The sequence below is a fragment of the Hypanus sabinus genome, unplaced genomic scaffold (genome assembly GCF_030144855.1).
Source record: "Hypanus sabinus isolate sHypSab1 unplaced genomic scaffold, sHypSab1.hap1 H_8, whole genome shotgun sequence".
Classification (NCBI taxonomy): Eukaryota; Metazoa; Chordata; class Chondrichthyes; order Myliobatiformes; family Dasyatidae; genus Hypanus; species Hypanus sabinus.
The window spans coordinates 415,217-703,574 of record NW_026779049.1 but is presented as its reverse complement, the minus strand read 5'-3'; the positions used below and the strand labels follow the sequence as shown (position 1 = coordinate 703,574).

General features: G+C 46.3%; 1 protein-coding gene across 1 annotated transcript; it reads left to right on the top strand.

Moving 5' to 3' along the window:
* Window positions 1-71,220: 71,220 nt before the first annotated feature.
* LOC132386085 (insulin receptor substrate 1-like) lies at window positions 71,221-205,996 on the top strand. The gene is made up of 3 exons (XM_059958380.1): window positions 71,221-71,770; window positions 93,574-95,862; window positions 205,844-205,996. The coding sequence occupies exons 1-3, from the start codon at window positions 71,425-71,427 to the stop codon at window positions 205,849-205,851; spliced, it is 2,643 nt and encodes an 880-aa protein (XP_059814363.1). The 5' UTR covers window positions 71,221-71,424; the 3' UTR covers window positions 205,852-205,996.
* Window positions 205,997-288,358: the final 82,362 nt, after the last annotated feature.

Genomic DNA, 288,358 nt, shown 5'->3' with positions numbered 1-288,358 from the left:
GTGTTATACAGTGACAGACCCGGCCCCACCTGTACCGTACCCCAGTGTTATACAGTGACAGACCATCCCCACCGGTACCGTACCCCAGTATTATACACTGACAGACCCGTCCCCACTGGTACCATACCCCCCGTGTTATACAGTGACAGACCCGTCCCCACCGGTACCTTACCACGGTATTATGCACTGACAGACCCGTCCCCACTGGTACCATACCCCCCGTGTTATACAGTGACAGACCATCCCCACCGGTACCGTACCCCAGTATTATACACTGACAGACCCGTCCCCACTGGTACCGTACCCCGGTGTTATACAGTGACAGACCATCCCCACTGGTAACGTACCCCGGTGTTATACAGTGACAGACCATCCCCACTGGTACCGTACCCCGGTGTTATACAGTGACAGACCCGTCCCCACTGGTACCGTACCCCGGTGTTATACAGTGACAGACCCGTCCCGACTGGTACCATACCCCCCGTGTTATACAGTGACAGACCCGTCCCCACCGGTACCGTACCCCGGTGTTATACAGTGACAGACCATCCCCACTGGTACCGTACCCCGGTGTTATACAGTGACAGACCCGTCCCCACTGGTACCGTACCCCGGTGTTATACAGTGACAGACCATCCCCACTGGTACTGTACCCCGGTGTTATACAGTGACAGACCATCCCCACTGGTACCGTACCCCGGTGTTATACAGTGACAGACCCGTCCCCACTGGTACCGTACCCCGGTGTTATACAGTGACAGACCCGTCCCCACTGGTACCATACCCCCCGTGTTATACAGTGACAGACCCGTCCCCACCGGTACCGTACCCCGGTGTTATACAGTGACAGACCATCCCCACTGGTACCGTACCCCGGTGTTATACAGTGACAGACCCGTCCCCACTGGTACCGTACCCCGGTGTTATACAGTGACAGACCATCCCCACTGGTACCGTACCCCGGTGTTATACAGTGACAGACCATCCCCACCGGTACCGTACCCCAGTATTATACACTGACAGACCCGTCCCCACTGGTACCGTACCCCGGTGTTATACAGTGACAGACCCGTCCCCACCGGTACCGTACCCCAGTGTTATACAGTGACAGACCATCCCCACCGGTACCGTACCATGGTGTTATACAGTGACAGACCCATCCCCACGGGAACCGTACCCCGGTGTTATACAGTGACAGACCCGTCCCCAGCGGTACCGTACCCCAGTGTTATACAGTGACAGACCCGTCCCCACCGGTACCGTATCCCAGTGTTATACAGTGACAGACTCCTCCCCACCAGTACCGTACCCAGGTGTAATACAGTGACAGACCCGTCCCCATCGGTACCGTACCCCAGTGTTATACAGTGACAGACCCGTCCCCATCGGTACCGTACCCCAGTGTTATACAGTGTTAGACCATCCTCACCGGTACCGTACCCCGGTGTTATACAGTGACAGACCATCCCCACCGGTACCGTACCCCAGTATTATACAGTGACAGACCCGTCCCCACCTGTACCGTACCCCGGTGTTATACAGTGACAGACCATCCCCACTGGTACAGTACCCCGGTGTTATACAGTGACAGACCCGTCCCCACTGGTACCGTACCCCGGTGTTATACAGTGACAGACCATCCCCACTGGTACCGTACCCCGGTGGTATACAGTGACAGACCATCCCCACCGGTACCGTACCCTGGTGTTATACAGTGACAGACCCATCCCCACGGGAACCGTACCCCGGTGTTATACAGTGACAGACCCGTCCCCACCGGTACCGTACCCCAGTGTTATACAGTGACAGACCCGTCCCCACTGGTACCATACCCCCCGTGTTATACAGTGACAGACCATCCCCACCGGTACCGTACCCCAGTATTATACACTGACAGACCCGTCCCCACTGGTACCGTACCCCGGTGTTATACAGTGACAGACCATCCCCACTGGTACGGTACCCCGGTGTTATACAGTGACAGACCATCCCCACTGGTACCGTACCCCGGTGTTATACAGTGACAGACCCGTCCCCACTGGTACCGTACCCCGGTGTTATACAGTGACAGACCCGTCCCCACTGGTACCATACCCCCCGTGTTATACAGTGACAGACCCGTCCCCACCGGTACCGTACCCCGGTGTTATACAGTGACAGACCATCCCCACTGGTACCGTACCCCGGTGTTATACAGTGACAGACCCGTCCCCACTGGTACCGTACCCCGGTGTTATACAGTGACAGACCATCCCCACTGGTACCGTACCCCGGTGTTATACAGTGACAGACCATCCCCACCGGTACCGTACCCCAGTATTATACACTGACAGACCCGTCCCCACTGGTACCGTACCCCGGTGTTATACAGTGACAGACCCGTCCCCACCGGTACCGTACCCCAGTGTTATACAGTGACAGACCATCCCCACCGGTACCGTACCCTGGTGTTATACAGTGACAGACCCATCCCCACGGGAACCGTACCCCGGTGTTATACAGTGACAGACCCGTCCCCAGCGGTACCGTACCCCAGTGTTATACAGAGACAGACCCGTCCCCACCGGTACTGTATCCCAGTGTTATACAGTGACAGACTCCTCCCCACCGGTACCGTACCCCGGTGTAATACAGTGACAGACCCGTCCCCATCGGTACCGTACCCCAGTGTTATACAGTGACAGACCCGTCCCCATCGGTACCGTACCCCAGTGTTATACAGTGTTAGACCATCCTCACCGGTACCGTACCCCGGTGTTATACAGTGACAGACCATCCCCACCGGTACCGTACCCCAGTATTATACAGTGACAGACCCGTCCCCACCTGTACCGTACCCCAGTGTTATACAGTGACAGACCATCCCCACTGGTACCGTACCCCGGTGTTATACAGTGACAGACCCGTCCCCACTGGTACCGTACCCCGGTGATATACAGTGACAGACCATCCCCACTGGTATCGTACCCCGGTGTTATACAGTGACAGACCATCCCCACCGGTACCGTACCCCAGTATTATACACTGACAGACCCGTCCCCACTGGTACCGTACCCCGGTGTTATACAGTGACAGACCCGTCCCCACCGGTACTGTACCCCGTTGTTATACAGTGACAGACCATCCCCACCGGTACCGTACCCTGGTGTTATACAGTGACAGACCCATCCCCACGGGAACCGTACCCCGGTGTTATACAGTGACAGACCCGTCCACACCGGTACCGTACCCCAGTATTATACACTGATAGACCCTTCCCCACCAGTACCGTACCCTGGTGATATACAGTGACAGACCATCCCCACCGGTACTGTACCCCGGTATTATACACTGACAGACCAGTCCCCACCGGTACCGTACCTCAGTGTTATACAGTGACAGACCATCCCCACTGGTACCGTACCCCGGTATTATACAGTGACAGACCATCCCCACCGGTACCGTACCCCAGTATTATACACTGACAGACCCGTCCCCACTGGTACCATACCCCCTGTGTTATACAGTAACAGACCCGTCCCCACCGGTACCGTACCCCGGTGTTATACAGTGACAGACCCGGCCCCACCTGTACCGTACCCCAGTGTTATACAGTGACAGACCATCCCCACCGGTACCATACCCCCCGTGTTATACAGTGACAGACCATCCCCACCGGTACCGTACCCCAGTATTATACACTGACAGACCCGTCCCCACTGGTACCGTACCCCGGTGTTATACAGTGACAGACCATCCCCACTGGTACCGTACCCCGGTGTTATACAGTGACAGACCATCCCCACTGGTACAGTACCCCGGTGTTATACAGTGACAGACCCGTCCCCACTGGTACCGTACCCCGGTGTTATACAGTGACAGACCCGTCCCCACTGGTACCATACCCCCCGTGTTATACAGTGACAGACCCGTCCCCACCGGTACCGTACCCCGGTGTTATACAGTGACAGACCATCCCCACTGGTACCGTACCCCGGTGTTATACAGTGACAGACCCGTCCCCACTGGTACCGTACCCCGGTGTTATACAGTGACAGACCATCCCCACTGGTACCATACCCCGGTGTTATACAGTGACAGACCATCCCCACTGGTACCGTACCCCAGTATTATACACTGACAGACCCGTCCCCACTGGTACCGTACCCCGGTGTTATACAGTGACAGACCCGTCCCCACCGGTACCGTACCCCAGTGTTATACAGTGACAGACCATCCCCACCGGTACCGTACCCTGGTGTTATACAGTGACAGACCCATCCCCACGGGAACCGTACCCCGGTGTTATACAGTGACAGACCCGTCCCCACCGGTACCGTACCCCAGTGTTATACAGTGACAGACCCGTCCCCACCGGTACCGTATCCCAGTGTTATACAGTGACAGACTCCTCCCCACCGGTACCGTACCCCGGTGTAATACAGTGACAGACCCGTCCCCATCGGTACCGTACCCCAGTGTTATACAGTGACAGACCCGTCCCCATCGGTACCGTACCCCAGTGTTATACAGTGTTAGACCATCCTCACCGGTACCGTAACCCGGTGTTATACAGTGACAGACCATCCCCACCGGTACCGTACCCCAGTATTATACAGTGACAGACCCGTCCCCACCTGTACCGTACACCGGTGTTATACAGTGACAGACCATCCCCACTGGTACCGTACCCCGGTGTTATACAGTGACAGACCCGTCCCCACTGGTACCGTACCCCGGTGTTATACAGTGACAGACCATCCCCACCGGTACCGTACCCCAGTATTATACACTGACAGACCCGTCCACACTGGTACCGTACCCCGGTGTTATACAGTGACAGACCCGTCCCCACCGGTACCGTACCCCGGTGTTATACAGTGACAGACCATCCCCACCGGTACCGTACCCTGGTGTTATACAGTGACAGACCCATCCCCACGGGAACCGTACCCCGGTGTTATACAGTGACAGACCCGTCCCCACCGGTACCGTACCCCAGTATTATACACTGACAGACCCTTCCCCACCAGTACCGTACCCTGGTGATATACAGTGACAGACGATCCCCACCGGTACTGTACCCCGGTATTATACACTGACAGACCAGTCCCCACCGGTACCGTACCTCAGTGTTATACAGTGACAGACCATCCCCACTGGTACCGTACCCCGGTATTATACAGTGACAGACCATCCCCACCGGTACCGTACCCCAGTATTATACACTGACAGACCCGTCCCCACTGGTACCATACCCCCCGTGTTATACAGTGACAGACCCGTCCCCACCGGTACCGTACCCCGGTGTTATACAGTGACAGACCCGGCCCCACCTGTACCGTACCCCAGTGTTATACAGTGACAGACCATCCCCACCGGTACCGTACCCCAGTATTATACACTGACAGACCCGTCCCCACTGGTACCATACCCCCCGTGTTATACAGTGACAGACCCGTCCCCACCGGTACCTTACCACGGTATTATACACTGACAGACCCGTCCCCACTGGTACCATACCCCCCGTGTTATACAGTGACAGACCATCCCCACCGGTACCGTACCCCAGTATTATACACTGACAGACCCGTCCCCACTGGTACCGTACCCCGGTGTTATACAGTGACAGACCATCCCCACTGGTAACGTACCCCGGTGTTATACAGTGACAGACCATCCCCACTGGTACCGTACCCCGGTGTTATACAGTGACAGACCCGTCCCCACTGGTACCGTACCCCGGTGTTATACAGTGACAGACCCGTCCCGACTGGTACCATACCCCCCGTGTTATACAGTGACAGACCCGTCCCCACCGGTACCGTACCCCGGTGTTATACAGTGACAGACCATCCCCACTGGTACCGTACCCCGGTGTTATACAGTGACAGACCCGTCCCCACTGGTACCGTACCCCGGTGTTATACAGTGACAGACCATCCCCACTGGTACCGTACCACGGTGTTATACAGTGACAGACCATCCCCACCGGTACCGTACCCCAGTATTATACACTGACAGACCCGTCCCCACTGGTACCGTACCCCGGTGTTATACAGTGACAGACCATCCCCACTGGTACCGTACCCCGGTGTTATACAGTGACAGACCATCCCCACCGGTACCGTACCCCAGTATAATACACTGACAGACCCATCCCCACTGGTACCGTACCCCGGTGTTATACAGTGACAGACCCGTCCCCACCGGTACCGTACCCCAGTGTTATACAGTGACAGACCATCCCCACCGGTACCGTAGCTTGGTGTTATACAGTGACAGACCCATCCCCACGGGAACCGTACCCCGGTGTTATACAGTGACAGACCCGTCCCCACCGGTACCGTACCCCAGTGTTATACAGTGACAGACCCGTCCCCACCGGTACCGTATCCCAGTGTTATACAGTGACAGACTCCTCCCCACCAGTACCGTACCCCGGTGTTATACAGTGACAGACCATCCCCACTGGTACCGTACCCCGGTGTTATACAGTGACAGACCCGTCCCCGCTGGTACCGTACCCCGGTGTTATACAGTGACAGACCATCCCCACTGGTACCGTACCCCGGTGTTATACAGTGACAGACCATCCCCACCGGTACCGTACCCCAGTATTATACACTGACAGACCCGTCTACACTGGTACCGTACCCCGGTGTTATACAGTGACAGACCCGTCCCCACCGGTACCGTACCCCGGTGTTATACAGTGACAGAACATCCCCACCGGTACCGTACCCTGGTGTTATACAGTGACAGACCCATCCCCACGGGAACCGTACCCCGGTGTTATACAGTGACAGACCCGTCCCCACCGGTACCGTACCCCAGTATTATACACTGACAGACCCTTCCCCACCAGTACCGTACCCTGGTGATATACAGTGACAGACCATCCCCACCGGTACTGTACCCCAGTATTATACAGTGACAGACCATCCCCACCGGTACCGTACCCCAGTATTATACACTGACAGACCCGTCCCCACTGGTACCATACCCCCCGTGTTATACAGTGACAGACCCGTCCCCACCGGTACCGTACCCCGGTGTTATACAGTGACAGACCCGGCCCCACCTGTACCGTACCCCAGTGTTATACAGTGACAGACCATCCCCACCGGTACCGTACCCCAGTATTATACACTGACAGACCCGTCCCCACTGGTACCATACCCCCCGTGTTATACAGTGACAGACCCGTCCCCACCGGTACCTTACCCCGGTATTATACACTGACAGACCCGTCCCCACTGGTACCATACCCCCCGTGTTATACAGTGACAGACCATCCCCACCGGTACCGTACCCCAGTATTATACACTGACAGACCCGTCCCCACTGGTACCGTACCCCGGTGTTATACAGTGACAGACCATCCCCACTGGTACTGTACCCCGGTGTTATACAGTGACAGACCATCCCCACTGGTACCGTACCCCGGTGTTATACAGTGACAGACCCGTCCCCACTGGTACCGTACCCCGGTGTTATACAGTGACAGACCCGTCCCCACTGGTACCATACCCCCCGTGTTATACAGTGACAGACCCGTCCCCACCGGTACCGTACCCCGGTGTTATACAGTGACAGACCATCCCCACTGGTACCGTACCCCGGTGTTATACAGTGACAGACCCGTCCCCACTGGTACCGTACCCCGGTGTTATACAGTGACAGACCATCCCCACTGGTACCGTACCCCGGTGTTATACAGTGACAGACCATCCCCACCGGTACCGTACCCCAGTATTATACACTGACAGACCCGTCCCCACTGGTACCGTACCCCGGTGTTATACAGTGACAGACCCGTCCCCACCGGTACCGTACCCCAGTGTTATACAGTGACAGACCATCCCCACCGGTACCGTACCCTGGTGTTATACAGTGACAGACCAATCCCCACGGGAACCGTACCCCGGTGTTATACAGTGACAGACCCGTCCCCAGCGGTACCGTACCCCAGTGTTATACAGTGACAGACCATCCCCACCGGTACCGTACCCCAGTATTATACAGTGACAGACCCGTCCCCACCTGTACCGTACCCCGGTGTTATACAGTGACAGACCATCCCCACTGGTACAGTACCCCGGTGTTATACAGTGACAGACCCGTCCCCACTGGTACCGTACCCCGGTGTTATACAGTGACAGACCATCCCCACTGGTACCGTACCCCGGTGTTATACAGTGACAGACCATCCCCACCGGTACCGTACCCTGGTGTTATACAGTGACAGACCCATCCCCACGGGAACCGTACCCCGGTGTTATACAGTGACAGACCTGTCCCCACCGGTACCGTACCCCAGTGTTATACAGTGACAGACCCGTCCCCACCGGTACCGTAACCCAGTGTTATACAGTGACAGACTCCTCCCCACCGGTACCGTACCCCGGTGTAATACAGTGACAGACCCGTCCCCATCGGTACCGTACCCCAGTGTTATACAGTGACAGACCCGTCCCCATCGGTACCGTACCCCAGTGTTATACAGTGTTAGACCATCCTCACCGGTACCGTACCCCGGTGTTATACAGTGACAGACCATCCCCACCGGTACCGTACCCCAGTATTAAACAGTGACAGACCCGTCCCCACCTGTACCATACCCCGGTGTTATACAGTGACAGACCATCCCCACTGGTACCGTACCCCGGTGTTATACAGTGACAGACCCGTCCCCACTGGTACCGTACCCCGGTGTTATACAGTGACAGACCATCCCCACTGGTACCGTACCCCGGTGTTATACAGTGACAGACCATCCCCACTGGTACCGTACCCCGGTGTTATACAGTGACAGACCCGTCCCCACTGGTACTGTACCCCGGTGTTATACAGTGACAGACCATCCCCACTGGTACCGTACCCCGGTGTTATACAGTGACAGACCATCCCCACCGGTACCGTACCCCAGTATTATACACTGACAGACCCGTCCCCACTGGTACCGTACCCCGGTGTTATACAGTGACAGACCCGTCCCCACCGGTACCGTACCCCGGTGTTATACAGTGACAGACCATCCCCACCGGTACCGTACCCTGGTGTTATACAGTGACAGACCCATCCCCACGGGAACCGTACCCCGGTGTTATACAGTGACAGACCCGTCCCCACCGGTACCGTACCCCAGTGTTATACAGTGACAGACCCGTCCCGACCGGTATCGTACCCCAGTGTTATACAGTGACAGACTCCTCCCCACCGGTACCGTACCCCGGTGTTATACAGTGACAGACCCGTCCCCACTGGTACCGTACCCCGGTGTTATACAGTGACAGACCCGTCCCCACCGGAACCGTACCCCGGTGTTATACAGTGACAGACCATCCCCACTGGTACCGTACCCCGGTGTTATACAGTGACAGACCCGTCCCCACTGGTACCGTACCCCGGTGTTATACAGTGACAGACCATCCCCACTGGTACCGTACCCCGGTGTTATACAGTGACAGACCATCCCCACCGGTACCGTACCCCAGTATTATACACTGACAGACCCGTCCCCACTGGTACCGTACCCCGGTGTTATACAGTGACAGACCCGTCCCCACCGGTACCGTACCCCAGTGTTATACAGTGACAGACCATCCCCACCGGTACCGTACCCTGGTGTTATACAGTGACAGACCCATCCCCACGGGAACCGTACCCCGGTGTTATACAGTGACAGACCCGTCCCCACCGGTACCGTACCCCAGTGTTATACAGTGACAGACCCGTCCCCACCGGTACCGTATCCCAGTGTTATACAGTGACAGACTCCTCCCCACCAGTACCGTACCCCGGTGTAATACAGTGACAGACCTGTCCCCATCGGTACCGTACCCCAGTGTTATACAGTGACAGACCCGTCCCCATTGGTACCGTACCCCAGTGTTATACAGTGTTAGACCATCCTCACCGGTACCGTACCCCGGTGTTATACAGTGACAGACCATCCCCACCGGTACCGTACCCCAGTATTATACAGTGACAGACCCGTCCCCACCTGTACCGTACCCCGGTGTTATACAGTGACAGACCATCCCCACTGGTACCGTACCCCGGTGTTATACAGTGACAGACCCGTCCCCACTGGTACCGTACCCCGGTGTTATACAGTGACAGACCATCCCCACTGGTACCGTACCCCGGTGTTATACAGTGACAGACCATCCCCACCGGTACCGTACCTTGGTGTTATACAGTGACAGACCCATCCCCACGGGAACCGTACCCCGGTGTTATACAGTGACAGACCCGTCCCCACCGGTACCGTACCCCAGTGTTATACAGTGACAGACCCGTCCCCACCGGTACCGTATCCCAGTGTTATACAGTGACAGACTCCTCCCCACCAGTACCGTACCCCGGTGTTATACAGTGACAGACCATCCCCACTGGTACCGTACCCCGGTGTTATACAGTGACAGACCCGTCCCCGCTGGTACCGTACCCCGGTGTTATACAGTGACAGACCATCCCCACTGGTACCGTACCCCGGTGTTATACAGTGACAGACCATCCCCACCGGTACCGTACCCCAGTATTATACACTGACAGACCCGTCTACACTGGTACCGTACCCCGGTGTTATACAGTGACAGACCCGTCCCCACCGGTACCGTACCCCGGTGTTATACAGTGACAGACCATCCCCACCGGTACCGTACCCTGGTGTTATACAGTGACAGACCCATCCCCACGGGAACCGTACCCCGGTGTTATACAGTGACAGACCCGTCCCCACCGGTACCGTACCCCAGTATTATACACTGACAGACCCTTCCCCACCAGTACCGTACCCTGGTGATATACAGTGACAGACCATCCCCACCGGTACTGTACCCCAGTATTATACAGTGACAGACCATCCCCACCGGTACCGTACCCCAGTATTATACACTGACAGACCCGTCCCCACTGGTACCATACCCCCCGTGTTATACAGTGACAGACCTGTCCCCACCGGTACCGTACCCCGGTGTTATACAGTGACAGACCCGGCCCCACCTGTACCGTACCCCAGTGTTATACAGTGACAGACCATCCCCACCGGTACCGTACCCCAGTATTATACACTGACAGACCCGTCCCCACTGGTACCATACCCCCCGTGTTATACAGTGACAGACCCGTCCCCACCGGTACCTTACCCCGGTATTATACACTGACAGACCCGTCCCCACTGGTACCATACCCCCCGTGTTATACAGTGACAGACCATCCCCACCGGTACCGTACCCCAGTATTATACACTGACAGACCCGTCCCCACTGGTACCGTACCCCGGTGTTATACAGTGACAGACCATCCCCACTGGTACTGTACCCCGGTGTTATACAGTGACAGACCATCCCCACTGGTACCGTACCCCGGTGTTATACAGTGACAGACCCGTCCCCACTGGTACCGTACCCCGGTGTTATACAGTGACAGACCCGTCCCCACTGGTACCATACCCCCCGTGTTATACAGTGACAGACCCGTCCCCACCGGTACCGTACCCCGGTGTTATACAGTGACAGACCATCCCCACTGGTACCGTACCCCGGTGTTATACAGTGACAGACCCGTCCCCACTGGTACCGTACCCCGGTGTTATACAGTGACAGACCATCCCCACTGGTACCGTACCCCGGTGTTATACAGTGACAGACCATCCCCACCGGTACCGTACCCCAGTATTATACACTGACAGACCCGTCCCCACTGGTACCGTACCCCGGTGTTATACAGTGACAGACCCGTCCCCACCGGTACCGTACCCCAGTGTTATACAGTGACAGACCATCCCCACCGGTACCGTACCCTGGTGTTATACAGTGACAGACCCATCCCCACGGGAACCGTACCCCGGTGTTATACAGTGACAGACCCGTCCCCAGCGGTACCGTACCCCAGTGTTATACAGTGACAGACCCGTCCCCACCGGTACCGTATCCCAGTGTTATACAGTGACAGACTCCTCCCCACCAGTACCGTACCCCGGTGTAATACAGTGACAGACCCGTCCCCATCGGTACCGTACCCCAGTGTTATACAGTGACAGACCCGTCCCCATCGGTACCGTACCCCAGTGTTATACAGTGTTAGACCATCCTCACCGGTACCGTACCCCGGTGTTATACAGTGACAGACCATCCCCACCGGTACCGTACCCCAGTATTATACAGTGACAGACCCGTCCCCACCTGTACCGTACCCCGGTGTTATACAGTGACAGACCATCCCCACTGGTACAGTACCCCGGTGTTATACAGTGACAGACCCGTCCCCACTGGTACCGTACCCCGGTGTTATACAGTGACAGACCATCCCCACTGGTACCGTACCCCGGTGTTATACAGTGACAGACCATCCCCACCGGTACCGTACCCTGGTGTTATACAGTGACAGACCCATCCCCACGGGAACCGTACCCCGGTGTTATACAGTGACAGACCCGTCCCCACCGGTACCGTACCCCAGTGTTATACAGTGACAGACCCGTCCCCACCGGTACCGTAACCCAGTGTTATACAGTGACAGACTCCTCCCCACCGGTACCGTACCCCGGTGTAATACAGTGACAGACCCGTCCCCATCGGTACCGTACCCCAGTGTTATACAGTGACAGACCCGTCCCCATCGGTACCGTACCCCAGTGTTATACAGTGTTAGACCATCCTCACCGGTACCGTACCCCGGTGTTATACAGTGACAGACCATCCCCACCGGTACCGTACCCCAGTATTAAACAGTGACAGACCCGTCCCCACCTGTACCGTACCCCGGTGTTATACAGTGACAGACCATCCCCACTGGTACCGTACCCCGGTGTTATACAGTGACAGACCCGTCCCCACTGGTACCGTACCCCGGTGTTATACAGTGACAGACCATCCCCACTGGTACCGTACCCCGGTGTTATACAGTGACAGACCATCCCCACTGGTACCGTACCCCGGTGTTATACAGTGACAGACCATCCCCACCGGTACCGTACCCCAGTATTATACACTGACAGACCCGTCCCCACTGGTACCGTACCCCGGTGTTATACAGTGACAGACCCGTCCCCACCGGTACCGTACCCCGGTGTTATACAGTGACAGACCATCCCCACCGGTACCGTACCCTGGTGTTATACAGTGACAGACCCATCCCCACGGGAACCGTACCCCGGTGTTATACAGTGACAGACCCGTCCCCACCGGTACCGTACCCCAGTGTTATACAGTGACAGACCCGTCCCGACCGGTATCGTACCCCAGTGTTATACAGTGACAGACTCCTCCCCACCGGTACCGTACCCCGGTGTTATACAGTGACAGACCCGTCCCCACTGGTACCGTACCCCGGTGTTATACAGTGACAGACCCGTCCCCACTGTTACCATACCCCCCGTGTTATACAGTGACAGACCCGTCCCCACCGGTACCGTACCCCGGTGTTATACAGTGACAGACCATCCCCACTGGTACCGTACCCCGGTGTTATACAGTGACAGACCCGTCCCCACTGGTACCGTACCCCGGTGTTATACAGTGACAGACCATCCCCACTGGTACCGTACCCCGGTGTTATACAGTGACAGACCATCCCCACCGGTACCGTACCCCAGTATTATACACTGACAGACCCGTCCCCACTGGTACCGTACCCCGGTGTTATACAGTGACAGACCCGTCCCCACCGGTACCGTACCCCAGTGTTATACAGTGACAGACCATCCCCACCGGTACCGTACCCTGGTGTTATACAGTGACAGACCCATCCCCACGGGAACCGTACCCCGGTGTTATACAGTGACAGACCCGTCCCCACCGGTACCGTACCCCAGTGTTATACAGTGACAGACCCGTCCCCACCGGTACCGTATCCCAGTGTTATACAGTGACAGACTCCTCCCCACCAGTACCGTACCCCGGTGTAATACAGTGACAGACCCGTCCCCATCGGTACCGTACCCCAGTGTTATACAGTGACAGACCCGTCCCCATTGGTACCGTACCCCAGTGTTATACAGTGTTAGACCATCCTCACCGGTACCGTACCCCGGTGTTATACAGTGACAGACCATCCCCACCGGTACCGTACCCCAGTATTATACAGTGACAGACCCGTCCCCACCTGTACCGTACCCCGGTGTTATACAGTGACAGACCATCCCCACTGGTACCGTACCCCGGTGTTATACAGTGACAGACCCGTCCCCACTGGTACCGTACCCCGGTGTTATACAGTGACAGACCATCCCCACTGGTACCGTACCCCGGTGTTATACAGTGACAGACCATCCCCACCGGTACCGTACCCTGGTGTTATACAGTGACAGACCCATCCCCACGGGAACCGTACCCCGGTGTTATACAGTGACAGACCCGTCCCCACCGGTACCGTACCCCAGTGTTATACAGTGACAGACCCGTCCCCACCGGTACCGTATCCCAGTGTTATACAGTGACAGACTCCTCCCCACCGGTACCGTACCCCGGTGTAATACAGTGACAGACCTGTCCCCATCGGTACCGTACCCCAGTGTTATACAGTGTTAGACCATCCTCACCGGTACCGTACCCCGGTGTTATACAGTGACAGACCATCCCCACTGGTACCGTACCCCGGTGTTATACAGTGACAGACCCGTCCCCACTGGTACCGTACCCCGGTGTTATACAGTGACAGACCATCCCCACTGGTACCGTACCCCGGTGTTATACAGTGACAGACCATCCCCACTGGTACCGTACCCCGGTGTTATACAGTGACAGACCCGTCCCCACTGGTACTGTACCCCGCTGTTATACAGTGACAGACCATCCCCACTGGTACCGTACCCCGGTGTTATACAGTGACAGACCATCCCCACCGGTACCGTACCCCAGTATTATACACTGACAGACCCGTCCCCACTGGTACCGTACCCCGGTGTTATACAGTGACAGACCCGTCCCCACCGGTACCGTACCCCGGTGTTATACAGTGACAGACCATCCCCACCGGTACCGTACCCTGGTGTTATACAGTGACAGACCCATCCCCACGGGAACCGTACCCCGGTGTTATACAGTGACAGACCCGTCCCCACCGGTACCGTACCCCAGTGTTATACAGTGACAGACCCGTCCCGACCGGTATCGTACCCCAGTGTTATACAGTGACAGACTCCTCCCCACCGGTACCGTACCCCGGTGTAATACAGTGACAGACCCGTCCCCATCGGTACCGTACCCCAGTGTTATACAGTGACAGACCCGTCCCCATCGGTACCGTACCCCAGTGTTATACAGTGTTAGACCATCCTCACCGGTACCGTACCCCGGTGTTATACAGTGACAGACCATCCCCACCGGTACCGTACCCCAGTATTATACAGTGACAGACCCGTCCCCACCTGTACCGTACCCCAGTGTTATACAGTGACAGACTCCTCCCCACCGGTACCGTACACCGGTGTTATACAGTGACCAACCATTCCCAAGCACTCATTGTTACCTGGATGAACAGGAGCCTGCCACACCATTCCTTAACCTATCTGTCCACGTTCTCATTTCCCCTTCTGTGCCAGTTTCCCATCACCTGCATTCCACCAATCTTCATAAAGTTCCCGTCTTTTTATTTACACCTCCCTGTGATCCGGCTTCCACAGCTCCCAGGGTGTGGAGTATCCCAGCGATTCAAAGGTCCCTGCACACCTCAGTGATAAATGTCCCATTCTGTAACTTTGTCCCCACATTCGAGAATCTCCCACTGAAGAAAATATCTCCATATCGATCCTGTCACATCCCCTCAGGGTCTGAGGTGCTTCAGTCAGAATGTTTCTCATTCTCCTAAACATTAAGGAATGACCCAATTTCCTTTGAAACTGGAGTTGGGACAGGGGTCTCTTTCCATGTTTGAGCCAGTAAATTTCCCTTGGACCATCTCCAGTGCCAGAGTATCCTTACTTACAAAACAGGATGAAACATGTGTCCAGACTCCAGATGTGATCTCTTAAAAAACTGCACCTCTGCTTGGTGCAGAAACTGCACTGCAGCGGACAGGAAGGCTTTATGGACATACAGTCAATCTATGTAGATAAGCTATCTTAACTATTTGTATTTATTATGTTTTTTATTGTTGTGTTCTTTATTTTACTGAGTTCTTTGTGCTGCGTCAAATCCAGAGTAAAAATTACTTTGCTCTCCTGACACTTGTGCACAGGAAATGACATTCTTGAATCCTACCGTATCTCTGAACTCCAACACCCTTGCGATAAAGACCAATATACCACTTGACTTGTTTCCTACCTGGTGAACTTGCCTGCTGACCTGTGTTTTATGCTAGATTCCTCATAACATCACTCAGCTCCAGGCTTTCCCCTTTAGATGATAATAATACTCCTCCCATTGGCTCCTCTCCCCATTTCCCTCCTATCCCACACTTTCCCACTATCACGTGTTATGTAACCATATAACAATTACAGCACGGAAACAGGCTATGTCGGCCCTTCTAGTCTGTACCGAATGCTTACTCTCACCTAGTCCCACTGACCTGCACTCAGCCCATAACCCTCCATTCCTTTCCTGTCCATATGTATGTCTCTGTACTAAAATTGTTATAGTCATAGAGACATCATTATCATCATCATCGTTATGTGCTGTGTCATGTGACGTGGGTGATCAGGGGCTTTCCATGATCATGATTGTTCTTGGCAAACTTTTCTACAGAAGTGGTTTGCCATTGCCTTCTTCTGGGCAGTGTCTTTACAAGACGGGTGACCCCAGTCATTATCGATACTCTTCAGAGATTGTCTGCCTGGTGTCAGTGGTCACATAACCAGGACTTGTGATCTGCACCGGCTGCTCATACGACCACCCACCACCTGTTTCCTTGGCTTCACGTGACCGTGATTGGGATGAGGGGGTGGTCTAAGCAGATGCTACACCTCGCCTAAGGGTGACCTGCAGGCTAGCGGAGCAAAGGAGCGCCTTCCACCTCCTTTGATAGAGACGTATCTCCACCCCTCTGTCCACCATAGAGAGACAGAAAGCACAAACAGGCCCTTCAACCCATTGATTCCATGCTGGCCGTTAACCACTCATTTACACCAATCACTGTTTATATTCTCCCCACATTCCCATCAAATTTCCCTACCCCTCCCCCACCCTTAGATGCTACATCACCTTCATACACTAGGGGGCAATTTACATCGGTCGATCAACCCACTCACCCTGCACATCACTGTGAGGTGGGAGGAAAGCAGGTCACATGGGGGAAAGCCCATGCAGTCACAGGGAGAACATGCAAACTGCACCATGCACATACACATTCAGTGCCAGAGGGGGGGGTCTCTGGAGCTGGGAGGCAGGGGCAGTGCCACTCGTCACTCCTCCAGTTCTGGTGTCCTGAGAACTTCTCCAACTCCCACCTCCCAGCAATGTCCTCCTGTCCTCCACCCCGGTCACTCCCACCTCCCAGCAATGTCCTCCTGTCCATCCCAGTCACTCCCACCTCCCAGCAATGTCCTCCAGTCCTCCACCCCGGTCACTCCCACCTCCCAGCAATGTCCTCCTGTCCATCCCAGTCACTCCCACCTCCCAGCAATGTCCTCCTGTCCTCCACCCCGGTGACTCCCACCTCCCAGCAATGTCCTCCTGTCCATCCCAGTCACTCCCACCTCCCAACAATGTCCTCCTGTCCACCACCCCGGTCACTCCCACCTCCCAGCAACGTCCTCCTGTCCTGGACCCCGGTCACTCCCACCTCCCAGCAATGTCCTCCTGTCCTCCACCCCGGTCACTCCCACCTCCCAGCAATGTCCTCCTGTCCTCCACCCCGGTCACTCCCACCTCTCAGCAATGTCCTCCTGTCCATCCCGGTCACTCCCACCTCCCAGCAATGTCCTCCTGTCCTCCACCCCGGTCACTCCCACCTCCCAGCAATGTCCTCCTGTCCTCCACCCCGGTCACTCCCACCTCGCAGCAACGTCCTCCTGTCCTCCACCCCGGTCACTCCCACCTCCCAGCAACGTCCTCCTGTCCATCCCGGTCACTCCCACCTCCCAGCAATGTCCTCCTGTCCTCCACCCCGGTCACTCCCACCTCCCAGCAATGTCCTCCTGTCCTCCACCCCGGTCACTCCCACCTCCCAGCAATGTCCTCCTGTCCATCCCGGTCACTCCCACCTCCCAGCAATGTCCTCCTGTCCTCCACCCGGGTCACTCCCACCTCCCAGCAATGTCCTCCTGTCCTCCACCCCGGTCACTCCCACCTCCCAGCAAAGTCCTCCTGTCCTCCACCCCGGTCACTCCCACATCCCAGCAATGTCCTCCTGTCCTCCATCCCGGTCACTCCCAGCTCCCAGCAATGTCCTCCTCTCCTCCACCCCGGTCACTCCCACCTCCCAGCAATGTCCTCCTCTCCTCCACCCCGGTCACTCCCACCTCCCAGCAACGTCCTCCTATCCTCCACCCCGGTCACTCCCACCTCCCAGCTACGTCCTCCTGTCCTCCACCCTGGACACTCCCACCTCCCAGCCACGTCCTCCTGTCCTCCACCCCGGTCACTCCCACCTCCCAGCAACGTCCTCCTGTCCATCCCGGTCACTCCCACCTCCCAGCAGTGTCCTCCTGTCCACCCCAGTCACTCCCACCTCCCAGCAATGTCCTCCTGTCCTCCACCCGGGTCACTCCCACCTCCCAGCAATGTCCTCCTGTCCTCCACCCCGGTCACTCCCACCTCCCAGCTACGTCCTCCTGTCCTCCATCCCGGTCACGCCCACCTCCCAGCAATGTCCTCCAGTCCTCCACCCTGGTCACTCCCACCTCCAAGCAATGTCCTCCTGTCCTCCATCCCGGTCACTCCCACCTCCCAGCAATGTCCTCCTGTCCTCCATCCCGGTCACGCCCACCTCCCAGCAATGTCCTCCAGTCCTCCACCCTGGTCACTCCCACCTCCCAGCAATGTCCTCCTGTCCTCCACCCTGGTCACTCCCACCTCCAAGCAATGTCCTCCTGTCCATCCCGGTCACTCCCACATCCCAGCAACGTCCTCCTGTCCTCCACCCGGGTCACTCCCACCTCCCAGCAATGTCCTCCTGTCCATCCCGGTCACTCCCACCTCCCAGCAATGTCCTCCTGTCCTCCACCCCGGTCACTCCCACCTCCCAGCAATGTCCTCCTGTCCATCCCGGTCACTCCCACATCCCAGCAACTCCTCCTGTCCTCCACCCCGGTCACTCCCACCTCCCAGCAATGTCCTCCTGTCCATCCCGGTCACTCCCACCTCCCAGCAATGTCCTCCTGTACTCCACCCCGGTCACTCCCACCTCCCAGCAATGTCCTCCAGTCCATCCCGATCACTCCCACCTCCCAGCAATGTCCTCCTGTCCTCCACCCCGGTCACTCCCACCTCCCAGCAACGTCCTCCTGTCCTCCACCCCGGTCACTCCCACCTCCCAGCAATGTCCTCCTGTCCTCCACCCCGGTCACTCCCACCTCCCAGCAATGTCCTCCTGTCCTCCACCCCGGTCACTCCCACCTCCCAGCAATGTCCTCCTGTCCTCCACCCCGGTCACTCCCACCTCCCAGCAATGTCCTCCTGTCCATCCCAGTCACTCCCATCTCCCAGCAATATCCTCCAGTCCTCCACCCCGGTCACTCCCACCTCCCAGCAATGTCCTCCTGTCCATCCCAGTCACTCCCACCTCCCAGCAATGTCCTCCTGTCCTCCACCCCGGTCACTCCCACCTCCCAGCAATGTCCTCCTGTCCTCCACCCCGGTCACTCCCACCTCCCAGCAATGTCCTCCTGTCCTCCATCCCGGTCACTCCCACCTCCCAGCAATGTCCTCCTGTCCATCCCGGTCACTCCCACCTCCCAGCAATGTCCTCCTGTCCATCCCGGTCACTCCCACCTCCCAGCAATGTCCTCCTGTCCTCCACCCCGGTCACTCCCACCTCCCAGCAATGTCCTCCTGTCCTCCACCCCGGTCACTCCCACCTCCCAGCAATGTCCTCCTGTCCTCTACCCCGGTCACTCCCACCTCCCAGCAACGTCCTCCTGTCCTCCACCCCAGTCACTCCCACATCCCAGCAATGTCCTCCTGTCCTCCATCCCGGTCACTCCCAGCTCCCAGCAGTGTCCTCCTGTCCTCCACCCCGGTCACTCCCACCTCCCAGCAATGTCCTCCTGTCCTCCATCCCGGTCACTCCCACCTCCCAGCAATGTCCTCCTGTCCATCCCGGTCACTCCCACATCCCAGCAACGTCCTCCTGTCCTCCACCCGGGTCACTCCCACCTCCCAGCAATGTCCTCCTGTCCTCCACCCCGGTCACTCCCACCTCCCAGCAACTCCTCCTGTCCTCCACCCCGGTCACTCCCACCTCCCAGCAAAGTCCTCCTGTCCTCCATCCCGATCACTCCCACCTCCCAGCAATGTCCTCCTGTCCTCCACCCCGGTCACTCCCACCTCCCAGCAATGTCCTCCTGTCCTCCATCCCGGTCACTCCCACCTCCCAGCAATGTGCTCCTGTCCATCCTGGTCACTCCCACCTCCCAGCAATGTCCTCCTGTCCATCCCGGTCACTCCCACCTCCCAGCAATGTCCTCCTGTCCTCCACCCCGGTCACTACCACCTCCCAGCAATGTCCTCCAGTCCATCCCGATCACTCCCACCTCCCAGCAATGTCCTCCTGTCCTCCACCCCGGTCACTCCCACCTCTCAGCAACGTCCTCCTGTCCTCCACCCCGGTCACTCCCACCTCCCAGCAATGTCCTCCTGTCCATCCCAGTCACTCCCATCCCCAGCAATATCCTCCAGTCCTCCACCCCGGTCACTCCCACCTCCCAGCAATGTCCTCCTGTCCATCCCAGTCACTCCCACCTCCCAGCAATGTCCTCCTGTCCTCCACCCCGGTCACTCCCACCTCCCAGCAATGTCCTCCTGTCCATCCCAGTCACTCCCACCTCCCAGCAATGTCCTCCTGTCCTCCACCCCGGTCACTCCCACCTCCCAGCAACGTCCTCCTGTCCATCCCGGTCACTCCCACCTCCCAGCAATGTCCTCCTGTCCTCCACCCCGGTCACTCCCACCTCCCAGCAACGTCCTCCTGTCCTGGACCCCGGTCACTCCCACCTCCCAGCAATGTCCTCCTGTCCTCCACCCCGGTCAGTCCCACCTCCCAGCAATGTCCTCCTGTCCTCCACCCCGGTCACTCCCACCTCCCAGCAATGTCCTCCTGTCCTTCACCCCGGTCACTCCCACCTCCCAGCAACATCCTCCTGTCCTCCACCCCGGTCACTCCCACCTCCCAGCAACGTCCTCCTGTCCATCCCGGTCACTCCCACCTCCCAGCAATGTCCTCCTGTCCTCCATCCCGGTCACGACCACCTCCCAGCAATGTCCTCCAGTCCTCCACCCCGGCACTCCCACCTCCAAGCAATGTCCTCCTGTCCTCCACCACGGTCACTCCCACCTCCCAGCAATGTCCTCCTGTCCTCCATCCCGGTCACTCCCACCTCCCAGCAATGTCCTCCTGTCCTCCACCCCGGGCACTCCCACATTCCAGCAATGACCTCCTGTCCTCCATCCCGGTCACTCCCAGCTCCCAGCAATGTCCTCCTCTCCTCCACCCCGGTCACTCCCACCTCCCAGCAATGTCCTCCTCTCCTCCACCCCGGTCACTCCCACCTCCCAGCAACGTCCTCCTATCCTCCACCCCGGTCACTCCCACCTCCCAGCTACGTCCTCCTCTCCTCCACCCTGGTCACTCCCACCTCCCAGCCACGTCCTCCTGTCCTCCACCCCGGTCACTCCCACCTCCCAGCAACGTCCTCCTGTCCATCCCGGTCACTCCCACCTCCCAGCAGTGTCCTCCTGTCCACCCCAGTCACTCCCACCTCCCAGCAATGTCCTCCTGTCCTCCACCCGGGTCACTCCCACCTCCCAGCAATGTCCTCCTGTCCTCCACCCCGGTCACTCCCACCTCCCAGCTACGTCCTCCTGTCCTCCATCCCGGTCACGCCCACCTCCCAGCAATGTCCTCCAGTCCTCCACCCTGGTCACTCCCACCTCCAAGCAATGTCCTCCTGTCCTCCATCCCGGTCACTCCCACCTCCCAGCAATGTCCTCCTGTCCTCCATCCCGGTCACGCCCACCTCCCAGCAATGTCCTCCAGTCCTCCACCCTGGTCACTCCCACCTCCCAGCAATGTCCTCCTGTCCTCCACCCTGGTCACTCCCACCTCCAAGCAATGTCCTCCTGTCCATCCCGGTCACTCCCACATCCCAGCAACGTCCTCCTGTCCTCCACCCGGGTCACTCCCACCTCCCAGCAATGTCCTCCTGTCCATCCCGGTCACTCCCACCTCCCAGCAATGTCCTCCTGTCCTCCACCCCGGTCACTCCCACCTCCCAGCAATGTCCTCCTGTCCATCCCGGTCACTCCCACATCCCAGCAACTCCTCCTGTCCTCCACCCCGGTCACTCCCACCTCCCAGCAATGTCCTCCTGTCCATCCCGGTCACTCCCACCTCCCAGCAATGTCCTCCTGTCCTCCACCCCGGTCACTCCCACCTCCCAGCAATGTCCTCCAGTCCATCCCGATCACTCCCACCTCCCAGCAATGTCCTCCTGTCCTCCACCCCGGTCACTCCCACCTCCCAGCAACGTCCTCCTGTCCATCCCGGTCACTCCCACCTCCCAGCAATGTTCTCCTGTCCTCCATCCCGGTCACGACCACCTCCCAGCAATGTCCTCCAGTCCTCCACCCCGGTCACTCCCACCTCCAAGCAATGTCCTCCTGTCCTCCACCCCGGTCACTCCCACCTCCCAGCAATGTCCTCCTGTCCTCCATCCCGGTCACTCCCACCTCCCAGCAATGTCCTCCTGTCCTCCACCCCTGTCACTCCCACATTCCAGCAATGTCCTCCTGTCCTCCATCCCGGTCACTCCCACCTCCCAGCAACGTCCTCCTGTCCTACACCCCGGTCACTCCCACCTCCCAGCAATGTCCTCCTGTCCATCCCGGTCAATCCCACCTCCCAGCAATGCCCTCCTGTCCTCCACCCCGGTCACTCCCACCTCACAGCAACGTGCTCCTGTCCTCCATCCCGGTCACTCCCACCTCCCAGCAATGTCCTCCTGTCCTCCACCCCGGTCACTCCCACCTCCCAGCAACGTCCTCCTGTCCTCCACCCCGGTCACTCCCACCTCCCAGCAACGTCCTCCTGTCCATCCCGGTCCCTCCCACCTCCCAGCAATGTCCTCCTGTCCTCCATCCCGGTCACGCCCACCTCCCAGCAATGTCCTCCAGTCCTCCACCCTGGTCACTCCCACCTGCAAGCAATGTCCTCCTGTCCTCCATCCCGGTCACTCCCACCTCCCAGCAATGTCCTCCTGTCCATCCCGGTCACTCCCAGCTCCCAGCAATGTCCTCCTCTCCTCCACCCCGGTCACTCCCACCTCCCAGCAACGTCCTCCTGTCCTCCACCCCAGTCACTCCAACATCCCAGCAATGTCCTCCTGTCCTCCATCCCGGTCACGACCACCTCCCAGCAATGTCCTCCAGTCCTCCACCCCGGTCACTCCCACCTCCAAGCAATGTCCTCCTGTCCTCCACCCCGGTCACTCCCACCTCCCAGCAATGTCCTCCTGTCCTCCATCCCGGTCACTCCCACCTCCCAGCAATGTCCTCCTGTCCTCCACCCCGGTCACTCCCACATTCCAGCAATGTCCTCCTGTCCTCCATCCCGGTCTCTCCCACCTCCCAGCAACGTCCTCCTGTCCTCCACCCCGGTCACTCCCACCTCCCAGCAATGTCCTCCTGTCCATCCCGGTCAATCCCACCTCCCAGCAATGCCCTCCTGTCCTCGACCCCGGTCACTCCCACCTCACAGCAACGTGCTCCTGTCCTCCATCCCGGTCACTCCCACCTCCCAGCAATGTCCTCCTGTCCTCCATCCCGGTCACGCCCACCTCCCAGCAATGTCCTCCAGTCTTCCACCCTGGTCACTCCCACCTCCAAGCAATGTCCTCCTGTCCTCCACCCCGGTCACTCCCACATTCCAGCAATGTCCTCCTGTCCTCCATCCCGGTCACTCCCACCTCCCAGCAACGTCCTCCTGTCCTCCACCCCGGTCACTCCCACCTCCCAGCAATGTCCTCCTGTCCATCCCGGTCAATCCCACCTCCCAGCAATGCCCTCCTGTCCTCCACCCCGGTCACTCCCACCTCACAGCAACGTGCTCCTGTCCTCCATCCCGGTCACTCCCACCTCCCAGCAACGTCCTCCTGTCCTCCACCCCGGTCACTCCCACCTCCCAGCAACGTCCTCCTGTCCATCCCGGTCACTCCCACCTCCCAGCAATGTCCTCCTGTCCTCCATCCCGGTCACGCCCACCTCCCAGCAATGTCCTCCAGTCCTCCACCCTGGTCACTCCCACCTCCAAGCAATGTCCTCCTGTCCTCCACCCCGGTCACTCCCACCTCCCAGCAATGTCCTCCTGTCCTCCATCCCGGTCACTCCCACCTCCCAGCAATGTCCTCCTGTCCATCCCGGTCACTCCCAGCTCCCAGCAATGTCCTCCTCTCCTCCACCCCGGTCACTCCCACCTCCCAGCAATGTCCTCCAGTCCATCCCAGTCACTCCCATCTCCCAGCAATATCCTCCAGTCCTCCACCCCGGTCACTCCCAGCTCCCAGCAACGTCCTCCTGTCCTCCACCCCAGTCACTCCCACATCCCAGCAATGTCCTCCTGTCCTCCACCCCGGTCACTCCCACCTCCCAGCAATGTCCTCCAGTCCATCCCGATCACTCCCACCTCCCAGCAATGTCCTCCTGTCCTCCACCCCAGTCACTCCCACCTCCCAGCAACTCCTCCTGTCCTCCACCCCGGTCATTCCCACCTCCCAGCAATGTCCTCCTGTCCATCCCGGTCACTCCCACCTCCCCGCAATGTCCTCCTGTCCATCCCGGTCACTCCCACCTCCCAGCAATGTCCTCCTGTCCTCCACCCCGGTCACTCCCACCTCCCAGCAACGTCCTCCTGTCGTCCACCCCGGTCACTCCCACCTCCCAGCAATGTCCTCCTGTCCATCCCAGTCACTCCCATCTCCCAGCAATATCCTCCAGTCCTCCACCCCGATCACTCCCACCTCCCAGCAATGTCCTCCTGTCTATCCCAGTCACTCCCACCTCCCAGCAATGTCCTCCTGTCCATCCCAGTCACTCCCACCTCCCAGCAATGTCCTCCTGTCCTCCACCCCGGTCACTCCCACCTCCCAGCAATGTCCTCCTGTCCATCCCAGTCACTCCCACCTCCCAGCAATGTCCTCCTGTCCTCCACCCGGGTCACTCCCACCTCTCAGCAATGTCCTCCTGTCCTCCACCCCGGTCACTCCCACCTCCCAGCAATGTCCTCCTGTCCTCCACCCCGGTCACTCCCACCTCCCAGCAACATCCTCCTGTCCTCCACCCCGGTCACTCCCACCTCCCAGCAACGTCCTCCTGTCCATCCCGGTCACTCCCACCTCCCAGCAATGTCCTCCTGTCCTCCATCCCGGTCACGACCACCTCCCAGCAATGTCCTCCAGTCCTCCACCCCGGTCACTCCCACCTCCAAGCAATGTCCTCCTGTCCTCCACCCCGGTCACTCCCACCTCCCAGCAATGTCCTCCTGTCCTCCATCCCGGTCACTCCCACCTCCTAGCAATGTCCTCCTGTCCTCCACCCCGGTCACTCCCACATTCCAGCAATGTCCTCCTGTCCTCCATCCCGGTCACTCCCACCTCCCAGCAATGTTGTCCTGTCCTCCACCTCGGTCACTCCCACCTCCCAGCAATGTCCTCCTGTCCATCCCGGTCAATCCCACCTCCCAGCAATGCCCTCCTGTCCTCCACCCCGGTCACTCCCACCTCACAGCAACGTGCTCCTGTCCTCCATCCCGGTCACTCCCACCTCCCAGCAATGTCCTCCTGTCCTCCACCCCGGTCACTCCCACCTCCCAGCAACGTCCTCCTGTCCTCCACCCCGGTCACTCCCACCTCCCAGCAACGTCCTCCTGTCCATCCCGGTCACTCCCACCTCCCAGCAATGTCCTCCTGTCCTCCATCCCGGTCACGCCCACCTCCCTGCAATGTCCTCCAGTCCTCCACCCTGGTCACTCCCACCTCCAAGCAATGTCCTCCTGTCCTCCACCCCGGTCACTCCCACCTCCCAGCAATGTCCTCCTGTCCTCCATTCCGGTCACTACCACCTCCCAGCAATGTCCTCCTGTCCTCCACCCCGGTCACTCCCACATCCCAGCAATGTCCTCCTGTCCTCCATCCCGGTCACTCCCACCTCCCAGCAACGTCCTCCTGTCCTCCACCCCGGTCACTCCCACCTCCCAGCAATGTCCTCCTGTCCATCCCGGTCAATCCCACCTCCCAGCAATGCCCTCCTGTCCTCCACCCCGGTCACTCCCACCTCCCAGCAACGTGCTCCTGTCCTCCATCCCGGTCACTCCCACCTCCCAGCAATGTCCTCCTGTCCTCCACCCCGGTCACTCCCACCTCCCAGCTACGTCCTCCTGTCCTCCATCCCGGTCACGCCCACCTCCCAGCAATGTCCTCCAGTCCTCCACCCTGGTCACTCCCACCTCCAAGCAATGTCCTCCTGTCCTCCATCCCGGTCACTCCCACCTCCCAGCAATGTCCTCCTGTCCTCCATCCCGGTCACGCCCACCTCCCAGCAATGTCCTCCAGTCCTCCACCCTGGTCACACCCACCTCCCAGCAATGTCCTCCTGTCCTCCACCCTGGTCACTCCCACCTCCAAGCAATGTCCTCCTGTCCATCCCGGTCACTCCCACATCCCAGCAACGTCCTCCTGTCCTCCACCCGGGTCACTCCCACCTCCCAGCAATGTCCTCCTGTCCATCCCGGTCACTCCCACCTCCCAGCAATGTCCTCCTGTCCTCCACCCCGGTCACTCCCACCTCCCAGCAATGTCCTCCTGTCCATCCCGGTCACTCCCACATCCCAGCAACTCCTCCTGTCCTCCACCCCGGTCACTCCCACCTCCCAGCAATGTCCTCCTGTCCATCCCGGTCACTCCCACCTCCCAGCAATGTCCTCCTGTCCTCCACCCCGGTCACTCCCACCTCCCAGCAATGTCCTCCAGTCCATCCCGATCACTCCCACCTCCCAGCAATGTCCTCCTGTCCTCCACCCCGGTCACTCCCACCTCCCAGCAACGTCCTCCTGTCCATCCCGGTCACTCCCACCTCCCAGCAATGTTCTCCTGTCCTCCATCCCGGTCACGACCACCTCCCAGCAATGTCCTCCAGTCCTCCACCCCGGTCACTCCCACCTCCAAGCAATGTCCTCCTGTCCTCCACCCCGGTCACTCCCACCTCCCAGCAATGTCCTCCTGTCCTCCATCCCGGTCACTCCCACCTCCCAGCAATGTCCTCCTGTCCTCCACCCCTGTCACTCCCACATTCCAGCAATGTCCTCCTGTCCTCCATCCCGGTCACTCCCACCTCCCAGCAACGTCCTCCTGTCCTACACCCCGGTCACTCCCACCTCCCAGCAATGTCCTCCTGTCCATCCCGGTCAATCCCACCTCCCAGCAATGCCCTCCTGTCCTCCACCCCGGTCACTCCCACCTCACAGCAACGTGCTCCTGTCCTCCATCCCGGTCACTCCCACCTCCCAGCAATGTCCTCCTGTCCTCCACCCCGGTCACTCCCACCTCCCAGCAACGTCCTCCTGTCCTCCACCCCGGTCACTCCCACCTCCCAGCAACGTCCTCCTGTCCATCCCGGTCCCTCCCACCTCCCAGCAATGTCCTCCTGTCCTCCATCCCGGTCACGCCCACCTCCCAGCAATGTCCTCCAGTCCTCCACCCTGGTCACTCCCACCTGCAAGCAATGTCCTCCTGTCCTCCATCCCGGTCACTCCCACCTCCCAGCAATGTCCTCCTGTCCATCCCGGTCACTCCCAGCTCCCAGCAATGTCCTCCTCTCCTCCACCCCGGTCACTCCCACCTCCCAGCAACGTCCTCCTGTCCTCCACCCCAGTCACTCCAACATCCCAGCAATGTCCTCCTGTCCTCCATCCCGGTCACGACCACCTCCCAGCAATGTCCTCCAGTCCTCCACCCCGGTCACTCCCACCTCCAAGCAATGTCCTCCTGTCCTCCACCCCGGTCACTCCCACCTCCCAGCAATGTCCTCCTGTCCTCCATCCCGGTCACTCCCACCTCCCAGCAATGTCCTCCTGTCCTCCACCCCGGTCACTCCCACATTCCAGCAATGTCCTCCTGTCCTCCATCCCGGTCACTCCCACCTCCCAGCAACGTCCTCCTGTCCTCCACCCCGGTCACTCCCACCTCCCAGCAATGTCCTCCTGTCCATCCCGGTCAATCCCACCTCCCAGCAATGCCCTCCTGTCCTCGACCCCGGTCACTCCCACCTCACAGCAACGTGCTCCTGTCCTCCATCCCGGTCACTCCCACCTCCCAGCAATGTCCTCCTGTCCATCCCGGTCACTCCCACCTCCCAGCAATGTCCTCCTGTCCTCCATCCCGGTCACGCCCACCTCCCAGCAATGTCCTCCAGTCTTCCACCCTGGTCACTCCCACCTCCAAGCAATGTCCTCCTGTCCTCCACCCCGGTCACTCCCACATTCCAGCAATGTCCTCCTGTCCTCCATCCCGGTCACTCCCACCTCCCAGCAACGTCCTCCTGTCCTCCACCCCGGTCACTCCCACCTCCCAGCAATGTCCTCCTGTCCATCCCGGTCAATCCCACCTCCCAGCAATGCCCTCCTGTCCTCCACCCCGGTCACTCCCACCTCACAGCAACGTGCTCCTGTCCTCCATCCCGGTCACTCCCACCTCCCAGCAACGTCCTCCTGTCCTCCACCCCGGTCACTCCCACCTCCCAGCAACGTCCTCCTGTCCATCCCGGTCACTCCCACCTCCCAGCAATGTCCTCCTGTCCTCCATCCCGGTCACGCCCACCTCCCAGCAATGTCCTCCAGTCCTCCACCCTGGTCACTCCCACCTCCAAGCAATGTCCTCCTGTCCTCCACCCCGGTCACTCCCACCTCCCAGCAATGTCCTCCTGTCCTCCATCCCGGTCACTCCCACCTCCCAGCAATGTCCTCCTGTCCATCCCGGTCACTCCCAGCTCCCAGCAATGTCCTCCTCTCCTCCACCCCGGTCACTCCCACCTCCCAGCAATGTCCTCCAGTCCATCCCAGTCACTCCCATCTCCCAGCAATATCCTCCAGTCCTCCACCCCGGTCACTCCCAGCTCCCAGCAACGTCCTCCTGTCCTCCACCCCAGTCACTCCCACATCCCAGCAATGTCCTCCTGTCCTCCACCCCGGTCACTCCCACCTCCCAGCAATGTCCTCCAGTCCATCCCGATCACTCCCACCTCCCAGCAATGTCCTCCTGTCCTCCACCCCAGTCACTCCCACCTCCCAGCAACTCCTCCTGTCCTCCACCCCGGTCATTCCCACCTCCCAGCAATGTCCTCCTGTCCATCCCGGTCACTCCCACCTCCCCGCAATGTCCTCCTGTCCATCCCGGTCACTCCCACCTCCCAGCAATGTCCTCCTGTCCTCCACCCCGGTCAACCCCACCTCCCAGCAATGTCCTCCTGTCCATCCCGGTCACTCCCACCTCCCAGCAATGTCCTCCTGTCCTCCACCCCGGTCACTCCCACCTCCCAGCAACGTCCTCCTGTCGTCCACCCCGGTCACTCCCACCTCCCAGCAATGTCCTCCTGTCCATCCCAGTCACTCCCATCTCCCAGCAATATCCTCCAGTCCTCCACCCCGATCACTCCCACCTCCCAGCAATGTCCTCCTGTCTATCCCAGTCACTCCCACCTCCCAGCAATGTCCTCCTGTCCATCCCAGTCACTCCCACCTCCCAGCAATGTCCTCCTGTCCTCCACCCCGGTCACTCCCACCTCCCAGCAATGTCCTCCTGTCCATCCCAGTCACTCCCACCTCCCAGCAATGTCCTCCTGTCCTCCACCCGGGTCACTCCCACCTCTCAGCAATGTCCTCCTGTCCTCCACCCCGGTCACTCCCACCTCCCAGCAATGTCCTCCTGTCCTCCACCCCGGTCACTCCCACCTCCCAGCAACATCCTCCTGTCCTCCACCCCGGTCACTCCCACCTCCCAGCAACGTCCTCCTGTCCATCCCGGTCACTCCCACCTCCCAGCAATGTCCTCCTGTCCTCCATCCCGGTCACGACCACCTCCCAGCAATGTCCTCCAGTCCTCCACCCCGGTCACTCCCACCTCCAAGCAATGTCCTCCTGTCCTCCACCCCGGTCACTCCCACCTCCCAGCAATGTCCTCCTGTCCTCCATCCCGGTCACTCCCACCTCCTAGCAATGTCCTCCTGTCCTCCACCCCGGTCACTCCCACATTCCAGCAATGTCCTCCTGTCCTCCATCCCGGTCACTCCCACCTCCCAGCAATGTTGTCCTGTCCTCCACCTCGGTCACTCCCACCTCCCAGCAGTCCTCCTGTCCATCCCGGTCAATCCCACCTCCCAGCAATGCCCTCCTGTCCTCCACCCCGGTCACTCCCACCTCACAGCAACGTGCTCCTGTCCTCCATCCCGGTCACTCCCACCTCCCAGCAATGTCCTCCTGTCCTCCACCCCGGTCACTCCCACCTCCCAGCAACGTCCTCCTGTCCTCCACCCCGGTCACTCCCACCTCCCAGCAACGTCCTCCTGTCCATCCCGGTCACTCCCACCTCCCAGCAATGTCCTCCTGTCCTCCATCCCGGTCACGCCCACCTCCCTGCAATGTCCTCCAGTCCTCCACCCTGGTCACTCCCACCTCCAAGCAATGTCCTCCTGTCCTCCACCCCGGTCACTCCCACCTCCCAGCAATGTCCTCCTGTCCTCCATTCCGGTCACTACCACCTCCCAGCAATGTCCTCCTGTCCTCCACCCCGGTCACTCCCACATCCCAGCAATGTCCTCCTGTCCTCCATCCCGGTCACTCCCACCTCCCAGCAACGTCCTCCTGTCCTCCACCCCGGTCACTCCCACCTCCCAGCAATGTCCTCCTGTCCATCCCGGTCAATCCCACCTCCCAGCAATGCCCTCCTGTCCTCCACCCCGGTCACTCCCACCTCCCAGCAACGTGCTCCTGTCCTCCATCCCGGTCACTCCCACCTCCCAGCAATGTCCTCCTGTCCTCCACCCCGGTCACTCCCACCTCCCAGCTACGTCCTCCTGTCCTCCACCCCGGTCACTCCCACCTCCCAGCTACGTCCTCCTGTCCTCCACCCCGGTCACTCCCACCTCCCAGCAATGTCCTCCTGTCCATCCCGGTCACTCCCACCTCCCAGCTACGTCCTCCTGTCCTCCATCCCGGTCACTCCCACCTCCCAGCAATGTCCTCCTGTCCTCCACCCCGGTCACTCCCACCTCACAGCAATGTCCTACTGTCCTCCACCCGGGTCACTCCCACCTCCCAGCAATGTCCTCCTGTCCTCCACCCCGGTCACTCCCACCTCCCAGCAATGTCCTCCTGTCCATCCCGGTCACTCCCACCTCCCAGCTACGTCCTCCTGTCCTCCATCCCGGTCACTCCCACCTCCCAGCAGTGTCCTCCTGTCCACCCCAGTCACTCCCACCTCCCAGCAATGTCCTCCTGTCCTCCACCCGGGTCACTCCCACCTCCCAGCAATGTCCTCCTGTCCTCCACCCCGGTCACTCCCACCTCCCAGCTTCGTCCTCCTGTCCTCCACCCCGGTCACTCCCACCTCCCAGCAATGTCCTCCTGTCCTCCATCCAGGTCACTCCCACCTCCCAGCAGTGTCCTCCTGTCCACCCCAGTCACTCCCACCTCCCAGCAATGTCCTCCTGTCCATCCCGGTCACTCCCACATCCCAGCAACGTCCTCCTGTCCTCCACCCGGGTCACTCCCACCTCCCAGCAATGTCCTCCTGTCCATCCCGGTCACTCCCACCTCCCAGCAATGTCCTCCAGTCCTCCACCCCGGTCACTCCCACCTCCCAGCAACTCCTCCTGTCCTCCACCCCGGTCACTCCCACCTCCCAGCAATGTCCTCCTGTCCATCCCGGTCACTCCCACCTCCCAGCAATGTCCTCCTGTCCATCCCGGTCACTCCCACCTCCCAGCAATGTCCTCCTGTCCTCCACCCCGGTCACTCCCACCTCCCAGCAATGTCCTCCAGTCCATCCCGATCACTCCCACCTCCCAGCAATGTCCTCCTGTCCTCCACCCCGGTCACTCCCACCTCCCAGCAACGTCCTCCTGTCCTCCACCCCGGTCACTCCCACCTCCCAGCAATGTCCTCCTGTCCATCGCAGTCACTCCCATCTCCCAGCAATATCCTCCAGTCCCCCACCCCGGTCACTCCCACCTCCCAGCAATGTCCTCCTGTCCATCCCAGTCACTCCCACCTCCCAGCAATGTCCTCCTGTCCTCCATCCCGGTCACTCCCACCTCCCAGCAATGTTGTCCTGTCCTCCACCTCGGTCACTCCCACCTCCCAGCAATGTCCTCCTGTCCATCCCGGACAATCCCACCTCCCAGCAATGCCCTCCTGTCCTCCACCCCGGTCACTCCCACCTCACAGCAACGTGCTCCTGTCCTCCATCCCGGTCACTCCCACCTCCCAGCATTGTCCTCCTGTCCTCCACCCCGGTCACTCCCACCTCCCAGCAACGTCCTCCTGTCCTCCACCCCGGTCACTCCCACCTCCCAGCAACGTCCTCCTGTCCATCCCGGTCACTCCCACCTCCCAGCAATGTCCTCCTGTCCTCCATCCCGGTCACGCCCACCTCCCTGCAATGTCCTCCAGTCCTCCACCCTGGTCACTCCCACCTCCAAGCAATGTCCTCCTGTCCTCCACCCCGGTCACTCCCACCTCCCAGCAATGTCCTCCTGTCCTCCATTCCGGTCACTCCCACCTCCCAGCAATGTCCTCCTGTCCTCCACCCCGGTCACTCCCACATCCCAGCAATGTCCTCCTGTCCTCCATCCCGGTCACTCCCACCTCCCAGCAACGTCCTCCTGTCCTCCACCCCGGTCACTCCCACCTCCCAGCAATGTCCTCCTGTCCATCCCGGTCAATCCCACCGCCCAGCAATGCCCTCCTGTCCTCCACCCCGGTCACTCCCACCTCCCAGCAACGTGCTCCTGTCCTCCATCCCGGTCACTCCCACCTCCCAGCAATGTCCTCCTGTCCTCCACCCCGGTCACTCCCACCTCCCAGCTACGTGCTCCTGTCCTCCACCCCGGTCACTCCCACCTCCCAGCTACGTCCTCCTGTCCTCCACCCCGGTCACTCCCACCTCCCAGCAATGTCCTCCTGTCCATCCCGGTCACTCCCACCTCCCAGCTACGTCCTCCTGTCCTCCACCCCGGTCACTCCCACCTCCCAGCAATGTCCTCCTGTCCATCCCGGTCACTCCCACCTCCCAGCTACGTCCACCTGTCCTCCATCCCGGTCACTCCCACCTCCCAGCAGTGTCCTCCTGTCCACCCCAGTCACTCCCACCTCCCAGCAATGTCCTCCTGTCCTCCACCCGGGTCACTCCCACCTCCCAGCAATGTCCTCCTGTCCTCCACCCCGGTCACTCCCACCTCCCAGCTTCGTCCTCCTGTCCTCCACCCCGGTCACTCCCACCTCCCAGCAATGTCCTCCTGTGCTCCATCCAGGTCACTCCCACCTCCCAGCAGTGTCCTCCTGTCCATCCCAGTCACTCCCACCTCCCAGCAATGTCCTCCTGTCCATCCCGGTCACTCCCACATCCCAGCAACGTCCTCCTGTCCTCCACCCGGGTCACTCCCACCTCCCAGCAATGTCCTCCTGTCCATCCCGGTCACTCCCACCTCCCAGCAATGTCCTCCAGTCCTCCACCCCGGTCACTCCCACCTCCCAGCAACTCCTCCTGTCCTCCACCCCGGTCACTCCCACCTCCCAGCAATGTCCTCCTGTCCATCCCGGTCACTCCCACCTCCCAGCAATGTCTTCCTGTCCATCCCGGTCACTCCCACCTCCCAGCAATGTCCTCCTGTCCTCCACCCCGGTCACTCCCACCTCCCAGCAATGTCCTCCAGTCCATCCCGATCACTCCCACCTCCCAGCAATGTCCTCCTGTCCTCCACCCCGGTCACTCCCACCTCCCAGCAACGTCCTCCTGTCCTCCACCCCGGTCACTCCCACCTCCCAGCAATGTCCTCCTGTCCATCGCAGTCACTCCCATCTCCCAGCAATATCCTCCAGTTCTCCACCCCGGTCACTCCCACCTCCCAGCAATGTCCTCCTGTCCATCCCAGTCACTCCCACCTCCCAGCAATGTCCTCCTGTCCTCCACCCCGGTCACTCCCACCTCCCAGCAATGTCCTCCTGTCCATCCCAGTCAATCCCTCCTCCCAGCAATGTCCTCCTGTCCTCCACCCCGGTCACTCCCACCTCCCAGCAACGTCCTCCTGTCCAGCCCGTTCACTCCCACCTCCCAGCAATGTCCTCCTGTCCTCCACCCCGGTCACTCCCACCTCCCAGCAACGTCCTCCTGTCCTGGACCCCGGTCACTCCCACCTCCCAGCAATGTCCTCCTGTCCTCCACCCCGGTCACTCCCGCCTACCAGCAATGTCCTGCTGTCCTCCACCCCGGTCACTCCCACCTCCCAGCAATGTACTCCTGTCCTCCACCCCGGTCACTCCCACCTCCCAGCAACATCCTCCTGTCCTCCACCCCGGTCACTCCCACCTCCCAGCAACGTCCTCCTGTCCATCCCGGTCACTCCCACCTCCCAGCTACGTCCTCCTGTCCTCCACCCCGGTCACTCCCACCTCCCAGCAATGTCCTCCTGTCCTCCATCCCGGTCACGCCCACCTCCCAGCAATGTCCTCCAGTCCTCCACCCCGGTCACTCCCACCTCCAAGCAATGTCCTCCTGTCCTCCACCCCGGTCACTCCCACCTCCCAGCAATGTCCTCCTGTCCTCCATCCCGGTCACTCCCACCTCCCAGCAATGTCCTCCTGTCCTCCACCCCGGTCACTCCCACATCCCAGCAATGTCCTCCTGTCCTCCATCCCGGTCACTCCCACCTCCCAGCAACGTCCTCCTGTCCTCCACCCCGGTCACTCCCACCTCCCAGCAATGTCCTCCTGTCCATCCCGGTCAATCCCACCTCCCAGCAATGCCCTCCTGTCCTCCACCCCGGTCACTCCCACCTCACAGCAACGTGCTCCTGTCCTCCATCCCGGTCACTCCCACCTCCCAGCAATGTCCTCCTGTCCTCCACCCCGGTCACTCCCACCTCCCAGCAACGTCCTCCTGTCCTCCGCCCCGGTCACTCCCACCTCCCAGCAACGTCCTCCTGTCCATCCCGGTCACTCCCACCTCCCAGCAATGTCCTCCTGTCCTCCACCCCGGTCACTCCCACCTCCCAGCAATGTCCTCCTGTCCTCCACCCCGGTCACTCCCACCTCCCAGCAATGTCCTCCTGTCCTCCATCCCGGTCACTCCCACCTCACAGCAACGTGCTCCTGTCCTCCACCCCGGTCACTCTCACCTCCCAGCAACGTCCTCCTGTCCTCCATCCCGGTCACTCCCACCTCGCAGCAATGTCCTCCTGTCCTCCACCCCGGTCATTCCCACATCCCAGCAATGTCCTCCTGTCCTCCATCCCGGTCACTCCCACCTCCCAGCAACGTCCTCCTGTCCTCCACCCCGGTCACTCCCACCTCCCAGCAATGTCCTCCTGTCCATCCCGGTCAATCCCACCTCCCAGCAATGCCCTCCTGTCCTCCACCCCGGTCACTCCCACCTCCCAGCAACGTGCTCCTGTCCTCCATCCCGGTCACTCCCACCTCCCAGCAATGTCCTCCTGTCCTCCACCCCGGTCACTCCCACCTCCCAGCTACGTCCTCCTGTCCTCCACCCCGGTCACTCCCACCTCCCAGCAACGACCTCCTGTCCTCCATCCCGGTCACTCCCACCTCCCAGCAACGTCCTCCTGTCCTCCACCCCGGTCACTCCCACCTCCCAGCAATGTCCTCCTGTCCATCCCGGTCAATCCCACCTCCCCGCAATGCCCTCCTGTCCTCCACCCCGGTCACTCCCACCTCCCAGCAACGTGCTCCTGTCCTCCATCCCGGTCACTCCCACCTCCCAGCAATGTCCTCCTGTCCTCCACCCCGGTCACTCCCACCTCCCAGCTACGTCCTCCTGTCCTCCACCCCGGTCACTCCCACCTCCCAGCTACGACCTCCTGTCCTCCACCCCGGTCACTCCCACCTCCCAGCAATGTCCTCCTGTCCATCCCGGTCACTCCCACCTCCCAGCTACGTCCTCCTGTCCTCCATCCCGGTCACTCCCACCTCCCAGCAATGTCCTCCTGTCCATCCCGGTCACTCCCACCTCCCAGCAATGTCCTCCTGTCCTCCACCCCGGTCACTCCCACCTCCCAGCAACGTCCTCCTGTCCTCCACCCCAGTCACTCCCACATCCCAGCAATGTCCTCCTGTCCTCCATCCCGGTCACTCCCAGCTCCCAGCAGTGTCCTCCTGTCCTCCAACACGGTCACTCCCACCTCCCAGCAACGTCCTCCTATCCTCCACCCCGGTCACTCCCACCTCCCAGCTACGTCCTCCTGTCCTCCACCCCGGTCACTCCCACCTCCCAGCCACGTCCTCCTGTCCTCCACCCCGGTCACTCCCACCTCCCAGCAATGTCCTCCTGTCCTCCATCCCGGTCACTCCCACCTCCCAGCAATGTCCTCCTGTCCTCCATCCCGATCACTCCCACCTCCCAGCAATGTCCTCCTGTCCTCCACCCCGGTCACTCCCACCTCCCAGCAAAGTCCTCCTGTCCATCCCGGTCACTCCCACCTCCAAGCAGTGTCCTCCTGTCCACCCCAGTCACTCCCACCTCCCAGCAATGTCCTCCTGTCCTCCACCCGGGACACTCCCACCTCCCAGCAATGTCCTCCTGTCCTCCACCCCGGTCACTCCCACCTCCCAGCTTCGTCCTCCTGTCCTCCACCCCGGTCACTCCCACCTCCCAGCTTCGTCCTCCAGTCCTCCACCCCGGTCACTCCCACCTCCCAGCAATGTCCTCCTGTCCTCCACCCCGGTCACTCCCACCTCCCAGCAGTGTCCTCCTGTCCACCCCAGTCACTCCCACCTCCCAGCAATGTCCTCCTGTCCATCCCGGTCACTCCCACATCCCAGCAACGTCCTCCTGTCCATCCCGGTCACTCCCACCTCCCAGCAATGTCCTCCTGTCCTCCACCCCGGTCACTCCCACCTCCCAGCAATGTCCTCCTGTCCTCCATCCCGATCACTCCCACCTCCCAGCAATGTCCTCCTGTCCTCCATCCCGGTCACTCCCACCTCCCAGCAACGTCCTCCTGTCCTCCACCCCGGTCACTCCCACCTCCCAGCAACGTCCTCCTGTCCTCCACCCTGGTCACTCCCACCTCCCAGCTACGTCCTCCTGTCCTCCATCCCGGTCACTCCCACCTCCCGGCTACGTCCTCCTGTCCTCCATCCCGGTCACTCCCACCTCCCAGCAATGTCAGCCTGTCCTCCACCCCGGTCACTCCCACATCCCAGCAATGTCCTCCTGTCCTCCATCCCGGTCACTCCCACCTCCCAGCAACGTCCTCCTGTCCTCCACCCCGGTCACTCCCACCTCCCAGCAATGTCCTCCTGTCCATCCCGGTCAATCCCACCTCCCAGCAATGCCCTCCTGTCCTCCACCCCGGTCACTCCCACCTCCCAGCAACGTGCTCCTGTCCTCCATCCCGGTCACTCCCACCTCCCAGCAATGTCCTCCTGTCCTCCACCCCGGTCACTCCCACCTCCCAGCTACGTCCTCCTGTCCTCCACCCCGGTCACTCCCACCTCCCAGCTACGTCCTCCTGTCCTCCACCCCGGTCACTCCCACCTCCCAGCAATGTCCTCCTGTCCATTCCGGTCACTCCCACCTCCCAGCTACGTCCTCCTGTCCTCCATCCCGGTCACTCCCACCTCCCAGCAATGTCCTCCTGCCCTCCACCCCGGTCACTCCCACCTCCCAGCAATGTCCTACTGTCGTCCACCCGGGTCACTCCCACCTCCCAGCAATGTCCTCCTGTCCTCCACCCCGGTCACTCCCACCTCCCAGCAACGTCCTCCTATCCTCCACCCCGGTCACTCCCACCTCCCAGCTACGTCCTCCTGTCCTCCACCCCGGTCACTCCCACCTCCCAGCAATGTCCTCCTGTCCTCCACCCCGGTCACTCCCAGCTCCCAGCAATGTCCTCCTGTCCTCCAGCCCGGTCACTCCCACCTCCCAGCAACGTCCTCCTGTCCATCCCGGTCACTCCCACCTCCCAGCAGTGTCCTCCTGTCTACCCCAGTCACTCCCACCTCCCAGCAATGTCCTCCTGTCCTCCACCCGGGTCACTCCCACCTCCCAGCAATGTCCTCCTGTCCTCCACCCCGGTCACTCCCACCTCCCAGCAACATCCTCCTGTCCATCCCAGTCACTCCCTCCTCCCAGCAATGTCCTCCTGTCCTCCACCCCGGTCACTCCCACCTCCCAGCAATGTCCTCCTGTCCTCCACCCCGGTCACTCCCACCTCCCAGCAACGTCCTCCTGTCCTCCATCCCGGTCACTCCCACCTCCCAGCAACATCCTCCTGTCCTCCACCCCGGTCACTCCCACCTCCCAGCAACGTCCTCCTGTCCTCCACCCCAGTCACTCCCACCTCCCAGCAACGTCCTCCTGTCCATCCCGGTCACTCCCACCTCCCAGCTACGTCCTCCTGTCCTCCACCCCGGTCACTCCCACCTCCCAGCAATGTCCTCCTGTCCTCCATCCCGGTCACGCCCACCTCCCAGCAATGTCCTCCAGTCCTCCACCCCGGTCACTCACACCTCCAAGCAATGTCCTCCTGTCCTCCACCCCGGTCACTCCCACCTCCCAGCAATGTCCTCCTGTCCTCCATCCCGGTCACTCCCACCTCCCAGCAATGTCCTCCTGTCCTCCACCCCGGTCACTCCCACATCCCAGCAATGTCCTCCTGTCCTCCATCCCGGTCACTCCCACCTCCCAGCAACGTCCTCCTGTCCTCCACCCCGGTCACTCCCAGCTCCCAGCAATGTCCTCCTGTCCATCCCGGTCAATCCCACCTCCCAGCAATGCCCTCCTGTCCTCCACCCCGGTCACTCCCACCTCACATCAACGTGCTCCTGTCCTCCATCCCGGTCACTCCCACCTCCCAGCAATGTCCTCCTGTCCTCCACCCCGGTCACTCCCACCTCCCAGCAACGTCCTCCTGTCCTCCACCCCGGTCACTCCCACCTCCCAGCAACGTCCTCCTGTCCATCCCGGTCACTCCCACCTCCCAGCAATGTCCTCCTGTCCTCCATCCCGGTCACGCCCACCTCCCAGCAATGTCCTCCAGTCCTCCACCCTGGTCACTCCCACCTCCAAGCAATGTCCTCCTGTCCTCCACCCCGGTCACTCCCACCTCCCAGCAATGTCCTCCTGTCCTCCATCCCGGTCACTCCCACCTCCCAGCAATGTCCTCCTGTCCTCCACCCCGGTCATTCCCACATCCCAGCAATGTCCTCCTGTCCTCCATCCCGGTCACTCCCACCTCCCAGCAATGTCCTCCTGTCCTCCACCCCGGTCACTCCCACCTCCCAGCAATGTCCTCCTGTCCATCCCGGTCAATCCCACCTCCCAGCAATGCCCTCCTGTCCTCCACCCCGGTCACTCCCACCTCCCAGCAACGTGCTCCTGTCCTCCACCCCGGTCACTCCCACCTCCCAGCAACGTCCTCCTGTCCTCCACCCCGGTCACTCCCACCTCCCAGCCACGTCCTCCTGTCCTCCACCCCGGTCACTCCCACCTCCCAGCAACGTGCTCCTGTCCTCCACCACGGTCACTCCCACCTCCCAGCAACGTCCTCCTATCCTCCACCCCGGTCACTCCCACCTCCCAGCTACGTCCTCCTGTCCTCCACCCCGGTCACTCCCACCTCCCAGCCACGTCCTCCTGTCCTCCACCCCGGTCACTCCCACCTCCCAGCAATGTCCTCCTGTCCTCCACCCCGGTCACTCCCACCTCCCAGCAATGTCCTCCTGTCCTCCATCCCGATCACTCCCACCTCCCAGCAATGTCCTCCTGTCCTCCACCCCGGTCACTCCCACCTCCCAGCAAAGTCCTCCTGTCCATCCCGGTCACTCCCACCTCCCAGCAGTGTCCTCCTGTCCACCTCAGTCACTCCCACCTCCCAGCAATGTCCTCCTGTCCTCCACCCGGGACACTCCCACCTCCCAGCAATGTCCTCCTGTCCTCCACCCCGGTCACTCCCACCTCCCAGCTTCGTCCTCCTGTCCTCCACCCCGGTCACTCCCACCTCCCAGCTTCGTCCTCCAGTCCTCCACCCCGGTCACTCCCACCTCCCAGCAATGTCCTCCTGTCCTCCACCCCGGTCACTCCCACCTCCCAGCAGTGTCCTCCTGTCCACCCCAGTCACTCCCACCTCCCAGCAATGTCCTCCTGTCCATCCCGGTCACTCCCACCTCCCAGCAACGTCCTCCTGTCCATCCCGGTCACTCCCAGCTCCCAGCAATGTCCTCCTGTCCTCCACCCCGGTCACTCCCACCTCCCAGCAATGTCCTCCTGTCCTCCATCCCGATCACTCCCACCTCCCAGCAATGTCCTCCTGTCCTCCATCCCGGTCACTCCCACCTCCCAGCAACGTCCTCCTGTCCTCCACCCCGGTCACTCCCACCTCCCAGCAACGTCCTCCTGTCCTCCACCCCGGTCACTCCCACCTCCCAGCTACGTCCTCCTGTCCTCCACCCCGGTCACTCCCACCTCCCAGCTACGTCCTCCTGTCCTCCACCCCGGTCACTCCCACCTCCCAGCCACGTCCTCCTGTCCTCCACCCCGGTCACTCCCACCTCCCAGCTACGTCCTCCTGTCCTCCACCCCGGTCACTCCCACCTCCCAGCGATGTCCTCCTGTCCTCCATCCCGGTCACTCCCACCTCCCAGCAATGTCCTCCTGTCCTCCACCCCGGTCACTCCCACCTGCCAGCAATGACCTCCTGTCCTCCACCCCGGTCACTCCCACCTCCCAGCAATGTCCTCCTGTCCTCCATCCCAGTCACTCCCACCTCCCAGCAATGTCCTCCTGTCCTCCACCCCGGTCACTCCCACCTCCCAGCTACGTCCTCCTGTCCTCCACCCCGGTCACTCCCATCTCCCAGCTACGTCCTCCTGTCCTCCACCCCGGTCACTCCCACCTCCCAGCTACGTCCTCCTGTCCTCCACCCCGGTCACTCCCACCTCCCAGCAATGTCCTCCTGTCCTCCACCCGGGTCACTCCCACCTCCCAGCAACGTCCTCCTGTCCTCCACCCCGGTCACTCCCACCTCCCAGCAACGTCCTCCTGTCCTCCACCCGGGTCACTCCCACCTCCCAGCAATGTCCTCCTGTCCTCCACCCCGGTTACTCCCACCTCCCAGCTACGTCCTCCTGTCCTCCACCCCGGTCACTCCCACCTCCCAGCAATGTCCTCTTGACCTCCATCCCGGTCACTCCCACCTCCCAGCAATGTCCTCCTGTCCTCCACCCCGGTCACTCCCACCTCCCAGCAATGTCCTCCTGTCCTCCACCCCGGTCACTCCCACCTCCCAGCAATGTCCTCCTGTCCTCTATCCCGGTCACTCCCACCTCCCAGCAATGTCCTCTTGACCTCCATCCCGGTCACTCCCACCTCCCAGCAATGTCCTCTTGACCTCCATCCCGGTCACTCCCAGCTCCCAGCAATGTCCTCCTGTCCTCCACCCCCGTCACTCCCACCTCCCAGCAACGTCCTCCTGTCCTCCACCCCGGTCACTCCCACCTTCCAGCAACGTCCTCCTGTCCTCCACCCCGGTCACTCCCACCTCCCAGCAACGTCCTCCTGTCCTCCACCCCGGTCACTCCCACCTTCCAGCAACGTCCTCCTGTCCTCCACCCCGGTCACTCCCACCTCCCAGCAATGTCCTCCTGTCCTCCACCCCGGTCACTCCCACCTCCCAGCAACGTCCTCCTGTCCTCCACCCCGGTCACTCCCACTTCCCAGCAACGTCCTCCTGTCCTCCACCCCGGTCACTCCCACCTTCCAGCAACGTCCTCCTGTCCTCCACCCCGGTCACTCCCAGCTCCCAGCAATGTCCTCCTGTCCTCCACCCCGGTCACTCCCAGCTCCCAGCAACGTCCTCCTGTCCTCCACCCCGGTCACTCCCACTTCCCAGCAATGTCCTCCTGTTCTCCACCCCGGTCACTCCCACCTCCCAGCAATGTCCTCCTGTCCTCCACCCCGGTCACTCCCACCTCCCAGCTACGTCCTCCTGTCCTCCATCCCGGTCACCCACCTCCCAGCAATGTCCTCCTGTCCTCCACCCCGGTCACTCCCACCTCCCAGCAATGTCCTCCTGTCCTCCACCCCGGTCACTCCCACCTCCCAGCAACGTCCTCCTGTCCTCCACCCCGGTCACTCCCACCTCCCAGCAATGTCCTCCTGTCCTCCATCCCGGTCACTCCCACCTCCCAGCAATGTCCTCCTGTCCTCCATCCCGGTCACTCCCACCTCCCAGCAAAGTCCTCCTGTCCTCCATCCCGGTCACTCCCACCTCCCAGCAACGTCCTCCTGTCCACCCCGGTCACTCCCACCTCCCAGCAATGTCCTCCTGTCCACCCCGGTCACTCCCACTTCCCAGCAACGACCTTCTGTCCTCCACTCCGGTCACTCCCACCTCCCAACAATGTCCTCCTGTCCACCCCGGTCACTCCCAGCTCCCAGCAATGTCCTCCTGTCCATCCCGGTCACTCCCACCTCCCAGCAACGTCCTCCTGTCCTCCATCCCGGTCACTCCCACCTCCCAGCAATGTCCTCCTGTCCTCCACCCCGGTCACTCCCACCTCCCAGCAACGTCACGTGTGTGTAACCCACATCCCAGTCACTCAGGGCGACACTTTACCTTGGAGAGAGTAAGTGGATCAAGACGAGCTCTGCCCAGCAAGCGTCTCGTTTCTTGATCTGGAATGGCCCTGGAATGTTTCCATCCGAACTGTAGCCATTATTAATCACCTTTAGAGCAAAAAGGATTCCTGTTGGAGAAACAATAGGAGGCCAATGAAACTGTTGCTGGGCATTCCCCCTTCTCCCCTCTCCCAAAGGGCAGAAGATACAAAAGCCTGATAGCTTGTCCTACCAGGCTCAAGGACAGCTTCTGTCACTCTCTCTGAGGACCTCCATTGGTTGGGGTCGACCATGGATGTTCCCTATGTGAAATGCAAACCAGGACAGTGGGATATGGAGAGCAAGCTGTTATCCATGCAACAGGCTCCCCCTCTTCACACAACTGATGAATCCAAAGCTATGGTAAAGACCGAGACAGTTTGGAACCAGTGGATTTGCAGGAGTTGTCAGTCAATGTTGAACTCAACTTGCTTTCGGGACTTCAGCTCCAGATTTACTCCTGAACCCTTCCTATCAGTGGGTTTAGCTGTAAGGCAGTGGAGGTTTGAGATCAGAGTCTTTCTTCTCCTCAGTGAGCTGCCAACCACGATTGTCGAGCCCCATCTGCCCAAAGAAATATGGTTTAAGGCGCCAGTAATCCGCCTTTGCCTCTTCTCCTGTCAGTTGAAACAGTTCCACTGGGCTTAGTAGTAAAGCCCCATGTGAAGGCCAGGAGATGGACTTGGTGGTCAGAGGCTGTTTGAGGCGCTCCCCAATGGGAGCATTTAATGGGTAGTGGGAGCTTAATCCCATTACCTCCCCCATGTTATAACAACCTGAATGAACCCACTACCCCAATATTAGAAGAGTATTCTGGTATGATAAGACCTCACAATCTACTTGGTTATGGACATTGTACACTGTTCGTTCTCTGTCACTTTAACACTCAGTTCTGTTACTGCAATTCCCTTGTGCTACTGCAACATACTGATGTGATGGAATAAACGGCATATTTATTCCCCTCCATAGATGCTGCCTGACCTACTGAGTTACTCTGGTATCTTGTGTGTGTTGTTCAAGAATCTCTTGTGGACCTTAGTTCATGTGAAAAATATTAACCAATTTATCAATTGACTAATTTTAATCTGTTTCTTGATGATTGAATTTCTATTGAGGTGGAGTGTGCTTTCAGAGTCCGAATTATTCAGAACGAGGATCTCTTTTGGAAAGCAGGCTCTTTGGCCCATCAAGTCTGTGCCAACCATCACCAACTCCTCCACACTGATCTCATATCAATTCCCCCCAGATTCTACCCCTCACCCACACACTAAGGGAGGGCAATTCACAGCAGTTGATTAGCCCATTGACCCTGCATGTCACTGAGATGCGGGAAGGAACTGGTGTACCTGTGGACCAAGGGGAAACTCACGAAGTCAGGGTGAGAACGTGCAAACTGTGCCCAATCTCACACACATACTCACTCTATCTCTATCCCACTCTCTCTCTCTCTCTTTCTTCCCTCGCTCCCCTCCTCCCTCTCCTTCCCTCTCTCTATATCTTCCCCTCTCTTTTTCCCCACTCTTTCCCTTTTTCTGTCTCTCTCTTTCTCTATCCTGCTCTGTCTCCTTCTCTCTCCTTCCCTGCCCCCAGCCTCTCTTCCTCTGTCTCTAGCACTTCCTCTCTCCCCCTACTCTTCTCCCCCTCCTAACCCTCCCCAAACCCCACCCAACCCCGTGATTTCCTAGATACCTATTGTATCCTCCTCCCGATCCCGGGTCAATGATCACGAACACCAACCTGCGCTTTGGCCCGTACCACCTGAGAATTCCACAGCTAGTCCATGTTTTCCCAGGTACCCATTGCGACCTTCCCCTCCCAGACCCTGGGTCAATGGTCACAGTCACCAGCCCACGCCGGTGTCCGCAGTACCTGAGAATCCCACGGCGCAGTCTGTGTTGAACGTTTCGTTGAGCAGGTGGGAGAGGCCAGCCTTTATGGACAGGTAGATGAGGCCGGTCAGCAGGCCGAAGATGCAGACGGAGATCATGAAGCGGGCGCTGCCGATCCGGCGCTCCAGCCTGCTGCCCTTCCACACCAGTGAGACCATGTTGAAGCCCAGGTGATCAATGTCGATATGATGCAGGGGAGCAAGGAGCAGCCGCTGCCACTCGCACCCGTAGATCGTGGTGGTGACGCTGAGGCAGACATCGCCCACGCTGAGTTCGGGCGCCAGGAAGATGAACATGTTAAGAATGATGAGAGCGAGGGTGGCGGGAGGGATTCCTTTGGTTTCAGTGAAGAGCAGGATGAGGAAGATGATGTAGCTGCCCAGAAATTCCTCCATCAGTCATTTTCTGGAGCTGCCTGTCCTCCTGGTGCTGAGTACCTCTCTCCCCGTGCCCTTTTGCAGTCCCTGCAACACCAGGAGATCAGAGGAAGCTAAGTAAGGTGATTAAGATGATCGAGAAATTCAAGTTCCTAGGAGTGAACATCAACAATAAATACCCTGTCCTGGTTCTACCACAGCCAAAAAAGCTCACCAGTTCCTCCAGTGCTCGTTCTAATATTTGTTTAGCTGGGGTTCCCAACCGTTTTTATGCCACAGACCTTTACCATTAACTGAGGGGTCCGTGGACCGCAGATTGTGAGCCCCTGGTTTACAGATGCAACATGGTATCAGGCCCTTTGACCTCTTACTGCCCAATTCGGTAGGACCAACCAGGGCAGGTCTTACACAGTGAGCGGTAGGGCACTGAGGAGTGCAATAGAACAAAGGGATCTGGGAATTCAGGTACTCTACATAACTCATTGAAAGTGGCATCACAGCTGGACAGGGGTAAAAAGAAAGCTTTTGGAGCATTGGCCTTCATAAAGTATTGAGAACAGGATATGAGATGTTATATTGAAGTTGTATAAGACATTGGTGAGGCCTAATTTGAAGTATTGTGTGTAGTTTTGGTCACCCTACCTCCAGGAAAAATGTAAATAAGGTTGAAAGAGTGCTGAGAAAACTTACAAGGATGTTGCCAGGTCTGGAGGAGCTGAGTTATAAGTAAAAATTGAATAGGTTAGGACTTTATTCCTTGGAATGTAGAAGGCTGAGAGGAGATTTGATAGAGGGATACAAAATGATGAGGGGTACAGATAGGGTAAAAGCAAGTAGGCTTTTTCCACTGAGGTTGGGTGTGACTACAATTAGAAGCCATGGGTAAGGGTGAATGGTGAAAAGTTTAAGATGAGCATGAGGGGAAACTTCTTCATTCAGAGGGTGGTGAGAGTGTGGAACGAGCTGCCAGGGCATGTGAGCTCGATTTTAATGTTTAAGGAAAGGGTAGATAGGTACACGGATGGAAGGGGTATGGAGGGCTATGATCCTGTTGCAGATCGATTGGAGCAGACAGTTTAAATGGTTTAGCATGGACTAGATGGGCTGATGGGCCGGTTTCTGAACTGTACTTTTCTGACACTATATGGTGTGTTATCAGGCCTGACTGGCCCAACAAGCACCATCCAGACCATTTGTGTACCATTGTGTACACAAATATTTTGAGGTATTGTAAAGCAAACCAGAATGCAGAATAGAGTGTGACAGTTAGAGAGAGAGTGCAATGCAGGAAGACAGTAAGCTGCAAGGGTCATGATGAAGTAGACCAGGAGATCAAGACTTTATCTTTTTACATATTCGTTCGTTTTGTGCCATGTCGGATGACATGGGCAACCATGATTGTTCGTGGAAACTTTTTCCAGAGAAGTGGTTTGCTGTTGCCTCCTTCTGGACAGTATCTTTACAAGACGGGTGACCCCAGCCATTATCAGTACTCCTCAGAGATTGTCTGCCTGGTGTCAGTGGTTGCAAAACCGGACTTATGATATATGACCATCCACCACCTGCTCCCATGGCTTCACCTGACCCTGATTGGTGGTGGTGGGGGGGTGGGGCTAAGCAGGTGCTACACTTTGCCTAACAGACAGACGACTAAATGGACCTCTTGCATGATAAAATGAAATGTCTGATAAGAGCAGGGCAGAAGCTGCCCTTGAGCCTGGTGGTACATGTTATCAGGCTTTTGTATCTTCTGCCCGATGGGAAAGGGGAGAAGAGATATGGCTCTACCAAAGGAGCTCCCTCCCTCTGTTAGTCTGAAAGTGCTGTGTCTCTGCACTGCACTTTCTCTGTAACGATTTAACATTAGCTTTATTTGTCAAAAGTGCTTCGAAACCTTAGCTTCCTTCAGGTTGTTCCAGCCAGGGGTGGTAATGGGGACAGGCTCCCACTACTTATTAAATGCTCCCAATGGCATGTGCCTCAAGTAGCCTATGACAACCAAATCCAGCTCCTGGCCTTCACATGTAGCTTAGCCTGGAGGAACCATTTCTACCGACAAGAGCAGGGGCAAAGGGTGGCTACTAGCACCTTAAAGTCAGTCGCTTTGGGCAGATGGGGCTCATCAACCGTGGCTGGCAGCTCATCTAGGAGAAGAAAATCTCCGATCTCAAACCTCTGCTGCCTTGTGGCTATACCCACTCATGGGGAAGGCTTCGGGAGTAAACCCTGCGGGGAAGTCGAGCTGGAGTCCCTAAGGCAGTCTGACATTGAGTTCAACTCCTGTGAAGCCACTGCTGCCAAACTGTATCAGTCCTTTGGGTTCATCAGATGGGTGGAGAAAGGGAGATTGCTACACGGGCAACAGCTTGCTCTCCATATCTCCATAAGATATAGGAGCAGAATTAGGCCATTTGGCCCATCAAGTCTGCAGCACCATTTCATCATAGCCGGTCCATTTTCCCTTACAGCCCCAATCTTCTGCCTACTCCCTGTAAACCTTCATACTTAGACTAATTAAGAATCTATCAACCTCTGCCTTAAGTATGCCCAATGACTTGGCCTCCACAGCTGCCAGTGGTAACAAGTTCCACAGATAAAGAAAGAGGAGTGGATGTAATGTATATGGATTTCAGTAAGGCATTTGATAAAGTTCCCCGTGCAGGGCTCATTCAGTAAGTACTGAGGCATGGGATCCAAGGAGATCTTGCTTTGTGGATCCAGAATTAGCTTGCCCACAGAAGGCAAAATGTGGTTGTAGATGGTTCGTATTCGGCATGGAGGTCGGTGACCAGTGGTGTTTTTCAGGGATCGGTTCTGGAACCCCTCCTCTTTGTGATTTTTTATAAATGACCTGGATGAGGAAGTGGAGGGTGGGTTAGTAAGTTTGCTGATGATACAAAGGTTGGGGATGTTGTGGATAGTGTGGAGGGCTGTCAGAGGTTACAGTGGGACATTGATAGGATGCAAAACTGGACTGAGAAGTGGCAGATGGAGTTCAACCCTGATAAGTGTGAAGTGGTTCATTTTGGTAGGTCAAATTTTAAGACAGAATATAATATTAATAAGACTCTTGGCAGTGTGGAGGATCAGAGAGATCTCGAGGCCTGTATCCATAGGACACAAAGCTGTTGCACAGGTTCACAGTGCTGTTAAGAAGGCGTATGGTGTGATGGCCTTCATGAACCATGGGACTGAGTTCAAAAAGCGTGAGGTTATGTTACAGCTATACAAGACTTTGGTCAAACTCCACTTGGCGTACTATGTTCAGTTCTGGTCACCTCACTACAGGAAGGATGTGGATGCTATACAGTGCAGAGGAGATTTGCAAGGATGTTGTCTGGATTGGAGAATGTTCCTTATGAGAATAGGTTAAGTGAACTTGGCCTTTTCTCCTTGGAGTGACAGAGGATGAGAGGTGACCTGATAGAGGTGAATAAGATGATGAGAGGCATTGATCGTGTGGATAGTCAGAGGCTTTTTCCCAGGGCTGAAATGGCTAACACAAGGGGCACAGTTTCAAGTTGCTTGGATGTAGGTACAGAGAAGATGTCAGGGGTAAGTTTTTCACACAGAGAGTGGTGGATGTGTGGAATGCACAGCCAGTGACAGTAGTGGAGGCGGATACAATAGGGTCTTTTAAGAGACTCTTAGATTGGTATGTGGAGCTTAGAAAAATAGAGGGCTTTATGCAGTAGGGAAATTCTAGGCAGTTTCTAGAGTAGGCTACATGATTGGCACAATATTGTGGGCTGAAGGGCCTGTAATGTGCTGTAAATCTCTATGCTTTATTCACCACTCTCTGGCTAAAGAAATTCTTCCACATCACTGTTCTAAATGGATATCCCTTTATTTTGAGGCTGTGTCCTCTGGTCTTGGACCACCCCCCCACCATAAGAAACATCCTCTCCACATCCACTTCATCAAGGCCTTTTAACATTCAATAGGTTTCAATGAGATCCACCCTCATTCTTCTGAATTCCAGAGAGTAGAGGACCAGAGCCATCAAACACTCCTCATATGATAAACCTTTCAATCCCGGAATCACTTTCACAAACCTCCTCTGAAACCTCTCCAATGTCAGCTCATCCTTCCTTAGATAACTGGCCCAGACTGCCCACAATAATCCAAGTGAGTCCTCACCAGTGCTTTATAAAGTCTCAACATTGCATCCTTACTGCCCTAGCTTACATACCTAGACAGTTAGGATGCAACGTCCATGGTCAACCCTGACCGACGGGGCCCTCAACAGCATCAAAACATACAGTGAAACGTATCATTTGCGCCAAAGACCAACACAGTTCGAGGATGTGCTGCAGGTAGCCCATGGGTGTCCCTATTCTTCTGGTGCTCACATAGCATGCCCTTAACTTCGTATCCCATACGTTTTTGGATTGTGGGAAGAAAACTGGAGTACCTGGAGGAAACCCACATGGTCACAGAGAAAACGCAAAAATTACTTGCAGACAGTGGCAAGAAATGGACTCCAATCGTTGTAAAGTGTTATGCTAACTGTACATTCCCATAGCGCCCCTTCTGAAAAACTTGATTCCACAATGCGTTATTGGTTATCCAGTGTACGACCTCAATCTTCTGATTCGAACCAAAATCAGAATTGGGTTTAATATCACTGGCATATGTCGTGAAATTTGTTGTCTTTCTGGCAGCAGTACAATGAAATATATGATAATATATGAAAAATTGTGAACTACAGTAAATTATATATATTTACTGTAATTCACAATTTTTTCTATATTATTATATATTGCATTTTATATATTGTGTGGTTGTGTGTGTGTATTTAGTTAAATAAATAGTGCAAAAATAGAAATACTGAAGTAGTGAGGTAGTGTTCATGGGTTCAATGTCCATTTAGGAATCGGATAGCAGAGGGCAAGAAGTTGTTTCTGATTCACTGAGTGTGTGTCTTCAGGCTCCTGTACCTTCTCCCTGATGATAGCAATGAGAAGAGGGCATGTCCTGGATGATGGGGGGGGGGGGGGGGTCCTTAATGATGGACACCACCTTTTTGAGACATCGCTCTTTGAAGATGTCCTGGATACTACGGAGGTTAGTGTCCATGATGGAGCTGACTGAGTTTATAGAGACTGAGATTTTATAGAGCTGTCTCTCTGCAGCTTGTTTCGATCCTGTACAGTAGCCCCCCCACAATATTAGACCATGATGCAACCAGGTAGAATGCTTTCCATGGTACATCTGTAGAAATTAGCGAGTGTCTTTAGTAACATACCAAATCTCCTCAGATTCCTAATGAAATATAGCCTCTGTTATGATTTCTTTGTAACTGCATCAATATGTTGGGTCCAGGTTAAATCCTCTGAGATGTTGACATGCAGGAATTTGAAAATGCTCACTCTCTCCACTTCTGATCCCTCCATGATGACTGGTGTGTGTTCCCTCATCTTATCCATTCTGAAGTCCACAATCAGTACTTAGGTCTTACTGCCGTTGAGTGCAAGGTTGTTATGAAATAATCTGTATGGACCCCCCCCTCCCATCAAGCGGAAGGCACAAAAGCCAGGAAATACATAGCATCAAGGTAGGACAGCTTCTACCCCACTGTTATAAGACTATTGAATGGTCCTTTCATATGATAAGATGGACTCTTGACCTCACAAGTGATTTAGTGATCTGGTATGTCACCAAAGACACTCACAAATTTACTGCTGAGAGCATCCTAACTGGCTGCATCCCCCCCCCCCCGATATGGATGGGGTTGGGGGCTACTGCACAGGATCGGAATAAGCTGCAGAGAGTTGTGAACTCAGTCAGCTCGTCAGCTCCATCATGGGCTCTAGCCTCCATAGTTTCCAGGACATCTTCGAGGAGCAATGCCTTAAAAAGGCAGCGTCCATCATTAAGGACCCCCATCACTCAGGTCATGCCCTCTTCTCATTGTTACCATCAGGGAGGAGGTACAGAAGCCTGAAGACACACACTCAATGACTCAGACACAGCTTCTTCCACTCTGCCATCCAATTTCTGAAAGGACTTTAAACCCATGAACACTTTTGCATAAATTAATTTTACTACTTAATATATGTAGTTACTGTAATTCACAGTATTTTTTCTATTATCATGTATTGCATTGTATTGTTGCTGCAAAGTTAACAAATTTCATGACGTATACCGGTGATATTAAACCTAACTCTGATTACTTGCAGGTACAGACAACACACACAATATGAATTATTCATGAATTGTACAAGGTAGTGAAGGGAAGACTGTGTCAAAGGCACGCTCAGGGACATATCCATGGCAGTGCAAGTGCTCCATTGTTGAGTTTGGGTTAGAGTCAGGATTTTGACCATTTTCTGAACATAGCCATATCCACTTGAAGTGTCCTCAAGTCCTCTTCACTGCTGATCTCCACCTTTCTGCGTGTCATGGAGTCATTGAGCATTACTGCACAGAAACAGGCCCTTCAGCCCATCAACTGCATATCAACTGGTTTTCTGGCTGGTCCCATCGATCTGTACCTGGACCATATCTCCCCATAGCCCTCCTATCCATGTACTTATCCAAACTTCTCTTAAATATTATAACTGAACTCGCATCCACCTCTTCTGCGCAGCTCGTTCCACACTCACACAAACTTCTGAATGAAGAACTTTCCCCTCAGGTTCCCTTTTCTCACCTTTCACCCTTAACCTATGACCTCTAGTACAAGTCTCATCCAAGCTGAGGAGGGAAGGCCTGCATGCATTCACACTATCTGTACCCCTCTTAATTCTTTATTCCTCCTTATGATCTCCCCTCATTCTCCTGCACTCTTGGTCTTAAATTCCTAACCTTTGCAACCTTTCCCCATAACGTAGGTCCTCCTTGCAAATTTTCTCTGCATTCTTTCAAGTTTACTGAAATCTTCATGGGGGTAGGTGACCAGGACTGAACAGGGCAGAATAAATTTGGCCCCACAAACTGGCTGGAGTGTTTTCTGAGATCTTTAACCCCTTGCTTCGGCAGTCTGAGGTATCCAGCTGCTTCAAGCAGGCTTCAATAATACCGGTGTCTAAGAAGAACATGTTAACCTGCCTTAATAACTATCATCCAGTAGCACTTACGTCCACTGTGATGAAATGTTTTGAGAGACTGGTGATGAAACATTTCAACTCCTGCCTGAGAAACGACTTGGACCTGCTCCATTTTACCTACTGGCACAACAGGTCCACAGCAAGATGCCTTTTCATTGGCTCTTCACTCAACACGGGAACATCTGGACAGTGAAAATGCATCCATCAGTATGCTCTTTATCAACTACAGCTTGGCATTCAACACTATCATCCCCTCAAAATCAATCAATAAGCTTCTAGACCTTAGCCTCGATACCTTTTTGTGTAATTGGTTCCTGGATTTCTTCGTGTGCAGACCCCAGAGAGTTCGGACTGACAACAACATCTCCTCCATGATCTCCATCAACACGGGTGCACTACAAGGCTGTGTGCCTAGCCCCCTGTTCTACGTACTTTACACTTATGACTGTATGGCTAAGCACAGCTCTAATTCCATGTTTAAGTTTGCTGATAACACTACTGTCATTGGCCGAATCAAAGGTGGTGACGAATCAGTAAATAGGAGGGAGATTGAGTGGTGCCACAACACCAACCTCTTACTCAATGTCAGCAAGACCAAAGAGATGATTATTGACTTCAGGAGGAGGAAATCACAAGTCCATGAGCCAGTCCTTAATGGGGGATCAGAAGAGGAGAGGGTCAGCAACTTTAAATTCCTTGATGTTATCATTTCATAGGACTTGTCCTGGGCCCACCATGTAAGAGCAATTATGAAGAAAGCGCATCAACATCTCCACTTCCTTAGAAGTTTGCTGAGAGTTTGCAAGACATCTAAAACTTTGACAAACTTCTATAGATGTGTGGCAGAGAGTATACTGACTAGTTACATCACAGCCTGTTATGGAAACACCAATTCCCTTGAAGGGAAAATCTTAAAAAGTAGTGGATATGTCCCAGTCCATCACAGGTAAAGCCCTCCCCACCACTGAGCACATCTACATGGAAAGCAGGTAAGCAGCATCCGTCATCAGGGACCCCCACCTCCCAGGTTCAGCAACAGTTAACACCCCTCAACTATCAGGCTCTTGAACTGGAAAGGATAACATCACTCAACTTCACTTGCCCTATTACTGAAATGTTCCCATAACCTATGGACTCACTTTCAAGGACTCTTCATCTCATGTTCTGGATATTTATTGCTTGCTTGTTTGTTTGTTTGTTTGTTTGTCTGTCTGTCTATTTATTTATTTTTTTATTGATTGATTGATTGATTATTCCTCATTCCTCTTCCTTTTTCTTTTGTATTTGCGTGGATTGTTGTCTTTTGCAATCTGATTTTATTATAGTTGTTGGATTTACTGAGTATGCCTGCAAGAAAACAAGTTTCAGGGTTGTATATGGTGACATAGATGTACTTTGAAAATAAATCTAGTTTGAACTTTGAAGCAAGCCCTACACAACCCCAACGCAACATCTGAACTCTTGCACTCCAGGTGACGTTGAGAACTACCGTTAGGAGTTCAGGTACAAGGTTCCCTCAGAGCAGTGTCACAGGTAGGCAAGATGGTGATGGGGGGCTTCACACATTGGCCTTCATCAGTCAGGGCACTGAGTACAGGAGGTGGGAGGTCACGCAGCAGTGGGACACAACATAAGTTAAGACTGGACCGGGAGCATTGTATTCAGTTCCACCAGTCCTGCCACAGGAAAGAAGGAATTAAGATGGAAGACTCCAGAGGAGATTCACGAGGATGTCGCCAGGACTCAAGGGACTGAGTCACGGAGAGCAGCTGGGCAGGTCAGGAACACATTCCTTTTTGCCCAGGAGACTGAGGGATGACCTAACAGAGATTAACAACATCATGGGAGCACAGACAGGGTGAACATGCACAATTCCCTCCCCACCCCTGCACCCCCAGAAGCAGAGGACATAGGTCCAAGGTGATGGGGAGAAATTCAACAGGGGTCCAAGAGAGAACCACCCAGGTGGCAGTTCCCTGTAGGATGAGCTGTCAGAGTAAACGGTAAAGGCAGGTACATTAATGTTTGAAACTTGGACTGGTATATGAGGGCAGGAAAGGTTCACAGGGACATGGGCCAAACGTGCTGTCCTCAGCAACCAGACCTTCAGCAGCTTCATCCACTCTCGCACAGCAAATGAAGTTGGGTTGTTGACTGTGTTTAAGAAATCATCTAGATGATTAGGGATGGGAGGCTATGCTCCATGGCTGAAGATGGAATTTCTGTGGAGGGGTTAACACACTGGTTGGAATGGATAAGTTGGGCTGAGTAGCCGGTTTCTTTGCTCTTCGGTTCTATTTTTCTGGCTGTGAGATGAGATTGTAGCCCACCACTGCCTCTGTCAGAGGGTTTGACATTGGCTACACTTTGTTAGGAGTTTGAGGAGGTTCGTTATGCCCACCAAAGACTGTAGCAAGTTTCTACAGATGTACGGCAGAGGGCATTCTGTCTGGGTGTCTCACTGCCTGGTATGGAGCCTCTGATGTGTAAGATTGAGAGAGGCTTCAGAGAACTCCATCACAGGCACAAGACTCCCCATCATCAAGGGGTGATGCCTCAAGAATGAGGTGTCCATCGCCATCCAGGACATGCCCTCTGCTCATCACTACCATCAGGGAGGAGCCGGAAGACCCACGCTCAATGTTTGGGGGACAGTTTCTTCCCCACCACCGCATTTCTGAATGGCTCATGAACACTACCTCACTACTCCTCTTCTGCACATTTAAAAAATTGATTTACTTGTGATGTATAATCATTTTTATGTCTTGCACTGTACGACTGCCACAAAACAACAAATTTCATGACATATGTCAGCGATAGTAAATCTTCCATAACATGATCGCGTTGAGGTTGGCACAAAGAAAGATTCATTATCAAAGTACATGCGTCACCGTATACAATCCTGAGATTAATTTTCTTGTGGGCAGACTCAGTAAATCCATAACAGAATCAATGAAAGGCTGTACCAACTTGGGTGTTTAATTAGTGTGCAGAAGACAACTATCTGGGCAAGCACAAAAATAAATAAGTAATAAATAAGCAATAAATATCGAGAACATGATATGAAAAATCCTTGACAATGAGTCCATTGCTTGTGGGAACATGCGGGGCAAGTGAAGTTATCCCATTTGCCAATAAGGTGCTGGGTAGAAGAGGACTCATTCCTCTGTGTTTCAGCCTGGCTGGAACCCCACCCACTCCTGGCCATGAACCTTCACCCTCTTAAAACCCACAGAATATCGCCGAAGATCGACGTGCCATTTTTACAGTGTCAATGATTGGGAGATCTGGTTCAATTTCTGCCGCTGTTTGTAAGAGTACATTCTCCCTGTGACCATGTAGGTTTCCTCCCACATTCCAAAACGACGGATTCGCCATAGTTAATTGTGGGCATTTTATGTTGGCACCGGAAGCAGGGCAACTCTTGTGGGCTGCCCCCAGCACATTGCAAACTACATGTTCTGATGTACCTGTAACAAATAAAACCGATATAAAAAATAGATTTAACTTTTGATCCTGAACTTCCCATCTCGGTGCAGTCTAATCTTCTAGTAGATGTTCCTCACTCAGCCAGCAGGGGGAGGTATGGCCTGTTTATCCAACTGCTCTGGCCACTGACATCACAATGTTTTGTGAGATGGCTCTCTGAAAGTCTTGCCCATATTCCTATCGTTTCCCGCTGTTGAAAAAGTCAGGCATGCAAAACCTTTGTCAGATTCATAGCCAATTGGCCCTGACTTCGACAGGCAAGGAATCTTATAACCATCGTAACACACACAAAATGCTAGAGGAACTCAGCAGGTCGGGCAGCATCTATAGAAGCGAATAAACAGTCTATGTTTCAAGCTCAGACCCTACTTCAGGGTTGAGAAGGAAAGGGGAAGATGCCAGAATAAAAAGGTGCTAGGAGGGGAAGGAGGCTAGCTGGAAGGTGATAGGTGAAGCCAGATGGATGGGAAAGGTTAAGGGCTGGACAAGAAGTAAGTTGTACATCTGCTATATGGGACAGAGTGGGACAGAATTTTACCATCAACTGAACAAGAATCCTCAATCCCGATCACCCTCCATGTGACCTATTTAGGGGAGTTAAGGTTTAAGTTAAGTTAAGTTAACTAGGGGAGCCATCTTAAGCATACTTCCACCTCAAGTTTCATAAATTTATTGCCCCTCCATGGACTGTCTATACTCTCACTGCCGATAAAGCAGCAGCATAGTCAAAGACCCCTCCCACCACAGATACTCTCGCTTCTCCCCTTTCCCGAAAAGCCCGAAAGCACGTATTATGGATGTCGACAGTAACACCGCGTGGGTCATGGACTGAGTGAAGAGCCAGTGTCTTTTTCCAGAGTGACCATGGCTAACACGATAGGAAAGGTATGGAAACACCACTGCCCTTGCCAGAAAATCCTACAATATGGCCCAGTCCATCACCACTGAGCACATCTACATGAAACACTGTTGCAGGAAGGTAGCATCCATCAAAAGGGACCACAACCACCCAGGCCATGTTCTCTTCTCACTGCTGTCATCGGGAAGAAGGTACAGGAGCCTCAGGAACAGTTACTACCTCTCAAACATCAGGCTCTTGAACCAAAGGGAATAACTTCACTCAACTTCCAAATAATCTGTAGTTTTTATGTTGCAAAACAACAAATTTCACGACATATTATAAGGGGTATTGATAACGTAAATGCAAGCAAGCTTTTTGCACTGAGGTTGGGAGGGACTACACCAGAGGTTATGGGTTAGGGGTGAAAGTTGAAAAGTTTAAGGGGAACATGAGAAGAAACTTCTTCACTCAGAGGGTTGTGAGAGCGTGGAATGAACTGCCAACACAAGTGGTGTACACGAGTTCAATTTCAACATTTAAGAGAAATTTGAATAGGTATATACATGGATGGTAGGTTATGGAGGGCTAGGTCTGGGGAGCAGGTCGATGGGAGTAGGCAGTTTAAATGGTTTGGCACAGACATGTTTGGCCCAGCATTGTGGGCCGAAAGGTCTGTTTCTGTGCTGCACTTTTCTATGACTCTATATGCCAGTGATATTAGGGTATGCCGCCTAGCACCGCCATCTCCAGGAATGGCCCTAAAGACGTGTGGCCCCAACGAACTAGAAATGGAAATGTAGAAAACCTCCAGCACAATACAGGCCTTTCGGCCCACAATGCTGGGCCAAACATGTATTTACTTTAGACATTACCCATTGCCCTCTATTTTTCTAAGCTCCATGTACCTTTCCAAGAGATTCTTAAAAGACCTTATCATATCTGCCTCCACCATCATCGCCAGCAGCCCATTCCACCCACTCACCACTCTCTGTGTAAAAAACTTACCCCTGACATCTGCTCTGTACCTACTTCCAAGCACCTTAAAACTATGCCCTCTCGTGCTATCCATTTCAGCCCTGGGAAAAAGCCTCTGACTATCCACACGATCAATGCCTCTCATCATTTTATACACCTCTATCAGGTCACCTCTCATCCTCCATCGCTCCAAGGAGAAAAGGCCGAGTTCACTCAACCTTTTCTCTTAAGGCATGCTCTCCAATCCAGGCAACATCCTTGTACATCTCCTTTGCACAGTGTCTATAGCATCCACAGCCCTCCTGTAGTGAGGTGACCGGAAATGAACACAGTACTCCAAGTGGGGTCTGACCAGGGTTCTATATAGCCGCAACATTACCTCTCAACTCCTAAATTCAATTCCATGATTAATGAAGGCCAATACACTGTATGCCTTCTTAACTACACAGTCAACCTGTGCAGCAGCTTTGAGTGTCCAATGGACTCAGACCCTGAGATCTCTCTGATCCTCCACACTGCCAAGAGTCTTACCATTAATATTATATTCTGTCTTCAAATTTGACCTACCAAAATGAACCACTTCACACTTATCTAGGTTGAACTCCATCTGCCACTTCTCAGTCCAGTTTTGCATCCTATCAATGTCCCACTGTAACCTCTGACAGCCCTCCACACTATCTATAACATCCCCAACCTTTGTATCATCAGCAAACTTACTAACCCACCCTCCACTTCCTCATCCAGGTCACTTATAAAAATCACGAAGAGAAGGGGTCCCAGAACAGATCCCTGACCCAGTTCCTTGTCAATTTTGCCAAATGAAGCTGCGTATTGAGACAGCAAGTGGTGTGTTTGCTAATCACCGGCTGCCATCAGAAGCAGATCCCTGCACTCAAGCAATCCCCCTCTCTTCTGACGATGAGTGAGAACCTGTCAATCAACGAGAGAGCAGGTGGTGGATAGAGGGTCTTGGAGAAGTGACGTAGAAGGTTGTAACATCGGAACAGGGAGTTGCTGCTCTGCTCTCATCTCTCCCTCCCTCAACAGAAAGAGCCTGTCTGAGATAGCAACGTGCTGATTTATGCACTGTGGGTTTGATGGACTCTTGATCAAGGTCTCTCTGGTGGCTTTTGATGTTGCTAGCATGGTGGGGTGGTCGGTTGGTACCTCTACTGGCACGATAGTGTGGGGGGAGTTGATGCATTTGCTGCCGCTTGAGTAAAGGGAGGGGGAAGGGGGTTTCAATGTCTCTGTCATTCAAGGTTCTTGTTTTGTGGATGTCTGCGAAGAGTGTGAACTTCAGGTTGTATACTGTATGCAAGTCCTTAAGGTCATTATAGCCAGGAGTGATCATGAGGACAAGCTCCACTACCTATTAAATGCTCCCAGTGGTGTTCAACTCAAACAGCCTCTGACAACCAAGTCCAGCTCCAGGCCTTCACATATGGCTTAGCTACCAAGCCTGGCGGAACCGTTTCTACTGAAAAGGGGCAAAACAGGTTACTGGCATCTTAAAACCAGTTGCTTCAGGCAGATGGGGCTCGCCAGCTGTGGTTGGCAGCTCACCTAGGAGAAGGAAAACTCTGATCTCAAACCTCTGCTGCCTTGTGGCTACACCCACTCACGGGGAGGGCTTCGGGAATAAACCCCCAGGGAAAAATCTGGAGAAGGCAGTCCTATGTTGAGTTCAACACTGACTGGCAACTCCTGTGATGCTGCTGGTGCCAAACTGCATCGGTCTCTGCTGTCCCTTTGGGTTCATCAGATGCACTGAGAATGGAGCTTGTAACATGGGCAACAGCTTGCTCTCCATATTATATTTCCCAGGGTTGCTGATCTAGACAGCTAGGACGCAACATCCATGGTTGACCCTGACCGACGGACATTTCATCACTCTGATATCAAATGAACCTTTGATATTAACCCTCTCTCTGACTGTGATTCTGATAGATCAGTTTAATATTGTCACATGTACTGAGACACTGTGAATAGCTTTTTGCCAGCTACACAGATCATTTCATCACAACAGCAAGGTAGTATGGACAACACACCAAATTCAGACTATACATAGCATTCAACAGGTTAGGACTTCAATCCTAAGAAAGTAGGAGACCGAGGGGAGATTTGATAGAGGTATACAAAATTATGAGGGGTATAGATAGGGTATAGACAGGATGCAAGCAGGCTTTTTACACTGAGGTTGGGTGGACCCACAACTGGAGGTCATGGGCTAAAGATGAAAGGTGAAATATTCAAGGGGAACCTAAGGGGAAACTTCTTCACTCAGAGGGTGGTTAAGAGTGTGGATCGAGCTGCCAGCACAAGTGGTGTATGTGGGGGTCGAATTCAATGCTTAAGAGAGGTTTGGATGAGAGGAGTATGGTCTGGTAGCAGCTAGTTGGGACAAGGCAAAAGATGATGTCTGCAAGGACTAGATGGGCCAAAAGGCTTGTTTTTTTTTTGTGTTGGAGTGCTCTACAACTCTACCTTACCTTCCTTCTGGAAGCTTTGTCTTCATTGAGAATGAGTCTCCTCTACATGGACACAGTGCTTCCCCACCATGTGGTGATGATGTACAATGGACAGTGAAGTCACCCCTTTGTTACATCACTTGTGACGGCTCATGAAGTAAGCAGGCTTTGTCCATCCCTCTCCACTTCTGGACCTCCTGCTCATCCACAAGGAGGCCGTTCAGCCCATCAAATCCCTGCCTGCCCCTGGAGCAATCACCTGCAGAGGAGGCAGGAGGAACTGCAGACGCTGGAATCTGGAGCAACAGATGATCTGCTGGAGGAACTCAGAGGGTTGAGCAGCACCTGTAGGGGGAAAGGAACAATGCACATTTCGAAGATTCAAAGTACATTTATTATCAAGCAACTCACACAAAATGCTGGAGGAACTCAGCAGGCCAGGCAGCATCTGTGGAAAAAATTTCAGTTAACATTTCAGGCCGAAACTCCTTGACAGGACTTCCCAGCTCTTTACTTCATCCCTTCCCCTCCAGGTTTCACCTATCACCTTGTGTTTCTCTCTCCCCTCCCCCACCTTTAAAATCTACTCCTCATCCCTTTTTCTCCAGTCCTGCCGAAGGGTTTCGGCACGAAATATCAGCTGTACTTTTGTCCATTGATGCTGCCTGGCCTGCTGAGTCCCTCCAGCATTTTGTGTGTGTGTGTGTGTGTTGGGTTCCCAGCATCTGCAGATTTTCTCTTCTTCATTTATCAAAGTATATATACAGAGTACAACCTGCAATTAGTCCTCCTGCATCACAGAACACTGTGGAACCCGTTCAAGAAAACATCATCATCTAACGCATGAAAAGAAAAGAAAGTTTTGAGTTGCAGCTCACTTCAGGGCTTTTGACCCGAAATGTCGACAGTTGTTTTCTCCCTGTAGATGCTGCTTGACCCACTGAGTTCCTCCAGAAGATTGTTTGGTCTGATTTGCCCACAAACTTCCCCACTCGCACGTTCTTCTCTCTCCAACAACCCACCAGGGATCACTTACAACGGTGATTAACCCACCAACCCATGATTCTTCCCCTCTGTCGTTTTTCTCTCATCTCCTGATCTTCTCAATTCCTCCTACACACACCCTTCCCCTCCCCCACCCACTCCATCTGCCCTCCCACTGTTCCACCTGCCCTCCCACCTCCCCTATTTGGTTCCAAGCTCCACCTTCCTCTATCAGACCCCACCATCTGCAGCCCTTTGTCACCTGGATCCACCTCTCATCTCCCAGCCTCTGTCATCATTCCCACTCTCCCCTCCTTCATCTGCCCGCCTCACCTGGATCCACCCATCACCTCCCAACCTCTGTCACTATTCCCTCTCTCCCCTCCTCACCTGGATCCACCTCTCATCTACCAGCCTCTGTCATCATTCCCTCTCTCCCCTCTTTCATCTGCCCGCCTCCCCTCCTCACCTGGATCCACCCATCACCTCCCAACCTCTGTCACTATTCCCTCTCTCCCCTCCTCACCTGGATCCACCTCTCATCTCCCAGCCTCTGTCATCATTCCCTCTCTCCCCTCCTTCATCTGCCTGCCTCCCCTCCTCACCTGGATCCACCCATCAACTCCCAACCTCTGTCACTATTCCCTCTCTCCCCTCCTCACCTGGATCCACCTCTCATCTCCCAGCCTCTGTCATCATTCCCTCTCTCCCCTCCTTCATCTGCCCGCCTCCCCTCCTCACCTGGATCCACCCATCACCTCCCAGCCTCTGTCACGATTCCCTCTCTCCCCTCCTCCATCTGTCCATCTCCCCTCCTCACCTGGATCCACCCATCACCTCCCAACCTCTGTCACGATTCCCTCTCTCCCCTCCTCCATCTGTCCATCTCCCCTCCTCACCTGGATCCACCCATCACCTCCCAGCCTCTTGTCACGATTCCCTCTCTCCCCTCCTCACCTGGATCCACCCATCACCTCCCAGCCTCTGTCATGATTCCCTCTCCCCTCCTCCATCTGCCCACCTCCCCTCCTCACCTGGATCCACCCATCAACTCCCAACCTCTGTCACTATTCCCTCTCTCCCCTCCTCACCTGGAAAAACATCTCTCATCTCCCAGCCTCTGTCATCATTCCCTCTCTCCCCTCCTTCATCTGCCCGCCTCCCCTCCTCACCTGGATCCACCCATCACCTCCCAGCCTCTGTCACGATTCCCTCTCTCCCCTCCTCCATCTGTCCATCTCCCCTCCTCACCTGGATCCACCCATCACCTCCCAACCTCTGTCACGATTCCCTCTCTCCCCTCCTCCATCTGTCCATCTCCCCTCCTCACCTGGATCCACCCATCACCTCCCAGCCTCTTGTCACGATTCCCTCTCTCCCCTCCTCACCTGGATCCACCCATCACCTCCCAGCCTCTGTCATGATTCCCTCTCCCCTCCTCCATCTGCCCACCTCCCCTCCTCACCTGGATCCACCCATCAACTCCCAACCTCTGTCACTATTCCCTCTCTCCCCTCCTCACCTGGAAAAACATCTCTCATCTCCCAGCCTCTGTCATCATTCCCTCTCTCCCCTCCTTCATCTGCCCGCCTCCCCTCCTCACCTGGATCCACCCATCACCTCCCAGCCTCTGTCACGATTCCCTCTCTCCCCTCCTCCATCTGTCCATCTCCCCTCCTCACCTGGATCCACCCATCACCTCCCAACCTCTGTCACGATTCCCTCTCTCCCCTCCTCCATCTGTCCATCTCCCCTCCTCACCTGGATCCACCCATCACCTCCCAGCCTCTTGTCACGATTCCCTCTCTCCCCTCCTCACCTGGATCCACCCATCACCTCCCAGCCTCTGTCATGATTCCCTCTCCCCTCCTCCATCTGCCCACCTCCCCTCCTCACCTGGATCCACCCATCACCTCCCAGCCCCTGTCACGATTCCCCTCCTCCATTTGCCTCCATCTGTCCATCTCCCCTCCTCACCTGGATCCACCCATCGCCTCCCAGCTCTTGCTGCACCCCTTCCGGTCGCAACTTTATACTGACTCTCTCCCCTCAAACTTCTAGTCCAACGGTAGTTACTGGACCAAACCGTTGACTGCCCATTTTCATAAGACCATAAATCACAGGAATAAAATTAGGCCATTCAGCCCATCGAGTCTCCTGCACCATTCCATCATGGCTGTTTTTATATTCTCTCAATCCCATTCTCCTACCTTTGCCCTGACGAATCAAAAACCTATCAAGCTTCTTCCATAGATGCTGTCTGACCCACTGAGTCACCCTGTGACTTACTTGTTGCTTCAGGCTCCAGCATCTGCAGTCTCCACAATGCGCCGACCACCCTTGCAGGCTGCTGTAAAATTTGCATGTTTCTGTGGTGTACTGTGTAGAGGTAAGATGTGTGAATCGCAGTCATGCACTTGGTGCAGCTGGATGAGGGTTCACTTTCTGCCTCAGCACCTCCTGCCTGTGTGAACACACTTCCCTCTCTTCAACATAAGAGGATCATCTGCAGAAGAGTGAGCATGGAAACAGGCCATTAGTCTCATTGAGTCTGTGCTGACCCTTTACACCAATCCTAGTGTCAGACCCGTCCTCACCGGTACCGTACCCCGGTGTTATACAGTGACAGACCTGTCCCCACCGGTACCATACCCCGCTGTTATACAGTGACAGACCCGCCCCCACCGGTACCGTACCCTGGTGTTAAACAGTGTCAGACCCGTCCCCACCGGTACTGTACCCTGGTGTTATACAGTGTTAGACCTGTCCCCACCGGTACCGTACCCCGGTGTTATACAGTGACAGACCCGTCCCCACCGATACCGTACCCCGGTGTTATACAGTGACAGACCCATCCCCACCGGTACCGTACCCCTGTGTTATACAGTGACAGACCCGTCCCCACCGATACCGTACCCCGGTGTTATACAGTGACAGACCCGTCCTCACCGGTACTGTACCTCTGTGTTATACAGTGTCAGACCTGTCCCCACCGGTACCGTACCCCAATGTTATACAGTGTCAGACCCATCCCCACCGGTACCGTACCCCGGTGTTATACAGTGACAGACCCGTCCCCACCGGTACCGTACCCCAGTGTTATACAGTGACAGACCTGTCCCCACCGGTACTGTACCCCGGTGTTATACAGTGTCAGACCCGTCCCCACCTGTACCGTACCCTGGTGTTATACAGTGTCAGACCCGTCCCCACCTGTACCGTACCCCGGTGTTATACAGTGACATACTGGCCCCTACCTGTACTGTACCCCGGTGTTATACAGTGACAGACCCGCCCCCACTGGTACCGTACCCTGGTGTTATACAGTGACAGACCTGTCCCTACCGGTACCATACCCCGGTGTTATACAGTGACAGACCCGTCCCACCGGTACCGTACCCCGGTATTATACAGTGTCAGACCCGTCCCCACCTGTACTGTACCTTGGTGTTATACAGTGACAGACCCGTCCCCACCGGTACCGTACCCTGGTGTTATACAGTGTCAGACCCGTCCCCACCTGTACCATAACCCGGGTGTTATACAGTGACATACTGGCCCCTACCTGTACTGTACCCCGGTGTTATACAGTGACAGACCCATCCCCACCGGTACTGTACCCCGGTGTTATACAGTGTCAGACCCGTCCCCACCTGTACCGTACCTTGGTGTTATACAGTGACAGACCCGTCCCCACCGGTACCGTACCCTGGTGTTATACAGTGTCAGACCCGTCCCCACCTGTACCATACCCCGGTGTTATACAGTGACATACTGGCCCCTACCTGTACTGTACCCCGGTGTTATACAGTGACAGACCCATCCCCACCGGTACTGTACCCCGGTGTTATACAGTGACAGACCCGTCCCCACCGGTACCGTACCCCGGTGTTATACAGTGTCAGACCCATCCCCACTGGTACCATACCCCGGTGTTATACAGTGTCAGACCCATCCCCACCGGTACCGTACCCCGGTGTTATACAGTGTCAGACCTGTCTCCACCTGTACCGTACCCTGGTGTTATACAGTGATAGACTGGCCCCTACCTGTACTGTACGCCGGTGTTATACAGTGTCAGACACGTCCCCACCTGTACCGTACCCCGGTGTTATACAGTGTCAGACCCGTCCCCACCTGTACCATACCCGGTGTTATACAGTGTCAGACCCGTCCCCACCTGTACTGTACCCCGGTGTTATACAGTGACAGACCCGCCCCCACTGGTACCGTACCCTGGTGTTATACAGTGACAGACCTGTCCCCACCGGTACTGTACCCCTGTGTTATACAGTGACAGACCCGTCCCACCGGTACCGTACCCCGGTATTATACAGTGTTAGACCCATCCCCACCGGTACCGTACCCCAGTGTTATACAGTGTCAGACCCGTCCCCACTGGTACCGTATCCCGATGTTATACAGTGTTAGACCCATCCCCACCGGTACCGTACCCCGGTGTTATACAGTGTCAGACCTGTCTCCACCTGTACCGTACCCTGGTGTTATACAGTGTCAGACCCGTCCCCACCTGTACCATAACCCGGGTGTTATACAGTGACATACTGGCCCCTACCTGTACTGTACCCCGGTGTTATACAGTGTCAGACACGTCCCCACCTGTACCGTACCCCGGTGTTATACAGTGTCAGACCCGTCCCCACCTGTACCGTACCCGGTGTTATACAGTGACAGACCTGTCCCCACCAGTACCGTACCCCAATGTTATACAGTGTTAGACCCGTCCCCACCGGTACCGTACACCGGTGTTATACAGTGACAGACCCGTCCCCACCGGTACTGTACCCCGGTGTTATACAGTGACAGACCCATCCCCACCGGTACTGTACCCCGGTGTTATACAGTGTCAGACCCGTCCCCACCTGTACCGTACCTTGGTGTTATACAGTGACAGACCCGTCCCCACCAGTACCGTACCCTGGTGTTATACAGTGTCAGACCCGTCCCCACCTGTACCATACCCCGGTGTTATACAGTGACATACTGGCCCCTACCTGTACTGTACCCCGGTGTTATACAATGACAGACCCATCCCCACCGGTACTGTACCCCGGTGTTATACAGTGACAGACCCGTCCCCACCGGTACTGTACCCCTGTGTTATACAGTGACAGACCCGTCCCCACCTGTACCGTACCCCGGTGTTATACAGTGACAGATTGGCCCCTACCTGTACTGTACCCCAGTGTTATACAGTGACAGACTGGCCCCTACCTGTACTGTACCCCAGTGTTATACAGTGACAGACTGGCCCCTACCTGTACTGTACCCCAGTGCTATACAGTGACAGACTGGCCCCACCAGTACCGTACCCTGGTGTTATACAGTGACAGACCCATCCCCACTGTTCCGGTATCCTTGCATTCTGCCTATCAGTGTGGATTGGAAATCAATAAACTGCAGACACTGTAAATCTGAAATAGAACTGGGAACGTTGAAGGACACTGGAGGTCAGGTAGCCTCTGTGGAGTGGAAGACGGGACAGTATTGTAGATCAGAGACGCTGCATCAGAAGCGCCTGTGAATTGTCCCTACAACCATTGCACACGAGTGAACTGCGTTGCTTGTAGCCTGGCGTGTGTAAATGGGCTAAGGTGAAACACCTACTCTTCTTGGGAAAAGTAACGTGCCCAGTTTGATAACTGAGTGGAAGTGTCTGGCTGGATTTCCAAGCGCAGCTGCCATTGGCCCAAGCTCAGCAGGTTTGGTCCATTAGGAATGCAACAGGGAGCCAGATTGGTTGGCGTGGCAGACTCTGCCCTCCCTGCTGCTTGTATTTGCAGACAAGGCGGTGTCGCTGGGTCCTAGTGCCCCTCCAATTCTCAGGCTCGTCGGACGGATTTACCCGAGGAGGTTGGTACATCTTCACAAGTGCATTAACAAAAAAAAAATACGATGGAAGTATTCAGCAGTTCACGCAGCAATTATGGAAAGAAAGTAGTGAACGGTTAACGTCCATGAATGACTTTTCATCAGAACACAACTGTGGTGCCTGTATCCCAGCAAAATCTTGCAGCTTTTTAAAACACTGGTTAGCTAAGCCACATCTGGAGTTCTGGTCGCCCCACTACGTACAGGAAGGATGTTGAGGCTTTGGAGAGGGTGCAAAAGAGGTTTACTGGGATGCTGCCTGGTTTAGAGGACATCTGCCGTCAGGAGAGGCTGGATAAACTTGAGTTGGTTTCTCTGAAGCCCAGAAGGCAAGAGGGGAGATCTGACAGAGGTTTATAAGATGATGAGAGACACAGGTAGAGAGGACAGGGAGTATCTGTTTCCCAGGATTGAAATGTCTAATACCAGAGGGCAAGCATCGAAGGTGAGGGGGGTACGTTTTTTACTCAGAGTGGTGGATGCCTGGTATGGTGGTAAAGGCAAATACATTGGAGGCTTTTAAGAGACGTTTAGACAGGCACACGGATGTGAGGAAGATGGAGGAATAAGGACATGGTGTAGGTAGGAGGGATTAGTGTTTGGTTTTGCTTTTTAGGTGATTTGGCACAATGGCCCGTTCCTGCACTGTATTCCTACTAAGAAACAAATTCAAAAGGGAAGTTTGCACCTTGTGGGAGCCTCTGATTGTATGCCCTCCATGTTTCCAATCGTTGCAGTGTTGTGAAGAGGCATGTGGACTGAGGGGGGTGGTAGGGGAGATAATGTAGAAGTTCATCCCACAGGTGTACAGACCCTTCCGCCCAACTACTCCATGCTGCCCAAGCTGCCTGTTCAACCGAGTCCTTTCACTCGGCCAACATTTCACTCTCTCTTTTCACATATCTTCCCTCCCATGTTCTTCAGTTTCCTCAGCCCCCACTTTATTTGTCCTACCCCTCCAGCTGTTAAAGGCATAACCTCAACTTTTTAATTTTTTTCATAGAAACTTTCAGCCTGGACCATTCTGCATCATCCAAACTTCCAAACATCTCTCAATTGCTCCCTGTGTCAGCACAACTAAACTGCAAATGTTTCTGTATTTCTGATAGAATAGACACTTAAGCAGCTTATTGTCTTATTTGAGATGGCAATATATTATGTCACAACATAGAAGGAGGCTATTTGGCCCATCAAGTCTATGCTGGTCCACAAAACAGTCCTTTGCTGACAAATTTTTCCTGTTACCTCTTGTCTACACATTCCAACCCCACCAAACTGGAAACAACTCACGTTAACCCAGTCACCCCACACCCAGAGCACCCCGGGGGAAACCCTTATGGACTCCGTAAACACACACTCAAAGTTCAAGGTAAACTTATTATCAAAGTCCATATATGTCACCATATACAACCCTGAGATTCATTTTCTTGTGGGTGTTCACAGTAAATCCAAGAAACACAATCAAATCACTGAAAGACTTCCGCACCCAACAGGATGCACAACCAGTGTGCTAAAAAACCCACAGGCGTAAAGTGGGTGCAAAGTGCAAATACCAAAAGAGAAAAAATAAGGAATACATATGGGGAACATGAGATGAAGGTCCTTGAGAGGGAAGAAATTACCCCTCAGATTCTCCTCAAATATTTCATCTTTCACCCTTAACCTATGACCTCTAGTTCTAGTCTCACCTAACCTGATTCTCTCCCTGATGGGCTGGAGGGGGTTGAGAACAATTGACAAGTTTTGATCTGGGATGGGGTTGCTTACTGCAACACATAGAGTTTATGGGATCAGTGGGTTAGTAGGTTGGAGGGGCTGAATGGCTTTCACTCCTATGTTCCCGAGGAACCCTCAACTCCTGTCTTTAGGTTCTGTGGTAAGAGATGGGTTGGCCTGACTACACCAATATTACCAGTCTGTTTAGTGCCTTGTGGAGACATATTCATCCATTACGTGCCGTGGGCCGATCATGGTCCACTTTTCTGAAGAAGTGGTTTGCCATGGCTTTCTTCTGGGCAGTGTCTTTCCAAGACGGGTGACCCCAGCCATTATCAATACCCTTCAGAGATTGTCTGCCTGGCGTCAGTGGTCGCATAACCAGGACTTGTGATATGCACCGGCTGCTCATACAACCCATCCACCACCTACTCCCATGGCTTCACGAGACCCTGTTTGGAGTTGGGGGGTGGTCTAAGAAGGGTGACCTACAGGCCACCGGAGGGAAGGAGTGGCTTACACCTCACTTGGTAGAGACGTATCTCCACCTTGCTACCCAATGTATGAGACATGACCAAATGCTGGAGGAACTCAGCAAGTCAGTTAGCATCTGTGGAAGGAAATAGACAGCTGATGTTTTGGTCTGAGACCCTTAATGTTCACTTAAGAGTCTTGATCTGAAAGATTACCAGTCCACTTCTCTCTTAAGCCTTAGCTCATTACATCACAGAGTGAGGTCTTTGTCGGTGGGATCCTGGTCAATACCGACACAAAGTTCAAAGTTCAGAGAGGTGGAGACAGAAGTGACGACTGTGCTGGAACCTGTGTAAATAAATAAGCTGCTGGAGGAACTGAGTGGGTCAGATGCTGGCACACCTAACGGCAACAACAACCTCAAAAACACGTGCAATCAGTCCTAAGCACTGTTCTTCAGCTCCTGTGAGATGCTACAATGGGTGAGCAATGGGAAATAAAGTGAGAGAGATACAGGGGAAGAGAGGGGGAGAAAGGGGGAGAGAGAGAGAGTGGGGAATGACAGTGAAAGAGAGAAAGAAAGAGAAATGGAGACAGTGAATGTGTGTGTGTGTGTGTGTGAGAGAGAGAGAGAGGGAAAAGAGAAGTTCAAGATGATAGTTCCAGGACCTGGGAGTTGGTGGCCTGTCCTGCAATTGGAGAGACTGTCCATGAGAGACTCGGGGTGGGGGGGGGGGGAGAGGAAGTGTGTGTGTATGTATGTGTGTCAGTGTGTGTGCATGAGTGTGTGGGTGTGTATTTCTATGTGTGTGTCTGTCCGTCCGTGTGGGGGCATGGGAGGGAGGAACGGGATTTGTCTTGCTGATGTTCTTTTGTTGCTCGTTGTATTCTGTGTTGTTCTGCTGAGCATCGTGGACACGCTATGGTGGCGCCAGAATGTGGGGCGACACTCGCGGGCTGCCCCCAGCACATCCCTGGGTTGTGTCGGTCGTTTCACTGCATGTTAACGTAAATGTGTGAGAAATCCGAATCGGAGTGGGGCAGCCGAGAACATCCCGACAATGGTGGTCCAATATTAGCAGTGGTTGCGCAGGGGTGTGTGGGGGGAGAGAGAGAGAGACTTGAAATCGGGGTTCCCATTTTGGGATCCACGGACCACACGACTCCATGGCATAAAAAGTCTGTGAACCCTTGCTTTAAGGGGTGGTGCAGCAATCTCAGAAAGTTGCCGGGCTACAGGGAGTCTGGACGAGAAACCGTTCTAAGTACAACAGTGGGGCGCAGGGAGTGCTGGAGATCCAGCACGAATGGGAGTGATGGACTTGGGCAACACATTTTCGAACGGGTCTCTGCTCTCCCGTTCTATAATGTCACAGATGGTCGTTGACTCAGCCCCAATTCTCTGCATCCAAACAAAAAAATCCTGCATCTTGAACAGTGACCCAGTGAGTTGGGTAGAGAACTGCAAAGACTTCCCTTTGTATGTCTATTCTGCAGCTTGGCCAGAGGAAACAGCTCTCCTCTAGCTGAGCTTCATCAGAATTTTGCAAGTTTTAATGAGAATCCCTCATTAAAAGTTAGAAGAGTTTCTTTTAATCTCTGGAGCTCTTCCACGAACCCATTGTTTAATGGTATTGGTCCATGGCATAACAAAGGTCGGTAACTCCTGGTCTAGAGGGTACCTGGGCAGTAAAGGGGAGTTAGTTGTGTATTAGAACTTGGGAGTTACCGAATCAGCGAACTATGTATTTTTGGGAGCGCATTGATCGTTCTTAAGAGCATTTTTAACCTTGCACAACGGTGGACGCTAGGACCCAGGTTGCGCAGACTTTATTTTTCTCTCTATGTGTGTGTCTGTGGGTCCTGGCTCCCTATTTAGAAATGCAAATCTACCCCAGCAGTTAAAAAAATCCACATGCACCCGAAATATAGTGTGTATGTGTATAAATCTGCAAACGGACCGGTCAGAGGCGCTTCTTCAGAAATTAACAGCAAACCAGGAGCGGGGTGGCAGAACGCTTGTGTGGGGAGGTGGAGAAGGGACAGCGATTTACAGAGAGAGAGAAAAAAACATTATTGCAAAGTTTTATTTGCAGTACGGGGAGGGGTGTGTCGTGTGCACAAATTAATCGGGAGCAAAACCAGGAGGCAAGCAGAGCGAGGAATGTGAAGGAAAAATCGGGGCACGGGGCGGGAGAAGGACTGATTTTTTATTTTTGCATGTGAAATATATATTTTTTGCAATGGCGAACCCTGCAGAGGATTGCCTGGACGGCGACGTGAGGAAGTGCGGGAATCTCCGCAAGTGCAAGAGCCTGCACCGCAGGTACTTCGTGCTGCGGGCGGCGAGCGAGCGCGGCGCGGCCCGGCTCGAGTACTACGAGAGCGAGAAGAAGTTCCGACGCGGGGGCGCGGGCCCGAAGCGCGCGCTGCCGCTTCACAGCTGCTTCAACGTTAACAAGCGCGCCGACTCCCGCAGCAAGTACCTGCTGGCCATCTACACCCGCGACGAGTGCTTCTCCGTGGCGGCCGACAGCCCGCAGGAGCAGGACAGCTGGTACCAGGCCATCGTCGAGCTGCTGGCCCCAGGTACGGTTCCAAATATTTTTTTAAAAAAAAGCGCGACGCTTCGGCCCGTCGGACACCGGCACGCCCCCACCGCCTCACCGCCGCCGCGCACCCTGAATCCTTCCGCCGCTCCCGCGCACTTCGGTGCACATATCACTCACTCAAACTCTCAAATATTCCCTCCGTCCCTCAAACCCTCATAAATCTCGAAACTTCATCACGGCGTCCCACCGTCACACAAACCCTCATAACTAATTCCTTCCCTCATTACCACGTCTCTCAAAAATCCTCTTCGACTCTCACATTCATCCCTCCGGTCCCTCGCACCTTCTTCACTCTGTCCCTCGCACCTTCGACCCCCTCCCGTCCCTATCCCCTTCCACCCCCACTGTCCGTCCTTCCCTCGAAACTTCATCTTCCATCCCTTCGTCCCTCTCCTTCACAAATTTGTCACTTCATCACTCAGACCTTCATCATGCTGTCCCTCTGTCCCTCGCAACTTCATCCTCCGACCCTCCACTCCCTCACCCCTCCGTCCCTCACACAGTTGTCCTTCTGTCCCTCACACAGTCGTCACACCGTCCCTCTGTTGATCAAACCTTCATAACTCCTTTCCTCTCTCATTATCTCTCAAACCTTCCCTCCATCCCTCATACTGTCATCCCTCCATCCCTCACACCTTCGTCACTCCATCTCTTGCATCTCTGTTCGTCTATCCCTCACACACTCATTCCTCCGTCCCTCACACCTTTGTCACTCTGTCTGTTCGCCACTCCATCATATCCTCCTCCTCCATGACTTACACCTTCCCTCTATCCATCGCTCCGCCTGTCTCTCCCTCACACTCTCTCCTTCCCTCCATCTCTCGCCTGCCTTCTCTCCCTTGCATCTTTATTCCATACTTGCATCTCTCCCTTCCCATCTCCCCTCTTCCCCTCCATGACTCATGCCTCACCTCTTAGATCTCCCTTCCCCTCTCAGCTTCCCTGTTCCTTCTCTCCCACCTTCCAATATTCCCCTCCCCTCCCACACTACTTTCCCCTCCCCATCCTTTCTCCTTTATCCTCTCCTCTTTCACCCTCTCCTCCCCACCCTCTTTCTCCCCTCCTGTCTCCCCATTGCCAACTCTCTCCTCCCTTCCTCTCAATCAGTTTCCCCACTCACTCCCTCCTTCTCCCACTCAGACTACCTTTCTGCCTTCCAGCTTCCCCCCTCCCCATCATAATTGCACCACTGCTAATCGCCAACTATCCTCCTTCCCATCTGTCCTCACTTTCCCTGTCTTCTCTATCTCCTTCCCACACTCCCACACACCACCTTCTCCACCTCTCACCTCTATATTCACTCTTGTTCACACACGTACACCTTTCTCAGCTTCTGCCGTGCTCTCATCTTTCCTATCTCCATCACTCCTCCCTTTCCTATCTGCTCTGCCTCATTCACAGGACCACCCTCCTTGTTTACATGCGCACACCTTTGCAGCATTTGCCTTGCTCTCATCTTTCCTATCTCCATCACTACCCCATGTCCTACCTGCTCTCTGCCTCGTTCACAGGACCACCCTCATTGTTATGTACACATTGTCTTCTGTGGTTTAGTTTTCCCTTTCTCTCATCCTCCTCCTCATCTGGTATTCTGCCAAGTCTCTTTGCGCCTCCGAAACTCTTTGTTCTGGGTTTAATATTGTCATTTATCTGCTCCTCTCCTTACTTTCTGTCCTTTTCCTGTTAGCTTATAGCTTGTCTCCCTCTCTGTGTGTACCATTTTATACATTTGTGAGACAATCTTACTTTGTACTGCAGAGCAGGGGTTCCCAACCTGGAGTCCACAGATCCCTTGCTTAATGGCATTGGTGGTGGTATAAAAAGGGTTGGGTGCCCTTGCTGTAGAAGGAAGGGTGCAGCATTTATTAGGTCTCACTGAGAGAATTGTGTGCAGTTCTGGTCATCCTGTTATAGGAAGGGTGTTGAGTCTTTGGAGAGGGTTCACCAGGATGCTGCCTGGTTTAGAAGGATATGAGTTTCAGGAGAGGCTGGACAAACTTGGGTTGTTTTCCGTGGAGCAGTTGAAGCGGAGGGAGACCGGGGTTATAACCCATGAGACAGGTAGATAGGCAGAAAGCTTTCCCCAGGATGGAAATGTCAATTCTAGAGGACATTTAGAAGGTGGGGAGAGGAGAGAGGGAGATAGGCAGAGAGCTTTCCCAAGTATAGAAGCGTCAATTCTGGAGGACATTTAGAAGGTTTGGGATGGGTGTTTAAAGTTGACGTGTGGAGCAAGATTGTTCGTATTGAGCAATGAGGGACTGGAACATCGTCACAATAGATTCCACAGATGCAGGAAATCCAGAGTAGCATACACAAAATGCTAGAGGAACTCTGCGGGTTTGGGTCAGGCTGCATCTATTGAAAGGAACACTTGACATTTTAGGCTGAGCTCTGATGAAAGGAATAAAGATAGACTCTTTATCTTTTCTATAGATCAGAAGCTCCCAACCTGGGGCCCCGGGACCGCTTACTTAATGGTATTGATCTGTGGCACAAAAAGATGTTTGAGAACCCCTGCTGTAGAAGGGTGTTTGCTAGTAGTACAGCAAGTTAATGCTTTGTCTTCATACCTCCCACACCCAAGGTTCAGTCCTGTTATCTGTTGCTGCCTGTGCAGAATTTGCAAGCTGCCCCTGCAAACACACGGATATAGGTTTCCTCGAGTTGCTTTGGTCTCTCCCCACACCTCAATGATGTGTGCTTTGGTTCATTAGTTCAGTCATTTGGCTCTGTTCTGTAGGGGAGTGGCAGGTAGTATAGTGGTTATCACAATGCTTTATAGTACCGGTGACCTGGGGTCAATTCCCACTACTACCTGTAAGGAATGGGTACATTCTCCCCGTGACTGCATGGGTTTCCTCTGGGTGCTCTGGTTTCCTCCCACAGCCCAAAGACGTACCGGTTGGTAGGTTAATTGGTCATTGTAAATTGTCCTGGGATTAGGCTAGTGTTTAATCAGGGGTTGCTGGGCAGCATGATCAAAGGGCTGGAAGGAACGCAGCAGGCCAGACAGTATCTACGGAGGGGAATAAACAGTTGACGTTATGGGCTGAGACCTTTATTACCATCCATGGGTGCTGTCTGACCTGCTGAGATCCTCCAGTACTTTGTATGTGTTTATTCAAGATTTCCAGCATCTCCAGAATGCTGTTATTGACTCTGCTTCAACCACTGTCTTCCAGGTACTCACCTCTCTCTGGGTGAAGAAGGTCCTTTCATATCTTGTTTAGCAGGAAAACACAATAGAAACTTGTTTATTTTCTTCCAAAATACGTTTAGTTTAAGGGATGCTGCAGGCAACACTTTAGGGAACTTTTTAATTCTGCAACTGCCCCCCTTCAAGGTTGGTGATGTGAGACATTGATATATTAAACATCTAAGTCTGTGTATCCAACCATTAAAGAAGAATTTATTTAGGCAGAGAGTGGTGAATCTGTGGAATCATTGGGTATGTTTAAAGTGGAGGTTGAAAGGTTCTTGATTTGTCAGGGCATCAAAGGTAAGGGGAGAATGAGGTTGAAAGTGATAATGAATTAGGCGCGCTCGATGGGCTGAACAGCCTGAATCAGCTCCTATGTCTTATGGTCTAAGATCCAAACCAGCAGTCAGAAGCCCAAGCTAAAAAGCCAAATTTTTGCAGTATGGTGGAAAGGGTTCAATTAAACTGTTGTAACAACAATGATCACTATCACAGAAACAAGCTAAGATGTTATAGGGGCACTACCATTTGTTACACTAGTTCGTTCATATTTCTAACAAATCTGATGACTTTCATATGTAACTGCAGGATGAGGTATCTGGTAATTCAGTGCGTTTATGTTGGACTGACAGAATTTCTGGAATATTGGATGTTCACGTGCGGTGTCGTATAATGTGGCTGATCATGGCCTTTCCATGACTGTGATTGTTCTTGGCAAATTTTTTCTACAGAAGTAGTTTGCCATTCCCACCTCTGGGCAGTGCCATTATCAATACTCCTTAGAGATTGTCTGCCTGACGTCAGTGGTTGCATAACCACGGCTTGTGATATGCCATAGCTGCTCATCCAGCCATCTACCCCCTGCTCCCGTGACTTCACGTGACACTGATTGGGGTGGGATGGGGGGTGGGGGTGCTGTGCTGGGCTACACCTTGCTCAAGGGTGACCTACAGGCTAGCAGAGGGAATGAGTGCCTTACATCTCCATCGCCACCCATGTTAGTCCTCAATACTCCAACACATTTTTAGTTCACAGTTTGTAAATGTCACCCAGTAGTACAGTAGAGTTTAGATGTAGGGCAGGAGACGAGGCTCCAGAGAGATCAAAAGGAGCATGAGAACAGACTCTTGGTGAGTTCTTAAAGGGAGCAGTAAACAGCAAATGTAAAGGGTGATTTTGAAAGAGGACCTGGTAACCAGATGCTGAAGCGTCAAGAATTTCCAAACAATCGCTTAGCCTTTCACTAATTCCTTTACCAGTGCAGACACAACTAGGCTAGCTGTCAAGTGTTACCCAACCCAAGCCTGATGAAACCTGACCATGTGTTTCATGTTCTGATCTGGTTGGCTTTGACGAAAATACAAGTCCTTGGGCTTGGTTCATATCAGACTGTGCTAGTTTTTTTATAAATAAATCAATCAAAGTACCTCTGCTGTCGATTTGAATGCTGGCTAGTGGCCTGCATTCTAATGATACAGTCATAGAGCACTACAGCACATAAACCAGCCCTTCAGCCCATTTATTCAGTGATGAACTATTACTCTGTCAAGTGCCATCAACCCGCACCTGGACCAGAGTGCTTCATACCCTTCCCATCCATGTACCAATCTGAATTTCTCTTATATGTTGAAATCAAACCTGCATCCACTATTACGCTGGCCTCTCAATCCACACTCGCATCACCCTCTGATTGAAGTAGTTCCCCCTCACGTTCCCCTTAAACATTTCACTTTTCACACTTAACTATTGACCTCTAGCTCTTGTTTCACCCCACCTCAGTGAAACAAGCCTGCTTGCATTTAGTCTATCTATATACCTCATACTTCTGTATACCTCTGTCAAATCTTCTCTCAATCTTTTTACATTTCAAGGAATAAAGTCCTAACCTATTCAATCTTTCCATATAACTCAGTTCCTCCACATCCAGCAACATCCTTGTAGATTTTCTCTGTACTCTTTCAACCTTACAGGAAGGTGACCAAAACTTCACACAATGCTACAAATCAGGCCACAGCAGTGTCTTAACCAATTTCAACATAACATTCATTTCCTGTACTTTGATTTATGAAGGCCAATGTGCCAAAAGCTTTCTTTACTACCCTATCTAGCTGTGACCCCACTTTCAAGAAATTGTTGACCTGTATTCCTAGATCCTTTTGTTCTATTACATTCACTGTGTAAGTCCTGCTGTGGTTTGTCCTCCTAAAGTGCACCACCTCGTACTTGTCTGCATTAAATTTCATTTGCTATTTTTCAGCCCTTTATTCCCACTGCAAGCTGTGATAGTCTTCCTCACTGTCCACTGCACCCTCAGTCTTGGTATCACCTGCAAATTTGCGGATCCAGTTAACAATATTATCATCCAAATCTTTGATATACTGTAATGACAAACAACAATGGACTTGGCGGTGATCCCTGCAGCACTGCATGAGTTACACCTCCGGTCAGAGAAGCATCTCCTACCACTGCAAAACCAATGTCAAGTCCAATTTAGCACAATATTCTGAATTCCAGCTTGACCAGCTTCCCAAGTGAGACCTTGTCAAATGCCTTGCAAAAATCCTTATATTGTAGACAACATCAACTGCCTTTCCTTCATCAACTTTCTCGAAAAACTCTACAAGATTGGTTAGACACATCCTAGCACATACTTGACACCACCTAGGGCATTCAAGTCTCTGAGCCTGTCCGCTGCCAAATGGAAAATTGAAAAGGGAAGGACAAGTAGCAACTTAAGTGTCCTTAGAATGAAGGATAGTTCTATATATGATTGTCCAAATGTGGGTCAAGGATGTAAGGTAAGGAAAAGGGAATCCAAGAGCGAAAAATCAATACGACCTGAAATAGACAATTCAACTTCTCAAGGCTGGTCTGTGAATCAACAAAACCCTAGATGATCTTCCACCTGTACTCTGATTTCTTACTCAGTGATTGTATCTCTCATTTGCAGAGGTTCCCAACTTGGGGTCCATGGACCTCTCAGTTAATGGTAAAGGCTCATTGGAATAAAAAATATCTAATATTTTGAAGTCTGCTATCTTTTAGTGCAATGACTGGGCACCTGCAGTTGTCTGGGATGTAGGATTTCAATGAGCCAAAGAATTTCTCACCAGTTCCGTCCTTCAACCAGGGAGAATTCACCCCATAGCAAAGCCCTATAGCCTGCTGGAAGACCTCAGTAGGTCAAGCAGCATCCATGGAAGGAAACAGAGAGTTGATGTTTCAGATCTATGGAAAAGAGTACAGTCAAACTTTCAGATCAAGACCCTTCAGCAGGACTGAAGAAAAAAAGATGAGTAGATTTAAAAGGTTGGGGGAGGGGAGAAAGAAACACAAGGTGATAGGTGAAACTGGGAGGGGGAGGGGTGAAGTAAAGAGTTGTAAAGTTGATTGGTGGAAGAGATACAGGGCTGGAGAATGGGAAATTATCATTCCCATTCTGATATGTCAATCCATGGCTTCCTCTACTGTTGTGATGAGTCCACACTCAGGTTGGAGGAGCAACACCTTACATTCCGTCTGGGTAGCCTCCAAATTGATGGCATGACATCCTCCCACCCCTCCCCCACCTATTCTTCACCATTCACCATCCCCTTTGCCCTCTCTCACGTTATCTCCTTGCCTGCCATTGCCTCCCTCTGGTGCTCCTCCCCTCTTTTCTTTCTTCCATGGATTTCTGTCCTCTGTTATTAGATTCCCCCTTCTCCAGCTCTGTATCTTTTTCACCAATCAGCTTCCCAGCTCCTTACTTCACCCCTCCCCCACCCAGTTTCACCTACCACCTTGAGTTTTACCCTCCCCTCACCCTACCTTTTTAAATCTGCTCCTCATTTTTTTTCCACCAGTTCTGCTGAAGGGTCTTGGCATGAAATGCCAGCTGTACTCTTTTCCATAGTTCCTCCAGCATTTTGGGTGTGTTGTTTGGATTTCCAGCATCTGCAAATTTTCTCCTGTTTATGTTTCAGATCTGTTAAGGTCCTCCAGTAGTTTGTTATTTTGTTTGTTCCAGATTCCAGCAATTCCAATTTCTTATCGTTCTGAAAATTATCCCTGTTTTGCCCCAATAATATTTTTTATATTTTAATGAGGTGATGTCGTACTCTGCTAAACCCTCAAGAAATAGATGCTGGTTAACTGCTCCTGATATGATAGACCACCAGTCTCAAAAACCAGACTGGTGAACCTTCTCCAGGTCCCCTCTTTAGCAAGGGCCTCAATTTTTTCAATAAGGAGATTAAAGTTCTGCATGACACTCCAGTTACAATTGCACCAGTGCTCCATATAATTGTAATGTAACATCTTGAACCAGAGATCAGTGGAAATATGTTGCTTGCTCCCAATTGATGGCTGCAAATGGCATGGGTGCCTTCAGGGGAAGTGAGAAGTTAATGACACATGAACAGAAAGATGTGGTGCTCGGCTGAAATGAACAACAGCCCCTTGACTTGAATAGACTTTTGATGTTGTAAATAGCTTTTTATGTATTTGACCATTCTCTGATGCATTTTTCAAAAGTTCATTTCATTTTCTCCCTCAGTTGCTTCCATGTGACAAACTTGTTTGCTGATTTCATTGCTTTTTGTATAAATCAGAGAATGTTGTCACTAATTGATTGATCGATTGATCTTTGAGGCTGTGCAGTTGGATATTGATCCTGTCTCTGCCTGGTACAAGCTTGTATTGACTAGTGCCTGTTTTTTTATGGGCGTCGGTGTCTCCATGCCAACTCATCTGTATTCTGTCTACAGATTGTAAATGCTGCCTTTGGACTAAAAGCTGGGCACAGGGGATAGGAGTAATTGATGTGCTGTTGTGATATACTATCCCTGTCATGGGACAGTGTATATGGAGTTTCACTCTGCATCAAATCCATACTGTCTCTGCCCTGGGAGTGTGTGATGGGACAGTTTGGAAGGTGGTTCATTCTGTATCTAACCCATGTTGTCTCTGACCTGGAGTGTATGATTGTACAGTATAGAGGGAGTTTCACTCTGTATCTAACTTGTGCTGTGTCTGCTCTGAGAGTACAGAGAGAGATTCAATCTGTAACTGATGCTGTTCTTGCCTTTTGGAGTGTGTAACAGGTTAGCATAGAGAGGAAGTTTTAATTCTCCATCAGACTTCTCCTGATCCTGCATTGGGAATGTGTAGCTACACAGAGGGAACTTTACTTTGTGTCTTGTCCTGAGGGATGGGACAGTGCAGAGGGAGTTTTCTTTTGCATCTGTTTGATGATATGTACGGAGTTAACAATGGTTACCAGTATGCATGGCGTTTCCTGCAGCCTATAGTTCAAAAACTAGGAGGAGTAATTTGGAGGGGCAGAGTATTTTTTTAAAATTACAGTGATTATTAAAATTACAAAATTACATAAATTGTACATTAACTCCAAGGAAGGACAGAATAAGATACCTTTAAAAGGTTAGGACAACAGATCTATTCATTAGGAAAGCAGTAGCCTTATTCTGAGATACCCCACTCTGTGACTGTTGTACTGATTTGTGACAGAAGTTCAAGTGTTTTCTTGAGAATCAGAATCACTGACTGACCTAGTTACTTACTACCTGTTACTCCACGGGCGTTTAGGGCATCAGTGCAGGTCCTCCATCTCTGGCAGTCTCAGGGCTTCCTTCATCATGATAGCAGCTTCCTCACGGTTTTCACTACTGTCGGTTTTGCAAGTCCCAGGTGGAGACTCGGGAATACCATCACATCAGATATAGAAGGGTTCTCCATTGCTGTTTCTGTAACAGTTATGTTTGACCAGTCAGGGTTGTTAGCCCTCAGCTGAACCCCAAACTTGGAGAACTGTTGGGTCACTCTTAGTCTGGCCTCTACTTTTGAACATGTTTAGCATGGGTGACCCTACCAAGAGCCAAAGCATAAAGCCCTGATTGCAGGCAGTATAGTTCTCCAGGTCATTGAGGCACGAAAGTCTCCAAACTCTTCGACAAGGATGTGGTCCTCTTGGAAGTGAATCACTGGCAAATGTTGTGTAATTTGTTGGTTTGCGGCAACAGTATGTTGTGAGACATAAAAACTCCTATAAGTTACAATAAGAGATATGTGAAAAATAGTGCAAGAAAGCAAAAATAGTGAGGTAGTGTTTTCAGATTCAGTGTCCATTCAGAATTCTGATGGCAGTGGGGAAGTGGCAGCATAATGTTCTTAAAACATTACGTGTACGCCTTTGTGCTCCTGTACCTTCTCCCTGCTGGCAGTAAAGAGAAGAGAGCGTGTCCTGGATGGTAAGGGTCTCTAATGATGAAGGCTGCCTGTTGAAGGTGACCTCCGGTGGAGAGGATTGTGCTTGTGATCGAGCTGGCTGAGTCTCCAGATAGTGAAAGATGGATGGTAGGAAGGAAAGGAAGAAAACACATTTATAGCTGTGAATATCTCTGAGGACCTAACCTGGTCCCAACATATTGATGTAGCTACAAAGAAGGCAAGACAGCAGTTATATTTCATTAGGAGTTTGAGATTTGGTATCTCATCTAAAACACTCGCAAAATTATACTGATGTAATGTGGAGAGCATTCTAAATGGCTGAATCACCATCTGGTATTGGGGGGGGGGGGGGGGACTCTGGACAGGATTGAAATAAGCTGCGGAGAGTTGTAGACTCAGTCACTTCCATCGTGGGCAAGAACCTCGTAGTATCCAGGACATTCAAGGAGTGGTGTCTCAGAAAGCAACGTCCATCATTAAGGACCCCCCATCACGCAGCTCATGTGTCGTTTTCACTGTTACCATCAGGGAGGAGGTACAGAAGCCTGAAGGCACACACCCAATGATTTAGAAACAGCTTCTTTCCCTTGGCTATTCAGTTTCTGAATGGACATCGAAACCATGAACACTACCTCACAAATTCTTTATTTCTATTTTTGAACTACTTGTATAAGTTAATGATTTAATTACACACACACACACACATGTATATATATACACTCACTGTAACTCAGTTTTTTTCTCTATTGTTATGTATTTCATTGTACAGCTGCCGCAAAGACAACAAATTTCACGATGTATGCTGGGGATATTAAACCTGATTCTGAATCTCTTTCTGATTTTAGAATTTCAAAACATTGCGAAGAGCTTTTAAGTGGTACAGGAAGTATCCGAGTAATCTCTCCTCACCCCACCACATTACTCTGACAAAGCATCTGTGAAATCTTTTTGCCTGGCTGAATTCACCTGAATATCACTTCTCTATTCCACCCACCAACCACGCACAATACAGTACCGGGAGAAATCAGTACGACAGGATATTTGGGCAGATAGTGAGATTTTGTCTGGAGGCTGAAGCCAGCTGTCTGGATCCAGTTCAGCAAGTGACAAGAGAGTGATTTGAAAACTGAGGAGCTAGAAGAAGCTACATTCCATCACTGATTTGAGGGCGTAATCACAGAACAATAGGTTCACATAATATGTTGGGAAGTGTGTGGTCATGCACACTCGGTAGAAGAAATAAAAGCGTAGACTATTTTCTAAATGGAGAGAAAATTCAAAACTCTGAGGCGTAGAGACTTGGGAGTCTCAGTGCAGGATTCCCTGAAGGTTAATTTGCAGGTTGAGTCAGTGGGGAGGAAGGCCAATGTGATGTTAGCATTCATTTCAAGAAAACTAGAATACAAGAGCAAGGACGTAATAGACAATAGGTGCAGAAATAGACCATTTGGCCCTTCGAGCCTGCACCGCCATTCTGAGTTCATGGCTGATCAATTCCTATCAATACCTGGTTCCTGCCTTGTCCCCATATCCCTTGATTCCCCTATCCATAAGATACTTATCTAGCTCCTTCTTGAAAGCAGCCAGAGAATTGGCCTCCACTACCTTCCGAGGCAGTGCATTCCAGACACCCAGAACTCTCTGGGAGAAGAAGTTTTTCCTTAACTCTGTCCTAAATGACCAACCCCTTATTCTCAAACCATGCCCTCTGGTACTGGACTTTCCCGGCATCTGGAACATATTTCCTGCCTCTATCTTGTCCAATCCCTTAATAATCTTATATGTTTCAATCAGATCCCCTCTCAATCTCCTTAATTCCAGCGTGTACAAGCCCAGTCTCTCCAACCTCTCTGCGTAAGACTGTCCAGACATCCCAGGAATTAACCTCATGAATCTACGCTGCACTTCCTCTACAACCAGGATGTCCTTCCTTAACCCTGGAGACCAAAACTGTACACAATACTCCAGGTGTGGTCTCACCAGGGCTCTGTACAAATGCAAGAAGATTTCCTTGCTCTTGTACTCAATTCCCTTTGTAATAAAGGCCAACATTCGATTAGCCTTCTTCACTGCCTGCTGCACTTGCTCATTCACCTTCAGTGACGAATGAACGAGAACTCCTAGATCTCTTTGTATTTCTCCCTTACCTAACTCTACACCGTTCAGATAATAATCTGCCTTCCTGTTCTTACTCCCAAAGTGGATAACCTCACACTTATTCACATTAAACGCCATCTGCCAAGTATCTGCTCACTCACCCAGCCTATCCAAGTCACCCTGAATTCTCCTTACATCCTCATCACATGTCACACTGCCACCCAGCTTAGTATCATCAGCAAATTTGCTGATGTTATTGTCTATGCCTTCATCCAAATCGTTAATGTAAATGGTAAACAGCTGTGGTCCCAATACCGAGCCCTGTGGCACCCCACTAGTCACCACCTGCCATTCCGAGAAACACCCATTCACCGCGACCCTTTGCTTTCTATCTGCTAACCAGTTTTCTATCCATGTCAATGCCTTCCCCCCCGATGCCCTGAACTTTGATTTTACCCATCAATCTTCTATGTGGGACCTTATCAAATGCCTTCTGAAAATCGAGGTACACTACATCCACTGGATCTCCCCTGTCTAACTTCCTGGTTACATCCTCGAAAAACTCCAACAGATTAGTCAAGCATGATTTACCCTTGGTAGATCCATGCTGGCTTGGCCCAATCCTATCACTGCTATCTAGATATGCCACTATTTCATCCTTAATAATGGACTCTAGCATCTTTCCCACCACCGATGTCAGTCTGACAGGTCGATAGTTCTCTGTTTTCTCCCTCCCTCCTTTCTTAAAAAGTGGGATAACATTAGCCATTCTCCAATCCTCAGGAACTGATCCTGAATCTAAGGAACATTGGAAAATGATTACCAATGCATCCGCAATTTCCAGGGCCACCTCCTTTAGTACCTTAGGGTGCAGACCATCTGGACCTGGGGATTTGTCAGTCTTCAGTCCCATCAGTTTTCTCATCACCGTTTCCTTCCGAATGTCAATCTGTTTCATTTCCTCTGTTACCCTATGTCCTTGGCCCATCCATACATCTGGGAGATTGCTTGTGTCTTCCTTAGTGAAAACAGATCTAAAGTATTCATTAAATTCTTCTGCCATTTCTCTGTTTCCCATAACAATTTCACCCAATTCATTCTTCAAGGGCCCAACATTGTTCTTAACTATCTTCTTTCTCTTCACATACCTAAAAAAAAAAAAGCTTTTGCTATCTTCCTTTTTTATTCCTGGCTAGCTTGCGTTTGTACCTCATTTTTTCTCCCCGTATTGTCTTTTTAGTTAAGTTCTGTTGTTCCTTAAAAACTTCCCAATCATCAATGTTGATGATCATCAATGTTCCCAATCATCAATGTTGAGCAACACACACAATATGCTGGAAGAATTCAGCAGGCCAGACAGCATTTGTGGAAAAGGATGAACAGTCGGCGTTTCAGGCTGAGACCCTTCATCAGGACCCGAGAAAGGAGATGAGAAGTCACAGTAAGAAGGTTGGGGGGTGGGGGGGAGGAGGAAGAAATACAAGGTGATAGGTGAAACTGGCGGAGGGGTGAAGTAAAGAGATGAGAAGTTGATTAGTGAAAGGGATAAAGGGCTGGAGAAGGGGGAATCTTGTAGGAGAGAACAGAAGGTTATGGAAGAAAGGGAAAATGGAGGAGCATCAGAGGGAGGTGATGGGCAGGTAAGGTGATAAAGTGAGAGATGGAAACAGGAATGGTGAAGGAGACGGGAGGGGGAGGGCATTACCAGAAGTTTGAGAATTCGATGTAATGTTGAGGCTTTATAAAGCAGTGGTGAGGCCTCACTTGGAGTGTGGTGAGCAGTTTTGGGATTTATCTAAGAAAGGATGTGTTGACATTTGAGAGGGTTCAAATGAGGTTCACAAAATTGATTCTAGAATTGAAAAGCTTGTAGTACGAGGACTGTTCAATGGCTCTGGGCCTCAGAGGAAATGTGGTGGTGGAGGGGGGGGGAAATCTCATTGAAACCTATTAAGTGTTGATAGGCCTTGATAGAGTTGATGTGGAGAGGATAATTCTGATGATGGGGGAGTCTAAGGCCAGAGGACACAGCCTCAGGAAAAAAGAACTGTCCATTTAGAACAGAGATGGGAAGGAATTTCTTTAGCCAGAGAGTGGTGAATCTGTGGAATTCACTGTCACGGGCAACTGTGGAGGCTAGGTCATTGGGTCTATTTAAGGCAGAGCTTGATATACATCAGAGCATGCAGTGTTATGGGGAGAAGGCAGGACATTAGGGCTGAGTGGGAGAATGGATCAACCATGACAAAATGGTATAGCAAACTCGATGGACCGGATGGTATAATTGTGCTCCTATATTTTATGGTCTTATAACTATTTGATTGACTAGTTAGTAACTGCTTGTGGTAATTGGTGGGTGACAGAAAATCTCAACTATTCAGATTGGGAAATTAGGGAAATGCTGTTTTATTTATTTTATATAATCTGTGGAAACCTCTATGTGTGAATTTCAGAAAGATTTGTTAAACTAATTCAAGGTGAAAAATGCCCTTAAAGAATTGTTGCTTTCCTTTGCTACACAACAAAAAAAACTCTGATCATCAGCTGTTGTGGTAACTCTAGATTTGTGGTTTGCCTGTAGTGTTCTCTGACTGAGTTGGAATGTGAATTTGAGTTTAGACTTCAGCCTTAAACTGGTTGTAGTCTTGGAGAGAGGTTTTCGTCTAGGGGCCAGCTCATGGTTAATTGTATAAAGTTTTTTATCGAAAGGCAGCACTTTTTTAAAATCCTTTTTAGAAACAAGATTTAGAAACAAGGGTTATCATGTTTATATAGAAAAATGACTGACTTTCTTTGGTTAATTTTTAAAATCTTTATCTCCTTTGAGAGACTCACAGGATTGAGGGTGACATACTTCCCCTTTGGTCTTGTGGGTTGTGAGGTGGCTGATAAGGCCACGTGAATTATAGATGGTGTAGGGTGTGCTGGGTGAGTGAATAGTCTCTAAGATGGTACATTCCTTCCAGCATTCATGCAGGCCTTCTGATGCACGTACCCAAAGTTATCTTTGTAATTCCGAATGCTGTTTCTCTGTGGTGTGTTCATGAAATAGAGATTTCATGGAGTTAGTGGAAATGTTGTATTTCTTCAGGCAGTTTTCAAGCATGTCCTTGAATTTTTCCTTATTTCGATCTGCATGATGTTAGAAAGCATTTCTTCACCCAGAAGAAAGTTACAGCCTGGAAGGTGGGAAGTTGAATTAGACTTGGGGTGGGGGGGAGGGTCTGTGGAGATTTGGCATGACATGTAAGACTTTGACAAACTTCTATAGAAGTGTAGTGGAAAGTGTGTTGACTGGCTGCATCATGGCCTGGTATGGAAACACCAATGCCTTTGAACAGAAAGTCCTACAAAAGGTAATGGATTCAGCCCAGTACATCACAGGTAAAGCCCTCCCAACCATTGAGTACATCTACATGAAACACTGTTGTAGGAAGGCAGCTTTCCCACCACACAGGACATGTTCTCTTCTCGCTGCTGCCCTCAGGCAGAAGGCACAAGAGCCTAATGACTCACAACACCAGGTTCAAGAACAGTTACTACCCCTCAACAAAGGGGGTAACACAGTTACTACTCCTCAACAAAGGGGGTAACTACATTCACTTACTCATCCATTGAGATGTGTCCCACAAGCAATGATCACACTTTAAGGACACTTTATCTTATCTCATTTTCTCGCTATTTATATTTGCATTTAATCTATTTGTTGTCTTCTGCACTCTGATCTTTCACTGATCCTGTTATACAGTAGTTGAAATTCTATAGATTTGCTGAGTATGCCTGCAGGAAAATGACTCCGGGTTGTATATGGTGACATATATGTACTCTGATAATAACATTTGTTTTGAACGTTAAACTTTGAATCATTGATCTTCCTAGAACAATCCACTCATTTCCATTTACCTCAGCTCTATCCTTGTAACCTTATGATTTATCTTCTTCCTCAAAGTAGGAAAATCTGGAACAGTACTTTGAAACTAGAGGCCTTCTATAAACTTCAAATCTGCGATGATTAGATTTATGTTAGACAAGAGTGTGAATGGTTATGGAAGTAAAACAAATAGATGTACAGAACGTACAGCTCAGCATGCAGATCAGACTTGAGGGAATAAATATTATTTTTCTTGGTCCAATCTTTCTTTTGCTATTTGCTGTGAACAGAATCTCTCTGTGTATTTATGTGTATATGTGTATTTGTTTAATCTAAGTACTCCTACGCGCCATAGATGTTGAATCAAGGTTAAAATGTCTTAGCCACATCTTCTCTTGCTGCTTTGACTCCCACTATATCTTTTACCGCAAGGTGCAAGGCTGATTTTAAAAACTTTTCCCATGGGGGGCACTTCAGTTTTTAAGTGGACCAGAAGTGGAATTCTCATCAATAAAGTCAATAGGAAATTTCAGGAAAAATCTTGTTTATACAAGGGCAGTGGGGGTGGTGTAAGAAGAAATATTTGCAATGAAAATATCAGAACTAAACAGTTATAAAAGTCAGGTACATTGGAATAAACTGCAGCTCTTGGCAATAACAGAGGGGATCCAATAATAATCTGAATAGTCTGAGTATCTTTTTCCTAGAGGCTAAAGGGTGGTTTGATAAAGGACCAAACGTGAATGGGGTTGATAAGGTAGACAGTAAAAATATTGACAACAAGTTGAGTCCAGATTTGTGCGGTTGGGGTGGGGGGGGTGGTGATGGTCTGTTGGTGCAAGATCACTAATAAACCACGTTAGCGTAACGGTTAGTGCAAGACTATTGCAGCTCGGGGCATCAAAGTTTGGAATTCAATTCCGCTGTCCCTCCCGTGGAATGCATGGCTTTTCTCTGGGTGCTCCAGTTTCCTTCCACAGTCTAGAGATATACCAATTAGTAGGTTAATAGGTTATTGTAAATCATCCCGTGATTAGGCTAGGATTAAATCAGGAGGTTGTTGGACAGTGAGGCTCGAAGGGGTGGAAGGGCTTATTCCATGCTGTATCTCAATAAATAAATAGTAAACAATCCAGCGGGAAAGGATTATTTATCCAGAGGGTATGAGGATATTACAGTTCAGAATTGCCTGCTCTAAGGTGAGGCAAATATCAGAGATGTGTCTACAGATGCTGAATATGTTTGAGGGTGAAATCAATTCTTATTTGCCCCAAGGTTCACTTGAGCCATTAATACTAACTCACACCTGTTGGGTAAATTCTCTGCTGATGTTAGCTGATATTATTGTATTTTGTAAAATCACTATTTAACTCCTGTCTATGTCCAGCCGTTTAAGGATTCTGTAAAACTGAGTTTTGTGTTCCATGGGCTCGGACTTGCGTACTTACTTACTACCCATTACGCCTCTGGTGTTTAGGGCAGCAGTGAAGGTCCTCCAAATCTGGTGGTGTTCATTGTGTCAGTATCTTTTTCTTGGTTTTCACTACTGTCAGCCATCTAAGTCCTGGGTTGAGACCCAGGAATACCATCATATTCAGATCTAGAAGGATTCTTAATTGCTGTTTCTGTAACAGTTTTGTTTGACCATTCAGGATTGTTAGCCCTGTGCTCAACCCCCCAACCTGGAGGACCAGTGGACCATTCTTAGTCTAGCCTCTACCCTTTAACCTGTTTGGCATGACCCTACCAAAAACCAAGGTATAAAGCTCTGCCTCCAGCCAGTACAGCTCTCTGGGTCTTTGAGGCACACTAGCCTCCAAACCACAACAAGGTCATGGTCCTCTTGGAGGTTCCATGGGCTGGGAAGGTGAAAATTGGCCAGGCAATGAGGGTTGTAAGTTCACATAAGCTTTACAAACTCATTTCCTGCTGACCAAATGGATTGGAAGTTGACGATATATAATCTGTATTCGTTAGTCCTGACGAAGGGTCTCGGCCCGAAACATCGATAGTGCTTCTCCTTATAGATGCTGCCTGACCTGCTGCGTTCCACCAGCATTTTGTGTGTGTTGCTATAATCTGTATAGTAGTTCTGTACTTTAGCAAGTGCATATACCATTAGAGTCAAAAGGGAGAATATATTTGGTGTCCTCCTCCATTGTTAGTGTTGAGCTAGCCACTTGACTTCGTAAAAAAAAAACTGGAGAATGTTACAGAAATGCCACATGATGAGCAATCACCAATAAGATCAGTGCAAAAAGCTTGTCATGATGGCGCCCCGATGAGTCCACCAGGATTTAAGGGCATTCTTCTTCTTCCTCCTCCATTGTTAATCTCACACACCAGGTTTAGGAACAGTTACTACTCCTCAACCAGCAGGTTCTTGAACTAAAGGGGATAACTTTACTCAACTTCACTTGCCCCATCATTGAATGTTCCCACAACCAATGGACTCTCTTTTGAGGGTTCTTCATCTTATGTTCTTGAGATTTATAGCTTATTTATTATTATTTCTTCTTTTTGTATTTGCATGGTTTGTTCTTGTTTCCACTCTGGTTGAACACCCTAGTTGGACAGTCTTTCTTTGGTTCTTTTATGGTTATTATTCTTTTGATTTACTGATGCCCTCAAGAAAATTAATCTTGGGGTTATATATGGTGACATATATGTACATTGATAATATATTTACTTTGAACTTTGATCTATCACCCTTGTGTTCACTGCTTCCTCTGCCCTCCCATCTCTACTGCTCAGTTGAACAGGCCTTGGTTTTTAAAACTTACCCCACCATCCAGGCTCTGTTCTCTGTGCTGCCATTGGGAAGGTATTACAGGAGCCTTGGGTCCCACACCACCAGGCTGAGGAACAATTGAGGCTTTATGTGGGGAGAAGGCGGGAGATTGGGACTAAGAGCATGAAATGATGGAGCAGACTTGATGGGCAAAATGGCTGAATTCTCCTTGTATATCTTATGGTCTGTTGATTTTTTTACCCTTCAGTCATCAGGCTCCCAAACCCTTGTGGATAACTTCACTCACCTCAACACTGAACTGATCACTGACACAGCCTGTGGACTCATTTTCAAGGACTCGACAAATCTTGTTCTCAGTGCTATTTATTTATTTATTTATTTATTTGTTTGTTTGTTTGCAGTTTGTGTTTTGCACATTGGTTGTTGGCAATCAAAATCAGGTTTAATATCGCCAGCATATGTGGTGAAATTTTGTCATTGAGGCAGCAGTATAATGTGAAACATAATAATAGCAAAAGATGTGAATTACAATAAGTATGTATTAAATAGTTAAATAAGTAGTGCGGAAATGGAAATAAAAAAGTAGTGAGTTAGCGTTCATGGATTCAATGTCCATTCAGAAATTGGAGCAGAGGGGAAGAAGCTGTTCCTGTCTTGTTGAGTGTGTGCCTTCTTTGTGGTTTTTCATTGTACTTCTTCGTTCTGAATGCCTGCAAGAAAATGAATCTCAGGGTTGTATATGGTGTCATATGTGTACTTTTATAATACATTTACTTCATGCACCCTTCCATCCCTTTAATTGATTAGAGGGTATAGACAAGTGACAATACGAGCAGAGAAGCCTTGGGGAAGTTTCCCGAAGTGGTTCAAAATGTTATCGTAGAGAAAAGAAGGCAAAACTAGTTCCACTGACAGTGTTTCTACTGAGAGAAGAATACGGTTTTAAGGGAATAAAAGATCAGGGAGACTTTCTTAGGCTCTATCTCTTCTTCATTATTGGTAACGCATCCCTTTAATAAATGGTTGGAGGAATCAAATGCAGCAGCAACTTTTAAGAAAGGCTTTGGTAAATATTTGAGGGAATATTGGGATGGAGAGGACAAAGAATCTGGGGGTGGGAGGAAATAAGCTGACAGAGCATGATAGGCCATATGGCTTGCTTCTGTGCTTCGAGATTAGATGATTCAAACCACACACAAAACAAGGTGCACAAACAAATTTGCTGAGTGACTCAGCAAGTTGGAAAGGCCAGCATCATGACTTTCAGACAATGTTGAGAGTCAGTCTCCTTCACAGAACATTTACTGAGCATGAGCTATATGATCATCCAGAGCTGAATAGGTTTATGATCTGAGGGATGGGAGGGGGTTAAATGGGAGATAGGAAGCAATTGGAACTTTACTCCCTGGAGCACAGAAGACGGGGAGATTTGACAGAGATATGCAAAACTATGAGGGGTATAGATAGGGTAAATGCAGGCAGGCTTTTTCTGCTGATGCTGGGAGGGATGACAACCAGAGGTCATAGGTTAAAGGTGAAAGGTGAAAATTTTAAGCGGACTACAAGGGGGAAGCATGTGAGAGTGTGGAACGAGCTGCCAGCGCAAGAGGTGCATATGAGCTCAATTTCAATGTTTAAGAGAAATTAGGATAGGTACATGGATAGGAAGGGGATGGAAGGCTATGGGCCCAGAGCAGGCTGATGGGAGCAGGCAGTTTAAATGGTTTGGCACAGATTAGATGGGCAGAAGGGCCTGTTTCTGTGCTATGACACTAAGTGAGATTAAGTTTTAAAGAATTGGTACTGGTTTGATGAGCTGAATTTCCATTGTGTGACTATGACTTTTATTTTCACTTGCATGTAGCAGCTTTCATTGCACAGAAACTGTCCAACACTGAGAGAGGCTGACAATCAATTTAGAATGTTAACTGAGCTTACATTGTTTGTTACTAAGAGTAATATCATGAAGGATCCCACACACCCTACTAATGGACTGTTTGCCCTACTCCATCAGGGACGAGGCTACATAGCATCCATGCCAGGACCACCAGACTCAAAGACAGCTACGTTCAAGTCTCCAGGCTGATCACACCTCCCCCCATTAACTTATCACACCACCACTACATCACCTAGTGTCACTTCATGTACGTAGAAACAGTCCGTGTGTACAAAGCAAAATGCCAGAGGAACTCAGGACTGAAGAAGGGTCCAAACCCGAAATGTTGACTGTTTATTCATTTCTCTTGATGTTGCTAATCTGCTGAGTTCCTCCAGCAATTTGTGTGTTGCTCTGCATTTCCAGCATCTGTAGAATCTCTAGTGCTTATGGTTACAACATTTATTTGTATCTCGTGTTTTATAGGATTGCTTTTATATTTATTGTGTTTTTTAACTCTTGTTCTTTATGCTTATTTATTTCTTATTGTTTGTTTATTTATTGAGATACAGCATGGAATAGGTACATGGAGTCCATCAAGTCACACCGCCCAGCTATCCCCCGATTTAATCCTAACCTGCTCACAGACCAATTTACAATGATCAATTAACTTACCAACCGATGCATCTTTGGACTGTGTGAGGAAACTGGAGTGCCTGAAGAAAACCCACACAGTCACGGGGAGAACGTAAAGCTCCTTAGAGGCAACGATACTGGAAAGCGTTGTGCTAGCCACCATGCCCCAAGTTGTTGTTTTTTTTAATGCTGCATCAGATCGAGTGTAACAATCATTTCGTTCTCCTTCACATTCATGTACTGAAGAATGATGATAAACGGTCTTGTATCTCGAACAGTATTGAACTAGAAATCAGATTTGAAGTACATTAGATAGGAGTTAATTGACCAAGGCTTAAATATGGAGTAGAGTTTTCTCTGATTGTCCCATCAAGCAGACCCAGGGTAAACTCAGCATAGATAAGATCAGGGGTTCCCAACCTGGGGCCCACAGGACCCCTTGCATAATGGCATTGGCCAATGGCATAAAATAAGTTAGAAACCACTGGATTAGATTGAAAAGTAAACACTGCTTCTTTATTCCCAATTAAAGATTTCTTGGGATCCCCTTGCAAAACCTCCCTGGTATGGGTGGGGGGGGGGGGATACTTCACAGGCTCAAAATAAGGTAAAGACAGTTGTTAACTTAGCTCCATTGCGGGCACTAGCCTCCGTAATATCTAGGACATCTTCAAAAAGGCAGCATCCATCGTTAGGGTCACCCATCACCCAGGACATGCCCTCTTCTCATTGTTACCGTCAGGGAGGAGGTACAGGAGCCTGAAGGCACACACTCAATGATTCAGGAACAGTTTCTTTCCCTCTGCCATCTGATTCTGAATGGTCAATGAATCCATGAACACTACCTCACTACTTTTTTATTTCTGTTTTTTTTTGGCACTGCTTATTTAAATGTACTTACTGTAATTCACAAATACAAGAAATTTCATGAAACATGCCAGTGATATTAAACCTGATTATGATTCTCCTACTGCTGTTCCTATATCCAAGAAGAGGCAGGTGAAGCTTTAGAGAAGGATGAAATAGATTATGAAGTGCTTTGCCATGCTGCTGTCTGTCATTAAATGTGATGAAAGAAGTTTGTGCTATATCATTAAGTCCTATTTTTTAAATTCCAGGTAAAGGCCACGTGGAGAATGGAGACTCTAACTACTCGGTGGCACCCGGCCCAGCTTTCAAGGAGGTTTGGCAGGTCAACCTTCGCCCTCGGGGCCTGGGCCAGTCACGGAACATGAGTGGCATTTACAGGCTGTGCCTGACTGAGAAGACAATCAACCTGGTGAAGCTCAACTCTGATGCCGCGGCCGTGGTGCTGCAGCTGATGAACATCCGACGCTGTGGCCACTCGGACAACTTCTTCTTCGTGGAGGTGGGCCGCTCGGCCGTCACGGGGCCCGGTGAGTTCTGGATGCAGGTGGACGACTCGGTGGTCGCCCAGAACATGCACGAGACCATCCTGGAAGCTATGAAGGCCATGAGCGAGGAGTTTCGGCTGAGAAGCAAGAGCCAGTCGTCCAGTTCCAACCCCATATCTGTGCCCACCCGGCGGTACCACCTGGCCAACTTGCCACCCAGCCAGGTGGGCTTCTCCACTAGGAGGAGCAACACCACCTCGCCAGCCCAGCGCAGCAACTCGGCCAGGGCACGGACCTCAAGTGACGGCAGTGGAGCCTCTTCTTCCTCCTCCTCCTCCCGCCCTGCGTCGGCTGATGAAGTCCCTGCCAGCCTGTCCCCTGGTGCTGGGCTGGTCCCCAGCCGACAGGGGATGAGCAAGGCCCACCCACCACTAGGCCAGACCAGGTCTACCCCTGACCCCTATTCCCGGCGCTCTCCCTATGCCGCAGGTCTGGTGTTCGGTTTGACTGCTGACCGCGGCCTCTCCTCCCCCTCTGCCTCCTCCTCCCCGCCGTCCTCGTCTGACGGCGAGGGGGAGCTAGGCTCCAGCCCTGCGTGCTTCCCACTGGATGGCCCTCCCCGGGACTACGTGGCGCTGTGCAGGCCGGCTCCCGCTGAGGCAGGTGCCCTGCCGCGGCAGGTCCTAAGGCGAGCTTGCAGTCAGGGTGAGGAAGAGGTGGGGGAGCGTGGCCCGAGAAAGCAGGCCTTAGCAGGCAAGGGGAATTGGCGAACCTCCAGAACACCTGAGCCAGCAGAGAGAGCTTGCAAGGATGTTGTAGACAATGGGTACATGGCCATGCTGCCCGGGGTGGTGCCTGCTCAGGGCCAGGGAGGAGATTATGTGGCCATGAACCCAAAGGGTGCCTCGGCTCCTCAGCAGATCCTGGGCCCCCAGCCTGACGACCGCTGTGGAGGGGGCTACATGCTTATGTCACCCAGTGGGAGCTGCTCCCCCGAGGACTGGTCCCGAGCGATCGATCACAAATTGGGCTTGGGAGACGTAGGGGACTACATGAACATGTCACCCGGCAGCCGCTCGGCCTCCAGTACACCTCCGGAGAGCCCCCATGCCCCAATCCCTCCCCGTGTGGAGCAAGGCGAGCTACTGGACACCTCTCGCCATGGCTTCCGCTCGCTGCCCCGCTCCTACAAGCAGCCTGCCCCCTGCAGCCAGCTCTCCTGCTCCTCTTCCTATTCCACAGGTGGCAGTAGTGACAGCCTGGGGGAGGTGGAAGGGCGCCGCCTTTCCTCTGTGTCTGCATCTGGCCAGCAGGCTCACAGACTGGGTAGGAAGGGTGGGTGCCGCCCGACTGGTCTCTCTATTGACGTGGCCAAAGCAAATACCTTGCCACGCCGGCGTGAAAGCCCAGAGCCTCAGAGTCCAGGGGAGTACGTCTGCATTGAGTTCCGGGCTGAGACCCGCACCACCCGGGCTCTGCCCAGTCCTGGATCCCGAGCTGGCGTTTTCCAGCACCTGCCGGCGGCAGCCTCCGAGTACGTCAATGTGGAACCCAGCAAGGCACCGCGCGGGGATCACACCGTCAGCCCTTCTCCCAAAAGCACCCTGGAGCCCGCTGGTGTGTCGGAACTGAGCCCCGACCGCCACCGAGGAGCCAGAGTGATCCGTGCCAATCCTCAGGGGAGGCGACGCCACTGCTCTGAGACCTTTTTGCCCACATCTCCTGCCCCTCCTCCCCCTGTGCCCTCTGCCGACCACGCGAAGCGCTGTGGCTCGGCGTCCTTTGAGAATGTTTGGCCAGTGGAAGAATGCAGGGGTAGGAGTGCCGCCGAGGAGCCATGCATGGGAATGTCACGTCACATGTCGATTGGCTTCGAGAATGGCCTGAACTACATAGATCTGGATCTGGGTACAGACAGCAGCCAGGCAGAACCATCAACCGCACAGCAGAGGCTTTACGCACAAGTAAACAGCAGTCCTGTGTTGAATGCTTATGCCAGCATTGACTTTCACAAGTCTGAGGAATTACGAAGCCATAAAAGTAACAAAGAAGGTAAGTGATTTTCATGCAACTAATTTCATCATTTGGTTACAATTGATTAATCTTATTAAGTTTGTATTTTACAAATTTCCCATTTAAAGTTTTAATATTGCATATGTATACTTACTGCTGGTGCTTAGAGCAGCAATGATGGTCCTCCATCTCTGTCTGTATGGAAGGATTCTTCATTGCTGTTCCCATAACAATTTTGTTTGACCAGTGAGGGTTGTTAGCTCTGAGCTGAACCCCTGAACCTGGAGGACCAGTGGGCCACTCTTGATCTGGCCTCTACCCTTTGACATGGGTGACCCTACCAAGAGCTAAAGCATAAAGCCCTGACTCCAGCCAACTTCGCTCTCCGGGTCATTGAGGCACGCCAGCCTACAAACCCTACAACAACGTCTTCTTGGAGGTGCATATCTATAATAAAACTGTTAATCTGGCATGCATGGAACTTTGGTGGAGCTGGAGTGGCAAACTTTCAGGACTAAGTGCTATTCTGATTAATACTCCAACATGTAGTAGTTTCAGTTCAGATTTTTTTTAAGTATTCTGTGGTTGGATGATAAATTTTCCAATGAAGCTGAAAGGGAGAGCAAGAAACAGAAATTAATGTGCTTCAGCAGAACATGAAATCAGGGCCTTGCGGTGTTGAGGGAAGCATGGGAGAGCGGGAGTGTAGGAAAGCTGGGTGGTGTACCGGAGGGGGGCAGTGTAGGGTATCTGGAACTCACTGTGTGCAGGGGAGTGTGGGAAAGCTGGGTCCCACTGTGTACGGGGGGGGGGGGGGGGTTGTAGGAAAGCTGGGTCCCACTGTGTTCAGGAATGTGGGTCCCATTGCCTACAGGGGAGCATGAGCATAAGCTTTCTGTGAGCCAGATACTGTGCAGCCAGTATTTCTGAACCATAAGTTAGCAGATGGTGAGGGGTTTGCTGTAATTATGCTGTTTTGCCATCCCTCACTAATGGTGCCACTGCAGCAGCTAAAGATGGGTGTAAAAAAAGATTGTGTTGAATGTGCTTCTGTCACCTTTCTGTGCATCGTGATCCAAGTTGTTAGAACTCCCTGCTTGTCTCCATCTTCCATGTGTTATTGCACAAGTTATCTCCAGTTTAGCCGCTCTCCTCTGAGAAATCGAATGTCTTTTGAGATCAGAGCTCCTCTATTAAATGCCTCTTGTCTCTCCACAATGTCACTCAATGCTGGTCCTATTCTAATAAAACTTCTCAGCACCCAGATAGTCTTGATATTGTCCTAATGAGTGTTGACTCAAGTTAGCCATGAACAAGCTTGTAGGACTAAATGGATGCTTGCTGTTGCAATGTTGTGTGTTGTGATGACACCAAGGAGCATTCTGTACGTCTGTATTCCAAGTATTGCACAATGATAATTGATCCTGGTGAATGATTGGAGACGGTGGGAGATGATCTCGACCAAATTGAAGTAATTGTCATTTACTGGGGAACATCACGTTTGCAAGCAGTGACAAAAGAAGTTTTCTGGAAACAAACTTTTTGCAGTTGGAAAGAAAAAGGTTTCCTCCTCCTTTGTTAATCCAACATATTTATTTGTTGAGATATTTGTTGAATAGGCCTTTCTGGCCCTTCAAGCTGCACTGCCCACCAATTCCTCCAATCTAACCCTAGCCGAATCACAGAACAATTTAAGATGACCAATTAACGTCCCCATTAGTATGTCTTTGGACTGTGGGAGGAAACCGAGGCACCCAGTGGAAACCCATTTGGTCATGAGGGAGATAGTAAAAACTCCTGGTTATGTGACCACTGATGCCAGGCAGACAATCTCTGATGAGTATTGATAATGGCTGGGGTCACTTGTCTTTATAAATTCATTGCCCAAAAGGAGGCAATGACAAAACACTTGTGTAGAAAAATTTGCCAAGGACAGTCATGGACATGGAAAGATGATGATCGCCCATGTCATATGACACGGCACATAACCCCATTATGTTGTTTGCTTTCTTGAGGTCTTAGTGAGAGGCTAGTTTACAGTTGCATACTACACTCAGAGAACACTTCATTACCTATCTCCTGTACGTAATAAAGTGGCCACTGGATGTGTATGTTGGTGGTCTTCTGCTGTACCTCATGCACTTCAAGGTTTGTCATGCTGTGCATTCACAGATACTCTTCTGCACACACTGTTGTAACATGTGATTATTTGGGTTACTCTCATCTTCCTGTCAGCTTGAACCAGTCTGGCCATTCTCCTCTGACCTCTCTTGTTAACAAGGAATTTTTACCCACAAAGCTGCTACTCATTGGATTTTTTTTTGTTGGAAACCCCTGTTCTGGAGACTGTTGTGCATGAAAATCCCAAGGAAATCAGCAGTTTCTGAGGCACTCCAACCACCCTGTATGGCACCAACAATCATTCCATGGTCAAAGTCACTTAGATCACATTCCTTCCCAATTCTGATGTTTGGTCTGAGCAACAACTGAACCTCTTGGCCACTTCTGCATGCTTTTATGCATTGAATTGCTGCCACATGATTGGCGGATTTGATAATTGCATTAATGAGCAGGTGTTCAGGTGTGCCGCTGAGTGTAGGGCAGTGTGATGACAACCAGATAAGCTGCTTTTTAAGTAATTCTGTTTAATGTGTAGATATTAAGGCCATTTCCCATCTCAGCCTCAGTCTCCTGCCTTCTCTCCATATCCCATCATGCCCTAACTTATCAAGAATCTATCGATCTCTGCCTTAAGTATATCCAGTGACTTGGCCTCCACAGCTGCCTGAGGCAACAAATTCCACAGATTCACCACTCTCTGGCTAAAGAAATTCCTCCTCATCCCCATTCTAAATGTACACCCCTCTATTCTCAGCCTGTGTCCTCAGGTCTTAGACTCCCCCACCATAGGAACCATCCTCTCCACATCCACTCTATCAAGGCCAAGGATTGGCCAGGATATTAGGATACTGAGGTAAACTCTTATGATTGGAATACTAACTTTGCGAGGGCAAACAGGTCTCCTCCTAAAATGGATTGATAATTTAGTTGTACTCCCTTAGGACTGGCTTTGGGAGTATCCACCTCTGGTATAATACATGCAAAATGCTGGAGGAACTTAGCAGGTCATGCAGCATTTATGCAAAGGAATAAACAGTCACAAGAGGTACTGCAGATGCTAAATCTTAAGCAAAATCTAAAACAATACACACTTTGTGCTGGGGACGCTCAGCAGGTCAGGTAGCATCTATGGAAAGGATTAAACAGTTGATCTCTTGGGCCAAGGCACTTGATCGGGTCTTTGTATGTGTTACCAGCATCTGCAGAATCTCTTGTGTTCGCGTTTGGTGACGGCGTTGAAGCCATAGTCTCTCTCAGCAAGTGCTGAACATTAAGTCATGGCTGGCATTGGAGTAAAGTGAAAGCGTTTCTTTTTATTCCTGAGACCCAACTGAAGGCAGAAAGAGATTACACCAAAGGAAACATGAGAGAATCTGTAGATGCTGGAAATCAAAAGCAACACACACAAAATACTGGAGAAACTCAGCAAATCAGGCAGCATCTAAGGAAAAAAGTAAAGAGTCAACATTTTGGGCTGAGACCCTTCTTCAGGACCGGAAAGGAAGAGGGAAGGAGTCAGACTAAGAAGGTGGGGGGGGGGGGGAGAGGAAGGAGTACAAGGTGGCAGGAGATAGGTGAAACTGGGAGAGGGGGAGGGGTGAAGTAAAGAGCTGGGAAGTCGATTGGTGAAAGAGATAAAGGGAAAATCTGATTGGAATCAGAAGGCCATGGAAGAATGGGAATGGGAGGGGGGAGCACCAGAGGGAGGTGATGGGCATGTAAGATTAGGAAGTGTGACAGGGATCAAGAATGGGGAATGGTGGAGTGGGTAGCTATTACCAGAAGTTCAGAAAATCGATGGTCATGCCATCAGGTTGGAGGCTACCCAGAAGGTATACAAGCTGTTGTTCCTCCAATCTGAGTGTGGCCTCATCATGGCAGTAGAGGAGACCATGGACTGACATCTGGGGATGGGAAAGAGAAATGTGAGACTAACTGGAGTGAGTAACCAAGGCCTTTTCCTGTGCTGTGTTATTCTATAATACAATCTGGGCTCTCCATATGCATTTTGTTCCTGATCAGTTGGCTTTAATACTCAGCTGATCAAAGTGCAATGGATCTTGATGAAGATAAAAGTACTTATCTGCGTTTTGTGTGTGTTTGACTGTTCTGCGTTTCCTACTGTTTGTACTAGGGCTCAGGGTTTGGATCAACAATTGCAATCTGAGGTACAAAGATAGTCAGATATGTTCTTATCGCTACTTCAGTTGGTTTCTAACTCGTCCAGTTCAGCAGTTCTCTTCACTGTAGTGCAGTCTGCTACCTTCAAAGAGGAGACACAAGAGACTGCAGATGCTGGAACCAGGAGCAAGTCACCAAAAACTGGGGGAACTGAAATCAAGCACTTAATTTATTTAGTTAGAGATATAGGTCCTTCTGGCCCAATGAGCCACACTGCCCAGTAATGCACCTATTTACCCCAGGCCTAATCCCAGGACAATTTACAATGACCAATTAACCTACTACCCAGTACCTCTTTGGACTGTGGGAGGAAACCAGAGCACCCGGAAGTAGCCGACATCCTCATGGAAACTTTCTTACAGAGGACGCCGGGATTGAACTCCAAACTCCATTGCCTTGAGCTGTAATATGTGGTGCTAACCACTACACTACCATGCTTTAGGTAGCATCAGTGGAGACTTGGTCTTAACCTAAAGTGTGGTGCTTTCCGCTACACTACCATGGTTCAGATCATTGGAGACTTGGTCTTGACCCAAAGCACCGACTCTGCATTTTCCTGTAGACCTGCTGGGTTCCTTTAGCTTTTAATGTCTTACTCCAGGTTTCAGCTTTTTTGCATTCTTGTGTATCTATTTTGCTACCCCGTTGCGAAATCCCTTCAAGGTTTGCCCACCTTGAAGAAGTTTTCCTCCTTTAAAGTCTTGATGAATTATCTTGACCAGAAACGCTGACTGTCCATTTCCCTGCATAGATGCTGCTGACCTGCTGAGTTCCTCCATCTTATTTTTGTGTTTTGCTTCAGTCAAAGAGGTTTGAGTAAGCAGTGGCTACAGAGAGATGACAATAATCAGTGCCCATCTATCTTCAATCTTTTGGTATTACAAAGTTTTGCTGAAGTAAAAATCTAATCCATTTCGTTTTTTGGTCACAAACCCAGTTAACCTCAAACATGGACTGTGTCTTAGTTGGGAGTTGGAGGTGCCATGTGTATTTTGGTTAGCAGGTATCTGTGAAGAAGTGGGCTTTTGGTGTCTTCAGATTCATCAAGCATCAAACCAGTGATTTGGGACATGACTGTTTTTTGGAAAGGATTCATGTTCTGAGTATAATTAGACATATTTATTGGCTTCCATTCAAATCTATTACTAGAAACGTTGGTGTCAAAGAGCATTTGGCCTGTAACTAAATAGATTCCTTAATCTCCAAAGTGGGTGTTTGTTGTTCAGGATGAGCGTAGTTTAAATGACTAAACTATTAACTTTGCTGCTCCATTCCTGATTGACTCTGCAATCAGATTTTCTTCATGTTTCCATTATGCAAACCTGAGTGATTGCTCTTAATACAAGTCAAATTCATTTGCTTTTCTGCGACAAAAGAATGTGGGATCTTTCATATGCACCTTAAAGAATATTCAAGGCTTCAGATTAAAGTCGTATCCTAAAGCCTACCCTATCATAAGTGGTGCATTCCCTCATTGGGAGTTTTGGACAGTATAGATAAATGCATGTCTCAGATCTTGCAGCCAAGGCTTACTGACGGTTAGCCACTGCAGCTAATTGAAGATGAAGTCAGGAATTAGAAACCTGCACGGCTGGGCACAGCTCAAATGCCACCTATAAATTTGCTGACAACACAATCACTGTTGACAAAATCTTGGATGGTGGCGAGAGGGTATATAGGAGCGAGATATACTGGCTAGTTTAGTGGAGTTGCAGCAACAGCCTTGCAGTCAATGTCAGTAAGACCAAAGAGCTGATTGTGGACTTCAGAAAGGGTAAGATGAGGGAACACACACCAGTCCTCATAGAGGGAGCCCAAGTGGAAAAGAGTGAACTATTTTAAGTACCTGGGTGTCAATATCTCTGAGGATCTAACAAGGACCGAACTTATCAATGCAACTACAAAGAAGGCAAGACAGTGGCTACATTTCATTAGGAGTTTGAGAAGATTTGGTGTGTCACCAGAAACACTTGAAAATTTCTACAGATGTATCTTGGAGAGCATTCCAACTGGCCGCATCACTGTCTGGTGTGGCAGTGATGGTAGGAGTGCTACTACACAGGGTCGAAATAAGCTGCAGAGAGTTGTAAACTCAGTCAGCTCCTTCATGGGCACTAAACTCCATAGCATCCAGGACATCCTCAAGGAGCGATGCTTCAAAAAGGCAACATTCATCATTAAGGATCCCCATCACCCAGGGGCATGCCATTGCTACCATCAGGGTGGAGGTGCAGAAGCCTGAAGGCACACAATCAACAATTCAGAAATAGATTGATCCTCTCTGCCATCAGATTTCTGAAAGGACATTGAACCCATGAACACTACCTCATTACTTTTTTATTTCTATTTTTGCTCTACTTATTTAATTTAACTACTTAATATATATATATATTTATAAATATATATATATATATTTACTGTAATTCAGTTTTTTTCTCTATTATTATGTATTGCATTGTACTGGTGCTGTAAAGACTGCATATGTTGGTGATATTAATTCTGATTCTGATTTCCTATTTCCCAAAATGTGAAAAGAGAAGAAAAGATCCGACATTGGAGCCGGTATTTCCAGAATTAGGAAATGTTAGAAGTCAAAATATTTAAAGTTTGCAGAGAAGGCTGGGAACTGGAGGGGGCAAGTGGGAATGTCTTTGATAGATTGGGGAATGAAGGAAGATTGAAATAGAAATGGTGCCTGCTGTGAAAGAGAAAAACACTTGTTAATTATTGCTGGTTTGTCTGGAAAAAGTGTCAATTGGAGATGGATGGAGACAGGAGAGGGGGTAAAACAATACTAGAACGATGAGGGACAAAGTTCCTATGCAGGTGCTGGGGATGCGGGAAATGTTCAGCAAGTCAGGCAGCATTTGTGGAGAGAGAACAGTTTATAATAGGTGATCTTTCATCAATATTGACCAGCTTTGATATGTAGAACATAGAACATTACAACGCAGTACAGGCCCTTCAGCCCATAATGTTATTCTAACCCTTTAACCTCCTCTACAATCAATCTAACCCTTCTATCCCACAAAACCCTCAATTTTTTCTATCATCCATGTGCCGATCTAAGAGTTTCATAAATGCCTCATGTTTTAGCCTTTACCACCACCCCTGGCAGTGCATTCCATGCATCCACCACACTCCATGTAAACAAAAAATACCTCTGACATCCCCACTCTGCTTTCCTCCAGTTACCATAAAATTATGCCCCCTCATATTAGCCATTTCCACCAACGGAAAAGTCTTTGGCTACCCACATGATCAATGCATCTTGTACACCTCCATCAAGTCACCTCTCATCCTTCACTCCAGAGAGAAAAGCCCTAGCTTGCTCAACCATTCCTCATGAGACATGCTCTGTAATTCAGGCAGTGTCCTGGTAAATCTCTGCACTCTCTCTGAAGTTTCCACAGCTTTCCTTTCATGAGGAGACCAGACTGAACACAATATATCAATTGTGGGCTAACAGAGTTTATTAGACGTATCTCCACCCCACCACCCACTGCCTTTTGGTAGGCAGTGAGAGGGAATAAAAGGATCCTTTTCTGGTTGGCTGCCAGTGACTAGTGGTGCTCCACAGGGGTTGGTGCTAGAATTGCTTTTTATGCTGTATAGCAATGATTTAGATGATGGAATAGATGGCTTTGCTGCCAGGTTTGCAGATAATACAAAGATTGATGGAGGGGCAGGTAATGTTGAGGAGACAGGCTGCAGAAACACTTAGACAGATTAGGAGAAAGGGCAAGAAAGTGGCAATGAGATATCATACACTTTGATAGAAATAAATGTGTATACTACATTCCAAATGGGGAGAAAATCCACAAATCTGAGATGCAGTGGGACTTGGGAGTCCTTGTGCAGAACAATTTAAGAGTTAACTTGCAGGTAGAGTCAGTGGTGAGGAAGGCAAATGCATTGTTAGCATTCATTTCAAGAGCTCTAGAATACAAGAGCAGGGACATGATGCTGAGGCTTTATAAGGCACTGGTGAGGCCTCACCTTGAGTACTGTACGCCAGAAGAAGCGGGATCTCCCAGTGGCCACCCATTTTAATTCTACTTTCTATTCCCATTCAGATATGTCAATCCATGGCCTCCTCTACTGTCGTGATGAGGCTACACTCAGGTTGGAGGAGCAACAGCTTGTATTCTGTCTAGGTAGACTCCAACCCATTGGCATGAACATCAGTTTCTCTAACTTCCGGTATGATCCCTCTCTTTCACCCTTCCCCATCCCCCTTTTCCCTCTCTCACCTTATCTCCTTGCCTGTCCATCTCCTCCCTCTGGTGCTCCTTTTCTTTTTTAGCCCATAGATGGCCATGGCCTCTGGCCTCTCCTATCAGACTCCCCCTTCTCCATCCCTATATCTCTTTAAGGAATCAATTTTCCAGTTCTTACTTCATCCCTCCCCCTCCCAGTTTCATCTGTCACCTTGTGTTTCTCTCTCCCTCCTCTCCCCACCTTTTAAATCTACTCCTCATCTTTTTTTCTTCAGTACTGCCGAAGGTCTTGGCCCAAAACCTCGTTACTTTTTTTCCATTAATGTTGTCAGGCCTGCTGAGTTCTAACAGCATTTTGTGTGTGTTGTTGTGATTCCCAGCATCTGCAGATTTTCTCTTGTTTGTGATTGAGTATTGTGAACAGTTTTGGGCTCGTCATCTAAGAAAAGATGTGCTGGCATTGGAGAGGGTTCAGAAGGATGATTCAAGGAATGAAAGGGTTATTATACGAGGGTTGTTATATGTGTCTGTACTTGCTGCAATTTAAAAGGATGAGGGAGGATCTCATTGAAACCTTTTGAAAGTTGCAAGGCCTTAACATGGTAGATGTAGAAAGGATGTCTCCCATGGTGGGGGAGTCTAGGACAAGAGGGCACAGCCTCAGGATAGAGGAGCGTCCATCTAAATCAGAGATGTGGAGAAATATCTTTAGTCATCTTTAGATGTGGTGAACTTGTGAAATTTATTATCAGGTAGCTATGGAGGCCAGGTCATTGGGTGTATTTAAGGCAGAGCTTGATAGGTTCTTGATTGGACACAGCATCAAAGGTTATGGGGAGAAGCCCAGGGAGTGAGGCTGAGGAGGGGGAAAAAGGATTGAATGGCGGAGTAGAATCAACGGGCCAAATGGCCTAATTCTGCTGCCATGTCTTATATGGCCTTCTATGAGCAAACCAATTCTGTTACCATACAGCCAAGCTTCCCTGAATCCTGTGCCTCCTGAAAGAACCTACCATGGGGAACCTTATCAAACGTCTTCCTAAATCCCGTATACAACACATCCACTACTTTTTCTTCATAAATGTGCTTTGTCACATCCTCAAAGAATTCAACCAGACTCATGACCTGCACCTCATAAAGGCAAGCTGACTGACCCTAATCAGACTGCTTCAAATACTCATAAATCCTATCCCTAAGAATCTTCTCCAATGATTTTCCACCATTGAAGGAAGATTCACTGCTCTATAATTCCCAAATCTATCTGTACTCCCTTCCTGAACAAAGTAAAAACATTTACATCCTCTAGTCATCTGGTTGGTGGCGGGGTGGAGATGCGTCTCTACCAAAGGAGGTGTAAGGTGCTCCTTCCCTCCACTAGCCTGTAGGTCACCCTTGGACAAGGTGTAGCACCTGATTTGCCCAGGGTAGTGTGAAGCCATGGGAGCAGGTGGTGGATGGTCGTTTGAGCAGCCGGTGCATATCACAAGTCCTGGTTACATGACCACTGATGCCAGGCAGACAATCTCTGTATTGATAATGTATCAATATTATAAAGAGTATTGATAATGGCTGGGGTCATCTGTCTTGTAAAGACGTCCAGAAGAAGGCAACGGTAAACCACTTGCGTAGAAAAATTTGCCAAGAGCAATCATGGTCATGGATATAGACCACGATCACCCTCGTCATATGACAGGGCACATAACGAATGAACGAATTATCTGGTACTACTCCTGTGGCCAGTGGGGACACAAAGATAATCGCGAAAAGTGCAGCAATCTCTTCCTTTACTTCCCATGGTGCCATGAGTTATATCCAAGGTTTGTTTTTCAAAAGCCCCTGCACATCCTCTTTCTTAAAATGGACGTGTCCTAACATATCAGCCTGTTTTACACTGTCCTCACATTCGGCAAGGTCCCTCTCACTGGTGAATACTGAAGCAAATTGTACATGCTGGTTATCTGAATTCTTGAATTGGTTATTGAGTTCCGAGGGCTGTGACGTGCCATTCCTTCAGCTTATATTTTCACTCTCATTCATCTTATTTATTTAGTGAAACAGCGCAAGTCAGCCCTTCAAGCCACCGGACAACCCAAATTAATCCTAACCTAATCACGGGACAATATATGATGACCAATTAACTATCCTGGTATGTATTTGGACTGTTTGGGAAATCTGGACAACCAGGAAAAAACCCACGTATCCCACAGACTCCTTACAGAATGGCTCCAGAATTGAACTTCGAACTCTGGAACATTCCCCCTCTCCTCCCCGAGCTGTAATCGTGTCATGTTAACTGCTACACTGCTGTGGTGCGCACAGTAATTCTTCTCTTTATATCTCTAGACCAGTAGTGTGCAGCCCTTCACAATCCTTTCCCAGAAGGTACCACTGCACTTTGGTCAATCAGTCTTGCATGGCTTGTCCTGACCCCTGGTCCCCTCCTTCCCTTTCTCCTATTGTCCACTCTCCTCTCCTATCAGATTGTTTCTTTTCCAGCCTTTACCTTTCCCACCCACCTGGCTTCACCCTTCACCTTCCAGCGAGCCTCCTTCCCCTCCTCCCACCTTTTAGTTCAGATGTTCCCCCCCCCGCCCCCCCGAAGTCCTGAAGAAGTGTCTCAGCCCGAAACGTCGACTGTTTACTCTTTTCCATGGACACTGCCTGACGTGCTGAGTTCCTGCAGCATTTTGTGTGTGCTGCTCCTGATGCAGACATTCCCTTCTCTCAGCCCTCCCCTCTCTCTGCATTTTAGAGCAGGTTTGATTTCTTGTTCCTGATGATTGAATGTTCTCCTCACTCCACAGATGCTACCAGGGGTGCTGAGTGTTCCCAGCATTTCCTGTTTTTGTTTTCGATCCCACTATACTGTCAAAGTGTTAAGTAGTTGATGGCGCTGTACAAATTAATCTCTCTCTGACCCATCACGAGTGCATAATGGTTGTTGTGCCCCTTAATAATTGCTCCAAGTCATCATTCGTGATTATGCTGCTATTAAGATGTTTCATTTACTGGAAATACATTGAAAGCACTGTCTGATACAGGATGCAGTGACTGCTGTATCACCTAATAACTGCTTGTTTAAACTTGCAGTCTTTCCTCTGGGCACTTAAGAACAGAAGAGCTGTGAGAGACATAGAGTTACTGATGCTTTTCATCTTGTGAATCTGCAGAGATTTAACCTTTTCTCTCCCAGCAGCAGCCTTTGTTCCTGGTCTATCATTTGTCTCATCATTATTCCCTACCACTTTTATAACCGCCATTTGAACTGAATTTGGAAGCATTTTGTGTCATAGAACAGAGAACAGTACAGCACAGGAGCAGGCCCTTCGGCCCATAATGTAGTGCTGAACCAGAAAAAGAAAATCAAAACCCCCTCTGATATTACTCCCAAACCTTGATCTTTCTGAGGTGGTCAGCTAGGCTCAGGCATTTGCAGTTTGGAGTCAAAAAGTTATACAGAATGTAACCAGTCCTATTGGGCCAACTTGTCTGTGCCGACAGAGGTGCCTGCCTGAGCTAGTCCTGTTTGCAACACACACAAAATGCTGGAGGAACTCAGCAGGTCACACAGCATCTTTGGAAACTGAGAGAGAGAGGGAGGGATATGCCTGGATTAAAAGGTAGGGGAGGGGAAAGAGGGTAGCTAGAAGGTGACAGGTGAAGGCAGGTGGATGGGAAAGGCCAAGGGCTAGAGAAGAAGAAATCTGATCAGAGAGGAGTGTGGACCATAGGAGAAAAGGAAGGGGGAGGAGATGCAGGGGAAGTAATAGGCAGGTGAGAAGTAAAAGGGCAGAGTGGTAAATAGAGGAAGGAGGAGGGCAAATTTTGTTAACCAGAAGAAATCGAAATTCATGTCATCGGGTTGGAGGCTACCCAGACAGAACATAAGGAGTCATGTCTTTACCCTGAGGAGGAGCCTTTGGATCAACATGTTGGAATGGGAATTGGAATTGGAATTAAAATGTTTGGCCACCAGGAAATCCTGCTTACGGTGAATGGTGCGGAGGTGCTTGACAAAGCAGTCCCCCAATTTACAACGGGTCTCACCAATGTAGAGGCAGAGGCTGCATCAGGAGCAAAGGACACAACAGACGACCTCAGCAGATCGCAGGTGAAGTGTCTGGGGTCCTGAATGGAGGTGAATGGGCATACAAAATGTCCATCCCATCCTTTGTACTCAGTCTTCCGGAACAATGCACATCTGCTATCATGAGAGGCGGGTCAAACTTGGGTTGTTTTCTCTGGAGCATTGGAAGCTGAAGGGAGATCTGACAGAGGTTTATAAGATTCTGAGAGGCATAGATGGAGTGGACAGAGAGTATCTGTTTCCCAGGGTTGAAATGTCTAATACCACAGGGCATGCATTGGAGGTGAGGAGGGGTAGGTTCAAGGGGGATGTGAGGAGTAAATTTTTTACTCAGAGAGTGGTGGATGCCTGGAATGTGCTGCCTGTTATGGTGGTAAAGGCAAATACATTAGGGGCTTTTAAGAGATGCTTAGATAGACACACACATGTGAGGAAGATGGAGGGATATAGACATGGTGTACGTAGGACATGATGTATGTGTTTGGGTATTTTTGATTTGCTTTTTAGCTGGTAAGGCACAACATTGTGGGCTGAAGGGCCTGTTCCTGTGCTGTGATCTTTTATGCTCTATGTTGACATACACACTCCCACACCACATCAGAAATAGAAGCAAAAACATGTTATTCTGTACCATGGCCAAGCTGCAACATTAGCTATCCCTTGACCCTCTGTTCTGAGGACACAGCCTCAGAATAGAGGGACGTTCATTTAGAACGGAGCTGAAGAGGAATTCCTTTAGCCAGAGGGTGGTGAATCTGTGGAATTCATTGCCACAGGCAGCTGTGGAGGCCAAGTTATTGGGTTATTTAGGGAAGAGGCTGATAGATTTTTGATCAGTTGGGGCATGAAGGGATACAGGGAGAAGGCAAGAGTTTGGATCTGAGAGGGAAATAGATCTGCCATGATGAAACAGCTGAGCAGACTCGATGGGCCAAGTGGCCTAATTCTGTTCCTATATCTTATGGTCTTCAGGTCTTTTCGACTTAACTCTATATCTCCTAATTTCTTTTGTGTTCAAAAATCTATTGGACTTACGGAAATACATATGTAACCCTGAAGCCGTTATGAATTGGTTACTTTTGTAAAATCTAATGTGACAAAATAGAGTCTATGAGATCCTGAGGTACTTAGCTGGTTTGGATGAGAAAACTTATAAGTACGTTTGTGTTTTATAGGAGGAAGCTGTTTTCTTTTATGAGAAGTGATTTGTTTTATGGCTGGAGAGGATATTTTGACCACACAGTAAACAGGATAGAGCTTCTAAAAGAACATGTGAGATTGAGATAACAGAGGAATATAATGTTATGGAATGGAGCAACCTAATTACTGTTCTTATTAATAAGATGTGTAAAAGTGCTTTGGTAGAAACATAAGATTGAAGTTATTTTTTCCAGACAAACCTCAACTGAAAATATATCTCCCCTTGCAAGTAAACTAATTAATGCATTAATAATGTGATTCCCCCTGAATTTGTTGTAGTTTGTTTCTGTATTTTAGAAGACCTAGTTGAATGGTACACGACAGTATCTTGAAAGTATTGAACAATCATATGTAGATGCATGAAGCACAAAAGCAGTCAATGCCTGCTCAGACAAGCATCCACTCAGCTCTTAATTGCAACTTGAGGGCAATTGTGGATATATAGACAACAAATAACTCACAATAATCCAGCATCCTAACATATAAGAGGTCTGGTTCGTGGCTTAATCAAAATATCATTAAATGCTGAGGAGTGTCTGAAGTTAATACATTGAACATAGGTTGATGCCAGTTCTGATGGAGTACTGCTACTTTGGAAACACTCCCTTTTGGAATAAATTTGATAAACTGAGCATATTTTCACCCTCTGGAAGGTGAAATAAAGCAACTACTTTGCAGAGAGTTTTCCCTTCTGATCAAGGCAACATTTTTCTCTCAACCAACACAACTAAAGAACAGATTAATTGATCCATTGTCTCGTTTGTATTTGTGTGATCCTGTTTTGCATGGATTGGCTGTCATAGTAAGATTAATGGTGCTTAGAGTACAGTCGATCAGCTCTAAACTCCTTGACCTTGGGGCATGAAACACCAATGTCTCTGAATGGAAAATTCTACAAAAACTAGTGGATTTGGCCTACTACATCATGGGTAAAGCCCTCCCAACCATTAAGCACATCTACATGAAACACTGTAATAGGAAACCAGCATCTATCATCAGAGATCCTCACCACCCAGGCCATGCTTTTTTCTCACTGCTGCCATCAGGTACAAAGTACAGGAGCCTCAGGTCTCACACCACCAGGTTCAAAAACAGTTACTACCACTCAACCATCAGAAGGAGATAACTACACTCATTTGCACAACCATTGAGATGTTCCCACAACTGATGATCTCACTTTAAGGTCTCTTTATCTCATTAGCTCATGTTCTTGTTATTTATTGCTATTTATTTATATTTGCATTTGCACAGTTTGTTGTTTTCTGCACTCTAGTTGATCTTTCATTGATCCTTTTATAGCTACTATTCTATAGTTTTGCTGAATATGCCCGCAGGAAAATGAATCTCAGAGTTATAGATGATAATCAAATAATGAAGCCAGAATAACTGATGCCAATATTAAGGAAGGCATTTTGGTTGGTCCACAAATAAAACAGGTCATATCAATGACAGGCAATTCAAATAACTTCCAGTGGGACTGGAGAAAATCACATGGAAGGTATTTAAGGATGTTGTTGAAAATCATGGCATCTTCAGAGCAACTACGTGCAGCTGGATGACAACATGCTTCGAGGATACAAAACCATGAGGTGCAACATGTCACTAAAGATTCATTTTCTGCATTCCCATTTAGAATTTTTCTCTGCAAATCTTGGTGCTGTCAGTGACGAGCATGGTGAAAGGTTTCACCAGGACATTGTGGTCATGGAGAAACAGTATCCATCCATACTGGCTGATTATTGTTGGACCCTTAAGCAAGAAGCCTCAGATACCGAGTATAAATAAAAATCATCTTTAGCGGTTAGTTGAACTATTGCAAAGCATCAGCACTGTTATGCAACAAAATGCATTGTGCAAGTTAATTTATTGTTTCTCCAAATTCCTATCCGATGCAAGAAGTCTTAAGTTTATATTTATGTTCAGCTTCAAGTGGTCTACCATAAACAAAAAAAAATTCTGAGGAAGCAACACTTTTGGGAAAAAAAAAATGGTGGCCCAGTGATATCAGGAGTGAATGAGAAGAGGTTTTTTTAAATGGTGTATTCCTCAATAGCAGTGGATGAGAGGGGAAGCTGTCCTACTGTAATAGGAGTGGTGAATGGAGGGGGAGGTTTGATTTTAAGATTCTGTGTGATGAGAGAAGAAGAAAAGATCTGTTTTTATTGAATGTTTTTGGAATGGGGAGAGAAACAAGTGGATGGTGTTTGCTGGAATTTTAAACAGGGCTTGCTTCAGTGGAATTCTGTACATTTAGCGTGTCTGAGGACTTTACTCCTGAGGTCTCTTTGCTATTTGATCTGTTAGGTTTCTCCATGATGTAGCTCTAGAATAAATAAAGAGAGCTTATGGGCAGAGAGATTATTTCATGTGGGTAAGACAAGCAGCACCAGAAAGGAATAGAGAAAGATGGGTAGAAAAAAATCATAAACTTGGATGATACACATTAGAAAGTCTGCCGATGCTGAAAATCCAAAGCAACACACAGAAAACACTGGAGGAACACAACAGGTCAGGCAGCATCAATGGAAATGAATAAACAGTTGATGTTTCGGGCCGAGACCCTTCATCAGGGCTGAAATAGAAGGGGGAAGACACTAGAATAAAAAGGTGCAGGGCAGAAGGAGGCTAGCTGGAAGGTGATAGGTGAAACCAAGTGGGTGGGAAAGGGAAAGGGCTGGAGAGGAAGGAATCTGATAGGAGAGGAGAGTGGACCATAGGAGAAAAGGAAGGAGGAGGGTACCCAGGGGGAGGTGATAGGCAAGTGAAAAGTGTAACAGGCCAGAGTGGGGCATAGAAGAAGAGGGGAGAGGATGGGGTAAAAATTTTTACTGGAAGGGGAAATTGATACTCGTGTCATCAGGTTGGAGGCTACAGAGATGGCATATAAGGAGTTGCTCCTCCACCCTGAGGGAAGCCTCATCTTGGCACAAAAGGAAGCCATGGACTAACATGTCAGAATGGAAATGGGAATCGGAATTAAAATGTTTAGTCACAGGAAAGTTCCGCATTTGGTGGATGGAGTAGAGGTGCTCAACAGAGCAGACCTTCAATTGATGACAGTTCTCACCAAATTTGAGGAGGCCTCATTGGACACAGTAGATGACCCCTGCAGATCCGAAGTGCTGCTTCACTTGGAAGGACTGTTTAGGGTCCTGAATTGAGGTGAAGGTGGAGGTGAATGGGCTGGTGTAAATTTCAAAGCAAGCTTATTGAAATTGAGCTTGGGCGAGTACATGGGTGAGAGCAGTAGATGGAGATAAGTAGAAGAGAGCGACGTCAAAAGGAAACACCCCAGCAAAGTACAGAATCAGAATCAGGTTTAATATCACTGGTGTTGGGTCATGAAATTTGTTAACTTTGCAGCAGCAGTACAATGCAATACATGATAATATAGAAAAAAAACCGAATTACATTTCAAAAAATATATATATATAACAGTTAAATAAGTAGTGCAAAACAGATTCATGGTTTCAATGTCCTTTCAGAAAGCTGATAGCAGAGGGGAAGAAGCTGTTCCTGAATGGTTGAGTGTGTGCCGTCACGTTTCTGTACCTCCACCCTGATGGTAAATGAGAAGAGGGCATTTCCTGGGTGATGGGGGTCCTTAGTGTTGAGCACTGCATTTTTGAGGAATCGCTCATTGAAGATGTTTTGAATACTACGGAAGCGAGTGCCCATGTTGGAGCTGACTGAGTTTACAGCTCTCTGCAGCTCATTTCGATCCTGTGTAGTAGCCCCACCCCTATACCAGACGGTGACACAGTCAGTCAGAGTGCTGTCCATGATACATCTATAGAAATTTGCGAGTGTTTTAGGTGACATACCCAATTTCTTCAAACACCTAATGAAATACAGCTGCTGTCTTGCCTTCTTTATAGTTGCATCAATGTGTTGGGACCAGGTTAGGTCCTCAGAGATATTAACCGCCAGGAACTTGAAATTTCTCACTCTCTCCACTTCTAATCCCTCTATGATGACTGGTGTGTGTTCCCTCAACTTACCCTGTCTAAAGTCTACAATCAGCTCTTTGATCTGACTGACTAAAGTAAGAGAGAAAGATGAGGTGAAGAAGGCATCTACAGCCAACGTGAGAACTTGAGAGAATTGGGGAAGCAGGTAGTGCGAGGGAAGGACAAAGTCACACGAATGAAGTGAGTGCAGCAGAGGTCAAGTGAAACACAGCAAGTAACTGGGAAAAACAAGATGGAAAGATTCAAGTGAGCAATTAGTCTGAATATGAAGCTGGATCATTACCAAAATGAGCATGCACAGGCATGCTAAGTATTGCACAAGCACTAAGCTTCGCAATAAGCTATTCACAAACGGGCTTTGTTAAGTAACTACTTGATTACAATTGATAAGTTGGCAGATGAAAGGACCGTGAAATTTAGGATATTAGCTGTAGATGGATTTTTTTCAAAAATACACTTTATTCATAAAATACTGTATGACAAAGTGGTATCATCTTTCAGCACACAAATCTTGTTGACAGAGATTGTTCTTGCACACATTTTCAGGAATGATGAGTTGGACAATTTTACACATTGGTTTTACTGCTTCCCAACTGAGCCTTTGTGGTTGCTACACTGAACTTCAGTGAGTAATTCTGACCTTGCAATGTGCCAGTTTGCGAACTCTGGGCTTGGACACTTCCTCACAAAGGAAAATCACCAGGTTTCAGATTGACCAGTGGGTCGATACAGTGGATTCAAAGGTTGCATTCTTTGATATGTGCATTGTTTAAAGTATTATGGGATGCATAAATAAGATAAAAATGGACCTGTTTTTGCAGGACTATGGTTTATTCCCCTCTGTAGGCAGCAATTGCAAAAATGGTCCCACAAGAGCAATGATTTCTTACAGCTATATAAGACTTTGGTCAGACCCCACTTGGAATACTGTGTTCAATTCTGGTCACTTCACTACAGGAAGGATGTGGATACTATAGAGAGAGAACAGAGGAGATTTACAAGGATGTTGCCTGGATTGGAGAACATGCCTTATGAGAATGGGTTGAGTGAACTTTGCCTTTTCTCCTTGGAGCTTCAGAGTATGAGAGGTGACCTGATAGAGGTGTAAAAGATGATGAGAGGCACTAATTGTGTGGATAGTCAGAGGATGTTTCTCAGGGCTGAAATGGCTAACAAAAGGGGTATAGTTTTAAGATGCTTAGAAATAGGTACCAAGGGGATGTCAGGGGTAAGTTTTTTACACAGAGAATGGTGGAATGCACTTCCAGCGAGCGGCGGTGGTAGAAGCTGATACAATAGGGTCTTTTAAGAGCCTCTTAGATAGTTACATGGAGCTTAGGAAAATAGAGGGCTATGTGCTAGGGAAATCCTAGGCAATCTCTAGAGTAGGTTACATGGTCGGCACAGCATTGTGGGCCAAGGGGCCTGTAATGTGCTGTAGATTTCTATGTTCTATGTTCTAGCTCCATCTTGGGTATTCTATTGTGGGAAGGCAACTTTGCCATGACTGTTCAAGAAGGTTTAGTAGCAGGCACAGTGAACTAAAGCTCCACTCCGGTTCAGTGCATGGGGTTCAATCGGCTCAGTGCACACAATGCCACGCTTCTAGCTGGCTGCATGTCTAGATCCATGAGGAAGGGCATTGTCATTTCATCTACAGGCATAAGGAAGACAGGAAAGCATTACAAAGTTGGTGATTTAGCAAACTGCTTCATGGTAATTACAGGGTTCTGTGTAATGTATTTGCCAATCAAGTCATATCTTTTCTGATGATAGTAATTTTGCACTGTAGTGTAGTGAGATGGCATGGTAGCATAGAGGTTAGTACAACGCTTTACAGTACAGGTGATCCGGGATCAATTCCTGCCACTCCCTGTAAGAAGTTTGTATGGTTTTTCCGTGACCCCGTGGGTTTCCTTGTGCTCCGGTTTCCTCTCACAGTCTAAAGACATACCTGTTGTTAGGGTAATTGGTCACTGTAGATTGTCACGTGTTTAGGCTAGGATTAAATTGGGTGTTGCTGGCCAGTGTGGCTCAAAGGCTAGAAAGGCCTAATCTGCGCTGTCTGTATGTATGTATCAATCAATCAATAAATAACCCACCAGACCACATGTGCAGGAAGTTCTCTGACAGCCTTTAGTTGATCTGGAATACAGTTTTCTACTTAACGTTTGCCTAGTCAACTTGGACCAAACGAAGGCCTTAGGAGTTAGATCTTGGTGTAAGATGAGTGAAAATCCCAGCAAGTGGTGACATGGGAATTAAAGCCGCCCTGCGTATAGATGATATTGTACCCAGGTCCTCTGTCAGTCCACAGATTGATTAGAATCTGTAGCCAGTTTGACCTGGCCTTGGGGAGCATAGTTAATCATAGCAAGAGTGAAGCCATGTCCTTTGACAGCTTGTCTAACTCATTCTTTGATTCCTTTGACGTACTGGGAATGTGGTTTTGAAGAATCAAGTTATGTAATGTGAAGTATGAAGGTGAAGCAGACACTGGACTGTGGGACTTCTGTCCTTCTCTGCTTTTAATTGCAGTTGCAGATATGAAATGCTCTGTATATGGTGTAAGTGTTGTCCACACGCAGCTCTTGTGCCACTGTGATCACTCAAGCCATCTTCCTTGTTATCTGGTTATCAAATTAGATCAGGTTTGCTAAAACGCCAAAGAATGTGGGGAATAATTAGGCTTTGTCTTGATAGCTAGATACATAGATGGTAGGGGTATGGAGAGCTATGGTCCTGGTGCAGATTGATGGGAATGGGCAGTTTAAATGGCTCAACATGGACTAGATGGGCTGAAGAACCTGTTTCTGTACTGTATTTACCCATATCTTTTCAAAATTCTCCTTAAAACAAATCCTATTGAATCTCTCAACATCTAATATGTTGTTGTGATTTACTGCTTTTTTTTGTTATTGTTAACAATCTGTCCCAGAGTTACTTATGATGTTCTATTTTCATTCATGCTAGTGAGGCCAGCATTTTGCACCATGACTAAGCCAGCTTGAACAGAATGGTGTTTTGGCCACATCAGAGCATTTCTAAACGTGATAGACAGTGCACAAATGGTACAGAGCTGCCAAATGGACCACACTAGCAAATGTTCTTCCCGAAACAGCATTCCTGAAGCAGTTAGGATTTATGATTCCGTCATTTCACAGTTAGAATTATGGTGTCACTTCTTTAAAATTCTGAATTTAATTAGGCTTCTGTGATATGATGTTAACTTCTGTCTTTGGATGATTATCTGAGGCCCTGGATTTCCAGTTCACTATACTGCCTTACTCCACTATGATAATATGCTCTGTAATGCAAGTTTCCCATAATGAATTATCACCACCACTTACAGATGCCTGATAGAGTATTTAATAAACCTCAGGGTAACTTAATAGAGATTCAGTACAAATCAAGCTGCCATTGTAACATAACCATGCCTGGCTGCCGCCTTAGTCATCATAAAGAAGTCAGCGGAAGTTGATTGTGCTGTTGTGCATCGTGCTGTGTAAGTGAAGAGTGAATGTAAGAAGTAAAGGATTCTGCAGATGCTGGAAATCTTGAGCAATACATGAAAAATGCTGGAGGAACTCAATCAGCCCCCACATTCCTGTGCCCCCTCCCCTCACCTCTCTCTTCTCATCCCACACCCTCATGATCTTCCCATTACCCCCCCTCTAGATCCCACCACCTTCCCTGTAATCTATGGTCCATTGTCCTCTCCTATCAAATTCCTCCTTTAGCCCTTCACCTCTTCCACCTGTCACATCCAGGTGTCTCACATCATTCCCATTCCCCAAGTACTTACCTGGATTCACCTGTCACCTCCAAGTTTCTCACATCATCCGCTTTCATCCCCATTCCACACATACCTACCTCCCCCGCCCCCTTCAGCTCGACTCACCTGTCAGCTGCTAGCTTGTGCTCCTTCCCCTATATTTATTCTGCCTTCTTCCCTTTTCCAGTCCTGGAGAAGGGTCAAGGCACAAAATGTCGGCTGTTCATTTCCCTCTGTAGGTGCTGCCTGACATGCTGAGTTCCTTCCACATTTTGTGTGTGTTGTTTCTGTCTGTTCTATTTTACTTGTTTAAGCCCACGTGGTTTCACCGTTACTTATCCTCAGCCATTAACCAACATGGCTTCTGTGCAGTGTGTATCCATATCCAGATCATCGTTGTTTATTTGCAAACTCACTTCTCCCTTTTGATCTCCTTTGTTTTTCTTCTCCCCCTCGCCCCTTATCCCCTCCCCTTCTCTCCAACCAAAGCCCCACTTCTCTCTGTCTCTCTGCCACCCACCATTTTCCCCTGCCACACACTCTTCTTATCTTTTACCATCACTTTCTCTTTCTAAACCAGGGTGGGGCTATATTCACCTGTTATTTTATCTCCTTTTGTGTTATTCCTTGCCATCATATTGCCAGAACTGAGTTACTGAGTACCAGTAGATATCTTGGTAACTAGCTTATATATATATATATATATATATATATATATATATACATAAAGTAGTGGAAAAATAGGAAATAAAAAAAGTAATGAGGTAGTATACATGGGTTCAGTGTCCATTCAGAAATCAGACGGCAGAGGGGAAGAACCTGTTTCTGAATCAGTGAGTGTGTGCATTCAGGCTCCTGTACCTCCTTCCTGATGGTAACAATTAGAAGAGGGCATTATCTGAGCAATGGGGATGCCATCTTTTTGAGGCATCATTCCCTGAAATTGTCCCGGATTCTACAGAGGTTAGTGCCCGTGATGGAGCTGACTTACAACTCTCTGCAGCTTATTTCAATCCTGTGCAGTAGCCAACACCCACACCCACACCCCCACACCATACCAGATGGTGATGTAGCCAGTTAGAATGCTTTCCACCTTACATCTGTAGAAATTTTTGAGTGTTTTTGGTGACGTACCAAATCTTCTCAAACTCCTAAATAAATATAGCTGTTGTCGTGCTTTCTTCATAGCTGTACCAATATGTTGGGACCAGGTTAGGTCCTCAGAGCTAATGACACTCAGGAACTTGAAATTGCTCACTCTCTCCTCTTCTGATCCACTGATGAGGACTGGTGTGTGTTCCCTTGTCTTACCATTTTTGAAGTCCGCAGTCAGCTCTTTTGTTTCACTGACGTTGAGTGCAAGGTTGTTGCTGTGACGCCACTTAACTAGCTGATATATCTTGCTCCTGTACCCTTTCATCCCACAATGGTCTTGTGTTGGAATATGTGCAATGGTTCAGAAGGGAAATTAATCAGGAACACAGACTTTTCCTTTTGAAGCATGGCTCTTTACTAGGAGAACATTAGGCTTCTCCATTTCCTTTACTGTTCCTTGAAATGTCCTCCATTTTTATGACTGATTTTTATATTGGATGACAGCAGGACTGGTCCTGTTCATTGGTAATTTGTATTTCCATGACCCATAAATTACGGAAAAAACCTATGTGGTTGATCTTCATTGACTGGATAAGAGGACTTTGCTGGATGTCAGCTGTCTTCTGGAGTGTTCCAACCTCTACTTGGTGGTATTGGGCTTCAAATCCCATACATTCTGAATCCAAGACAGCAATTGCATAAATGACTGGACAGTCACTTAACGGAGGATGCAATTCCAATGAGCCAAGTTAGCATTTTCTGTCCTTTAATGTATTAAAAACTGCATCATCTGAAAGGCCTTCCAAGACAGTGAAATGCTTTTGAAGGGTAATTATTGACGTAATGCTGGAAACTCAGCTGTGCATTTGAGCTTTGCAAGATTCCAAGAATTTGGTCTCCTATTTCGGATTTCACTGTGTTCCAAGCAGAACTCTGCCATGGAAAATATGGTCTGGTTTAGTGATGGTAAATGCATTTGCTGCTGTCAGTAGGCCTCAAATCCTATACAGAGACTTGAGCCTGTATTCCAGACCAATGCTTAAGATAAGTAACCAGATAGTGTTGCCCTGCTGTAGATTTGAATGAGATACTACTCTGGAATTGAGATTGGTTTATTATTGTCAAATATACTTAGATTCAGTGAGAAGTATTTTGTTTGTGCGTCATCCAGACTGATCATTCCTACATTGAGGTAGCAAAAAGTAAAACAGAATGCAGAATATAGTAAACATGAGAAAGTTTGCAGATGCTGGAAATCCAGAGCAACAGATAAAAAGTGCTGGAGGAACTCAGCAGGTCAGGCAGCATCTATGGAAGTGAATAAACAGTCAACTTTCTGGTATTTTTAAAGTACAAATTATTTGTATTCTGTTTAGATACATTTGTTGGAAACCAAACAGCAGGGCCAGCTCAAATGATAGGTGCTATGCTTAAGCAACTGGTGTACAATTCTGAGAAGCCTTGTGGTTCTTCACCAGAATGCTTCTGCACTGCCCCAGATAAAGATAGGAGTCCCAAGAAGCAGAAATACAGGGTGAACTGGAAAAAAGGGATGGGCTATTCCTAGAAGGAGATTTGACTGTTAAGAAGCCCCCAATCGATGTCATTATGATCAGAATGAACAGGCAGATTTGACTGTTGAAAAACCACCACTCCACGTTATTATGATCAGAATGAACAGGCAGCAATGTGAAAGGAGTAACTTAAAGGAGCAGTAAGAGATAAAGGTGCACTACTGTTAAATTTTCATTTTAGGTACATAGAATTCCACCAAATACTCTCAGGACAGGGATGGCACAGCCCAGATACAATTAACACCTCAATATGCCCCTCAAATACGGAAGAGAAGTTTTTAAGGTAGTACCTTTCAACATTTGTTAAGGCTGGTCAAGAAGATTTAGTTGCTTGGCATTCAAGATGAAGTAGTGTATTTAATCAGATATTGGCTTTATGGGAGAAGGCAGAGAGCAGTAGTAGATGGTCCCTCCTCTGACTGTAGGCCTGTGATTAGTGGAGTGCCAAATGGATCAGTGCTGTGTCTGTTGTTGCGTGTCATCTGTATCAGAGATCTGGATGATAATGTGGTTAACTGGATAGGCAAATTTGCGAATGACACCAAGATTGAGGGTGTAGTGGACAGCAAGGAAGGCTATCATGGCTTACAATGGGATCTGGACCAGGACAGGGATGACACAGCTCGGGTACAATTAAGAATTTAGTATGCCCCTCAAATACAGAAGAGAAGCTTTTGAAGTAGTTTCTTTCCATATTTGACAAGGTCCCGCATGGGCTGAAAAATGACAAATAGAATTTTAATGCAGACAAGTTTGAGGTGTTGCACTTCGGTAGGACCAACCAGGGTAGGGCACTGAGGAGTGTGGTAGAACAAAGGGATTTGGGAATACAGGTCCATAATTCGTAGACAGGATCGTAAAGAAAGCTTTTGGCACACTTACCTTCATAAATCTACGTATTGGGTACAGGAGATGAGATGCTATGTTGAAGTTGTATAAGACATTGGTGAGGCCTAATTTGGAATTTTGTGTGCAATTTCGGTCACCTACCTCCAAGAAAAAAGTAAATAAGGTTAAAAGAGTACAGAGAAAATTTATAAGGATGCTGCCGGGTCTAGAGCACCTGAGCTTTAAGGAAAATTTGAATAGGTTGGGACTTTATTCCTTGGAATGTAGAAAATTGAGATGAGATTTGATAGAGGTATAGAAAATTATGAAGGTTATAGACAGGGTAAATGCAAGCAGGCTTTTTCTTGCATCATATGACCCTTGCCTACAAGACCATAAAAGAGAAATTTGGGCCAGTCATTGGGATTTGTATCTAGCACAAGGGAATTAAGAAAAATAGGATCTTGGAGCACTAAGGTTTGATTTATCCAGTATAGTTCTAGATTAGACGCAGAATGTGAAATTCTGGATCACAAAAAGTGAACAAGTTTTTTTGCCAGAGCTAGCTAACGTGTGAGTATGGAAATTACTGTCTGTTGTTTGAAGTCTGAGCAGCTGGTCCAGGAACTGCAGAGTAAAGCAAACAATTCCTGTCTCTACTGTCTGTTATGCCGCTGGCATTTAGAGCAGCCGTGGAGATCCTCCATCTCTGGTGGTGCTCAGGGTTTCCTTCTTCATTGCTGTTCCTGTAACAATTTTCAAATTTCAAAGTACAAAATAAACTTTATTATCAGAGCACATATATGTCACCACTTACAACTCTGAGATTCATTTTCCTGTGGCAGTCTCAGCAAATCTATAGAATTGTAGTTATAACAGGATCAATGAAAGAGGAGTGCAGAAGACAACAAACTGTGCAAATGCAAATATAAATAAATAGTAAATAATGAGAACATGAAGTAACAAGATACAGAGTCCTTAAAGTGAAATAAATGGTTGTATGGACATCTGAATAGATGTTCAAGTGAGTGTAGTTATCCCCTTTTGTTCAGGGGTTGAGGGGTAGCAACTGTTCCTGAACCTGGTTGTGCAAGTCCTGAGGCACTTGTATCTGATGGCAACAGCGAGAAAAGAACATGACCTAGGTGATGACGAACTCTGGTGATAGATGCTGCTTTCCTACGACAATATTTCATGTAGATATGCTCAATGGTTGGGAGGACTTTAACCATGATATACTGTGCCGAATCCACTACTTTTTGTAGGATTTTACCAGATAGGGCAGTTAGCCCTGAGCTGAACCCCCAAACTTGGAAATCCCTTTCACCACTCTTAGTCTGGATTTTACTCTTTGACCTGTTTGGCATGGGTGACCCTACCAAGAGCCAAAGCATAAAACCCTGACTCCATCCAGCATAAACCTCCGTGTCATTGAGACATGCAAGCCTTCAAACCCTGCAACAAGGTTGTGGTCCTCTTGAAGGAACAGTTCCCATATCCAGTATTCAATAAATTGATTGGAATGAACCCAAACTCAGTGAATCAGGCAGTATTTGTGGGACAGAAGGAATTATTGATATTTCAGATAGAAACCACACATCAGGACTGAGAGGGTAGATGGCCAGAGGAGAATGAGAGTGGTGAGACAGGAACCCTGGATAATTGGTGGATTGAGGAGGGGTGAAAGATAACAGGCAGTTTGCTCCAGGGAGGGGAGGGGAGGCTTGTGTTGGAGTCAGTGGCAGAGGGGAAGAAGCTGTTCCTGAATAGATGAGTGTGTACCTTCAGGCTCCTGTACCTCCTCCCTGATAGTAGCAATGAGAACAAGGCATGTCCTGGGGTGATGGGGGTTTTTAATAATGGACACTGTCTTTTTGAGGCTTCGCTCCCTGAAGATGTCAATAGACAATAGGTGCAGGAGTACCAGGTGCATTCGGCCCTTTGAGCCAGCACCGCCATTCACTGTGATCATGGCTGATCATCCACAATAAGTACCCCATTCCTGCCTTCTTCCCATATCCCTTGACTCCACTATCTTTAAGAGCTCTATCTAACTCTGTGAAAGCAACCCGAGGATTGGCCTCCACTGCCTTCTGAGGCAAAGCATTCCATAGATCCACAACTCTCTGGGTTGTGGAAAAAGGTTTTTCCTCAACTGCGTTCTAAATAGCCTACCCCTTATTCTTAAACTGTGGCCTCTGCTTCTGGACTTCCCCCAACATCAGGAACATATTTCCTGCCTCTAGTGTGTCCAATCCCTTAATAATCTTACATGTTTCAATCAGATCCCCTCTCATCCTTCTAAATTCCGGTGTATACAAGTCCAGTTGCTCCTGTCCTGGAAGCTGTGGAGGCTAGTGCCCATGATGGAACTGATAAGTTTATAGCTCTTTGCAGCTTATTTCGATCCTGTGCAGTAGCCCCCCCCCCCCCCCGCCCACCCAATATCAGACAGCGATGTAGCCAGTTAGAATGCTCTCCCTGGTAGAAGACCATAAGATCCTAAGATACGGGATCAGAACTGTAGAAATTTTATGTGGCATACCAAATCAGTGATTGATGTCATTTAATCTGAAATAAATTTTACTTTTCACACTGAAGAGCCAAGCTATTTCCAAAACCACATGCGTATCACTGCACATGCACATCTATGATGATTCATGGAAATTGAGAGATGGGCAAGAGGCCAGCATTGGAGCAGTGCAGAGACATTACCTCTGTTTTGGCCAAAAGTGTTAGGTTGGCTCTTTATTCCTTTCCACAGATGCTGACTGACCTGCTCTGCTTAGTCCCTCCAACAATTTGCATGCATCCCCACTGTTTTTCCTCTCTGCAGACGCTGTCTGGTCTGCTGAATATCTTCAGTGTATTCTGTTTCCTTTCTGGTGATGGGCAGTATTTCTGTTAGTGATTGGTGGAAGGGACTGCTAGATCACTTCCTCTCTGTCTTCATGAGTGATCATAACATGACATGAGCTCTTGTTCCCTGTCACGTGGGTGGGATCAGTCCTGAGCTTGTGTGCAAACACACAGATGGCACTTCACTAGAGGATGAGGAAGGTGTGGAGTTTGACAATTTGCGGCTCATTAACAATTTTTTGCTCATTTTGTTGTAGATTTAGGCTGGCTGGTGAAGGTGTGAAAGGCAGCAAATCTGGGTCATAAGAAGAGTTAACCCTTTCCTGGAATCTGATTTGTCTGGACGGTAGTGTTTTGTGTGTGTTGCTCTAGATTTCCAGCATATGCAGTGTCTTGTGTGTACTGGTTCCTTAAGGTTGTTATTGCTGGGGAGGTAGTGGGGATGAGTTCCCACTACCTATTAAATGCTCCCAATTGCGTGCGCCTCAGATAGCCTCCGACAACTATGTCCAGCTCCTGGCTTTCACTTGTGGCTTAGCTACTAAACCTGGTGGAACAATTTCTACTGATAGGAAAGGGGGAAAGGCAGGTTGCTGGTGCCTTAAAGCCAGTCGCTTTGGACAGATGGGGCTCATCAGCCGTGGTTGGCAGCTCATCTAGGAGAAGGAAAACTCAGATCTCAAACCTCCTCTGCCTTACAACTATACCCACTCCTGGGGAAGGCTTTGGGAGTAAACTTTGAGGGAAAAATCGGGAACTGGAGTTCCTAAGGCAGTCCTACTTTGAGTTCAAAGCTGACTGGCAACTCCTGCGATTCCACTGGTGCTGAACTGTATTGGTCCCTGTCGTTGTTAGGATTCATCAGCTGCATGGAGGGGGCGGGCAGCTAGATGCAATATCCATGATTGACTCCAACCAACGGATGTGCTTAGTTGGAAGAACTCAGTGGGTCAGGTAGTATCTGTAGGTGGGGAGGGTGGAGTACGTATGTCTATGTATTGGGTTGAGATCCAGAATCAGGACTGAGGGGAGAGAAAAAATACCTCATAAAGCATAAAAGGCACAGTTGATAATGAAATGTTTCTGAGAAACACCTTGGGATATTTTAAGTTCTCGCGTTGTTGCAAGCTGAAGACAAAACAGAAAAAAGTGAGTTTCTTTGAAGTATTTTAGGAACACAGAGATAGTGGTTTCATTCTTTCACATACTGTGGTGAACTACATATACCTGTCTGGACACGCCCCCTGCTGACTGCTCCTGTGGCTCCTCCCACAGACCCCTGTATAAAGGCGATCAAGGCCTGAGCCCGGCCTCTCAGTCTCCAGGATGTAGTATGGTGGTCACTCACTGCTTGTTCCTTCTTCCAGTCAATAAAAGCCGATATCTCGCTTTTACGTCTCAGAGTGAGTTATTGATGGTGCATCACATACCATAGTCTATTCCAAGCCCTATTGTCTATCCGTCTCTGCCTATATTTCTCTCTCTCTCTCCCTCCCTCCCCCATCTCTCTATCTCTCTCTCTCTCTCTCTCTCTCTCTCAATATCTCTCCCTTCATCCATCTCTCCCTCCCTCTCCTTAGAGACATTCAGAGATCACTTACAGTTAACCAAGCTCATTGTTTTCCTGGCAATAGTTCCTGTCACTCACATGACCAGGGTTGAGACCTAGAATCAGAGCAGGAAAATAACCCCATAAAGCATAAAAGGCACAGTGCTTTCTTCATTGGGGAGGAGGGAATTGAGGGTTTGGAGTGGCTGCAACAAATGGACATGCCTGACACCTTGCATCTGTTTTGTATGGCTTTGAACTTCACCAACAGTGCATCCCCCCCCCACCCTCCCAAGTGTTAATAGATCTTATTTTCCATTGAAAGGAATCCACTGACATACCACTTGGTGAAACTAGTTCCTCTGAAGTGCAACACTGGTAAAGACATTTCACACTTTAGACATTGTACAGCTGACGAAATACTTTGTTGTCTCTCATTGTTTGAAGCACGATAGCTAAAATGCTCAGGACAAAGTCCCACAAATATTGCTGAACATATTATCTGTTTAGTAAGGCTTTAGTGATAAATCTTAGCCAGATTCTGCTGATTACTTCTTTGTTCTTCTTTTAAATAGTAATCAGTCTTCTAGCACTGCACTGAGAAAGCGAGACAGGTTATGCGCTCACATTTTAGGAACATAGAATAGTACAGCACAGGAACAGGCCATTCAGCCCACAGTGTTGTGCCAAACCTGCTAAAGAGTAAATCAAAAACACCCAAACACTAATCCCTCCTACCTACACCATGTCCATATCCCTCCATCTTCCTCATATCCATGTGCCTAATCAAACATCTCTTAAAAGCCTCTGATGTATTTGCCTCTACGACCATACCAGGCAGCACATTCCAGGCATCTACCACTCTCTGAGTAAAAAAACTTACCTCTCACATCTCCTTTGAACCTACCCCCTCTCACCTTCAATGCATGCCCTCTGCTATCAGACATTTCAACCCTGGGAAACAGATACTCCCTGTCTACTCTATCTGTACCTCTCAGAATCTTGTAAACCTCTGTCAGATCTCCCCTCAGCCTCTGGCACTCCAGAGAAAACATCCCAAGTTTATTCAGCCTCTTGTGATAGCATGTGTCCTCTAAACCAGGCAGTATCCTGGTAACTGCACCCTCTCAACATCCCTCCTATAGAGAGGCGACCAGAACTGTATACAATACTCCAGATATGGCCTAGCCAGAGTTTTATAAAGTTGTAACATAACCTCTTGAGTTTTGAACTCAATGCCTCAACTAATTAAAACAAGCATTCTGTAAGCCTTCTTAACCACCTGTGTAGCCACTTTCAAGGAGCTATGAACTTGGATCCCAAAATCTCACTTGGTTAGTGAAATTCTAACCCACAGCTTATTGGCTGAGCCATGGCTGACACTGGTCTGTGTCTCCGTTTTTCCTAAATGGAGAGAAGATTTAAAAATCTGAGGTGCAAAGGAACTTGGGAGTCCTATTGCAGGATTCCCTAAAGATTAATCTGCAGGTTGAGTCTGTGGTGAGGAAGGCATTTGCGATGTTAGCATTCATTTCGAGAGGACTAGAATGTAAAAGCAAGGATTTAATGTTGAGGGTATTGTGAGCAGTTTTGGGCCCATTATTGAAGAAAGGATGTGCTGACCTTGGAGAGGGTTCAAAGGATATTCACGAAAGTAATTCCTGGATCGAAAGGCTTAGCATATGAGGAGTGTTTGATGGCTCTGGGCCTGTACTCACTGGAATTCAGAAGAATGAGGGGTGATCTCTTTGAAACCTATTAAATGATAGAGTGGATGTGGAAAGGATATTTTCTATGGTGGGAGAGTTTAAGATCAGGGGATTACAGCCTCAGAATAGAGGAGTATCTATTTAGAACAGAGATGAGGAGGAATTTCTTTAGCCAGAGAGTGGTTTATCTGTGGAGTTTGTTGCCACAGGTGGCTGTGGATTCCAAGTCAGTGGGTGTATTTAAGTCAGAGGTTGACAAGTTCTTGGTTAGTTAGTCAGGGCATGAAGGGGTACATGGAGAAGGTAAGAGATTGGAGCTGGGAAGGAGATTGGATAAGCTAGGAAGCAGCAGAGCAGACTTGAGGCCCAAATAGCCTGATTCTGCTCTGATAACTTACGGTCTTATGGTGTCATTGATTACAGTTATGTTTATATATTAAGTATCTTTTTTACCCTTTGCATATCTACTGCAGCAAGGAGTGTGGGGCTGGAAAAGGCAGGGAAAAGTGGTATGTTGGCAGAGAGTGTATGGGATCATGGAGATGAGAATACAATTTAGTACATTGAGCCAGAATAACCTGCTTAATTGCTTCAAACATTCCATTTAAGCACCACAGGAGTGGTAATTACCTGTTTGTACAGCTTTGTTTTATTAGATAGTGCCATGTACTGGGATAGCTTTGATTGACTATTTTTATAAGGCAGCCTGCTTATTGTTCTGATGTGATTATCAAAGATCCAAGTACAGGTGTTTTTTTTATTCATTTACAGGATGTGGTGTCGCCAGCTTAGCCAGTATTTATTGCCCATCCCTAGTAGCTCTTGAGAAAGTGGTGATGAGCTGCCTTCTTGAACCACTGTAGTCCCTGAAGTGTGGTTCACCCACAGTGCTGTTAGGGAGGGAATTCCATGATTTGACCCAGCAACAATGAAGGGATGTTGATATGTTTCCAAGTCAGGATGTGAGAGGGATTCCCAAGTGGTGATGTTCCCAGGTATCTGCTGTTCTTATCTTTCTAGATGGTAGTGGTTGTGAGTCTGGAAGGTGATGCCTTAGGAGCTTTGGTGTGTTGTTGCAGTGCATCTTGTAGATAGTACACACTGCTGCAACTGTCCATCGATGGTGGAGGGATCGGATGCTTGTGGAAGGGGTATCAATCAAGTGGGCTGCCTTGTACTGGATAGTGCCAAGCTTCTTGAGTGTTGATGGAGCTACACTCATCCAGGCGAGTGATGAGTATTCCATTACACTAATGACCTGAGCCTTGTGTATGGTGGACAGGCTTTGGGGAGTCAGGAGGTGAGTTGCCACTGGATTTCTAGCCTTCGACCTGCTCTGGTAGCCACAGTGTTTATATGGCTAGACCAGTTCAGTTTCCTGTCAATGGTAACATCCAGGATGTTGATGGTAGGGAATTCAGTGATGGTGATGCTACTGAATGTCAAGGGGATGATGATTAGAGCCTCTCTTGTTGGAGATGGTCATTGCCTGGCACTTGAGTGGTTTGAATGCTACTTGCCACTTGTCAGCCTAAGCCTGGATATGGTCCAGGTCCTGCTGCATTTGGGTATGAACTGCTCCACTATCTGAAGAGTCACAAATGGTGTAGAACATTGTGCAGTCACCTGTGAACATTCCCACTTCGAACCTTATGACATCATTGATGAAGCAGCTGAAGATGGTTGGTTCTAGGACACTCTCTGAGGAACTCCTGCAGTGATGTCCTGAGGACAAGATGATTGACCTCCAACCACCACAACCATCTTTCTTTGTGTCAGGTATGATTCCAATCAGCAGAGGGATGTCCCTTCTAATTTCCATTGACTCCATTTTAGCTAGGGCACACTCAGTCAAATGCTGCCTTGATCTCGAGGGCTATCACTCTCACCTCATCTCTGGTATTTAGCTCTTTGGCCCAAGAAGGTGATGAGGTCAGGAGCTGAGTGACCTTGACGGAACCAAACTGGGCATCTGTCAGCAGCTTATTGCCGAGTAGGTGCTGCATGATAGCACTGTTGATGACCCCTTGCATTACTTTGCTGAAGTTTAAAATTAGGGTGGTAATTGGCTGGGTTGGATATGTCCTGTTTCTTGTGTACAGGACATACCTGGGCAATTTTCCACATTGCTGGTGTTGTAGCAGTACTGGACAGCTTGGCTAGTGGCATGGCAACTTGCAGATCTCCATATAAATTGTGAAACTGGCCAGTTGAAAGTGAAGGGTCATTCAGTGAATTTATAAAGACCCATTTCCTGCTTTTTTTTTAAAGAGTAATGTAAACTTTGACGAACTTCTATAGATGTGTAGTGGAGAGTATATTACTAGCAGCATCACAGCCTGGTATAGAAACACTGATACCCTTGAATGAAAAATCCGACAGAAAGTAGTGGATATGACCCAGTCCATCTTGGGTAAAGCCCTCCCTCCCCACCATGAAATGTTGTCGCAGGAAGGAACACCAATCATCAGGGACCCTCACCACCCGGGCCATGCCCTCTCTTGCTGCTGTTGTCAGAAGAAGGTACAGCCTCAGGACTCACACCAACAGGTTCAGGAACAGTTACTACCCCTCAACCATCAGGCTCTTGAACCAAGGGGGATAACTTCACTTGCCTTAGCATTGAAATATTCCCCATAACTAATAGACTCACTTTCAAGGACTCTTCATCTCATGTTCTTGATATTTATTGCTTATTATTATTTCTTTCTTCTTGTGTTTGCACAGTTTGTTGTCTTCTGCACTCTGATTAAGTGCCCAAGTTGATATGCTCCTTCATTGATTCTGTATTGGTTATTATTCTATAGAATTATTGAGTATGCTCACAATAAGATAAATGTCAGGGTTGTATACAATGACATATATATACTTGATAATAAAATTAGTTTGAACTTTGCATAATTGGCGGCTTTTCAGCCTATCACACCTGTGATGGGTCTTTGATGAACTATTGAAGTAATGCTCTCTTGTCCTTTTTGCTCCTTGAATTACTGATCAAATGCCCTTTTATAAGTCCCTGTTCAAACTGCTCCCATTGCCTTTTCAGATGGTGCATAACAGATCGAAACTGAGTTTATACTAAAATTCTAGCTTTTCCTTTTGGTGCTTTTGCTAAGTAACATAAAGCTGGTTGCAGGTTGAGTCTGTGGTGAGGAAGGCCAATGCAATGTTAGCGTTCATTTCGAGAGGACCAGAATATAAAAGCAAGGATGTAATGCTGCGACTTTATAAAGCACTGGTGAGGCCTCACTTGGAGTATTGTGAACAGTTTTGGGCCCCTTTTTGAAGAAAGGACATGCTGCTACTGGAGAGGATTCAAGGGAGGTTCATGAAAATGATTCCAGAATTGAATGACTTGTCATATGAAGAGCCTTTTATGGCTCTGGGCCTGTACTCAATGGAATTCAGAAGAATGAGGGGTGACCTCATTGAAAAATATCGAATGTTGAAAGGCCTTGATAGAGTGAATACCGAGAGGATGTTTTCTATGGTGGGGGAGTCTAAGACCAGACGACACAGCCTCGGAATTGAGGGGAGTCCTTCTAGAACAGAGATGAGAAGGAATTTCTTTTGCTAGAGAGTGGTGAATGTGTGGAATTCATTGCTGTGAAAGCCATGTCATTGTGTATATTTAAGGCAGAGTTTGATAGATTATTGATTAGCCAGGGCATGAAGGGATATGGGAGAAGGCAGGAGATTGGGGCTGAGAGGGACAATTGAGGAAACGGTAAAGAAATTATGTTCCTACATCTTATGGTGTTATGGCTATTCATACTTCTTCCATAGAAACAACTTTTCCTTACCAAAGCTCTGTGGAGTCCGTGGTGCATGTTATGATCTGTTTGGTTCTCTGCTCGTTCCTTGTTTTTTTTCTCGGTGCTATTTTGGGTGATTTTTGATTGGGGCAGCCTGCCGATAATGAACAACACAATGTTTTGTGTTTTATATTCTGTGTTCCTCTCTCGCATTTGTGTGATTTGTTTCTTTTTGCATTTTGGAAAGTGATGTTTATCTTTGAATTGGTTTCATGATTTTTTTGTTTCGTGGTTGTCATATCTTGGGATTGTACACTGCATACATACTTTGATAATAAAATGTACTTTGAACCTTCGAAGGATTTTAAATACCTGTATTAAACCTTATCTTAGCCTACTGTATCTAAAGAGAGTGACCGTGGTCTTCCGCACAACTGAAAAGCCTTATTCCTGTTGCATTCTAGTAAAACTTGTTTTGTTTTGCAGCTGGAATCTGTGTTCTACTTGGAGCACAACATCACTTGAACCATGCAATGTGCTCGTTATTATCCCCAATTCAATATTAGCATCTACAGCTGGGAGTGATAGAGTGACCTCTTGCCTTCTGCGCCGTGCTTACTGCCCACACATGTGTTCATACAGCGTGTGCACAGTCAACAACTGAGTGTGCTTGCCCTCTCTGCATTTGGAGGCGGTATGCCACACTTGATAAGAATGCTATATCCAGGAGATCAAAGGTTGTAATAATGGTTTCTTGCTTAGTGGTTTATAGTGCTTCTCAATTTAAAGTGGAATGTTAGTTCTAAAAGTCAGTGAAATCCATCTCTCACTGTCCTCACACACACTGTGTGTGTGTGTGTGTGTGTGTGTGTGTGTGTGTGTGTGTGTTTCAGTCAAAGATTCATGAACAACTTCTTTCCTTCTGCCATCGGATTTCTGAAAAGGCATTGAACGATATGAACGCTACCTCACTGCTTATTTTAATTTTACTTTTGCATTACTTATTTTAATTTAACTATTTAATAGATACACTTACTGTAATTCATAGTTTTTTCTCTGTATTGTATTGTACTGTTGCCACAAAGACAACAAAGTTCATCATGTATGCTGGTGGTATTAAACTTGATTCTGATTGTAGACTTCAGAAGAGGGAAACCAGAGGTCCATGAGCCAGTCCTCAATGGAGGATCAGATTGAAACTCCTGGGTGTCGCTATCTCAGATGACCTGTCCTGGACCTATCATATAAATGTGATTGCAGAGAAAGCACAACAGTGCTTCTGCTTCGTTAGGAGTCTGCTGAGATTTGGCATGACATCAAAAACTTTGATGAACTACTGTAGATGTGTAGTGGGCAGTGTATTGACTAGCTGCATCATGGCCTAGTATGGGAACACCAACACCCTTGAACGGAAAATCCAACAAAAGATAGTGGATTCGGCCCAGTACATCACGGTTAAAGCACTCACAACCACTGAGCCCATCTACATGAAATGCTGTTGTAGGAAAGCAGAACCCATCATCAGAGGGCCCCACCATCCAGGCCATATTCTCTTCTCACTGCTGCCATCAGGAAAAGGTACAAAAGCTTCAAGAATTACATCACCAGGTTTAGGAACAGTTATTACCACTCAATCATCGGTCTGTTGAACAAAAGGGGTTAACTACACTATTGGGATGTTCCCACAACCAACGATCTAACTTTAAGGACTCTTTATCTAATTATCTTATGTTCTCATTTTTTTTTGCTATTTATTTATATTTGCATTTGCAGTTTGTTGTCTACTGCTTTCTAGTTGATCTGTCATTGGTCCTGTTATAGTTACTATTCTATGGATTTGCTGAGTATGCTCGCAGGAAAATGAATCTCAGGGTTGCATATGGTGACATATATGCACTCTGATAATAAAATTTATTTTGAACTTTGAAATTTGATTTGATTATTTCTCACTCATGCTTTCACATTCTCTTTACGTATTTTTGTCTCTGTGCTCCTTTCTGTGTACACTCTTTCTTTCTCCTTGTCTGTGTTCCTCTGTCTTGTGGACATTACCGCCTGTTTATGTATCTGGTCTGTGTTTCCGGTCCTGCTGACTCTTGCTATCCATCTGTTCGTGCATTTGTTCATGTTTGATAAGTGTACTTGGTGGTGTATGTAACACATACTTTTTTTTTCTTGCCCTACATGCTCCCCTTTCTTTATCCCTCTTTCTCTGTCCATTAAGGCGGCACTTGTTAAGGTAGAGTGGCATAATACTTCACAGTACAGGCAACCCGCTTTCGATTCCCACCGCTGTCTGGAAGGAGTTTGTACCTTCTCATGAGTTTCCTTCGGCTGCTCCAGTTTCCTCCCACATATCACAGACGTGCAGCTTAGTAGATTAATTGGTCACTGGGTATAATTGGGTGGTGTGGGCTTGTTGGACCAGAAAAGCCAGTTCAAAGTTCAAAGTAAATTTGATGACCAAAGTACATATATCTCGCCATATACAACCCTGAGATTCATTTTCCTGTGGGCATACTCATACTGAGGACCTAATCTGGTCCCAACATATTGTTGCAGTTAAAAAGAAGGCAAGACAGAGTCTATACTTCACAAGGAGTTTGAAAAGATCTGGTATGTCAACAAATATGCTCTAAAACTTCTACAGATGTACCATGGAGAGCATTCCGACAGGCTGCATCACTGGCGGTATGGATGGGCTACTTTACAGGACCAAAAGAAACTGCAGAGGATTGTAAGTTTAGTCATCTCCATCTTGGGTACTAGCCTGCAAAGTACCCAGGACATCTTCAAGGAGCGGTGTCTCAGAAAGGCAGTGTACTTTATTAAGGACCTCCAGCACCCAGGGCATGCCCTTTTCTCACTGTTACCATCAGGTAGGAGGTACAGAAGCCTGAAGAGACACACTCAGCGATTCAGGAACAGCTTCTTCCCTCTGCCATCTGATTCTGAATGGACATTGAACCCTTGAACACTACCTCACTTTTTAAAAATACATAATTTCTGCTTTTTGCACAATTTTTAATCTATTCAGTACACATATACTGTAATTGATTTACTTATGTATTTATTATTTTTCTTCTTCTATGTTATGTATTGCATTGAACTGCTGCTGCTGTTAGCAAACCACGACACATACCAGTGATAATAAACCTAATTCTATAGAATAGTAACTATAACAGGATCGATGAAAGATCATCCCCAAGTGCAGAAGAGAACAAATTGTGCAAATGCAAATATAAATAAACAGCAATAATTAATAAGATACAGAGTCTTTAAAGTGAAATAATTGGTTGTAGGAGCATTTCAACGATGGGGAAAGTGAGTTCAGTTAACACCTCTGGTTCAAGAGCCTGATGGTTGAGGGGTAGTAACTGTTCCTGAACCTGGTGGTGTGAGTTGTCACTGTGTTGTATCTCTAAATAAAAATAAAAATAGATTCTGTGTCAGATCATTGAAAGGGACTTTCATCCCATCACTTAGTAGAAAATCAATTTAGGTTTATAGGAGTGTAGCAACTCTTCCCATAAATTGAACACCCAGGTGCCACCTCATTTTAATGTGCCTGAATTTCATAAATAAGAGACTGCCAACTCTTATACATAGAACAGTACAAGACAGGAACAGGCCCTTCAGTCCACAGTGTTGTGCTGAACCAGCTAAAAAGCAAATTAAAAAATCCCCAAAAATTAATCCCTTCCACCTTCATTATGTCCATATCCCTACATCTTCCGCACATACATGTGCCTATCTAAACGTCTCTTTAATGTATTTGCCTCTACGACCATACCAGGCAGCACATTCCAGACATCCACCACACTCTGAGTAAAAAGCTTAACCCTTTACATCCCCTGAGTAAAAAGCTTAACCCTTTACATCCCCCTGGAACCTATCCCCTGTCAACTTCAATGCATGCCCTCTGGTATTAGACATTTCTACATTGGGAAATAGGTACTCTCTGTCTAGTCTATCTATGCCTTTCAGAATGCCTCTGTCACTCCAAAAAAAAAACAATCCAAGTTTGTCCAGCCTCTCATGATAGCATGTGCCCTCTAAACCAGGTAGCAATGCTCCAGATGTTGTCTAACCAGAGTTTTATAAAATTGCACTCCATGCCTTGACGAATAAAATCAAGCTTTCAATAAGCATTCTTAACCACCCTATTGACCTGTGTAACCACTATCAAGGAGTTATGAACTTGGATCCAAAGATCTCTCTGCTCAGCAACACTGTTAAGTGTCTTGTCAGTGTCCAGATACCATAATATCTGGAACATTCACAGTATTGGGTTGTTGAAGCCCAGTTAACCCTTTTCCACTTACTGTATTTTGTGTTAAAACCAATGGAAGATAACAGCAGCTTTTATTTATAATCTTCCATGAAGCACATTGGGACATTATTGCTTCAAAGGTTAAGGGGAAGATTTAATATGTGTTCAAAATCGTAGTGTGCTGCTAATGAGTAAAAAGCTGTGTGCTTTGGTGGGGAGTTGGTTACTAGAGGGCATAATTAAGATTATTCTTAAGAAAGCGGAGATGAGGAGAAGTTATTACAACAAGAATACACTACCTAAAAATCTGGTACAAGCAGGTTCTGTAATTACTCAAAAAATGGAATTAGTACTTAATTCTCCATCACACAGGACATGCCCTCTTCTCATTGTTAACATCGAGAAGGAGGTACAGAAGCCTCATCGATTCAATAACAGCTTCTTCCTCTCTGCCATCTGATATTTAAATGGACGTTGAACATGTGAACACTACATCACTATTTTTATATCTATTTTTGCACTACTTACTTAATTTAACTATTTTATACACACATATATATTTACTATAATTCACATTTATTTTCCAGAATTATCATGTATTGCAATATACAGCAAAGTTAACAAATTTCACGACATATGCTGGTGATATTAAACTTGATTCTGATTCTAGTGTTAAAAGAAAGAATTAGCGAGAAACATTGGAGGTTGCACAAACTGATGGCCAAAGAGCTGATATCGGCTTCTTATGCCATATTGAAAAGAGACAGCAGCAATTCTTTTCTAATTTCAGACCATAAGACTATATGATATAAGAGCAGGATTAGGCCATTTGTCCCTTCGAATCTGCTCTGCCATTTCATCATGGCAATCCATTTCTCTCTCAGCCCCAATCTCCTGCCTTCTCCCCGTATACCTTCATGCCCTGACTAACCAAGTATCTACTAACATCCGTCTTAAATATACCCAACGACTCCATAGCAGTCTGTGGCAATGAATTCCACAGATTCACCACTCTCTGGCTAAAGAAATTTCTCGTCATCTCCATTCTAAATATACATCCCTCTATTCTGTGGTTGTGCCCTCTGGTCTTAGACTCTCCTACCATAGGAAACATCCTCTCCACATCCACTCTATCGAGGCCTTTCACCATTTGATAAGTTTCAATAAGCTCATTCTTCTGAATTCCAGTGAGTAGAGGCCCAGAGACATCAAACTCTTCTCCTATGACACGCCTTTCAATCCTGGAAACACTTTTGTGAACCTCCTTTGAATCCTTAGCAATGTCGGCACATCCTTTCTTAGATAAGGGGCCCAAAACTGCTCACAGTATTCTAAATGAGACCTCATTAGTGCTTTATAAACCATCCACGTTACATTCTTGCATTTATATTCTGTTCAATGTAAAATTTGTTTTCAATCTATTAGAGTCATAGAGAAGTACAGTACAGAAACAGGCCCTTCAGCCCATCTAGTTCATGCCAAAAGCATTTAAACTGCCTACTCCCATTGACCTGCACCTGGACCATAGCCCTCCATATCCCTACTATCCATGTACCTATCCAAACTCTACTTAAACATTTAAATCAAGCTCGTTTGCACCACTTGTGCTGGCAGCTCATTCCACATTCTCGTGATCCACTAATTAAAGAAGTATCCCTTCATGTTCCCCTTAAAACTTTCACCTTTCACCCTTTACCTATGACCTCTGGTTATAGTACTACCCAACCTCAGTGGAAAAGCCTGCTTGCACTTACCCTATCTATACCCCTCATAATTTTGTACACCTGAATCAAATCTCTCCTCAGTCTTCTATGTTCCAAGGAATAAAGTCCTAACCTATTTAGTCTTCCCTCATAAGTCAGGTCCTCCAGACCCAGTAACATCCTTGTAAATTTTCTCTGTATTCTTTTAACATTTACATCTTACCTGCAGGTAGATGACAAAACTGCAAACAATACTCCAAATTAGGCCTCACCAACTTCATCGTAATATCCCTTCTCCTATACTTAATAACTTGATTTATGACAGCCAATGTGCCAAAAGCTTTCTTTATGACCCTGTCTACCTGTGACACCACTTTCAACGATCCCTTTGTTGTATCGTACTCCTCAGTGCCCTACTGTTCACTGTGTAAGACCTACCTTGGTTGGTCTTAAACACTTGTCTGCTTTAAATTCCATCTACCATGTTTCAGCCCATTTTTCCAGCTGGTCCAGATCCCACTGCAGCCATGAAAGTCTTCCTCGCTGTTCACTATCCCCGTCCCCACAATCTTTGTGTCATCCACAAATTTGCTGATCCAGTTAACCATATTATCATTCAGATCATTGATATAAATGACAAACAACAAAGGACTCAGCACTGATCCCTGCATCACGCCACTAGTCATAAGCCTCCAGTTAGAGAGGTAACTCTGCTATCTAATTTTATGATGTGAGAAAGCTGAAGCAAGTATGGGAAGCCAAATGTAGAAGCTACAAGGTCCTTTAATCCTTGTGATTCTGCCGCTGCGATCACCACTAAATCAATGTTGTGTTCAGTAAAGTTTGATAACCAGAGATAATTGACCTGATATTAATGAGAAAAACGTGCCGAAATTCTTAAGCTGTTTTTTTCCACTAACCAAGAGCCTGCGTTAATTAGGCTAAATTAAATGTTTATTTGAAAAGCTTTGATCCTAGTGTGTTTTAATGAATTTTGGCATTATTTTGAACGGATGATTAAGTGCCAGTTTCATTCTGGGTAGTGTAAACTATTGTCTGTGAATCAGAAGGGTTGAATTTGAATCCTGCACAAATAATCCAGCTCCAAATTCACTGCCGCACTGAGAGGGCGTTTCACTGTTGGATCTGCATTTTTTTGTATAAGGAATTAAAACCAAATCTCCCAGGCGATTACCCACCCTACCATTACACTCTCTTTGTCAAATTATGTTTCATGGTGCTCTTATGAAGTGCCTTGCAATAGTAAACTATGTTAGAGACACTGTAATTACCAGCATAGCACAGCTGCTGGGTTCAGAGCTAGATTCTGCCTGCTTTAATACCACTCTTCTGCAGTTGGGAGAAGTATTTTAGGTGGATGTAAGGTTATCAAATCAAAAGTTTGGGAGAAAGATAAATGAGAGTACTGGCGTAGACATGATATGCAAAATGCTTCTGTGCATTTTAGTTCAGTGAAAGTGGGTGGCATGGTAGTGTAGCAATTAGCACAATGTAATTACAACTTGGGGCTTTCTGGAGTTCAGTGTCCAATTCTAGCGCTATTCTGTAATAAGTTTCTGTACATCCTCTCTGGAATGCATGGGTTTTCTCCAGGTGCTTTGGCTTCCTCCTACAGTCCAAAGACCTACCAGGAAGGTTAATTGGTCATTGTAAGTAGTCCCCGATTAGATTAGGAATAAGACCATATAGGAGCAGAATTAGGCCATTTGGTCCATCGAGTCTGCTCTGCCATTTCATCATGGCTGATCCATTTTCTCTCTCAGCCCCAGTCTCCCCATATCCCTTCATGCCTGACCAATCAAGAATCTGTCAAACTCTTCCTTAAATATACCCACTGACTTGGCCTCCACAGCAACAAATTCCACAGATTCACCACTCTCTGGTTAAAGAAGTTCCTCCTCATCTGCATTTTAAATGGACATCCTTCTATTCTGAGGCTGTGTCCTCTGGTCTTAGACTCCCCCACCATAGCTCATGATACTCCAAGTGAAGCCTAACCTGTGCTTTATAAAGCCTCAACATTACATCCTTGCTTTTATATTCTAGTCCTCTCAAAATGAATGCTAACATCACATTTGCCTTCCTCACCACAGACTCGGCCTCCTTTAGGAAATCCTGTACATCCTCCTCATCACCTTGTGGTTTTCCTTGGGGTGCTCCAGTTTTCACTCACAGTTCAAAGATGTACCTGGGAGGTCAATTGGCCATTGTAGATTGTCCCTTGATTAGATTAGGGCCAATTGGGGTCGTTAGGAGTTGCTGGGGCGGATAGGCTCAAAGGGCCAGAAGGGCCTACACTATGCTGCATCACTAAATAAATAAAAAGTAAATAAAATAAATCTCTAGGATTATTGTTACTTGCAAAGAAGACTGAGGGAGCACAAGCTTTCAGTTTGTCCTCATTTACATTGCCCAGCTACCAGCCTTCCCATGGAAATCGTTGTATAAGATTCAAGATTGTTTAATGCCATTTCCAGTACACAAGTTAAAGCAGAACAAAGTAATTGTTACTCCGGATCCAATGCAGTACAAAAAAACCCACAATAAGATAAGAGGACTACAGTCCCAGTGCAGGTTGATAGGAGTAAGCAGTTTAAATGGTTCGGCACAGAGCAGATGGGCAGAATGGCCTGTTTCGGCACTGTACTTCTCTGAGTCTGTGGTTCTAATAAATATAAATGCGTAAGGTAGCTTATATATGCAGATTGATTGTCTGTCCATAAAGTGACACTAGGTACAGGAGTGTCTGTACACAAGGTGACTGACGGGTAGTTATAAAGTAGTGGTGGTTGCAGGTGTGGTTGGGCGAGTTGGTGAGTGGAGGTGTTGATCAGCCTTGTGAGGCCTCTGTCGGTCAGGGTCGACCACGGATGTTGCGTCCTGGCTGTCTCGATACAGAAGCCTGGCAGTACAATATGGAGAGCAAGCTGTAGCCCATGTAGCAAGCTCCCCCCTCCATATATCTGATGAACCTATTGGAGCAGCAAAGTCTGATCAGCCTTACTGTTTGGGGAGAGTAACTGTTTTTGAGTCTGGTGGTCCTGACCTGGATGATACTTTGCCTCCTCCCTGATGGGAGTGTGGACAAACAGCCCATGAGCAGGGAGGGTGCGATCCTTCATGATGTTACTGGCCCTTTTCCAGCACCTTTCTGTATATACAGTATGTCCTTGATGGCGGATAGGCTAGTGCCAGTAGTGATGTGCTGGGCAGTTTTGAGTACTGGTTGTAGAGCTTTCCTGTACACCATAGTGCAGTTGTGTCATATGTGCAATTGTATAAGACAGAACAAACTAAAAATGTTATTTCTAAGGTCCTGCAATTTGGCAAAGATAAAGCCATCTGTTTATTAAAATAAACTAACACTCCATCTCATTCTTACCTCTGTACTTCACTTATTAACACATTCAGAAGTGTTTTGAGTGTGATGAAATTGGTGCTAGAAAGTTTTCCCAGAGGTTTTTTTTCAGGATTTCCCACAGGAAAATAGCAAGTTTGAACTTCCTAAACTTTTTTGTTAATGTACTCTGTAATTATTTTTTGTTCCCTCACTGTGTTGAGGCGGACAAGCCAAGTGGTAGCAATTCACGTTTCTATGTTGCATTTCTGCTGTGATAGGGACCCCTAGGCCAATGGATTCAAGTTCTGTTTCAGTGTATGTGGCATGTAGCATCGGACATAATCGGAGTTGCCACAAGGGGACCAGGTTCACGGTTAGAAATGCACCCAGGAAACATAGAAGCAGAATTAGGCCATTTGGCTCATTGAATCCGCTCCACTATTCTAACATAGCTGATTTATTATCCTTCTCGATCCTATTCTCCTGCCTTCTCCCTGTGACCTTTCACACCCTTACTATAATCATGAGCCTATCAATCTCCGCTTTAAACATACCCAATGGCTTGGCCTCCACAGCCTCCTGTGGCAACAAATTGCACAGATTCACCACTCTCTGGTTAAAGGAATTCCTCCTCATCTCTGTTCTAAAGGGACGTACTGAGGTTGTACCTTCTGATCCTAGATCCCATCATTACAAGAAACATCCTCTGCACGTGCTTTCTATCTAAACCTTTCGATATTCAATAGACAATTCATGAACACTCTTTCAATTGCAAGAAGGATTTCATGGTACTGTTTCAAGAAAGAGTCAGTAATTCTCTGAGCAGTGCTTTCCTCGCAGGGAAGACTGGTGATTAACTGGCCATCAGTTGCATTCCGCTGCACAGTTTAAATGGGAAACCACATGAATTGATCTTAAAATACTTCATTGGTTTTGAAGTGCTTTAGTGTGTCTTGAGGCATGAAGGGTCACATACAAATGCCATAACCAACCAAAGGATGTTTTATAGAAAGCCAGGTGCAGAACTGAGGGGCTTGGGTTCGTTGAGTTTGCATGTCAAATTAAGTTCAAAGTATATTTATTATCAAACTAGGTATACGTTACACAACCTTGAGATTCATCTCGTTACAGGCAGTCACAAAACAGAGAAACCCTAAAGAACCCTTAAAAAAAAGATGAACAGTGTGGAGAGGAAAAAAATATGCAAACAATAAAAGCAAGCAAATAGCATTTAGAATGAAAGTGAGTCCACAGACACGAAGCCTAGAGCGGCTGGAACAGGCCACGGCCTCAGCCGTGTAGCAGAGAAGAGTCGCAGAGCCAAGAGCAGAGTCCTCGCCTCCAGTCTGGACACCCAGCCTTTTCAATCCATTTGTCCTGGCGTTTAAATCACACAAACATTGGGTTGTTCCTTGCTCTACGACCCAGGCCCTTTCGCATCGATACGCTCTGGGCCTGGACCTCACTGCCACATTCTGGCCCGTGCCTAGCCTTTCCAAATAAGCCTGGCACTTAGATTGATCAAACCTTGCTCTAAGTTTAGGTGGATGGGCTCCAAATCTACCTCTCCTCCACTCCCCATGCTTCAACTCAGTCTTGAACGTACCTCGACCTTTCCACGACTTGCACCTGCATGCATCGATTCTCGTCTTCACTCGCCTCTTCATTATTTGTGGTGATTAGCATCAATTTGCATTAATTAGAATGAATGCATTAATTAACATCAATTTGATTGGCAATAGTGAGTGCTACATTTGTCCATGGTTGGGAGGAAGGCATCAGTCAAGATTTCTGTAATCAGACTGGAGAGAAGTTGTATAGTGAAACAGCACAGGAAAAGGCCCTATCACCTGCTCCTATTGAATGTTGAATGGCCTAGATAGAGTGGATGTGGAGAGGATGTTTCCTATAGTGGGAGAGTCTAGACCCAAAGATTCAATATACAGTATCAAAGTATGCATGCAGTATAGAACCCTGAGATTCATCTTCCCCACAGTCACGAAATAAGTAATCATCATGGAATCCGTTCAAAGAAAAGCATCACCCCCCCCCCAACTCTATGTACAAAAAAATGCGAAATAACAACAAAAATAAACAAGCATTTACAGAATATAAAATGCAAAATTGAAAGATATCAGGCATATTCACTTCGGCTCAATGTTCAGATAGTAAGTACATACGGAAGATGTTTCTAGTAGTAGGAGAGTCTAGGACTAGAGGACACAGCCTCTGAACAGAGAGATGTCCATTTAAATGGACTTGAGGAGGAATTGGTTTAGCTAGAGAGTGGTAAATCTGTGCAATTCATTGCCACAGGCGGCTATGGATGCCTAGTCACTGGGTGTATTTTAGGTGGAGGTTGATAGATTCTTGATAGGCATGGGAGAAGGCAGGAGATTGGGGTTGAGAGGGAAAATAGAGCAACCATGATGAAATAACAGAAGAGACTCAATTGGCCAGATGGTCTAATCCTGCTCCTATCTCTTACCATGTTATAGTCTAAACCAGTAGTTCCCAACCTGGGGTTAAGTTTCCATGGCATAAAAAGTTTGGGAACCTGTGATCTAAATTCCTGCTGGCCATTGAGCACCCATTTTTATATGAATCGTATTCTAATGTACTTTGTTCTTTCATATTCCCATCAACTTTTCCTCCCATTCTACTAGTCACCTACCTACCAGAGGCAACTCAGGGTGATCACTCAATCTACACAAATAATGTTGCAAATAGCATAGAAGTATCTTGAAGGAAAGCTTGATAAGACGAGGGTTAAGATTGAAGGGTATACTGATCACGTTCACTGTAGAAGGGAAGGAGGTAGTTTGGGTTGGATCAAGACTTCCTTTAGTCAGGGTCGACCATGCATGTTACATCCTAGCAGTCTAGATACGCAAGCCTGGTAAGTACGATATGGAGAGTAAGCTGTTGCCCGTGTAGCAGGCTCCCTCTCTCAATGCACCTGGTGAACCCAAATAAACTGCAGAGACCGATATACAGTCTGACTGCAGTAGCGTCGCAGGAGTTGCCAGTCAGCGTTGAACTCAATGTAGGACTGCCTTAGGGGCTCCAGCTCGGGATGTTTTCTTTGGGGTTTACTCCCAAAGCCACATGAGTGGGTATAGCTACAAGGCAGCAGAGGTTTGAGATCAGAGTTTTCCTTCTCCTAGGTGAGCTGTCAACCACAACTGATGAACACAATCTGCTTGAAGCAATCGATTTTAAGGCACCAGTAACCTGCCCTTTGTCAGTAGAAATGGCTTTGCTGGGCTTAGTTGCTAAGCCACACATGAAGGCTGGGAGCTGGACTTGGTTGTCAGAGGCCATTTGAGATGCACGCCATTTAATAGGCTCTTCCCCACTACTCTCACCCCTGACTATAACAACTTTAATGAACCGATATAAATGATAATGTGGACTAATTAGACTGAATAGCTTGTTTCAGTGTTGTAAGTTCTCTCGAGCTTGTCGTCTGTTCATTCAGTGACTCCCTTTCCCTACCACCATAGTTCCCTTTTCTTCATCAATTCTAAGGAGCAGAATTAGTTTTACTTTTGAGGCCTTGGTTTCTTTCTTGGTAGGACCATAGCGGAGGCATCCATTGAGCTGAGAAAGACGCACATTGAGGGCATTGTGCCGGTGAGTCTGAACAGATTGAGTTCAGCACCTTTAGGGAAGTCTGATGAAGGAGAATATCAGAAACAAAGGTGGCATTTAGTGACACCAGGAAAAGACCATCACTCAGGTTCACTAAGACAAAGGAAGGTTTGCATTTGCTTGGCATCTGATCTGTCACCTTCACAGTGTTGCAATAGCTTTTCTGAACACACCGTGCCTTGCTTGAATTTCATTTATTGCTGACGTTCTCTAGGAGTGGTTGTACGCAGAAATGCTGTGATTTAGTGCATGTACCCCTGGGGTATCGGAGAGAATTCAATGGCCATGTGTGACCAAGACTGCTTGGAAACTGTACTTCTCACGCGCACGCTAACACACACACACACACACACACACACACACACACACACACACACACACACACACACACACACACACACACACACACTTCGCCCCCCCCCGTCATCCTGCTGAGTGTACGCACTTCAATACACAACAGAGTATTCTAATGTTCCATTTCTTTAGTCATAAGGATGTGTAATTGTGCATATGTTGTTTGTATACTGCATTTAAGGGAAATACTTCTGTTTATTTTGTAATATGATTATAACCATATTGCGGGGTGCAACATATTTAAATTCATGTGTAGCCTTAAGTTCACTTTGTGGGTAATTAACAATGATGTGTCCTGGTGCCTTATAAATGAGGCTCGTTGCTCTCAGTGGTAGAGAAAGATTGGGACTAGCAGGAGTTCACACTGAATAAAATAGTATGGAGCTTTTTTTTCTCTGGTAGATATCCTTTTGTAAATTTTGGCAGATTTTGTTTCACTATTTTGGCTAATTTTTCTAAGTTTTATTTTTGACGCACTTAATAAACACCCTTGTACTAAGTGACTTGACTTGGTGATAACCCATGAACTTAACACCATGCAATAACCTTTAACTACTGCCCCCCCCCCCCCCGAAGAACATTTCAGTTTGACGTCTACCCAACTTTTGGCAGTATACCGGCTACCTATGGACACAAGCTATTGGTTTCCAATGAACTTTGAATTTTCAAATTGCCAAGAGTGAACCATTAAACCATAGATACTTCTTGGCTAAGGCCAGTAATTGTCCTAGCCGGGCCAAACCTAAAAAAAGCCCAGAAGAATTAAGGTTAGGGTTGCCAACTTTAGTTGGATATATCCTTGACAGTTTCTTTACACAAGTCCATAAGATATAGGGCTAGAATAGGGCCATTTGGCCAATTGAGTCTGCTCTGCTATTTCATCATGGCTGATCCATTTCTCTCTCAGCCTCAATCTCCTGCCTTCTCCCCGTGTCCTTTCATGCCCTGATTAACTAAGAATTAATCAATCACTGCCTTAGACATACCCAATGACTTGGCTTCCACAGCTGCCTGTGGCAATGAATTCCACAGATTCACCACTCTCTGGCTAAAGAAATGATCCCTTAGCTCCGTTCTAAATGGATGTCCCTCTATTCCAAGGCTTTGTCTTAGACTCTCCCACCATAGGAAACATGCTCTCCACATCCACTCTGTCGAGGCCTTTCATCATTCAATAGCTTTCAATGAGGTCACCTTATATTCTTCCGAATTCCAGTGAATACAGGCCCAGAGCCATCAAACGCTCCTTATACAATAAGGCCTTCAATCCTGGAATCATTTTCGTGAACCTCCTTTGAACCCTCTCCAATGTCAACACATCCTTTCTTAGATAAGGAGCCCAAAACTGCTCACAGTATTTCAAGTGAGGCTTCACCAGTGCCTCATAAAGACTCAGCATTACATCCTTGCTTTTATATTCTAGTCCTTTACATGATCCCCAGTTTCCAGCTGGTCATTCCCATCTCTCACATGATTGTCCATCTTGGATCGCCCAGTCTTCCCAGACCATCCAGAGAGTTACCCCATCCACCATTAGGTGGATCCTGGTTCTTTGTTTCAGTTTTGTGCAGTTTCATATTGATGTGCCTGTATCCTCCCTCTCTACCTCATCCTGCTTTTCAGGGAAAATAAACTCTTTCCACAGCTGGAGAGGCCAGCTGTCTGTATCTAAAATAATTTGGTGAAAGTAAAAGGAGGCAAAATATAGTTTTCCATATTGCGATAGATTTGGTCGCCCCACCATAGGAAGAATGTTGAGGCTTTGGAGAGGGTGCGGAAGAGGTTTACCAGGATGCTGTCTGGTTTACAGGGCATGTGCTATCACAAGAAGCTGGAAAAACTTGGGTTGTTTTCTCTGGAGTGCCAGAGGCTGAGGGGAGATCTGACAGAAGTTTATAAGATTATGAGAGGCATAGATAGTGGACAGAGAGTATCTGTTTTCCAGGGTCGTAATGTCTAATATCAGAGGGAATGCATTGAAGGTGACAGGGGGTAGGTTCAAGGGGGATGTGAGGGGTAAGTTTTTTACTCAGAGAGTGGTGGATGCCTGGAATGTGCTGCCTGGTGTGGAGGTAGAGGCAAATACATTGCAGTGCTTTTAAGAGATGTCTGGATAGGCGCGTGTTTGTAAAGCAGGTGGAGGGATATGGACGTGTTGTGGGTAGGAGGGATTTGTGTTTGCCTGTTTCTATTTTGCTTTTTAGCTGCTTCAGCACAACATTGTGGGCCGAATGGTCTGTCCTTGTGCAGTACTGTTCTATGTTCTGTGAAAGAAATGAGAACTTTTTTACACAAAGGGTTCTGTTGTAATCAAGAATGCATTGCTTGAAAAGGGCAGAGAATGCAGATTATGTAGTAACTTTCAATAGAAAATTGGATTAATCCTCGTAGACGTGAAGTCTAAATGCCTTTGGTGGATGGAGAAGGGGGTGTGGGACTAATTGGTTAGCCTTTTCAAAGAATCAGCCCAGACATGCTGACCTCCCCTTGTTGTAACATCCGATGATTGTACAGGAAGTCCTCAGGAGATTAAACTCAAACTCTTTGAAACCACAGGGCAATCCTAGAGACTTGAGTAAGAACCCTCTTTGAGATTTCTTTTCCCTCTTTGTGACAAATAAAGCTTCTAGTGAGAGGAATAAAAGATCATGTTTCTCGCACAATTAAAGACGCTTACAGCAATCAAAGATCCATGCTCTTCGTTTCAATCTTCTCCATGAGACCTCACACAATCCTTCCCTGTCTGCTTTCTCTCCAGCTCTATCCCGTCACTCTTTCTATCCCTCCCTCTTTTGACCTGTCTGTCCCTCCCTCTTGTTGTCTCTCTGTCCCTGCCTTCAATTTTCTACCTCTCTCCCCCTCCCTTCTCTCCTCTCTGCTCTCTGCCTCTCTTTATCTGTGTCTTTCAGCTCTTTGCTCAATGTCTCTCTGTAATTGATCTTGGCTGAAGATCAAGAGGCTGGTCTACTTGCTTATACGTTTATTATCACCTCCCTTGGCCTAATGGCAGGAGCCTTATGCAGTCAGCACCAATCCTATGCCGAAATGCATGTCTCGATCTCAGCCCCCTCCCCATCACAGAGCACAATAGCCCCCCTTGTTTAGCCCTGTGTGCTCGGGATGTTTCATTTTCAAATTTCGTCTTTAATTGGACTTTGATTTTGTTTAAATGGATTGGTGCAAGTAAGAGCAATTTGTGAATGAACACTCCCGGGACCCTCATCAGAGCTGTTAACACTATTTCAAAGACTCTCTGTTGCTTTTAGTACACCCCAGAATATATTACAACTGGAAATTCAGCCAAGATTATGTTTATGTGCTTCGGGGTGATTTCGTGGACAGACTCTCAAGAACAGTGGATCAGTGTATTTTTTCTGCTCGTTTATTCAAAGAGGAAACCTCAGTGACTGTAAATACTATGTCCAGGAATGTTGTATCCAGTAACCGTTTACTGTATACTGGAATATAATAACTAGTAAAATAAATGTTACTACACAGTATGTTATAGGGTATACTTAATGTTTTATCTGTGGGTCTGCTTTACTCAGTAACAGTTTATAATTAACATGTGTTGTACCCAGTACCACATAATGGGATATTATATGCAATATTGCATATGGGAAACTTATACCAGGTATCTGAAGTCTGTGTGGTTGTCTGTTGTGTTTGACGATTACAGGAAGCCTGTGTGGGAGAGTTCTCAAAGTGGAAAAGCTGTTTCACTGAGGCAGTTCTGCTCTCTCCACCTCAGAAGTCCAGGTCGAGCAGCACGAGCCAGCGTCACAAATTGGGGTCTTCCTTGGTTGCAGTGGATGACCATGATTTATTCTGTAGTCAGCGGGCCCGGTGAAATAGGGGCATTCATTTCCTAATGTACGAAGTCAGCTCTGGAAGACTGGGCGGGTGAGATCTACAGTGAGATCCAACGGCCAGGATAGTGGCTGTGCAACGCTCCAATAGAGAGCTTTCTGTGCTTCATCTTGCTCTTCACTCTCTATGGACTGTTGCAAAGCTGCCTTCTTGGCTGTTGGATCTCACTGTAGATCTCATCCAGCAGGTCTGCTGGAGCTGACTTCACAGGCATGTCCCTGTCTCGCCGGGGTATGAGGCCTGCTGGCTACCTTCACCTGGTTTAGCCTGCCTGTTGACGGAGTACTGGAATGTGGCCACTGTCACATGCAAACAGCTACTCGGAGCCTCTGCTGAGAGCAGAGTGTCTCAAAGATGACACTACATGCCCCTTCTTGGACACCCCATACACCCCATCCAATAACATATTTTACATTAATCCACAATGTCCTTCAAATCCACTGGCAGGGTTAACAAATAAACATGAATGTCGTTCTCCAGGTGAACATCTCTCATATTGAAGAGTATTATGCCCACTTGGCTCTGACAGGCAGGTTGTTTGCCTGCCTGAAGCCAGTCTCCCTAAAGCAGGACGTCATTCTGAGACCTGTCGCATCTAAAATTACCAGCTGGACTAAGGCAAAGGTTCAAGGATGGTCCCCAAACCTCTTTTGGAAAAGTTTAAAATGTCCACCAATTAGTGGCAATCTCAAGTTTCAGGAGGAGTATTGAAGGGGGTATTGATAAACTTGAGTCGCGTATTAGGAGAGCTTGAAACCTGAGTATTTGATGGTAGGACCATACAGCTTCCAAATGAACAAATCCAATCATGGACAAGCCGTGTATGGGCATAGGGGAGATAGTTCATCTGCACTTTCCTGAAGTCCACTGTCATATCCTTGTCTTCTCCACGTTCAAATTTAAGTTGTTCTCACACCAGTCCACCAGCAGCTCACTTCCTCTTTGTACTCCGACTCGTCATCATTGTTGATGAGGCCATCCATTGTTGTGTCTTCTATGAACGTGATAACATGGTTTGAGCTGAATCCTGCTTCAACAGTGTGAACAGCAGTGCGCTGAGCACACAGCCCTGGGAAGCACCAGTGCTTAGCGTATTGGGACTAACATAATATGCTGCCCACATGGACTGAATGTGGCCTTTCTGTTAAGAAGTCCAGGATCCAATTGCAGAGGGAAGTGTTGAGATGCAGTGAGGACAGTTCCCCCACCAGTTTCTGGGGTATGATGGTGGTAAATGCTGAACTAAAGTTGATACACAGCAGCCTGGCATATGAGACCCCGTTTTCCAGGTGAGTTGAGAGAAGAAGCAATGGCAATGCAGAGTCTATGGATCGCTTCGAACAATAAGTGAACTGGGAAGGGTCCATTGTAGCTGGGAGTACGGCTTTAATATTCTCCATGACCAGCCACTAAAAGCTTTACATAATGGCTGATGTAGTCCCACCCACCTGTTAAACTGGTCAGGAATAACAAAAATAAGAGAAAGCTCCTGTATCATGAATTACTGGGTGTAGCAGTCCCACATAAAGTATATGTTACATGGCATAATGCTGTTTTGAAAGTAATATCTAAGTAGGTATAATATTCCATCATCAGGGAGGAGGTACAGGAGCCTGAAGGCATGTGCTCATTGATTCAGAAACAGCTTCTTCCTCTCTGCCATCCAATTTCTAAATGGACATTGAATCCATTAGCACTACCTTAGTACAGGTCCATGGCCTTCTCTTGTGCTGGGATATGGCTGCCCTCAAAGTGGGGGACTTTATATTCCATTTGGGTAGCTTCCAGCCTGATGGCATGAACATCTACTTCTCCTTCCAGTAAAAGATTTTCTCCCCTCCCACCCTCTTCCTCTATTCCCTGCTCTGACCTTTTATCTCTTCTCACCTCCCCGGAGTCGTCTCCTCTTTCCCTTTCCCCTGTGGTCCACTCTCGTCTCTGATCAAATTCCTTCTTCTCCAGCCCTTGACCTTTCCCACCCACCTGGCTTCACTATCATTTGCTAGCTATCCTCCTTCTCTTCCCTCACTTTTTTCTTCCAGTGTCTTTCCCCTTTCCTTCCAGTCCCGATGAAGGGTCTCATCCTTAAACGTCAACTGTTTATTCATTTCCATTGATACTGCCTGACCTGCTGAGTTCCTTCAGCATTTTGTGTGTGATGCTTTTTCCCCCTTTTCCACTACTTATTTAATTTAACTATTTATATATATATGTAAGTTACAGTTTTTATTATTATATATTGCAATGTACTGTTGCCACAGAACAGGAAATTTCACGATATATGCCAGTGATATTAAACCGGATTCTGATTCTAGTAAACATTATATTATTCCTCAAGCAGACTTTCAGGTTAGCTACCTATCATGCCAGCAGCATAAAATTCTTCTTAACTTCTGCCAGCTACAATGAGATTCAATCTCCAGCTACATCTCCTGCCACCCCATTCTGCAGAGATCACTCTCTAATTAACTCCTGGTCCATTTATCCCTCTCCACCTCTCCACCTTTGACCCCAGGGTATCACTTGTCCGTACACTGCCATCAAGGGCCTTGAGCAGCCCTTCCAGTTGAGGCATCTTCTACAGCTTCCAAATCTTCCCCTGCCATTATTTATTGCATCTCATAGGTTTTCATTTATATCATGGAGACTCAATGTAAACTGCTTTGCCAAGTAGCTTTGGTCTGTCTACTGTGGTTGTCTGGATCTCCTTGTCACCAGCTTCCTAAACTGACGTGTGTTCCAGTCTCCAGGGTCCAAATTTAGGCTAATAGCAAATTAGAGGAACAACATCTTGTATTCTGCCTGGGTAGCTGACAACTAGGTTCAAGGTATGTTTATTATCAAAGTATGTATGCAGTATATAACTCTGAGATTTGTCTTCTCCAGACAGCCAACAGAAAAAAGCTATTGAAGCTGTTCAAAGAAAAACATCAACCCCCCATTTGCAAAAAGACTAATTGTGCAAACGGCAACAAGAATGTCAAACCCTAAACCCCCCCCACGCAAAAAAACCCAACAAATCGCGCAAATGGCTACAAGAAAATAGGGTGAAAACACAGAATATAAAAGCATAAAACTGAGAGTCCAAATGAACTACAGTCCAATGCGTAAATCGCAGACATAGAACTTTGGTCCCATCCTCTGACAGCATCAAGGCAGAGAGAGACCATTTAAACGCGGGGCCTTTCCTTTGGGAGCAGTGAGTGAGCGATTGGTAGGTGGTGCTGATCACTCGCTCTTCTTCTGCACTCACCTCAACGTTTGAATCACTGAAGTCTCTAACTTACGGTAACTGCTCGCCTCATGTACCTTTCCCCTTTTCTTTTTTTCTCCTGATTCAACTAGCACCTTATCACCGTTTTCTTTTTCCCATCTCCCCCACTAGTTCTTTTTGCCCTCCACTTTCTTTCCTATCACATTCCATCATCTTCAGCCCGTTGTCACTTCCATCTATCATCTCGCAGCTTCAGACACTACTCCCTCTTTAGTTATTTATTGAGATACAGCATGTAACAGGCCCTTCCAGCCCCTCGATCTGCACCACCCAGCAATTCCCTGATTTAATCTGAGCCTAATCACGGGGCAATTTACAATGACCAATCAACTTACCAACCAGTATGTCTTTGGACTGTGGCAGGAAACCAGAGCACTTGGAGGAATCCTACGCAGTCATGGGTAAAATGTACAAACTCCTTACTGGCAGTGGTGGGAATTGAACCCGGGACCTGTACTGTGCTAACCACTACATTTCCCTTCCTCTATTCACCTGGATTTACCTGTTGCTGACCTGCTCCTTCCCTCCATATTTTTATACTTGCCATTATCTCACTTCCTTTCATTCCAGATGAAGGGTCATTTATGGGATGTGGGTGTCTCCAGCTTAGCCAGTATTTATTGCCTGTCCTAGTTGCCCTTGAGAAAGTGGTGATGAGCTGCCTTCTTGAACCGCTGCGGTCCCTGGGGTGTGGGTTCACCCACAGTGCTGTTAGGGAGGGAATTCCATGATTTTGACCCAGTGACAATAAAGGATTAGTGACATGTTTCCAAGTCAGGATGGTGAGTGAATTAGAGGGGGAGTTCCAAGTGGTGGTGTTCCCAGGTATGGCTGTTCTCATCCTTCTAGATGGAAGGTGCTGCCTTAGGAACTTTGGTGTGTTGTTGCAGTGCATCTTGTAGATAGTACACACTGCTGCAATTGTCTGTCAGTGGTGGAGGGATTGGATGCTTTTGGAAGGAGTATCAATTAAGTGGGCTGCCTTGTACTGGATGGTGTCAAGCTTCTTGAGTGCTGATGGAGCTGCACTCATGCATGCGAGTGCTAAGTATTCCATTACACTCCTGACCTGAGTCTGGTAGATGGTGGACAGGTTTTGGGGAGTCAGGAGGTGAGTTACATGCCACAGGATTCCTAGCCTTTGACCAGCTCTGGTAGTCATAGTGTTTAAATGGCTAGACCAGTTCAGTTTCCCTCCCTAATAGCACTGTGGGTGTACCGACACCTTAGGGACTGCAGCGGTTCAAGAAGGCAGCTCATCACCACCTTCTCAAGAGCCACTAGGGATGGGCAATAAATACTCTCGATCTCCGAAGTCCGGGTCCAGTGGTATGAACAAGCATCACAAACTGGCATCTTCCTTGGTTGCAGTGGATGACCATGACGCCTTCTGTGCCTTGTCATGTCCTTCGCTCTCCATGGAGCATTGTAGAACAGGGTGTTGGATCTTACTGTATATTTCATCCGACCAGACCACCAGACCTCACACGCTAGGAGAGTCATGTTATACCCAGTAATATATCATGCTGGAGTTTATCCTTCTTTCTTTTCATTTTTGCATTTTGCGAATAAGGCATATATGGTCAATTTTCCTTGGGTTGATACCAAATTTGGATCAGTTGGATCAGAGGTACAATTAGTTCTGGAGCACGAGGATCCAGTAATAGATTTTGGATGTAGACTGGTTCTAATGCCTTTGCTGCATCAAGTGTTCCAAATCACTTCTTGGAAATCAGATTGTTGAAAAACAGAGTTGTAGAGTTCTCTGCAAGAAGCCAAGATAGAGCCTCCATTTGGGCTTCTGGCTGAATGTGGTTGCAATTTGTGTAAGGAGGAGCAAGATCCCAATAAAGGCAAGTGTTGGACCTGGTTAATAAAGATGTGGGCCAGATCAAAGTGTCAGGGTCATGTGGCACTGAATCTTAAGTAACGAGATCATGAAACGTAAGAGGGATAATTTTCCTGCTACCAGCAAAATTACAACCTAACCAATGCCCCGACCTACCCATGCCTACACACCTTGACCATCCCTTGATAAGGGGCCCAAAACTGCTCACAATACTCCATGTGAGGCCTCACTAGTGCTTTAAAAAGTTTCAACGTTACATCCTTGCTTCCTTGTTCTAGTCCTCTTGAAATGAATGCTAACATTACATTTGCCTTCCTCACCACTGACTCAACCTGTAAGTTAACCTATAGGGAATCCTACATGAGGACTCCCAAGTCCCTTTGCGCCTCACATTTTTGTATTTTCTCTTCATTTAGAAAATTGTCTACCCTTTCAGTTCTTCTACCAAGGTGCATGACCATACAATTCACATACAATTTGTGGAAGGTTAACGGAAACTGCAGCCCTTTTTATTCCTATCTTGCTAGGCAGGACAGTATTCCTTCTAACCAGAATGGACTACTGCTTCTGTTTCACTAACTGATGAGTACCTATTATCCTGGAATTCCACCCAATAAACCCATAGCGGATTCTCCCTTAGTCCGGATACCGGGAATTAGGACTAGGATGAGGGAAACCTTGTCAGCAGGAGATCACATCAGAACTCCAGGACACAACAACGCTGAACAACAAATTTTTTCAGAAGTGCTGCATGTTCAGAATTTTTTTTTTGTTTATGATAGACTGCTTAAAGCCAAACACAAATATAATTTCAGACAACTTGTAGAAATTTGGAGAACAAGAAATTAACTTTCATTAAATATGTTTTATTGCATAATGGTGCTGACACTTTGCAATAGTTCATCTAAGCTAAAAATGTTTTGTTGATGATTTTCGTTTGTAGTTAGTGTCTGAGGTATCTCACTTAAGTGTCCAACAATAATCAGCCAGCATTGGTGGATTCCAATTGCCCTGACACCATTTCTCCATGACTGCAATGTCTTGGTGAAACCTTTCACCATGCTCATCACTGACAGTGGTGAAATTGGCAGTGAATAAGTCCACATGAAAGTGCAGAAAATGTATAATTAGTGACATGTTGCACTTCATGGTTTTTGAATGCTTGGAAATTGTCAATCAGTTGCATGTAGTTTAGTGCTCTGTATTCCCTCTCATTGCAGAAAGGTGACACCTCTGTGTCCCTTGTGTGAGTGAGAGAGAGAGAGAGAGAGAGAGAGAGAGAGAGAACGAACGAGAACTTGTGGCATGTTGAAGTGCTGGGTTATAAACCATAGTGTTTGATGGACTACAGATCATGGACCCTTTGGAGGCTTCGCTATTTCTTGCTTGGTGGTGGTGGGCACTGATGCTTCCTGCTGAAACCAGTAGGGGGAGGGGAGAGAGTTGATGTCTCGCTGCTGCTTGGGCATGAGACTGGGTGGGGGGGGGTGGGTTTGCAGTTCTAATGCTTTTCTGTCACTCATTCTTTGGGGGTTTCTTCTGTTTCCTGGATGTCTGCGGACAATAAGAATTACAGGTTGTATACTATATGCATTGTCTGATATCAAATGGAACACACTGAATTGTTGAATGTCTTACATGTGATTTTCTCCGGTCTCACTAAAAGTTCTTCGAATCGCCTGTCATTGATATCCTGTTTGATTCGTGGGCCAACAAAAATGCCTTCCTTAATCTTTGCATCAGTTATTCTGACTTGAATTATGAATTGAAATAGCAAAAACAGGTTTTTTTAAAAAAAATAATGCGCGATAGGGAAATTTCAGAGTGATTTTCATGATCGGTAGCCCAAAAATCCAGAAGATGTACCCAAATATTCAGGAAGTAAAATCTTTGTTGTCCAGTGTATAACCTGAGTATCCTCTATTCCGACTTCACTGGATAAATCATTTTGCTTTTAAAAGAAGATGTTGTCACAAGTCTGCTCATGCAGACCCTTTTCACAATAAGCTCAGTGAATAGTTTCCTACAGTAGGATTGTTTAAGTAGGTTTTGTAACTGCTTGCTGAATTGGACTGTTTGAATGGATAGACCCTTTGTTCTAGTGGATGATTTTAGCAGACTCCATTTCAATGGTTCGGTAGTTCCGTTAATATCAGAGAAATGTTGAAGAGTGCCTCAAAGAATGAGTGACAGTAAAACATAGGAACCCCAAAGCCCCCTAATCTCCCCCCCCCCATGCTCAAGCAACAGCAAAGCCACAACCCTCCCCCTTCCCTACTTACTTCAGCAAAAAAAAGCATCACCATCCTCCACCCACCAAGCAAGTAATAGCAAAGTCCCAAGAAAGACCATGACCTGAAGTACAACAAAAACTAATTGGTCACCTGACACTTTGATATATGTCAGGCTCTCTCTCCCCAGTAAAGGGACAGAGGTGTCACCCTTTCACAGCAAGAGGGGAGACATAAGCAAAACAACTCACCAATTTACAATGATAAAGTCTGCCGCATCACTTTTTTTTCCCCGGAGTTCTCCAACTTGAGAATTGGTAACAAACTGTCCCCCATTAATGACAGAGGGAGAGAGAGAGAGAGAGAGCATGATACGCTGAGTACGGAGCCCCCAGCAGCTGATTCGATATTCTTGATGTTCTGTTTTTTCCTGCGACACTTCAGTCAGTGGCACCAGCTTAGAGTTGGCTTGTCCCCAGGGCCACAGGAACCCAGAAGTCATGCTCATCTTCTAGGCTGCGTCCTAGGGATGTCGAAAAATGGCCGGACATGAGCCCCTGTGCACAGGTCCCACCACCGCAGAGAACCGAAGTCTGAGTATAGTTCTCGGTCAGGGTCTTCGACAGAACCCCATCTACCTTGAAAAAAAAAGAGACATTAAAGTTAGAAATGAAGCTGTTTCTGCAGATGAGCTCAAAGGAGTTGCTATTAAGCACCATCGTAGCTGCGCAGAATAAATTAGCTTGAAGTAGATTTCTGCAACTTGTTTAGTGTATCCACCCTATATCCTATTCAAAAGTATTCAGGAAGCAAAATCTTTGTTGTCTAGTGTAATTAGTCCTTGGCGCTTGTCTCTGGAATATGACTACATTAGCAGAGGTGAAAAGTTTGGAGCTGGTGAAATTTTAGTTATGAAGAGAGGTTAGTGGAGCTGGGAATTCTCTCTTTTAGAGACAAGGAGGCAGAAGGGAAATATAAATAGGCATATTCAATTTCTGAGAGGTCTGTTAGAGTGAACAGGAGGACTGATTTCCTCAGCAGGGTGATTTTGTTTACTTGGCGAATGTTGGGGTTTGAAACACACTGTCTCAAAGGGGACAGGAGGCAAAACCCTTTCTGTGTTCACAGAATACTTGAGTGGTCACTCTCGAGGGCTGAGATGAATTTCTGTTTTGTTGAACCACAGAAGCAAATGGCAGGCACTTATGACAGTAACTTCAATGACACTCTTTGCTATGTGTTGCAAAGCCACACTACCATATTCATTCCAGTTTCCTGTTAAGAACCAAGCAGAATAACTTGCAGTCCTTCACAGGAAAAGCTTTCTCCACCATTGAGCACATCTACAAGCAGTGCTGCCACAAGAAAGCAGCATCCATCATCAAGGACCCCACCATCCAGGCCATGCTCTCTTCGCGCTGCTGCCATTGAAACTGAGGTAAAGGAACCTCAGGACTCACATCACCAGGTTCAGGAACAGTTACAATCCCTCAACCATCAGGCTCTTGAACTCGAGTGGATAACTTCACTCACCCCAACACTCACAACCTATGGACTCGCTTTCAAGGACTCTACAATTCATGTTCTCAATATTATATACATTATTTTTTTGTGTATTTGTACATTGGTTGTTTGTCTGTCTTTGTGGCTTTTCATTGATTCCATTGTGTCTCTTTGTATCTACTGTGAATGCCCGCAAGAAACTGAATCTCAGGGTTGTGTCTGGTGACATATACATGCTTTGATAATAAATTTACTTTGGACTTTGAACTTTGATCAGTTATATTAACCCCAGTTTAATAATCAAGTTACTTACTGGAATCCGGCCCTGCACTGTATTAATCTTAAACTGCTGTGGCACCAGTCAATTCTTCAAAGTTCAAAGTAAAATTTATTATCAGAGTACATACATGTCAGCATGTACAACCCTGGGATTCTTTTTCTGCAGGCATACTTAGCAAAGTACATTTATTATCAAAGTATGTATACATTATGCAACCTTGAGATTTGTGTCCTAACAAACAGCCACAAAACAAAGAAATCATAACGAACCCATAATGTGCAGAGAAAAGGGAAAAAAAATCAAATCACGCAAACAATAACTTCAAGCAAGTAGTGTTCTCAACTGAGTCCACAAAGAGAGTCCAAGACCCATAGTTCAGTGTGGAGCCCAGTAAATCTTGCGGAGCAGCGACCCTCACCTCGGGTCCTGACATCTAGACCTTTTCAATCTGGCCTGGCGTCTAGTCATCCAAACATGTGGCTTTGACATGGCTTTGACTTCAAAGAAAGGAGCTTCCCTTTTTCCACCATCAACACTGCCCTCAACCACATCTCTTCTATTTTGTGCATGTCTTCTCTCACTCCATCCTCCCACCACACCACCAGGGATTGGGCTCCTCTTGTCCACACCTACCACCCCACCTGCTTCCGCGTCCAGCACATAATTCTCCATAACAGGATTACCATCTCCAACAGGATCCCACTACCAAGCCCATCTTTTCTGGGGCCTAGACCCCACCACCTCAATTCAGCCCGTACCCCATCTTTCTGATTCAGTTGTGTGATTGTTAATTGGTCTAAGCAACAATTGCACCTTGGGAGAGGGTGTCCCTGGCAATATCACTGACTATAACTCCTGGAGATGATACTTACACACAATGGAGGCGAGTTATTAATCTGAGAACTACAGAAATTTTATAGTGCAGATGCAAACCCAAGTTGATCATGCCAGTATCGAGTGTTCTTTCTCTTTGTCTATCAATGCAACTTTAACTCAAGTACATTCTCTGCTTTGGCTGCACCAACACCCTGAGACAGTGCAGAAGTTATTGTTAAGTTCCTGGCAATGCACACAAAATGCTGGAGGAACTCAGCAGGTCATGCAGCATCTATGGAAAAGAGTATAGTTGACATTACGGGCCGAGACCTTTCTGGAGAAAGAGTCTTTCTGGACTGGAGAAAAAAAGACGAGGAGTCAGAGTAAGAAGGTGGGAGGAGGAGAGAGAAAAAAACCCAAGGTGGTAGGTGAAACTGGGAGGGGTAGGGGTGAAGTAAAGAGCTGGGAAGTTGATCGGTGAGAGAGATAAAGGGCTGGAGAAGGGGGAACCTGATAAGAGAGGGCAGAAAGCCATGAAGAAAGAGAAGGGGACAGAGCACCAGAGGGAGGTAATGGGCAGGCAAGGAGATAAGGTGAGAGAGGGAAAAGAGAATGGGGAAGTGTGAAGGAGGATGTTACTAGAGGTTCAAGAAATCGATGTTCATGCTATCAGGTTAGAGGCTACCCAGATGCATCATAATGTGTTGCTCCTCTAATCTGAGACATTACAACAGTAGAGGTGGCCATGGATTGACATGTTGGAATGGGAAGTGGAAGTGAAAAAGGTGGCCACTGGGAGATCCTGCTTTTTCTGGTAGACGGAGCACCAGTGCTTGGCGAAGTGGTCTCCCGCTCTACGTTGGGTCTCACTGATATAGAGGAGACCACACCAGGAGCACCAGATACAGTAGATGACCCAACAGACTCACAGGTGAACTATAACTTCACTTGGAAGAACTGTTTGGGGCCCTGAAAGGTAGTGAGGGAAGAGTTGTAGGGGCAAGTGTGGCACTTGTTCCATTTACAAGGATAAGTAAAAGGAGGGAGATAGTGGGGTGGGACGAATGGACAAGAAAGTCACATACGAAGCAATCCTTGCAGAAAACAGAAAGTAGGGGGAGAGGAAAAGATGGGCTGGGTAGTGGGATCCTGTTGGAGATGGTAATCCTGTTATGGAGAATTATGTGCTGGATGCGGAAGCTGGTGGGGTGGTAGGTGTGGACAAGAGGAGCCCAATCCCTGGTGGTGTGGTGGGAGGATGGAGTGAGGGCAGACATGCACAAAATAGAAGAGATATGGTTGAGGGCAGTGTTGATGGTGGTGGAAGGGAAGCTCCTTTCTTTGAAGAAGGAGGACATCTTCTTTGTTCTGGAATGAAAAGCTTCATCCTGAGAGCAGATGTGGTGGAGATGGAGGAATTGAGAGAAGGGGTTGGCATTTTTACAAATAACAGGGTGGGAAGAGGTATAATCCAGGTATTTGTGAGAGTCGGTGGGTTTATAAAAGACAACAGTTGATAAGCTGTCTCCAGAGATAGAGATACAGAAATCAAGAAAGGGAAGGGAGGTGTCAGAAATGGACCAGGTTAATTTGAGGGCAGGGTGGAAGTTGAAGGCAAAGTTGATGAAGTTGACAAGCTCCACATGGGTGCAAGAAACATCACCAATGCAGTTGTTGATGTAGTGTAGGAAAAGATGGAGAGTGACCGGAACATAGATTGTTCCATGTAACTGGCAGAAATAGCTGAGACCCATGTAAGTACCCATGGACACACTTTTTGTTTGAAGGAAGTGGGAGGAGTCAAAGGAGAAATTATTGAGAGTGAGGACAAGTTCTGCCAGATGGAGGAGAGTGGTGGTGGAGGGGAACTGGTTGCGTCTGATGTCCAGAAGAAGTGGAGAGCTTTGAGGCCTTCAGGGTAGGGGTTGGAGGTATATAGGGACTGGACATCCATGATGAAAATAAGATGCTTGGGGCCAGAGAAATTGAAAACATTGAAAAGATCAAGAGCGTGTGAAGTGTCACGAATGTAGGTAGGAGGGGACTGAACCGGGGTGGGGGGGGGGTGGGGGGGCGGAGATAAAATTGAGTCTATGCAGATATAAATTCAGTGGGGCAGGAACAAGAGTTCCTCCAGCATTTTGTGGTGTTGCTTGGATTTCTAACATTTGCAGATTTTCTCTTGTTTGTGATTGGATTACTAAATTTCTGTTGCATTTATTAATATCGGAATCAGATTTAATATCACTGGCATAGGTTGTGAAATTTATGGCAGCAGTACAATGAACTACATACAAAATAACAGAAATAAAAAAGTAGTGAGGTAACGTTCATGGGTTCAATGTCCATTTAGAAACTGGATGGCGGAGGCTGCTGTCTTGCCTTCCTTATAGCTGTATCAATGTCACGTTGACGGTCTATAGATTTTGGGAAAAATGTTTCTTGCATGACTTCAGTTTTGGTGTTTTAACAGATGAGTGACCTGTTTTTGAATCGCTGAGTGTGTGCACATCCTTCCCAATGGTAACAGTGTGAAGAAGGCCTGTCCTGGGTGGTGGTGATCCTTAATAATGGATGCCGCCTTCCTAAGACACTGCTCCTTAAAGATGTCTCGGATACTGTGGAGGTTGGTACCCATGATAGATCTGATTAATTTTACAACTTATGCAAAAGCCCGCTCCCATTCCCCCCAGCAGATGGTGATGCAGCCAGTCAGATTGCTCTCCATGGTCCATTTGTAGATATTTTCGAGTGTTTTAGTTGACAAACCAAATCTCCTCGAACTGTTTATGAAATACAGCCACTGTCTTGCCTTCTTTATAGCTGTATCAATATCACATTGATGGTCTGTAGATTTTGGAAAAAGAATTCTTTCATGACTTCAGCTTTGGTGATCTAACAGATGAGCGACCTGGATTAATATCAGGAAAGGTATTGCTTGTTGCACAGTTCACGGAGTGTGACATTGCAGTGAGAGCGGATTAACATCAGAAGAGATACCGTCAGTAACTCATACTCGGCGCTGCGTTGCTGATGTGTTATTTCTGTGGAGGGTGACACACTTGCTCCCGAAGTTCACAGTGAGCACTCTCTGGGGTATTGACCCACTCAGTTATTGATATCACCTACTGAATGACAGAAAGGGAAAGTCATCTCCCTGGCAACCAAGGTGAACAAGCGTCAGATGAAAGTGAGCAAAGATGTGCAGTTGGCCCATGCGGATCTGATTTTGATTTCAATGTTTTAAGAGAAGATTGGATAGGTACGTGGATGGGAGAGTTGTGGAGGGCTATGGTTGATGGGACTAGACAGTTTAAATGGTTCAGAACAAACTAGAGGGGCCAAAGGACCTGTTTCTGTGTTGTAGTGTTCTATGACTCTATGATGCAAGTGCTGGGGAGTGACATTGACAGTAAACTCATATTGAGTGGCCCACAGGTAAATTTTAAGGTAGAAGATTACAGTGACGTGTACTGTGATAGGCCGACAGTTGGGGACTTAGATTAAACCCATAGTATCATATTTTATTTTATTTATTGAGATACAGCGCAGAATAGGGCCTTCCTTTGAGCCATGTAGCCCAGAAACCCCCGGTTTAACCCTAGTCTAATCACAGGACAAATTGCAATGAACAATTAACCTACTAGTTGGTATGTCTTTGGACTGTGGGTGGAAACCAGAACATCAATGTGAAGAAAACCCACGCAGTCATGGGTGGAACATACAAACTCCTTGCAGGCAACGGTGGGCATTGAACCCAGGTTACCTGTACTGTAAAGTGTTGTACAAACAAGCCGGATGAACTCAGCAGGTTCTGCTGAGTTTCATTAATTTCAATAAAATGGAATCAGAATCAAGTTTAATATCACCAGCTCATTTGTGAAATTCATTACCTTTGCGGCAGCAGTACATGGCAATACATGATAAATATAGAAAATTCAGGAATTACAGTAAGCATATATATGTGTGTGTATTAAATAGTTAAAATAAGTAGTGCAAAAACAGAAATAAAGTAGTGAGGCCGTGTTCATGGGTTCAATGTCCATTCAGAAATCAGATGGCAGAAGGGTAGAAGTTGTTCCTGAATTGTTGAGTGTGTGTCTTCAGGCTCCTTTATCTCCTTCTTGACAGTACTAATGGGAAGAAGGCATGTCTTGGGTAGTGGGCGTCCTTAATGATGGACGTTGCCTTTCTGAGGCACTGCTCCTTGAAGATGTTTTGGATACTACAGAGATGAGTGCCCCTGATGGAGATAACAAATATTACAACTTTCTGCAAATGACTTCGATCCTCCTGCCCCATACCAGACAGTGATGAAGCCAGTCAGAATGCTCTCCACAGTACATCTGTAGAAGTTTACAAGTGCTTTAGGTGACAAACAAAATGCTCTTAAATTCCTAGTGAGATACAGCCGCTGTCTTGCCTTCTTTATAGCTGCATCAATATGTTGCGACCAGGTTAGATCCTCAGAGATATCGACTCCTAGGAATGGATGACGTTTGTTAAAATTTAGTGATATTAGATTATCAGCAAAATAGAAAATAGATTGTCTTGAAATCACAGAAATGTTGTGATAGGACGTATCATGTTCACCAGCCTCCTTTGGGACGGGAACTCCCTCATGCTATTGAGATTGGCCTGATTTCAAAGCCATGCTGTGAAGTTGGCTCCAGGCAACTAGGGTTGGATTGCAAATGCTGACAGGTGACGGGTTTGCATATCCACGGTATCATCATCACTTTCGATCAGGAGGGTTAATTAATAGGGACTCAAGTCAGCCTGTGAACAGCAGAATGATCATAGCCTTTAGGACCCTTTTAAACTTTAAACCTTTCCAGGTCCATATCAAACTAATGTTACTATCATTTACATCGCTCTGTTTGATATTTATGTTTTTATATGCCCATACTTATAAACACTCATACTAGTTTGTGTTTGCGCTAATGGCCCATACTTGTTTGTGTTTGTGTTTATTTGTCCTTGCTGGCATTTGGTGTACTGAACCATTCTAAACAGGTCCCTGATGTTAAAGGAGTTTATTTTGTTAATTATTCAGTTAATTATTTCCAGACAGACCAGCATGGCAAACAATGTTGGAGTTACTGAGACCCGATATAAACTTTTGAAATCTTGCCTTCGGGCCAAGAGAAGGGAGAATACTCAGAAGCCTTTTCTAGTTTTGCTGGTGGAGCAGAAAATGTCCCAAAGACTTAAAAGGGCAATAGCCCGTATTTGAGCATGCTTTGGAATAGTACTGGTAGGCAGAATCAGAATGAGGTTTAATATCACCAGTATATATGTTATGAAATTTGTTAACTTTGCAGCAGTACAATGCAATGCATAATAATAGAAGAAAGTGTGAATTACAGTAAATATTTATTAAATAGTTAAGTTAAAGTAAGTCATGAAAAAACAGAAATAAAATGTAGTGAGGTAATGTTAATGGGTTCAATATCCATTTAGAAATTGTATGGCAGAGGGGAGAAGCTGTTCCTGAATTGTTGAGTGTGTGCCTTCAAGCTCCTGTATCTCCTTCCTGATGGTAACAATGAGAAGAGGGTATGTCCTGGGTGGTTGGGGTCCTTAATGATGAACGCTGCCTTTTTGAGGCATTGCCTTTTGAAGGTGTCTTGGATACTACAGAGGCTATTACTCATGATGGACATGACTAATTTTCAAAATTTCTGCAACTTATTTTGATCTTGTGCAGTAGCACCCCCCAACCCTATACCAGTGATGCAGCTTGTCAGAATGTTCTCCACAATACATTTGTAGAAGTTTTTGAGCATTTTAGATGACAAACCAAATCTCAAATTCCCAATGAAATATAGACGTTGTTTTGCCTTCTTTATAGTTGCATCAATTTGTTTTGACCAGGTTAGATCCTCAGAGATATTGACAGCCAGGTACTTGAAATTGCTTACTCTGTACACTTCTGGTCGCTCTGTGAGGATTAGTTTGTGTTCCCTCGTTCTATCCTTTCTGAAGTCCATAATCAACCCTTTGGTCTTACTGACGTTGTGTGTAAAGTTGTTGCTACGACACCACTCAGTTAGTTCATATATCTCGCTCCTGTACACCCTCTCCATCTGAGATTATACCATCTGAGATTCTATAAATTTATATGTGGCACTTGAGTGAGAGTGAGGAGAAACTCTGTGCTGTCGTTATTAATGACGCAATTATAGATAATGTGTCCCTCTACAGCAGGGGTTCCCAACGTTTTTTATGCCATGGACCAATGCGATTAAGCAAGGGGTCCGTGGACCTCAGGTTGGGAATACAATAATGTGTCCTGCTGTCCAAATTTCAGACAGACTTTGATATTCTGCTGCATTGACTAATTAAGACGGATCTGGTGAGAGGTTTTAAAGACCATTTTAAAGAAAGGGCAGGTAGAGATATTTAGGAAAGTATTTCCAGAGGTTGGGCCCTAAGTTACCACAAATGTGTTTGCTATTGGTACAGCTATGGAAGTTAGTTTATTTATTGAGATACTGTGCAGAATAGGCCCGTTAGGTCCTTTGAGCCACATTGCCCAGCAGTCACCCAATTTAACCCTAGCCTAATCGTGGGATAATTTATAAAGACCAATTAACCTACTAACCAGTAAGTCTTTGGACTGTGGGAAGAAACCAGAACATCTGGAGAAACCCCATGCCATCACAGAGAGAATGTACAAACTTCTTACAGGCAGCTGTGGGAATTGAAACTATGTCGCCCGTACTGTAAAGCGCTGTACTAACCACTGTGCACTGGAGGGCAAATGTTTAAACACATGGAGAAGCAAACAAGCTTGTAGAGGGATATGAAAACAGGGATGAGATATAATAGGTGGAATGAATGGGAAAGGAAGGAGCAGAGTGAGCATAGCTGCGTTTAGGTTCTTTTCCTTTGAGGATAGTTCTAGTTTCCAACTTCCCATGAGCCAGAAGATTTCACTGCCAAAGAAATCTTTCTCAGTATTAAGCCTGCTGAAGGCACTCTGTTATAGACGAGGTGTTAAACCCTCCCCTGCTTGAATAAAAGCAGAGGCCAATATTTATCCCTTAGCCAACATTCTTCAAAATGTAACTCCATCAGCATCTCATGCCTGCTTGAGGTATATTGCTGAGTACAAAACTGCTGTTGGGTTTTCTGCATTGCCGTACTGACTGTGCTGCAAATTGCTTTTAACTTGTTGATGCAAGTGTGGAAATATATTTGTAACCCTGAAATGTTTATGAATTTAGAACTTTTGTAAAGTGTAATGTGACAAAATGGAACCTGTGTGATCCCAGAGTTCTTTGCTTGTGTGTTTGGATGGGAAGCCTGAAAGCATTTAATTTATAGTAGGGTATGTGTTTTATGACAGAGAGTGTTTTGACAGCGGAGAGAAACAGGATACAGTTGTTGTGGAGGGTTGGGGGGGTGGTTGAGAAGCCTCGAAGAGGCTTATTAAAGACAATTGCGACTCATTCAAGGTGGATGAAGATAAGATAGGAATGCAATTTAGAAGTGGAACAACCTCAAAGACATGAAGTTGATGAATTACTGGAGTCTGTAAACATATAAAAATGATCTGTTTCGGGCTGTAAAATTGAAGTAACCTACAGACAATGTATGCAGGTAGACCTTGCCTTGCAAGTAACAAATGCATGTATAATTTGGTCCATTGTGAGTATGTTGTGGTCTGTTGCTGTATATTAGAAGGCCTAGCTGAAAGGTACATGCATAAGTTAGTTTTTCTTCATAACATGGCTACTTTCCTAACTAATCCAATAGTTTTGAAATGGGGACCTAACTCTACTTCATCTGCTGCTTCCAGCTCCCTTTCAACTAGTTGTGGGAAGTCAAATCTGTATCTCTTCTCCATTGAGCAGAGAGAACAGCCATGAGCTGATGCTATGGTATAATGCTAACTCATCCCCTGGAAGCTCAGCACCTACTCAGCTTTAAAAATGCCACGCATCTGTATGATCTCCATTGTGAATATGCATTGCCAGTGTGCCAGGAAGTGTCATGCTTGACTGTGGTTTGTGCATAAATCAGGTTTCCTGTGAGCCAGAGATAAAAATAGTCATCTGCTTGAGTTGGACCGTAATTTAATATCTCAGTCCATAATTCAGAGAGAACCAACACAAAGCTTTCAGAGCAAAATATGACTTTAAAAACAGTAGCAAGATTTGTGGAATATTCACAGTGGACTACAATGAGTGCCAGATTTTGAGTTCTGAGAATCAAGTCAAGTTTGTTGTCATTTAACTATATACATGTATACCGTTAAACGAGACAGTGTTTCTCCGAACCAGGGTGTAAAGCACTGTAGTACCCATAATGCACATACCCTACTATAACTTATGAAAGTAAGGATAAAATCTACAGATGGATTACACATAAATAAACAACCAAGTGCATAGATTGAATATTGTAAGATTCAGAACAGATTAACCAGTGACACTTAGAAACAAATGTGACAGAAAGTTCAGAAGGCTAATGTCCCGGGGAGAAGAAACTCTTTCCCATCCTGACCATTCTTGTTTTTATGCATCGGAGTCTCCTGCCTGATGGTAGAAAGTCAAAGAGGATGCTAGATGAATGGGTGGGATCCTTGATAATATTAAAGGCCCTGCGTATGCAGCACTCCTGGTGAATGTTCCTGATGATTGGTATGGAGGCCTCTATGATCCTCTCAGTCATTCTCACAGTCCTTTGTAGGGACTTCGGTGTGCTGTTTGGCTGCTCCCGTACCAGATGGAAATAAAACTTGTCAGGATGCTCTCAATGGTTCTCCTGTAAAATTCAGTTAAGATGGAGACGGTAGGGAGAGCCTCGCTTGCCTCAGTTTCCTCAGAAAGTGGAGGTGCTGCTGCATCTTCTTATTTAGAAAAGTGATATTGAGGGACCAGGAGAGGTCATCTGTGATATAAAATACAGAACCATGATAGGAAAGAATGGGAAATATTACAAGCTCAAGCTTTGTCTGCTTGCTACAGATTGACTGCTGATGTTTAGGTAACCTTGTTCTGGAGCTTGGTTGAGCTTCAAGTTATTATCTTTGAAGACATAGTTTAAACTAGAGTTGTATGGGGATGGGAACAATTCGTTGAACGTGGCATCACATGTAGATAGGGTCGTAAAGAAAGCTTTTGGCACATTGGCCTTCTTAAATCAATGTATTGAGTACAGGAGTTGGGATGTTATATTGAAGTTGTATAAGACATTGGTGAAGCCTAATCTGGAGTATTTTGTGCAGTTTTGGTAATCTTCTTACAGGAAAAATGTAAGCAATATTGAAAGAGTTCAGAGAAAATTTACAAGGGTTCTACCAGGTCTGAAGGACCTGAGATACAAGGAAAGATTGAATACGTTATGACTGTATTCTTTAGAATGTAGAAGATTGAGAGGAGATTTGATACAGGTGCACAAAATTATGAAGGGTACAGATAGGGTAAATGCAAGCAGGCTTTTTCTACTGAGGTTGAGTGGGACTATGACCAAAGATCATGGGTTTGGGTGAAAGGTGAAAAGTTTAAGGGGGATCATGAGGGGAAGCTTCTTCACTGAGAGGGTGGTGAGAGTGTGGAATTAGCTGCCAACACAAGTGGTGCATGTGAGCTCGATTTCAACGTTTAAGACAAGTTCGGATAGGTACATAGATAGTAGTGGAATGGAGGGCTAAGGTCCCAGTGTGGTTGATGGGAGTAGGCAATTTAAATAGTTTCGGCATGAACTAGAATGGTTGAAGGGCCTGTTTCTGTGATGTGCTTCTCTATGACTCTATAGGTGCTCTACCAACCTGCCCCGCTGCAGTCCTCTGTCAGAAAACTGTTGGAGAAAGCATGGATAATTTCCTTAATCTGGCAGAAGCAGATGATGAAATTCAACATTGCCTTGAATTCACCAGCACAGCCTGCTGAGAAAAAGGGTATTTGAAGATTAAGATCTTTGATGTTAAAGGATTCTTGCCCTTGTGCAGGATTCCCTGAAGGTTAGTTTGCAGGTTGAGTTGGTGGTGAAGAAGGCAAATGTGATGTTAGCATTCGTTTTGAGAGGACTAGAATATAAAGGCAAGGATGTAATACTGAGACTTTATAAAGCACTGGTGAGATCTCACTTGGAGTATTGTGAGCAGTCTTGAGCCCTTTATGTAAGAAAGGATCTGCTGAGATTTGAGGGGGTTCAAAGGAGTTTCATGAAAATGATACCGGGTTTGAAAGGCTTGTCATATGTGCAGTGATTGATGGCTCTGGACCTGTATTCATTGGAATTCAGAAGAATGAGGGGAATCTCATTGAAACCTATCAAATGTTGAAAGGCCTCGATGAAGTGGATGTGGAGAGGATGTTTCCTGTGGTAGAGGAGTCTAAGACCAGGGGACACAGCCTCAGAATAGAGGGGCTGCATCTGTGCAATTTGTTGCCACAGGTGGCTCTGGAGGATAGATCATTGGGTATATTCAAGGCAAAGGTTGATAAATTCTTGATTGGTTGGGGCATGAATGTTATATGGGGAGAAGGCAGGAGAAGGAAAATGGATCAGCCATGATGAAATGGCAGAGCAGACTCAGTGGGCCAAATGGCCAAATGGCCTAATTTTGCTCATATATCTTGGCAGAGGACTCCTGGTCTGTTGGGAGACAGTGAACCATACTATCTTGTATGATCCTGATACCAACAACTCATAGCACTGTACAAATACCATCTATACTGTCTCCGCAAGTTCTGCCAAGTTCACTAGAAGAATAAGTGAAGTAAATGCCTTCCCCCAGGCTATCATCACGAGTAATGAGGTCAAAGTTAAGTTCATTTGTCTGTGTTAAATAGGCCATAATATTCACATGGCTGACTCCAGAATCAGAGACAGATGCTGCATTCCAAGCTCTTTCATATGAAGGATTAACCAGATAAATAGAGGAAATGATTCAAGAATGTACTCAAAGGCTTTTTAAGGAAATGCAAAGTTTCCTGGTATTCAATGTTCTGAAGATACAAGGTATTTGTGAACCTCGAGGCTATGCATTGGGAGCACATATATAGTTAGTAGAAGGCGAGAACCGCCTCACCTGCCTATCAGCCACCGCTTGCACCATCCATAGAAAAGCCATTACTTCTCACTTTGGCCTCATTAAGCACCTCTGAAGTAACAGCAAATGGTCACCTCAATCCTAAGCAACTATGTTAAGGAAAATTCCATTAAATAGGAGAGACTGAAAATAGATTTGGGCTGTTCAGACTCTGTGCAAAATGAGAATTTTTCCAGCTTTCGAGAATTAGTTTGATTTGTTGGGATCTTGTGAAATGTGATTGAATGGGATTAGATCGGGTCTGCACACAGGAAATGCTGGTGGAACTCAGCAAGTCAGGCATCATCTATGGAGGGGAATAGAAGGTTGATGTTTTGGGCCAAAACCTTTCATCAGGACTGGAAACGAAAGGGGGCAAGGTCTCAGTCAGAACGTTGACTCTTTATTCTCTTCCATAGATGCTGTCTGACTTTCTAGGTTCCACCAACAATTATTTTTATGTTGGCATTGAGGGATAATTTGTTGCTGTGACAACATGTTACTAAGCTCTCCATCTTCTTCCTGTATTTGGATTCATTGAGATATCTCAAATAAAGATGAGTGGTATCATCTGCAAATTTGTAGATAGAATTAGAGCAGAATTCAGTCTCACAGTCATGAATCTATAGGGAACAGAGGGCTGACGATGCACCTTTGTGGGGCTCAGGCTAGCATTAGAAGCTGGGTAGTTGTTGCAGGAATGGAATACTGAGAAGGGAAGGAGGTTTAGAACGTGACAAAAGAAAGATGTAGAGGAGGCTGGGCAAGTACCCTTATGTAATGGAACACGTATACAGGAACATGGACTACTCTGCTGTATCCAACTTTGGATTGGGAGGAAAGAGTTAAGGTAGGTCTGAGTCTAATGTGTTAGAAGGCATGAAAACTTTTGAGAATAACCTTGCAGCTTGTATTTTTGTTCACAACAGAAATACTTCCATGACTTCCATGGCTTCCTCATGTAAATAGGCCTTTGGGACACTCAACAATCTGGGAATGCCTTTACCTCGCCTCTGAACTGCACGCATCAAGGAGGCCTTTATAAAGTGTTCGTGGCTACTGAACACCAGTGGGAGTGGGGTAAAACAGAAAGGTCAGAGTGGGGAGAAGGGAGTTCATCGAGGTCAGGCCAATAACAACAGTACGGTTTTGATTAGTCTCTTTCCAAGGTGAATTGAATTAGAAAAGAGTTTTCACTGAATTAGAAAAGAGTTACTGCATGCCTTAGAGATCCTTAACTGGATTAACCCAATGAACAGTAGGTTTACAGTGAAGAGGATAACTGAATTTAACTATTGGTATATTTAGTATACTTAGACCATAAGATATGGAAGCAGACTTGGACCATCGAATCAGCTCCACCATTTCATCATGGCTGATGCATTTCCCTCTCAGATTCCTGCCTTCCTTGCTTATCCCTTCATGCTTTGACTACTTCACCAACCTCTGCTTTAAATATAACCAATGATTTGGCTTCCACAGAGGGCAATGTATGTTTCCCCATACACTGCTCCCTGTGGTCAGCCTTTCTGGCTGCACTTCCAGTCATGCTTAGGGCAGGTATTGGGGCAGATTGCACATTAGTCTTTCAACTAAAGAGTCTTGAGGATCCACCTCAAAACATTTATTTGAAAGGAAGATTACTGTAAACTAAAGGAAGTTAAAGGTTCCCTGAGCTTTACATTAATTAGAAATATAATTGATTGTAAAGTATCATAAATTAAGTGAAAAGGACTAAGGGCAGGTGAAGGGTTCTGCCGTGGGTGGTATGTAACACCTCTGAAAACATGTTGATCCTTTCATTATTATATCATCTCTCTCAATCTCTCTTTCTCTCCCTCTCCCTCTTTCTCTCTCCCCTCTCTCTCCCTCTCCCTCTCCCTCCCCCTCCCCCTCTCTCTCCCCCTCTCTCTCCCCCTCTCTCTCCCCCTCTCTCTCCCTGTCCTGTTGGTCCCTGGGGTGGACGGGGTGGTCTCGGACAAGCGACGAGGCAGGTTGTAACATTGAAACAGCAAGCTGTTGGTCTGCCCTCTCGTTGTTGCAGGGCTGATACCTCTCTCTCCCTTGCTAATGAGAGAACCTGTTTGAGATACTGAATACTGAAATGACTAGTTTTTGCTGGACTCTAGATTGTGGTCTCTAGGGGCATTGCTAATGCTTGCATGGTGGGTGGTGGGGGGATTTATGCTTTTGCTGGAGTAAGTAGGGGAGAGGAGGGTTGTTGGTGCTGCTTTTGCATGTGGGGGGATTTTAGGGGTTCTAATGTTTACTCTCATTCGTTATTTGGGGTTTTTCTCTGTTTTGTGTATGTCTGTGAAGAGTAAGAATTTCAAGTTGTATACTGTAAACATACCCTGATATTAAATTGAACCATTCCTACATGGTCAATAGCTTTTAAGCATGTAACTCTGTCCCCAAAAGCATTATGCAAGTACCTTCACCAGAACAACTGCCCTGGCACAAGAAGGTGGCTCTACACCTTTTCTTGCGAGCAATTTGGAATGAGCCTTAACCTTGTAGACTGCACTCACATCATGTGAATGATCGAAAAAAGGCAGCTTAGTGACAATATTTTATGTTTGACGCGCACTTTAGTAAACTGGTTTATGATTGTCACACGTACTGAGGCACAATGAAAAATTTGTCTTGCATACTGTACAGATAGATCAATTCATTGCAACACTGCTATTGAGGCAGTCCCAGGTAAGACAATAACAATGTGCAGAATAAAGTGTTACAGTACTGTGCAAGGTCACAGTGAGATAGATTGTGAGGTCAAGAGTTTATTTTAATATCCTAGGGAAACTCCAATATTCTTATAATAGCAGGATAGACTGGCAATATGTGCTTTCAGGCTTTGGTATCTTAGAGTCATAAAAAAGTACAGCACAGAAACAGATCCTTCAGTCCATTTAGTTTGTGCTGAACCATTTAAACTGCCTATTCCCATCGACCTACTCTGAATCCATAGGCCTCCATATCCCTACTATCCATGTACCTATCCAAACTTCTCTTAAATGCTGAAATGGATCTTGAATGCACCACTTGTGCTGGCAGCTCATTCCACACTTTCACAACCCGTCTGCATGAAGAAGTCTCCCCTCATGTTCCCCTTCGACTTCTCACCTTTCACCCATGAGCTATGACCTCTGGTTGTAGTCCCACCCAACCTCTGTGGAAAAAGTCTGCTTGCATTTATCCTACCTATACCCCTCATAATTTTGAATACCTCTATCAAATCTCCTCTCAGTCTTCTACGCTTCAAGGAATAAAATCCTAATCTTTCCATATAACTCAGGTCCTCCAGACCCGGCATTATCCTTGTAAGCTTTCTTTCTACTCTTTCAGCCTTATTTACATCTTCCTGTAGGTAGGTGACCAAAACCGCACACAATACTCCAAATTAGGCCTCACAATTATCTTATTTAAATTCAACATTACAGCCCTTCTCCTGTACTCAATACTTTGATTTATGAAGGCGAATGTGCCAAAAGCTTTCTTTACAACCCTGTCTACCTGTGATGCCTCTTTCAATGAATTATGGACTTGTATTCCCAGATCCCTTTGTTCTACCACACTCCTCAGTGCCCTACCATTCACTGTGTGAATTCTACCCAGGTTTGTCTTATCAAAGTGCAACACCTCACACTTGACTGCATCAAATTTCATCTGCCATTTTTCAGCCCATTTTTCAGCTGGTCCAGATTGTGCTGCAAGCCACAATAGTCTTCCTCACTGCCAGGGAGTCGAGTAAGGGATCAAGGACACAGCCAGTGCACCAGTGTTGAGAATAATCCTGGCTGGGGCGTTCCTGCCTATCCTTACTGATTGTGGCTGTTGGTCAGAAAGTATAAGGATTCATTTACAAAGAGAGGTGTTAAGATCTTTTAATTTGAAGATGAGTTTGCTTGGAATTGTAGCAGTGGTGGCAAAACTGTAGTCAATCGACTATAATCTAACATGGGTGTCTTTATTGCCCACACACTCCACAGATGAATGTAAGGTCAGGGAGACAGTGTCCACTACGGTCCTGTTCTCAGAGGCAGGTGAATTTCTGAGGGTCGAGGTTGTCTGGGGGGTTTAATGTGTACCATGACCAGTCTTTCAAAGCAGTTCATGATAGTGGATGTTAGAGACAGCAGGCGTTATACATTAAGGCATGTTTCTTTGATACTGTAATGATAGTGGTGTTCCTAAAGCAGGCAGGGATCTCGTATCGAAGCAGGGAGAGTTTAAAAATGTCTGCAACTATATCGCCAGCTGATCTGTGCAGGATCTAAAGACCCAGCAAAGGAGACCACCTGAGCCATTTGCTTTCAACCCACAGAAGGCTGCTGGACCAGACAATGTTCCTGGTAGAGTGCTTAGAGGATGTGCAGTCCAGCTAGCAGATGTTCTCACTGACATCTTCAACATCTCCCTGAGCAACTCCACTGTTCCAATGTGCTTCAAGGCCACCACCATCATCCCTGTGCCGAAGAAGGCTTCAGTGTCCTGCCTAAATGACTATCGCCCCATTGCACTCACATCCATCATCATGAAGTGTTTCAAGAGGATCGTCATGAGGCACATCAAGAGCCGACAACCTGTCTCTGAATGTGGACAAAACAAAAGAGATGGTTGTTGACCTCAGGAGGGTACAGAGTGACCACTCCCTGCTGAACATCGACGGCTCCTTGGTAGAGATTGTCAAGAGCACCAAATTTCTTGGTGTTCACCTGGTGGAGAATCTCACCTGATCCCTCAACACCAGCTCCAGAGCAAAGAAAGCCCATCAGTGTCTCTACTTTCTGCGAAGGCTGAGGAAAGTCCATCTCCTACCCCCCATCCTCATCACGTTCTACAGGGGTTGTATTGAGAGCATCCTGAGCAGCTGCATCACTGCCTGGTTTGGAAATTGAATCATCTCTGATCGCAAGATCCTGCAGCGGATAGTGAGGTCAGCTGAGAAGATCATTGGGGTCTGTCTTCCCACTATTACGGACATTTACACTGCACGCTGCATCCGCAAGGCAAACAGCATTATGAAGGACCCCACGCACCCCTCATACAGTCTCTTCTCCCTCCTGCCATCTGGGAAAAGGCACCAGAGCATTTGGGCTCTCACGACTAGACTATGTAACAGTTTCTTCCCCCAAGCTATCAGACTCCTCAATACCCAGAGTCTGGACAGACACCAACTTACTGCCCTCTACTGTGCCTATTGTCTTGTTTATTATATATTGTAATGCCTGCACTGTTCTGTGACTTTATGCAGTCCTGGGTAGGTCCGTAGTCTAGTGTGGTTTTTTTTTCTGTTTTGTTTTTCACGTAGTTCAGTGTAGTTTTTGTACTGTTTCATGTAGCACCATGTTCCTGAAAAACGTTCTCGTTTTTACTGTGTACTGGACCAGCAGTTATGGTTGAAATGACAATAAAAAGTGACTTGACTTGACTTTCAGGTGGGTTCAGTCTCCAGAAGTCTAACCCTACATCCTTAATGATGACTGTGGGTTCAGATGCATTACAGGCAAAAGAGTACAAAGCACACTTATTATTGAAGTATATATGTGCAATACAACCTTGAGATTCATCTCCTTATAGGCAACCACAAAACAAAGAAAACTCCAAAGAGCCTACCAAAAAAAAAAGACTATCAAACACCTAATGTAGGGAGAGAGATCACTAATAAACAGTTGACGTTTCGGGCTGAGATCCTTCTAAAGGACGTTAATAATGTTAGAACATATTGAGACTTCCGTAAGATGGCGATTGTTTAGCTGCTCCGAACTTTTGCTCCGTCATTCTCCCTATCTTTGCACTATATGTCTCCATTCTTAAACCATAGTTAAACCTTAGGTATTTTATTAGGTCTCTTTTACTTGCCTGAGAACATATTTATGTTTTCTTCGGGGGGGGGGGGGGGTGGGCTGTATCAGAGACAAAGAGTTCATAAATTTTAAAAGGGGTGTATGGGGCAAGTTATCTTTACACATTGTGTGGAAGGTGCATGAAACTGACTGCCTGGGATAGTGCTGTGAGCAAATACAATATTGGCATTTAAGAGGCTGTTAAATACACAAATATGTGGGAATGAATGGATCATGTGCAGGTAAAAGGGGGTTAGTTTAATTCAGCATTGTGGTCAACATGGCTATTGTGGACTAAAGGGCCTGTTTCTGTGCTGTACTGTTGTACATTCAATGGCACAGGTGAACTCTTGATCAAAATCAGAATTAGTTTAATATCACTGGCATATATCCAGAAATGTGTTCTTTAGTGGCAGTGGTACATTGTAACACATAATAAAAAAAACTATAAATTACTATAAGAAATCTTCAGTACTGTGCAAAAGTCTTAGGAACATATATATAGCTAGGGTGCCTAAGACGTGTGCACAGTACTGTAGTAAGTTTATGTATTATAGTGATGATAAACCTGATTCTGATGTGGGTCTTTATTGTGGACTAAGCGTGGGAAGTGGGAAGGGAGAGGGGAATCATGGTTGGGGAAAGGGAGGGAGTGGGAAGCACCAGGGAGACATTCTGTAATGATCAATAAACCAATTGTTTGGAATCAAATGACCTTGCATGGTGTCTCAGGGCTGGGTGTGTCTGCACCCACACCACTCCCTCCACCCCTATTGGGTGTTTAGTGGGTTGTGACTTTCCAATCCTGTTCTGATCAAAACTTGCATAGAATGTGTTTGTTCAACGGGAGGAGATTTAGAGTTGATGGTGCTGCTGACTGGCTTAGTTTTGTGGCTCTTTATAGTATGTAAGCCCTGCCGCAATGGATGGCTGCTCTGGGACTCTATTTTTAGACTGGTATTGTCTCTTAGCATCTCTGATAGATTTACAGAAATCATATCCCAATTTTTATAAAGGTCAGGGTCACCTCATTTGAATACTACAGCCCTAGACTTCTGTAGGGAGTGGAACTCCTGGCTCGTCCATTGTTTCCATTCTGTACTCTTTAGTAAGACTTGCTGGTAAAGTCCATGATGTTGGACACCTGCTTATTGAGGCTGGCTGTTGAGTGTTTGTACATGGACCAGTTATGGATCCTCCCTTTTCAGCTTCCATTTGTTTGCAGGAAGGAGCCCATCCTGGTGTTCTGATTTATCAAAGGGTGGGTGGGGTGGCTCAGCGGGCATTTTTGATGGTTATGTAGCAATGATCAAAGGTGTTTGGGCTCCTGATGGGACAGGAAGCATGTTGGTAGTATTTTGGGAACATACATTTGAAGTTGGTCTGATTGAAGTACTGGCAATGATAAAAGGGGGCTCAGGCTGTTGACCAAGGAGTATAATTCATTTAGTGTGTTACTGCCCGCTACACTGCTGGCACTTAGGACAGCAATGAAGGTCCTCCATCTCTGGTGGTGTTCAGGGCTTCCTTCATCATGTCAGTGGCTTCCTCGGTTTTTACTACTGTCAGCCATGCATGTCCTGGGTAGAGACTCAGGAATACCGTCACACTCAGATGCAAAAGGATTCTTCAGTGCTCTTTCTGTAACAATTTTGTTTTACCAGTCAGAGTTGTTAGCCCTGAGCTGAATCCCCAAACCTGGAGGACCAGTGGACCACTGTTAGTCTGGCCTTTACCCTTTGACCTGTTTGTCATGGGTGACTCTAACTCGTCAATGTATAAAGCCCTGACAGCAACTAACATAGCACTCTAGGTCATTGAGGCATGCAAGCCTTCAAATCATGACAAAGCTGTGGTCGTCTTGAAGGATAAATTCATTTAGTGCAAGAAATTAAATGGTCTTAAAATAACTTTTATTAAGTATATATTATTTATGCTTTGTTATCAAACTCTGATAGGCCTTTGCAGTTATATTGAAAATGGTTCAATGGGTAACATGAACTAGTCAATGGGTTAAAAATACCTCTCCAGAGAATCTCTCAGCCAACATCACTGAACTGATAACCAGATCATTTATTGCATTGATGTGGGAAAACTGGTTTCCTAACTTAGAGCAGTCACTCATGAAAGTGTGAATTAGATGTAAAATACCACGATATTGTGAAAACTGTAATATAAATGGATAATCTTTTCTTTTACTAAAGTAAGGAAGTGTCAGGCCAGGTATCATGTTTTATCTCTTGTCTCTGTCAAGCCTCTGGCAAAATTGAAATTCCATCCATCCTGTTATTAGTGGTGTTGCCTTCAGCTGTCTAACTGTTGAATTCCTCTTTTAAATCTTCCTGCTTCTGTGGTTTTTGCTTAAGAGCCTCCATAAAACTTATTTCCTGAATGAAGCATCAGCTAATATTTGGCTTGACTTCAAATGCTATGAAAAGCCTTAGGATGCTGTACTGCATTAAAGGTGCTGTATAATTGACAACAGTTATTCAAAGATTCTAAGTACATTTATTATCAAAGAATGTATAAATTATAAAACTTTGAGGTTTGTTTGTTTACAGACAGCCTCAAAGTAAGAACCCAATTATACAAAAGACCAGGGAAAGAGAAAAAACACAAATCATTCAAACAATAGAAGTGAGCCACAGCATTCCGAACCAAATTGAGCACATAGACCGAAACTCCCAGAGCAGCCCGGAATAGGTCTGAGCTGCAGTTTAGCAGGGCTAATTGCTGTGAAGCTAGCAGACTCAAAGCACAGCAGCTGATACAGACCTATAGCCTTAGCACCACACGCGAGAACGAGCAAAATCGGCCTGACCCTTGCCTCCAGTCCTGACACCCTACTTTTCGAGTCTATCTGGGCCGCTGTTTAAATTGTTCAAACAGCGGATTGTGCCTTGCATTAAGACCCGGACCTTTTCACAGCAATATGCTCTGGGCCTAGACCTCGCCACCCAACCTGAAGCAGTTCTCAACCTCTCCAAATCAGCTCAGCACTTACAACGATTCTACCTTGCACCCGGGTTAGTTGGACAAACATCAAAACTCTGTTGTCTCAACTCCTCCTCCCTGAATCGCTCACTCCAATTCCACCTGTGCCGGCTTTGCAGCGCACCAGCACAGCTCATCCCTTGAGTCAGCGTCACCTTCTCTTGCCTCTTCATTGCTTGTGGTGATAGTTTACCAGAATTTACTTTAGAAAAGGTGTTACTAATAATGTCTTTAGTCAAATTTCTTGCCTTTCAAACTCGCTTTCAGTAGCGTCAACTTAAACTGGAAGTTGCCATCTTCAGTTATTATAACAAGAATAGAGACAAAGTATTCCAATCACCCATGTGGTTCTGATATATGGAGACAATATCATCAGTTTATGAGTTCTCGTGCAGCTATTGTTAAACAAGATTTAACTATGAATTCCCACTTAAAACCAGATATAACACAGCAGTAGGTATAACATCTTGCAATGCTGTTTGCAGACAAGCAGCCGATCATGAGAATTGGTTTGAATCATGGACCAAATCCTTCAACTAGATGAGAGGGTTATTCTGTCTCTCTCCAAGTCGATGGAATGGTGACACACACCAGTCCTCATTGAGGGATTAGAAGTGGAAAGAGTGAACAATTTCAAGTTAATGAGTGTCAAGGCATGGCAGTGACTATATTTCATTCAGAGCTTGAGGAGATTTGGTATATCACCAAAAAAATGGCAGTTCCCTTATTAAGGACCCCCATCATCCAGGACATGCCCTCTTCTCATTGTTACCATCAGGGAGGAGGTACAGAAGCCTGAAGGCACACACCCAATGATTCAGGAACAACTTCTTCCCCTCTGCCACCTGATTTCTGAATGGACATTGAACCCATGAACACTACCTCACTACGTTTTTTTATTTCTGTTTTTGCACTGCTTATTAATTTAACTATTTACTATATATCTATGTACTTCTGTAATTCAAGTTTTTTTTTCTTTTATTATGTATTGCAGTGTCCTGCTGCCGCAAAGTTAACAGGTTTATCGACATCTGCTGGTGATATAAAACCTGATTCTGGTTCTGATACCTCTCCTTTCCTCTCTCGGTTAACTGGAATACCAAACGACCAAAGCTTTTCCTCTGTATTAGCCAATTCCCTTCACGTTGTGTATACCCTCACCTCAATGACTGCAGAGCTCAGCACCACCTTCTCTTGGGATGGGAAAATAAATGCTGGTGCCTCCTTCAAAGCCTGTATCCTTTGGTAAATACATAAAATAATGCTTTCTTCTACAAAGTTCAAATGCCTTCCCATTCAGGCCATTATACAAATTTTCTGTGGGCCAAAGTGCCTTTCCATTTATTGTAACTGTATGCACTCCCAAGATGAACCAATTCACTTCCATTTTGTAGGATTCCGAAGAATCATACTGCCGCTTGTAAGGAGTTTGTACATTTGTCCTGTAACCATGTGGCTTTCCTCTGGGTGCTCTGGTTTCCTCCCACAGCACAAAGACATACCAGTTGGTAGGTTAATTGGTCATTGTAAATTGTCCTGTGATTAGCCTAGAGTTAAATCGGAGGATTGCTGGGTGGCATGGAACAAACGACCGGAAGGGCCTACTCCACACTGTATCTCAATAAATAAATAATATTTTCTATTCATTGCAACACACTCAGAACACTGGAGGAACTTAGTGGGTCAGGAAGCAACTGTGGAAAAAATGTAAACAGTTGATGTTTCGAGGTGAGGCCCTTCTTCAGGACTGAAAGGGAAGGGGGAAGATGCCAGAATACAAAGGTGCGGGGAGGGAGGGGAGGAAGGTGATGGATGAAGCCAGGTGGGTGGTAAAGGTCAAGGGCTAGACAACAAATAATCAGATAGGAGAGGAAAGTGAACAATAGGAGAAAAGGAAGGAAGAGGTGATGCAGGCGAAAGTAATAGGCAGGTGAGCAGAAGTGAAAGGTGAGAGTGGGGATTAGAGGACAGGGGTGAAATTTGTTCACCAGAAGGACAAATTGATATTCATACCATCAGGTTGAAGGCTACCCAAATGGAATATACGGTGTTGCTTCTCCACCCTGAGGGTGTTCTCATCTTGGTACCAGAGCAGGTCATGAATCGACATGTCAGAGTGGGAACGGGAATAGGAATTAAAATGTTTGGCTACTTGAAAGTCCTGCCTGTGGTGGTAGGAGCAAGGTCCCCCAATTTACTACGGGTCTCACTGATGCGGAGGAGACTGTACTGAGAGCACAGGACATCTGTAGATGACCTCAGCAGACTCACATTCATTCCCAATGTACAGAGTCCAAATGGACCCTAAACCTTACTGGTTGTGTGGGTGCCCCCAATGGGCTAAACCTCTTCTAACTCACACCCATCAGTAGAATTGCCTCCAAATATGTTTTGCTGATCAATTAGTATTGATATTAATTAGCATCAATTAATACTGAACACTGCAGTTATTGAAGGTAATTTGATCAATTGTTTCGTGCTGAATGGATTAACATCATTCGAAAAAATATTTATCCATTGCTCTGAGTGGTTTGTTTTGCTGATTGAATGGTTAACAGAGTGGTATGATTGAGATTGTTATCAGAGTTTGAAAGCAAGAGATTACAAAGTTCAATGTTCAAAGTAAACTTATTATCAAAGTACATATGTGTCACCATATACAACCCTGGGATTAATTTTCCTGCAGACATTCATAGTAAATACAAAGAAACACAATAGATTCACGCAACACAGACAAACAACCAATGTGAAAATGACAGCAAAATGTACAAATATAAAAAGAGAGAAGAAAAATAAATAAATGTCAAGAACATAAGTTGCAAAGTCCTTGAAAGTGTGGCCATAGGATTTTGGAACTATTCAGTGTTGGGGCAAGTTATCCCCTTTGGTTCAAGAGCCTGATGGTTGAGGGGTAATAACTGTTCCTGAACTTGGTGGTGTGAGTCCTGAGGCTCCTGTACCTTCCTCCTGATGACAGCAGCAAGAGAGAGCATGGCCTGCGTGACGGAGGTCCCTGACGATGCTGCTTTCCCATGACAGTTCTCCATGTAGATGTGCTCAATAGTGGGGAAGGCTTTACCTTTGAGGTTTCTAATGGTATTTGCTTCATTGTTTATTAGGCTCCAGTGTTTGAGTACACTCTTGCCCTGCATTATCCCAAATCTCCTTTTCAATGTAATTGCAAGAGGGGAAAATATACTCCCCTCTCCCTGCATTATAGTCACTAGGCCTCTGTTTGAATTCTGTGGCACAGTAATTGTTTTGCCTGTGTATGTATTTGTACTTGGCTCTGCATATGCCCATGGACATGTACAAAGAGGTTGTACCTCCCTCTACAGTTGGATCCTCGTCTTCCTAACTGGAAGGCCACACACAATCTGTGCGGATTGGTGACAATATCTCCTTCACGCTGATGATCAACACTCGGGTGTGTGCTTAGCCCACTGCTCTACTGTCTCTATACCCATGACTCTGTGGCTAGGCAAAGCTCAAAATACCATCTATAAATATGTTGATGACACAACCATTGTTGGTAGAATCTCAGGGCATACAGGAGCAAGATTAGCCAGCTAGTGGAGTGGTGTTGCAGCAACAACCTGGCACTTAATGTCAGTAAGACAAAAGAGCTGTTTGTGGACTTCAGGAAGGGTAAAACCAAGGAACACATACCAATCCTCATAGAGGGATCAGAAGTGGAGAGAGTGAGCAGTTTGAAATTCCTGGGTGTCAACATCTCTGAGGACCTAATCTGGTCTCAACATATCGATGCAGCTATAAGGAAGGCAAGACAGCGTCTGCACTTCATTAGGAGTTTAAAGAGATTTGGTATGTCAACAAAACACTCAAAAACTTCTATAGATGTACTGTGGGGAGCATTCTGACAGGTTGCATCACGGTCTGGTATTGGGGGGTGGGGCGCTACAGCACTTAACCGAAAGAAGCTGCAGAGGGTTGTGAATTTAGTCGGCTCCATCTTAGATACTAACCTACAAAGTACCCAGGACATCTTCAGGGAGCGGCGTCTCAGAAAGGCAGCATCCATTATTAAGGATTCCCAGCACCCAAGACATGCCCTTTTCTCACTGTTACCATCAGGTAGGAGGTACAGAAGCCTGAAGGCACACACTCAGTGATTCAGGAACAGCTTCTTCCCCTCTGCCATCTGATTCCTAAATGGACAGTGAACCCATGAACACTACCTCACTTTTTTACCATATTTCTGTTTTTGCATGACTTTCAATCTTTTCAATGTACATATACTGTAATGGATTTACTTAATTTTTTTTTCCTTCTATTGCATTGAACTGCTACTGTTACTAAGTTAACAAATTCCACAGCACATGCCAGTGCTAATAAACCTGATTTTGATTCTCATTCTGAGAACGTAGAACAGTACAGCGCAGGAACAGGCCATTTGGTCCATAAAGTTGTGCCAAACAACCTAAAAAGTAAATTTTTAAAAGATCCAACAACTGACCCCTACACAATGTCCATATTCCTCCACCTTCCTCACAAACATGTGCCTATCTAAACATCTCTTAAAAACCTCTAATATACTTGCCTCTACCAGGCAGCACATTCAAGGCATCCACCATTCTCTGAGTGAAAAACTTACTCCTCACAGCCCCCTTGAATCTACCTCCTCTCACCCTCAATACATACCCTCTGCTATTAGACATTTCAACCCTGGGAAACAATAATGTCCTCTCAATAAAGCCTCTCATAATCTTATAAGCCTCTATCAGATCTCCCCTCGGTCTCCGCCACTCCAGAGAAAAGAACTCAAGTTTATCCAGTCTCTTGTGATAGCAGATGTCCTCTAAACCAGGCAGCATCCTGGTAAACTTCTACTGCACCCTCTCCAAAGCCTCAACATGGGGTAACAAGAACCATGTGGGTGAAGAACTGAAGGAGCTCCTAACTGAGATTCAGACGATTCTCTAAAACAGGGGTCCCCAACCTTTTTTCATGCTGCAGACCTCTACCATTACCTGAGGGGGCCATGGATCCCAAGTTGGGAACCCCTGGTCTAAATTATGAATTTTTCCCTCCCGGTGAATGAACAGTTTTATTCCATTACGAGTCAGAAGCAGAAAGGGAAAAATAAGTAAATCTGTTCCTAGCAGTCAATGTGCCCTTTGCTCTTCCCTCCTTTCTAAATAGGTCTTTTACCATTTATTGGGAAACATTCCACAGCTAAATCATTCTTTGGACTGTTGTACAGCAGACTGATAACTCAGTGCCTTCAATATCATTATTACATTCCACCCTTGGATAGGTGAGCTATTGTGAGCAAAGACTTGACTGTAATCATATCATAAAGGAGGAGGTTATTTAGACAGTATGCCAATAGTATCCCTCTGAAGACTCCTTGTTTGTTTGTTGAGACCATGTCATATGACCTGGGTGATCATGGGCTTTCCATGACCATGATTGTTCTTGGCAAATTCAAGGTTTGCCATTTCTTTCTTCTGGGCAGTGTTTTTACAAAACCGGTGACCCCAGCCGATATCAAGACTGGTTGTCTGCTTGGCATCAGTGGTCACATAACCAGGACTTGTGTATGTACTAGCTGCTCATTGGACCATCCACCAGCTGCTCCCATGGCTTCACTTGACCCTGATTGGGTGGGTGGGGGAGTACGGCTATGCAGGTGCTAACCCTTGCCCAAGGCTGATCTGCAGGCTAGTGGAGGGGAGGAGCACCTTACACCCCATTTGATAGGGACATAGCTGGACCCTGCCACCCAAATATTCCTACGTCTGTCATTTGAAAGATTTGTCCAGTTGGCCCCAGATTCCCTGGTCTTTCCTTAGAGCTTAGTAATAGACTAGTACAGTAGTGTGGTGGTTAGCACAATGCTTTACAGTACTAGCAACCCAGGTTCAATTCCAGTCTCTGCCTGTCAGGATTTTGTATGTTCTTTCAGTGACTGCGTAGGTTTCCTCCAGGTGCTCCAGTTTCCTCCCACAGGCCAAAGACATACCGTTCATTGTAAATTGTCCCAAGGGACTATTAGACTAGGTTTAAATTAGGCTTGAAGGGCCTAAATGAACAGGCAAACTGTGGAATGTGCAGGGTGTCTTCTGAGGCAAGGTTAGGCAGTCAAAGCTGGCTTCCAGTAGAGTTTAAAAGACCTAAGTTACAGGGAAAGATTGAACCTCTGCTCCTCTGACCCTCAACACAGGAGTCCTCAGGACTGTGCCCTGAGCCCCCTTCTCTACTCCCTATACATTCACAACGGTGTTACCACGCACAGCTCCAATCTGCCAATCAAATTTTCAGATGACACAATATTGATAGGCCTGATTTCTAACCACGATAAATCAGCCTAGAGAAGAGAAGTCAACGTCCTGACACAGTGGTGTCAAGAAAACAACCTCTCCTTCAATGTCGATAAAACAAAGGAGTTGATCGTGGATTGCAGGATAAATGGAGACAGGCTAGCTCTTATTGACATCACTGGGACTGTAGTTGAGAGGGTGAGGAGTTTCAAGTTCCTCCATATACATATCAACAAAGATCTCATGTAGTCTGTACATACCGGTTGTTTGTGAGAAAAGCACAACAGCGCCTTTTTCACCTCAGACGGCTGAAGAAGTTCGGCATAAGTCCCCAAATTCTCAGGACGTGCACCATCAAGAGCATCCTGACTGGCTGTGTCACCGCCTGGTATGGGAACTGTACTTCCCTCAATCTCAGGGCACTGCAGAGAGCGAGAGAGTGGCGTGGAGCCCAGCAAATCTGTCGACGTGAATTTTCTTCTATTTAGGACATCTACAGGTGCATAAAAAGCCCAGAGGATCATTAGAGACTCCAGCCACCCCAACCACAAACTGGTTCAGCTGCTTCCATCTGGGAAACGGTACCGCAGCAGTAAGGCCGGGACCAACAGGCTCTGGGACATCTTCTTTCACCAGGCCATCAGATTTATCAATAACATTGATCTGATTGCATATTTGACTCTGCATACATATTTTCAAAACAAAAATGTATACAATCTTAGTGTTTGGGCAACATCCTCCCACATTTCCCTTCCTCATTGCTTCTACATAAAGATTTTTACTCCCTCATGTTGTAAGATGGATGTGAGAAATATAATTCTATGCTATTCTATTCCATTCTAATAGTTTAGGACTTTATTCCTTGGAACATAGAAGATTGAGAGGAGATTTGATAGAGGTTTACAATAATTATAAGGGGTGTAGATAGGGTAAATGCAAGCAGGATTTTTCCACTGAGGTTGAGTGGGACTACAACCAGAGGTCATGGGTTGAGGTTGAAAGGTGAAAAATTTAAGGGGAATATGTGAGGAAACTTCTTTACTCAGAGAATAGTGAGAGAGTGGAACGAGCTACCAGCTCAAGTGTGTGTGTGTGAGCTTGATTTAAATGATTAAGTAGAGTCTGGATAGGTACATAGATAGTAGGGATATGGAGGGCTGTGGTCCTGGAACAGGTCGATGGGAGTAGGCAGTTTAAATGGTTCAGCATGGACTAGATGGGCCTAGGGCCTGCTTTTGTGTCGTACTATTTATTTACTTATTTATTTATGACATTTTTAAGTGAATTACGTAGAATGAATGGAATATTAGAATAGTAAAAAAATTAATATTGACCCTCCCCCCTCCCCTTAACCCTCCCCCCCTTAACCCCTATCTAAAAAAAAAGAAAGGAAAGAAAGAAAGATTGCCTGAATATTGGAGGATCCCCACATGCTCCATGGAGTTCAAAATAATTTTAATTTTAATTTTCCCCATTACTTTGTAATCTTATCTTCAAAGGACCTGTATATTTAATCCTATCTTTTGTAGATATGGGTGCCAAATTTTCAAAAATATATCATATTCATTTCTTAGATTATAAGTAATTTTTTCAAGTGGAATGCAGCTATATATTTCATTATTCCAATGATCCATAGTTAAATATAAATCTGATTTCCAAGTAACTGCAATAACTTTTTTGGCTACTGCCAATGCAATTTTTATAAATTTTTTTTGATACTTATTCGATTTAAGTTTCGGTATTGTCCCTTCAATGTCACCTAGTAAAAATAATATTGGGCTATGTGGGAGTTGTACTCCAGTAATTTGTTCCAATAAAAGTCTTAAATTTATCCAAAATGGTTGAATTTTAAAATAAGACCAAGTAGAATGTAAAAAAGTACCAATTTCTTGATTACATCGACAACATTGGTCAGATAGATTTGAATTTAATCTATCTATTTTCTGTGGTATATATAATTGATGTAAAAAATTATATTGTACTAATCTCAGTCAGACATTTATTGTATTTATCATACTATCAAAACATAATCTTGACCAATTTTTTCCATCAATTTTAATATTCAAATCAGATTCCCATTTTTGTCTTGATTTATGAATTCCTGGTTTAATTGCCTGTTTTTGTATCAAATTATACATTCAAGATGTAAATTTTTAAATTTTTTCTTTTTGAATTAATATTTCTATTTCATTAGGTTTTGGCATTAACATTGTTTGACCCAGTTTATCTCGTAAATAGGTCTTTAATTGAAAATAACAGTAAAGGGTGTTATTTGATATTTTATATTTATTTTTTAATTGATCAAACGACATCAATACACCTCCTTCAAAACAGTCACCTATATATTTAATCCCCTTTTGAAATGAGTTATGTAAAAGTTTATTATCCATTGTAAAAGGAATAAGCCTATTTTGAATTAAGGTTCTTCTTGCTAATAAAAATTTCTTTATCTCATCGTCCTTATTTACCTTATTCCATAAATCAATCAAATGTCTTAATATAAGAGATTCTTTCTTTTCCCGTATCCATTTGGATTCCCATTTATATATAAAATCTTCTGGTATATTTTCTCCTATCTTATCTAGTTCTATTCTAATCCATGCCAGTTTTTCTTCATCAAAAAAAGATGCAATAAATCTTAAGTTGATTTGCTTTATAATAATTCTTAAAATTTGGAAGTTGTAACCCTCCTAATTCAAATTTACATGTCAATTTTTCCAATGATATTCTTGACATCTTTCCTTTCCAAAGAAACTTCCTCACATATGTATTCAATTCTTGAAAAAACTTCTGAGGCAGTTGTATTGGTAAAGTTTGGAATAAATATTGCAATCTAGGAAATATATTCATTTTTACAGCATTAACTCTACCTATTAATGTTATTGGTAACATCATCCATTTATCAAGATCTTTTATTTTTTTTTAATAATGGCAAATAGTTTTGTTTATATAAATTCTTTACATCATTATCGACTCTTACACCTAAATATTTTATCCCATTTATTGGCCATCGAAATTGAGTTACTAATCGACATTGACTATAATCTCCTTTGGTAAGGGGGTGTTGTACTTTTCTATGACTCTATTGAGAGGAGCCTACTCTGTTCTCAGGACCTTAAGGGGCAGAATTGGGAAGGAATTTCCTCTTTGAAAATCAGGAAGTAAGAGTTTGTATAAAAATAAGTGCTCACCAATTAAGGAGAGAAATAAAGTGAAATTTTTTGACTGGAGGGTTGTGACACTTTAGAACTCTCTAACACAGTGTAGTCTAAGTGGAGTCTGAATATTTTTATGCCCTTGGTATATAGGTACTTGATGAACTAGTGGTGACAGTTTATTGTGGGTAGATGGAATGAAGAGTTGTGGATACAATTTGGTCAGGCACTGTTTTATTAAATGGTAGAACAGCTGTGGAGAGAGAAGTGGTCTACTTCATCCCCCAGTATATATGTACATCTGTGATAATGGAGACATTAATAATGGAAAAACAAAGCAGGTTTTTGTCTGAAGGAATAAGAGAACCAGATCAGAATCAGGTTTAATATTACTGGCAGATGTCATGAAATTTGTTAACTTTGTGGCAACAGTACATTTCAGTACATAATAATACAGGAAATATGTGAATTACAGAAAGCTTTTGTTTATATATATAGTATGTGTGTGCTTGTAATATAAATAAGTAATGCAAAAATAGAAATATAAAATTAGTGAGATAGTGTTCATGGATTCAGTGACCCTTTGGAAATCAGATGGTAGACGAGAGGAGCTGTTCTTGAATCACTGAGTATGTGCTTTCAGGCTCCTGAAACTCCTCCCTGAGAGGGTACAATGAGAAGAGGGCATGACCTGGGTGATGGAGGAGTCCTTCATAATGGATGCCGCATTTTTGAGACATCGCTCCTTGTAGGAGTCCTGGAGACTGCCCATGATAGAGCTCACTAATGTTACAACTCTCTGCAGCTTCCTATGATCCTGTGCCACTAACCCTCCCTCACCACACCAGATGATGATACATCCAGTTAGGCCACAGACATTGAAACATGGACCAGTCCAGATGAGTGTTCGCAACCTGAAAAGTGAACTGTCCATTTCCCTCCAAAGATGTGGCCTGACCCTTTTGAGTTCCTTCAGCCCCTTGTGTTTCACCTGGAGGGTTATAGGCCTCCCATACTCCCAGAGTGAGTAGGATAGAGTTTTTTCCTTTAATATTAAAACAAGCCTCAACTCTGGTTGTCAGGTGTTAAAGGTGCTCACAGACTCGGTACCATTTTTCAAAAATGATGGCCAATGCATGTTGTACTGCAATGTTCATTTATTTATTGAGATACAGTAGGCTGTTCTTGCCCTTAGAGCCGTGTCGCCTGCCAATCCCCGGTTTAACCCTAGCCTAATCCGGAACAATTTACAATCACCAATTAACCTACCAACTGGTATGTCTTTGGACTGTGAGAGGAAACCAAAGCCTGGAGGAAACCCACGGGGCCATGGTGAGAACAAGCTCCTTACAGGCAGCCGGGGGAATTGAACCCGTGTCACCTGTACTGTGAAGTGTTGTGCTAACCACTATGCTACCATGTCTATTATGTGCTTGATGTTCATCATCAAGTCCTTCATCAAGCATCAGTTCTGGCTTTCAGTCATCTTAAATGTTGAAATTGACCTGCTTACAAAGTTTGTGCGTCTTTATAGACTCTATAATATAGAAGATGTTTAACCTACTTGTTTGAGTTGTATCGACCTTTGGTTTAATAGCATTTTGCAGAAGCTAAGTTTCTACTCTTTGTCTAGAAATAATTGGGAGATTGTGTAGCTCAGGTGGTTGATAGTTGGATTGAGTTGTTCTCCAATCTCGGCAATTTACTTGAAAGTGTTTTGTCACCATGCGAGAAGACATTGTCAGTGCACTGTAAATTGTGTTGATGCACCGACCAGCAACCTACTTATTTAACCCTAGTCTCATCATAGGACAATTTAGAATGAACTTACTAACCGATACATCTTTGGAATGTGGGATGAAACCAGAGCACCCAAAAGAAACTCATGGGTTCAGAGGGAGGAACATACAAACCCCTTACAGACAGTGTTGGAATTGAACTCGGAACTGCAACACCCTGGCTGTTACAGCGTTACACTAACCACTATGCTCATGTGGCACCCCTCTTTTCTAACTTGCGCAGCGCATGTTCCCTGACAGGACAGTGTTTCCTGAACTACTCTGCAACTCTGCAAGTCTGCAAGTCATCAATGATTTTCAGCCTTTAATAATATTAAGGTAACTTGTTGAGAAATTTTGCATAAAAATAAATAAAAATATATTCTCTACAGTATTTGCATTGGCTTTAAGGCATCCTTAGTAGCCCTCAACATTGCCCCCAAGTCTTTAAAAGGACCTTGTCATTAGCATTTGGTATGTGCATTTTTTGCCAATTCACGAACAAGTGGGGCTTTCATTAATTGAGCTTGGGAGCCCACTAGTGTAGAGGAAATGTTAATCTGTATCTAATTCATGCTGCGGCTCTTCTAGGCATTTTTCATAGCATAAACCACTAAAACTTTAGTCTGTATCTGGCCCGTGTCTGAATGCAAAGTGCGGAGGACTTACTCTGCACTTTGCCTAGGAGTTTGTAGAGAATTTACCCTTTCTATTGTCCACCTGTTTGACTGGAGTTGGGTATGCACTGTTAGACGTAGCTAAACGCTGATGAACCCTGTAAGAAATACCAATTGTGCAAAGTCCTGTTATTGCTTGAAGCAAGGTTCAGCTGAGTGACAACAGCTGTGGGCTTGGAGCCCAGTCGCACATTAACAGCTGTTGTTTCCATTGACCGCAAAGGTTACAGATGCTAAGTCTCGATTCTTTTTGAGAGCCTTGCATGGTTTAAATCTCTCTTGCTGTGTTCCTAACCCAGACTGCCCCTTGATTAAAAGTTATCATTTATTTAAAGTCGTGAGGCAACTGTTGGTCAGGGTCGACCATGGATGTTGCATCCTAGCTGTTTAGATATGCCAGGATCATACAATATGGAGAGCATGCTGTTGTCCATGTAGCAAGCTCCCCTTTTCCACACAGCTGATGAACCCAAAAGAACGACAGAGACTGAAACAGTTTGGCACCAGCAGTGACACAGGAGTTGCCAGTCAATGTTGAACTCAACATAGGCCTGCCTTAGGGGCTCAAGCTCGGGATTTTTCCCTCAGGGTTTACTCCCAAAGCCTTTCCCATGAGTGGGTATAGCTGCAAGGTAGACGAGGTTTGAGATTAGAGTTTTCCTTCTCCTGGATGAGCTGCCAACCATGGCTGATGAGCCCCATCTTCCTGAAGTGACTGGTTTTAACCTGCCTTTGCCCCTTCTCCTGCCAGTAGAAACTGTTTCACTGGGCTTAGTAGCTAAGGCCAGGACTTGGAATTGGTTGTCAGATCTGTTTGAGGCTATTGAGAGCATTTAATCGGTAGTAGGAGCTTATCCCCACTACTACCCCTGGCTATAACAACTGCTTAAGCAGTTTTCCCAAGTCCTCTGTCCTGGTCCCACTGCAGCCAATCTTCTTTCCTGTCCCAGGGATGAAGCCTTTTGGAAGTTCCATTGGCATTTCCATAGCCCTTTTTTTACGGGATACTGTTGCTAGCCCCATGCCCAACCCTCCTCCTTTTGCAGCCAGGCTTGGGACTGTCCTTGGTGGAGTTCCCTGAGACACTTGATGGAAATTTGAGGCAAGTGTTCAGCAGCTAGTCGTGGAGATGATGTGACAGGGAAACAAAAGCTTGATTGAAGACATTAGTAATTTCGATACGGAGGCAGAAGTGGAGACATGCACTGAGGAAATTCTAGAATTCAGTCTGAAGTTAGTTGAAGGCATTCTGCCACTGGTGAATCAAAAGTCAAAAGGAGAACTCAGGAATCTAGAAATCCAAGATGGGACGTTTTGCAGGTAGCTTGCAAAACTTTTGGATATTCTTCTTCTAAACTACTATTACTGCAATCTGCAGCCTGTTATTTCCCTTTAAGAAACATACTTTTGAACCACCTGAACAAACTATCTATTTTACAATCTCATGAAGGATTCAGCAAACTTGTTTCTCAGGAATGCAAGTATGGCACTTGAAGCGGATGAAGGACAGCCATCACCAGAAGAGAGGGTGCCAGGGTGGATTTCAAGCCAGATTAAAAGTTGAGGTATGAGGCTACCTCTTGCGAGCATCCTCCTGGCCAATTTGCAGTCACTGAAGAACCAGGACCTAAGGGCAAGATTGGTGTTTCGGAGGGAAATGAGGTGTCCCTGCGTTCTCTGTTTGACTGAGATGTGACTCATCCCCAACACTCTGGACATGGCACTCCACCCTGAGGGGTTCTCGATCCACCAGGTAGATTGAACTTCAGAAATATGTCAAGACTGGAAAAAGCTTTGAAGATAGGGGGCGGGGGTTCAGGATAAGGTGCTTGAAAGCATAGATGAAAGTTTTAAGAGTGTGGTATGTCAGATTAGAAGACAGTTAAGTTCAGTGAATAACTTATATTCAGTGTTGGAAAGTGTGTTCAGAATGATGCAATCTTTAGAGTTGATTTCCAAAAGTTACGCATGGCAGTAGTGCAGCCTAAATCATTTGAAGTTAGTGAGTCAGAATCAGGTTTAATATCACCAGCGTATGTCATGAAATGTGTTAACTTTGCAGCAGCAGTACAATGCAATACAAAATAGAAACTGTGAATTACAGTAAGTATATATATTTAGTGCAAACAAAATAGAAATTAAAAAAGTAGTGAGATAGTGTTCGTGGGTTCAACGTCCATTCAGAAATTGGATGGGAGAGGGGAAGAAGCTGTTCCTGAGTCATTGAGTGTGTGCCTTCAGTCTCCTGTACCTCCTTCCCGATGGTAACAATGAGAAGAGGGCACATCTTAGATAATGGGGCCCTTAATGATGGACGCTGTCTTTTTGAGGCATCGATCCTTGAAGGTGTCCTGGATACTACAGAGGCTGGTGCCTATGATGTAGCTGACTGATTTTACATCTTTCTGCAGCTTGCTTTGATCCTGTGCAGTAGCAACCCCCCACTACCTCCACCTCCTCTGTACTAGACAGTGATGCAGCCAGTTAGAATGCTCTCCATGGTACATCTATAGAAATTTGTGAGGGGAAATTTGGATTAATTATCCAGGGGCCCAGTTACTTCTGTTATTGCACCTGCAATTACAGAATCACTACCATTGGAAGGGATCTGCTGAATTATCTGATGTTGAGGACAGCTGTTAAGGTGATTGTGGAAGAGTGAGTGTAGGTTTTGTGGGATAGACACTGGGAGAGTGGGGTGCCTAATAATCCATACAGAATTCTGTTCCCCCCACCTTCCTGACTCTTTTCTTTGCAGACTCAGACCATAACAACCACACTTCACCCACACCTCAGTTTCTTTGCATTTCTAGCTCCAGTCTAAAGAGCAAATCTTTATTTTTCACTTGTCTGCCCCCTGATTCTGAGAACCAGAAATGAATGGGGCCCAGAGTGAGGGGAGTGAGAGACAAACTGGAGACCCAGTCTTTCTCATTTAAATGTTCCGGCAGGAATGTCTCGGAAAATTAAGAACAGTCTAATCCTTTCACGATATCCAATCCTTGTTGTGTCATATTCCAGCTTAACGTTTTATATTAACCCTATCATATCCTTCCCTTTATTCCAATTTAATCCCCATGTCGTCACCCTGCAGACTGCCCCTTGCTCCTAACATATCCCACTCTCAACTGGTGGTTCAGTGTGTCACCTCTGAATAAAAAATGTTGAGTGTTTGTCCAGTTTTATGCACCGTCTGCCCTCTCAAGTAGATGTGAAGGTTCCCAAGGGGATTGGGGAATATCCTGACTGGCTGCATCATTGTCTGGTAAAGGTTGAGAGGGTGCTGCTACACAGGATTGAAGTGAGCTGCAGAGGGTGTTAAAATTAGTCGGGTCCATCATGGACATCAGATTCCATAGTATCTAGGACACCTTCAAAGAGCGGTGGCTCTGAAAAGCAGCTTCCATCATGAAGGCCCCCCCCCCCCCCACCCAGGACATGCCCTTTTCTCATTGTTACCATCAGGAAGGAGGTACAGAAGCGTATATGATTCAGGAGCAGCTTCTTCCCCTCTGCCATCTGATTTCCGAATGGACATTGAACCCATGAATGCTACCTCACTACTTTCTCTTTATTTATGTTTCTGCACTACTTAGTTAATTTTATTATTTAATTAGTTAACTGAATTTCGCAACATATGCCAATGATACTAAACCTGATTCTACTTGATACACACACACACACACACATATATATATATATATATACTTACTGTAATTCACGGTTTATTTTCTTCCTATATTATCATGTATTACATTGTACTGCTGCCTCAAAGTTAACAAATTTCATGACATACGCTGGTGATATTAAACTTGATTCTGATTCAAGTAATATTACCATAGCATATTATCTGGTGTTTAAAGCAGTGCTGTTTCTGTTCACTTTGCACAAACTAGCTGCAATATTTTCTTTCATTACAACATAGCTAAAGTATTTCATTGGCTGTAAAGTGCTTGGGACGTCTTGAGACCATTAACATCAGGCTATATTTCCTGTTAAAGATAATCTAATCAAGGTGTTTATGAAGTTGTAGAGTAACACGCAGAAAATGCCAGATGAACTCAGCAGGTCAGGAAGCATCTATGAGAGGAATAAAGTGTCTTCATTACGGTATCAGCTGGAAGCATGGACTCTTCATTGGCTTCCATAGATGCTGCCTGACCAGCTGAGTTCCTCCGGCATTTTGTGGGTGTTGTTCTGGATTTCCAGCATCTGCAGAATACCTTGTGTTTATTAAATTTACTATTTATAGAAATAAATAATTATCTTCCGTGTGAAACCTAGAACAAAGAGAAATAACCTAATAGAGATGGTTCAGGAAGTACTAGAGATCTTAAAAGTCCTGCCCAGAAAAGCTCTGGGTATTGGGGCCAAATAAATGCTCAGACGCATTTTGATAGGTTTATTGGCTCAGGCCATCAAATAACAGGAGGTAAAGATGTAATGGAATTGAGGTACAGATCAGCTGCGATCTAATTCAGATGCTGAAGCAGGCTTGAGGAATAAATGGCCCTTTTCCCTATCCCTCTTTCTCGTGATTCGTTTGTTTCATTAGTAATTCTTTCTTTGTTCTGATGCTGAAGTTCCTCAGTCCTATACCCTCCTGCTACTCACTGGTCCATCTCCTCCTCAAGCTCTTGGATTTATGGTAGTCTTCATCGTTATGTACATGAGCGATCAGGGTCTATGACCATGATTGTTCTTGGCATTTTTTTTTCTACAGCAGTGGTTTCCATTGTCTTCTTCTGGGCAGTGTCTTTACAAAACAGGTCACCCCAGCTATTATCAATACTCCTCAGAGATTGTCTGCCTGATGTCAGTGAACATGTGGACCAGGACTCATGATATGCACTGGCTGCTCGTACGACCACCCACCACCTGCTCCCATGGCTTCACGTGACCCTGAGTGGGCGGTGGGCCTAGGCAGGTGCTTCATCTTGCTCAAGGGTGACCTGCAGGCTAGTGGAGGAAATAGAACAGGGTAGAATTTTTAAAAATCCCATATTTACATGCAACAAGTGACTTTGATCGTCCATAACACTCAAAGGCCATTGGCAAGCCGGGGTGTAGCCTTATTCCACCAAGGGAGTGCCTTATCCATACTGTAATCTCCAGGGTTCATAAAACCACAACGTTGCATCAATAGTCACTTCTTGATTCAGCATTCTGTAGAATCAGAATTTAATATCACCGACATATGTCATGAGATTTTTTAACTTTGCGGCAGCAGTGCAGTGTGATAAATGACAGTAGAGAGAGGGAGAAAACTGTGAATTACAGTAAGTATATAAATATAAAGAATAGTTAGATAAGTAAGGTACGTTCATGGGTTCAATGCTTGTTCAGAAATTGGATGGTAGAGGGGAAGAAACTGTTCTTGAACATTGAGTGTGTGTCTTCAGACTTCTGTACCTTTTTCTTGATTGTAACAATGAGAAGAGGGCATGTGTTGGATGGTGGAGGCCCTTAATGATGGAGGCTCGTGCTCATGATGGAGCTGACTAATTTTACACCTCTTTGCAGCTTATTTTGATCCTGTGCAGTAGCCACCCCCCCCCACCCCCCACCACGCCAAACCCTCATACCGGATGGTGATTCAGCCAGTCAGAATGCTCTCCGTGGTACACCTGTAGAAATTTACGAGTGTCTTTGGCGACATACCAAATCTCCTCAAACTCCAAATAAAATAAAGTTGCTCTCTTGACTTCTTTGTAGCTGCATCAATATGTTGGGTCCAGGTTTGGTCCTCAGAGATATTGACACCCAGGAACTTGAAATTGCTCACTCTTTTTACTTCTGATCACTCCATGAAAACTCTTATGTGTTCCCTTGTCTTACCCATTCTGAAGTCCACAATCAGTTCTTTGGTCTTAGTGATGTTGTGTGAATGTTGTTGCTATGACACCTCTTAACTAGCTGGTATATCTCGTTCTTGTACACCCTCTCGTCACCATTTGAGATTCTGCTAAAAATGTTTGTAATCTGCAAATTTATAGATGGCATTTGAGCTGTGCCTAGCCACACAGTCATGGGTGTAGAGAGTAGAACAGTGGACACACATCCCTGAGGTGCACCAATGTTGTGAGGCTGCACTGTCGTTAATGACTGGTATCTATTGATCAGCACCTTTAACAATTGAAAACAATGCTTCATGTGAGCTTTAAAGTGGTAACAGTACCAGAGAGTATCAGACAGGACCTTCACACTTCAGAGAAGAGTAGGATATCTTACAGCCAATGAAATACATTAAAAAAAACTGGGAGGTCTTCAAATATCGTAAGTGTTGTTAGATTAAAGGTGGAAAATAAACTTTCATTTCGAGGGTCAACATTAAGGGTTATAGATGTGATAGTTACTAATCCAATAAATAGTTCAATGGATTCTTTATCCTAGAAGTTAGGCAGTTGAGCCAAGTAACACAACTCACATCAAGGGGAAACTAGGGCTGAGAAAGTAATTTGCACTGCTTTGTCAGCAATAAAATAATGTCAGGAATCTCCTTAAAGTTGTTTCAAAAACATCATGAAATTTGTTATGGCCTTTTTTAAAATACTGTTCTAGCAGGTTCTCTCATGTAACACTACTCAGTTTCAGAAATAGAGGAGGATGAGGTAGGGGTGCAGGGTCAGATTTCAAGCATTAGTGCCAATTTAATTTGCAGCCCTGGCCTCAGGAAGTAACTCTTAAAATGGCAGTCCAAAATACAACCATGATGTGGCTTCTGTGAAGCATTGTCAAGGAAAAATTGTATGCTACAGTGATGGTAAGACAATCCTCTGGGCATCTAAGGAACGGGGCAGGAGGCAATCCTCTAAAGAGCATTCAAGATCAGAGGTTGCCAGGGAGGTGTCTGCAAGGACATGAGTGCCTTCCTCAAAGCTCACAGTTCAGTAGCATTAGCTTTGCAGTTAGAACCTCGTACGAGATGTGAACAAAATTGCTCTCAAAGACACAGTAAGGTTGAGTATCACTCTTAGAAACCTTACTATTGTAAGGGCTTCTCACAGTGCAGTGTGGAATGGTTCAGTTAATGAAATTGGGAACCATTCAGCCCGAGAAGAAACATTTGACTCAGGACAGGCATTCATGGATGGTGAAAATGCTCTTTCAGATACCTTCCTGGCAACTTCAAAGATTCAGAGATTCAAAGTACATTTATTATCAAGGAATGTATAAATTATTCAACCTTGAGATTTGTCTGCTTACAGGTAGCCTCAAACCAAGAAACCTGAAAGAACCCAATTAAAGAAAGAAATGAATAAAAAGAAAAAGAAAAGGAAAAAAAGTTCAGATCTCAAATTAAATTTATTGTCGAAGTACATTTATTTAGTTACTTACTTACTGGGCTACAGCATGGTATAGGCCCTTTTGGTCCATCAAGCCACATAGCCCAGTAATCCCCTGATTTAATCCTAACCTGATCACAGGACAATTTACAGTGACCAATTAACTTACCAATCATTACGTCTTTGGACTGTGGGAAGAAACCGGAGCACCCAGAGGAAACCCACATGGTCTCAGGGAGAATGTACAAGCTCCTTACAGACAGTGGTGGGAATTGAACCAGGTACTGTAAAGCATTGTGCTGACCACTGTGCTACCGTGCCACCCATATATGTCATCGTAAACAACCCTGAGATTCATTTTCTTTTGAACATATTATATCCATTCAACCAGTTTATAAAGAACAACAAACTGTGCAAACATAGAACACAAGAAATAATAATAATAAATTAATAACCAATAGCTATTGAGAACATGAAATGACCTTTGAAAATGAGTCCATAGGTTGTGCTTTCTCTCTTGTCACTTATTCTCCATCAAAACAGAAATATAGACCTCTGTTTGCAGGATTTCTTCCAGCACTTCTGCCCGCTGATTTTGTTCTGAGAGGGAACATGCTGAAGCCACTGCGGTTGTGGTGACCAGCATCTCAGTTTGGGCCAGTCTCCTTTAGCTTCATGTGACAGAGTGTGTCTGTGCCTGAACGGGGAATGTGTCTTACATAGTGTTGTTCTGAGCCTTCAGCATTATCAGAAGCAATTCTTCTCTGTGTTATTAGTGCCAGATACTATTTAGATCAGCACAGTTGAAAATTTTCACTAGAACCGAATTTTAGACGTTTGGTAAACTGATTAACAGAGAAACAGTGCTAAATGCATGAAATTCTTATGCCGTTAAGACAACATATCATTAAAGTTTGCCATGAACTTCAAAGTACATTTATTATAAATGTATATATAAATTATACAACCTTGAGATTCATCTGCTTACAGGCAGCCAGAAAACAAGAAACCCGAAAGAACCCAATTAAAATAAAGACCAACATCCAATGCGCAGAGAGAGAGAAAAAAAATCATGCAAACAATAAAAGTAAGCAACAGCATTCAGAGTGAAAGTGAGTCCATAAACCCAAAGCCCGGAGCAGTGGAGCAAGCCACTGCTTCAGTTCATCTCAGCTTCAGTTCATTACACGTCGCCTGGAAGCTCACAGACGCGAAGCCTGAAACAACTGGAGTTGTCTCTCAGCTTCAGCCTGAGCGCAGAGGAGAGCAGAGTAAACACCATGGAGCAGCGCACAGGAATGCATTGAATTGCTTTGAAACCCGGGCAAAATTGATTACAATTATGTTAGTGACTTTTATGTCGATAACAGTACCAATGTATTTCTAGGCCTGGGTGTAAGGAATGGAGATCTGGTGGTAGAATGAAACAGAGGTGACTTGTATGAAGCATAAGCAGAAGCAGAAATGACTTAGGCTAAGAGGCCTGCATGTGTGATGAAAAATCCTCAGACAAAACCTGACAACAAAGGAGACCAAAGACAAGCGACCAAGGGAAAAACCTTTCAAACAGTGGTGGATACAGCTCAGTCCATCACAAGTAAAGTCTTCCTCACCATTGAGCACATCTACAGGAAAGCAGCATCCATCATCAGGGACGCCCACCAACCAGGTCATGCTCTCTTCGCACTGTTGCCATCTGGAAGAAGGCACAGGAGCCTCAGAATTCACAGCACCAGATTCAGGATCAGAATCAGTAGCTCTTGAACCAGAGTGGATAACTTCACACAACTTCACCCGCCCCATCATTGATATGTTCCTACAACCAATGGACTCACTTTCACAGACTCTTCACCTCATGTTCTCGATATTCATTGCTTAGTTATTTATTATTATATATTTCTTTTTGTACTTTCACAATTTGTTGTCTTTTGCATTCTGGTTGAATGCCCAAGTTGGTGCGGCCTTTCATTATACTGTTAAAGTTATTATTCAGGATGTACTGAGTATGCCTGCAAGAAAATGAATCTCAGGGATATATATGGTGACATATATGTACTTTGATAAATAATTTACCCTTGTATTTTGTTGTCACTCAGCAAAGGAGAATTTGAATGGAGGGGAAAGTAGGGCTGTTGAATAGTGTTGAACATTTCATGGGGCTTTCACAACACACCACCCTTCACTTTCAGAGTGTTCATCCAACCATGATTCATGGCCCCCTTCACATTTTCCCACAACCAGTTGGGATAAACACAGACTCCTGATATATGACTAAACAATTTCTTAACTTTTTCAGCACGGAGGCAGAGTCTCAGGATAAAGGGCTGCCCATCTGAGACTGAGATGTGGAAAACTTCCCTCTCTCTTTGGAATTCTGTACCCCAGAGGGTAATAGGTGGTGGGGCATTGAGTATATTCAAAGATGAGGTAGATATTAGGTTACAGTAGCTTGGCATTAAAGAGGATAAAGTAGAGTTCAGGTCAACAACCGGGTCAGCCATGATTTTATAGAATTACAACTTTTGTTCCTCAGTTTGTTCCTGTACTTTTATGATGAACTGCACAATGAAAAGGAAGCATGCAAGTAATATTTTCCGAAAGCCTCTATGCTTTCTTCTCTGGCATATTGATGACAGCAGTGATTAGCCTTTAATTCCTCGAGACTCCAGACCGGTACTGAAGGCTTGACAACTGAGCATTGCCTTGAAGAATAGACCGTGCAATCAAGTCATTAAAATAATGAAGGGGTTGGCATGGGGGTGGGGTGTCGCTGGTGGGGAGCGGCTAAAGCAGTCAGTAGCCCCAAAGACTCGATAAAGAATCCCAGGTATGTCGATTAACTCCAAACAGAAATCATGACTCATGTGGCAAACATCCCATAATACAGTGCCTTATGTCAGATAGTGTTTCATTCATGTGGTCGTTGTATGGCTATCCATTTAACTGAGGCCTTTACTCACTGAGAATCTCAAACAGATTTCTCTGGGGTATACTTAACAGTTTATATATAAGTGTGTATCCCTTTCAGACTATTTTTAACTATACTCAGTGGGCAGAACTCTTGCTTCCAAGAGAAAATCATGCACTTGGGTCTCAACCAAGCCAGCTTTCCCAGATTCATTACTGAAATAGCATTGCTCTTCTAAAAGTGTCATAGTCATAAGAAAGTACAACATAGCAATGTGCCCTTCGGCCCATCAAGTCTGTGCCGAACCATTTAAACTGCCTACTCCCATCGACCTGCACCCCAGACCATAGCTTTCCATAACCCTCTCATCCATGTACCTATCCAAACTTCTCCGAAATGTTGAAATCAGGCTGGCACACACCACCTGCACTGGCAACTCCTTCAACATTCTCACAACCCTCGAAGTGAAGGAATTTCCCCTCATGTTCCCCTTAAACTTCTCTCCTTTCACCCTTAATCCATGACCTCTAGTTGTAGTCCCACTAAATCACAGTGAAAAAACCTGCTGGCATTTACCCTATCTATACTCCTCATAATTTTGTATCCCTCTATCAAATCTCCCCTCAATCTTCTACATTCCAAGGAATAAAGTCCTATTCAATTATAACTCAGGTCCTCCAGTCCTGCAAATATCCTTGTAAATTGTCTCTGTACTCTTTCAATCTTATTTAGATTTTTCCTGTAAGTAGATGACCTAAACAGCATACATACTCCAAATTAGGCTTCACCATAACGTCCTATCTCCTGTACTCAATACTTCGATTTATGAAGGCCAATGAGCTGAAAGCTTTCTTTATGACCCTATCTACCTGTGACGTCACTGTCAATGAATAATGGATTGGTATTCCCAGATCTCATTGCTCTACTACAGTCCTCAGTGTGTTACAGTTCACTGTGTAAGACCTACCCTGGTTGTTGTCTTTCAAAGGAGATGTTAAGTCCCTAGTAAATGCACAAAATGCTGGAGAAACTCAGCAATTCAGGCCCCTATGGAGGGGAAGAAGCTAGAAAAAGGTGGAGGGGGGAGGGGAAGCTAGAAAGTGATAGGTGAAGGGGAAGGTAGGTGGGTGGAGAAGGGGGATGAAGTGAGAAGCTGGGTGATGATAAGGGGAAAAGGTAAAGGTCTGAAGAAGAAGAAATCTTATGGGAGAAGAGAGTGGATCATAGGAGAAAAGGAAGGAGGAAGGGAAGAGGGAGGTGATAGGCAGGTGAGAGGGGAGCCAGAATGTGAAAAGGAAAATAAAGAGGGGGAAGAAATTACCAGAAGTTGGAGAAATTGATATTCATGCCGTCAAGTTGGAGGTAACCCAAATGGAAAATGAGGTTTTGCTCCTTCAACCTGAGAGGGGCCACCTGGAAAGTCGACCTGTTGCAGACTGAGCGAAGCTGCTCGAGAGAGCGATTCCCCCAATCTACATTGGGTCTATCAGTGTAGAGGACACTGCACTGGGATCACCACATATAGTAGATGATTCTGACAAGCTCGTAGGTGAAGTGTTGCCTCACTTGGAAGGACTGTCTAGGGCCCTGAATAGAGGTGAGGGAGGAGGTGAATGGACAGGTGTTGCACTTGGGCCTCTTCCAGGAATAAGTGCTAGGAGGGAGATCAGTGGGGAGGAATGAATGGACCAGGGAGTCACGGAGATAGCAATCCCTTTGGAAAGTGAAGGGTGGGGGAGGGAAAAGGTAAATTTACGTTTGGTGGTAGAATACCTTTGGGGATGACAAAAGTTGCAGAGACTGATGTGTTGGATGCAGAATCTCATGGGGTGGTAGATGAAGACAAGAGGAACTTTGTCACTGTTATGGCAGTGGGAAGATGAGGGTAGATATCTGGGAAATGAGGAGATGCTGGTGAAAGCAGCATCAATGGTAGACAGGTATACAAAGTCCCCGTCTGTTTACTTGGGTGAGTTACAAGTTCTCCAGATTCTATTCAAAACCCAACACAAGATTTCTCTGAGTTATCGTCCTAATATTTATTCTTTAAAGAATAAATGGTCATTTATTCTTTTATTTATTCATTTTATTCATTTTATTTATTCATTTATTCATGGATATTGATGTGTTATTGTTTTTGGAACTTGAATAATACAAGTTAGTGGCTGCATCATCCAAGTCAGGAGAGGGACAAAAATACTTCACAGTCTGTAACATACTTTTAAGATCAGAAAAGGTGATATATAGGATCTTTGCTTTTGAACTATTTCTTATTCACTGAAACTTTATCTAGATTGATGGAAGTGGAGGCATTTTGGGAGGGGGTGAATAAAAATGGATGAATGGGGATGGAGGGGAATGGGAATGGAGGATTGGACAGGCTATATTTCATGAGGAGTTTGAGAAGATCTGGTTTGTCACCTGAAACAGTCTTAGATTTCTATCGATGAGAGCTTTCTAACTGGCTGCATCACTGTCTAGTATCGGGGGGCTTGCTACTGCACAGGATCAAAATAGCTGTAGAGAGTTGTAAACATAGTCAGCTCCATCATGGGCACTAGTATCCAGGCCATCTTCAAGGAGCAATACTTTAAAAAAGCAACATCCATCATTAAGGACTCCCATCACTCAGGACATACCCTCTTCTCATTGCTACCAGAAGCCTGAAGGCACACACTCAACGATTCAGGACCAGCTTCTTCCCCCTGCCATCCGATTTCTGAATGGATATTGAACTCATGAACTACCTCACAACTTTTTTATTTTCATTTGCACTACATATTTAACTATTTAATATATATATATACTTAACTGTAATTCGTGGTTTGTCCCTCTATTATTATGAATTATATTGTACTGCTGCCACAAAGACAACAAATTTCATGATTTATGCCAGTGATATTAAACCTGATTCTGATTGGAAGGAGAAGAGAGAAGGGGGAGATGGGGGGGTTGCTAAGAAGGGAGGGAGAGGGTTTCCTGAAAGTTTCATTTATGTTTGTGTGTGCCTAGGGACGTTAAATTAAGGCCCCAGACTGGGCCTTCAAGTGGATATACTGTAAGTAGTTCCCTTGTCCTGCCTTGAAGTCCTAGGCCAATATGAATCCATTCATCAGTATCAATAACACAGTTATCTGGCCAATATCACCTTGCACGTTGGAGTATGCTCTGTGAAATTTAGCCAGTTCATTTCCTACAAAATAATTATGCTTATGTAAAAAAATTATTTCGGGACACGCTGGAGATCATGAAATCAATATGATGTGTGTGTTTGTACTTGGACAGGGTTCTTGGCTGGTGGCTGCATTTCTCAGCTCTAGTGCAGAGTTGGTCAGTGTGTTGGTGAACGTCCAATTGGGCAAGCAGAATATGTGCTGAGGCACAGAATGTACCCAAATTATCATTAAAAAATTATGTTTGCAGTCTGCAGCCCCACCAGAGAATTGAGGCTGAGGGAGCCCGGGGAGTCTGCAAAATGAAAGCATTTAAAATGTGACTCGTTTCTAAGCCATTTATGTGATACTTAGGGTAGACGGCTTTTTACAAGATAGGCACTCTATTCAGAAAGTTCTATGACTTTCAGCTCGGCTCCAGTGCAAGAATGTTCTAATTTCAAATTCACACAAATTCAAATGAAAGTAAACACCTTTCACTTCTGTGTTCCGTGGCCCTGAGTATTCAACCTGCTCCACTGTGTCTTTCTCTGCCTTTCTGCAGCTTCACAACTCTCAGATCCGTGTTCTCAGTACCTCACCACTTTACATCTTCACCGGCATTTGTCAAATTTGGTGTCTTTGCAGCAGCAGTGCAATGCAATACATAATAACAGAAAACCTGCGAATTACAGTACATTTAAAAAGTTAAATTAAATAAATTGTGCAAAGAAGAAACAGAGAAGTAGTGAGTTAGCGTACATGGGTTCAATGTCCATTCAGAGTTCGGGTGGCAGAGGGGAAGAAGCTGTTCTTGAATTGTTGAGTGTGTGTTTCAGGATTCTGTAACTCCTTGCCGGATGATGGGGGAGCATTAATGATGAACACTGCTTTTTTGAGGCACCAGTCCTTGGAGATGTCTTGGATGTTTGGATGTTATGGAGGCTAGTGTCCATGATTTAGCTGACTGAGTTTACAGCTTACTGCGATCCTGTGCAGCAGCCATTCCACCTCCCCCCCCCCCCCCCCCCCCGCCACCCCACATAGCAGTTGCTGATGCGGCCAGTTAGAATGCTGTCCACAGTACATCTGTTGAAATTAGTGCTTTTGATGACGTACCAAATCTTCTCAAGCTCCTAATGAAATATAGCCACTATCTTATCTTCTGTATAGTTGCATTGGTATGTTGGGACCAGTTTAGGTCCTCAGAGATATTAACACCTAGGAACTTGAAATCGCTCACTCTCTTCACTTCTGGTCCTTCTGTGAGGACTGGTGTGTGTTCCCTTGTCTTACCCTTTCTGAAGTCCACAATCAGCCCTTTGGTCTCTCTGACATTGAGTGCCAGGTTGTCACCATTAAACATTACAACACAGTATAGGTCCTTTAGCCCACAAGATTGTACCAACCTTTTAACTTACTCTAAGGTCAATCTAACCCTTCCCTCCTATAAAGATCTCCATCTTTCTATCATCCATGTGTCTACCTAAGAGTTTCTTAAATGCTCCTAATGTACCTGCTTCTACCACCTTAAATAAGATGTAAATTGTAAAGAGTTTCAATTTATAAAATGAGGGTAAAACTGACGATCAGTTAAAAGATCTTGGGTACTAACCAAGCCATCTACCCCTGTTCCCACTTGCCAACTCACTGACAATATCCGAATAACCTTGGGAGACCACTTCACCAAGCACCTTTGCTCCAAAGCAGGATCTCCCTGTGGCCACCCATTTCAATTTTACTTCCCATTCCCATTCCAACATGTCAGTCTGTGGCCTCCTCAACTGCTGCAATGAGGCCACACTCAGGCTGGAGGAGCAACACCTTATATTTCATCTGGGTAGCCTCCAACCTGATGTCATGAACATTGATTTCTCTAACTTCTGGTAATGCCCCTTCCCAATCCCTTCACCATTCCCCATTCCTGTTCCCCTCTCTCACCTTATCTCCTTAACTGCCCATCTCCTATCAGACTCCCCCTTCTCCAGCCCTTTATCTCTTTCACCAATCAACTTCCCAGCTCTTTACTTCACCCCCTTCCCCTCTCCCAGTTTCACCTACCACCTTGTACTTCTTCCTCCCCTTGCCAACCTTCTTACTCTGACTTTTCCTCTTCCTTTCCAGTCCTGATGAAGGGTCTCAGCCCGAAACATTGACGGAAACTCTTTTGCCTGACCTGCTGAATTCCTCCAGCATTTTGTGTGTATTACTTTGGATTTCCGGCATCTACAGATTTTCTCACATTTCTAAATATCCTCCTGACATTTTCACCCCTTCCTGGGCAAAGTCCTACCTGATAGAGTTGAGGATCTGGGTAGGTGTTGGGGGTGGGAGTTCAGGAGAAGATACTGAAATATTTTGAGAGCTCTCCGAAGATAGACCTTGGCTCCAAATCAAATACTACGCAGTGTCTGTTTGGGGTTGTCAAGAAAACTAAGCCTTTGAGAATTCTGCTGGGATCAGCTTTTATTTTTAACCAGGTTCATGATGCTATTGCTCTGAGTAATGTGATCCATAACATGGTGATCCAAAAAAGACAGCTGTGTAAAATTAACAGTGGTCTTAGGCCTGAGGCCTGAGCACTGCTCTTACTACGAGAGTTCTGTAATGAAATAGCTCTTTCTGCAACAGGGAAGTGTATGTGTAGACATTTACCCCACTCTTTGGGGGGGGGGGTGTCAGTGTTGATGGGCCCTTGGCCATCCTATTCCTCCTTGATGGGGCCTAAGTTTCTGCTTAATACCCATGGCACCCTCTCAGTAATGCCTGTCTAAACTTATTTCCCTTCTTTTTGCTTTCAGATTGCTGATAAGATATCCTCCTTTGCCTTCTGAAGTATTGAAGAAACACTTCACAATCGACCACCTGCCAACCACTCATCGTCTTAGGTTTTATGACTGAGAAGGCAGTACCAGTCTTTTCAAGCTTACAGACAACTCACCTCAGAAGCAAATCCTCAGAAATAAATTATTGCTTTCACTTTGCACATTGAGGTGTTCTGCACCATGGATGGTCCAGACTGCCAGCTACACTTTGAGAGGTGGGTGGAAGTGGGGAGAAATGAAAAAGAAACCTTTGCCAAGCTGATATTTGTAGAGGCAAGTGACCCATTAACTGGACACAAGTGGTTTAATCTTCATGCTTGATTCTTGAACTGACTTCTCTTCGCCTGATCACAGGCTTATGCAGGAATGTTCAGCAGTAAGTTAAAGAAAAAGTTGCCACGGAATCTACGTTTCCCCAACATCTGCTGCACTATCATGGCTTTGCCTGACTCAAGAACATAGACCTCTTCATGAATTTAAGTAACATTGCGTCACAGCCACAAGCAGCTTGTAATGGCCTTCATTGGGGGGAGATGTTAAGTCAATCAGTTCAAACTTCCCTTCATTTCCATGTCTCCCTTGCACCCCAAATCTGAACCTATAATAAGGAAATCTATTAGACATGCACTGTCAAAGAATTGGCATCTTTGAGGCCTTCTACATCCAATTTTTCAGATTAAAGATGGCCATCCGCCTTGGCTGAGCTGCGTCCAAGGCCAGTCTCAAACACCAGCTTGAACTTCACCAGCACAATGGTTTATGAAGCTACTGCCATGTAGGTGTCATATATCCCATAGTTAGATGTTGAACTCTGAAAGCAAAAAGTGGCAGTGTGTTTTCTTTTCAAATGTATTTGTGAGTTTTTCTGAACATATGGCAAGTTTTTGTGATAACCAAACAGGCCTTGAACTTTGGGTTGCCGTTTATGGTTTTCCATTTTCCTGGAGGCTCTAGTACCTGCCCTATCCCCTCTGTACAGTCTCAGTAGTCTCGAGACGGCTCGTTTCTGCACTGACTGGACCAAGACTTGATTACCCAATTGGATGATACTTGATCAGATGTCAGATCTTTATTACATCATCTCCTAATAAATTATAGTCAATTAATGTTCAGAAAGCAAAGAATTTTGTCTAATAGCCCCATAATAAATTTTTGTTCTGCATCTTCTGAAGATTAATTTTAACTCCACACTGATTTTAGAGGGTTGTTAACCTTATATGAGCATGTGTCATCTGTACCCGGGAGCTGACTGTGAAGTGAGTGCAATTAGTCTACTACTTAACAATTGCTTTAATGAAATTGGCCAATGATTTAATTAGATGAAAACATATGCCTGTGAACACCATGTGCCCTTGTTCATTGGGAGCTTGGCCATTGACAATTGGTTGACACAATTCCATTGACTCCACCAAAACAGAAACTTGGACTTTTAGTTTCTGTTATTTCATGTTTCTGCTCCTATCTCATGCTATTTTATTCTGTCTTACCTCCAATCCCCCACTCCTGCCTGTTTTTGTTTCAATGTTTCTGATCAGTTTTCTTTCATTCTAATGTTTTGTTGTTCTCCCAGTTTCTTTCCTCTATTGTTTCACTTCTGTGTTCTGTTCTGTCTCCTTTTTTGTTGTTTTCCCTATCTCATCCTCTCCCTCTGGAAGCAACCCCTCCTTTTGAAACCTTGTCTTTCTAGCACCCTGGCTGAATTCTTAACAATCACCCTAAGTTCCTGCAACAGCACCTATTGCCATCTATAGACTCTATCCTAATTAATTTTCAATCTCACATCTATTCCAATCTGTCCATGGTCTCCAGAGTGAGGTCCAATGTAATCTAAAAGACAACATCTTTTCTTCTGTCCAGCCACTTTGCAACCTTCAACCATAAACACAGAATTTTCCTACATGGAGATAAACTGCTCTTCCACCATTTACATTCTCAACCTCATGTTCCTTCTCTCATTTCTTAAAAAAAATGTCTCATTTGTGACCTGATCTACCTTAACCTATCTGCATGTAGTCTCTCGTTTGACACCTCATTGCTCTCTCTGGCTCTGCATTGAAAACTGAAACCCTCCCACTCTTTCCCCAGTTCTCTCAGAATCCCTAACCTGAAAAATATTGACTGGTTTCTCTTTCCACAACTACTACTTGACTAACTGAGTTCTCCCATCATCTCCGTTTTTGTTTGACTGAACCCTAGTACTCAAACCAGCCCCCCTCAGCTTTCTCCAAAAAACGACAACAGAAATATTAGTAAGGAATTTATACATTAATTAAGACTATAAGATATAGGAAGAGAATGCGGCCATTTGCCCATCGAGTCTTCTCTGCCGTTTCATCAAGGTTATTCCACTTTCTCTTTCAGCCCCTTTCTCCCCATATCCCTTCATGCCTTAACCAATCAAGAATCTATCAACCTCTGCCTTGAATATAGCTAATGACTTGGCCTCCACAGCCACCATGGCAACGATTCAAAACTCTCTGGCTAAAGAAATTTCTCTTCATCTCTGTTCTGAAAAGACATTCCTCTATTCTGAGGCATTGCCCTCTGCTCTTAGACTTCCACCATAGGAAACATCCTCTCCACATCCACGCTGTCGAGGCCTTTCAACATTCAATAGGTTTCAGTGAAGTCCTCTCATTCTTCTGAAGTCCAATGAATACAGGCTCAGAGCCATCAAACGCTCCTCATATGATAAGCCTTTCAATCCTGGAATCATTTTCATGAACCTCCTTTGAATCCTGTCCAACATCAGCACATCCTTTATTAGATAAAGGGCCCAAATGCTAAGTATATTGGTTTAATTAAAGTGATTATTTATTAATCAGGTTGAAGGAAGCTGGAAACAGTCTCGTTGTTTAGTCTGTTTTGGCAGTCTGTCCTCAGATAATCATCCTATTCCTTATCTGTACAGCCATGTTATCGCCCAGTCAGACATAACCTGTTTTAATTTCAGGTACCAGATCCTTCATCACCCAAACAATACATCTGTACTATTCTTAGACCAAAATCAAAGGCTACTTCACTCTAAGATCCCAATCCCTGCACCATTCAGTCTGTCCAACTGTAAGGTAGCATTTATATTAGTACCATTAATACCTGTGGTTGGCGTGAACGCAATGGGCTGAGGAGACTTTCTCTGTGCTGTATTACACCACCATCACTAGCATGCAGCCTGTCCTCCTCAGATGTTACTTTATGAGACACCACATCCTCTAGGATTACTGCTGTTCCATACTGCACGTAGCATGATCCCATTCCCAAATTCCAACACTTCTATCACCCTCACAGTGCACTGGCTTTTGGCATAATTATCTCGTCTTTGGAAATAATTCAGAAGATGTGTAGCTTGGGTGGTTGATGGTTGGGTTGACTTGTTCTCCGATTTTGGCAATTTACTTGCAAACAGTTCGTCACCATGCGAGGAGACATTGTCAATGCACTGTTGATTTAATTAAATGAGCAGTGCACTGATGAAGTCTCCTCGTTTGGTGACGAAATGTTTGCAATTGAATTGCCAAGATCGGAGAACAACTCAACCTCATCTTTATTAAGATTCAAAAATTCAAAGTACATTATGATGTTCCTGATACTGGAGGGTTTGAGAGGGTGGAGAAGATGCCAGAGGATGTTCCTGATGCTGGAGGGTTTGAGAGTGTGGAGAAGATGCCAGAGGATGTTCCTGATGCTGGAGGGTTTGAGAGTGTGGAGAAGATGCCAGAGGATGTTCCCGATACTGGAGGGATTGAGAGTGTGGAGAAGGTCCCGGAGGCTGATCCCGGTACTGGATGGATTGAGAGTGTGGAAAAAATGCCAAAGGATGTTCCTGATACTGGAGGGATTGAGAGTGTGGAAAAGATGCCAGAGGATGTTCCAGATACTGGAGGGATTGAGAGTGTGGAGAAGCACCTGGAGAATTTTCCCAGTACTGGATGGATTGAGAGTGTGGAGAAGGTCCCGGAGAATGTTTACAGTACTGGAGGGATTGAGAGTGTGGAAAAGGACCCAGAGGATGCTCCCGATACTGGAGGGATTGAGGATGTGGAAAAGGTCCCGGAGAATGTTTACAGTACTGGAGGGATTGAGGGTGTGGAAAAGGTCCCGGAGAATGTTTACAATAGGGAGGGATTGAGAGTGTGGAAAAGGTCCCGGAGAATGTTTACAGTACTGGAGGGATTGAGGGTGTGGAAAAGGTCCCGGAGAATGTTTACAGTACTGGAGGGATTGAGAGTGTGGAAAAGGTCCCGGAGAATGTTTACAGTACTGGAGGGATTGAGAGTGTGGAGAAGGTCCCGGAGAATGATCCCGGTACTGGAGGGATTGAGTTGCAGGAAGAGGCTAGTTGGGTTGGGACTTCTTTCCATTAAGAATAGGAGGCTGAGGTTAGTGCCACAGTCATCTTCCCAGCATAGGGGCGACTAAAATGAGTTGATGCTACTTTAAGATGAGAGAGGAAAGATTCAAAAGAGACTGAGAGTCATCTTTTTCCATACAGAGGGCATTGGGTAAATGGAAGGAACCTCAAGGGGAATGGGTAGAGGTGGGTACAACTACAGTGTTTAAAAGACCTTTCAGACTAATACATGGGTGGGAAAGGTTTAGTGGGATATGGGCTAAACATGGGGAAAAGGGACCAGCTCAGTTAGACTACATAGCCAGAATGGACAATTTGGGCTGAAAGGCCTGTTTCTATACTGTATAACCCCGGGCCTGCATATCAAGCACATTAATTTTCATCTTCTAGTTCATGAACAGTGATTTATGTCAAGCCCCTGTGAGATGGGAATTTGATGGTCAGACTTCTAAAGAGCAAGACCGTGTCAATGAGTGATGTGCTAACTAGAAGACCATAGACTATAGAAGCAGAACAAGGCCATTTGGCCATTCGAATCTGCTCACCATTTCATCATGACTGATCCATTTGCCCTCTCAGCCCCAGTCTCCTGCCTTCTCCCCATATCCCTTCATGCCCTGACTAATCAAGAATCTATCAACCTCCGCCTTAAATATACCCAATCACTTGGCCTCCACAGCCGCCTGTGGCAATGAATTCCAAGATGGCTGTGGAAACCAAGCCATTGCCTCTGTAGCCATCTGCTCAGAGTTTGGTACATAGTGACATTGTGTCTTCATCAAAACTGCATTACACAAGAGCTATATTAGTGTAATGCATATCTTTGGCAGAGAAAGACTGATGTTGGCAAAGATATCTTTGAGCAGTACATGGGGTCAAGTGGTGTTTGTAATGTACATTGCCTCTGTAAAGAGAAGCACACATCAATTTGTTACAGGCTCCATTTGGAATCATGAGATTGGATTTCTTGACAGTCTCTCCAGTCCTGTCTCCCTCGCACAGTGACACCTTACAATCTCTAACCTACGCACTGTGTTGTAGACCTGTCTCCCTCACACAGTGACAGCATGTGTCAAGGCAATCAAGGACGCATATAGCACCTCCCACTCTCTCAAGATTTTGATCCTCAGGCTACTGATACCAAAATCATTCACCAACACCTCAGGGAAAGATTTCTCATGATCTCTCTCACCCTTCCCCCATAAAAACAATCTCTATTTCTGCTCATCCTACCGCCCTCTGTGGCTGAGATGTCTGCCATTGTGACATTTCACCCTTGACTGTCCAGTGAACGGAAAGTCACTCCACTGGAAACTCAAAGATAAAGTTCTTATATGTGTGTCACTATGTACTACCCTGAGATTTATTTTCTCACAGGTAACTCCAAGAAAATAAAGAAATATAGTAGAATATATGAAAAACTAGATGTAAACAAAGACTGACAAACAAGCAATGCACAAAGACAAATAGAGTGAACAATTCAAGAATAAATAAGTAATACTGAGAAAGTGTAGCATTGAGTTCATAGTTAAGCAGCTACTCTGCAGTTCATTTCTCATATTTTTATAATCCAAATATCTTTGAACAAAATACTGATTAAGTTTCTTTTTAGCTTCACCCTAAGATATTTCCCCAAGATGTTGAATGCAGAAATAATGCAGTGATTAACCTCCAAATCTGGAGTCTTGGCAATGACCTGTCTCTATTAAGCAGACACCCACTTGGTTTCAACAATGCAAATTCGGTATTAATTTCTCATGTAACCTGGAAGATTTGTTAAAGCGCACCATAACCCCCAGTGTCTGAACATCATACAATCCTCTAACTTACCCATTGTGTTGTAGACCTGTATCCCTCACACAGTGAACATCATAACCTATCCATCGAGGAAGCAAAAAAAAATTAAGAAACTTATCTAAAGTGCCTATCTGCAGGACACTGTTGTACCCTTTTCACTTTCTTCCACTTCATTTCTTGCCTCAGTATTCTTTCCTATAAATTTTGATGTACAAAGGACTTAGGATTCACGTGGTGTGTGTAATTTTTTAAAGCTTGCCTTTCTCTTTAAATCCATCTTACTGTAAATATGATGTATCATCAAAATAACTTTCTCTTAATCTTCCCCGGAACCTATTGATTTTTACTGATTAAATTGATCATAAAGCAAGATATGCTTTCCTTTTGTACATGGTTCTGAATGAAATACACCTTTTTTCTCTTTCAATTAATGTATGGAAAGAAACTTGGTTTTAAGGCAGATTACATAATGTTTTGATGCTTGTAGCGAGAGTTCATGTTTTCGCTCTTATTGATAAACTAGATGTTGCTGAAACAGATTGACAATAAAACTTTCCCTGTGGTACTGGTGTTGACTAGCCTTGTTATTCGAATAATTCAAAGTTATCAAAGTATGCATAAATTATACAACCTTGAGATTTGCCTGCTTACAGGCAGCCGGAAAATAAGAAACCTGAAAGAACCCAATTTAAAAGAAAGACCCAACAGCCAATGCACAGAGAAAGAGAGAAAAAAAACATCACAAATCATGCAGACAATAAAAGCAAGCAACTGTGTTCCAAATCAAATGAAGTCCATAGACCAGGAGCACAGCCTCGGTCTCAGTTTATCACACAGTGGGGCAAATCGCCGCGAAGCTCGCAAGTACGAAGCACATAGTGGCTGGAGCAGTCTCACAAAGTCAGTACTGCAGAGAGAGGAGTAAATGCCACAGCTACAGCCCGACACCCTGTCTTTACAGTCTAACTCGGCCAGTATTTAAATCGTCCGAACACCGGGTAGTCACCCACACTCTGGCCCTGTATCCCATGCTGGAATTCCACACATTCCCTGAGGAAGGGTTCTCCATGTAAAGTGTGAATACTGCAACACAATTACACCAGCACATGTGAAATGTGAGTTTAAAACCATGCAAACTGGCTTTATAGAGGTTCACAAAATGTGAGATAAGAGTGAAATCACAATGTTTTTCCCAAATTAGAGGGATAGGTTTGGTGAGTGAAGAAAAATTAAAGGGTACCCTTGTCACCCATATGGGATGCTGCCTGAGGAAGTGGTTGAGGCAGGTACGTGACAACATTCAAAAGACATTTTGACCAGAACATGAATAGGATAAATTAAAAGCAGAGGTTCCCAATCTTTTTTAATGCCATGTGTGGCGAGAGACCTCTGCGAGGATAGTTAGGGCCCAAGTGTGGAGAATCCGAGACTAGAATGGAGACGATACAAGACAAACCAAGACAGACTTCTTAGCTCCAAAGTTGAGCTGATGATTGAACACCAAACCTCAGTTCAGGTGCTCTTTAAATATTAAAATCCTGGCAGCAAAACCTGGCTGCCAATTAGCGGAGTCGGACTGCATCTTTAACGGGGCTGCGTTAGCTATCCGAATTTCAGAGAGAGCGTCTAAGCCCCGGAGGCTAGTGTGGTCGGATGTACGTCGTGACACCATTGTCCCCTACCATTAACCGAGGAGTGCGAGGACCCCAGGTTGGGAACTCTGGGAGGGATGTGGGCTAAATACAGGAACATGGGACTAGCTTGGATGGGCATTTTGCCCAGTATGTGCTGAATGACTCCACCAGTACACCATCTGGTCCCTTTTGGCTGCTCTGCCATTAAATGTAGTTGCTGCTCTGTGACCTCAGTGCCACTTCAACTACTTTAAATATCAATCGATCTCTCTCTTGAACTCTGAGAACTTTCAGTAAGATCATCTCCCATTCAAAGGTACATTTAGGTTTAATGTCAGAGAAATGTATACAATATACATCTTGAAATGCTTTTTCTTCATAAACATCCACTAAAACAGAGGAGTGCCCCCCAAAGATTGAATGACAGTTAAATGTTAGAAACCGAAAGCCCCCACGCATAAGCAGCAGCAAGCAACAGTCCCCCCCACCCCCACCAGCAAAAAAAGCATCAGCACCCACCACCGAGCACTCAAGTATGCAGAAAAGCAACAGCAAAGACACAGACTTGCAGTACCCCTAAGACTACTCGTTCACCCGGTATTCGACATACCACAGGATCTCTCTCTCGGTAATAAAGGAGCAAGAGATGTCTCCGTTTCACAGCGAGAGGGGAGACATAACAAACAACTCACTGATTTACAATGTTAAAAGCACTCAAGAGTACAATCCCAGAGTACTTAATCTTGTGTGACAAACCTGCTGCTCAGGAATCTCTTTGGGCAGACCGTCCATACTCCCTGTCTATTGCATGTACTGTATATCCAAGTTAGTGAGAGCACAACTCTTGCTAGAACAAAGGGATCTGGGGAAACAGGTCCATAATTTATTGAAAGTGGCATCACAGGCAGTTAGGGCCGTAAAGAAAGCTTTAGGCACATTAACACACACAAAATGCTGGTAGAACACAGCAGGTCAGGCAGCATCTATAGGGAGAAGCGCTGTCGACGTTTTGGGCCAAGACCCTTCATCAGGACTAACCAAAAGGAAAGATAGTAAGAGATTTGAAAGTAGAGGGGGGAGGGGGAAATGCGAAATGATAGGAGAAGACCAGAGGGGGTGGGATGAAGCTAAGAGCTGGAAAGGTGATTGGCAAAAGTGATACAGAGCTGGAGAAGGGAAAGGATCATGGGACGGGAGGCCTCAGGAGAAAGAAAGGGGGGGGGGAGCACCAGAGGGAGATGGAGAACAGGCAAACAACTAAATATGTCAGGGATGGGGTACGAAGGGGAGGAGGGGCATTAACGGAAGTTAGAGAAGTCAATGTTCATGCCATCAGGTTGGAGGCTACCCAGCCGGTATATAAGGTGTTGTTCCTCCAACCTGAGTTGGATTCATTTTGACAATAGAGGAGGCCATGGATAGGCACATTGGCCTTTATAAATCAATGTATTGAGTACAGGAGATGGGATGTTACGTTGAGGTTGTATAACACAAAAGTGAGGCCTAATTTGGAGTATTGTGTGCAGTTTTGGTCACCAACCTATAGGAAAGATGTAAACAAGGGTGGCACAGTAGCGTAGTGGTTAGCACAATGCTTTACAGTACTAGTGACCTGGGTTCAATTCCCACTGATACCTGTAAGGAGCTCGTACATTCTCCCCATGACCTCCCCATGACCTCCCCATGACCTCCGGGTGCTCTGGTTTCCTCCCACAGTCCAAAGACATACCGGTTGGTAGGTTAAATTAGTAATTGTAAATTTCCATCATTAGACTAAAATTAAATTGGGGGATTGCTGGGCAGCATGGCTTATCTCAACAAATACCCAAATAAGGTTGAAAGAATACCTTACGATGGGAGTAGGCAGTTTAAATGGTTTGGATCAGATCAGATGGGCCGAAGGATTCCATACTTTTACATGACACTGTGATTAACTGTGCACAGTATTTAGGAGCAGTGTCCCCAGGGCTGTACATAGAAAGTGTAGCACTAGAGAGCCCATTAGTCCCATAGCCCACCCCCATTGTTTGTAGTCTACAAGCCTCCTCCATTCCTATTCTTTGTATTGTCATATAGTTACTCCCTCAACCCTACTCCCACAACATGCATTGATACAATATTCTTGCTTTAGCAGTTTCTTTCCTTAGCTACCACCAAGAATAGATTTCATTTCTACTTCCATCATCCCCCAACCTTGTAGCCTTGTGCTTCCAGAGATCCTTCAGAAATGACCAGTGGAGATGAAGAGGAGGGATTTCTTCTCTGAGGTTGAGGAGTATTTAGAAAGCCATAGTACCTGAATCATTGAATTTATTCAAGGGCAAGGCAGGTCTTCGGTCTACAGCAGGGGTTCCCAACATTTGCTTAATAGCATTGGTCCATGATATGAAAAAAGGTTGGGAACCCCAGGTCTACAGGGAGCCAAGGATTATAGAAGCAATCCAGATGCTGAGCTCCATTTTCAGACCAGACCATATGATATAGGACCAGTCTGCCCATGAACCCATCAACACTATCTGAGATGAAGAGAAGGGATTTAACAAGTATCCAAATCAGATCTGTTATCAGATTTATTACTTTTTTTACACCATTTCTGTACTCTATAATCATTTTACATCTTTGAACTGCACTGATGTCGCAAGACAACAAATTTCACAACATTCTAGTTAAATAGATTAATTAGTCAAATAAATTTGATTCTGATACTTACTAAATCCTTTCTCTTCATCATAAGGTTTAGGTATGATTCACTGCCTCCATGACCTCCTCAGGGAGTTTCAAGTTGTAATCACCCACTGGGAGAAAAAGTGCTTCATCCTATCCCCTCTAAACCTCTTGTGTAATCTAAACCCACACCCTCCAGTTTTCAATATCTCTGTTATGGGACAAAGTTACCAACTATCAACCCAATGGCTACCCTACAGAATTTTGTACACCTCTATCTCACACTTCCATTTCCAAGAGGACCTAACCTGCACCCAACATATTGATGCAGTTGCAAAGAAAGCAAGACAGTGGCTATATTTCATTAGGAGTTTGAGGAGATTTTGAATGTTATCAAAGACACTCACAAACTTCTACAGATGTACCAAGGAGAACATTTTAACTGGCTGCATTGGTAGGGGGACTGCACAGGATGTAAATAAACTGCAGAGTTGTAAAAATTGTCAGTTCCATCATGGGCTCTAACCTCCGTAGTATCCAGGACATCTTCAAGGACTGATGCCTCAAAAAGGCGGCATCCATCATTAAGGACCCCCATCACCCAGGACATGTTCTCTTCTCATTGCTACCATCAGGGAGGAGGCACAGGAGCCTGAAGACACAAACTCAATGATTCAGGAACAGCTTCTTCCCCTTTGTCATCTGATTACTGAATGGACATTGAACCCATGAACACTGCCTCACTAAACAGCACACACAAAATGCTGGAGGGACTCAGCAGGCCTCTACTTTTTTAATTAAGTGTTTTTGCACTAACTATTTAATATATATACACTCAGTTTTTTTCTTTTTTATTATGTATTAGAATGTACTGCTTCTGCATAACAATAAATTTTACAACAGATTCTGATTCGGATTTCCAGTTCCACTCAAGATCTGAAATGCAATGTTAATGTGTTAGAGCATAGAATAGCACAGCACAAGAATAGGCCATTCAGCCCACAATGTTGTGCCAAACCACCTAAAAAGTAAATCAAAAGCCTCCCAAAACTAATCCCTCCTCTCTACACAATGTCAATATCCCTCTATCTGCCTCACATTGACGTGCCTATCAATCTAAAAGCCTCTAATGTATTTGACTATACCAGGCAGCACATACCCAGACTCCCTGAGTACAGAAGGGGTGGATTATGCCTGGGGTGGTTGCTAAGTGTTAGGGAATGGTCTAACACAGAACATTTCATCACTCGAGCAGTTCCATTCTTGACCTCAGAAGTCCAAGTCCACAAGCATCACAAACTGGGGTCTTCCTTGGTTACAGTGGATGACCTTGGCATCTTGTCATGCCCTTCGCTCTCCACGGCGCATTGCAGGGCCACCTTCCTGGCCTTTGGATCTCATCCACACAGTCTGCCTTTGCATACTAGGACAGAGATGTCCCTCTCTCACCGGGGTAGGAGACCCCCAAGCTACCCTCACCTGGTTTAGCCAGCCTGTCAGAGCGGTGTACCGGGGGTGTGGCCTCTGTCGCATGCAAACAGCTACTTGGAGCCACAGGTGAGAGCTGAGTGTCTGGTGGGGACCAAAGGTGAGTGAGTTGTCCCTGACAAGCCCTTATACCTGAGGACCCACCCCTCCCTGGACATCCTATACACCCCATGTGGCGGAGGAACAGGAGCCCGGAAGTGTTTTTTAGGAATAGTTTCTTCTAGAACTTGATTCTGGTTCTGGGACATTTTCATCTGAATCAGGCAATCATAAGACAAAGACCACAAGATATAGAATCAGAATTTGGCGCTTCCAGTCTGCTCTGCAACTTTGTCATAGCTAATCCATTTTCCTCTCGGCCCCAGTCTCCTGGCTTCTCCCCATATCACTTTATGCCCTGACGAATCAAGAATCTATTAACCTCTGCCCTAAATACACCCTCTGACTTTGTCTCCACGGCCACCTGGGGCAACAAATTCCACAGAGGTCCCTGACATAACTTTGTGACTTAGCATATCAAGTGTTTGATTGTGTACTCAGAGAGTCAGCTCCTACAACATTAATTCTGGGTGTCTAGTTCTCCCCCCCTTCTGAAGCTTTCAGGTCATCTGTGTGAATGAGTTTATCCCAGTAACCTTCAGAGCTATCTGCTCAGCTACAGTGTACTATCGCTATAAATATGTACTGCCCTTCAATGGAACCACCTCTCAGACTCAAAATAATGTGGTAAAGGATGTCACTGAGCCTTTGAAATAGTCTCGACTCACCTGATGTTCTCAAGAGCATAAAACCGATGTATTTTCAGTTTGGAGAGATTCTATTGAGAGACTGTCCTAGGGGATGTTTGCTTGTCCTGTTAATGCAAAGATTCAAGATTCAAATGTATGTATTATCGAAGTGCATACAGTACGCAGTGCACAACCCTGAGATTCATCTTCCCACGACAGCCACGAAACAAAGAAAGAAAAATCACGGATCCCATTCAAAGAAAAACATCAAACCTCCAACGTGCAAAGTAAGTAGAAATTGCACAGAAGGCAAAAATAAACAAGCAAAAAGAACAGAATATAAAACACAGATCATCAAACCAGTACCGGCATATTCAGCTCAGTTTAATTTAGTATGTGTGGTTCATTAACTTCGGCCGCAGAGCCCGTCCGCCCCAATCTAAAACGCACAAAACAGCAACATGAGAAAAGCAACGCACACAAAATGCTGGAGGAACTCAGCAGGCCAGGCAGCATCTGTGGAAAAGAGTACAGTTGAAGTTCTGGGCCAAGACCCTTCATCGGGACTGGAGAGGAAAGATGAGGAGTCAGAATTAGAGGCTGAGGAGAGGGGAAGAAGGAACACAAGGTGGTAGGTGGTAGGTGAAACCCAGAGAGGAAGGGTGAAGTAAAGAGCTGGGAAGTCGATTGGTGAAAGAGATAAAGGACTGGAGATGGGGGAATGTGATAGGAGAGGACAGAAGGCCATGGGAGGAGCACAAGAGGGAGGTGATGGGCAGGTACGGAGATGAGGTGAGAGAGGGAAAGGAAAATGAGGGATGGTGGTTGTGGGGGGCATTACTGGAAGTTTGAGATATCGATGTTCATGGGCTGGAGGCTACTCATTCATGCCATCAAGTTGGAGGCTAAAAGGAGTGGCTAGAAAGCAGAAACACATCATAACGTGAACTATAGAGTCCAATCCACAGACTGCGTTGATTAAACCTCGCCCGAGACCCAGGACCTTGGCAGTATTGTGCGAGAAAGAAAGAGAGAGAGGATTTGAAGGTAAGGTCATTCCTCCGGGAGCAGCGAGCAAAAGGGAGAGGGATGACACACACTGCAGACGCTTCCCTCCGGCAGCAGTGAGTGAGAGGCTGGTAGGCAGCCCTGAACACCCACTCGCCGCGATGATTTCGATCTCCCCCGATGCTTTAATTGGCAAGATAGCTGAGAAATGGAATTGATCGTGGGCTTGTGTTCCCTCTCCAGGCCACACACTTTGTTCGGACCCCCTCCCAGAGACAGCAAAGCACCAGGTCACCCAATCGGCCAGAAATCACAGCACCAAAATGTAGATATGTTGTAGAAATGTATGTACTTTTATATACAGCATACCAGTCCCTCAGGCTCAGATTTATGATCACTCTCTTACATGTCCTGAATTTTGTGTCATGTACGTGTGGCAGCAGTACAGGGCAAAGGTAGAAAATTACAATAAATTATAAAAAATATAGGGTGCAAAAAAAAGGTGTAATGAGGTAGCATTCATGGGTTCATATAAGGTTCCTCCTACACCTCATTTTCTGGTGCATTGGATGGCAACTTTGCCGTTTCTTTAGCATTTATCTGTTCTACAAGGCTGAGTTGTTAGCTCAACACTCAACCTAGCATAGATGGCAAGCAAGGAGCTGGCTGGATTCGAACCCAGGACCTCTCACTCCAAAGTCTGGTGTGGATGCCACAGCAGCACTGGCTCAGTTCATGAACCATTCAGGAATCTGATGGAGGAGGTGAAGAAGGCTCTTCTTGCATCACTGAGTGAGAGTCTTCAGGATCCTGAAGAGGGCATGTCCTGGATGGCGAGGGCCCTCACTGGTGATTGCTACCTCTGTAGATGTCCTCGAGTCGAGGAGGGTTGTGACCGTGATGGAGCTGACAGAGTCTATTAGGCTCTGTCATCTCTTGTGATCCTGTGCATTGGAGCCTCCACACCACCTGACAAGGTAACCAGTCAGAACGCTCCTCACTCTTCATCTATAGAAACTTGTAAGAGTCTTTGCTAGCATACCAAATCTCTTCGAACTCCTAACATCGTAGAGACGCTGGCATGCCTTCTTCATGACTACAGAAATGTGTTGGGTCCAAGATAGAAAACATAGAAAAACATAGAAAACCTACAGCACAACACAGGCCCTTCGGCCCACAAAGCTGTGCCAAACCCGTACCTACCTTAGAAATTACTAAGCTTACCCATAGCCCTCTATTTTACTAAGCTCCATGTACCTATCCCCTATTGTATCTGCCTCCACCACCATCGCCGGCAGCCCATTCCACCCACTTACCACTCTCTGAGTAAAAAACTTACCCCTGACATCTCCTCTGTACCTACTCCCCAGCATCTTAAACTTGTGGCAACCATTTCAGCTCCGGGAAAAAGCCTCTGACTAACCACATGATCAAGATAGATCCTCCAAGATGCTGACACCTAGGAACTAGAAGTTATTCACCCTGTCCACCGTGGATCCCTCGATGAGGACTGGTGTGTGTTCTCCTGACTTCTCCTTCCTGAAGTCCACAATCAGTTCTTTGTTTTTTTTCTGACGTTAGATGTGAGACAGTTTTTGCCACTCAAACATCTCACTCCTGTACACCTCCTCATCACCGTCTGAAGTTCTACCAGCATCAGTGGTGTCAGTGGTGAAATTACAGTGGCTTAGTCACAGTCACAACACTAAGGAAATTGGTCATTTTTTTTGGGGTTATCTGCTATTTTTCAGGTTACTGGGATTTAGGACGGTGTTGAATATTGGCAGCTTGGGTTGAGGTGCTTAGTGTCGTGGTGTTCACCGAGCTTGGCAATTAGCTTGCAGACGTTTCATCACCAGAAAGTGACAGCATTGGTGTTTCTCTCTGGGAGTGATTTCAATAATATACTCCCCCCCCCCACCGTCCCCTGCTCCCGTGTCACTTGCCTCAGTCCTGATGGCTTCAGTTGACACTTGGGTTCTATTGGCTCGTATTTCTTTGTCTCTAAGGGATTCATAAGTGACGTCTATTTCGATATGTTTGTTTACCAGAAGAGAACCACGCTTCTAAAAAATTCTCATGCCTGCTTCGTGTTTGCCAGCACCAGAATCTCCCTGGTTTCTCAGTTAAAGTGGTGGCCTTCTCAGTGTTCATGTACCAAGACCAGCGACAGTGGATCGTGTCTCCATTTCTCCAGTCTGTAAATGAATTGTCCTGTCTGGCCAATGTAGTTCTTCTCCACAGTCTCCACAAGCGGTCCTCTCCTTTTGTCAGTTGTCTGTCCTCCATTACAGACCAGTAGGTTTGCCAAAGATTTTGATGCCATGCCAAATCACCGAAGTAGAGGTGTTGCCGTGCTTTCTTCGTAATTGCACTTCCAGGACAGATTCTCGGAGGTAGTGACACCTTGGAATTTAAAGCTGCTGACCCCCTCTCCACCTGTGATGCTCCGATAATAACTGGCTCTTGGACCTCTGGTTTCCCTCCCCGAAGTCTACAATCAGTTCCTTGGTCTTGCTGACATTAAATGAGAGGCTGTTGTTATGATACCACTCAGCCAGATTTTCAATCTTGTTTGTAACTCTGGTTGTGCTTTGCTACCCGGCTTTGTAGGCACATCAGCACTTCACAGGAAGAAATAAAAGGCTTCCTTCATTTTAGAACATAGAACGGTACATCACAGTATTGAACCATGATACTGTGCTGACGTACTCTGTGATCAATCTAACCCTTCCCTCCTCTACAGTTCAATACCCTCCATCTGACCATCTAAGAGTCTCCCAAATGTCCTTAATGTATCTGCCTTCACCACCAACCCCAGCAACACGGTCCTGGCTCTCTGTGTTTAAAAACATTTCCTCTGATATTTCCCCACCATTTTGCCAGCATCTCTACAATTTTAAAAGGTAGAGGAGATTCGGTACATGTGACAAACAAAGTCAGTTTAAGAGGTTCTGGTGAGCTGGCAGCAAACACAACTATTAATTACTTTATTAATCACATTTTTTCTCAAAACTGATCATCGTAATCAATAGCCTGTAATTTTGCTTTCAGAGTTGAGCTTTCGAACTGCCTGCATGACCTGAAATCTCAAAGGTGCAGGGTGGATGCAATGCGGTGAGTATGGGCTGAATCGAGTCTCTAGGCCCGGGCCCGAGGGCAGGGAATAAGCCTAAATTTGGCTGCTGGAACAGAATTGGAGGCAATTCAAAGCAGCAGAACCAAGGCAAGGCAGTGTTGAGGCAGCAGGGTCCAGGCCCGACAGCGAGGAAGAAACTGAGCTTTGACTGATTTAAACGCTGGTCTGAATTGAAAAGATTGGGCATGGTCCGAATGAATGGAGGTGGTGGGCTAGGGCCAAAAGCATATCGAAGTGGCAGGGCCTGGGCCTGAGAGTCAGGAATGACCTGCTGTTTGGCCAATTTAAGCCCTGGGCCAAATTGAAAAGGTCAGGGTGTCAGGACCTGAGGCACGGGACGGGCAGGTGTACGGCTCACTGCTCTGCAAGGTTTACTCCCCTTTGCACAGAACTGAGGCTGTGGCCTGCAGCTAGCGGGTTCCTGGACCGGCTGTGACTGGCTTCGTGTCTGTGCATTTGTTTTTGTGAACTTCAGTTCTATATGTTATTCGCCTACTTTTATTGTGTGCCAGATTTGTTTGTTTTTCTGCACATTGAGTGTTCGGCAGCCTTCTTTTAATGGGTTCAGTTGGGTTTCTTCATTTTGTGGCTGCCTTTAAGGAGTCAAATCTCAACGTTGTGTATACATTGATAATAAATGTACTTTGAACTTTGAACTGTGCCCATTCACCCTTTCTGTACCCCTCTTGATTTTACGTACCTCTGTAAGAACACTCCTCAATCTCCTGTGCTCCAAGCAATAAATATTTGGCTTTACTTGTGTCCACACTTGTGCTCATGAAGATAGGTCTCTGAAACAATAGGTCCTTGGAGAGGTTTCCATTAAAATGGTCTTAATGGAGTGTCTCCTGTTCAAACAACCCTAATGACTTTCTAATAGCAAGTGACCTTTCATGAAGGGCCCTAATGGTACTTAAAGACCCACTTGAAAAGGCTGTTAATGTTGGTGTGGATGGTTATAGTTCCTCTCAAGATAAACTCCAATTACACAGGGGCCTCGGTCTGGCGCACTGCTCGGGTCTCCTTTATCAAAGGAGGCTGTAGAGTTGTAGAACTGTACAGCACAGAATCACCGTCAAACGGTGTGAAATTTGCATGGCAGCAGCACAATACATAATGCGAGAAGAAAACGGGAAGTATATATATATATATATAAGCAGTTCAATTAACTAAGTAGTGCAAACATAGAAATAGATAGTAGTGGTTGTGTAATAGCAGTCCTGAAAAAGGTCTCGGCCCAAAATGTTGATTGTTCACTCTTTTCCATAGATGCTGCCTGACCTGCTGAGTTCCTCCAGCATTTTGTGTGTGTTGCCATTAAAAAAATGTAGTAAGGTGGTGTTCACAGGTTCAATGTCCATTCAGAAATTGGATGGCAGAGGGGAAGAGCTGTTCCTGATTTGCTGAGTGTGTGCCTTCAGGCTCCTATCCCTCCTCCCTGATGGTAGCAGTGTGAAGAGAACATGACCTGGGTGACGGGGTCCTTAATAATGGATGTCATCTTTTTGAGGCATGACCCCTTAGACCATAAGACACAGGAGCAGAATTAGGCCATTCAGCCCATTGAGTCTGCTCTGCTAGTCCATCATGGCTGATCCTGGATCGCACTCAACCCCATATGCCTGCCTTCTTGCCATATTCTTTGATACCCTGACCGATCGGGAAACAATCAACTTCCACCTTAAATACACCCACGGACTTGGCCTCTACTGCTGTCTGCGGCAGTGAATTCCATAGATGCACTACTCTCTGGCTAAAAAAATTCCTCCTTAACTCTGTTCTCAAAGGTCATCCCTCAATTTTGAGGCTGTGCCCTCTAGTTCTGGATATCACCACCATAGGGAATGTCCTCTCCACATCCACCCATCTAGTCCTTTCAACATTCAATAGGTTTCAATGAGATCCCCATGCATTCTCCTAAGTTCCAATGAGTACAGGCCCAAAGCTGCCAAACACTCCTCGTATGTTAACCCCTTCATTCTCAGAATCATCCTTGTGAACCTCCTCTGAACTCTCTCCAATGACAACACATGCTTTGTGAGATATGGTGCCCAAAACTGTTGACAATACTCCCAAATGCAGCCTGACTAGTGTCTTATAAAGCCTCAGCATTATTCCCTTGCTTTTATATTCTATCCTCTGGAACTGTCCTTGAAGACATCCAGGATACTATGGAGGCTAGTGCCCATGATGGAGCTGACAGAGTTTACAACTCTGTTCTACAGCTTATTTCAATCCTGTGCAGTAGCCCTACACCCCCATACCAGATGATGTTGCAGCCAGTTAGAATGCTCTCCACGATACATCTGTGGAAATTTATTTCTTTACAGTTATCTTATTTTACTGAGATACTGCGTGGAACAGGCCCTTCTGGTCCATCGACCCACGCAGCCCAGCAACTCCCTGATCTAACCCTAGTCTAATCACAGGACAATTTATAATGACCAATTAACCTACCAGCCGGTACATATTTGGACTGTGGGAGGAAACCCATGCAGTCATGGGGAGAATGTTCATGTCTCCTTACAGACAGCAGCAGGAATTAAACCTGGGCTGCCTGCACTGTAAAGTGTTGTGCTAACCAATACAGGCAAGTGTCTTTGGTGACATTCCTAATCTCCTCAAACTCCTAATGAAATATAACCCACTGTCTTGCCTTCTTTCTAGCCACATCGATATATTGGGACCAGGTTAGATCCTCAGAGATGTTGACACCCAGGAACTTGAAATTGCTCACTCTCTCCACTTTTGATCCCTCTGTGAGGACTGGTGTGTGATCCTTTGTGTTAACATTTCTGGAGTCCACAATTGATTCTGGAAAGCATAGAAACAGTCCTTCTCCAATAACGTCTATGCAAAGTATGAAGTACCTATTGCACCAGTCCCTCTGACCAGAACTTGTTCCAAAGTCAAATAAGGTGAAGTTAAGTTTATTGTAATACACACAAAAATCTCCCTCAGTCTAGTATAAAGTCCTAACCTATTCAATCTTCCCTATAACTCAGGTCCTCCAGACCCGGCAACATCCTTGTAAATTTTCTCTGTACTCTTTCAACCTTATTTACACCTTTCCTGTAGGTAGGTGACCGAAATTGCACACAAAATTCCAAATTAGACCTCACTAACGTTTTATACAACTTCAACATAGCATCCCATCTCCTGTACTCAGTACTTTCATTTATGAAGGAAAATGTGCCAAAAGCTTTCTTTATGATCCTATCTAACTGTGACATCACCTTCAATGGGTTATGGACCTCTATTCCCAGAGTCCTTGTTGTGCCACACTGTGTAAGAACTATCCTGGTTGGTGTCTTTGATAGGAAATGTTAAGTCCCCAGTAAAGGGACTCTCGAAACGCAGGGGCAGTTCAGCAAGCAAGGCAGCATCAATGGAAAGGAATAAACAACTGATGTTTCAGACTGAGACCCTTCATCAGGGCTGGAAAGGAAGAGGGAAATGCAAGAGTAAGAAGGCTGGGGGGGGGGGAGAGGAGGAGAGGAAAAGGAGTGTAAGCTAGTAGGTTACAGGTGAGGGGGATGGTAGGTAAGTGCCGGAAGAGGAGGTGAAGTGAGAAACTGGAAGGGGATAGGTGGAAAAGGTAAAGGGCTGAAGAAGAAGGATTCTGATATGAAACCTCTCTATGTTTCAGATTCCAATCCTCTCTGCATCCCAGATTCCAAACATCTCTGTGTTCCATATTACAAACCTGTGTTCCAGTTTATAATCCTATGTTCCAGATTCCAAACCTCTCTGTGTTCCAGATTCCAAGCATCTCTATGTTCCAGATTTCAATCCTCTCTGTGTTCCAGATTCCAAGCATCTCTATGTTCCAGATTTCAATACTCTGTCTTCCAGATTCAAAGCCACTTGTGTTCCAGATTCCAAACCTCCCTGTGTTCCAGATAATAATCATCTCCATGTTCCAGATTCCAAACCTCCATTTACCCGATTCCAAGCCGCTCTGTGTTCCAGATTCCAAGCCTCTCTGAGTTCCAGATTCCAAGCCTCTCTGTGGACCAGATTCCAGGTATCTCTGTGCTCCAGATTTCAATGCTCTCTGTGTTCCAGCTTCCAAGCCTCTCTGTGTTCCAGATTCCAAACCTCTCTGTGTTCCAGATTTCAATCCTCTCTGTGTTACAGATTTCAAACCTCTCCATGTTCCAGATTCCAAACCTCAATTTTCCCCGATTCCAAGCCATCCTGTGTTCCAGATTCCAAGCCTCTCTGTGTTTCAGATTTCAATCTTCTCTGTGTTCCAGATCCCAAGTCTCACTGTGTTCCAAATTGCAAACCTCATTGTGTTCCAGATTACACTCACCTCTGTGTTCCATATTCCAAGCCTCTCTGTGTTCCAGATTTAACTTCTTTCTGTGTTCCAGATTCCAGGACTCTCTGTGTTCCAGATTTCAATCCACTCTGTGTTCCTGATTCCAAACTATCTGTGTTCCAGATTGCAATCCTGTGTTCAAGATTATAATCCTCTCTTTGTTACAGATTGCAAACCTCTCTGTGTTCCAGATTTGAATCCTCCCTGTGTTCCAGATTTTACTCCCCTCTGTGTTGCAGATTCCCAGCCTCTCTGTGTTCCAGATTACTTTCCTCTCTGTGTTCCATATTCCAAGCCTCTCTGTGTTCCAGATTTAACTACTTTCTGTGTTCCAGATTCCAAGAATTTCTGTGTTCCAGATTTCAATCCACCCTGTGTTCCTGATTCCAAACAATCTGTGTTTCAGATTGCAAACCTGTGTTCCAGATTATAATCCTCACTTTGTTCCAGATTGCAATCCTCTCTGTGTTACAGATTCCAAGCTGCTCTGTACTCCAGATTGCAATCCTCTCTGTGTTCCAGATTTCAATCTTCTCTGTGTTCCAGATTCCAGCCTCTCTGTGTTCCAGATTTCAATCCACTCGGTGTTCCCGATTCCAAACATCTCTGTTTTCCAGATTGCAAACCTGTGTTCCAGATTATAATCCTCTCTGTGTTCAGATTCCAAGCTGCTCTTTGTTCCAGATTCCAAACCGTTCTGTGTTCCAGATTTCAATTCTCTCTGTGTTCCCGATGTCAATCCTCTCTGTGTTCCAGATTCCAAACCAGTGTTCCAGATTATAATTATAATCTTCTCCATGTTCCAGATTCCAAACCTCTCCATGTTCCAGATTTCAATACGTTCTGTGTTCCAGATTCCAATCCTCTCTGTGTTCCGAATTCCAAGAAGCTCTGTGTTCCAGATTGTAAACCACTCTATATACCAGATTTCAATCCTCTCTGTCTTCCAGATTCCAAGCCTCTCTGTGTCCCAGATTTCAAGCTGCTCTGTGTACCAGATTTCAATCCTCTCTGTCTTCCGAATTCCAAGCTGCTCTGTGTTCCAGATTCCAAGCCTCTCTGGGTTCCAGATATTAAACCTCTCCATGTTCCAGATTTCAATACTTTCTGTGTTCCAGATTTCAAGTCTCTCTCTGTTCCAGATATCAATCTTCTCGGTGTTCCAGATGTCAATCCTCTCTGTGTTCAATATTCCAATCTTCACTGTGTTCCAGATTCCAATCCTCTCTGTGTTCCGAATTCCAAGAAGCTCTGTGTTCCAGATTGTAAACCACTCTATATACCAGATTTCAATCCTCTCTGTCTTCCAGATTCCAAGCCTCTCTGTGTCCCAGATTTCAAGCTGCTCTGTGTACCAGATTTCAATCCTCTCTGTCTTCCGAATTCCAAGCTGCTCTGTGTTCCAGATTCCAAGCCTCTCTGGGTTCCAGATATTAAACCTCTCCATGTTCCAGATTTCAATACTTTCTGTGTTCCAGATTTCAAGTCTCTCTCTGTTCCAGATATCAATCTTCTCGGTGTTCCAGATGTCAATCCTCTCTGTGTTCAATATTCCAATCTTCACTGTGTTCCAGATTCCAATCCTCTCTGTGTTCCGAATTCCAAGAAGCTCTGTGTTCCAGATTGTAAACCACTCTATATACCAGATTTCAATCCTCTCTGTCTTCCAGATTCCAAGCCTCTCTGTGTCCCAGATTTCAAGCTGCTCTGTGTACCAGATTTCAATCCTCTCTGTCTTCCGAATTCCAAGCTGCTCTGTGTTCCAGATTCCAAGCCTCTCTGGGTTCCAGATATTAAACCTCTCCATGTTCCAGATTTCAATACTTTCTGTGTTCCAGATTTCAAGTCTCTCTCTGTTCCAGATATCAATCTTCTCAGTGTTCCAGATGTCAATCCTCTCTGTGTTCAATATTCCAATCTTCACTGTGTTCCAGATTCCAATCCTCTCTGTGTTCCGAATTCCAAGAAGCTCTGTGTTCCAGATTGTAAACAACACTATATATCTGATTTCAATCCTCTCTGTCTTCCAGATTCCAAACCTCTCAATGTTCCAGATTTAATTACTTTCTGTGTTCCAGATTCCACAACTCTCTGTGTTCCAGATTTCAATTGACTCAGTGTTCCCGATTCCAAACGTTTCTGTGTTCCAGATTGCAAACCTGTCTTCCAGATTATAATCATCTCTGTGTTCCAGATTCCAAGCCTCTCTGTGTCCCAGATTTCAAGCTGCTCTGTGTACCAGATTTCAATCCTCTCTGTCTTCCGAATTCCAAGCTGCTCTGTGTTCCAGATTCCAAGCCTCTCTGGGTTCCAGATTTCAAACGTCTCCATGTTCCAGATTTCAATACTTACTGTGTTCCAGATTTCAATACTTTCTGTGTTCCAGATCCCAAGTCTCTAACTGTTCCTCATTTCAATGCTCTCAGTGTTCCAGTTGTCAATCATCTCTGTGTTCCAGATTCCAATCTTCTATGTGTTCTTGATTCCAACCCGCTCTGTATTCCTGATTCAAAATGTCTCTGTGTTCCAGATTGCAAACCAGTGTTCCAGATGATAATCATCTCCACTTTCAAGATTCCAAACTTCCCTGTGTTCCAGATTTCAATCTTCTCAGTGTTCCATATTCCAAGGTGCTCTGTGTTCCAGATTCCAATCCTCTCTGTGTTCCAGATTTCAACCCTCTCTCAGTTCAGATTCCAAACCTGTGTTCCAGTTTATAATCCTCTCAGTGTTCCAGATTCCAAGCCTCTCTGTGTTGCAGATTTTAAGCTGCTCTGTGTTCCAGATTTCAATCCTCTCTTTCTTCCAGATTCCAAGCTGCGCTGTGTTCCGGATTCTGAGCCGCTCCTCGTTCCAGAGTCAACCCTCTCTCTGTTCCAGATTTAACTACTTTCTGTGTTCCAGATTCCAAGACTCTCTCTGTTCCAGATTTCAACCATCTCTGTGTTCCCAATTCCAAACGTCTCTGTGTTCCAGATTGTAACCCAGTGTTCCAGATTCCTCTCTTTGTTTTAGATTGCAGTCTCCACTGTGTTCCAGATTCCAAGCTGCTCTGTGTTCCAGATTTCAATCCTCTCTGTCTTCCGAATTCCAAGCTGCTCTGTGTTCCAGATTCCAAGCCTCTCTGTGTCCCAGATTTCAAGCTGCTCTGTGTACCAGATTTCAATCCTCTCTGTCTTCCGAATTCCAAGCTGCACTGTGTTCCAGATTCCAAGCCTCTCTGGGTTCCAGATTTTAAACCTCTCCATGTTCCAGATTTCAATACTTTCTGTGTTCCAGATTACAAACGTCTCTGTGTTCCAGATTCCAATCCTCTCTGCATTACAGATTCCAAACGTCTCTGTGTTCCAGATTCCAAACCTATGTCCCAAACTATAAACCTCAGTATGTTCCAGATTCCAAAAGTCTCTGTGTTCCAGATTCCAAGCCTATCTGTTGTCCTGATTCCAAAAGTCTCTGTGTTCCAGATTTCAATCATCTCCGTGTTCCAGATTCCAAACCTCTTTTCCAGATTATAATCCTATCTATGTTCCCGATTCCAATCCACTCTGCATTCCAGATTCCAAACGTCTCTGTGTTCCAGATTCCAAACCTCTCTGTGTTCCAGATTTCAAACCTCTCTCTGTTCAGATTCCAAACCTGTGTTCCAGTTTATAATCTTCTCTGTGTTCCAGATTTCAATCCTCTCTGTCTTCCGAATTCCAAGCTGCTCTGTGTTCCAGATTCCAAGCCTCTCTGGGTTCCAGATTTCAAACCTCTCCATGTTCCAGATTTCAATACTTTCTGTGTTCCAGATTCCAAGTCTCTGTTCCAGATTTCAATCCTCTCGGTGTTCCAGATGTCAATCCTCTCTGTGTTCAATATTCCAAACTTCACTATGTTCCAGATTACAAACGTCTCTGTGTTCCAGATTCCAATCCTCTCTGCATTCCAGATTCCAAACGTCTCTGTGTTCCAGATTCCAAACCTATGTCCCAAACTATAAACCTCAGTATGTTCCAGATTCCAAAAGTCTCTGTGTTCCAGATTCCAAGCCTATCTGTTGTCCTGATTCCAAAAGTCTCTGTGTTCCAGATTTCAATCATCTTCGTGTTCCAGATTCCAAACCTCTTTTCCAGATTATAATCCTCTCCATGTTCCACTCCTCTCTGTGTTCCAGATTCCAAACCTCTCCGTGTTCCAGATTTCAAACCTCTCTCTGTTCAGATTCCAAACCTGTGTTCCAGTTTATAATCTTCTCTGTGTTCCAGATTCCAAGCCGCTCTGTGTTCCAGATTTCAAGCTGCTCTGTGTTCCAGATTTCAATCCTCTCTTTCTTCCAGATTCCAAGTTGCTCTGTGTTCCGGATTCTGAGCCGCTCCTTGTTCCAGAGTCAACCCTCTCTCTGTTCCAGATTTAACTACTTTCTGTCTTCCAGATTCCAAGACTCTCTGTGATCCAGATTTCAACCTTCTCTATGTTCCCAATTCCAAGCGTCTCTGTGTTCCAGATTGTAAGCCAGTGTTCCAGATTCCCCTCTTTGTTCTAGATTGCAATCTCCTCTGTGTTCCAGATTCCAGGCTGCTCTGTGTTCAAGATTCCATTCCTCTCTGTGTTCCGAATTCCAAAACGCTCTGTGTTCCAGATTGTAAACCACACCATGTTCCAGATTTCAATCCTCTCTGTCTTCCAGATTCCAAACCTCTCCATGTTTTAGATTTAATTACTTTCTGTGTTCCAGATTCCAAGACTCTCTGTGTTCCAAATTTCAATTGGCTCAGTGTTCCCGATTCCAAACGTTTCTGTGTTCCAGATTCCAAGCCTCTCTGGGTTCCAGATTTCAAACCTCTCCATGTTCCAGATTTCAATACCTTCTGTGTTCCAGATTCCAAGTCTCTGTTCCAGATTTCAATCCTCTCGGTGTTCCAGATGTCAATCCTCTCTGTGTTCAATATTCCAAACGTCTCTGTGTTCCAGATTCCAATCCTCTCTGCATTCCATATTCCTAACATCTCTGTGTTCCAGATTCCAAACCTATGTCCCAAACTATAAACCTCAGTATGTTCCAGATTCCAAAAGTATCTGTGTTCCACATTCGAAGCCTATCTGTTTTCCAGATTCCAAAAGTCTCTGTGTTCCAGATTTCAATCATCTCCGTGTTACAGATTCCAAACCTCTTTTCCAGATTATAATCCTATCTATGTTCCAGATTTCAATCCTCTCTGTCTTCCAGATTCCAAACCTCTGCATGTTCCAGATTTCAATACTCTCTCTGTTCAGATTCCAAACCTGTGTTCCAGTTTATAATCCTCTCTGTGTTCCAGATTTCAAGCCTCTCTGTGTTCCAGATTTCAAGCGGCTCTGTGTTCCAGATTTCAATCCTCTCTGTCTTCCGAATTCCAAGCTGCTCTGTGTTCCAGATTCCAAGCCTCTCTGGGTTCCAAATTTCAAACCTCTCCATGTTCCAGATTTCAATACTTTATGTGTTCCAGATTCCAAGTCTCTCTCTGTTCCAGAATTCAATCCTCTCGGTGTTCCAGATGGCAATCCTCTCTGTGTTCAATATTCCAAACTTCACTGTGTTCCAGATTCCAAACGTCTCTGTGTTCCAGATTCCAATCCTCTCTGCATTCCAGATTCCAAACATCTCTATGTTCCAGATTCCAAACCTATGTCCCAAACTATAAACCTCAGTATGTTCCAGATTCCAAAAGTCTCTGTGTTCCAGATTCGAAGCCTATCTCTTTTCCAGATTCCAAAGTTCTCTGTGTTCCAGATTTCAATCATCTCCGTGTTCCAGATTCCAAACCTCTTTTCCAGATTATAATCCTATCTATGTTCCAGATTCCAATCCACTCTGCATCCCAGATTCCAAACGTCTCTGTGTTCCAGATTCCAAAACTATGTTCCAGATTATAATCCTCTCCATGTTCCAGATTCCACTCCTCTCTGTGTTCCAGATTACAAACATCTCTGGGTTCCAGATTTCAAACCACTCTCTGTTCAGATTCCAAACCTATATTCCAGTTTATAATCCTCTCTGTGTTTCCGATTCCAAGCCTCTCTGTGTTCCAGATTCCAAGCTGCTCTGTGTTCCGGATTCTGTGCCGCTCTTTGGTCCAGAGTCAACCCTCTCTCTGTTCCAGATTTAACTACTTTCTGCGTTCCAGATTTCAATCTTCTCTATGTTCCCAATTCCAAACGTCTCTGTGTTCCAGATTGCAAACCTGTGTTCCAGATTATAAATCTCTCTTTGTTCCAGATTGCAATGGTCTCTGTGTTCCAGATTGCAATCCTCTTTGTGTTCTAAATTTCAAACCTCTCTCTGTTCCAGATCTCAATCCTCTCTGTATTTCAGTTTCCAAGGTGCCCTGTGTTCCAGATTCCATGGCTCCCTGTGTTACAGATTTCAAACTTCTCTGTGTTCCCGATTCCCAGCCTCTCTGTGTTCTGGATTCCAAGCCGCTCTTTGTTCCAGGTTCCAAGCCTCTCTATGTTCCATATTCCAAGCCTCTCTTTGTTCCAGATTGCATCCTCTCTGTATTCCAGATTCCAAGCTTCTCTGTGTTCCAGATTGCAATCCTGTCTGTTTTCCAGATTCCAAGCATCTCGGTGTTCTAGATTTGAATCCTCTCTGTGTTCCAGATGTCAATCCTCTCTGTGTTCCGGATTCCAATCCTCTCTGCATTCCTGATTCAAAATGTCTCTGTGTTCCAGATTCCAAACCAGTGTTCCAGATGATAATCCTCTTCATGTTCTAGATTCTGAACTTCCCTGTGTACCAGATTTCAGTCTTCTCTGTGTTCCTGATTCCAAGGTCCCTGTGTTCCAGATTCCATGCCTCTCTGAGTTCCGGATTCGAATCTTCTCTGTGTTCCTGATTCCAAGCCTATCTGTGTTCCGGATTCCAATCTTCTCTGTGTTCCAGATTTCAATCTTCTCTTTGTTGCAGATACCAAGCCTCTCTGTGTTCCATATTCCAAGCCTCTCTGTGTTCCGGATTTAACTACTTTCTGTGTTCCAGATTTCAATCTACTCTGTGTTCCCAATTCCAAAAGTCTCTGTGTTCCAGATTGTAAACCTGTGTTCCAGATTATAAACCTCTCTCTGTTCCAGATACCAATCCTGTCTGCATTCCAGTTTTTAAACGTCTCTGTGTTCCTGATTCCAACCCTGTGTTCCAGATTACAATCCTCGCTGTCTTCCAGATTCCAAACCTCTCCACGTTCCAGATTTCAATACTCTCAGTGTTCCAGGTGCCAATCCTCTCTGTGTTGCAGATTCCAATCTTCTCTGCATTCCTGATTCAATATGTCTCTGCTTTGCAAATTCCAAACCCATGTTCCATATTACAAGCCTCTTCTTTTTCCAGATTCCAAGACTCTCTGTGTTCCAGATTCAAAGACTCCCTGTGTTCGAGATTTCAATCAACTCTGTGTTCGCGATTCCAAACGTCTATGTGTTCCATATTGCAATCCTCTCTGTTTTCCAGATTCGCAGCATCTCGGTGTTCCAGATTTGAATACTCTCTGTGTTCCAGATGTCAATCCTCCCTGTGTTCCAGATTACAATCCTCTCTGCATTCCTGATTCAAAACGTCTCAGTGTTCCAGATTCCATAGCAGTGTTCCAGATTATAATCCTCTCCATGTTCCAGATTCCAAACTTCCATGTGTTCCAGATTTCAATCTTCTCTGTGTTCCAGATTCCAAAGTGCTCTGTGTTCCAGATTCCAAGCTTCTCTGCGTTCCAGATTCCAATCCGCTCTGTATTTCAGATTCTAAATCTCTCCGTGTTCCAGATTCTAATACTCAGTGTTCCAGATGCCAAACCTCCCCATGTTCCAGATTTCATGCCTCTCTGTGTTCCAGATCCCAAACCTCACCGTGTTTCAGATTTCAATACATCCTGTGTTCCAGATTCCAAGTCTATATCTGTTCCAGATTTCAATGCTCTCAGTGTTCCAGTTGTCAATCATCTCTGTGTTCCAGATTCCAATCTTCTATGTGTTCTTGATTCCAATCCTCTCTGCATTCCTGATTCAAAATGTCTCTGTGTTCCAGATTGCAAACCAGTGTTCCAGATGATAATCATCTCCACTTTCCAGATTCCAAACTTCCCTGTGTTCCAGATTTCAATCTTCTCAGTGTTCCATATTCCAAGGTGCTCTGTGTTCCAGATTCCAATCCTCTCTGTGTTCCAGATTTCAACCCTCTCTCAGTTCAGATTCCAAACCTGTGTTCCAGTTTATAATCCTCTCAGTGTTCCAGATTCCAAGCCTCTCTGTGTTGCAGATTTTAAGCTGCTCTGTGTTCCAGATTTCAATCCTCTCTTTCTTCCAGATTCCAAGCTGCGCTGTGTTCCGGATTCTGAGCCGCTCCTCGTTCCAGAGTCAACCCTCTCTCTGTTCCAGATTTAACTACTTTCTGTGTTCCAGATTCCAAGACTCTCTCTGTTCCAGATTTCAACCATCTCTATGTTCCCAATTCCAAGCGTCTCTGTGTTCCAGATTGTAAGCCAGTGTTCCAGATTCCCCTCTTTGTTCTAGATTGCAATTTCCTCTGTGTTCCAGATTCCAGGCTGCTCTGTGTTCAAGATTCCATTCCTCTCTGTGTTCCGAATTCCAAAACGCTCTGTGTTCCAGATTGTAAACCACACCATGTTCCAGATTTCAATCCTCTCTGTCTTCCAGATTCCAAACCTCTCCATGTTTTAGATTTAATTACTTTCTGTGTTCCAGATTCCAAGACTCTCTGTGTTCCAAATTTCAATTGGCTCAGTGTTCCCGATTCCAAACGTTTCTGTGTTCCAGATTCCAAGCCTCTCTGGGTTCCAGATTTCAAACCTCTCCATGTTCCAGATTTCAATACCTTCTGTGTTCCAGATTCCAAGTCTCTGTTCCAGATTTCAATCCTCTCGGTGTTCCAGATGTCAATCCTCTCTGTGTTCAATATTCCAAACGTCTCTGTGTTCCAGATTCCAATCCTCTCTGCATTCCAGATTCCTAACATCTCTGCGTTCCAGATTCCAATCCGCTCTGTATTCCAGATTCTAAATCTCTCCGTGTTCCAGATTCTAATACTCAGTGTTCCAGATGCCAAACCTCCCCATGTTCCAGATTTCATGCCTCTCTGTGTTCCAGATCCCAAACCTCACCGTATTTCAGATTTCAATACATTCTGTGTTCCAGATTCCAAGTCTATATCTGTTCCAGATTTCAATGCTCTCAGTGTTCCAGTTGTCAATCATCTCTGTGTTCCAGATTCCAATCTTCTATGTGTTCTTGATTCCAATCCTCTCTGCATTCCTGATTCAAAATGTCTCTGTGTTCCAGATTGCAAACCAGTGTTCCAGATGATAATCATCTCCACTTTCCAGATTCCAAACTTCCCTGTGTTCCAGATTTCAATCTTCTCAGTGTTCCATATTCCAAGGTGCTCTGTGTTCCAGATTCCAATCCTCTCTGTGTTCCAGATTTCAACCCTCTCTCAGTTCAGATTCCAAACCTGTGTTCCAGTTTATAATCCTCTCAGTGTTCCAGATTCCAAGCCTCTCTGTGTTGCAGATTTTAAGCTGCTCTGTGTTCCAGATTTCAATCCTCTCTTTCTTCCAGATTCCAAGCTGCGCTGTGTTCCGGATTCTGAGCCGCTCCTCGTTCCAGAGTCAACCCTCTCTCTGTTCCAGATTTAACTACTTTCTGTGTTCCAGATTCCAAGACTCTCTCTGTTCCAGATTTCAACCATCTCTGTGTTCCCAATTCCAAACGTCTCTGTGTTCCAGATTGTAACCCAGTGTTCCAGATTCCTCTCTTTGTTCTAGATTGCAGTCTCCACTGTGTTCCAGATTCCAAGCTGCTCTGTGTTCCAGATTTCAATCCTCTCTGTCTTCCGAATTCCAAGCTGCTCTGTGTTCCAGAGTCCAAGCCTCTCTGTGTCCCAGATTTCAAGCTGCTCTGTGTACCAGATTTCAATCCTCTCTGTCTTCCGAATTCCAAGCTGCACTGTGTTCCAGATTCCAAGCCTCTCTGGGTTCCAGATTTTAAACCTCTCCATGTTCCAGATTTCAATACTTTCTGTGTTCCAGATTACAAACGTCTCTGTGTTCCAGATTCCAATCCTCTCTGCATTACAGATTCCAAACGTCTCTGTGTTCCAGATTCCAAACCTATGTCCCAAACTATAAACCTCAGTATGTTCCAGATTCCAAAAGTCTCTGTGTTCCAGATTCCAAGCCTATCTGTTGTCCTGATTCCAAAAGTCTCTGTGTTCCAGATTTCAATCATCTCCGTGTTCCAGATTCCAAACCTCTTTTCCAGATTATAATCCTATCTATGTTCCCGATTCCAATCCACTCTGCATTCCAGATTCCAAACGTCTCTGTGTTCCAGATTCCAATCATCTCCGTGTTCCAGATTCCAAACCTCTTTTCCAGATTATAATCCTATCTATGTTCCCGATTCCAATCCACTCTGCATTCCAGATTCCAAACGTCTCTGTGTTCCAGATTCCAAACCTATGTTCCAGATTACAATCCTCTCCATGTTCCAGATTCCACTCCTCTCTGTGTTCCAGATTCCAAATCTCTCTGTGTTCCAGATTTCAAACCTCTCTCTGTTCAGATTCCAAACCTGTGTTCCAGTTTATAATCTTCTCTGTGTTCCAGATTTCAATCCTCTCTGTCTTCCGAATTCCAAGCTGCTCTGTGTTCCAGATTCCAAGCCTCTCTGGGTTCCAGATTTCAAACCTCTCCATGTTCCAGATTTCAATACTTCCTGTGTTCCAGATTCCAAGTCTCTGTTCCAGATTTCAATCCTCTCGGTGTTCCAGATGTCAATCCTCTCTGTGTTCAATATTCCAAACTTCACTATGTTCCAGATTACAAACGTCTCTGTGTTCCAGATTCCAAACCTATGTCCCAAACTATAAACCTCAGTATGTTCCAGATTCCAAAAGTCTCTGTGTTCCAGATTCCAAGCCTATTTGTTGTCCTGATTCCAAAAGTCTCTGTGTTCCAGATTTCAATCATCTTCGTGTTCCAGATTCCAAACCTCTTTTCCAGATTATAATCCTCTCCATGTTCCACTCCTCTCTGTGTTCCAGATTCCAAACCTCTCCGTGTTCCAGATTTCAAACCTCTCTCTGTTCAGATTCCAAACCTGTGTTCCAGTTTATAATCTTCTCTGTGTTCCAGATTCCAAGCCTCTCTGTGTTCCAGATTTCAAGCTGCTCTGTGTTCCAGATTTCAATCCTCTCTTTCTTCCAGATTCCAAGTTGCTCTGTGTTCCGGATTCTGAGCCGCTCCTTGTTCCAGAGTCAACCCTCTCTCTGTTCCAGATTTAACTACTTTCTGTCTTCCAGATTCCAAGACTCTCTGTGATCCAGATTTCAACCTTCTCTATGTTCCCAATTCCAAGCGTCTCTGTGTTCCAGATTGTAAGCCAGTGTTCCAGATTCCCCTCTTTGTTCTAGATTGCAATCTCCTCTGTGTTCCAGATTCCAGGCTGCTCTGTGTTCAAGATTCCATTCCTCTCTGTGTTCCGAATTCCAAAACGCTCTGTGTTCCAGATTGTAAACCACACCATGTTCCAGATTTCAATCCTCTCTGTCTTCCAGATTCCAAACCTCTCCATGTTTTAGATTTAATTACTTTCTGTGTTCCAGATTCCAAGACTCTCTGTGTTCCAAATTTCAATTGGCTCAGTGTTCCCGATTCCAAACGTTTCTGTGTTCCAGATTCCAAGCCTCTCTGGGTTCCAGATTTCAAACCTCTCCATGTTCCAGATTTCAATACCTTCTGTGTTCCAGATTCCAAGTCTCTGTTCCAGATTTCAATCCTCTCGGTGTTCCAGATGTCAATCCTCTCTGTGTTCAATATTCCAAACGTCTCTGTGTTCCAGATTCCAATCCTCTCTGCATTCCAGATTCCTAACATCTCTGTGTTCCAGATTCCAAACCTATGTCCCAAACTATAAACCTCAGTATGTTCCAGATTCCAAAAGTATCTGTGTTCCACATTCGAAGCCTATCTGTTTTCCAGATTCCAAAAGTCTCTGTGTTCCAGATTTCAATCATCTCCGTGTTACAGATTCCAAACCTCTTTTCCAGATTATAATCCTATCTATGTTCCAGATTTCAATCCTCTCTGTCTTCCAGATTCCAAACCTCTGCATGTTCCAGATTTCAATACTCTCTCTGTTCAGATTACAAACCTGTGTTCCAGTTTATAATCCTCTCTGTGTTCCAGATTTCAAGCCTCTCTGTGTTCCAGATTTCAAGCGGCTCTGTGTTCCAGATTTCAATCCTCTCTGTCTTCCGAATTCCAAGCTGCTCTGTGTTCCAGATTCCAAGCCTCTCTGGGTTCCAAATTTCAAACCTCTCCATGTTCCAGATTTCAATACTTTATGTGTTCCAGATTCCAAGTCTCTCTCTGTTCCAGAATTCAATCCTCTCGGTGTTCCAGATGGCAATCCTCTCTGTGTTCAATATTCCAAACTTCACTGTGTTCCAGATTCCAAACGTCTCTGTGTTCCAGATTCCAATCCTCTCTGCATTCCAGATTCAAAACATCTCTGTGTTCCAGATTCCAAACCTATGTCCCAAACTATAAACCTCAGTATGTTCCAGATTCCAAAAGTCTCTGTGTTCCAGATTCGAAGCCTATCTCTTTTCCAGATTCCAAAGTTCTCTGTGTTCCAGATTTCAATCATCTCTGCGTTCCAGATTCCAATCCGCTCTGTATTCCAGATTCTAAATCTCTCCGTGTTCCAGGATCTAATACTCTCAGTATTCCAGATTCCAAACCTCTCCATGTTCCAGATTTCATGCCTCTCTGTGTTCCAGATCCCAAACCTCACCATGTTCCAGATTTCAATACTTTCTGTGTTCCAGATTCCAAGTCTCTAACTGCTCCTCATTTCAATGCTCTCGGTGTTCCAGTTGTCAATCATCTCTGTGTTCCAGATTCCAATCTTCTATGTGTTCTTGATTCCAATCCTCTCTGATTCAAAATGTCTCTGTGTTCCAGACTGCAAACCAGTGCTCCAGATTATAATCATCTCCACTTTCCAGATTCCAAACTTCCCTGTGTTCCAGATTTCAATCTTCTCAGTGTTCCATATTCCAAGGTGCTCTGTGTTCCAGATTGCAATCCATTCTGTGTTCCAGATTTCAAACCTCTCTCTGTTAAGATTCCAAACCTATGTTGCAGATTATAATCCTCTCCATGTTCCAGATTCCAATCCTCTCTGTGTTCCAGTTTATAATCCTCTCTGTGTTCCACATTCCAAGCCTCTCTGTGTTGCAGATTTTAAGCTGCTCTGTGTTCCAGATTTCAATCCTCTCTTTCTTCCAGATTCCAAGCTGCTCTGTGTTCCGGATTCTGAGCCGCTCCTCGTTCCAGAGTCAACCCTCTCTCTGTTCCAGATTTAACTACTTTCTGTGTTCCAGATTCCAAGACTCTCTCTGTTCCAGATTTCAACCATCTCTATGTTCCCAATTCCAAGCGTCTCTGTGTTCCAGATTGTAAGCCAGTGTTCCAGATTCCCCTCTTTGTTCTAGATTGCAATTTCCTCTGTGTTCCAGATTCCAGGCTGCTCTGTGTTCAAGATTCCATTCCTCTCTGTGTTCCGAATTCCAAAACGCTCTGTGTTCCAGATTGTAAACCACACCATGTTCCAGATTTCAATCCTCTCTGTCTTCCAGATTCCAAACCTCTCCATGTTTTAGATTTAATTACTTTCTGTGTTCCAGATTCCAAGACTCTCTGTGTTCCAAATTTCAATTGGCTCAGTGTTCCCGATTCCAAACGTTTCTGTGTTCCAGATTCCAAGCCTCTCTGGGTTCCAGATTTCAAACCTCTCCATGTTCCAGATTTCAATACCTTCTGTGTTCCAGATTCCAAGTCTCTGTTCCAGATTTCAATCCTCTCGGTGTTCCAGATGTCAATCCTCTCTGTGTTCAATATTCCAAACGTCTCTGTGTTCCAGATTCCAATCCTCTCTGCATTCCAGATTCCTAACATCTCTGCGTTCCAGATTCCAATCCGCTCTGTATTCCAGATTCTAAATCTCTCCGTGTTCCAGATTCTAATACTCAGTGTTCCAGATGCCAAACCTCCCCATGTTCCAGATTTCATGCCTCTCTGTGTTCCAGATCCCAAACCTCACCGTATTTCAGATTTCAATACATTCTGTGTTCCAGATTCCAAGTCTCTGTTCCAGATTTCAATCCTCTCGGTGTTCCAGATGTCAATCCTCTCTGTGTTCAATATTCCAAACTTCACTATGTTCCAGATTACAAACGTCTCTGTGTTCCAGATTCCAAACCTATGTCCCAAACTATAAACCTCAGTATGTTCCAGATTCCAAAAGTCTCTGTGTTCCAGATTCCAAGCCTATTTGTTGTCCTGATTCCAAAAGTCTCTGTGTTCCAGATTTCAATCATCTTCGTGTTCCAGATTCCAAACCTCTTTTCCAGATTATAATCCTCTCCATGTTCCACTCCTCTCTGTGTTCCAGATTCCAAACCTCTCCGTGTTCCAGATTTCAAACCTCTCTCTGTTCAGATTCCAAACCTGTGTTCCAGTTTATAATCTTCTCTGTGTTCCAGATTCCAAGCCTCTCTGTGTTCCAGATTTCAAGCTGCTCTGTGTTCCAGATTTCAATCCTCTCTTTCTTCCAGATTCCAAGTTGCTCTGTGTTCCGGATTCTGAGCCGCTCCTTGTTCCAGAGTCAACCCTCTCTCTGTTCCAGATTTAACTACTTTCTGTCTTCCAGATTCCAAGACTCTCTGTGATCCAGATTTCAACCTTCTCTATGTTCCCAATTCCAAGCGTCTCTGTGTTCCAGATTGTAAGCCAGTGTTCCAGATTCCCCTCTTTGTTCTAGATTGCAATCTCCTCTGTGTTCCAGATTCCAGGCTGCTCTGTGTTCAAGATTCCATTCCTCTCTGTGTTCCGAATTCCAAAACGCTCTGTGTTCCAGATTGTAAACCACACCATGTTCCAGATTTCAATCCTCTCTGTCTTCCAGATTCCAAGCCTCTCTGTGTCCCAGATTTCAAGCTGCTCTGTGTACCAGATTTCAATCCTCTCTGTCTTCCGAATTCCAAGCTGCTCTGTGTTCCAGATTCCAAGCCTCTCTGGGTTCCAGATTTCAAACCTCTCCATGTTCCAGATTTCAATACCTTCTGTGTTCCAGATTCCAAGTCTCTGTTCCAGATTTCAATCCTCTCGGTGTTCCAGATGTCAATCCTCTCTGTGTTCAATATTCCAAACGTCTCTGTGTTCCAGATTCCAATCCTCTCTGCATTCCAGATTCCTAACATCTCTGTGTTCCAGATTCCAAACCTATGTCCCAAACTATAAACCTCAGTATGTTCCAGATTCCAAAAGTATCTGTGTTCCACATTCGAAGCCTATCTGTTTTCCAGATTCCAAAAGTCTCTGTGTTCCAGATTTCAATCATCTCCGTGTTACAGATTCCAAACCTCTTTTCCAGATTATAATCCTATCTATGTTCCAGATTTCAATCCTCTCTGTCTTCCAGATTCCAAACCTCTGCATGTTCCAGATTTCAATACTCTCTCTGTTCAGATTACAAACCTGTGTTCCAGTTTATAATCCTCTCTGTGTTCCAGATTTCAAGCCTCTCTGTGTTCCAGATTTCAAGCGGCTCTGTGTTCCAGATTTCAATCCTCTCTGTCTTCCGAATTCCAAGCTGCTCTGTGTTCCAGATTCCAAGCCTCTCTGGGTTCCAAATTTCAAACCTCTCCATGTTCCAGATTTCAATACTTTATGTGTTCCAGATTCCAAGTCTCTCTCTGTTCCAGAATTCAATCCTCTCGGTGTTCCAGATGGCAATCCTCTCTGTGTTCAATATTCCAAACTTCACTGTGTTCCAGATTCCAAACGTCTCTGTGTTCCAGATTCCAATCCTCTCTGCATTCCAGATTCCTAACATCTCTGTGTTCCAGATTCCAAACCTATGTCCCAAACTATAAACCTCAGTATGTTCCAGATTCCAAAAGTATCTGTGTTCCACATTCGAAGCCTATCTGTTTTCCAGATTCCAAAAGTCTCTGTGTTCCAGATTTCAATCATCTCCGTGTTACAGATTCCAAACCTCTTTTCCAGATTATAATCCTATCTATGTTCCAGATTTCAATCCTCTCTGTCTTCCAGATTCCAGACCTCTGCATGTTCCAGATTTCAATACTCTCTCTGTTCAGATTACAAACCTGTGTTCCAGTTTATAATCCTCTCTGTGTTCCAGATTTCAAGCCTCTCTGTGTTCCAGATTTCAAGCGGCTCTGTGTTCCAGATTTCAATCCTCTCTGTCTTCCGAATTCCAAGCTGCTCTGTGTTCCAGATTCCAAGCCTCTCTGGGTTCCAAATTTCAAACCTCTCCATGTTCCAGATTTCAATACTTTATGTGTTCCAGATTCCAAGTCTCTCTCTGTTCCAGAATTCAATCCTCTCGGTGTTCCAGATGGCAATCCTCTCTGTGTTCAATATTCCAAACTTCACTGTGTTCCAGATTCCAAACGTCTCTGTGTTCCAGATTCCAATCCTCTCTGCATTCCAGATTCCTAACATCTCTGTGTTCCAGATTCCAAACCTATGTCCCAAACTATAAACCTCAGTATGTTCCAGATTCCAAAAGTCTCTGTGTTCCAGATTCGAAGCCTATCTCTTTTCCAGATTCCAAAGTTCTCTGTGTTCCAGATTTCAATCATCTCTGCGTTCCAGATTCCAATCCGCTCTGTATTCCAGATTCTAAATCTCTCCGTGTTCCAGGATCTAATACTCTCAGTGTTCCAGATTCCAAACCTCTCCATGTTCCAGATTTCATGCCTCTCTGTGTTCCAGATCCCAAACCTCACCATGTTCCAGATTTCAATACTTTCTGTGTTCCAGATTCCAAGTCTCTAACTGCTCCTCATTTCAATGCTCTCGGTGTTCCAGTTGTCAATCATCTCTGTGTTCCAGATTCCAATCTTCTATGTGTTCTTGATTCCAATCCTCTCTGATTCAAAATGTCTCTGTGTTCCAGACTGCAAACCAGTGCTCCAGATTATAATCATCTCCACTTTCCAGATTCCAAACTTCCCTGTGTTCCAGATTTCAATCTTCTCAGTGTTCCATATTCCAAGGTGCTCTGTGTTCCAGATTGCAATCCATTCTGTGTTCCAGATTTCAAACCTCTCTCTGTTAAGATTCCAAACCTATGTTGCAGATTATAATCCTCTCCATGTTCCAGATTCCAATCCTCTCTGTGTTCCAGTTTATAATCCTCTCTGTGTTCCACATTCCAAGCCTCTCTGTGTTGCAGATTTTAAGCTGCTCTGTGTTCCAGATTTCAATCCTCTCTTTCTTCCAGATTCCAAGCTGCTCTGTGTTCCGGATTCTGAGCCGCTCCTCGTTCCAGAGTCAACCCTCTCTCTGTTCCAGATTTAACTACTTTCTGTGTTCCAGATTCCAAGACTCTCTCTGTTCCAGATTTCAACCAACTCTATGTTCGCAATTCCAAGCGTCTCTGTGTTCCAGATTGTAAGCCAGTGTTCCAGATTCCCCTCTTTGTTCTAGATTGCAATTTCCTCTGTGTTCCAGATTCCAGGCTGCTCTGTGTTCAAGATTCCATTCCTCTCTGTGTTCCGAATTCCAAAACGCTCTGTGTTCCAGATTGTAAACCACACCATGTTCCAGATTTCAATCCTCTCTGTCTTCCAGATTCCAAACCTCTCCATGTTTTAGATTTAATTACTTTCTGTGTTCCAGATTCCAAGACTCTCTGTGTTCCAAATTTCAATTGGCTCAGTGTTCCCGATTCCAAACGTTTCTGTGTTCCAGATTCCAAGCCTCTCTGGGTTCCAGATTTCAAACCTCTCCATGTTCCAGATTTCAATACCTTCTGTGTTCCAGATTCCAAGTCTCTGTTCCAGATTTCAATCCTCTCGGTGTTCCAGATGTCAATCCTCTCTGTGTTCAATATTCCAAACGTCTCTGTGTTCCAGATTCCAATCCTCTCTGCATTCCAGATTCCTAACATCTCTGCGTTCCAGATTCCAATCCGCTCTGTATTCCAGATTCTAAATCTCTCCGTGTTCCAGATTCTAATACTCAGTGTTCCAGATGCCAAACCTCCCCATGTTCCAGATTTCATGCCTCTCTGTGTTCCAGATCCCAAACCTCACCGTATTTCAGATTTCAATACATTCTGTGTTCCAGATTCCAAGTCTCTGTTCCAGATTTCAATCCTCTCGGTGTTCCAGATGTCAATCCTCTCTGTGTTCAATATTCCAAACTTCACTATGTTCCAGATTACAAACGTCTCTGTGTTCCAGATTCCAAACCTATGTCCCAAACTATAAACCTCAGTATGTTCCAGATTCCAAAAGTCTCTGTGTTCCAGATTCCAAGCCTATTTGTTGTCCTGATTCCAAAAGTCTCTGTGTTCCAGATTTCAATCATCTTCGTGTTCCAGATTCCAAACCTCTTTTCCAGATTATAATCCTCTCCATGTTCCACTCCTCTCTGTGTTCCAGATTCCAAACCTCTCCGTGTTCCAGATTTCAAACCTCTCTCTGTTCAGATTCCAAACCTGTGTTCCAGTTTATAATCTTCTCTGTGTTCCAGATTCCAAGCCTCTCTGTGTTCCAGATTTCAAGCTGCTCTGTGTTCCAGATTTCAATCCTCTCTTTCTTCCAGATTCCAAGTTGCTCTGTGTTCCGGATTCTGAGCCGCTCCTTGTTCCAGAGTCAACCCTCTCTCTGTTCCAGATTTAACTACTTTCTGTCTTCCAGATTCCAAGACTCTCTGTGATCCAGATTTCAACCTTCTCTATGTTCCCAATTCCAAGCGTCTCTGTGTTCCAGATTGTAAGCCAGTGTTCCAGATTCCCCTCTTTGTTCTAGATTGCAATCTCCTCTGTGTTCCAGATTCCAGGCTGCTCTGTGTTCAAGATTCCATTCCTCTCTGTGTTCCGAATTCCAAAACGCTCTGTGTTCCAGATTGTAAACCACACCATGTTCCAGATTTCAATCCTCTCTGTCTTCCAGATTCCAAACCTCTCCATGTTTTAGATTTAATTACTTTCTGTGTTCCAGATTCCAAGACTCTCTGTGTTCCAAATTTCAATTGGCTCAGTGTTCCCGATTCCAAACGTTTCTGTGTTCCAGATTCCAAGCCTCTCTGGGTTCCAGATTTCAAACCTCTCCATGTTCCAGATTTCAATACCTTCTGTGTTCCAGATTCCAAGTCTCTGTTCCAGATTTCAATCCTCTCGGTGTTCCAGATGTCAATCCTCTCTGTGTTCAATATTCCAAACGTCTCTGTGTTCCAGATTCCAATCCTCTCTGCATTCCAGATTCCTAACATCTCTGTGTTCCAGATTCCAAACCTATGTCCCAAACTATAAACCTCAGTATGTTCCAGATTCCAAAAGTATCTGTGTTCCACATTCGAAGCCTATCTGTTTTCCAGATTCCAAAAGTCTCTGTGTTCCAGATTTCAATCATCTTCGTGTTCCAGATTCCAAACCTCTTTTCCAGATTATAATCCTCTCCATGTTCCACTCCTCTCTGTGTTCCAGATTCCAAACCTCTCCGTGTTCCAGATTTCAAACCTCTCTCTGTTCAGATTCCAAACCTGTGTTCCAGTTTATAATCTTCTCTGTGTTCCAGATTCCAAGCCTCTCTGTGTTCCAGATTTCAAGCTGCTCTGTGTTCCAGATTTCAATCCTCTCTTTCTTCCAGATTCCAAGTTGCTCTGTGTTCCGGATTCTGAGCCGCTCCTTGTTCCAGAGTCAACCCTCTCTCTGTTCCAGATTTAACTACTTTCTGTCTTCCAGATTCCAAGACTCTCTGTGATCCAGATTTCAACCTTCTCTATGTTCCCAATTCCAAGCGTCTCTGTGTTCCAGATTGTAAGCCAGTGTTCCAGATTCCCCTCTTTGTTCTAGATTGCAATCTCCTCTGTGTTCCAGATTCCAGGCTGCTCTGTGTTCAAGATTCCATTCCTCTCTGTGTTCCGAATTCCAAAACGCTCTGTGTTCCAGATTGTAAACCACACCATGTTCCAGATTTCAATCCTCTCTGTCTTCCAGATTCCAAACCTCTCCATGTTTTAGATTTAATTACTTTCTGTGTTCCAGATTCCAAGACTCTCTGTGTTCCAAATTTCAATTGGCTCAGTGTTCCCGATTCCAAACGTTTCTGTGTTCCAGATTCCAAGCCTCTCTGGGTTCCAGATTTCAAACCTCTCCATGTTCCAGATTTCAATACCTTCTGTGTTCCAGATTCCAAGTCTCTGTTCCAGATTTCAATCCTCTCGGTGTTCCAGATGTCAATCCTCTCTGTGTTCAATATTCCAAACGTCTCTGTGTTCCAGATTCCAATCCTCTCTGCATTCCAGATTCCTAACATCTCTGTGTTCCAGATTCCAAACCTATGTCCCAAACTATAAACCTCAGTATGTTCCAGATTCCAAAAGTATCTGTGTTCCACATTCGAAGCCTATCTGTTTTCCAGATTCCAAAAGTCTCTGTGTTCCAGATTTCAATCATCTCCGTGTTCCAGATTCCAAACCTCTTTTCCAGATTATAATCCTATCTATGTTCCCGATTCCAATCCACTCTGCATTCCAGATTCCAAACGTCTCTGTGTTCCAGATTCCAATCATCTCCGTGTTCCAGATTCCAAACCTCTTTTCCAGATTATAATCCTATCTATGTTCCCGATTCCAATCCACTCTGCATTCCAGATTCCAAACGTCTCTGTGTTCCAGATTCCAAACCTATGTTCCAGATTACAATCCTCTCCATGTTCCAGATTCCACTCCTCTCTGTGTTCCAGATTCCAAATCTCTCTGTGTTCCAGATTTCAAACCTCTCTCTGTTCAGATTCCAAACCTGTGTTCCAGTTTATAATCTTCTCTGTGTTCCAGATTTCAATCCTCTCTGTCTTCCGAATTCCAAGCTGCTCTGTGTTCCAGATTCCAAGCCTCTCTGGGTTCCAGATTTCAAACCTCTCCATGTTCCAGATTTCAATACTTCCTGTGTTCCAGATTCCAAGTCTCTGTTCCAGATTTCAATCCTCTCGGTGTTCCAGATGTCAATCCTCTCTGTGTTCAATATTCCAAACTTCACTATGTTCCAGATTACAAACGTCTCTGTGTTCCAGATTCCAAACCTATGTCCCAAACTATAAACCTCAGTATGTTCCAGATTCCAAAAGTCTCTGTGTTCCAGATTCCAAGCCTATTTGTTGTCCTGATTCCAAAAGTCTCTGTGTTCCAGATTTCAATCATCTTCGTGTTCCAGATTCCAAACCTCTTTTCCAGATTATAATCCTCTCCATGTTCCACTCCTCTCTGTGTTCCAGATTCCAAACCTCTCCGTGTTCCAGATTTCAAACCTCTCTCTGTTCAGATTCCAAACCTGTGTTCCAGTTTATAATCTTCTCTGTGTTCCAGATTCCAAGCCTCTCTGTGTTCCAGATTTCAAGCTGCTCTGTGTTCCAGATTTCAATCCTCTCTTTCTTCCAGATTCCAAGTTGCTCTGTGTTCCGGATTCTGAGCCGCTCCTTGTTCCAGAGTCAACCCTCTCTCTGTTCCAGATTTAACTACTTTCTGTCTTCCAGATTCCAAGACTCTCTGTGATCCAGATTTCAACCTTCTCTATGTTCCCAATTCCAAGCGTCTCTGTGTTCCAGATTGTAAGCCAGTGTTCCAGATTCCCCTCTTTGTTCTAGATTGCAATCTCCTCTGTGTTCCAGATTCCAGGCTGCTCTGTGTTCAAGATTCCATTCCTCTCTGTGTTCCGAATTCCAAAACGCTCTGTGTTCCAGATTGTAAACCACACCATGTTCCAGATTTCAATCCTCTCTGTCTTCCAGATTCCAAACCTCTCCATGTTTTAGATTTAATTACTTTCTGTGTTCCAGATTCCAAGACTCTCTGTGTTCCAAATTTCAATTGGCTCAGTGTTCCCGATTCCAAACGTTTCTGTGTTCCAGATTCCAAGCCTCTCTGGGTTCCAGATTTCAAACCTCTCCATGTTCCAGATTTCAATACCTTCTGTGTTCCAGATTCCAAGTCTCTGTTCCAGATTTCAATCCTCTCGGTGTTCCAGATGTCAATCCTCTCTGTGTTCAATATTCCAAACGTCTCTGTGTTCCAGATTCCAATCCTCTCTGCATTCCAGATTCCTAACATCTCTGTGTTCCAGATTCCAAACCTATGTCCCAAACTATAAACCTCAGTATGTTCCAGATTCCAAAAGTATCTGTGTTCCACATTCGAAGCCTATCTGTTTTCCAGATTCCAAAAGTCTCTGTGTTCCAGATTTCAATCATCTCCGTGTTACAGATTCCAAACCTCTTTTCCAGATTATAATCCTATCTATGTTCCAGATTTCAATCCTCTCTGTCTTCCAGATTCCAAACCTCTGCATGTTCCAGATTTCAATACTCTCTCTGTTCAGATTACAAACCTGTGTTCCAGTTTATAATCCTCTCTGTGTTCCAGATTTCAAGCCTCTCTGTGTTCCAGATTTCAAGCGGCTCTGTGTTCCAGATTTCAATCCTCTCTGTCTTCCGAATTCCAAGCTGCTCTGTGTTCCAGATTCCAAGCCTCTCTGGGTTCCAAATTTCAAACCTCTCCATGTTCCAGATTTCAATACTTTATGTGTTCCAGATTCCAAGTCTCTCTCTGTTCCAGAATTCAATCCTCTCGGTGTTCCAGATGGCAATCCTCTCTGTGTTCAATATTCCAAACTTCACTGTGTTCCAGATTCCAAACGTCTCTGTGTTCCAGATTCCAATCCTCTCTGCATTCCAGATTCAAAACATCTCTGTGTTCCAGATTCCAAACCTATGTCCCAAACTATAAACCTCAGTATGTTCCAGATTCCAAAAGTCTCTGTGTTCCAGATTCGAAGCCTATCTCTTTTCCAGATTCCAAAGTTCTCTGTGTTCCAGATTTCAATCATCTCTGCGTTCCAGATTCCAATCCGCTCTGTATTCCAGATTCTAAATCTCTCCGTGTTCCAGGATCTAATACTCTCAGTGTTCCAGATTCCAAACCTCTCCATGTTCCAGATTTCATGCCTCTCTGTGTTCCAGATCCCAAACCTCACCATGTTCCAGATTTCAATACTTTCTGTGTTCCAGATTCCAAGTCTCTAACTGCTCCTCATTTCAATGCTCTCGGTGTTCCAGTTGTCAATCATCTCTGTGTTCCAGATTCCAATCTTCTATGTGTTCTTGATTCCAATCCTCTCTGATTCAAAATGTCTCTGTGTTCCAGACTGCAAACCAGTGCTCCAGATTATAATCATCTCCACTTTCCAGATTCCAAACTTCCCTGTGTTCCAGATTTCAATCTTCTCAGTGTTCCATATTCCAAGGTGCTCTGTGTTCCAGATTGCAATCCATTCTGTGTTCCAGATTTCAAACCTCTCTCTGTTAAGATTCCAAACCTATGTTGCAGATTATAATCCTCTCCATGTTCCAGATTCCAATCCTCTCTGTGTTCCAGTTTATAATCCTCTCTGTGTTCCACATTCCAAGCCTCTCTGTGTTGCAGATTTTAAGCTGCTCTGTGTTCCAGATTTCAATCCTCTCTTTCTTCCAGATTCCAAGCTGCTCTGTGTTCCGGATTCTGAGCCGCTCCTCGTTCCAGAGTCAACCCTCTGTCTGTTCCAGATTTAACTACTTTCTGTGTTCAAGATTCCAAGACTCTCTGTGATCCAGATTCCAACCATCTCTGTGTTCCCAATTCCAAACGTCTCTGTGTTCCAGATTGTAACCCAGTGTTCAGGAATCCTCTCTTTGTTCTAGATTGCAATCTCCACTGTGTTCCAGATTCCAATCCTCTCTGTGTTCCGAATTCCAAGACTCTCTGTGTTCCAGATTGTAAACCACACTATGTTCCAGACTTCAATCCTCTCTGTCTTCCAGATTCCAAGCTTCTCCATGTTTTAGATTTAATTACTTTCTGTGTTCCAGATTCCAAGACTCTCTGTTTTCCAGATTTCAATTGACTCGGTGTTCCCGATTCCAAACGTTTCTGTGTTCTAGATTGCAAACCTGTCTTCCAGATTATAATCATCGTTGTGTTCCAGATTCCAAGCCTCTCTGTGTTCCAGATTTCAAGCTGCTCTGTGTTCCAGATTTCAATCCTCTCTGTCTTCCGAATTCCAAGCTGCTCTGTGTTCCAGATTCCAAGCCTCTCTGGGTTCCGGATTTCAAACCTCTCCATGTTCCAGATTTCAATACTTTCTGTGTTCCAGATTCCAAGTCTCTCTCTGTTCCAGATGTCAATCCTCTCTGCATTCCAGATTCCAAACGTCTCTGTGTTCCAGATTCCAACCCTATGTCCCAAACTATAAACCTCAGTATGAACCAGATTCCAAAAGTCTCTGTGTTCCAGATTCCAAGCCTATCTGTTTTCCAGATTCCAAAAGTGTCTGTGTTCCAGATTCCAAACCTCTTTTCCAGATTATAATCCTATCTATGTTCCAGATTCCAATCCACTCTGCATTCCAGATTCCAAACGTCTCTGTGTTCCAGATTCCAAACCTATGTTCCAGATTATAATCCTCTCCATGTTCCAGATTCCACTCCTCTCTGTGTTCCAGATTCTAAACCTCTCTGTGTTCCAGATTTCAATCCTCTCCATGTTCCAGATTCCAAACTTCCCTGTGTTCCAGATTACAATCCTCTCTGCATTCTGGATTTCAAGCCACTCTGTGTTCCAGATTCCAAGCCTCTCTCTGTTCCTGATTCGAAACGTCTCAGTGTTCCAGATTTCAATACTCCCTGTGTCCCAGATTCCAAGTCTCTCTGTATTCCAGATTACAAACCTCTCTATATTACACATTACAATCCTTTCTGTGTACCAGATTTCAGTCTTCTCTGTGTTCCTGATTCAAAGGTCCTCTGTGTTCCAGATTCATTGCCTCTCTGTGTTTCAGATTTCAATCTTCACTGTGTTCCTGATTCCAAGCCTCTCTGTGTTCCAGATTTAAGTACTTTCTGTGTTCCAGATTCCAAGCCTCTCTGTGTTCCGGATTCTGAGCCACTCTGTGTTCCAGAGTCAAAGCCTCTCTGTGTTCCGGATTTAACTACTTTCTGTGTTCCAGATTTCAATCTACTCTGTGTTCCCAATTCCAAAAGTCTCTGTGTTCCAGATTGTAAACCTGTGATCCAGATTATAATCCTCTCAGTGTTCCAGATGTCAATCCTCTCTGTGCTCCTGATCCAGATCCTCTTTGTGTTCCATATTTCAATCCTCTCTGTCTTCCAGATTACAAACCTCTCCACGTTCCAGATTTCAATACTTTCTGTGTTCAGATTACAAGGCTCTCTCTGTTCCAGATTTCAATACTCTCAGTGTTCCAGGTGCCAATCCTCTCTGTGTTCCAGATTCCAATCTTCTCTGTGTTCCTGATTCCAATCCTCTCTGCTTTCCTGATTCAATATGTGTCTGTGTTGCAAATTCCAAACCCGTGTTCCAGATCATAATCCTCTCCATGTTCCAGATTTCAATCTTCTCTGTGTTCCAGATTCCAAGGTGCTCTGTGTTCAAGATTCCATGGCCTCCTATGTTACAGATTCCACTCCCCTCTGTGTTGCAGATTCCCAGCCTGTCTGTGTTCCAGATTCCAATCCTGTCTGCATTCCTGATTCAAAACGTCTCTGTGTTCGAGATTCTAAACCAGTGTTCCAGATTATATTCTTCTCCGTTCCAGATTCCAAACGTCCATGTGTTTCAGATTTCAATCCACTCTGTGTTTCCGATTCTAAACTTATCTGTGTTCCTGATTGCAAACCTGTGTTCCAGATTCCAACCCTCTCTGTGTTCCAGATTCCAAGCCTCTCTCTGTTCCAGATTGCAATCCTCTCTGTGTTCCAGATTTCAATCATCTCTCTCCCAGATTCCAAGCCTCTGTGTGTTCCAGATTCCAAACCTCTCCATGTTCCAGTTTTCAATACTTTCTGTGTTCAGATTCCAAGTCTCTCTCTGTTCCAGATTACAATGCTCTCAGTGTTCCAGATATCAATCCTCTATGTGTTCCAGATTCCAATCCTCTCTGCATTCCTGATTCAATATGTCTCTGTGTTCCAGATTTCAAACCAGTGTTCCAGATTATAATCCTCTCCATGTTCCAGATTCCAAGATGCTCTGTGCTCCAGATTGCTATCCTCTCTGTGTTCCAGATTCCAATCCTCTGTGTCTTCCTGATTCCAAGCCTCTCTGTGTTCCAGATTCCAATCCTCTCCTTGTTCTAAATTCCAACTCTCCATGTGTCCCAGATTCCAAGCCTCTCTGTGTTCCAGATTTCAATCCTCTCTGCAGTCCAGAATCCAAACGTCTCTGTGTTCCAGATTCCAAACCTATGTCCCACAGTATAAACCTCACTGTTTTCCAATTCCAAACCTCTCTGTGTTCCAGATTTCAATCCTATCTGTGTTCTAGATTTCAAACCTCTCTCTGTTAAGATTTCAAAACTATGTTCCAGATTATAATCCTCTCCATGTTCCAGATTCCAATCCAACCTGTGTTCCAGATTTCAAACCTCTCTCTGTTTAGATTCCATACCTGTGTTCCAGTTTATAATCCTCTCTGTGTTGCTGATTCCAAGCTGCTGTGTGTTCCAGATTCCAATCCTCTCTATGTTCCGAATTCCAAGACGGTCTGTGTTCCAGATTCCAAGACTCTCTGTGTTCCAGATTTTAATTGACTCAGTGTTCCCGATTACAAACGTTTCTGTGTTCCAGATTGCAAACCGGTCTTCCAGATTATAATCATCTCTGTGTTCCAGATTCCAAGCCTCTCTGGGTTCCAGATTTCAAACCTCTCCATGTTCCAGATTTCAATACTTTCTGTGTTCCAGATTCCAAGTCTCTATCTGTTCCAGATTTCAATCCTCTCTGTGTTCCAGTTTTCAATCATCTCTTTGCTCCAGATTCCAAACCTCTTTCCCAGATTATAATACTATCTATGTTCCAGATTCCACTCCACTCTGCATTCCAGATTCCAAATGTCTCTGTTTTCCAGATTCCAAACCTATGTTCCAGAATTAACTACTTTCTGTGTTCCTGATTCCATGCCTCTCTGTGTTTCAGATTTCAATCTTTACTGTGTTCCGGATTCCAATCTTCTCTGTGTTCCAGATTTTACTACTTTCTGTGTTCCAGATTCCAAGCTGCTCTTTGTTCCAGGTTCCAAGCCACTCTATGTTCCATATTCCAAGCCTCTCAGTGTTCCAGATTCCAAATTTCCCGGTGTTCCAGATTCCAATCCTCTCTGTATTCTGGATTTCAAGCCACTCTGTGTTCCTGATTCGAAACCTCTCAGTGTTCCAGATTTCAATACTCTATGTGTCCCTGATTCCAAGTCTCTCTGTATTCCAGATTACAAACCTCTCTATATTACACATTTCAATCCTTTCTGTGTTCCAGAACACAATCCTCTCTGTGTTCCCAATTCCAAAAGTCTCTGTGTTCCAGATTGTAAACCAGTTTTCCAGATTATAATCCTCTCTTTGTTCCAGATTGCAAGCTGCTTTGTGTTCCAGATTCCAAACCTCTCCGTGTTCCAGATTTCAATGCTCTCTGTGTTGCAGATTACAATCTGCTCTGTGTTCGAGATTCGAAACTTCTCTGTGTTCCAGATCTAACTACTTTCTGTGTTCCAGATTGAAATCCTCTCTGTTTTCCAGATTCCAATCCTGTCTGCCTTCCTGATTCAAAATGTCTCTGTTTTCCAGATTCCAAACCAGTGTTCCAGATGATAATCCTCTCCATGTTCTAGATTCTAAACTTCCCTGTGTTCCAGATTTCAATCTTCTCTGTGTTCCTGATTTCAAGGTCCTCTGTGTTCCAGATTTCATGCCTTTCTGTGTTTCAGATTTCAATCTTCACTGTGTTCCAGATGCCAATCCTCTCTGTGTTGCAGATTCCATTCTTCTCTGTGTTCCAGATTCCAATCCTCTCTGCATTCCGATTCGAAATGTCTCAGTGTTCCAGATTCCGAGCTGCTCTGTGTTCCAGATTCTAAACCAGGGTTCCAGATTATAATCCTCTCCATGTTCTAGATTCTAAACTACCCTGTGTTCCAGATTTCAATCTTCTCTGTGTTTCAGATTTCAATCTTCACTGTGTTCCTGATTCCAAGCCTATCTGTGTTCCGGATTCCAATCTTCTCTGTGTTCCAGATTTCAATCTTCTCTTTGTTCCATATTCCAAGCCTCTCGGTTTTCCAGATCTAACTAATTTCTGTGTTCCAGATTCCAAGTCTGTCTCTGTTCCTGATTTCAAGCTGCTCTGTGTTCCAGATTTCAATCCTCTCTCTCTTCCAGATTTCAAGCTGCTCTTGTTCCAGGTTCCAAGCCTCTATATGTTCCATATTCCAAGCCTCTCTTTGTTCCAGATTCCAAGACACTCTGTGTTCCAGATTCCAAGACTGCTGTTTTCCAGATGTCAATCCACTCTGTGTTCCCGATTCCAAACGTCTCTGTGTTCCAGATTGCAATACTCTCTGTTTTCCAGATTCCCAGGATCTCGGTGTTCCAGATTTGAATCCTCCCTGTGTTCCAGATTTCAAGCTGCTCTGTGTTCCGGATTTCAATGCTCTCCACGTTCCAGATTTCAATACTTACTGTGTTCCAGTTTTCAATCAGCTCTGTTTCTCAGATTCCAATCCTCTCTTTGTTCCAGATTTCAATCCACTCTCTGTTCCAGATCCCAATCCTCTCTGCATTTCAGTTTACAAACGTCTCTGTGATCCTGATTCCAACGCTGTGATCCAGATTATAATCCTCTGTATGTTCCAGATTCCAACTTGCTCTATGTTGCAGATTCCATGCCTCTCTGTTTTCCCGATTTCAATCTTCTCTGTGTTCCAGATTCCAAGCCTTTCTGTGTTCCAGATTCCAAACTTCCCGGTGTTCCAGATTCCAATCCTCTCTGTATTCTGGATTTCAAGCCACTCTGTGTTCCTGATTCGAAACCTCTCAGTGTTCCAGATTTCAATACTCTCTGTGTCCCAGGTTCTAAGTCTCTCTGTATTCCAGATTACAAACCTCTCTATATTACACATTTCAATCCTTTCTGTGTTCCAGAACACAATCCTCTCTGTGTTCCCAATTCCAAAAGTCTCTGTGTTCCAGATTGTAAACCAGTTTTCCAGATTATAATCCTCTCTTTGTTCCAGATTGCAAGCTGCTCTGTGTTCCAGATTTCAATCCTCTCCGTCTCCCAGATTCTAAGCCTCTTTGTGTTCCAGATTCCAAACCTCTCCGTGTTCCAGATTTCAATGCTCTCTGTGTTGCAGATTACAATCTGCTCTGTGTTCGAGATTCAAAACTTCTCTGTGTTCCAGATCTAACTACTTTCTGTGTTCCAGATTGAAATCCTCTCTGTTTTCCAGATTCCAATCCTGTCTGCCTTCCTGATTCAAAATGTCTCTGTTTTCCAGATTCCAAACCAGTGTTCCAGATGATAATCCTCTCCATGTTCTAGATTCTAAACTTCCCTGTGTTCCAGATTTCAATCTTCTCTGTGTTCCTGATTTCAAGGTCCTCTGTGTTCCAGATTTCATGCCTTTCTGTGTTTCAGATTTCAATCTTCACTGTGTTCCAGATGCCAATCCTCTCTGTGTTGCAGATTCCATTCTTCTCTGTGTTCCAGATTCCAATCCTCTCTGCATTCCGATTCGAAATGTCTCAGTGTTCCAGATTCCGAGCTGCTCTGTGTTCCAGATTCTAAACCAGGGTTCCAGATTATAATCCTCTCCATGTTCTAGATTCTAAACTACCCTGTGTTCCAGATTTCAATCTTCTCTGTGTTTCAGATTTCAATCTTCACTGTGTTCCTGATTCCAAGCCTATCTGTGTTCCGGATTCCAATCTTCTCTGTGTTCCAGATTTCAATCTTCTCTTTGTTCCATATTCCAAGCCTCTCGGTTTTCCAGATCTAACTAATTTCTGTGTTCCAGATTCCAAGTCTGTCTCTGTTCCTGATTTCAAGCTGCTCTGTGTTCCAGATTTCAATCCTCTCTCTCTTCCAGATTTCAAGCTGCTCTTGTTCCAGGTTCCAAGCCTCTATATGTTCCATATTCCAAGCCTCTCTTTGTTCCAGATTCCAAGACACTCTGTGTTCCAGATTCCAAGACTGCTGTTTTCCAGATGTCAATCCACTCTGTGTTCCCGATTCCAAACGTCTCTGTGTTCCAGATTGCAATACTCTCTGTTTTCCAGATTCCCAGGATCTCGGTGTTCCAGATTTGAATCCTCCCTGTGTTCCGGATTTCAATCCTCTCCGTGTTCCGGATACCAAGCCGCTCTTTGTTCCAGGTTCCAAGCCTCTCTATGTTCCATATTCCAAGCTTCTCTTTGTTCCAGATTGCATCCTCCCTGTGTTCCAGATACCAAGCTGCTATGTGTTCCAGATTGCAATCCTCTCTGTATTCCAGATTCTAATCCTCTCTGCCTTCCTGATTCAAAATGTCTCTGTTTTCCAGATTCCAAACCAGTGTTCCAGATTATAATCCTCTCCATGTTCTAGATTCAAACGTCCCTGGGTTCCAGATTTCAATCTTAACTGTGTTCCTGATTCCAAGCCTCTCTATGTTCCATATTCCAAGCCTCTCTTTGTTCCCGATTTCACGCTGCTATGTGTTCCAGATTGTAATCCTCTCTGTATTCCAGATTCCAATCCTCTCTGCCTTCCTGATTCAAAATGTCTCTGTTTTCCAGATTCCAAAGCAGTGTTCCAGATGATAATCTTCTCCCTGTTCTAGATTATAAACTTCCCTGTGTTTCGGATTTCAATCTTCACTGTGTTCCAGATGTCAATCCTCTCTGTGTCCCATATTCCAATAGTCTTTGCATTCCGATTCAAAATGTCTCAGTGTTCCAGCTTCCAAGCAGCTGTGTGTTCCAGATTCCAAAGCTCTCAGTGTTCCAGTTCCAAACCAGGGTTCCAGATTATAATCCTCTCCATGTTCTAGATTCTAAACGTCCCTGTGTTCCAGATTTCAATCTTCTCTGTGTTCCTGATTCCAAGCCTATCTGTGTTCCGAATTCCAATCTTTTCTGTGTTCCAGATTTCAATCTTCTCTTTGTTGCAGATACCAAGCCTCTCTGTGTTCCATGTTCCAAGCCTCTCTGTGTTCCAGAATTAACTACTTTCTGTGTTCCTGATTCCATGCCTCTCTGTGTTTCAGATTTCAATCTTTACTGTGTTACTGATTCCAAGCTTATCTGTGTTCCGGATTCCAATCTTCTCTGTGTTCCAGATTTTACTACTTTCTGTGTTCCAGATTCCAAGCTGCTCTTTGTTCCAGGTTCCAAGCCACTCTATGTTCCATATTCCAAGCCTCTCAGTGTTCCAGATTCCAAACTTCCCGGTGTTCCAGATTCCAATCCTCTCTGTATTCTGGATTTCAAGCCACTCTGTGTTCCTGATTCGAAACCTCTCAGTGTTCCAGATTTCAATACTCTATGTGTCCCTGATTCCAAGTCTCTCTGTATTCCAGATTACAAACCTCTCTATATTACACATTTCAATCCTTTCTGTGTTCCAGAACACAATCCTCTCTGTGTTCCCAATTCCAAAAGTCTCTGTGTTCCAGATTGTAAACCAGTTTTCCAGATTATAATCCTCTCTTTGTTCCAGATTGCAAGCTGCTCTGTGTTCCAGATTTCAATCCTCTCCGTCTCCCAGATTCTAAGCCTCTTTGTGTTCCAGATTCCAAACCTCTCCGTGTTCCAGATTTCAATGCTCTCTGTGTTGCAGATTACAATCTGCTCTGTGTTCGAGATTCGAAACTTCTCTGTGTTCCAGATCTAACTACTTTCTGTGTTCCAGATTGAAATCCTCTCTGTTTTCCAGATTCCAATCCTGTCTGCCTTCCTGATTCAAAATGTCTCTGTTTTCCAGATTCCAAACCAGTGTTCCAGATGATAATCCTCTCCATGTTCTAGATTCTAAACTTCCCTGTGTTCCAGATTTCAATCTTCTCTGTGTTCCTGATTTCAAGGTCCTCTGTGTTCCAGATTTCATGCCTTTCTGTGTTTCAGATTTCAATCTTCACTGTGTTCCAGATGCCAATCCTCTCTGTGTTGCAGATTCCATTCTTCTCTGTGTTCCAGATTCCAATCCTCTCTGCATTCCGATTCGAAATGTCTCAGTGTTCCAGATTCCGAGCTGCTCTGTGTTCCAGATTCTAAACCAGGGTTCCAGATTATAATCCTCTCCATGTTCTAGATTCTAAACTACCCTGTGTTCCAGATTTCAATCTTCTCTGTGTTTCAGATTTCAATCTTCACTGTGTTCCTGATTCCAAGCCTATCTGTGTTCCGGATTCCAATCTTCTCTGTGTTCCAGATTTCAATCTTCTCTTTGTTCCATATTCCAAGCCTCTCGGTTTTCCAGATCTAACTAATTTCTGTGTTCCAGATTCCAAGTCTGTCTCTGTTCCTGATTTCAAGCTGCTCTGTGTTCCAGATTTCAATCCTCTCTCTCTTCCAGATTTCAAGCTGCTCTTGTTCCAGGTTCCAAGCCTCTATATGTTCCATATTCCAAGCCTCTCTTTGTTCCAGATTCCAAGACACTCTGTGTTCCAGATTCCAAGACTGCTGTTTTCCAGATGTCAATCCACTCTGTGTTCCCGATTCCAAACGTCTCTGTGTTCCAGATTGCAATACTCTCTGTTTTCCAGATTCCCAGGATCTCGGTGTTCCAGATTTGAATCCTCCCTGTGTTCCGGATTTCAATCCTCTCCGTGTTCCGGATACCAAGCCGCTCTTTGTTCCAGGTTCCAAGCCTCTCTATGTTCCATATTCCAAGCTTCTCTTTGTTCCAGATTGCATCCTCCCTGTGTTCCAGATACCAAGCTGCTATGTGTTCCAGATTGCAATCCTCTCTGTATTCCAGATTCTAATCCTCTCTGCCTTCCTGATTCAAAATGTCTCTGTTTTCCAGATTCCAAACCAGTGTTCCAGATTATAATCCTCTCCATGTTCTAGATTCAAACGTCCCTGGGTTCCAGATTTCAATCTTAACTGTGTTCCTGATTCCAAGCCTCTCTATGTTCCATATTCCAAGCCTCTCTTTGTTCCCGATTTCACGCTGCTATGTGTTCCAGATTGTAATCCTCTCTGTATTCCAGATTCCAATCCTCTCTGCCTTCCTGATTCAAAATGTCTCTGTTTTCCAGATTCCAAAGCAGTGTTCCAGATGATAATCTTCTCCCTGTTCTAGATTATAAACTTCCCTGTGTTTCGGATTTCAATCTTCACTGTGTTCCAGATGTCAATCCTCTCTGTGTCCCATATTCCAATAGTCTTTGCATTCCGATTCAAAATGTCTCAGTGTTCCAGCTTCCAAGCAGCTGTGTGTTCCAGATTCCAAAGCTCTCAGTGTTCCAGTTCCAAACCAGGGTTCCAGATTATAATCCTCTCCATGTTCTAGATTCTAAACGTCCCTGTGTTCCAGATTTCAATCTTCTCTGTGTTCCTGATTCCAAGCCTATCTGTGTTCCGAATTCCAATCTTTTCTGTGTTCCAGATTTCAATCTTCTCTTTGTTGCAGATACCAAGCCTCTCTGTGTTCCATGTTCCAAGCCTCTCTGTGTTCCAGAATTAACTACTTTCTGTGTTCCTGATTCCATGCCTCTCTGTGTTTCAGATTTCAATCTTTACTGTGTTACTGATTCCAAGCTTATCTGTGTTCCGGATTCCAATCTTCTCTGTGTTCCAGATTTTACTACTTTCTGTGTTCCAGATTCCAAGCTGCTCTTTGTTCCAGGTTCCAAGCCACTCTATGTTCCATATTCCAAGCCTCTCAGTGTTCCAGATTCCAAACTTCCCGGTGTTCCAGATTCCAATCCTCTCTGTATTCTGGATTTCAAGCCACTCTGTGTTCCTGATTCGAAACCTCTCAGTGTTCCAGATTTCAATACTCTATGTGTCCCTGATTCCAAGTCTCTCTGTATTCCAGATTACAAACCTCTCTATATTACACATTTCAATCCTTTCTGTGTTCCAGAACACAATCCTCTCTGTGTTCCCAATTCCAAAAGTCTCTGTGTTCCAGATTGTAAACCAGTTTTCCAGATTATAATCCTCTCTTTGTTCCAGATTGCAAGCTGCTCTGTGTTCCAGATTTCAATCCTCTCCGTCTCCCAGATTCTAAGCCTCTTTGTGTTCCAGATTCCAAACCTCTCCGTGTTCCAGATTTCAATGCTCTCTGTGTTGCAGATTACAATCTGCTCTGTGTTCGAGATTCGAAACTTCTCTGTGTTCCAGATCTAACTACTTTCTGTGTTCCAGATTGAAATCCTCTCTGTTTTCCAGATTCCAATCCTGTCTGCCTTCCTGATTCAAAATGTCTCTGTTTTCCAGATTCCAAACCAGTGTTCCAGATGATAATCCTCTCCATGTTCTAGATTCTAAACTTCCCTGTGTTCCAGATTTCAATCTTCTCTGTGTTCCTGATTTCAAGGTCCTCTGTGTTCCAGATTTCATGCCTTTCTGTGTTTCAGATTTCAATCTTCACTGTGTTCCAGATGCCAATCCTCTCTGTGTTGCAGATTCCATTCTTCTCTGTGTTCCAGATTCCAATCCTCTCTGCATTCCGATTCGAAATGTCTCAGTGTTCCAGATTCCGAGCTGCTCTGTGTTCCAGATTCTAAACCAGGGTTCCAGATTATAATCCTCTCCATGTTCTAGATTCTAAACTACCCTGTGTTCCAGATTTCAATCTTCTCTGTGTTTCAGATTTCAATCTTCACTGTGTTCCTGATTCCAAGCCTATCTGTGTTCCGGATTCCAATCTTCTCTGTGTTCCAGATTTCAATCTTCTCTTTGTTCCATATTCCAAGCCTCTCGGTTTTCCAGATCTAACTAATTTCTGTGTTCCAGATTCCAAGTCTGTCTCTGTTCCTGATTTCAAGCTGCTCTGTGTTCCAGATTTCAATCCTCTCTCTCTTCCAGATTTCAAGCTGCTCTTGTTCCAGGTTCCAAGCCTCTATATGTTCCATATTCCAAGCCTCTCTTTGTTCCAGATTCCAAGACACTCTGTGTTCCAGATTCCAAGACTGCTGTTTTCCAGATGTCAATCCACTCTGTGTTCCCGATTCCAAACGTCTCTGTGTTCCAGATTGCAATACTCTCTGTTTTCCAGATTCCCAGGATCTCGGTGTTCCAGATTTGAATCCTCCCTGTGTTCCAGATTTCAAGCTGCTCTGTGTTCCGGATTTCAATGCTCTCCACGTTCCAGATTTCAATACTTACTGTGTTCCAGTTTTCAATCAGCTCTGTGTCTCAGATTCCAATCCTCTCTTTGTTCCAGATTTCAATCCCCTCTGTGTTCCAGATTTCAATCCACTCTCTGTTCCAGATCCCAATCCTCTCTGCATTTCAGTTTACAAACGTCTCTGTGATCCTGATTCCAACGCTGTGATCCAGATTATAATCCTCTGTATGTTCCAGATTCCAACCTGCTCTGTGTTGCAGATTCCATGCCTCTCTGTTTTCCCGATTTCAATCTTCTCTGTGTCCCAGATTCCAAGTCTCTCTGTATTCCCGATTACAAACCTCTCTATATTACACCTTTCAATTCTTTCTGTGTTCCAGATTTCAATCCTCTCTGTGTTCGCAATTCCAAACGTCTCTGTGTTCCAGATTGTAAACCAGTGTTCCAGATTATAATACTCTCTTTGGTCCAGATTGCAATCCTCTCTTTGTTCTAGATTCCAAGCTGCTCTGTGTTCCAGATTCCAAGCCTCCCTGTGTTCCAGATTCCAAAACTTTCCATGTTCCAGATTTCAATACGTTCTGTGTTCCAGATTCCAAGTCTCTCTCTGTTCCAGATATCAATCCACTCTGTGTTTCCAATTCTAAACTTATCTGTGTTCCAGATTGCAAACCTGTGTTCCAGATTATAATCCACTCTTTGTTCCAGATTGCAATCCTGTCTGTGTTCCGGATTCCAAGCTGCGCTGTGCTCCAGATTGCTATCCTCTCTGTGTTCCATATTCCAATCCTCCCTGGGTTCCAGATTTCATTCCTCTGTGTCTTCCTGATTCCAAGCCTCTCTGTGTTCCAGATTCCAATCCTCTTCATGTCTTAAATTCCAACCCTCCCTGTGTCCCAGATTTCAATCCGCTCTGTGTTCCAGATTTCAGTCCTCTGTGTTCCAGATTCCAAGCTGCTCTCTGTACCAGATTCCAAGCCTCTCTGTGTTCGCAATTCCAAACGTCTCTGTCGGTTGCAGAATCCCAGACTCTCTGTGTTCCAGATTCCAATCCTCTCTGTGTTTTAGATTTCAATCTTCACTGTGTTCCAGTTTCCAAGTCTCTCTGTGACCCAGATTGCAATCCTCTCTGTGTTCCAGATTCCAAGCTGCTCTCTGTACCAGATTCCAAGCCTCTCTTTGTTCCAGATTCCAAGGCACTCTGTGTTTCAGATTTCAATCTTCACTGTGTTCCAGATTCCAAGACTCTCTGTGTTCCAAATGACAAACCTCTCGGTGTTCCAGATTCCACTCCCCTCTGTGTTGCACATTCCCAGCTTGTCTGTGTTCCAGATCCTTTCCTCTCTGTGTTCCAGATTCAACTCCGTTCTGTTTTCCAGATTCTACGCCGCTCTCTGTTCCAGATTTCAATCCGCTCTGTGTTCCTGATCCAATTCTCCTGTGGTTCAGGATTTAAATTCTCTCTGTCTTCCAGATTCCAAGCCTCTCTGTGTTCTAGATTCCAAACCTCTGCATGCTCCAGATTTCAATACTTTCTGTGTTCAGATTGTAAGTCTCTCTCTGTTCCAGATTTCAATGCTCCCAGTGTTCCAGATGTCAATCCTCTCTGTGTTCCAGATTCCAAACATCTCTGTGTTCCAGATTCCAAACATATTTCCCAAACTATAAACCTCACTATGTTCCAGATTCCGAAAGTCTCTGTGTTCCAGATTCCAAGCCTATCTGTTTTCCAGATTCCACTCCTCTCTGTGTTCCAGATTTCAAACCTCTCTCTGTTCAGATTCCAAACCTGTGTTCCAGTTTATAATCCTCTCTGTGTTCGAGATTCCAAGCCTTTCTGTGTTCCAGATTCCAAGACTGTCTGTGTTCCAGATTTCAACCTTCTCTGTGTTCCCAATTCCAAACGTCTCTGTGTTCCAGATTGCAAACCTGTGTTCCAGATTATAAATCTCTCTTTGTTCCAGATTGCAATCCTTTCTGTGTTCTAAATTCCAATCCTTTCTCTGTTCCAGATCCCAATCCTCTCTGCATTTCAGTTTACAAACGTCTCTGTGATCCTGATTCCAACGCTGTGATCCAGATTATAATCCTCTGTATGTTCCAGATTCCAACTTGCTCTATGTTGCAGATTCCATGCCTCTCTGTTTTCCCGATTTCAATCTTCTCTGTGTTCCAGATTCCAAGCCTTTCTGTGTTCCTGATTCGAAACGTCACAGTGTTCCAGATTTCAATACTCTCTGTGTCCCAGGTTCTAAGTCTCTCTGTATTCCCGATTACAAACCTCTCTATATTACACCTTTCAATTCTTTCTGTGTTCCAGATTTCATTCCTCTCTGTGTTCGCAATTCTTAACGTCTCTGTGTTCCAGATTGTAAACCAGTGTTCCAGATTATAATCCTCTCTTTGGTCCAGATTGCAATCCTCTCTGTGTTTCAGTTTTCAATCTTCTCTGTGTTCCAGATTCCAAGCCTCTCTGTGTTCTAGATTCCAAAACTTTCCATGCTCCAGATTTCAATACTTTCTGTGTTCCAGATTCCAAGTCTCTCTCTGTTCCAGATTTCAATCCTCTCAGGGCTCCAGATGTCAATGCTCTCTGTGTTCAATATTCCAATCTTCTCTGTGTCAAACGACTCTGTGTTCCAGATTCCAAACCTATTTCCCAAACTATAAACCTCACTATGTTCCAGATTCCGAAAGTTTCTGTGTTCCAGATTCCAAGCCTATCTGTTTTCCAGATTCCACTCCTCTCTGTGTTCCAGATTTCAAACCTCTCTCTGTTCAGATTGCAAACCTGTGTTCCAGTTTATAATCCTCTCTGTGTTCGAGATTCCAAGCCTCTCTGTGTTCCAGATTTCAAGCTGCTCCGTGTTCCAGATTTCAATCCTCTCTTTCTTCCAGATTCCAAGCTGCACTGTGTTCCGGATTCTGAGCCGCTCTTTGTTCCAGAGTCAACCCTTTCTCTGTTCCAGATTTAACTACTTTCTGTGTTCCAGATTCCAAGGCGGTCTGTGTTCCAGATTTCAACCTTCTCTGCGTTCCCAATTCCAAACGTCTCTGTGTTCCAGATTGTAAACCAGTGTTCCAGATTATAATCCTCTCTTTGGTCCAGATTGCAAACCTCTCTTTGTTCTAGATTCCAAGCTGCTCTGTGTTCCAGATTCCAAGCCCCCCTGTGTTCCAGATTCCAAAACTTTCCACGTTCCAGATTTCAATACTTTCTGTGTTCCAGATTCCAAGTCTCTCTCTGTTGCAGATTTCAATCCACTCTGTGTTTCCAATTCTAATTTTATCTGTGTTCCAGATTGCAAACCTGTGTTCCAGATTATAATCCTCTCTTTGTTCCAGATTGCAATCCTGTCTGTGCTCCGGATTCCAAGCTGCGCTGTGCTCCAGATTGCTATCCTCTCTGTGTTCCATATTCCAATCCTCTTCATGTCTTAAATTCCAACCCTCCCTGTGTCCCAGATTTCAATCCGCTCTGTGTTCCAGATTTCAGTCCTCTCTGTGTTCCAGATTCCAAGCCTCCCTTTCTACCAGATTCCACTCCTCTCTCGGTTGCAGAATCCCAGACTCTCTGTGTTCCAGATTCCAATCCTCTCTGTGTTTTAGATTTCAATCTTCACTGTGTTCCAGTTTCCAAGTCTCTCTGTGTTCCAGATTGCAATCCTCTCTGGGTTCCAGATTCCAAGCTGCTCTCTGTACCAGATTCCAAGCCTCTCTGTGTCCCAGATTCCAAGTCTCTCTCTGTTCCAGATTTCAATCCACTCTGTGTTTCCAATTCTAAACTTATCTGTGTTCCAGATTGCAAACCTGTGTTCCAGATTATAATCCTCTCTTTGTTCCAGATTGCAATCCTGTCTGTGCTCCGGATTCCAAGCTGCGCTGTGCTCCAGATTGCTATCCTCTCTGTGTTCCATATTCCAATCCTCTTCATGTCTTAAATTCCAACCCTCCCTGTGTCCCAGATTTCAATCCGCTCTGTGTTCCAGATTTCAGTCCTCTCTGTGTTCCAGATTCCAAGCCTCCCTGTCTACCAGATTCCACTCCTCTCTCGGTTGCAGAATCCCAGACTCTCTGTGTTCCAGATTCCAATCCTCTCTGTGTTTTAGATTTCAATCTTCACTGTGTTCCAGTTTCCAAGTCTCTCAGTGTTCCAGATTGCAATCCTCTCTGGGTTCCAGATTCCAAGCTGCTCTCTGTACCAGATTCCAAGCCTCTCTGTGTTCCAGATTCCAAGTCTCTCTCTGTTCCAGATTTCAATCCACTCTGTGTTTCCAATTCTAAACTTATCTGTGTTCCAGATTGCAAACCTGTGTTCCAGATTATAATCCTCTCTTTGTTCCAGATTGCAATCCTGTCTGTGTTCCGGATTCCAAGCTGTGCTGTGCTCCAGATTGCTATCCTCTCTGTGTTCCATATTCCAATCCTCCCTGGGTTCCCGATTTCATTCCTCTGTGTCTTCCTGATTCCAAGCCTCTCTGTGTTCCAGATTCCAATCCTCTTCATGTCTTAAATTCCAACCCCCCCGGTGTCCCAGATTTCATTCCGCTCTGTGTTCCAGATTTCAGTCCTCTCTGTGTTCCAGATTCCAAGCCTCTCTGTCTACCAGATTCCACTCCTCTCTCGGTTGCAGAATCCCAGACTCTCTGTGTTCCAGATTCCAATCCTCTCTGTGTTTTAGATTTCAATCTTCACTGTGTTCCAGTTTCCAAGTCTCTCAGTGTTCCAGATTGCAATCCTCTCTGTGTTCCAGATTCCAAGCTGCTCTCTGTACCAGATTCCAAGCCTCTCTGTGTTCCAAATTCCAAGTCTCTCTCTGTTCCAGATTTCAATCCTCTGCGTTCAATATTCCAATCTTCTCTGTGTTCCAGATTCCAAACTTCTCTGTGTTCCAGATTCCAATCCTCTCTGCATTCCAGATTCCAATCGTCTCTGTGTTCCTGATTCCAATACTCTCTGCATTTCTGATTCAATATGTCTCTGTGTTCCAAATTCCAAACCAGTGTTCCAGATTACAATCCCATGTTCCAGATTCCAAACTTCCTTGTGTTCCAGATTTCAATCTTCTCTGTGTTCCAGATTCCAAGACACTCTGTGTTTCAGATTTCAATCTTCACTGTGTTCCAGATTCCAAGACTCTCTGTCTACCAGATTCCACTCCTCTCTCGGTTGCAGAATCCAAGACTCTCTGTGTTCCAGATTCCAATCCTCTCTGTGTTTTAGATTTCAATCTTCACTGTGTTCCCGTTTCCAAGTCTCTCTGTGTTCCAGATTGCAATCCTCTCTGTGTTCCAGATTCCAAGCTGCTCTCTGTACCAGATTCCAAGCCTCTCTGTGTTCGCAATTCCAAACGTCTCTGTCGGTTGCAGAATCCCAGACTCTCTGTGTTCCAGATTCCAATCCTCTCTGTGTTTTAGATTTCAATCTTCACTGTGTTCCAGTTTCCAAGTCTCTCTGTGACCCAGATTGCAATCCTCTCTGTGTTCCAGATTCCAAGCTGCTCTCTGTACCAGATTCCAAGCCTCTCTGTGTTCACAATTCCAAACGTCTCTGTGTTCCAGATTGTAAACCAGTGTTCCAGATTATAATCCTCTCTTTGGTCCAGATTGCAAACCTCTCTTTGTTCTAGATTCCAAGCTGCTCTGTGTTCCAGATTCCAAGCCCCCCTGTGTTCCAGATTCCAAAACTTTCCACGTTCCAGATTTCAATACTTTCTGTGTTCCAGATTCCAAGTCTCTCTCTGTTGCAGATTTCAATCCACTCTGTGTTTCCAATTCTAATTTTATCTGTGTTCCAGATTGCAAACCTGTGTTCCAGATTATAATCCTCTCTTTGTTCCAGATTGCAATCCTGTCTTTGCTCCGGATTCCAAGCTGTGCTGTGCTCCAGATTGCTATCCTCTCTGTGTTCCATATTCCAATCCTCTTCATGTCTTAAATTCCAACCCTCCCTGTGTCCCAGATTTCAATCCGCTCTGTGTTCCAGATTTCAGTCCTCTCTGTGTTCCAGATTCCAAGCCTCCCTGTCTACCAGATTCCACTCCTCTCTCGGTTGCAGAATCCCAGACTCTCTGTGTTCCAGATTCCAATCCTCTCTGTGTTTTAGATTTCAATCTTCACTGTGTTCCAGTTTCCAAGTCTCTCAGTGTTCCAGATTGCAATCCTCTCTGGGTTCCAGATTCCAAGCTGCTCTCTGTACCAGATTCCAAGCCTCTCTGTGTTCCAGATTCCAAGTCTCTCTCTGTTCCAGATTTCAATCCACTCTGTGTTTCCAATTCTAAACTTATCTGTGTTCCAGATTGCAAACCTGTGTTCCAGATTATAATCCTCTCTTTGTTCCAGATTGCAATCCTGTCTGTGTTCCGGATTCCAAGCTGTGCTGTGCTCCAGATTGCTATCCTCTCTGTGTTCCATATTCCAATCCTCCCTGGGTTCCCGATTTCATTCCTCTGTGTCTTCCTGATTCCAAGCCTCTCTGTGTTCCAGATTCCAATCCTCTTCATGTCTTAAATTCCAACCCCCCCGGTGTCCCAGATTTCATTCCGCTCTGTGTTCCAGATTTCAGTCCTCTCTGTGTTCCAGATTCCAAGCCTCTCTGTCTACCAGATTCCACTCCTCTCTCGGTTGCAGAATCCCAGACTCTCTGTGTTCCAGATTCCAATCCTCTCTGTGTTTTAGATTTCAATCTTCACTGTGTTCCAGTTTCCAAGTCTCTCAGTGTTCCAGATTGCAATCCTCTCTGTGTTCCAGATTCCAAGCTGCTCTCTGTACCAGATTCCAAGCCTCTCTGTGTTCCAAATTCCAAGTCTCTCTCTGTTCCAGATTTCAATCCTCTGCGTTCAATATTCCAATCTTCTCTGTGTTCCAGATTCCAAACTTCTCTGTGTTCCAGATTCCAATCCTCTCTGCATTCCAGATTCCAATCGTCTCTGTGTTCCTGATTCCAATACTCTCTGCATTTCTGATTCAATCTGTCTCTGTGTTCCAAATTCCAAACCAGTGTTCCAGATTACAATCCCATGTTCCAGATTCCAAACTTCCTTGTGTTCCAGATTTCAATCTTCTCTGTGTTCCAGATTCCAAGACACTCTGTGTTTCAGATTTCAATCTTCACTGTGTTCCAGATTCCAAGACTCTCTGTCTACCAGATTCCACTCCTCTCTCGGTTGCAGAATCCAAGACTCTCTGTGTTCCAGATTCCAATCCTCTCTGTGTTTTAGATTTCAATCTTCACTGTGTTCCCGTTTCCAAGTCTCTCTGTGTTCCAGATTGCAATCCTCTCTGTGTTCCAGATTCCAAGCTGCTCTCTGTACCAGATTCCAAGCCTCTCTGTGTTCGCAATTCCAAACGTCTCTGTGTTCCAGATTGTAAACCAGTGTTCCAGATTATAATCCTCTCTTTGGTCCAGATTGCAATCCTCTCTTTGTTCTAGATTCCAAGCTGCTCTGTGTTCCAGATTCCAAGCCTCCCTGTCTTCCAGATTCCAAAACTTTACATGTTACAGATTTCAATACTTTCTGTGTTCCAGATTCCAAGTCTCTCTCTGTTGCAGATTTCAATCCACTCTGTGTTTCCAATTCTAATTTTATCTGTGTTCCAGATTGCAAACCTGTGTTCCAGATTATAATCCTCTCTTTGTTCCAGATTGCAATCCTGTCTGTGCTCCGGATTCCAAGCTGCGCTGTGCTCCAGATTGCTATCCTCTCTGTGTTCCATATTCCAATCCTCTTCATGTCTTAAATTCCAACCCTCCCTGTGTCCCAGATTTCAATCCGCTCTGTGTTCCAGATTTCAGTCCTCTCTGTGTTCCAGATTCCAAGCCTCCCTGTCTAACAGATTCCACTCCTCTCTCGGTTGCAGAATCCCAGACTCTCTGTGTTCCAGATTCCAATCCTCTCTGTGTTTTAGATTTCAATCTTCACTGTGTTCCAGTTTCCAAGTCTCTCAGTGTTCCAGATTGCAATCCTCTCTGGGTTCCAGATTCCAAGCTGCTCTCTGTACCAGATTCCAAGCCTCTCTGTGTTCCAGATTCCAAGTCTCGCTCTGTTCCAGATTTCAATCCACTCTGTGTTTCCAATTCTAAACTTATCTGTGTTCCAGATTGCAAACCTGTGTTCCAGATTATAATCCTCTCTTTGTTCCAGATTGCAATCCTGTCTGTGTTCCGGATTCCAAGCTGTGCTGTGCTCCAGATTGCTATCCTCTCTGTGTTCCATATTCCAATCCTCCCTGGGTTCCCGATTTCATTCCTCTGTGTCTTCCTGATTCCAAGCCTCTCTGTGTTCCAGATTCCAATCCTCTTCATGTCTTAAATTCCAACCCTCCCTGTGTCCCAGATTTCAATCCGCTCTGTGTTCCAGATTTCAGTCCTCTCTGTGTTCCAGATTCCAAGCCTCCCTGTCTACCAGATTCCACTCCTCTCTCGGTTGCAGAATCCCAGACTCTCTGTGTTCCAGATTCCAATCCTCTCTGTGTTTTAGATTTCAATCTTCACTGTGTTCCAGTTTCCAAGTCTCTCAGTGTTCCAGATTGCAATCCTCTCTGTGTTCCAGATTCCAAGCTGCTCTCTTTACCAGATTCCAAGCCTCTCTGTGTTCCAGATTCCAAGTCTCTCTCTGTTCCAGATTTCAATCCTCTGCGTTCAATATTCGAATCTTCTCTGTGTTCCAGATTCCAAACTTCTCTGTGTTCCAGATTCCAATCCTCTCTGCATTCCAGATTCCAATCGTCTCTGTGTTCCTGATTCCAATACCCTCTGCATTTCTGATTCAATATGTCTCTGTGTTCCAAATTCCAAACCAGTGTTCCAGATTACAATCCTCTCCATGTTCCAGATTCCAAACTTCCTTGTGTTCCAGATTTCAATCTTCTCTGTGTTCCAGATTCCAAGCCTCTCTTTGTTCCAGATTCCAAGACACTCTGTGTTTCAAATTTCAATCTTCACTGTGTTCCAGATTCCAAGACTCTCTGTCTACCAGATTCCACTCCTCTCTCGGTTGCAGAATCCCAGACTCTCTGTGTTCCAGATTCCAATCCTCTCTGTGTTTTAGATTTCAATCTTCACTGTGTTCCAGTTTCCAAGTCTCTCTGTGTTCCAGATTGCAATCCTCTCTGTGTTCCAGATTCCAAGCTGCTCTCTGTACCAGATTCCAAGCCTCTCTGTGTTCGCAATTCCAAACGTCTCTGTCGGTTGCAGAATCCCAGACTCTCTGTGTTCCAGATTTCAATCCTCTCTGTGTTTTAGATTTCAATCTTCACTGTGTTCCCGTTTCCAAGTCTCTCTGTGTTCCAGATTGCAATCCTCTCTGTGTTCCAGATTCCAAGCTGCTCTCTGTACCAGATTCCAAGCCTCTCTGTGTTCGCAATTCCAAACGTCTCTGTGTTCCAGTTTGTAAACCAGTGTTCCAGATTATAATCCTCTCTTTGGTCCAGATTGCAATCCTCTCTTTGTTCTAGATTCCAAGCTGCTCTGTGTTCCAGATTCCAAGCCCCCCTGTGTTCCAGATTCCAAAACTTTCCATGTACCAGATTTCAATACTTTCTGTGTTCCAGATTCCAAGTCTCTCTCTGTTGCAGATTTCAATCCACTCTGTGTTTCCAATTCTAATTTTATCTGTGTTCCAGATTGCAAACCTGTGTTCCAGATTATAATCCTCTCTTTGTTCCAGATTGCAATCCTGTCTGTGCTCCGGATTCCAAGCTGCGCTGTGCTCCAGATTGCTATCCTCTCTGTGTTCCATATTCCAATCCTCTTCATGTCTTAAATTCCAACCCTCCCTGTGTCCCAGATTTCAATCCGCTCTGTGTTCCAGATTGCAATCCTCTCTGGGTTCCAGATTCCAAGCTGCTCTCTGTACCAGATTCCAAGCCTCTCTGTGTTCCAGATTCTAAGTCTCTCTCTGTTCCAGATTTCAATCCACTCTGTGTTTCCAATTCTAAACTTATCTGTGTTCCAGATTGCAAACCTGTGTTCCAGATTATAATCCTCTCTTTGTTCCAGATTGCAATCCTGTCTGTGTTCCGGATTCCAAGCTGTGCTGTGCTCCAGATTGCTATCCTCTCTGTGTTCCATATTCCAATCCTCCCTGGGTTCCCGATTTCATTCCTCTGTGTCTTCCTGATTCCAAGCCTCTCTGTGTTCCAGATTCCAATCCTCTTCATGTCTTAAATTCCAACCCTCCCTGTGTCCCAGATTTCAATCCGCTCTGTGTTCCAGATTTCAGTCCTCTCTGTGTTCCAGATTCCAAGCCTCTCTGTCTACCAGATTCCACTCCTCTCTCGGTTGCAGAATCCCAGACTCTCTGTGTTCCAGATTCCAATCCTCTCTGTGTTTTAGATTTCAATCTTCACTGTGTTCCAGTTTCCAAGTCTCTCAGTGTTCCAGATTGCAATCCTCTCTGTGTTCCAGATTCCAAGCTGCTCTCTGTACCAGATTCCAAGCCTCTCTGTGTTCCAGATTCCAAGTCTCTCTCTGTTCCAGATTTCAATCCTCTGCGTTCAATATTCCAATCTTCTCTGTGTTCCAGATTCCAAACTTCTCTGTGTTCCAGATTCCAATCCTCTCTGCATTCCAGATTCCAATCGTCTCTGTGTTCCTGATTCCAATACTCTCTGCATTTCTGATTCAATATGTCTCTGTGTTCCAAATTCCAAACCAGTGTTCCAGATTACAATCCTCTCCATGTTCCAGATTCCAAACTTCCTTGTGTTCCAGATTTCAATCTTCTCTGTGTTCCAGATTCCAAGCCTCTCTTTGTTCCAGATTCCAAGACACTCTGTGTTTCAGATTTCAATCTTCACTGTGTTCCAGATTCCAAGACTCTCTGTGTTCCAAATGACAAACCTCTCGGTGTTCCAGATTCCACTCCCCTCTGTGTTGCACATTCCCAGCTTGTCTGTGTTCCAGATCCTTTCCTCTCTGTGTTCCAGATTCAACTCCGTTCTGTTTTCCAGATTCTACGCCGCTCTCTGTTCCAGATTTCAATCCGCTCTGTGTTCCTGATCCAATTCTCCTGTGGTTCAGGATTTCAATTCTCTCTGTCTTCCAGATTCCAAGCCTCTCTGTGTTCTAGATTCCAAACCTCTGCATGCTCCAGATTTCAATACTTTCTGTGTTCAGATTGTAAGTCTCTCTCTGTTCCAGGTTTCAATGCTCGCAGTGTTCCAGATGTCAATCCTCTCTGTGTTCCAGATTCCAATCTTCTCTGTGTTCCTGATTCCAATCCTCTCTGCATTTCTGATTCAATATGTCTCTGTGTTCCAGATTCCAAACCAGTGTTCCAGATTATAATCCTCTCCATGTTCCAGATTCCAAGTCTCTCTCTGTTCCAGCTTTCAATCCTCTGTGTTCAATATTCCAATCTTCACCGTGTTCCAGATTCCAAACTTCTCTGTGTTCCTGATTCCAATCCTCTCTGCATTCCAGATTCCAAACGTCTCTGTGTTCCAGATTCCAAACCTATGTCCCAAACTATAAGCCTCACTATGTTTCAGATTCCAAAAGTCTCTATGTTCCAGATTCCAAGCCTATCTGTTTTCCAGATTCCACTCCTCTCTGCGTTCCAGATTCCAAACGTCTCTGTGTTCCAGATTCCAAACCTATGTCCCAAGTTATAAACCTTACTATATTCCAATTCCAAAAGTCTTTGTGTTCCAGATTTCAATCCTCTCTGTGTTCCAGATTCGAAGCTGCTCTCTGTTCTAGATTCCAAGTCTCTCTCTGTTCCAGATTTGAATCCTCTCTGTTCAATATTCCAATCTTCACTGTGTTCCAGATTCCAATCTTCTCTGCATTGCAGATTCCAAACATCTCTGTGTTCCAGATTCCAAACATATTTCTCAAACTATAAACCTCACTATGTTCCAGATTCCGAAAGTCTCTGTGTTCCAGATTCCAAGCCTATCTGCTTTCCAGATTCCACTCCTCTCTGTGTTCCAGATTTCAAACCTCTCTCTGTTCAGATTCCAAACCTGTGTTCCAGTTTATAATCCTCTCTGTGTTCGAGATTCCAAGCCTCGCTGTGTTCCAGATTCCAAGTCTCTCTCTGTTCCAGATTTCAATCCACTCTGTGTTTCCAATTCTAAACTTATCTGTGTTCCAGATTGCAAACCTGTGTTCCAGATTATAATCCTCTCTTTGTTCCAGATTGCAATCCTGTCTGTGTTCCGGATTCCAAGCTGTGCTGTGCTCCAGATTGCTATCCTCTCTGTGTTCCATATTCCAATCCTCCCTGGGTTCCCGATTTCATTCCTCTGTGTCTTCCTGATTCCAAGCCTCTCTGTGTTCCAGATTCCAATCCTCTTCATGTCTTAAATTCCAACCCCCCTGGTGTCCCAGATTTCATTCCGCTCTGTGTTCCAGATTTCAGTCCTCTCTGTGTTCCAGATTCCAAGCCTCTCTGTCTACCAGATTCCACTCCTCTCTCGGTTGCAGAATCCCAGACTCTCTGTGTTCCAGATTCCAATCCTCTCTGTGTTTTAGATTTCAATCTTCACTGTGTTCCAGTTTCCAAGTCTCTCAGTGTTCCAGATTGCAATCCTCTCTGTGTTCCAGATTCCAAGCTGCTCTCTGTACCAGATTCCAAGCCTCTCTGTGTTCCAAATTCCAAGTCTCTCTCTGTTCCAGATTTCAATCCTCTGCGTTCAATATTCCAATCTTCTCTGTGTTCCAGATTCCAAACTTCTCTGTGTTCCAGATTCCAATCCTCTCTGCATTCCAGATTCCAATCGTCTCTGTGTTCCTGATTCCAATACTCTCTGCATTTCTGATTCAATATGTCTCTGTGTTCCAAATTCCAAACCAGTGTTCCAGATTACAATCCCATGTTCCAGATTCCAAACTTCCTTGTGTTCCAGATTTCAATCTTCTCTGTGTTCCAGATTCCAAGACACTCTGTGTTTCAGATTTCAATCTTCACTGTGTTCCAGATTCCAAGACTCTCTGTCTACCAGATTCCACTCCTCTCTCGGTTGCAGAATCCAAGACTCTCTGTGTTCCAGATTCCAATCCTCTCTGTGTTTTAGATTTCAATCTTCACTGTGTTCCCGTTTCCAAGTCTCTCTGTGTTCCAGATTGCAATCCTCTCTGTGTTCCAGATTCCAAGCTGCTCTCTGTACCAGATTCCAAGCCTCTCTGTGTTCGCAATTCCAAACGTCTCTGTCGGTTGCAGAATCCCAGACTCTCTGTGTTCCAGATTCCAATCCTCTCTGTGTTTTAGATTTCAATCTTCACTGTGTTCCAGTTTCCAAGTCTCTCTGTGACCCAGATTGCAATCCTCTCTGTGTTCCAGATTCCAAGCTGCTCTCTGTACCAGATTCCAAGCCTCTCTGTGTTCACAATTCCAAACGTCTCTGTGTTCCAGATTGTAAACCAGTGTTCCAGATTATAATCCTCTCTTTGGTCCAGATTGCAAACCTCTCTTTGTTCTAGATTCCAAGCTGCTCTGTGTTCCAGATTCCAAGCCCCCCTGTGTTCCAGATTCCAAAACTTTCCACGTTCCAGATTTCAATACTTTCTGTGTTCCAGATTCCAAGTCTCTCTCTGTTGCAGATTTCAATCCACTCTGTGTTTCCAATTCTAATTTTATCTGTGTTCCAGATTGCAAACCTGTGTTCCAGATTATAATCCTCTCTTTGTTCCAGATTGCAATCCTGTCTTTGCTCCGGATTCCAAGCTGTGCTGTGCTCCAGATTGCTATCCTCTCTGTGTTCCATATTCCAATCCTCTTCATGTCTTAAATTCCAACCCTCCCTGTGTCCCAGATTTCAATCCGCTCTGTGTTCCAGATTTCAGTCCTCTCTGTGTTCCAGATTCCAAGCCTCCCTGTCTACCAGATTCCACTCCTCTCTCGGTTGCAGAATCCCAGACTCTCTGTGTTCCAGATTCCAATCCTCTCTGTGTTTTAGATTTCAATCTTCACTGTGTTCCAGTTTCCAAGTCTCTCAGTGTTCCAGATTGCAATCCTCTCTGGGTTCCAGATTCCAAGCTGCTCTCTGTACCAGATTCCAAGCCTCTCTGTGTTCCAGATTCCAAGTCTCTCTCTGTTCCAGATTTCAATCCACTCTGTGTTTCCAATTCTAAACTTATCTGTGTTCCAGATTGCAAACCTGTGTTCCAGATTATAATCCTCTCTTTGTTCCAGATTGCAATCCTGTCTGTGTTCCGGATTCCAAGCTGTGCTGTGCTCCAGATTGCTATCCTCTCTGTGTTCCATATTCCAATCCTCCCTGGGTTCCCGATTTCATTCCTCTGTGTCTTCCTGATTCCAAGCCTCTCTGTGTTCCAGATTCCAATCCTCTTCATGTCTTAAATTCCAACCCCCCCGGTGTCCCAGATTTCATTCCGCTCTGTGTTCCAGATTTCAGTCCTCTCTGTGTTCCAGATTCCAAGCCTCTCTGTCTACCAGATTCCACTCCTCTCTCGGTTGCAGAATCCCAGACTCTCTGTGTTCCAGATTCCAATCCTCTCTGTGTTTTAGATTTCAATCTTCACTGTGTTCCAGTTTCCAAGTCTCTCAGTGTTCCAGATTGCAATCCTCTCTGTGTTCCAGATTCCAAGCTGCTCTCTGTACCAGATTCCAAGCCTCTCTGTGTTCCAAATTCCAAGTCTCTCTCTGTTCCAGATTTCAATCCTCTGCGTTCAATATTCCAATCTTCTCTGTGTTCCAGATTCCAAACTTCTCTGTGTTCCAGATTCCAATCCTCTCTGCATTCCAGATTCCAATCGTCTCTGTGTTCCTGATTCCAATACTCTCTGCATTTCTGATTCAATCTGTCTCTGTGTTCCAAATTCCAAACCAGTGTTCCAGATTACAATCCCATGTTCCAGATTCCAAACTTCCTTGTGTTCCAGATTTCAATCTTCTCTGTGTTCCAGATTCCAAGACACTCTGTGTTTCAGATTTCAATCTTCACTGTGTTCCAGATTCCAAGACTCTCTGTCTACCAGATTCCACTCCTCTCTCGGTTGCAGAATCCAAGACTCTCTGTGTTCCAGATTCCAATCCTCTCTGTGTTTTAGATTTCAATCTTCACTGTGTTCCCGTTTCCAAGTCTCTCTGTGTTCCAGATTGCAATCCTCTCTGTGTTCCAGATTCCAAGCTGCTCTCTGTACCAGATTCCAAGCCTCTCTGTGTTCGCAATTCCAAACGTCTCTGTGTTCCAGATTGTAAACCAGTGTTCCAGATTATAATCCTCTCTTTGGTCCAGATTGCAATCCTCTCTTTGTTCTAGATTCCAAGCTGCTCTGTGTTCCAGATTCCAAGCCTCCCTGTCTTCCAGATTCCAAAACTTTACATGTTACAGATTTCAATACTTTCTGTGTTCCAGATTCCAAGTCTCTCTCTGTTGCAGATTTCAATCCACTCTGTGTTTCCAATTCTAATTTTATCTGTGTTCCAGATTGCAAACCTGTGTTCCAGATTATAATCCTCTCTTTGTTCCAGATTGCAATCCTGTCTGTGCTCCGGATTCCAAGCTGCGCTGTGCTCCAGATTGCTATCCTCTCTGTGTTCCATATTCCAATCCTCTTCATGTCTTAAATTCCAACCCTCCCTGTGTCCCAGATTTCAATCCGCTCTGTGTTCCAGATTTCAGTCCTCTCTGTGTTCCAGATTCCAAGCCTCCCTGTCTAACAGATTCCACTCCTCTCTCGGTTGCAGAATCCCAGACTCTCTGTGTTCCAGATTCCAATCCTCTCTGTGTTTTAGATTTCAATCTTCACTGTGTTCCAGTTTCCAAGTCTCTCAGTGTTCCAGATTGCAATCCTCTCTGGGTTCCAGATTCCAAGCTGCTCTCTGTACCAGATTCCAAGCCTCTCTGTGTTCCAGATTCCAAGTCTCGCTCTGTTCCAGATTTCAATCCACTCTGTGTTTCCAATTCTAAACTTATCTGTGTTCCAGATTGCAAACCTGTGTTCCAGATTATAATCCTCTCTTTGTTCCAGATTGCAATCCTGTCTGTGTTCCGGATTCCAAGCTGTGCTGTGCTCCAGATTGCTATCCTCTCTGTGTTCCATATTCCAATCCTCCCTGGGTTCCCGATTTCATTCCTCTGTGTCTTCCTGATTCCAAGCCTCTCTGTGTTCCAGATTCCAATCCTCTTCATGTCTTAAATTCCAACCCTCCCTGTGTCCCAGATTTCAATCCGCTCTGTGTTCCAGATTTCAGTCCTCTCTGTGTTCCAGATTCCAAGCCTCCCTGTCTACCAGATTCCACTCCTCTCTCGGTTGCAGAATCCCAGACTCTCTGTGTTCCAGATTCCAATCCTCTCTGTGTTTTAGATTTCAATCTTCACTGTGTTCCAGTTTCCAAGTCTCTCAGTGTTCCAGATTGCAATCCTCTCTGTGTTCCAGATTCCAAGCTGCTCTCTTTACCAGATTCCAAGCCTCTCTGTGTTCCAGATTCCAAGTCTCTCTCTGTTCCAGATTTCAATCCTCTGCGTTCAATATTCGAATCTTCTCTGTGTTCCAGATTCCAAACTTCTCTGTGTTCCAGATTCCAATCCTCTCTGCATTCCAGATTCCAATCGTCTCTGTGTTCCTGATTCCAATACCCTCTGCATTTCTGATTCAATATGTCTCTGTGTTCCAAATTCCAAACCAGTGTTCCAGATTACAATCCTCTCCATGTTCCAGATTCCAAACTTCCTTGTGTTCCAGATTTCAATCTTCTCTGTGTTCCAGATTCCAAGCCTCTCTTTGTTCCAGATTCCAAGACACTCTGTGTTTCAAATTTCAATCTTCACTGTGTTCCAGATTCCAAGACTCTCTGTCTACCAGATTCCACTCCTCTCTCGGTTGCAGAATCCCAGACTCTCTGTGTTCCAGATTCCAATCCTCTCTGTGTTTTAGATTTCAATCTTCACTGTGTTCCAGTTTCCAAGTCTCTCTGTGTTCCAGATTGCAATCCTCTCTGTGTTCCAGATTCCAAGCTGCTCTCTGTACCAGATTCCAAGCCTCTCTGTGTTCGCAATTCCAAACGTCTCTGTCGGTTGCAGAATCCCAGACTCTCTGTGTTCCAGATTTCAATCCTCTCTGTGTTTTAGATTTCAATCTTCACTGTGTTCCCGTTTCCAAGTCTCTCTGTGTTCCAGATTGCAATCCTCTCTGTGTTCCAGATTCCAAGCTGCTCTCTGTACCAGATTCCAAGCCTCTCTGTGTTCGCAATTCCAAACGTCTCTGTGTTCCAGTTTGTAAACCAGTGTTCCAGATTATAATCCTCTCTTTGGTCCAGATTGCAATCCTCTCTTTGTTCTAGATTCCAAGCTGCTCTGTGTTCCAGATTCCAAGCCCCCCTGTGTTCCAGATTCCAAAACTTTCCATGTACCAGATTTCAATACTTTCTGTGTTCCAGATTCCAAGTCTCTCTCTGTTGCAGATTTCAATCCACTCTGTGTTTCCAATTCTAATTTTATCTGTGTTCCAGATTGCAAACCTGTGTTCCAGATTATAATCCTCTCTTTGTTCCAGATTGCAATCCTGTCTGTGCTCCGGATTCCAAGCTGCGCTGTGCTCCAGATTGCTATCCTCTCTGTGTTCCATATTCCAATCCTCTTCATGTCTTAAATTCCAACCCTCCCTGTGTCCCAGATTTCAATCCGCTCTGTGTTCCAGATTGCAATCCTCTCTGGGTTCCAGATTCCAAGCTGCTCTCTGTACCAGATTCCAAGCCTCTCTGTGTTCCAGATTCTAAGTCTCTCTCTGTTCCAGATTTCAATCCACTCTGTGTTTCCAATTCTAAACTTATCTGTGTTCCAGATTGCAAACCTGTGTTCCAGATTATAATCCTCTCTTTGTTCCAGATTGCAATCCTGTCTGTGTTCCGGATTCCAAGCTGTGCTGTGCTCCAGATTGCTATCCTCTCTGTGTTCCATATTCCAATCCTCCCTGGGTTCCCGATTTCATTCCTCTGTGTCTTCCTGATTCCAAGCCTCTCTGTGTTCCAGATTCCAATCCTCTTCATGTCTTAAATTCCAACCCTCCCTGTGTCCCAGATTTCAATCCGCTCTGTGTTCCAGATTTCAGTCCTCTCTGTGTTCCAGATTCCAAGCCTCTCTGTCTACCAGATTCCACTCCTCTCTCGGTTGCAGAATCCCAGACTCTCTGTGTTCCAGATTCCAATCCTCTCTGTGTTTTAGATTTCAATCTTCACTGTGTTCCAGTTTCCAAGTCTCTCAGTGTTCCAGATTGCAATCCTCTCTGTGTTCCAGATTCCAAGCTGCTCTCTGTACCAGATTCCAAGCCTCTCTGTGTTCCAGATTCCAAGTCTCTCTCTGTTCCAGATTTCAATCCTCTGCGTTCAATATTCCAATCTTCTCTGTGTTCCAGATTCCAAACTTCTCTGTGTTCCAGATTCCAATCCTCTCTGCATTCCAGATTCCAATCGTCTCTGTGTTCCTGATTCCAATACTCTCTGCATTTCTGATTCAATATGTCTCTGTGTTCCAAATTCCAAACCAGTGTTCCAGATTACAATCCTCTCCATGTTCCAGATTCCAAACTTCCTTGTGTTCCAGATTTCAATCTTCTCTGTGTTCCAGATTTCAATCCTCTCTGTGTTCGCAATTCCAAACGTCTCTGTGTTCCAGATTGTAAACCAGTGTTCCAGATTATAATACTCTCTTTGGTCCAGATTGCAATCCTCTCTTTGTTCTAGATTCCAAGCTGCTCTGTGTTCCAGATTCCAAGCCTCCCTGTGTTCCAGATTCCAAAACTTTCCATGTTCCAGATTTCAATACGTTCTGTGTTCCAGATTCCAAGTCTCTCTCTGTTCCAGATATCAATCCACTCTGTGTTTCCAATTCTAAACTTATCTGTGTTCCAGATTGCAAACCTGTGTTCCAGATTATAATCCACTCTTTGTTCCAGATTGCAATCCTGTCTGTGTTCCGGATTCCAAGCTGCGCTGTGCTCCAGATTGCTATCCTCTCTGTGTTCCATATTCCAATCCTCCCTGGGTTCCAGATTTCATTCCTCTGTGTCTTCCTGATTCCAAGCCTCTCTGTGTTCCAGATTCCAATCCTCTTCATGTCTTAAATTCCAACCCTCCCTGTGTCCCAGATTTCAATCCGCTCTGTGTTCCAGATTTCAGTCCTCTGTGTTCCAGATTCCAAGCTGCTCTCTGTACCAGATTCCAAGCCTCTCTGTGTTCGCAATTCCAAACGTCTCTGTCGGTTGCAGAATCCCAGACTCTCTGTGTTCCAGATTCCAATCCTCTCTGTGTTTTAGATTTCAATCTTCACTGTGTTCCAGTTTCCAAGTCTCTCTGTGACCCAGATTGCAATCCTCTCTGTGTTCCAGATTCCAAGCTGCTCTCTGTACCAGATTCCAAGCCTCTCTTTGTTCCAGATTCCAAGGCACTCTGTGTTTCAGATTTCAATCTTCACTGTGTTCCAGATTCCAAGACTCTCTGTGTTCCAAATGACAAACCTCTCGGTGTTCCAGATTCCACTCCCCTCTGTGTTGCACATTCCCAGCTTGTCTGTGTTCCAGATCCTTTCCTCTCTGTGTTCCAGATTCAACTCCGTTCTGTTTTCCAGATTCTACGCCGCTCTCTGTTCCAGATTTCAATCCGCTCTGTGTTCCTGATCCAATTCTCCTGTGGTTCAGGATTTCAATTCTCTCTGTCTTCCAGATTCCAAGCCTCTCTGTGTTCTAGATTCCAAACCTCTGCATGCTCCAGATTTCAATACTTTCTGTGTTCAGATTGTAAGTCTCTCTCTGTTCCAGGTTTCAATGCTCGCAGTGTTCCAGATGTCAATCCTCTCTGTGTTCCAGATTCCAATCTTCTCTGTGTTCCTGATTCCAATCCTCTCTGCATTTCTGATTCAATATGTCTCTGTGTTCCAGATTCCAAACCAGTGTTCCAGATTATAATCCTCTCCATGTTCCAGATTCCAAGTCTCTCTCTGTTCCAGCTTTCAATCCTCTGTGTTCAATATTCCAATCTTCACCGTGTTCCAGATTCCAAACTTCTCTGTGTTCCTGATTCCAATCCTCTCTGCATTCCAGATTCCAAACGTCTCTGTGTTCCAGATTCCAAACCTATGTCCCAAACTATAAGCCTCACTATGTTTCAGATTCCAAAAGTCTCTATGTTCCAGATTCCAAGCCTATCTGTTTTCCAGATTCCACTCCTCTCTGCGTTCCAGATTCCAAACGTCTCTGTGTTCCAGATTCCAAACCTATGTCCCAAGTTATAAACCTTACTATATTCCAATTCCAAAAGTCTTTGTGTTCCAGATTTCAATCCTCTCTGTGTTCCAGATTCGAAGCTGCTCTCTGTTCTAGATTCCAAGTCTCTCTCTGTTCCAGATTTGAATCCTCTCTGTTCAATATTCCAATCTTCACTGTGTTCCAGATTCCAATCTTCTCTGCATTGCAGATTCCAAACATCTCTGTGTTCCAGATTCCAAACATATTTCTCAAACTATAAACCTCACTATGTTCCAGATTCCGAAAGTCTCTGTGTTCCAGATTCCAAGCCTATCTGCTTTCCAGATTCCACTCCTCTCTGTGTTCCAGATTTCAAACCTCTCTCTGTTCAGATTCCAAACCTGTGTTCCAGTTTATAATCCTCTCTGTGTTCGAGATTCCAAGCCTCGCTGTGTTCCAGATTTCAAGCTGCTCCGTGTTCCAGATTTCAATCCTCTCTTTCTTCCAGATTCCAAGCTGCTCTGTGTTCCGGATTCTGAGCCGCTCTTTGTTCCAGAGTCAACCCTTTCTGTGTTCCAGATTCCAAGACTGTCTGTGTTCCAGATTTCAACCTTCTCTGTGTTCCCAATTCCAAACGTCTCTGTGTTCCAGATTGCAAACCAGTGTTCCAGATTATAAATCTCTCTTTGTTCCAGATTGCAATCCTCTGTGTGTTCTAAATTCCAAACCTTTCTCTGTTCCAGATCCCAATCCTCTCTGCATTTCAGTTTACAAACGTCTCTGTGATCCTGATTCCAACGCTGTGATCCAGATTATAATCCTCTGTATGTTCCAGATTCCAACTTGCTCTATGTTGCAGATTCCATGCCTCTCTGTTTTCCCGATTTCAATCTTCTCTGTGTTCCAGATTCCAAGCCTTTCTGTGTTCCTGATTCGAAACGTCACAGTGTTCCAGATTTCAATACTCTCTGTGTCCCAGGTTCTAAGTCTCTCTGTATTCCCGATTACAAACCTCTCTATATTACCCCTTTCAATTCTTTCTGTGTTCCAGATTTCAATCCTCTCTGTGTTCGCAATTCCAAACGTCTCTGTGTTCCAGATTGTAAACCAGTGTTCCAGATTATAATACTCTCTTTGGTCCAGATTGCAATCCTCTCTTTGTTCTAGATTCCAAGCTGCTCTGTGTTCCAGATTCCAAGCCTCCCTGTGTTCCAGATTCCAAAACTTTCCATGTTCCAGATTTCAATACGTTCTGTGTTCCAGATTCCAAGTCTCTCTCTGTTCCAGATATCAATCCACTCTGTGTTTCCAATTCTAAACTTATCTGTGTTCCAGATTGCAAACCTGTGTTCCAGATTATAATCCACTCTTTGTTCCAGATTGCAATCCTGTCTGTGTTCCGGATCCCAAGCTGCGCTGTGCTCCAGATTGCTATCCTCTCTGTGTTCCATATTCCAATCCTCCCTGGGTTCCCGATTTCATTCCTCTGTGTCTTCCTGATTCCAAGCCTCTCTGTGTTCCAGATTCCAATCCTCTTCATGTCTTTAATTCCAACCCTCCCTGTGTCCCAGATTTCAATCCGCTCTGTGTTCCAGATTTCAGTCCTCTGTGTTCCAGATTCCAAGCCTCTCTGTCTACCAGATTCCACTCCTCTCTCGGTTGCAGAATCCCAGACTCTCTGTGTTCCAGATTCCAATCCTCTCTGTGTTTTAGATTTCAATCTTCACTGTGTTCCAGTTTCCAAGTCTCTCTGTGATCCAGATTGCAATCCTCTCTGTGTTCCAGATTCCAAGCTGCTCTCTGTACCAGATTCCAAGCCTCTCTGTGTTCGCAATTCCAAACGTCTCTGTGTTCCAGATTGTAAACCAGTGTTCCAGATTATAATCCTCTCTTTGGTCCAGATTGCAATCCTCTCTTTGTTCTAGATTCCAAGCTGCTCTGTGTTCCAGATTCCAAGCCTCCCTGTGTTCCAGATTCCAAAACCTTCCATGTTCCAGATTTCAATACTTTCTGTGTTCCAGATTCCAAGTCTCTCTCTGTTGCAGATTTCAATCCACTCTGTGTTTCCAATTCTAATTTTATCTGTGTTCCAGATTGCAAACCTGTGTTCCAGATTATAATCCTCTCTTTGTTCCAGATTGCAATCCTGTCTGTGCTCCGGATTCCAAGCTGCGCTGTGCTCCAGATTGCTATCCTCTCTGTGTTCCATATTCCAATCCTCTTCATGTCTTAAATTCCAACCCTCCCTGTGTCCCAGATTTCAATCCGCTCTGTGTTCCAGATTTCAGTCCTCTCTGTGTTCCAGATTCCAAGCCTCCCTTTCTACCAGATTCCACTCCTCTCTCGGTTGCAGAATCCCAGACTCTCTGTGTTCCAGATTCCAATCCTCTCTGTGTTTTAGATTTCAATCTTCACTGTGTTCCAGTTTCCAAGTCTCTCTGTGTTCCAGATTGCAATCCTCTCTGGGTTCCAGATTCCAAGCTGCTCTCTGTACCAGATTCCAAGCCTCTCTGTGTCCCAGATTCCAAGTCTCTCTCTGTTCCAGATTTCAATCCACTCTGTGTTTCCAATTCTAAACTTATCTGTGTTCCAGATTGCAAACCTGTGTTCCAGATTATAATCCTCTCTTTGTTCCAGATTGCAATCCTGTCTGTGCTCCGGATTCCAAGCTGCGCTGTGCTCCAGATTGCTATCCTCTCTGTGTTCCATATTCCAATCCTCTTCATGTCTTAAATTCCAACCCTCCCTGTGTCCCAGATTTCAATCCGCTCTGTGTTCCAGATTTCAGTCCTCTCTGTGTTCCAGATTCCAAGCCTCCCTGTCTACCAGATTCCACTCCTCTCTCGGTTGCAGAATCCCAGACTCTCTGTGTTCCAGATTCCAATCCTCTCTGTGTTTTAGATTTCAATCTTCACTGTGTTCCAGTTTCCAAGTCTCTCTGTGTTCCAGATTGCAATCCTCTCTGGGTTCCAGATTCCAAGCTGCTCTCTGTACCAGATTCCAATCCTCTCTGTGTTCCAGATTTCAATCCACTCTGTGTTTCCAATTCTAAACTTATCTGTGTTCCAGATTGCAAACCTGTGTTCCAGATTATAATCCTCTCTTTGTTCCAGATTGCAATCCTGTCTGTGTTCCGGATTCCAAGCTGTGCTGTGCTCCAGATTGCTATCCTCTCTGTGTTCCATATTCCAATCCTCCCTGGGTTCCCGATTTCATTCCTCTGTGTCTTCCTGATTCCAAGCCTCTCTGTGTTCCAGATTCCAAGCCTCTCTGTCTACCAGATTCCACTCCTCTCTAGGTTGCAGAATCCCAGACTCTCTGTGTTCCAGATTCCAATCCTCTCTGTGTTTTAGATTTCAATCTTCACTGTGTTCCAGTTTCCAAGTCTCTCAGTGCTCCAGATTGCAATCCTCTCTGTGTTCCAGATTCCAAGCTGCTCTCTGTACCAGATTCCAAGCCTCTCTGTGTTCCAGATTCCAAGTCTCTCGCTGTTCCAGATTTCAATCCTCTGCGTTCAATATTCCAATCTTCTCTGTGTTCCAGATTCCAAACTTCTCTGTGTTCCAGATTCCAATACTCTCTGCATTTCTGATTCAATATGTCTCTGTGTTCCAAATTCCAAACCAGTGTTCCAGATTACAATCCTCTCCATGTTCCAGATTCCAAACTTCCTTGTGTTCCAGATTTCAATCTTCTCTGTGTTCCAGATTCCAAGCCTCTCTTTGTTCCAGATTCCAAGGCACTCTGTGTTTCAGATTTCAATCTTCACTGTGTTCCAGATTCCAAGACTCTCTGTGTTCCAAATGACAAACCTCTCGGTGTTCCAGGTTCCACTCCCCTCTGTGTTGCACATTCCCAGCTTGTCTGTGTTCCAGATCCTTTCCTCTCTGTGTTCCAGATTCAACTCCGTTCTGTTTTCCAGATTCTACGCCGCTCTCTGTTCCAGATTTCAATCCGCTCTGTGTTCCTGATCCAATTCTCCTGTGGTTCAGGATTTCAATTCTCTCTGTCTTCCAGATTCCATGCCTCTTTGTGTTCTAGATTCCAAACCTCTGCATGCTCCAGATTTCAATACTTTCTGTGTTCAGATTGTAAGTCTCTCTCTGTTCCAGATTTCAATGCTCCCAGTGTTCCAGATGTCAATCCTCTCTGTGTTCCAGATTCCAATCTTCTCTGTGTTCCTGATTCCAATCCTCTCTGCATTTCTGATTCAATATGTCTCTGTGTTCCAGATTCCAAACCAGTGTTCCAGATTATAATCCTCTCCATGTTCCAGATTCCAAGTCTCTCTCTGTTCCAGCTTTCAATCCTCTGTGTTCAATATTCCAATCTTCACCGTGTTCCAGATTCCAAACTTCTCTGTGTTCCTGATTCCAATCCTCTCTGCATTCCAGATTCCAAACGTCTCTGTGTTCCAGATTCCAAACCTATGTCCCAAACTATAAGCCTCACTATGTTTCAGATTCCAAAAGTCTCTATGTTCCAGATTCCAAGCCTATCTGTTTTCCAGATTCCACTCCTCTCTGCGTTCCAGATTCCAAACGTCTCTGTGTTCCAGATTCCAAACCTATGTCCCAAGTTATAAACCTTACTATTTTCCAATTCCGAAAGTCTTTGAGTTCCAGATTTCAATCCTCTCTGTGTTCCAGATTCGAAGCTGCTCTCTGTTCTAGATTCCAAGCCTCTCTGTGTTCCAGATTCCAAGTCTCTCTCTGTTCCAGATTTGAATCCTCTCTGTGTTCAATATTCCAATCTTCACTGTGTTCCAGATTCCAAACCTATTTCCCAAACTATAAACCTCACTATGTTCCAGATTCCGAAAGTCTCTGTGTTCCAGATTCCAAGCCTATCTGTTTTCCAGATTCCACTCCTCTCTGTGTTCCAGATTTCAAACCTCTCTCTGTTCAGATTCCAAACCTGTGTTCCAGTTTATAATCCTCTCTGTGTTCGAGATTCCAAGCCTCGCTGTGTTCCAGATTTCAAGCTGCTCCGTGTTCCAGATTTCAATCCTCTCTTTCTTCCAGATTCCAAGACTGTCTGTGTTCCAGATTTCAACCTTCTCTGCGTTCCCAATTCCAAACGTCTCTGTGTTCCAGATTGCAAACCTGTGTTCCAGATTATAAATCTCTCTTTGTTCCAGATTGCAATCCTCTCTGTGTTCCAGATTCCAAACCTGTGTTCCAGATTGTAATCCTCTCTGTGTTCCAGTTCCCAAGCCTCATCGTGTTCCAGATTTCAAGCTGCTCTGTGTTCCGGATTTCAATCCTCTCCACGTTCCAGATTTCAATACTTACTGTGTTCCAGTTTTCAATCAGCTCTGTGTCTCAGATTCCAATCCTCTCTTTGTTCCAGATTTCAATCCCCTCTGTGTTCCAGATTTCAATCCACTCTCTGTTCCAGATCCCAATCCTCTCTGCATTTCAGTTTACAAACGTCTCTGTGATCCTGATTCCAACGCTGTGATCCAGATTATAATCCTCTGTATGTTCCAGATTCCAACCTGCTCTGTGTTGCAGATTCCATGCCTCTCTGTTTTCCCGATTTCAATCTTCTCTGTGTCCCACATTCCAAGTCTCTCTGTATTCCCGATTACAAACCTCTCTATATTACACCTTTCAATTCTTTCTGTGTTCCAGGTTTCAATCCTCTCTGTGTTCGCAATTCCAAACGTCTCTGTGTTCCAGATTGTAAACCAGTGTTCCAGATTATAATACTCTCTTTGGTCCAGATTGCAATCCTCTCTTTGTTCTAGATTCCAAGCTGCTCTGTGTTCCAGATTCCAAGCCTCCCTGTGTTCCAGATTCCAAAACTTTCCATGTTCCATATTCCAATCCTCCCTGGGTTCCTAATTTCATTCCTCTGTGTCTTCCTGATTCCAAGCCTCTCTGTGTTCCAGATTCCAATCCTCTTCATGTCTTAAATTCCAACCCTCCCTGTGTCCCAGATTTCAATCCGCTCTGTGTTC

What these genes read in the sequence shown, in the direction of transcription:
- LOC132386085 (XM_059958380.1), top strand. Translation starts at nt 71,425, where the DNA reads ATGGCGAACCCTGCAGAGGATTGCCTGGACGGCGACGTGAGGAAGTGC. An exon ending in CGTCGAGCTGCTGGCCCCAG is followed by an intron (nt 71,771 to 93,573) that starts GTACGGTTCCAA and finishes TTTAAATTCCAG; the next exon opens with GTAAAGGCCACGTGGAGAAT.